Raw genomic sequence first — 288,358 nt, 5'->3', positions numbered from 1 at the left:
CAAGAATAAGTCAAGTTTTATCTGCTAAGGAATATATATTTTTCTTTCAGTGTAAAACATCTATGTCTTACTTAATTAGCTTGATGGAATTTTCTATCTTTGATGATTCTGACAGAAAATAGGAAGCCAGAGAATGATCAGTATTTAGCAGTTTCTAATTAGAGTACTTCCCATTGTTAACACAAATATCTTATTTTCAAACGTTGTTCATAACTCCGGAAAAAAGTCTAAAGACAGCATAAGATATGGCTGAGAAATCCAGATCTGAAGATAGAGAATGTGGATTTAAAATGTGGTTCTGGGGCTTCCCTGGTGGCGCAGTGGTTGAGGGTCCACCTGCCGATGCAGGGGACACGGGTTCGTGTCCCGGTCCGGGAGGATCCCACATGCCGCGGAGCACCTGGGCCCGTGGGCCATGGCCACTGGGCCTGCGCGTCCGGAGCCTGTGCTCTGCAATGGGAGAGGCCACAGCAGTGAGAGGCCGTGTACCACCAAAAAAAAAAAAAAATGTGGTTCTGAAATCTGCTTCCTTCAACTTTAATCAGATTACTAAACGGTCCAAAATTAAGAAACCACTTGTAGTTTCTTCATTGGTGCAATGTAGATAATGCCCACTTCACTGAATTGTTTTTAGGATTAAGTGAATTAACAGGCAAAAGTACCTGGCAGAATACCTGAATACGTGGTAGGCGCTCCAAAAAAATGTTCGTTGAATCCAAGGGAATATGCTCTCTTACCTTATTTTTCTTTCAAATTTATGTTAATTCAGTTGAAAATTTAGATGACACAGACAAATATATTTTACAAATTGCAAAAATTAACAATTAAAGAATAGAAACTCAATGGTCCCTATTAACTTTTAAATTATTCACTGTTTTTAAAACTTCCATAAAATAAATTCCAAACACAATAGATATAACAGTGAATTCTTTCAGGTATTTTATGAAGAAACAGCTCAACGTAAACACACATTTGCAGAGACTACACAGAAAAAGACTTTCCCACTTATTTTATGACGACAGCATGATCCTAACTCAAATCTGAAAATGGCATTAAATAAAATTTCCCTCATGCACAGAGGCAAATGTTATAGATAAAACATTAGCAAATTAAATCCAGTGGCATATACAAGGAATAATGCATCTTGTTTAAGCCTCTTGTTTTTAGGCGGCACTTTTCTTCCATTTAATAATTTTATTTATTTAATTTACATACTTATTGGTGCTCCGTGTGAGGAAAAATAATTTTAGATTTTTAGCTATAATTAGTAGCTCAGGTAATTATTATCCTCTTCATTTTATAAATGGAACATTTTATAAATGGAACAGTATTCAGACTCAGTCATTGGAGTTGTGTCTACTTGAGACAACCATGTGTATCATGCAGTATAATCTGGGTCAAAACATTTTTCCCCTTTTCCTGTTAGTATAGAATTTTACAGAGAATTTGTGTGAGAGACAGATGATTATCTTCTAACCCAAATAGCTGCTTGAGTCACACACTCTTGCTGCAGCAAATCAGACACAAAATTCTCATCCTGAGATCTGAGACGGTGTAAAAGTTTAAAACAGAGGTGAGCAGTCACATCAGGTGTCTCCTGGGGGAAGGACAGCTGACTGACCACCCAAGGGACACCAGCTCCAATTCCCCATAGTCCAGGACACAGCCCACCAGCTTACTCATTCCTGTCCCTGTGCAGCTTGGCTCGACTCGGGGCTGACTCACCCTTGCCAACAGCGCAAGAGATGAAGTTAGTAGACCAGCAGGCGAGCTGGTTCATTTGTAATGAACCCAACGTGTGGGTAAAACGACACTGGCGTTCCCCCCTTCCCCGCCCAGTCCACCCTGGTTGAGCTTTGTGGAACACCAGTTTATGAGAACTTTGTTTGGTAAGCCCAGAATCAGAACAAGAGGAATTAGCTGTACAATTCGCATGTTCAGTGGCAACGAGTGTTTGGCTTTTGTCCGATTCACTTAATTCCTTTGTTGCCTTCCAATGTCTCAGGTAAAAGGAAGTCCTTTTAGGCGTTGTTATTGATACCCATCTGGCTTGGGCACCGTGACTGAATGTTTCAGTCAGGATTTAGTGCCTGGAGTGGTCAGACCAGTTAACAGTACTTCTCAGAAGGGTTCACCTTGTTGGCCAGATTCCTTGAATTTAAAAAAAAAAAAGTGTTTAATTAAAATAGAGGGAAAAAAGTAAATTGATCCAAATAATGCAGCCTGATTACCATGGTCCTTAAACAGACACAATCTTAACCTGCCAGGAGCCAGGTAGGGTGAAGTGCTTTGAATCACCCACTTTGAGTCCCTTGCCCACAACTGTGGCTGGAGAGACAGGGCCTAATGAAGGAGGTGGGGGAGGGGAGAGAAAAGGCCAGTGGCACAGACATGGCCTTGGGTGGCCTTGTGAACACTGTGAGCTGAGGTCACCTGTCTCCCTTACTTGATAAGGACGTGAAACATTGCCAATTGTTCAGTTTCACTTAGTTCATTTTAGTTTACATCCCTCACTTGGTGCTTCTACCTTCTAACAAAATTGTCAGTGGAAACACTTTAAAGGACCATTTTAAAATAATATGTAAAAGCTCTTAAAATGTCCAAAGACTTCAAGTTAGCAAATTGTATAGGAAGAGCATCACAGATCTAATGGAAACTCTGCCCCAAGAGGAAAAGCAGGAGCCATGAATCCCAGTTTAAAACACATTGGAAATTAGCAACACCAATCAATACCATGATCAGTTTCTCCTGACAAGTTGGGCTACTTTTTAAATACCACTTTCATAAGACCAGAATTAAAATGAAGAGAGTTTTGTTTGATTTGTTGCTTAGTCTTTAAATTAAGGCTTCTTTACTGACTTGATAAAAACATACTTCAAAGTATTACATTCCAGTTATTCTGATTGCCTTTCTATGAAATTTTATTGCAGAAATGTCATCTAACCCAAGGACAAGTCAGATATGAAATCTCTATTGTTTATCACCAACGCCCACAGACTAAAAGAAGAACACAACCACTTTAACCTAGTGAAGAAGGGTTTCTTTTTCATTAGTTCCCAGCTATTTTTAGCGAACATTAGTCACAGTAGGAAGAATGTGATACAATAACTCACATGAGAGTATTAATGACTATATCAGCTTACCCTATTGACACACCCAGAGTATTAGTATTTTAACTAGGGACTACACCTCAGCATAAAAGAATACATTTCAGTTAGTAGTGGAATTTCAGGCACCAGGGACAGAATGAGAGCCGCGATGAATCAGATCACGCCACGTAGCAATGCAGCCTGATGGGGCTGAGTACAAGCGTTCAGTTCAGCTCACATCCAACTGAGTTCTCCCTCTGAATCCTTCTAGCTCTGTGACCCTGGGCAAGTAAATTACTTAACCTATTTCAGGTTCCATTTTCTTACCAGTAAAATGTGGATAATAGTTATACCTTCTTCATAGGATTGTCATGGAAATTAAATGAAATAATGCATAGAAAGTGCTTATGCAGGGCCCAGCATATAGAAAGTCACATGAAATGGAAGCTGTTGGTTACCTATCTATCCTATAATCACAAAGGTCTGGTTCTACAACAAGCTTCCAAATTCCACATTCTCTGCCACCCACTTACACTTAATATTTCACAAATGTTCTAAGTATACAAATCTAACACCCTTGTATTTATGGGAGAAGTAGACTGTTACTTAAAACTTTTGAAGAGCTAGTTAACCCTATTTACCAGCCTATATATTTATAGGCTCTAGTTTCTATTTATCTAAATGTACTTATGGAGAGAGCCAGAAACATCTGATGTTGAACCCTCAGACTCTCTGCTTCTTTGGCAAAATACAATGCTTAATGATAATAGGAACTTGTGACTCAAAGGCTAAGACAAAGGAGAAAATGGAGAACTGAGGACATCAGAAAAAATGCCAGGGAAGCATCTTTAAAGACAGAAGGGATGGATGGGTTCATTAACTCGAAGGAGGGATTCTTTCACAATGTATGTGCATATAAAATCGTCAGTTGTACACTTTAAATATCTTACGGTCTTACTGATGAAAGAAATCAAAGATGACACAAACAGATGGAGAGATATACCATGTTCTTGGATTGAAGGAATCAATATTGTGAAAATGACTATACTACCCAAAGCAATCTACAGATTCAGTGCAATCCCTATCAAATTACCAGTGGCATTTTTTACAGAACTAGAACAAAAAATCTTAAAATTTGTCTGGAGAAACAAAAGACCCCAAATAGCCAAAGCGATCTTGAGGGAAAAAAACGGAGCGGGAGGAATCAGACTCCCTGACTTCAGACTACACTACAAAGCTACAGTAATCAAGACAGTATGGTACTGGCACAAAAACAGAAATATAGATCAATGGAACAGGATAGAAAGCCCAGAGATAAACCCACACACCTATGGTCAACTAATCTATGACAAAAGAGGCAAGGATATACAATGGAGAAAAAACAGTCGCTTCAATAAGTGGTGCTGGCAAAACTGGACAGCTACGTGTAAAAGAATGAAATTAGAACACTCCTTAACACCATACACAAAAATAAACTCAAAATGGATTCGAGACCTAAATGTAAGACCAGACACTATAAAACTCTTAGAGGAAAACATAGGAAGAACACTCTTTGACATAAATCACAGCAAGATCTTTTTTGATCCACCTCCTACAGTCATGGAAATAAAAACAAAAATAAACAAATGGGACCTAATGAAAATTAAAAGCTTTTGCAAAGCAAAGGAAACTACAAACAAGACGAAAAGACAACCCTCAGAATGGGAGAAAATATTTGCAAATGAATCAACGGACAAAGGATTAATCACCAAAATATATAACCAGCTCATGCAGCTCAATATTTTAAAAACAAACAACCCAATCCAAAAATGGGCAGAAGACCTAAATAGACATTTCTCCAAAGAAGACACACAGACAGCCAAGAGGCACATGAGAAGCTGCTCAACATCACTAATTATTAGAGAAATGCAAATCAAAACTACAACAAGGTATCACCTCACACCAGTTAGAGTGGGCATCATCAGAAAATCTACAAACAACAAATGCTGGAGAGGGTGTGGAGAAAAGGGAACCGTCTTGCACTGTTGGTGGGAATGTAAATTGATACAGCCACTATGGAGAACAGTATGGAGGTTCCTTAAAAAACTAAAAATAGAATTACCATCTGACCCAGCAATCCCAGTACTGGGCATACACCCAGAGAAAACCATAATTCAAGAAGACACATGCACCCCAATGTTCATTGCAGCACTATTTACAGTAGCCAGAACATGGAAGCAACCTAAATGCCCATCGACAGATGAATGGATAAAGAAGAAGTGGTACATATATACAATAGAATATTACTCAGCCGTAAAAAGGAACGAAATTGGGTCATTTGTAGAGACATGGATGGATCTAAAGACTGTCATACAGTGTGAAGTAAGTCAGGAAGAGAAAAACAAATATCGTATATTAATGCATATATGTGGAACCTAGAAAAATGGTACAGATGAACCGGTTTGCAGGGCAGAAATAGAGACACAGACGTAGAGAACAAACGTATGGACACCAAGTGGGGAAAGTGGCCAGGGGTGGTGGTGGTGTGATGAATTGGGAGATTGGGATTGACATATATACACTAAAATGTATAAAATAGATAACTAATAAGAACCTGCTGTATAAACAATAAATAAAATTCAAAAATTCAAAAAATACATAAATATCTTATAGTCTTATTTGTCAGTCATACCTCAATAAAGCTGAAAACAAATAAATAAGACTACATCTTCCATCAAAAGAAAAGAGACAAAAGGAAAATAAGTAAATAATGAAAGCATAGCTGAATTTATTTTTTGTTTAAATTAAATTTCTATTGGCATTGTCCCAATTTTATAAGTAACAGAATAACTGCAGAAAGAGGAGAGCCCTTTATAGGTTAAAAGGTGTTGGGAGGAGAAGCAAGAGAGGTGGTGCTAACTGGCCTTGAATGAATTTGCAAAATGACTTTAAATCTCCATGAGTCCTGGACTAGCCTCTGTAGTGTTGCAAATGTAGTATGTATCTGATCTGCTTTTGTGGTAAATCTGATGACCGAAATTATAAGCTTATAATCAGGAAGAAGCTGCAAGGAACTTAGGAAAAAGGAAAATTCACTTCACCAGGACTCGTGACTGTGATCGCTGTCGGGGAAGAAGTTTTCCTCTAGCCCTCTAGGTTCTTCTGACTGGTCTTAGAATTAAATTGACCTGAGACAGATTAACAGGAGAAAATCAAACAAAAATATAATGATATGTATATGTGGGAGAGACCCAGGAAACCTGAATAACTCACCAAAATGGCTGAATCCCTCACCTTAAATACCATCTTCAGCTAAACACAAAAGAGGATGTTGGGGCAGTGGTTTGGAACCTCAAAGGGGAGGAGGGCAATTCACATGGAGGTGGAAAAGCAAATGTTGGTAAACAAATGTTTGCTGGGCCTGCAGAGACACTGGGACACACAGGGGAATTTCTAACAAACAGACTTTGCTAGGTTCCTCCCTGTCTTCACACCTAGTTCATGCTATAGTTGTCTATGGTAACAGTTCCCTTCTGGGAACAGGTCCTTTATCTGCATTATTTTAAGTAGTTAGGGGGAAGGTCAGAGTTTCTTCCTGAGTCTTTTGGGCCTTTATTGTTTTCAGCTCAAAATAACCTGCATGCCAGAGAGACATTTTGGGTGGCAAATTTTGCTCCCCTACATCACCATCTGTTTAAACATCTTACACTTTGTAGCAAACAACTAACAAATTTCCTTTCCACCAAGTTTATCTAAGTACTTTCTGTATATCCAAATCAACCAGGAATTTCAACCTCTCTTTTCAAGTGTTAGACTAAAATTGTCTTCTAAACTGGAGGGAGGTTAGGCTATGGTGAAAAGCATTAAAAATGTCATCATTCAGCTAAAAAAGATGAATCAGGTGGTAACCTCTCTAAACATAAAATTCAATGACAGGATCTATTTGTCCTCAGACCTAATGAGATTTAACTCTCAGGTGGTAAAACGTGAGACGTATTATTATATAACAATTATTAGAATTAAATGAAGTGAAAGGCTTCAGGCTATTCCTCATTTTGATCTATTGATTAAAACAATATTAAGCATCTATAAAGTACTACAGTGTGGTCCCTGTTGTGTTTAAAATAAAGGTTATGACCTTTTCAGTTAGAGGCAAATGTGTGTACTTTGAAATACTCCTTCTGACCCTTATAAAACTATCAACTTCCATCTCACGAACATCAAACATTTTCTGATTTTAATTCATCATTTTAAATTTGAAATTGATGCACTAAAGCTAAATGAATCGTATTAATGGGAACCCTAGGGAACCTCACCTAGTGTCAGTGTCTGGAATTCAGAGGTTCATTGGACAAAAAGGAAGAGATTTCTGGAAAGATCCCCTGCAGCTCCCTTCCTTGTGAAGCATTTGATGACAGACACTGTCATATCTATTAATCAAATCTTCTGTACACTGTGCGGTGTCTCAGCTGTACCGTGGAAATCAAGTCCCTTGGTTTTTCCCACACTTGAACCAGAGTAAGAAAGGAGCCATACCTCTCTGAGACCAGCATGGTGGGAGCCTGGGGAGGGAAACTCAGCATCTGGAATTCTGGGTCAAATGGTCCTGCTCAGCAGATATTCCCTTGCCAGCATGAGGCTTAGGGATGATAGGGTATTGTCTTTTGAAAGACAGTGAGATTTCCCTATAATGCCTCTGCCTCTTAGCTTCTGGAGCTGCTGCTCTGCCTTGAATGTCTAACTCAGAGTAGATTCTGATGGAAGGAATTTGGAGGCAGATGAGAGAGAAAGACAGTGGTAGATCTGTCTGAGGTCTCTGGAGTATTTCCACATTTGAAGGTCTATTCATTGGCTCAGTTCTTGTTGGGCTTGTTTAGATGTTAATGGTAGGTTCCTCACAGTGTGGATTCCACAAGATAGGTTCCCCTTCTATTTGCCCACTTCCTTCAAAAATCAATGAGTTTTTAAAGCACCTATTTTTGGGAGTATAATGATTGATTTATTTCTCCCAACAGAAGAGATTTGGGGCAGAAGAAGTGTGATTATAACAAATAAATATTTGGTTTTTGTCCCTGGGTCCTGACACAGAGTTTCTAAAACCCTTGGAATTTCCTAATAGGAGCATCTTTTGTTATCCGTAATGAGCCTCTTTCAACCACACCTGAGTTTACCTTAATAAAGTAACTCTTGGTGGGACCCTAAATAGCTTCAGGATGGGGGCTGGTTGCCAGAGAAACCAACCCTGTGATTAGAGGATTGGAACTTTCAGTCACAACCCCCAGACGTCTTGGGAGGGAAGAGGGGCTGGAGATTGAGTTCAATGACCATTGACCAATGATTTAATCAACCATGCCTACTCAATGGAACCTCCATAAAAAACCCTAAATAATGGAGAGCTTCTAGGCTGGTGGACACATTGAGATGCTGGAAGGGTGATGCACCCAGAGAAAGCATGGAAGCTCCCCTCCCCTCCCCCATACCTTGCCCTAGGCATCATTTCCATTTGGCTGCTCATAAGTTGTATCCTTTATAATAAACCACTAAATGTAGGTAAAGTGCTTTCCTGACTTCTGTGAGTCACTCTAGAAAATTGTCAAACCTGAGGACGGGAAGGTTGTGGGATTTATGGCAGATTGGTCAGCATTAAGGATGACAACCTGGACTTGCAACTGGTATCTGAAGTTGGGGCAGGCTTGTGGGACTGAGCCCCGAGCCTGTGGGTCTTTCTAACTCTGGGTAGTTTGTATCAGAATTGAATTGAACTGTAGTACACCCAGTTTGTGTGCAGAAAGATGGAGAATTAACTGGTGTGGGGAAACCCCACGTATTTGGTGTCAGAGTGTTGTGAGTAAAAATGGCACAGAAGAAGGAACCATAAGCACTCCTCTTCCCTAACTGTCCCATTTCTCACAAAATACAACCATGGGGGAAATAGAGCACAACCATGAGCCAGACATGAGCAGAGAAAAAGGTAAACTCTTGAACCATCTGACAACAGAGGGTTAGGGTAACTAATTAGAAGTAGAGGCTTATGGAAAAAACTCTTTATAATAATACATACTTTAGAGCGAAGCACAAACTAATATAACACCTCCATACGTGTTTGCAGGTTTTCTCAATCTATGTCACTGTTATCTAACAATGCTTATTAACAAAACCCTTTTCTTATTTGTTTGGGGTTTTCTTCTTATTTAACTACTGGCTATGTAGTTTCTTTGTTATTCAGTTGATGGATGCCTGTTACCATTTAGATTTCAATTCAATCCTTTAAGAATGTGTTTTTAATTTCTCCCAGAAAAGGCCACATTTGGTAACATCTTGTCTCCCGGCTCCCTGGAAAGACACCCTGTGTGGCTGCCTTCCCTCTGAATGGGCAGTGCTTTGTATTGGAGGCCTGACTCAAGCTCACTGGTCCTCAAACTTGCACATTAGAATCACCTGGGAAGCTTTTAAAAATCCAGGTTTCCAGGCAGCACCCCTGACTAATTAAATCAGAATCTCTCCTGTATGAGATCCAGGCAGAGTCTTTTTAAAAGCTCTTCAGGTGATTCGGGAGTGTGGCTGAGGTTATAAACTACTGCTTTAGACAGAGGTCTTACCTGAATACTACAACCTGGCCTCTATGAAAGTCTCTGGATATACCATGATTCAAAGGAGATAACTTTTCCTCACTCATCCTCCTAAAGAAATCCTAAATAAATAAAACAAAGCAAAAGCAGCTATTAAGGTAGAGTTCATGTTCTTTCTTTCTGCTCATTCCCTCCATCTTTCTCTTAAGAGCCATCTCTCCAACCTTAGAATGAAAGGCCAAAGTAGGTAAAAATATCAATGAATGCTCCCTACTGTCTCATTTTATGACCTTTACTATTATTTCCTCTTTTTCTTTAATTTAGTTTTTTCTCTTTATTTGCTTTGTGATTCTTCTGCCTACATAGACACAATATTGAATTTATTTTGTGATTTGGGGCAGTTTAGGAACAGAGTTGGAAGTGCATGTTAACTCTTTAAGCAAAAATAAAAATTAGTCATTTTAGCCTAATATAGCTGTCCTGGGAATTTAACATTTTGTGTGTGTGTGTGTGTGTGGTTTATATCCTTTTTTCTGTCAATGTGGTATATCACATTCATTTAAAAAAATTTTATTGGAGTATAGTTGATTTATAATGTTGTGTTAGTTTCAGGTGTACGGCAAAGTGATTAAGTTATACATATACATATATTCATTCTTTTTCAGATTCTTTTCCCATATAGGTTATTACAGGTTATTGAGTAGAGCTCCCTGTGCTAGACAGTAGGTCCTTGTTGGATACCTATTTTATATATGGTAGTGTGTGTGTGTTAGTCCCAAGCTCCCAATTAATCCCTCATTATTTCCTGATGTTGGCTCTTCGTATTTAGCGCCCAAGGATGTTTTAAAGTCCTTGGCAACTTGTTCTATGAGAATTAGTTAATACTATGTCTCTGTGGTTCTTTATTCAACTTCATTCAGACTGAGTCATCAATTCTATGTATTATCCAAAATCTGAATTAACACTTTTGTTGTCTCTTCATCTGAGGCAGTGTAGAATTTAAAGTTCTCATGAACAATGATGGCCCCTTATTCACTCATGTATCCCAGTGTCAGTAGAGTACCTGACCCAGAGTCGTGGCCCATAAATGAATCAGTTAGTTAAACAATGAATAAACAAATGGACAAATGCTGGGATGCAGACAGCTAAGCACTTACTGAAGTCAAATCAGAGAGAAGTTCACAGGTAAGGCAGAAGTTGTGTACCTACAACCAGTGCACGGTTATCAGGGAAGAAATCAAAATCCGTTTAGGCAAAATGTCCATAGTCTCTAGTCAGTTGTCAATGAAGGTGAATATGAAGACATATAAATAAACATAGCTGAGTAACCATAACAGGCTGAGAGTAATAAAAAGTCAAAATGAGTGACGTGCATAAATTGACTTGTGTAACTTCATAGAATCTGGAGATAACTGTGGCTTAAAGTCACTGAGAAGAGCTCCGTGAACTCAAGATAAACCTTTAAACACGGGCAGGATTTGTGTAGCCAAGGCAGGGAAATGGCAGAGGCAAAAGGTTGGAGTTGCGAATGAATGGGGGGCATGAAGAAGCACCCAGGAGATGAGCCAAGTTGGATCAGAAGTTTCCTGGTGGGGAAAACAGAGAGTGTGTGTGTGTCTGTGTGTGTGTGTGTGTGCGCGCGCATGTGTGTGCGCATGTGTGTGTGCCTGTGATTAATGTATGCTGATATTTGAGTTTCATAATAATTTATCTGGTAGAAAGTATGAAGGTGAAGAACCAGAAACAGGAGTCAGTTTATTACTGTGATAACCTAGGTGCTGAGCATCTGGAAACAAGTGTAGGTAATAAGAACTAGAAAGAGTAGGTATTAAGATGAAGAGTCCATGAGACTTCAACACTGGTGTTCCATGAAACAAAGGAGAGGGAAGAGACAAAGATGATTCTAAAGTTTAGAAAATCTAAGTGGTACTCACCAAATTAATAAGAAGATGAAGGGAAAATACAGATCTCTCAACATTTTAAGATAGTATATAAAATCTCCTTGTTAGGATTACAAAGGCAATCTTAGGTAAACAAACCGGAAGTAAAGGCCTGTTCATTTCAGTGATCCGCTCTCCAGAGGGTGTATAAATTACAACGGTAAATTTAAGCGGACATTTGATATAATTTATTTTCTGAAGCACAGATGTACATTATTTTCAATACAATTAACTTCTAACTGAAAATATCTATCCCGATGTCTGACAAGCTTTCTAATTTTATCAGAGAAAAAAGGTTTTCAGTAGGGCAGTCATGTATATAACACATTCTGAAGATTTATATCATCCTTGAATTTATAGGCCAGAGTACATCTTTAAGTGATCCAAATAAAACACAAGCAGAAGGTGAACGAATAGTAATACACTTCTGTATCAAGCGCACATTCTGAATACATTTCATTTGTTTTAACTCTCAGTGAAATTGATGGAAACATCAGTATTCTTCAGCGGGACAGTCTAAAAGAAGATAGCCTTTTAAACACTCCTAGCAATAATGTTTCCAATTACATATCACAGCAATCAAGAATAGCAGCTATGGGCTTCCCTGGTGGCGCAGTGGTTGAGAGTCTGCCTGCCGATGCAGGGGACGCGGGTTCGTGCCCCGGTCTGGGAAGATCCCACATGCCGCGGAGCGGCTGGGCCCGTGAGCCATGGCCGCTGAGCCTGTGCGTCCGGAGCCTGTGCTCCGTAACGGGAGAAGCCACAACAGTGAGAGGCCCATGTACCGAAAAAAAAAAAAAACAATAGCAGCTACTTGTATCGTTCAGTAATTTTGATAAGCAGTGCCAACATCCTCTGAATAAAAAAGATTGAACTGAAGTCGTTAGATCAGATTCTTATATTTTCCCGTATCTGGGCCTTTACTCTTGTGCCATCTCACTGGAATCCTTCTCTACGTGGTTAACGATCCATATTCTACCCACACTCAAGGGTCTGCTCAAATATCATTTCCCCTTTTCTGAAATTCTACGGCATTTGCTGTCTTTACATCTTGTCTTAGTCTGTTCAGGCTGCTGAAACAACCACCACAGACTGGGCGGGCTTATAAACAACAGTAATTTATTTCTCACAGTTCTGGAGGCTAGAAGTTGGAGATCAGGGTGCCAGCATGATGAGGGTCTTCTTTCGGCTTGCAGAATTATTGTATCCTCTCGTGGCAGAAGGAGGAAAGGGAACTCTCTTGGGCCTCTTTCATAAGGGCACTAATGCCATTGTAGGGACCTAATTACATCCCAAAGCCTCTGCTTCCTCATAGCATCACCTTGGGGGTTAGGTTTCAATATATGAATGTTGGGGGGCCATAGTCATCCCTTAGCACACCTCATTTAGACTTGTCGTGTTCCATGCTTATTATTTATCTTTTCACTAGTGACTGTGGAAGAATCTCCCTGCAGGATGGAGGAACAAATTAAATTACACCTCCTCCAGGAAGTACCCCATAGATCCAGAAGGTGGAACATTCTGCAGTTCATCTGACCTTGTCTCTTTAACGAGACAGTACCATGAAAAAAGAGACTGTGACACATGAAATAATATCTATGATATGTAGCAATCAGATGTCTTTCATGGTTTCGGGTTCAAACCTGGTTTGGACAAACTAGATATAAAGGACGTTTTTTTAGCACAATTGGAGAAACTATAATACAAACACGATGGTAGATAAGAAGAAAAGTTAGGGACATGAAAAGTTGTAGATCGTTAACTGAAAAAAAGCAACTAACAAGTCAACACAAACAGTAGGACCCCCTAGAAAAAAGATGTGGAAGGCTATACACTGAGCATTTAATAGTGATAATCAGTGGGCAATGGAATGGGATCTTTTATGATCTTATTTCTGGCTTCTCTGCATTTTCTAACTTTCTACAATGTACATAATCTACAGTTTTTTGCAGTAAAAGTTTATCTTTTTAAGACTGAACTCTCCCTGTATCCCAGCTAACCTGTCCCTGCCTCCTATCTGCTTCCGCTCCCATGTTACATGTCAGTTGTACCCAGATCCACCCAGGAGCCCCACCAGAGACCTGGCTTTCCCTCACCTGCCACAGATGTTACCTCCTCAACATTCTCCAGTCTGTCTACTTCCCTCCTTCTCTTCTCCCACTGATCTGGATCCAGGCCTGATTATCTCTTACTGGGGGTTAAGCAGTAGTTTCCCAGCCAACCTCCTTGTCTCTGGTCAGCTTCTCTTTTCCAGCAGCCACCACAGTGAGCTCTCCAAAATGCCAGACGGGCAGTATTATTCTCTTGCTTAAAATCTCTCAGTCATTCTGTATCCTCCACAGGATATGATCCAGGCTCTTAGTATGGGATGGAGGTCTCTTCAGGACTGGCCCTTGGGGATGCGTGTCCCTCTTCATCCCTTGCCTCACGCTGTCCTAAGCTCCAGCACTACCACCTTGCACACATTGTGCCCTTACACACCTCACTCCTTTTCCTCGAGCTTTTCCTCTCTCTTGAATGTCCCTCCCCTCTCCCCCTTACCTACACAAGCCGAATTCCTATAATCCTCCAGCAAACCTTCCTTGGTAGTCCCTACACTCAGGCTGGGTGTCCCTCTCTCTGCATTCAGGGACTGTGCGTGCTCTACTGCTGTATTGACCACTTAGCTCAATGTACAGAAACCATCGGTCTTTGCATCCGCATCTCCCACTAAACTAGAGGCTTTTCCCAAGGAGGCATTGTGAAGTTTCTTGTTCACAGTCGGGTAGGTCAAGATGCCCCCGTCGTCAAAAGCTGATCTGAATGGTGCGCCCCTTCAGCAGTGGGATTCCCAAAGCTTGTCCAAGAAGCAGCACCAGGACTGCAGACAGGAAGTCTGTCCCCAGAAAGAGTAACGCCCACCCAGGGATGACGATGGTGGATTATCTCTGTGCTTGGCTGGATTGTGAAGCTACTGGAAAGCCACCAGCCTCCTGGGTTCCAGATGCCAGCCTGAGCCAACCCTGGGATGCTCTTTCCACCTGGCTTCCTGCTTTCTAGACCCTGGTTTCATTCTGGCACAGATACACACACATGCTCTATGGCCTTCCAAAAGTATTTTCTGTAGAAGTTGACCCACTTTATTCAAACTTCCTATGCTCTAGTTTAGTACCTGAGACGGCTCCTGGGCAGTAGACCCTGATGACCAGTTGCTCCCTTGTAATTCCCAAGCCTAAGACTCTAAGCCTTGTTTTTCCAACTATGTCATAAGCTCCCCAAGAACAGGGCCAGTGCCTGTGTACGTCCTGGTGTTTAATGCTTAGCTCAGTGTTTTACATGTAGCAAATTCAGCCCATCTTTGGGAGTTCACTTATTTCCTGATTATTATCTTTCAAACCACTCATAATTCCGTGCTCTATTTGCTAACACTATTTTGACATTTCAAGAACAGCCTGTATCCTAATCATGGGTTAGTATCTTTAACCATATCCTCATCTTCAGGTGATTTTAAAGTCTGCTTCCAGTCCTTTTCATCTACACACTCCCCATTAATTCATTTCTCCTCTGACTTGCCTCTTAAAAATTAATTTTAGTGCATTTTTATTTTATTTTTAAAAATTTTATTGAAGTATAGTTGATTTACAGTGTTGTGTTAATTTCTGCAGTATATCAAATTGACTCAGTTATACATATATATATTATTTTTCATATTCTTTTCCATTATGGTTTATCACAGGATATTGAATATAGTTCCCTGGGCTATTCAGTAGGACCTTGCTGTTTATCCATTTTCTATATACTAGTTTGCATCTGCTAACCCCAAACTCCCACTCCTTCCCTCCGCCACCCCCTCCCCCATGGCAACCACAAGTCTGTTCTCTATGTTTGTGAGTCTGTTTCTGTTCTGTAGATATGTTCATGTGTGTTGCATTTTAGATTTCACATGTAAGTGATATCATATGCTATTTCTCTGTCTGGCTTACTTCACTTAGTATGATAATCTCTAGGTCCATCTGTGTGGCTGCAAATGGCATTATTTCATTCTTTTTAATGGCTAATATTCCATTGTGTATGTATGTATGTGTCACATCTTCTTTATCCATTCATCTGTTGATGGACATTTAGGTTGTTTCCATGTCTTGGCTATTGTAAATAGTGCTGCTATGAACACAGGGATACATGTATCTTTTTGAATTACAGTTTTGTCCATATATATGCCCAGGAGTGGGATTGCTGGATCACATGGCAACTCTATTTTTAGTTTTTTTGAGGAACCTCCATACTGTTTTCCACAGTGGCTACACCAATTTACATTCCTACCAACAGTGTAGGAGGGTTCCCTTTTCTCCACACCCTCTCCAGAATTTATTTTTTGTAGACTTTTTAATGATGGCCATTCTGATCAGTATGTGGTATATTTTTAGCACATTTTAAAGCACTTTTTGCCAAAACCACACTGGGATCAGCTATATTCTGGAAATATGTGTGTTTCTTTTTCAATTGCCTTCAACTGGATTATTAAATTCTCTTTTTTCTTCCAAGTTCTGTAGATGTTGTTCTATTACCTCCTGTGTTCACTGCTGGAGAGGAGAAGTCTTAGGCTAAGCTGGCTTTAGTTCTTTGGGAAATAATATCCTCCTAAGCCTTCCTTCTCCCACTCCATGGAATGATGCACAGTCAGCTGTCAGCCACACGGCCAATGTGGGGCCTGGATTCCCCTGGCTAGAGTCCTCTGAGGCCCATTAGACCGTTAACTGCTGAGAAGAGACACTGTGAGGGCCTGGAGGACAAGGTAGGGACTAAGCCTGGGTTCTGGGACCCAGTGTCCTCAGGGTTCAGAATAGGAGGGCAAGAGAAAGCAGACAGAATCAGAGCAGGATCAGGGAAGCCTTCTGGTCCATTTCAGGAGCCTGAGATGTGATGTGAGTGGATTACTCAGCCTAGATTCAAGGACTGGGGATAGAAAGATAGGACCCTTTCTAGATTTAAACATTTAACTACAATATGTACTTCGTTTTTGCACTGTCTTTGCAACATGCATGTATATCTTCTTTCTGTTACCTTTCTCTACCTGCCCATGATCACCCATCTCGAGCCTTTGTTCTTAGATTTATATGTTAAATGTTATTAGGTTTATAAAAAGATTTTTTTCTCTGTTCACTTTTCATTATTATTTCTCATCTATTTTCTCTACTTACTTTTTTCATAACAATTGGCAGCTCTCCATACCTGCCTCTTTATTCAGACTTTTTCTTCAGGGCTTCCCTGGTGGCGCAGTGGTTGAGAGTCCGCCTGCCGATGCAGGGGACACAGGTTTGTGCCCTGGTCCGGGAAGATCCCACATGCCGCAGAGTGGCTGGGCCCGTGAGCCATGGCCGCTGAGCCTGCTTGTCCAGAGCCTGTGCTCCGCAACGGGAGAGGCCACAACAGTGAGAGGCCCGCGTACCGCAAAAAAAAAAAAAAAATTTTTTTTCTTCAGAAGAAAACATAGGAGAATATCTTTGTGACTTTGAGTTAGGCAAAGGTTTCTTAGATGGGGTATAAAAAGCACAGACTATGAAAGAAAAATATGATAAATTGAACTCCATCAAAATAATGTTTGTTTCTTGGAAAATACCATTAAAAAATGGAAAGACAAGCCACAGATTAAAAAATATATATTTATAAATGATATATCTGAGGGACTTCCCTGGTGGTCCAGTGGTTAAGACTTTGCCTTCCAATGCAGAGGATGCAGTTTGGATCCCTGGTCAGGGAGCTAAGATCCCACATGCCTCACAGCCAAAAAACCAAAACATAAAACAGAAGCAATATTGTAACAAATTCAATAAAGACTTTAAAAATGGTCCACATCAAAAAATATCTTTAAAAAAATTAAAATAAAAGATATATTTGACAAAGGACTTGTATCTGGAATATAAAAAGAACTCTTAAAACTCAACAATAAGAAGATACACAATCTGATTGAAAAATGGGCACAGAAGTTTGACTAGACATTGACAAAAGAAGAATATTTTAATGGCCAACAGGCAGATGGAATGATGTTTAGCATCATTAGGCAGTAGGGGAATACAAATTAAATCCTTAATGTGATGCCACTATGTATGCATTAGAATGGCTAAATTTAAATGACTGCTAATACCAAGTGTCAGTGAGAATGTTGTAGAGCTGGAACCCTTATGCTTTATTGGTGAGGATTTAAAATGGTACAGCCCCTTTGAAAACAGTTTGACAGTTTCTTTAAAAGTTAAGCAGGGACTTCCCTGGTGGTACAGTGATTAAGAATCCACCTGCCAATGCAGGGGACACAGGTTCGAGCCCTGGTCTGGGAAGATCCCACATGCCACGGAGCAATTAAGCCCATGTGCCACAACTACTGAGCCTGCGCTCTAGAGCCCGTGAGCCACAACTACTGAGCCCGTGTGCCACAACTACTGAAGCTCACGCGCCTAGAGCCCGTGCTCCGCAACAGGAGAAGTCACCACAATGAGAAGCCTGCGCACCACAACCGAGTAGCCCCCACTCGCAGCAACTAGAGAAAAGCCCACGTGCAGCAACGAAGACCCAACACAGCCAAAAATAAATAAATTTTAAAAAAAATTTAAAAAGAAAAGTTAAGCATACATTTGCCATATGCATGCACCAACTTACCAATGTATTTACCAACATTTTCATTCCTAGGTGCATAGCTAAGAAAAATGAAAACGTATGTTCCTACAAAACTTTTATGCAAAAGCTCATAGTAACGTTATTCATAATAACCCCCAAAATGGAAACCACCCAAATGTTTATCTATGGATAAACACAATGTGGTATATCCATACAAGGGATCCAGCTATTAAAAGAAATGAACTACTGAAATACACAACACAAATGAATCTTAAAAACATCATACTAAGTGAAAGGAGTCAGACACAAAAGAGTATATACTATATGATGCCATTCATAAACATTTCTGTAAAAGGCAAAACTAGAATGACAGAAGTCTGATCAGTGGTTCCCTGGGACTAGGGGCTGAGGTGGGAATGGGAATTGAGTGCAAAGGGGTACAAGGAAGGTCTAAAACCTGACTGTGGTTGCACAACTGTGTACATTTAACAAAAGCCATCAAACTGCATGCCTATAACGCGCAATTTTATTGTGTATAAATTATACCTCGATGCTGTAAAAAGAAATATTTCCTTTGCATTCTAAATCATTTCCTTGAGCTAGTCATCAACACATGAGTCAATTTTCTACAGTGTTAGGTAGAATAATACTTTTTATTCCTTTCAATTACAGTTTTATTTTAGTTTGTGTGTATGTGTGTGTTTATTCCAAATATACTTTTTTATTGAGAACTAAGGAAATATTAACTACATTTTTCTTCTGTTCCATGAGCAAATCTATTTCATGGGGACAGGGTAGGTTTTTCTCAAAGCAATAATACATTATAAATTTGCTGGTAAATTTGTTCACAATTCTATTTGCCTTCTATGTTCTTGTTTTAGAGGGTAAATTTGTTGGTCTTTGATGAGTATGTTGGGAAGCTGTTTCCCAAGCCTGGAAGTCTGGATGGGAAGGCTCAGGGTGGATGGAGAAGGGGGTCTGTGGGACTTGGGATCTCAGAGCAGAAAGCAGGAGAGGGCTGGGGCTTTGCACTCCACCCCTGCCTGTGGAGAGCAGGACTCAGATTGCGGCCAAAGCACAGGCAAGCAGGGCAGTTAGTTATGTCCAAGCCCGGATCATCAGGCATACAGCGCAGACTGGAGGCCGGCTGAAGAGACCTGGGGCCACAGGGAAAGGCCAGTCAGGGGGCCAGGTGGGCGGAGCTGCCTCTCTTCTTCCCCTGAGGGCAGAGAATTGGAGAAATACCTACAGAATCTGGAATGGTTCCAGTTCTTCTGATTCTCACAGTAGCTCCTGGAAATTCTCTCCTTTATGGATGGATGGATGGGAGGCTGGGAAAAGAGGCTCGGAACTTTCGTGCCTCTCCACCCTCCTCCAAGGTTTCCAAGTACCCCTGTCGTGGCTCTTGAAATCCCTAAGTAGCACTGGTTCCTATAAGAGCTCTCAAGATGCGAATGGGCCCAAGGAGCTTTGTTTTTCAAAGGAAATGTAAACGCTTCCTTAGGTCTCTAAAGAAAACATGCCTTTGGTTCTCTTAAGGTGGGCTATGTATTCTTAACAGACAATGAAACAGTTTCTTTTCCGAGTTGCACCTTAGGAGTAACTGCTATTAGAAAAGTCTTGTAAACATCTAATTCTTCTCTTCTAAATCCCATCCTCATCCTCCTCCTGCCCCTCCCTCCTTTCCCATTTCTTACACAAAACAGTTGCACATTTGTGCCCCACTACAGGCCTGTCCAATGAGATGTTCCCTCTGCAGAACGGGGACTGTGTTAAAGAGCAGCTTTGTGTTTCCCGTGGTCTCTAGGACTGCCTTGCCCTCAGTGACTGTTCAGGACTATTGTTCAATTACATTTAATTGGGCTGGAATAACCATTTGGGAAGAGGCAGTGGGGTGCTGGGGATGCAGAAGCCTCTCAATAGACCTTCAAATGTAGGTGGAAAGGGAGAGAGATGAATGTGTTAGAGGATAATTCCAGAAAGTAGGAGGGAACAAAGGACTTGAAGAACAAATAGGCTCTGAGAGAGTCTTATGAAAGCAGCAGCATTGGCGGGCGACTACAGAAAGGAAGAGACGCTTATTATCCGAACACTCAAAAAGGCTGGCATATTGTCCTGGCCCAGTGCCAGGCGCACATGATGATCTGGCGAGGATTATCAGAGCTTTTCTGTTAAAGCAGGGATCACATGTGTGCTGAGAATGTGTTCTTTCTCTGGGCTTGAGGTGACAGACGGCCACATCACACACCATCCTTTTTCCATTCCGGTTCCAGCCAAGCAGTAAACCCAGTCATCACCCAGTCTGTCTCAGCCATGTGGTTCAGCCAGCTGAACCAAATATTTTCAGAATGTGGAATGTAAACAAGGTTCCCACTGTTAGCAATTCTGTGTCATTTACTTGTGGTTATTTTATTTTACTTTAAGTCACATTTAAATTCAAAAGATTGCCAGCCTGCATGATGCATGTAAACAAATCAGAAATATAGATTAGAATTGCAGCTGATTAGTTAGCTGTGAAAGTGTCTGTGGAAATGGAAGAAGAGGGGAGAAAATCTATTATGCTCCTGGGATATTGCTTCTCCACAGGAAATTCAGTTGTGAAAAGGGCTTTAAAAGCAATGACTTTAGTCATTTGGGTTTTCTACACACTGATTACAGTAAATGCTAATAGAATACCTAGGCCACCAGTGCTCACGTGACACAGCTTCACAAAGGAAAACAGGGAGCGATTCCGAGATGGAAAACAAAGTCCTGGGAACCTGCCTTAGCAGACGGTGATCACCAAGTGTGTGTCTTTCATGCTATTGAAGTTGTTTTTCAAGAAAACACAATTTCCCAGGTCTGTTATTTCCCGTTTGAAAATATGTGTCTACGGTGTATGCTGCTAAGTGATAAAGGTGGGGTGAACCTTCTGCTACTCACGGAGAATCGAAATCGAGACTTGCCTTCATTTATAAATTTCCTCTGAAACATACTCTGTCTTCCAAATCAATAGGGAGCTAAAGGAGGCATAACAATTTCATTATTTACCCATAGGCCTATAGGATTGATGGTTTCCTGGCACAATGCCATGAATTATACATTTTCTAAAATGTTGTTGACCCTTTATAGTTACATTGCCCACGTTTTTGATATTATTTGGGAGTTGGTAAGCTAACGTGAAATTTTGCTTAAAAAGACATTTCTCTGAATTTTTCATGGTACCTTCTGAACTGTGGTTAAGTAGCAATCCTGGGGTCACAGATAAGTCAGGCAGCAGCAGATGTACCCCTGCGAGCTCACCGTATTCCATCTTCCCTGGCTTCTTCCTCCTTTACCCCAAAGTAATTGGTTTCCAGCTCACCCAATTAGTCTCATCACACTTTCTCAAGTGACACCAGCTGTATCAAGACTCAGAAGAATATTCCTCGGGATAAAGCCCCATGGAATAACGTTGTATGCCTTGCAAGATTAGGCACCTGGAGGACTGGAGGAACAATCACCTTGAACCACAGATTATTTGGGTCATTTGGCAAAAGGAAAAGCAGCTTCGTCTAGCGGGTGAGATTTGAAAAAGTTTTCATCTGAGAAGGAGAAATAGCTCAAGAACGGGAGCTTGGCGTGCTGGGAGATGTGGGCAGGGGGTAATCGTACTTTGAGTTAATGGCTCTGCAGGTAGATTTTGTTCTCACACCTGAGCATCTGACAAAGACATGTGAAAGTTCATTGTTGTCAGGTAGAGCCCAGAAACCAAACGGAACCTTCCTCCCATGGGAAAGATGGAAGGTTAATCTTCCCGTACACTTCTGGTTCCTTTAAGAAACATAAATTTCAACTCAATCTGTCGTTCGTTTGTTCTGAAAACAAATCATTTATGGTCGATTATGGAATAATGATTGTCAGTCTCTTGGGAATACGTTGCTACACTTTTCTGTGTTCTCTGTGTCTGGAATCTCCTACTTTTCCATTGCATGCGCCCCTTCTCATTCCTTTTAGTACGCACATGGACAATGTGGAAGCCAGACTTTAATTAGGCATCTGATTAAAAGCCACATCTTGAGCATTTTTGTGAGAACTGTTTTCAGGGTGAATAATTCTTATTGAGAGAAGAGTCTTTCTTGATCTAACTTGAATTTCCTTGATCTAAATTTAAACCATGCTTGCCCATTTTATTATGAGGAGAAACATTTATTCCTCCCACTCAAAATTCCAATTTGGCTCATGAAGGAAGGGGCATCTACCTACACCCCTAAAGGGGCATTGGCGGGGGGCATTGAAGAGCTTGACATCCATCAGGCCACATTGCACTCATATGAAGGGTCGCTATGTTCTGTCTGGCCCAAATTCTCCCTTTCTGGATAGACAAGGGGGACCATTGCTGTCCTCTGCTTCCTATCCCCCAAGGGTCCCAAAGTGCACTAAAACCCACCCCATGCCCCTCTCCCCAAGGTACTCTAGGGCCTGGAAATCTTCAAGGAAAGGAGTTAGGATCCTTACTTTAGCCCTAGATTGTAATCACATTCTCTAACACACTTTTCCTGCATTGGTGGGTCGGGAAGTACAGGGGAGGAGAGTCTTTGATCTGATCTTTCTTTTTCTTTCCTGTTGTTGTTTTTTTTTTTTTTGGCTGTACCGCGTGGCTTGTGGGATCTTAGTTCCCCAACCAGGGATCGAACCTGGGCCCTCAGCAGTGAAAGTATGGAGTCCTAACCATTGGACCACCAAGGAATTCCTTGATCTGATCATTTTTTAAAAGTATGCCTATTGGTCCCCATAAGATAGGTCTTAATTGAGTGCATCTGCCAGAGGCTGGAGGCGATAGCGGTCTTAGGCCCTGCTGTGGTCTGAATGTTTGTGTCCCTGCCAAAAATTCATGTGTTGAATTCCTAATGCCCAATGTGATGATATTAGGAGGTGGGGTCCTTGGAAGGTCAGGAGGGTGGAGTCCTCATCAACAACATTAGTGCTCTTATAAAAAAAGAGACACCAGAGAGCTCCCTAACCCTTTCCACCATGTGAGGACACAACAAGAAATTTGCAACCTGGAAAAGGGCCCTCACTCAGCCTTACTGGCACCCTGATCTAGGACCTCCAGCCTCCAGAACTGTGAGAAATAAATTTCGGTTGTTTATGAGTCACCTACTATGCGGCATTTTTGTTTCGGCATCCTGGATGGACTAAGACAGGCCCCAACACCTAATACCCAAATATCTCCATAGAGATTATTGTGCTTATAATTATGCTACATGCAAAATAAGACACTTGGAGTGATCCAAAAAGGAACATGCCCTGATCTCCATCCTCAAGAAGTTTTCTGATTTATCTCTGTGGGTTGATTGATTCCAGGGACCTTTCTATTTCCTGTAGGCCTTGTTTTATAAGATGGTAATAATTTTATAGCTTCCTTTCTGGACATTTCTAGTTTCTAAACTGTGATTCTGAGAGTACACAGAGTATGCTACTAAGGTCCCATCAAAATGAAATACTACTTTCTGATCTTGCAGAGTCAAAGCTTTGCATATGTGTTAAGCTGTAAAACTAAGCATCCTTGTCTAAACAATGGGCACCACTTTGGCTGTTGATGGAGCATCTGCGAGTGTATCGTGCCCTCTGCCAGGCTCACACTTCTAGTGTCATCCAGCTGGGAGCAGCTCTCCCTGATTCAAACACACATGCAGCACGCATTTTAGCACTTAGCCATCCTCTCTTGCTGTTTAGTTCAAAAACAGCACACAGGTGAGGGAGCCAGGTTACCCAAGAATTTAGACTAAATGTCATTGACCAGTTCAAACCTTAGTGCTGTACATATGTTTGGTTATTACAGTATCTTCAGATTTTGTCTTTCAAGTTTTGGTAACAATGGCTCATGTTGATAGCACATTGCTGTTCCAGCTTCCTGAAGCCTGTTTTTTAAATTTGATTTGTTACTTCTATTGGTTTATCACTGGGTAGGGTTCTCTCAGGCTGAACTAAGAGTGTTTAAGATGGTTGTAGGAGAATTACTTTTCTTTCTCAAAGGCAATTGGCAGTTGCAAAAAAATCCATCAAAGGACTCATAAGTAAAATATATGTTATTTTTTATTTGAAAGGGAACACATACTATTCACATACTGTTTAAATTAAGAAGAGAATAAAACATTCTATTCAATAAAAACAGCAAATGATAGAAATGAATACACTGGTTCTATATTGTGGACTAATTAAAAGACCCAGAGAGAAAAGAAGAATAGAAATAGAAAAAGAAAAATAGTCTATGGCCATTAAAAAAAAAAAAAGAAGAGAAAAGGAGGGAAGACCAAATAGAAACAGAGATACAGAAAAAAATACAAACGTATGGAAAAGCAAGAGAGAGAGAATCTTGTAAAAAGTAACAGCAAACAGTGGCTTTTTAATATGTTGCCATTAAACAATGAAACGTTTTTATAACTAGAGCATAAATGAAGAAGTGATCCTGGAGACCATAGTCAGAGCAGATACCTGAGGTAGAACCTGAGGGCCAGTGTTTTCCCAACTCTGCTTTTTTTTTTTTTTTTTTTTGCGGTACGCGGGCCTCTCACCGTTGTGGCCTCTCCCATTGCGGAGCACAGGCTCCCGACGCGCAGGCTCAGCGGCCATGGCTCACGTGCCCAGCCGCTCCGCGGCATGTGGGATCCTCCCAGACCGGGGCACGAACCCGCGTCCCCTGCATCGGCAGGCGGACTCCCAACCACTGCGCCACCAAGGAAGCCCCCAACTCTGCTTTTAAGAAAGAAATATTAGATGACCCAGCAATTCCACTCCTGGGTATATATCTGAAAAAAACACTAATTCGAAAAGAAATGTGCACCCCAACATTCATAGCAGCGTTATTTACAATTGCCAGGATATGGAAGCAACCTAAGTGTCCATCAGCAGGTGAATGGATAAAGAAGATATACAGATGTGGTATACATCTGTATATATGTATACATATACAATGAAATACCACTCAGCCATAAAAAAGAATGAAATTTTGCTATTTGCAGCAAAATGGATGGACTTGGAGGGCGTTGTGATAAGTGAATAAGTCAGAGAAAGACAAATACTGTATGGTATCATTTATATGTGGAATCTAAAAAACACAGCAAACTGGTGAATATAACAAAAAAGAAGCAGACTTACAGATATAGAGAACAAACTGGTGGTTACCAGTGGGGAAAGTGAAATTTTGAGGGGTAATATAGGGGTAGGGGATTAAGAGGTACAAACTATTAGGTATAAAATAAGCTACAAGGATATATTGTATATCATGGGGAATATAGCAAATATTTTATAGTAACTATAAATGGAGTATAACCTTTCAAAATTGTGAATTACTGTATTGTACAGCTGTAATGTATATAACATCACTTCAGGCGGGGCACCAAGTAGGAGTTTGAAAGGGAAAAGAGTAAGTCACAAGACATAAGAGCACTGCTGTCAGCTAGTTTCCACACACCGTATAATCAGTCTTTCCCATAAACCTGAGGAGAGACCATTGGAAAATGGTGGGAAACCTGTAGTGAAAGCACAGCAGTGATTCTATCTGAGCTGGAGTCCTCCCCCATATTTGGGCAGTAAAGGGGGTTTACAGTAAAGTAAACCCCCTTTACTGCCCAAATATTCCCTCACTTCCCTGAAACACAGGATACACGTGTAATCATTTTAAGTGAACATTTTGTAAGAGTGGGGCTACATTCAAGCCCAACAAAACAACATATGCCTCGGCACTTGGTGTGGGACAAAAAAGATGAGGAGTATCAAAAGCAGAGGGGAAATCTTTGGAAAGGGATGGGAAGAGATTTTTTTTTTTTTTCCGGTACGCGGAAAAAAAATGTTGTGGCCTCTCCCGTTGTGGAGCACAGGCTCCGGACGCGCAGGCTCAGCGGCTATGGCTCAGGGGCCCAGCCGCTCCGCGGCATGTGGGATCTTCCCGGACCGGGGCACGAACCCACGTCCCCTGCATCGGCAGGCGGACTCTCAACCACTGCGCCACCAGGGAAGCCCAGGGAAGAGATTTTTTTTTAAGGCAACCTTCGATTTTTTTTAAATCTAGCTAATTTTAACTTTAAAATTAACTAACTAGTCTGTTAACTGACATGCTTTTTCCTGGGCTGTAACTTGAAGCCTGTAGCATTCCCAATGTGCCATGTGCATGACACCCTACACGGGGGCTGCCACAAAGTGCGTTTTGGTTTTCAAGAGGCTGCAGTTTTAACTAGCCATGTTCTAAGGCATCACAAGGGTGTGTGTTCTGGTCCAGTTGTGTTTTAGGGTGTTGCAAGAAGATCTGGCATTTATCCAACTCAACGGAAATGCTGAATGAAGCAGTTGTGGTTTTCATTTCTAGGATCACCTCTTTGCAACGACCATGCCCTCTTCTCAAAATAAAAATAACAACTTGGGAACTATATTAAAATCTTTAGATCTCCTTTTTAAAATCTTTAGATTCTTGAAGTCTCTTCTGATTTCTCAAAATTTGAAGTTAATGACCCTATCCTAACTTTAGTCAATATCCCAAGTATCCTATCATTTAAAAGAGGTACTTTCATCCATAAGCTAACCTCACTTTCTGCCCTATTATCAGAAAGAATGTAAATTCAGGTTTCTGGTGCAATCGACCTTTATTTTTAAAGACTGAGGCTAGAAAGTCCTTCCCCTAATAATGGTAATGTATCAGTGGTCCCCAACCTTTTAGGCACCAGGGACCGTTTTCATGGAAGACGATTTTTCCCTGGACCAGCGGGCGGGGGCAAGGGGGATGGTTTGGGGATGATTCAAGCACATTATGTTTATTGTGCACTTTATTTCTATTATTATTACATTGTAATATATAATGAAATAATTATACAACTCACCATAATGCAGAATCAGTGGGAACCCTGAGGTTGTTTTCACTTGCCACTCACGGATAGGGTTTTGATACGAGTCTGCATGCAATTGATTTATTATGGTCTCTGTGCAGTCAAACCTCTCTGCTAATGATAATCTGTATTTGCAGCCGCTCCCCAGCACTAGCATCACGGCCTCAGCTCCACCTCAGATCATCAGGCATTAGATTCTCATAAGGAGCGGGCAACCTAGATCCGTCACATGCACAGTTCACAGTGGGGTTCTTCCCCCTTGAGAATCTAATGCTACCGCTGACCTGACAGGAGGCGGAGCTCAGGCGTAATGCGAGTGATGGGGAGCGGCTATAAATACAGATGAAGCTTTGCTTGCTCACCGACTGCTCACTTCCTGCTGTGTGGCCCATTTCCTAACAGGCAATGGACTGCTACCAGTCCATGGTCCGGGGTTGGGGACCCCCGATCTATATCTTTCCATTCCCTATTAAGAGAAAGGAAACAATTTTCCTTTTTCTTTCTTTTTTTTTTGTTGTTGTTGCATCCATCCCAAATTCATTATAATTCAAGAAGGAATCATCTGACTTACCCTTTTTTAAAAAATTGAACTATTGTTGATTTATGATGCTGTGTTTATCTGACTTACTTTTTGAACTACCTGTGAAGAAAAGGGCTGTGTAAGTAAAAAATGAGCATGATTACAAGGCCAATAACTGGCCCCCCTAAGATAAGAGCTTTCAGCAACTTTATGAGAATACATTTGCTTACAATTAATATAACAAATATAAACACATTGCTGATGGGAATTTAAAATGATACAGGCACTTTGGAAAACAGTTTGTCAGTTTCTTAAGTTAAACATACACTTACCATATGATCCAGCAATTTCACTCCTAGGTATCTGCCCAAGAGAAATGGAAACATATGTCTGTCCAAGACTTCCACACAATGTTCATAGCAGCATTATGCATGATAAGCAAAAAGCTGGAAACACTTCAAAAGCCCATCAGCTGATGAATGGATAAGCACACTGTGGTACAGCCATACAGTGCACCAATAAAAAGGATAGAACTGTGGATACAGTCAACAACATAAATGGACCTCAAAAACGTGATGCTAGTGAAAGAAACCAGACACATAAGACTACGTATTGTATAATTCCATTGATGTGAAATTTATAGAAGGGGTAAAACTATAGAGACAGAACACAGATCGGTGGTTACCTTGGGGCTGAGATGGGAGTGGGGATCGTCTGCAAACAGACATGAGAAGCCAATGGGATGATGGCACTGTTCTAACACTGGATTGTGGTGATGCTTGCACAACTGTATAAATTTACTATAACCTGTCTAGTTGCCACTTAAAATGGGTGAGTTTTATACCATGTAAATTATGCCTCAGTATAGTTGTTTTATAAAAGAGCATATATAGTAGCAGAAAAAGTAAAATCTGTGACTATCTATTTACCTTTACAAAAAGAAACCCAGGAAGGATAAACCAGAAAACCACCAAGTTGGTTACATATAAGGGGATATGGAAATAGGGGTTGAGGAGGGAGTGGCATTTATATGAATATACCTCTCTGTACAGTTTTTCTTTTGGAAATATAACCTTCTACATATTCAGAAATTAAATTAATAAGGATGGGATGGGGAAAATAAAATAGAGAGCAAACTGAAACAAATCAGACCAGTTAGATTTCAAATGAGTTGTATAGCTACACAGAAGGAAAACAGAAAAAGAAAGAACTAATCTGAGCAAGGTCTGAACACAGTATTGGACTGTATGCCCTCAGTTTGTGGCAGAGTAATGGGGCACGGAGGAAATTACAAATAAATCCTGAACTCTTTTCAGTAGGTTTGGTTTGTGTAGAGGCAATAATGAAGCAATTCTGAAATCATTTTAGATGTTTTATGCAAGTGAACAAATAAGTAAATGTATTGTATTGGGGATTCAAGGTTCTCACTGAAAAAAAAACCAAAAACCTCATGCCAGTATGGAATAGAAAAAAGCAAGGATAAACCCTGTGGGGCTGGATGGATTGAAATTATTGCTATGAATGCATGATTTCTAAATTATGTACATGTATTTATGCATACACGTATATGTCTATGTATATTTGCATATGTGTCTATATATGTATGTGTACACATGTGTATACATATGTACATGTATTTGTGCATATGCTATCCATTGATTTTCTAGCTCGCTCAATTGAGGGAACAGTTAAATTTTATGTGCATATTTATACACATATGTGTGTATACATATATACATGTGTGTGCATGTGTATGTATGTATATGTATAAATATCCATTGAGTTTCTAGTTCACTCAACTGAAAGGTGCAAGAAGGAAAGACTTCCAGGAGAAATGAGCGTATGTCACCCCAAGATCTTGGTTTCTAACATCTTTCCTTAGGAACCAAGACTCTTCATAGAAATGGCTGAATTCAAGGCTGGGGTAGGCAGGTACAAGAAAAGCCTGGAAAATCTTTTTACGCCAGATATTAAGGAAGTGCTCACCATGATGCGGAGAGGGGTATCACATATCACAGGAGCCAGCTTGTAGGGGCTCCACTGGCCATAACAGGTGCAATTTGAGCATGCAAATAATTATATACAGAAGTGAATTATAAATCATTGAAAAAATAGGTATAATGAGTGCATACCTATAATAAATATAGAAATAACTGAGACAAATAGGGAGGGTTCCTGCTTAAAATGGAATACCAAGTGCCACATGGTAAATGGAGAGGGAGTGCTAGAATTGGAAAATAACCATTTTGCAACCATGATAGTAAGGATCAGTTCAGCAGAAATCATCAGTGGATGCTGAATCCAGAAGGAAATTTTGATGAGGAGCAAAATATTTGCATGGACATAAAGTGTATCCCTCAGTATCCCTTGGTATCCATGAGGGTTTTGTTCCAGGACCCCCGTGGATACCAAAATCTACAAATGTTCAAGTCTCTTATATAAAAGGGTGTAGTATTTGCATATAACTTAGACACATCCTCCCACATACTTTAAATCATCTCTAGGTTATTTATAATACCCAATGCAATATAATGCTCTGTAAATAATTGGCAGTACACTGCACATTCAAGTTTTGACTTTTGGAAATCTCTGGAAATTTTTTCCGAATACAGTAAGTCCCCTACATACCCCTACATATGAACCTTCAAGCTGCGAACTTTCAAAGATACAAATGTGCTTTCACACGTCCAGTCACGTGAAGTTAGTTCACGTGTCTGGCGTACATTGTCATGTGCATGCATCCTCTACAAGTTGTTGTGCAGCTTGCCCTCCATCTCCTGTTGCTGACGATCCTTCAGCTCTACCACGTCCCACCTCCTCTCCCTCCTCCAGTCAGTAACTCTTCTTGCCTGTTCACTCGATGCCAGCCCCTGTGTGCCAGCTGTTGTGCTGTACTACTGTCCTTTTCAAGGTACTGTACTGTAAGATTAAACATGTTTTCTTTATTTTGTGTGTTTGTTTGTTTTTTATGTATTATTTGTGTGGAACATATTATAAACCTATTACAGTACAGTACTATATAGCCAATGGTGTTAGTTGGGTACCTAGGCTAACTTTGTTGGACTTAATGAACAAATTGGACTTACGAACGCGCTCTCCCAATGGCAATCACTGGTATGTAGGGGACTTACTGTATTTTCGGTCTGAGGTTGATTAAGGATGTGGAACTCATGAATATGGAAGGCCAACTGTATATGAGAGACAGAATGATGAAGCAAACGGATGAAATGTTAATAGCAGGTGAATCTGGGTAAACAGTATTCTTGCTAATACCCTTGCTCATACAACCTTTCCATGCTTGAAATAGTTTCCAAATAAAAAGTTTAAAAATTGAAGGAAAAAAACCCTGAAAGTAGCCTTCCAGCTCAAACTCCTCTTCCCAGGAGTAGGTCAATGTTAACAATTTTGCATGTATATTTCTAGATCCATTTCTATGTATTTTTTATTGTGGTAAAATATACATAGCATAAAATTTACTGTATTAACCATTTTTAAGTGTATATAGTTCAGTGCATTAAGTGCAAAAAAGTGGAATGCTTCTGGATTTATGTGTCATCCTTGTGCAGGGACCATGCCAATCTTCTCTGTGTGGTTCCAATTTTAGTCCACGTGCTGCCGAAGCAAGCGCTCTAGGCATTTTATTTTTTTTATTTTTTTATTTTTTTGCGGTACGCGGGCCCCTCACTGTTGTGGCCTCTCCCGTTGCGGAGCACAGGCTCCGGACGCTCAGGCCCAGCGGCCATGGCTCACGGGCCCAGCCGCTCCGCGGCATGTGGGATCTTCCCGGACCGGGGCACGAACTTGTGTCCCCTGCATCGGCAGGCGGACTCTCAACCACTGCGCCACCAGCGAAGCCTCTAGGCATTTTTAAACGCGCATGTTCCAACATTATAAATGTAATCATACTGTACAAAGGAAGAAAAAGAAAAAAATGAAGGTGAAAGGTAAACATTCCTGGTAAAACAAAAAATTTGTGACTAGCAGAACTGCAGGAATGTTAAAGGAACTCTTCAGGCAGAAGGAAAATGATAACAGTTGGAAATTTTAATCCACATAAAGGAATAAATAACGCCAGAAATGGTAAATATGTGGGTAAATACAAAAACGTTCTTTCACCTACTTAATCTCTTTAAAAGATATTTGACTATTTAAAGCAAACATAATAAAGTGTGTGGGGTTTATAATATATGTAGAAGCAAAATGTGTGACAACAAATACAGAGGACAAGAGGAGGAAAATAGAAGTATCCTTTTGTAAGGTTCTTACATGTCACATGAAATGATAAAATATTATTTAAAGGTAGACTATGATTACTTATGATCAGTCGAATAACCCTAGAGCAACCACTAAAAAAATGTTTAAAGGAGGTATAGCTAGTCAGCCAATAGTGGTGATAAAATGGAATCATGAAAAGATTAGATTACTACAAATGAATAGAAATGAAGGGAAAAGAGAACAAAGAATAGATCGGGACCCATTGAAAACAAGTGCCCAAATGGTAAATTTAAACCCAGTCACATCAATAATTACATTGAATGTAAACTGTCTAAACACTCCATTATTACATAGATCAAATCATTATGTTGTACACCTAAAACTAATACAATATTATATATCAAGTGTAATGCAATTCTTTTAAAAAAGCGCTCCATTAAAAGACAGAGATTGTCAGATTGGATAAGGAAAAGCAGTACTCAACTATATGCTGTCTGTAAGAGACTGACTTTAAATATAAAGACGTGAGCAGGTTAAAAACAAAAGGGTAATTTTTAAGTTATCTAAAAAGTTTATTAAAAAAGAGTAAAAAGATAAATATATGCCACACAAGCTCTATGCAAAAGAAAGGGAATTGACTATATTAGTATTAGACAAAACAGATTTTAGATCAAGGGATCATAATAATAAGGGGATTAATTCATCAAGAAGACAACAATGCTGACAGGGCTTCAAAATACATGAAGCAAATAGAAGTAGATAGAAGTAGAAGAAGAAATAGACAAAATTACTGATAGAAGTAGAAGAAGAAATAGACAAAATTATTATTGTAGATTTCAATGCTCCTCTCTCGATAATTATTAAAATATGTGGGCCAAAATATCAGTAAAGATACAAACAACTTGAATAACATATCAACCAAATTAAATTAATGGGCATTTATAAAACATTCCATCTAACAACAGCAGAATAAACATTATTTTCCAGTGTACATGGAACATTTACTAAGATAGACCATATTAGGGGCCATGAAACAAGGCTCCAATAAATTTTAAAGGATTGAAATCATTTGTGCCATATTCTTTGACCACAATGAAATTAATTAGAAATCAGTAATACAGCCGCATAGCACAGGGAGATCAGCTCAGTGCTTTGTGACCACCTAGAGGAGTGGAATAGGGAGGGTGGGAGGAAGATGCAAAAGGGAGGAGATATGGCGATATATGTATATGTATAGCTGATTCACTTTGTTATACAGCAGAAACTAATACACCATTGTAAAGCAATTATACTCCAATAAAGATGTTAAAAAAAAAAGAAATCAATAATAGAAAGATATCTGGAAACACTCCTGTTTGGAAATTAAACAACATATTTCTAAATAACACATAGGTCAAAAAAAATCACACATGAAATTAGAAAATATGTTGAACTGAATGAAAACAAAAGCAGCATGTATTAAAACTGTGGTATGCATCTAAAGCAGTGCTATAAGGGAAATTTGTTACTTTCAGTGCTTACATTGGACAGAAGAAAACTTCAAAATCAAAAATCTAAGCTTCCACCTTAAGAAACTAGAAAAAGAAGAGCAACTTAACCCAAAGTGAAAGGAAAGGAAAGAAATAACCAGAAATCAATAAAATAATAAATGGACAAACAATAGGGAAAACCAATGAAAGCGAAAGCTGATCTTTTGAAAATAAAATTGGTAAATCTCTAGCCAAGCTGAATAATAAAAGTATATAGAGGACAATTACCAATATCAGGAATGAATAATTCTACATACACTAAAATGATAATAAGGGAATATTATGAATAACTTTAAGCCAATAAACTCATCAAGTTAGATAAAACAGAAAAAATTCCTAGAAAATCAGAACTAAAGCTCACTCAAGAAGAAATAATTTAAATACCCCAATTTATATTAAAAAAATTGAAGTAGAATTGAAGAAAACCCTTAAGTCCAGATGGCTTTACTGGTAAATTCTACCAAATATTTAATGGAGGAATAAAACCAATCCTACACAAAAAATTAGAGTGGAGAAGACTTTGCTATTTATTCTATGGAGCTAGCATTACACTAATACCAACACTAAAAAAGGAAATTAAAAGGATAGAAAACTACAGGCCAATACTCCTTATGAACACAGACACAAAATCATTAACAACATTTTAGTCAATCAAATCCAGCTGCATACAGAAAAGGAACGCATCATGACCAAGTGGGGTTTATCTCAGGAATGTGAGATTCATTCAACATGCAAAGTTTAATAAATGTAATCCACCACATTAACAGACTAAAGAAGCTGTATGATCAGCTCAATTGATGCAGAATAATATTTCACATTTTTAACACCCAATCATGATTAAAAAGTCAAACAAACTCTCAGCAAGCTAGAAATAGAAGGAAATTTTCTCAATCTGATAGAGGAAGTCCACCAAAAACCTATAGCTAACACCATACTTAAAAATGTTAAACTGAATTATTTTCCCCTAAGTTTGAGAAGAAGGCAAGAATTCCTCTTTTGCCATTTCTATTCAACAGGAGTTCCTAGTCAATGTTATAAAGCAAGAAACCAAAATAAAATCCACACTATTTTGAAAAGAAGAAATGAAGATGTCATTATCCACTGGCTATGTGGTTGCACATGTAGAAAATTCTAAGGAATCTACCAAAAAGCAACTATAACTTGGAACTAAGTCGATCAGAATTTGTAAAGAATTCACAAAACAATAATAGGACAACCTGATTTTTGAAATGGGCAAAAGATGTGAACAGACACTTCACCGAAAAAGATATACTAGTGGCAAATAAGCACATGGGGGAAAAAATGCTCAACATCATCAATCATAAGGGAAATGCAAATAAAACCACAATGGGCTACCACTCTATACCCTCCATAATGACTAGAATTTTTTTGGTTTTATTTGGGCAATACCAAATGTGGACAAAGATGTGAAGCAACTAAGACCCTCATACACAGCTGATAGGAATGCAAAATGGTACAGCCACTTTGGAGAACACTTTGTCAATTTCTCATGAAGTTAAATATACATTTACCATATGACCTGCAATACACTTCTGCATATTCACCAAGCAAAATGAAAATCGACATCCGTGTGAAGACACAAATATTCATAACAGCTTTCTCCATAATAGTCCAAAACTGGAAACACACCACACGTCATCAACAGATGAATAGAAGAACAAATTATAGATCACTCCCTGGCAATGTGAAGGGACAGACTTCTGAGATGTGCAACAACATGCCACACTGAAATTCGGTTTTGTTTGTTCTTTCACTCCCTTAGCTGCCTCTCCACCACACACACACACACACACACACACACACACACCCTCTGTCACTATGTACCCCTTGAGATCAGGAACTGTCCTCTTTTCCTTTGTATTCCCAGTGCCTAGCAGAGAGCCTGACCTATAGTAAATGCCCGGGAGTTATGTATTGAATGAAAGAATATTATTGCTTTTCAGTGTTCATGATGTTCTTATTGATGCCAAGTCAGCTTGCAGCTTCCATATTCTGGGGCGTTGGGCTCTTTTCTCGTGTACTCTGGTGAAGCACGCCATCCACTTTGACTTCCAGATGACTGGTCGGCCGAGTTGACACTGGCAGTAATGGAAGCTTCTGCACTCCTGCTCCAGTCTTTCCTCTTGATCCTCAAGGGGTTTGAGCTAAGGTTTCTTCCATCCCTCCTTTGGGCTCAGGCACAGTGCCAGCCTCAGCCCCAGTGTTTGAATCATATGCTCCTTTGGCCAAGTTTTAAGAGCCAACTTGCAATTTGGCCGTTGCAATATGTTCTGACTCCTTCGCATGTGGTTTGAGCTCATTGATATTCATGAGCTTGCAAACAGGAGACCCATCTCACTGAGAGGCTGGGCAGTGGACAAAGGGCCCTTTCCTGGTCTCCCTGTGATGTTGACCAGGCTGCTGTGCCCACTGAGAATAGCCCAGATGCTTCTAGAGGGATTCCTTAAGTCCCTGTCCAGATGGAACAGGTCTTTCATCCCTGAGCTTTGGGTATCTTGGCCTCCAGAGATGAGTACCCAGAAGCCCACGTCGCTCTGGAAGACACTGACTGTGTTTTCACTTCTTGGGGACCCTGATGTGTATTTGATTCAGTTAAAAATGTGTAACCAGGTCCAGCATCCCACAGCAGCTAAGAAGGAACGCCAGAGCAGAGAGTAATGTCCACAGTGGCAGAGGTTGCTGCAGTTTCATGGGCCAGCAGCCGAAGAGATTGCTTTTTCTTGAAATAGGTTACTATTTCTTTTTTTTCTGGTTAGGTCATAGATTCATAATACAAGCATGCTTTTGCTTCCCTTAATTCAATTAAGCCATTTTCCAGAATAAGCTCTCTAGCTCCTCAACTGAGTTCATTAACTGGTGTGTGCACATGCATGTATACGTGTGTACATGTGTATGTAAACAAATTAGGGGCCTAACCTAGACGGGCCACACTTTCAGGGAGTTCCAGCACATGAGGGCCTCCTGCCAGCTGTAGTAAAATAACAGTACTGGAATGTTTGTATTCAGATACATAGGACATACTATGTGTCAGGCACTGTGTTAAATACTTTTCAAGGTTTATCTCCTTGAATCCTTATGAGGACTATGGGAGGTAGGCCAGTCTTAGCCCCAATTCACAGATGAGGGAACTGAGGCTTATCAAGGTGAAGTAATTTGTGCAGAGCCACACCTCCAGAAGTGATGGACCTGATTTTCAACCTCAGCAGTCTGGCTTCAGAACCATGCTTTTTACCAGCACATGTTGAGTGATGGGTCAGCCCTTGGAATAACACCATCAGATAAAGAGGGTGGACAGCAGCCAACTCTAATTTTATATTGTTGGCTGTGGACGAGCCACCTTCTGCTCAAAGGGAAGAGCCCAAGTGTCTGGACTCTGACTTACAGCGCTGGTTAATTTTTGGCAGAAGGGACTGTTTGGTGTCTCTCCAACATCCTCTAACCTAGATGCACAGGAACTTGACCGTGGTTCCTTGAGGTGGGAAGGCGGGTAGTGATTTTCTAGGAGCCGGTGAAGAACTGTAACTCTGTTGGGAAGAGAGCCCTCCTGACTTCTGAGAAAGCAATGGGAGGATCCATTCCTTTGCTCATTCATCAGATATTTTTAAGCACCTCTTTTAGGGGGGAGAGGAAGGCAGCAACAGACCCTGCCTTCATAGAGCTTACAGTCTGGCAGAGAAGATGGCAGTTAAATGAGCAATTACAATGAGGTGCCTGAGAGCAATGCTACAGGAAGTGCTGGGAGCAATGGGTGCATGGGCCCTGGAGGACACTGTCTCCCATTGAGAAGTAACATCAAGGTCAAGGTCGGGAGACTGGAGAGGCTCAAAGGCAAACACCAGGATCAGCCCAATGATGAGGAGAGGTAGATGAAGAACACAGGGGGCTGAGGAGAGCCCCGTCTGTCCTCGTCCCAGGACATTTTAAGTGACCATCAAAAAATGTCATGAGCAAAAAAAAAAAAATGTCATGAGCTCTCAGGGGCACCAGAACCAAAGGCCAAGGGAGTTTCAGGGTTCTGGCATTTCTGCTAGTAGGCATGCAGAGCCACAACGTTTCTTATTCTCATTGCTAACATCAACCACGCCGCTAACCGACTTTGATCTATAGAAGCTTGATTACATTAAGCACTTGCTAAAAGAAGTTTCCTTTCTTTCCCTAAATACCATATTTTTTTTCACATATTGGATCTGCCACCCTCCCAGGGAGAGTGATTCATTTTCCAAAGTTGATTTTTCTAAGAAGTAAATTCTCATCCACTTTGAAAGCCTACCACAAAGTGACGTGGCAAAACCCGGGGAACAATTGCAATAATTAAAGACAGTGTTTCAAGTTTTCCCCAACTTTTCATCAAGTGCTCCCACAACAGAGAGGAGTCAAACCCTGCCCCCTGGAAGTTTGGAACATCCTTACAGCTCTCAGGAAGGTCTTCGAAGTTTTTCTTTTTTTTTTTTGCCGTACGCGGGCCTCTCACTGTTGTGGCCTCTCCCGTTGCGGAGCACAGGCTCCGGACGCTCAGGCCCAGCGGCCATGGCTCACGGGCCCAGCCGCTCCGCGGCATGTGGGATCTTCCCGGACCGGGGCACGAACCCGTGTCCCCTGCATCGGCAGGCGGACTCTCAACCACTGCGCCACCAGGGAAGCCCTTTTGTTTTATTTTAAAATGTTATACCAACATTAGTGAATTTTGTGTTAACTCTGTAACATCAGAGATTATTTTAATATGAAAACAGTATATTGCAGATGAAATCCTGCCATTTGTGACAACATGGATGGACCTTAAAGGTATTATGCTAAGTGAAATAAGTCAGATAAAGAAGGACAAATACCATGTGATTTTGCTCATATGCGGAATATAAAAATAAATAAATGAACAAATCCAAACTAACATAGATACAGAGGGCAGAGTAGTAGTGGTTACCACAGGGGGAGGGGCAGAGGTGGAGTAGGAAATGGGTAAAAGGGGTCAACTGTATAGTGATGAATAGAAACTAAACTTTGGGTGGTGAGCACGCTGTAGTGTATACAGAAGTAGAAATGTAATGTTGGACACATGAAACTTATATAATGTAATAAATCAATGTTACCTCAATAAAAGAAAAGAAAAGAAAAACTGTATTTGTCACTGAATCTTTGAATAGTTGATGCTCCAGGAAAATGAGCCAGCTGCATGCTCCAGAGCAAGAAAATCCTTTTCACTCTTTTTCATTACACAGTGCTTTTTGTTAAAACCATAAAAACCACCAGTAAGTACAAAAAATTTAGAGTGAAATTTGAAAATATTCTACAACACTTAACAATGGTTTCCCCCCCACTTTGGGCTGGTGATCCTAAATCTAACCCAGAAGGCTGCAATTCATCCTAGATCTCTTTGAATCTCTTTGAATACAAAGATGTTGTTTTTAATCTATAAAATGGGGACAAAAACATTTGCCGCATAGGGATGTTATAAGGACTAAATTGAATTAGCGCATGTAAAGTATTAGGCAATAATGGATACCCCATAGAAATCTGTTTCTTTCTCATAGATGCATCTCAGTGCAATCTAGACAAACTGCACAGAAAAAAAATCAGTCTTGGGCTTGCATGGTGGCTCAGTGGTTGAGAGTCTGCCTGCTGATGCAGGGGACACGGGTTCATGCCCTGGTCCGGGAAGATCCCACATGCCTCAGAACGGCTGGGCCCGTGAGCCATGGCCACTGAGCCTGCGCGTCCGGAGCCTGTGCTCCGCAAAGGGAGAGGCCACAACAGTGAGAGGCCCGCGTACCGCAAAAAAAAAAAAAAAAAAATCAGTCTTGCTAAATCAAGATAGAATTCTTCACCGAATTATCTGAAAGTCAAAATACTTAACATTTAAAACAGATGATTAAGATTTTGGAAATTTCATTTCTGCTTTCAACTCCCCCGCTACTTTAGAAATTCATTAATTCCTTCTGTGCTGTGGTCTTACCATCCAAAAGTTGCAGTAGTAATACTGACTCCTTATGGAGATAAATGGATGAAAGAAAGACACTTAGACATACATCAGTGACTACTCTGTGTACCATCCTTGACCATAGTCTTCTAAGTGCATTTCAGAAGTTTGATGAGCACCATTCTGATAGAATGAGAATTTCTCTTCTCCCAGGAACAGACAAGAAATATGAGGGAAAAGGGACAGGCCGACCTGCCGCAGGTGATGTAGTAACCACTGAGCTGGCCATTATAAGAACATTAATGGCCCTGACTTCCACACGTCACAGAAACCAGCACATCTATAAAGGCTGGTGTTAGACTGACAATTTGGAACAGATGATCAAAGACTCCCTGAGTGTCTTTTTCTAAAATTACTGCACAAGAAGACTGAAAAAAGGGGAGGAAAAAAACGTCATTGGACCTCCAATCTCTAACTTATGTTTTCTAAGTCACAATATGAAATTCTGTATCATCAAATGACATTTAAAAGAAGAATCAATGATTATGTATGATTAAAATAAATATATATATATATTCTATTTTTTAAAAGCACTATGAGACCTAAAATGAGCTATGTAATGCAATAAATGAATTCAGTAGGAATCTGAATGAGATAAACCTTCCTATTACATTTTTTGCACAGTAAATTGCAATGTATTATTATTTTCTTATAAGCAACAAAAAAATGTTTTAATATTTAGGTATAAGTCACTGAGAATTATTTTTATAGCACATTTACTATATAAATAAAGCACATTTATTATATAAGTAAATTATATATAATAAATATTATAAATTATACATTATTATTATTTATAATAAATATAAATTATGTATGATAAATATTATATATAATAAATATAATTTATTTATATAGTAAATGTGCTAACTTTAACTATCTTAATTAAATAAAGGACTGTTGCAAAAGATTTGATAGACAGTATTCAAAAAAAACCTGAGGCAAATTCTCCTTCTTACCTTGGTAAAGAGAGGGAAATATTGCATAAATGACTATGATACCCTGAAGAATTATTACATTTCTTTGATAAATATGATAGATGGAAGTGGTCTTGGAAACAATAAGCTAGATATATAGGGTGACATTTTATTGTGCACATAGAATCCTCATTAGTTATGTGTTAGATGTATTTAGATCATACAACTATTGTTGGCATTTTCCTTAATCTATTTGTTCATTTACTGCCTTCATAATAACCACAGTGCCCTGCAAGCAGAGTCTCACAAATTTAATCTTTTCCTGTTTGGTTGCATTTTCATATTTACAAGGCTCTTTGGAAAAAAGGAAGACCAGAGGAAAAAGATGCCAAATTGTCACATGAAATTAAATCTATGTCGTAAAAATGAAATGGTGCACTCAGTGCATGGCTGTGCTCTTTGCAGAATTAGATCTACCATTGTTTCTGGTCTTTCATGCTGCTAAGAACTACTTCTCGCTGTCTGGAAAATTCCTTTCTGAAATGATCTGTGCCATACTTCATTTAAATTGCAAGATAGGATAATCTTCTGCATTTCACTAGCATTTCTAGAACTACTATGTATATAGATACATCAGCCTAAAGACAGAACACTTGCTCATAGGAGTAGTTAAGAGACACAAATAGAAAAAGCACTGTTTCTGTATAGCCATCTGAGACTGACGCTAATTATCGAGGATAATCTTTTGTCTTGATCTGAGCTGTTAACACTTGAAAATCTATTTCCTGAAATTGGCTTCTTGTTATGAATATCAAGGCATGTGAATCTCAAATAAACATGGAGGAGGCAGACTCATTTTAATTTCCTAAGAGTTACAATCAGATGTTTTCATATATGTGTATGTTTATATCATGTTTACTATTGACATAAGATAATGGAATGGCAATAACAATGTGAATTTGTTGAATGCCCCCTATGTGCCAGGCATTGTGCTCAGTATTTTTCATGATTTATTTCCTTTAATCCACCAAATTCTATGAGGTAAAGACTCTTATCCCCATTTCACAGATGAGAAAACGGAGGTTTCGTGCCATTAAACAACTTGCCCAAGGTTGTACAGTCAGTAATGGTGAAACAAGGATTTGAAATGAGACATTTTGACTCCAGCTCTCATGGTCTTAAACTATTATTCTACCTCAAAAAAATTTTAAGGTAACTTGAAAGATACACACCACATATTAAAAGAACATGAATTTGGAGCACATGGGAAAGAGGTTAGAGAAGAGGAATGTCAGTGGAGCCAGGAATTAGGCCAGGACGTGAAATGTACAGGATTTGCTTAGCTTGAACCACAGATGTATTCTACGCTTTCTAGCAGTCTTTGCAGAGACCAAACACAATGATGGGACCTATATCATCAAACCAAACCATATGATTAAGAAGCACAACTATTCTTTATAGTCTGACGATAAAGACAGCCTCTTAAGGATCCTCGTAAACAGAACACCACGTAATGTAATGAAGTCCATTTTCAACAGAGTCCTTACAGTAAATGTGATGGTGCATTTCACAGGGCTCTTTCTTACTGCTCTGCCAACACAGGCAAATAGCACAATTCATTTAAAGCGATTCTCCAGAAAGCCAGCACCACACGGCCTGGATATGCAAGGGCCATCGGCAAGACCGGGGACACTCATGAAGCCAAACAATTTGCTTTTCAAATCGAAATCGAAACCAAAACACAAATAATAAATTTACTGCCAAGTTTTCCCTCACTAACGGTAACAGCTTTTTGTCTGTAGTTGTGATATATGTACAATATTTTTCAAGAAGTACAAGTAGGGCTTCCCTGGTGGCGTAGTGGTTGAGAGTCTGCCTGCCGATGCAGGGGACGCGTGTTCGTGCCCTGGTCCGGGAAGATCCCACGTGCCGCGAAGCAGCTGGGCCCGTGAGCCATGGCCGCTGAGCCTGCGCGTCCGGAGCCTGTGCTCCACAACAGGAGAGGCTGCAACAGTGAGAGGCCCGCGTACCGCAAAAAAAAAAAAAAAGAAGTACAAGTAACGAAGCATAGAATTGATATCTTAAGCAAGAGGGAGTTAAAATAGCATGTGGTTACCTTTACAGGTATCCATGACTTAGAAACACGTAATTTTTACATCTGCTGCTACACATTCCCCTCTTCTCTTGTCTGTCTCTTCCATGCTACCATGACAGGAAACACTGTGGAAAACCGTATGGAGCTTCTAGAAAACCTGAAGGTACAGAAGTAGACAAAAAAGAAGTTATAAAATTCAGTTGAAAAAAACCTGCTTATGAGGTTGTATCAAAAGGTCAGATTTCAAGACAAAGCTGGTCTTTTTAATAATCTTTGTTGGACTTCCTTGGTGGCGCAGTGGTTAAGAATCCACCTGCCATATGTATATGTATAGCTGATTCACTTTGTTATAAAGCAGAAACTAGCACACCATTGTAAAGCAATTATACTCCAATAAAGACATTTAAAAAAAAAAAAAAAGAATCCTCCTGCCAATGCAGGGGACATGGGTTCAAGCCCTGGTCCAGGAAGATCCCACAGGCCCAGAGCAACTAAGCCCGTGTACTACAACTACTGAGCCTGCACTCTAGAGCCCACGAGCCACAACTACTGAGCCTGTGTGCCACAACTACTGAAGCCTGCGAGCCACAACTACTGAAACCCGCACACTCTAGGGCCCGCGTGCTGCAACTACTGAGCCCGTGTGCCGCAACTACTGAAGCCCGCGCCTCCATAACAAGAGAAGCCACTGCCATGAGAAGCCCGCACACCGCAACAAAGAGTAGCCCCTGCTCGCCACAACTAGAGAAAGCCCGTGCGCAGCAACGAAGACCCAATGCGGCCAAAAATAAATAAATTTATTTAAAAATGATAATAATCTTTGTCCCCAAATTATCTTGCCCCACACTATCTGAATTGCTTCATTTCACCTTGTTAGACTGCAAATAAATACCCAGGAGAAATAGTTTGGGGCTAGCAAGCATCCTCTTTTTAAAACTACAGTTTCTTCTGGCTGAGTTAATGATCTTTAAGTCATTCCTATCTAAGTATGAATTAGTTTAATCAATGACTATTCTTCTATCACTTAGCAAAGGAGATTTTCCTGGGGAAATACAAATACACAAGGTATTTCGAAGCCTCCAAAAGGGAAGAAGGCAGGTGCCCAATTATTTCAGAATTTTCCCAAGGTAGACCTTTCTTTCACCCAAGGAAAAGAGAAAAAGATATTTTCCTCTACCGTCCTCCTCTTTCTCTTCTAAGCAGCAAACATAAAAATAATCTGAGAAAGGGTAGCATAAAGGACACATTTATAGTGATAGAACAGTTCTGTATCTTGACTGTGATGATGGTTACATGAATATGTACATGTGATAAAATAGCATAAAATTAATGCACATACACAAGTGCATGCAAAACTAGTGAAATCTGAATAAGGTTGGTGGGTTGTACCAATGTCAATTCTCTGGTTGTGACACTGTAGTTTTGCGAGATGGTACCCTTGGGGAAAGAAGCTGGGTGACGAATATACGAGATCTCTCTGTATTATTTCTTACAATTGGGTGTGAATCTGCAATTATCTCAAAATAAAAGTTTTTTTTTTTTTTTTTTTTTTTTGCGTTAAACGGGCCTCTCACTGTTGTGGCCTCTCCCATTGCGGAGCACAGGCTCCGGACGCGCAGGCTCAGCGGCCATGGCTCACGGGCCCAGCCGCTCTGCGGCATGTGGGATCCTCCCAGACCGGGGCACGAACCCGCGTCCCCCGCATCGGCAAGCGGACTCCCAACTACTGCGCCACCAGGGAAGCCCCAAATAAAAGATTTTAAGAGAAAAAAGTTTAAATCTTAGAAATAGACTTTTTTTTCTTTTACTTTGTATCTATATGAGTTGATGGCTGCTCACTAAACTTACTGTGGTAATGATTTCACGATGTATGTAGGTCAAATCATTATGCTGTCCACCCTAAGCTTACTTATACAGCTGCATGTCAGTTATATCTCAATAGAACTGGAAGAAAAAAAAAATCTTACAAATGGATCTTTCTAAATTCCTGGTGTGACTGTTGACCAAACTCACCCTGTGATTTCACATTTACTTGCCTTCGTTTATCTAATTTGTGCTGAACTCTCATGTATGCTTTTTGATTTTCTTTTCCTTTACCTGAAAAAAAAAATCTTACCCTTTATGATCCAGCTTCGAAGACTCCTCTACAAATTTTTCTCTGACTCTGCTCACCTAACAGAATTGAACAAGTCTTATCCTGTGTTTCTATAGCATCTCAAATAGAGTAATAAAGGCTAGTACATGTTTAGCCCTTACTATACCCCAGGCACTTTAATCTTTACAACAACTCAGAGAGCAAGGCGCTAGTACTCTCCCCATTTTACAGATGAAGGAATTGAGGTACTGAAGGTAAAATAACCTGCCCAGCGTCACACAGAGAGCAAGTGGCAGAGTCAGCTTACACAGCTGAGCAGTCAGCTTCCAGACGCCCCAGGGTAACTGGTGTATGTCCTGCCTCTTCTATGAATCACTGGTTATCACACGGCACATGGTGTTGAGTCGTTTGTATTCTCACCTCTCTCCCTTCCTCCAAAGGAAGAGTCGCCCATACTCGCTTCCTCCCCTTCTTCATCTCCCACTCGCTGTTCTACCCATTAGGATCTGGCTTCTGCCCCCACCACTCCCTTGAAACTAGAGTTGGCCCTCTGTGTCCACAGATTCCATCGTATCCACAGGATGTGACCAACCGAGGATGAAAAATATTTGAACAAAAAACGCAGAAAGTTCCAAAAAGCAAAACTTAAATTTGCCACTCACTCGGCAACTATCCGCACAGCATTTACATTGTACTCGGTATTCTAAATAATCTAGAGATGATTTAAAGTATATGGGAGGATTGCGTAGGTTATATACAAACAGCGCCATTTTCTGTAAGAGACTTGAGCATCTGCAGACTTTGGTATCCTGGGGTGGGGGAGCGGGGAGGAGGTGGTGGTCCTGCAGCCAACCCTCCTGGGGGTACAGAGGGACAACTGTACACTCACAGTGGTCACCAATGACCTGAAGGTTCTCAACACTTTTCTGTTTTTCCCTGACTACTCAGTTGTGTCAGAAACTTCCGACCCCTCTCCCCCTCTGGAAACAATCTCTTCCCTTGGTTTCCCCGGCCCCTCCCCGTTTTCTGTTTCTCTTTCCCTATTGGCTGCTTCCCCATCTCCTTAGTTTCCTTAGCTGCTTGCTCCTAAACTTCTGTGCTGCCCTCCCCCACCCCAGGTCAACTCCTATCCTACAGCCTTTTCCTAGGGAGCCTCCTCCACTCCCAATTCGTTCTTTGCAGCCCAGATATTTCTTTTGACCTCAACATCCACATAACCAGGTGTTCCTACCCCACCCTGGTTTCCTAGGTAAACCTTTATCACAGCACCTCTCTTTTATTAATTTTTTCTTAGCATCTTGCATAGAGCAGATGTCCAATAAATATGTTTTTTAATAAGAGAACTTAGGTAAAACAGGTTGGAGGGTGTTTTGGTAAATCAGGCCAAAATGATGTTGCTATAAAGTATAAAACTCCACTGGAGAAGAAACTGGATTTAAAGACAGAACAGGCTGGGCTTGGGGGCTGATAAAATGCAGAGCTGGGAGCGAGAGTCAAACGTAACTTCCAGGTATCTGAGTGTAATGTGTGCAAAGAGAGAAGGTTGGCCCTCTTCTTTGATCAGCTTTCCAGATAATTACCAATATTTCATTTTATTTTGTTTTGTGCTGTGTAAGATAGACACAAGGAAGGAAGATCTTCTTCCCAAGCGTTGGTTAACTGCACCAGTTCCACTAGCCTATAAGCACCATAAGAACAGAGACCCTGTCTATTTTGTCCTCAGTGCCTTGCCCAGGGACTAGTATATCCTAGGCATGCAACAAATATGTATTATTTTTCTATTGAGCATCTTCTGTGTACCAGGAACTATATTACATGCTTTGCATATATTTTCTTCTTTAATACTCACTACAATTCTGACACCAAGTTCTGATGTGTGGGGTTCTCACCGCACACCAAGCAATTCTTAGACACCAACTGAGTGCCCCACAATTCAACTCAGTTCCAACACTATCTGCTTGGAGATAGTGTCAGATCCAGTGGCTTAAGGGGTCCTACAAGACTGCCCCTCACTTCAGAGGCCAATCTCAAGCGCAAGTTATCACCTGTGCTTCTGACAGCTATAGATCCAAGGTTCCCACAGCCTACTCTTTGGTCTGATTAATTTGTTAGAGTGGCTTACAGAACTCAGAGAAACATTTTACTCACTAGATTACCAGTTTGTTATAAAAGGATATGACTCAGGAAGAGCCCGGTGGTAGAGATGCTTAGGTCAAGGTATGGGGAAAGGGCACAGAGCTTCCAAGGCCTCTGGGTGCACGACTCTCCCTGAAGCCCCGTGTTCACCAATCTGGAAGCTCTCCAAACCCCATCAATTTGGGTTTTTATAGAGGCTTCATTACATCAGCATGATTGATTAAATGATTGGCCACCAGCAATTGATTTGACTTCCAGCCCCTCTTCCCTCCTCAGAGGTCATGGGGGGGAGGGGGAGACACAACTGAACGGTCAGACTTTCCAGTCACCAGTCACTTCTGGCAACCAACCCCCATCCTCAGGTGCAGTCCCAAAGTCACCTCATTAACATTACAAAAGACACCTTTGTTGCTCCCATCCCAGGAAATTCCAAGGGTTTTAGGAGCTCTGTGCCAGGAACCGGACAAAAACCAAACGTATATTTTTCATTATATATCACAGTATCACACTCACACACACACACAAAAAACACATTTTAGGAGTGAGGATGGTTTGGAAAGGTTAAGTGGCTTGTTCAAGTTTATACTGCAAGTAAAGTAGCTAAGGCAGGAGTTAAACCTAAATGGGTCTGTAAATCAACTATACCTCAATATTTTAAAAATAATAAATTTTTTAAATATGGGGGAAAAAACCTAAATGGGTTTGGTACCAAAGGCTAACCTTAAATATGATACTATACATCCTTCCTATATGTAGTTTAATTTTCCAGGGAGATAAATTTATGTAATAGCGAAGAAACTTTGTATTCTATTACAAGTTAATCACTAAAATTATGTTGCCTATAAGTTTAAATTATATATAATGGCCCATCTCTGGGAACCCTGCCTCCCAGGTAATGAGCTTTAATCTAAAATACCTTTGTTTACCTCACAGGAAACATCCTGACCAGGCCCACCTGTGAATAACTGCAGGATGGAAGAAAGTAACACATCCCCTCCAGAGTCTGCCCGGAGCCAGGACCTTACCCTCTCCCTTTTGGTATAAAAGAAGCTTGAATTCTAACTCGGGAAGATGGTTCTATAGGACATTCGTTTGCCATCTTCTCGGTCTGCTGGCTTTCCAGATAAAATGGCTATTCCTCGCCCCAACACCTCATTTCCTGATTGATTAACCTGTCGTGTGGCAAGCAGTATGAACTTAGACTTGGTAACAAATTTTGGTGAAGCCAGCCAGGAGCCTTGCTGCTGTGGCCAGTCTGCCCTGATTGGGTTCCAGTAAGGCCCTAGCAGCTACTGGGACCTCTTGTCCTGAGGATCTTCCCTTCAAAATTACCCGAAGCGGCACCGGCTGCCCCAGCACTTGGCAATTGGAGCAAGGAATGGACATCTGGGAGCTGACAGGTTCCATACAGTAGGGTAAGTCGCTTCCAGGGTGTACAGCCAGAAACTTTATTTCTTCTCCGTTTGGGGCTTTCATTCTCCAGAATAGACCGGTTTGTTTTGTATTTGAGTGCGGTACCCTGTTGGAGAGAGAAAGTGATGGCCGGACTTTCACCCAATTTGTGAAGCAGTTTGTTTATTCGGATGCCAGCATTTCTGTGTGCCCTTTGTGCTTTGTTTGTCCTGTATTTAACAATGCTTGGCCACAGTAGCTGTTAGGATCTCCACAAGGGGTTTAGGCAGGGTTATCTTGAGACCCAGTGGACCATGTACTGTCCCCCTTGCTGTGTTAATTACATCGTTTGTGGTCTCCTGTGTTGTTGGCCTGGATCCAATAGCTCTCCAAAGAGTCACGTTGCATGGGGGTTGAGTTGGTGGTTCTTGTGCTGTGTAAAACCCTCAGACCAAACTTGAGGGTTTATTTAGGATTTTCTGTTTTGTTTTAGTACCATTTCTCCATTTACAGACTGATGTCAAGTGGAGGAAAGGAACAGTAACAAAAAAACCTGTCCGTTCCTGTCTGAAAGTGGGACATTCTCAGGGACAGGAGAAAGGTTCCACTTTGTTCCTAGAATCACCAAAAGCCCCATCCCAGAATTCAGCCCAGTTGGTTGATGCCAAGGCAAGAGGCATCCTTTTAATGGTTGGAGATTATCAGTTGCTATTTATGGTTTTATGGTGGCCTTTGGGTGGCTCAGTAGCTATTCTGTGAAGGATGGTGAACTCCTCTATGTGCAGTCATCTGTGCTATTACATCAGGGTGGGGAAAAGTCAGACAGTTGTCACCTTATGGTAAAAGGAACCCAAGGGAAAATCTGTCATACAGGAAGGAAAAAGAAGGGAGTGAGGATGAGGCTATGTTGCTCCAACCTCCGGCCAAGCCGGCTGTCCCTGCTGCCCCAGCTGTTACGGCAATATATCCACCCCTTCCCCACCTCCCATTCCCAGCCAGCCCCAGTTCCCAACACTGGGGCTCAGGGAATGGTTGAACTGGCTCCCCTTCCTTATAAGGATCAACTAGAAAATCCTATGTTAGTTCCTGGGGCACAGGGGCCTGGTCTGGTATCCCTGTCTAAGACCTGACAGGGCACCCAGTTTGGGCCAGGAACCATTCCCGAGGCAGGGCAATTTCCCTTATGCTGTATCCCAGAGGGAGCCTACATGCAAACAGCCAGCTGGCTGGGTTTCTATGGGTGGATAGTCCTCTCCCCACCTCAGTCTTGTTTAATTGGAAAGATTGAAACCCCCCTTATAGGGAGGATCCTCTCTGAACGATAGAATTGCTCACGTCTTTTTTTTCTTTTTTAATTAAAAAAAATTTTTTTTAATTAATTTTTATTGGAATAGTTGCTTTACAATGTTGTGTTAGTTCCTCCTGTACAGCAAAGTGAATCAGCTATACATATGTATCCTCTCTTTTTTGGATTTCCTTCCCATTTAGGTCACCACAGAGCATTGAATAGAGTTCCCTGTGCTATACAGTAGGTTCTCATTAGTTATCTATTTTATACATAGTGTCAATAGCATATATATGTCAATCCCAATCTCCCAAGTCATCCCCCCACCAACTCACTTCTATTTTTGCTACCCACCAGCCTTCATGGACAGACATACACATTCTTCTCAATGTGATGCTTTCAGGAGATGAAAGGAGAATGGTCGTTGATAAAGCCAGGGAATAAGCATACCAGCTCCACCTAACTGACCCAAATGGTGCACCTGAAGCCCCCTTGGCAGTACCCATAGCTGAACTAAGTTGGGACCCAGTGAGGGAAGAATGTCCTTATTAGAGCACTACCAGAAGTGCATCTTGGTAGGGCTTTGAAAAGGGGAACCAAAGCAAAAGAGTTTGAACGAAATTCAGGAAATTCAGCAAAAACCAAATGAAGACATCTCTGAATTTTTGGAAAGAATTTATCAGGCCTACAGATATTATACTGATGCAGATCCCAAGGCCCCTGAAAATACTAGAATGGTAAATTCAGAGCGCCTCAAACATCCGGAGAAAGTTGCAAAATTGAGATGGTGCATTTGGAATGAACCCTTCTCAGTTGGTAGATGTTGCCGTTAAAGCGCTCAACAACAGGGAACAAGGGCAGAAGAAAGAAGATGCAAAGGGGAGCACCATTTTTCTGACATTGGATTCCCAGAAGGCAAGTAACCCAAAGAGAGGTGAGGCCCCCACTGGGGAAGGAGCAAAGCACCCACTGTAAAGAGGAGGAACGTTGGAAAAGAGATTGCCCTAGGCTAAGTAGGAAGGCAAACAATAAAAGACAGGAGCATCTCGTATGGTAGAAGGAGAGGGGCACATTCATCTTCTGATGAATGGAGAGGTCCAGGGGCTTTGGATGAGCTGATTGACTTTCTGATAGACTTCAGGCGCAGTATACTCTGTGGTAAACACCAAGGTGGCGCAGAAAGCATCTCAATCCATCCCAATCACAGGAGTCTCTGGAGTAGAAGATCGTTCATTCTTACAACGTCTAGAATGCCAACTAGGAGACCTCACCCTGAAACATAGTTTCTTATATATGCCAGAGTGTCCAGTCCCTCTTTTGAGCCAGGATCTTCTTTGTAGAAAAGGACAAAGAGAGGCCCAAAGAGTAGGGTTTCACTCCTGATCATACCTCACCTGCCTGGAAACGTAGAGCGCAAGGAATTGTTTTGATCCCTGAGGCTATGCGCAGTCATAACAGTACCCATCACCGGAGAGATGCCACCATACCATGGATTCAAAAGTACGCAATGGGGCCTAACCTACCAAAAGACCATCCAGCGAGGCACTCAGAATTGCATGATTTGTGCTAAAAATAACCCAAAGACTGCTGTCAGACCTCCCAGATGGGAGCTCAACACAGAGGAACCAGCCCCACTGAGGACTGACAAATAGACTTTACTCAAAGGCCTCGAGCTGCAGGAAATCTCAGATACCTGCTAGTGTTTGTGGACACTTTTTCAGGATAGATAGTAGCATATCACACCCAGGTAGAAAAGCCTCCGAAGTGGCTAAAGCCCTCCTTAAGGAAATTAGCCCTTGGTTTGAGTTAAAGCATTGCAGATTACCCAGTTTTGATGTGTTTTATTGAAAGAGTCATGTCTAAAACTGAGCCCACGAGAAAAAAATTTTTTTTCTCCTAAAAGAGTGAAATTGTAGAGACTACTAGGTCGTTTTCTTTTTAAATGATCTCCCCTCCTTTAAAAAAGAAGGGGAAAAAAAAAACCAAAACTGTTGTTTAATGTCCCAGAAAGTTTTTTGAAACAAGCAGTTTGTCCCTTTTTTCTAAGCACAAGGCCAAAAAATAGGAATTATTTGGCTTTCTCTTCTGAGGCAGATCTGTGTAAGCCTAGCCTGAGAAAATCCTCCTTGCCCATTAACTAAGGGAGCTGTCACAAAGGAATTCTGGGAATCATGATATGCATTTATACACAAACCGTCTGAAAGGGAAACAAAGCTTGACCTGGTTTTCTTCAGAACGAGACCACACTTCTTTTTTTCTGCTCCCTTTAAAGATGGGGGGGCGGGGAAACAGCTTCAAGCCAACATTGCTATCTTCTCCTAAATGCTGTTAACTTGAGTCACCAAAAGGAAGATGGTTAGCTATCTGGTATAATCTGATTTTATAGGTATTTTGACTCTTGATTGAGTAAAAACATGTTGCTTATCAAAAGAACACATTTACTAATAATAGATCATCTTTGCTGAGGATGTCTAAGGCTCCTGGCCCTCTACCAAGCACTGTATGTGCCAGTTTATTTAATCTTCAGAACCCTGAAAGGAAGTGCTATGGTGAGCCCCATTTTACAGATGCCTAAACTGAGGCTTAGGGAAGTTGAATAAGGTGGTTGGGACTAGAGCCATTACTCTTGACCACTGGGCTCTAAACTTACAACTCAGTTATGGAGCCAGAACAAGAACCTGCAAATATATATTTTTTAATTTTTATTGAAGTATAGTTGATGTACAATATTATGTAAGTTACAAGTGTACAATATAGTGATTCACAATTTTTAACGGTTATACTCCATTTATAGTTATTGTAAAATATTGGCTATATTCCCCACGTTGTACAATATATCCTTGTAGCTTATTTTATACCTAATAGTTTGTTCCTCTACTCCCCAACCCCTATATTGCCCCTCCCCCTCCCCACTGGTAACCACTAGTTTGTTCTCTATATCCATGAGGCTACTTCTTTTTTGTTATATTCACTAGTTTGTTGTATTTTTTTAGATTCCACATATAAGTGATACCATACAGTATTTGTCTTTCTCTGTCTGACTTATTTCAATAAGCATAATGCCCTCCAAGTCCATCCATGTTGTTGTAAATGGCAAAGAAGAACCTACAAATATTTAATAACACCAGTCAGCATACGCTGTCTGCCAAATAAATGGGATGAACCACTATCTACATGGAGCCCAGAAAGGGGATGCTTTCACTGCAGCAGAGACCTGAGACTAGGAGGCAGAACTAAAAGGAGGACTGGCTTCTGGTTGAGTGGATATACTGATGCTTCCACCAATAGCCTCCACTGAGGAACAGTAGTAAAAACCTCTTCAGCAGGCTAAGAAGGAAGTTATTTTTTACAAACACTTTATGTTGTTCTCTATGTGTGAAACCAGCTTTATGAACAGGCATTCGATCCTAGGAGATGTGCATAGAGAAGCCATCAGTTTGCCGTTGGAAATCTCTTTAATTCTCCCCCTTCTCACCCACTAGAGGAGTAGGTTCTTGGATTTCAAGGCCCTTCTACTGCGGCCATGAGTTTTCTGGGCTGTCAGTTTCTAGTGAAGGAAATCCTAGAATAAATGTGGCCGATTATATGCCCTTATCTTGAACAGAAAGAGGAAAAGGTCTTTTTTCTTCTCCCATTTAAAATTGTCATATCTTCTCTGCAGTTTTTGGCAGACCTTTCAGGAAATAAGTTAGACTGACAATTTGGAGATCTCAGTAACTTTCTGGGCTACTTTATTTATTTTTAAAATTTATTTATTTATTTATTTATGGCTGCCGTGGGTCTTTGTTGCTGCGTGCTGGCCTTTTCTAGTTGCGGCGAGCGGGGGCTACTCTTTGTTGTGGTGTGCGGGCCTCTCATTGCAGTGGCTTCTCTTGTTGAGGAGCACGGGCTCTAGGTGCATGGGCTTCAGTAGTTGTGGCACGTGGGCTCAGTAGTTGTGGTGCACGGGCTTAGTTGCTCCGCGGCATGTGGGATCTTCCCGGACAAGGGCTCGAACCCATGTCCCCTGCATTGGCAGGTGGATTCTTAATGACTGCGCCACAAGGGAAGTCCTCTGGGCTACTTTAAAATATCCACTGTATTATGAATACAGTCTAAAATCATTGAAACATTGATTCTTTGTATTTCAGTAAATACAACAGCTGCCTTGAATCAGAATGAGGAACGATAATCAACTGAGGGGAAAAAAGGAGGAATTTTTATGGGAGCTAAAATGTCTTATGTGACAGAAATATTTTAATAACTGCCAAGCACCTTACCCCATGCAAATATTGACTTCAAAGAAGTCACAACATTAAAGTTTGTTATTACGTCCTCCTTGCATCCTACACAGAATATAGGACTTCAGTACAGTTGGATAAAAAAAGTGTTGACCACTTAACACAGCAACTGCAGTAGCCTAGGCTGCAAATATGCCCTTCCTTCAGGGGTGCACATGTAGCCTATCTTCGGAGGACAGATTTGAAACAAAGGAAAAGGAAGTGGTGAAGACAACTTCATCTTCAGATGTAGCAACAAACAGTGTGCAACCAAATGGGGATTTAAGGGGGTCTTGTATTTTACACAATATGTCGCCCTTTGCTTTTTTTGGGTTCATTTCATGCAAATACAGTAAGATGTCAGAGCTACAGACAATTTACATGTGAGAACTCTCTGCTACCTAAATCGAAGCCTATGCAAATTGTACACTTCTCCTTAATCTCACCATTGATCAGACTCTTTGCCAGCCACTAAACTGTGACAAAGCATCTCCTTTATTGAAATAACACGTTAGCATTTCATAAATGAGTCCCAAATATTTGTGAGCTATTTTCAGACATAGTATTTATGAAACTATTAAAAACTCATTACTCTTGCCATCTTTTTTATGAGCTGAGTATTAAGCACAGGTTATTTATATCATGGTCCTAGAGACACTAGTAATTTTGGTCTGGGAGATATTTGCATTTAAGATATATCATGCAACTGGCATAAGTTTATTTATTTAGCATTATGTTTATACACTTATCTGTTGGTAACAAGTCTAGCTTGTTCTTTTAAAGGGCTGTGTAAAGGGAATATATCATGTCTTTATTTGATGAATGTAGTTGAAGTGTCTTATGCTTTGAAGTGAGAACAGAGCAGTGTCTGGAGAAATCTGAGTTGGACGTTTACTCTCTCCATTAAACCGAACCAGGAAGGAAATAGGACCAGCCCCAGGACAAAAATTATCCTGAGGTCTTTCCCTTCTGTAAAAAGAGTCTCAGACTTCCCGTTCTGTGTGGAATAGATGGAAAACATGTTAGAACTGACATACACATGTCAGAGAGAGAAGAAGAAACATCTTGGGGCATCAAAAGACCCCCGGGTGTGAGAGCATCAGCATCTGGTCCAAAGTGTTACACACACTTTGTTTTCTCCCAGTTAACTTCAAACGACACACGTGTGTGTGTGTGTGTATGTGTGTGTGTGTGTGTGTGTGTGTGTGTGTGAGGCCAGCCTGAATGATGCTAGCTTCCTTGTCCATGTGTCTACTGTCTCATTTTTCAGAAGCTCTTGCCTAAGACCAGTTTTGGGCAGTGGCCTGAGTATGTGAAGCGGTTATACTGATGGGTGTACAACCATCTTAAAAACAGTCCAGGGCGAGTTAGACGGTGTCCAGCAGAATTGGTAGGAACCCCTGGTCTTGGAAGCCAGAGTCCCTGTTCCTGGTGCTCTAGTTGTTTTCCTTGATTCCTGATCCTGAGAACCAGACCCCTCTGTCCTGGATCATTGCCTGCAGCCATTGCCTTGGACTTCTGTAGGCTTGTTTCTCCACGCTATAATTTTGATTTGCTAAGTAGGTCCAAACTGGCAATAACAGAGTGAATCCTACATACCAAAACTTAATCACACAAATGACCCTAGACCTCTTCCTTCCCCGACCTGTCACATCCAATTTATCACCCTGTCCTCTCAATTCTACCTCCTAAGCCCACGTGGAATCTGCCCTGGGGGCTCCAGGCTCACCGTCCTCTCACCTTAGGGTCTAATGACCTCTTACCTGGATAACTGCACAGGGTCTTCTCTAGCCTTCTCTGCATGCTCCCCCTCCAGCCCCTCCTCTCCAGAATGCTGAGGCGGGGATGCCCCAAAACAAAACAGCGATCATACCTACGCCCCTGGATAGGATAGAAAGCCCTTTCTTGGTTCTCCATGGCAGCTCCCCATGGCATCGAGAAGGATGTTAATGCAGCTGGGTGTGCCCTTCAGCATCTTTCCCGTATCCCCGGCCCCTCCCTGCCCTGTCATGCCTCGACCACACCCACGTGAAACCCTTTATGCCCCAGGCCCCTGCGCATACAGACTCTGAGCTCGCTCTTTTCCTTCGGGCACTTGCTCTTTTGTACGTAGCATTCGCTGGGCCCTGGGACCCTGCTTCTCCCCTGCTTCTCCCCTGCTTCTCGTCCTGCAACTACCAGAGCATGCGTCACACTGTAGACTCATGGAGACAAGGCAGAACAAGGGGGATGTGCGTAGCTGGTATAACTGTCAGAAATTCTGAAGAGAACACATGGCACCATCCAAACCTAATCTGAAAGAGATGCTGTTATTGTTTAAAGCAAGTAAAAGAATAAAAATAAGGTTTTCAAAGAACTGGAACTTGTGAGTTCTAGCCTCTCAAGAATAGTTTTTCTGTTCAAACAAATGACTACTGGACTATCTCTCCGGCTCTTTCTCTCTCCTGAAGGTGCCTCTCTCCGCCCTAATGACTGCAGGATAACCGTGTGGAAGAATATTTTTTCACCCTGTCCTCTGTCAACCTGGGTTTTGTGTGTACGGCAAGGCCACAGCTTTTATATGGCCAACATGAATTCAGAATGGACAGACCTTTCCCCCCAGACATACAAGCAGTTGATAGCCACACAATCAATCAGGTTAAAGGACACAAGAAGAAAATAAAAGTGTGACATTAGACGGCATTTTGAGGAAATATCTAGTTGACAAGTCAGATAGATACCCTGGCATTTTCACCTCTCACCCTCTGAAGGGTTTAGTTTCAGTTCCTCCTCTGCCCTCATCCCTGTCTCTCAGTTTAGACTGAAACAATGAAGAGATGGAAAGATCAAACAAATAGATCTTTGTGAAACACCAAAAAGAAACAAAGAGGAACAGTGGGGTCTTGAGGTGGGAGGAGGGGGCAGAGACTGTGTCTGCTTGCCTTCCTGGCTCAGGGGGTAGAAGGAGAAGAGATGTAGCCATTGACAGGAGTTAGAGGAGGGCTGCCCACCTCCCCCCATCAAACCCTAATCCCAGCCCATGATGATGGGCTGCTCTTTAAATACAAGAGTATTCAATTTAGAAAATCGTCTGCTGATATTGCAGAGTGACTCTGGGGCCAGACTGCCTAGTATGGATCTTGGCATCTCCACCTACCGGTTAAGAGGTCCTGGACAAGTTTCTTAACCTTTCTGAGCCTCAGTCTCCTCATCTTTAAAATGGACATGAAATTGCACCAACCTCTCAGGATTGCTCTGAGGATAAAGATGAGTTAAGATAAAACAGAAAGCATTCAGAAGATTTTCTCAAGAAATGGTAGCTATTATTATGGTAAGCAAGACACGTAATTATTTTGGGCCTTGGTTTTTCAATCTGTAAACTTGAATTTGTTTTTACCAACTGGTCACTTTAAAAATTGCGGTATGAAAAAGCTGGGAAAATATGAACTAACACGTCAACTTGGGAGACGTATTGAGAAAGACTTCATAGTCACGAAAGCGTTTAACAAACAAGAAAAAAATAACCCTGTCCACACTTAATCTCACTTCTTTCAAACACTTCTCCCTACAGATAGCGTTCATTCTAGCTGCTCAACACATCAGCAGGCAGAGAAGACAACCATCTGCCTTGAGGAGATAAAAATGGAGTTTCTTCATCAACCCTCCAAGTTCCTGTGAAATCCAGATGAGAGGCTGAGTTTGTGGTCTTGTTGGCCAATCGTCTGAAAATTTAGAAGCTAACAGCTGGCTAGAATTTTAGTACAGACAGTCCCCAACTTGATGATGGTTTGACTTCGCGATTTTTTTGGCTTTACAATGGTGCAAAAGCAATCCAAATTCAGTAGAAACATACTTCAAATTTTGAATTATGACTTTTCCCTGGGCTAGTGATATGCGGTCCAATCCTCTCTCATGATGCTGGGCAGGGGCCATGCCTCCCAGTCAGCCACAGGATCACGAGGGTGGACAACCGATACACTTACAACCCTTCTGGACCCAGACAACCATTCTGTTTTTCACTTTCAGTACAGTATTCAATAAATCACATGAGATAGTTAACACTTTATTATAAAATAGGCTTTATGTTAGATGATTTTGCCCAACTGTTGGGTAACATAAGTGTTCTGAGCATGTTTAAGGCAGGCTAGTTTAAGCCATGATGCCCTGGACATTAGGTGTATTAAGTGCATTTTCAACTTTCATGAGGGGCTTATTGGGACGTTTCTCCGTGGTAAGTTGAGGAAGATCTGTACACTTTATGTGCCAGATAATGCATTAGCTACATTACATGTCCACCCACAGGAACCTTATGAGTAGAACTATGGTTATCCCATTTGACAGAGGAAATACTAAGGTGTAGAAAGGTTGAGTAAATGGTCAGGTCTGTCTGACTTCAGACGCTGTTGGCTCAACCACCGTATTATGCTCCCGCTTTTGCTCCTAAGTATACTGGATAATGTTATCTTTTTACTGTGTAAGTGTGTTGGGTGGGGGAGATTTCCCCCTCTACCCTTCTTGAGTTTTTGTGGCTGGACTAATAATAAAATTGACACAAGACAGATTAACAGGAGAAAAAGAAACAAATTTTCATTTATACACACAGAGGTCTCAGGGAAATAGGACCTAGGAAGTGGTCAGAGCAGACAGCTTTTATACTTTTTAGACAACAAAACAATAAATTTGTGAGAAATTGACAAGACAAAGAAATTCAGTTTTTGAGTGCCCAGTAAGTGAAGAATTTAAACAGAGTTTGGGCTTGGGGTCGTAAATTAAAGAAGTAACCGGATTTGTTTATATAGGTTTCTTGGCCTGTATTCCCTATCTCTAACGTTAAGGGTGTCCTTCCACCTCCAGATGCAGGGAAGTCACCTTTTTTATGGGAGATTTATTTCCTGCTTTCAGGGAGACAGAAAGGAGGATCACAATGTCCGTCTTGCATTGGTCATTTTTTAAGTAACTTTAATTCAAAATAATCTGCCATTGTGGCATATTTTTGGGTAGCCTGCCCTGAGCTCCTGAGCAACATTTGATATTACTAATTTTGAAGTATTTTTCAGTTGCCAAATCCATATTCTAGAAATCATTTACGGATTTACTAAATGTGCTTTCCTGGGAAGGCCTGTCCTTCTGAGATGACATCTTTTCTACATTTGTGGATTAAATGCCCTTTTGAAAAATGGTCTCAGGCTGTGCTATAGTCTTGAATGTTTCTGTCCCTCCAAAATTCATATTTTAAAATCCTAACCCCTAACATAATGCTATTAGGAAGTGGGGCCTTTGGGAGGTGATTAGTTCATGAGGGTGGATCCCTCATGAATGGGATTAGTGCCCTTATAAAAGAGGCCCCACCTCCTAATACCCTCTCATTAGGGGTTAAGTTTCAACATAGGAATTTTGAGAGAAAACATTCAGTTCATAACATGGTATTAGTAGAACGTAAATTTTCCTTCTTTTTAAAGAGAAAAAAACAAAAAACCTCTTATGGATCTTGCCAATTATTTCTTTTAATGGATAGACTAGAAAACTAAGAATATTACAGCATCCTTTGCAGAACCTTCACTAGTTATTTAGACTGAAGACCTCATGTCTTTATCATCGCTCTCTTTTCTGGAATCACAAGAACTTGCTCATACATCTTGTTAAAATGAATGGTCATAACTTGACTTGAACAAATCAAGTGAAAAAAGATCTTTTTAAGGCAATTAGGGAAATTAATTATGGACTGACTCATATGATACCAAGGAATCATTGTTACTTTATAAGGTATGATAATGACATTGCTGTTATTTTTTAAAGTCCATATTTTTTAGAGACAGATACTGACATATATAGGGGTAAAATGACACATCTGGTGGGTTCCTTCAAAATACTTCAGCAAACTGAAAAAGTGAAAGAAAAAAGGGAGAGATGAAGCAAACACGTCGGTCTTAATAATTGTTTAATCTGGGTGATAAAGAGACATTTGTAATTATTTTAAATTTTTCATAGTAAAGATAAATATAATCATACGTAATTATTCAAATCATGTTGTCAAGTACCAATATGTTTTTTCCATCATTAACTATGTGGACTTGAATGATTTCCTCTTCTATGAAAATGAGGTGAGAATATCCAATTTGTAGGTTGTTTTGGGGATTAAATGAGATGCCTGGCCCAAAAGAAGTATTCAATCAATGTTAGTGCCCTACCCTCCACTTTTCTCCCCCCTCTCCCATGCTGTATACAAATTCAGAATCATAAAATGATATTTAGGTAGTAGCTATTCACTTTTACCAAAGGAGGTACTATGGACTCTTAAAAACAACAAACTTCTCTAGTGTAGCTATATGATTCAATTTATAACTATAAAACATAAAGACAACTTTGCAGAAACATAATTTGTGTAAAATTAAGATATGTTGGAATAAGAAATAATTGTCATTTGACATGGTGGTTATAAAAGTGTTGCTCCAAAATTAAATTTTTTAGAAATTCTGAATATTTTCAAAGTTCTAGTTTATTAAAATTTTTGTAATAACTATATTTTATTAGTTTATGCAGCTAAAGTGTAGCTTATTATGTGGCTGGAAAAATCCTTCAGCCTGTATCACAGTTAAGTTGCTTAAATTTCTTCTTAATACAATTTTATGAAGCTCCTTTGAAGTTGTAAGTGATACTGAAAACTTAGCAACTTTTCTGTAGCAAAAACAAAAAAATAGGTTTCTCTATTGCTATAAATAATTATTAGTAATTTCCATAGGTATATTCACTCTTTTTATTGGTGTAATATGTTAAGGTTCTTAATGAAATAATAAAGAATAATGTCTAAATTAGAGAAAAAAGATCTTTGAAAGGTTTGACGAATCAAAGCTGCAAGGGACGCATTAAGAAGAAAACTGGGGCTTCCCTGGTGGCACAGTGGTTGAGAGTCTGCCTGCTGATGCAGGGGACATGGGTTCGTGCCCCAGTCCTGGAACATCCCACATGCCATGGAGCGGCTGGGCCCATGAGCCATGGCCTCTGAGCCTGCTTGTCTGGAGCCTGTGCTCCGCAATGGGAGAGGCCACGACAGTGAGAGGCCCGCATACCGCAAAAAAAAAAAAAAAGAAGAAGAAGAAGAAAACTGATCCAGAAGATATATTTTTCCCTAGCTTATTTCTCAGATCATCCTATTATTGATTATTGAGTGTAAACACAGTGCTATAAAAGGTACTCAATTTTTTTTTTTTTAATTCACAAAAGACCAAATGCGTTTACTATGCTTTTGCCACATGGATATTTTAAAATTTTCAATTAAGACCTAACATTCATCATCTTCACTAGCACACTCGTGTGTCCAGACCCTTTTAAAGGGCATTGGAACAATTTCATAAGTTAAATCCTGTCAAAAATAACCTATCAGGCAGATGACAAAAGGAACCCTTGCTTTGAAGCTTGAAAAAAAAAAAATTGCCTTTCACTTTGAAAAATCATCTGTCTTTAGGATCTGTTTCATGTTTCTTCAAACGTTTCATGTCAACCTTTCCCCAGAGCAAAATCTGAGATGAAGTTGAGTAATTTATTGTCATGCTTTAAACATGTTATATTTATTCTTCCCTTTGATACCTTTTTTTCTCTGAGGTCCTTGGAAACACTGAACAATGAATTGACTCTTCCTGTGGATGCTGGGAAAGGGGACGCAATTAGCCAAAAGTAAGGAATAAGAGGTAGGAGACCAAGAATGGGGAAAGTGGAAGGTAAAGTTTCTGGGCCTCAAAATAAAAGGTCAACCCAGAAGTAAATATTACGGATATCAACAGGGGTAGGACCCTTGCATCTGGTGTAACTTAAAGAAATCAAACCAAGTCCAGTAGTCTGTTTCAAACTGGAGAAGAGAGGGAAAGGCCTATTTATTGGCTGTCACAAACTGTGGTCAGTAGGTTCTTTCCATGTTTGTCTTTTGTCATCCTCATGACAACGCTGTGAAATACTGCCCCTTTCTCAATATGCAGATCAGAGACTGAGACTCGAATTATAAAATAGCTCTTACATGCCTTTTGTACCACAGCAGAGCTCCGTCTGCTCATTCTAAAGCCTGTGATGCTCCCCTGTCAGAAATCATCTTGCTGGAACATCAAAGTCCTGTTCTGTCTGTGGCCTGTTATTTTACTCAACTGTGGTCCCAAATCAATCAACAGCATATGAAAGAACAGATGTAAGGAAATCCTGGAAATTGAAGTCTTTTAAGACATAAGTTAAAGAAAATCAATGAGGAAATGCATCCAAACGGGACAGAGAAAAAAAATCAGTATATTTGGTGAGTTGGTTTAAGTGACCCATTTATTATCCATATTCATGGTTCTTTATCTTTGCTTGGATCATAGGACCCTTTGAGATTCTGATGACAGCTATGAAGCTGCACATTCACACAAATGTTCATAGGGCTTAAGGACCACCACCCAAGTTTATTTGGGTTAATAACCCACACTCTATATTATTCAGAGTGTAAAATACATTTAAATGTGATAATGTTTATGCATGTAAATTAAGGACTTTTCAGATAATTTTATGTACTCTGCAAAACAGATTGCCTGAAACTTGACTATTGGAGATCGTACAACTTTTGAGTGGACCATTGGTGATTTGCATAATTTTGGACCCATCAATGTCAAGTGTTAACTTGGGCCTTGGACCGTAAATCCATCCATCTTAAAGAAACCACATTAGTAGGGAGCCATATAGGAAAGCTGTTGTTGGCATGTAAAAACAGTATCGCGGTTACTGCAAACAGTATCATGGCCCCCAAAGCTCTGGCGAAATATACCCCAGGGTGAATGCGAATTCCGTTGTTAATTTCACTTTCACCTGTTAGATGAAGTGACATCTTTTTTTTATAAATTTATTTATTTTATTACTTATTTTATTTTATTTTATTTATTTATTATTTTTGGTACGCAGGCCTCTCACTGTTGTGGCCTCTCCCGTTGTGGAGCACAGGCTCCAGACGCACAGGCTCAGCGGCCATGGCTCACGGGCCCAGCCGTTCTGAGGCATGTGGGATCTTCCCGGACCGGGGCACGAACCCGTGTCCCCTGCATCAGCAGGCAGACTCTCAACCACTGAGCCACCAGGGAAGCCCACTTACTTTATTTTTTTTTGACTGCATTGGGTCTTCATTGCTGTGCGCAGGCTTTCTCTAGTTGTGGCGAGCGGGGGCTACTCCTCGTTGCGGTGCATTCTCATTGCGGTGGCTTCTCTCGTTGCGGAGAATGGGCTCTAGGCACACGGGCTCAGTAGTTGTGGCTCATGGGCTCAGTAGTTGTGGCTTGCAAGCTCTAGAGCACAGGCTCAGTAGTTGTAGCACAAGGGCTTAGTTACTCCACGGCATGTGGGATCTTCCTGGACCAGGGATCAAACCCGTGTCCCCTGCCTTGGCAGGCGGATTCTTAACCACTGTGCCTCCAGGGGAGCCCCATGAAGTGACATCTTAATTATTTCATGTAAGTTAGTACATGACAGGGCAGGCCTGGGCCAAGGGTCCAAAACCCGACAACCCCCAAGCATTGAATGCACTGGTTGGCCCTCTCCCAAGGGAGAAGGAAGTTGTGAATGGAATAAGGACTTCACCACCCACCACTGCCTCTCTTCCCTAAAAAGTGAGAAGCAGCTAAAAGAGCACAGGAGAAAAGTGAGCCAGCAGATTGAGACAATAAGACAGACTCCACAAAAAAAGATGGTGGTGAATAAGGTGGGGCAGAGTAATCAGCTCTGCAGACATTGTACATATTCCTAGGTTGCAAAAAATTGGTTTGCAAAAGACAGCACTTTAGGAAAGTGAAACTGGCAAGTTAAATTAGTCTACTTCCGTTCACTGTTCTTACTTAGCTTTCCACATTTTTATGCAAAGCATCTATTACTTAATAGTACCACCAGCAAGGCGTTTTCTAGCGTTGGCTCTGCCACCAATTTGCTTTGAACACTCAAGAACTTCTCTTACACATGAAGGGAACTAACAGGGCTCTCCAGTTTTTCTAGTGTTCTGAGAGTCTGTAATGCACTGCAGATACATATGGAAAATTTTCCAGTGGTACAACAAAAACAGGAAATAGGAAACTGCTGGACCAATTCAGATGAGGGTTATTCTCCACCCCTCCCTGCCTGAAGTAAGGGGACAACTAGAAGTTGGTCTGCGGGGCTGCTGGGGTCGGGTGCGGGGGGATTTGGATGTTTGAGTGGATAATTTTTTTTCTTTTCTAAACTAAAAATGAAAGCCTTGAGACAAATTCTCAAAGTAGGCAGTTTATTCCTGGCACCATGCTACTCTCTGCCTTTCTGTCCCAACTTTGGGGCCTCCTGGCTATATATTTTCTCCAGTCCTTCCCACTCACCCCCCATGAAAGCATGGCTGGGACTTTGCAGGCTCAGCAAGCCCAGCCCTCTGAACTGCTTCATGTCTCAAAATTCTTCCATAACCCCAGCAAACTTGGTACCCTTTATTTTTTAGATACTTTAAGAAAAGCAACCTTCTTGAGCCAATTTGCACTGATATGAATGACTAAGAGTCTTTTAACATTCAAAGGCATTTGCATTTTTTAACAATATCCTGGAGAGAGAGAGAGAAAGAGAAAGAGAGAGGAGAGGAAGCCAGCTTTTCAACAGGTAGGATGTTGGGGAAAGTAAAATGAGATTTTAAAAGAGAAAAAAAAAGGCTTTTAGTTTGAGAGCGATCTGAGCATGTGAATGCACCAGATCTACTGAAGGAGATTCTTATACCTGCTTTACATGGTCCCTTTTCCTCCTCCTTTTCTGAAACTGGAGAGGCTCTAAATGCTCCTTCCTGACCCCCTCCCTGCTGCTTGACAGCTTTTATGGGAGTAGCTGAGGCTCCAGCATGGAGATAAAGAATAAACATTTGCAATTGTCTGTTATTTATAAGTCAGGAACTGTTTGTATTTATAAGCGTTCTAAAATTCCACTTCTAAAATTGTGACTAATAACTCCTTTCTCAAATATCATGTTAATGTTTAAAAAGCAACTCAAGAAATGGAAATCATCCCTCTTTGAACCGTACCGTTTTGCTCCTAACTCTGTTTCTGATCTTCTGAAAAACTCAAATGTGGAAGAAGAAAAAAAACACAGAAATTAAAAGATATTCCTGGTGTCTGATTAGTTAAGAATTAACAAGTGCACAATTTGGGAAACCACCCATATTGCAATCTTTCTGTGTCCCTTTGAGATTTATAAAAGTGATTTGGAGGTAATGAAAACAGGATCTGCAATTTTCTAGAAATTGCCCAGTATTGAAAAAAATATATGTATACACACACACACAGAAAGTATATGTGTGTGAATATGTATATGCATGTATATATGTATACATATGTATATATTTGTGTGTCTATACATATATAGACACATACAAATATATTTGGATTTTACTCTAAATCTGTATATTTTATCCTCCAGCTCACCCCACTCATTTTAATTGATAACATCATTTTGTAACCCTTTGCATTAGAATAATAACATTTTAAAGCTATTGGTTTTAAAATAGATCGAAAACAGCAAATATGCTTAACACTGGGCTGAAACTGAAAGTTGCAGCTTTCATCCTTATCACACAGTTTTATTAACACCAAAACTTTTAAGCTGTTATGTAAATAACTGTCAACAGAAATAAAATATGTGATTGCCTTTGCTCATGACGTGGACATGATTTGAGATCTGATTCAATCTGTGCTCTAGCAAAGGTTATTTCTATCATAGACCATAGGAGCAATAACCAGAATACCAAACATATATATTGTATTTCCAGATATTTGGAATTGTACTAATCTGAACTGTTAAAGGGTCCTTTTGCACTGGATCAGCAAAAGGTCAACCTGCTAAAGTTGCTAGACGGGAAAGCTGTTTAGGTGGCAGAGCCTTCATCAAAAACTTAAGAAAAGACAGTATAGTTTTTTCTTGATTTTTTTTTTTTTTTTTTGGTAGGCTCTCATCCTCAATGATAGAAGCTACATTAAGGAGATTTAGGAAATTGTAACTAGTGAGACAAAAATGTACGAAAGGGCAAAGGAAAATAGAAAAGGTCCCAAGGCTTTCTTTTGTCTATGATAAGCTGTTTTTTTCTAGTGATGTAACCTTCCCTTGGCTTTGGGCTAGATCACCGTTTAACAAACATACAGTCTCCTCTTCAGCAGAGCCATGTGCTCTGAAATCCACACTGTTAGCACTAGGAAGGCACATGTTTTCTCTGCACAGTCCAGACACAGGTTGGATCCAGGGCATCAGAATTGGGTAGGAAAAAGAGTCTGGAGTCAGAGATGACTGAATTCAGATCCCACATTTGCCATTCATGAGCTGTGTGACCAAGGGCACTTTCCTGAGCCTCTGTTTTCTCATCTGTATGATGGGGATAAGAGAACCTATCTCATAGGTTGTTGGTGTGTTAATGTGCGTGTTGCACCTAGCATATAGCGGTATGGTGGCTGTGGTTCTTCTTAGAATGGCCGTGATACAATGACACAAGAGCTCTAATGTACCCTAATCTACCTTTTATAATCTGTGAGGATTTCATGGCTTTTGTGCATAGGACTGTTTTTCTGGATGAAATGTCACATGATGGAATAACTGCAGTGCCCTTTATAGGCTCTTCAAACAAGCAGCGCTGGGAATAGGAATGGGGCAACGTAATACTAGGTTTGAACTCTCACCTGATAAGTTACTTTTAAATGTTACCAAAATGGTGTGTCGAAGGGTATGGAATTTGTTCCCTCTTGATTGTCTCCCATTAGAAGTCCTGGGTTTAAGCCCAATTCCACCAGCTATTAGCAGGGTGATGCAGAACAAGTACCTTTACATTTTGAAATTTCAGTTTCCTCATATGGAAAAATACCATACTCATATTTCAGGGCTGTTATGAGCATTAAAATAAAATAGTGTAGATAAAAGAGCTGTGTAAGCTGTACAGTTCTAAACAAATATGATTACATTTGTAACAAAAATTAGTCATTCAGCAATGATATTCAAACCTTGTTTTAAAATTACTCCCTAATTACAGAGTTTAATATAAGCCAGATCTTTCTCAAAGCTCATCAAAGATAATTGATGTAAAGAAATATCTCACCTCATTTTAAGGGGCTATGGAATAAGGATTAGGATCATTGTATCAGGAAGGCTCTTCTTATTTACCATGCTGTGTGAAAGAAGTCTTTTTCATATTTGAATTTTCAAAATAATTAGTACAAACCCAATAATGAACTCATTGAGTATGACTGCTAGTCAAAATGATTGCCTTTTTAAAAATTCTTTTTTCTTTATTTCAAAAAGCATACATACACACACATACACACACGTATTTTTGGAAGAAACTTTAGAAGATACAAATAAGCAAAAAATTTTTTAAATCACTTGGAATCTCACTACTCAGAGGTCACCATTATTAATATTTTAGGTTACAGGATTTCATGTCTTTTTTATATATAAATATATATGTAGAGAGAGAAATATAGATACGGCTATAGACTTTATTAAAATGTTGTCTGAAATCATTTATCTCATAATATGACTTTTTGGTTCAATAATTCAACCCAAATATTTCCATGCCATTGCAATACCTTTTTAATGGCTTTCTGATATTTCATTGAGGACACAGCCCACACTTATTCAGCCTAGCCTGTGCTGTGAAATGTTTTGTTTATTTTCATTTCTTTCTGTGTTGAACAGCAATGTCATGAACATTCTTGCAGCTACATTTGCAGCTACATTCTTCTCGGATAGTCCTGGTTATTTCTTTAGAATAAATTGCTAGAAAAAGAATCACTGATTCAAAGAGTGTGTAAAATATTGCAGCTTCTGGTACCTGTTGCTACATTCCCCTTCTGAGGTGATATGCCAGATTGATGCTTTCATTAGTATTTTATTAGAGTGCCTATTTCCTTCTACTCTCTTTTCTGTTTTACTATTATTGTACATTTTTATAACATATTCATTGAAGAATGCTTAGAAAGCATAAGCAAACAGAAAAAATTAAAATTTTCATAATCTCAGTACATGATTTAATATTGTTAGCATTTTGCTGTATATATTTTCAGTCTTTATAAGTATTTACATTTCAATGTGTATATTGTGGCTTTTTGACTTCTTTGATGTATTTATTTTTCTTGTGAATTTGTAAAAGCCCTTTTACAAAACACAAGTTACAATTTTTTTCCTGTTTTTTTTATCCTTTAAGTTTTGTTTGTGGTATATTTTGATGTACATTAAGTTTTTTAAGAGTATATGTGTATGACTTGCATAATTCTTTTAAAAATTTTTTGTATTTTTTAAAAGATTTATTTATTATTTATTTATTTTATTTGTTTTTGGCTGCATTGGGTCTTAGTGGCAGCATGCGGGATCTTCTTTGAGGCATGTGGGATCTTTTGTTGTGGTGTGCAGACTCCAGGGTGCGTGGGCTCTGTAGTTGTGGCACACAGGCTCCAGAGCGTGTGGGCTCGGTCGTTTTGGCACACAGGCTCTCTAGTTCAGGCACATTAGCTCAGTAGCTGTGGTGTGTGGGCTTAGTTGCCCCGCGGCACGTGGGATCCTAGTTCCCCAACCAGGGATTGAACCCACATCCCTTGCATTGTAAGGCGGATTCTTTACCACTGGACCACCAGGGAAGTCCCTGATGTATACTAAGTTTTTATTCTCATTACCCAAATCTATCCTTTAACCTTTTGTGTTATGCTTGAATAGGCCTTCTACATAAATTTTCTTTTTTTTTTTAAGTTAGCTTCTTAATCCATCTGGAATCAATTTGGCATCTAGTGTGAGGCTGAGAATCATTTTTTTCTTAAATAGCTAGCCAATTGCTGTAACACTTTTTTTGTTTTGTTTTGTTTTTTGTTCTTGTGCTGTAACACTTTGATTTTTCTTTTAAATCATCTTTTTTGTGATCAATGGGAAAGTCTTCATTTTCTTTGGACTTTTATGCCATCTTACTCTGTTTAATTGAGCTTTCTGGCTAGTACTGTGCCAGTACCACTGGTTAAATTATTATTATTTTTTAATTGCTCTGAACATGAACAATTTCCTCATTTATTTATTTATTTACGGCTGCGTTGGGTCTTAGTTGCTGCACGTGGGCTTTCTCTAGTTGTGGCGAGCGGGGGCTGCTCTTCGCTGCGGTGTCGGGGCTTCTCATTGCGGTGGCTTCTCTTGTTGCAGTGCACGGGCTCTAGGCGCGCGGGCTTCAATAGTTGCAGCATGTGGGCTCAGTAGTTGTGGCTCGTGGACTCTAGAGCGCAGGCTCAGTAGTTGTGGCGCACGGGCTTAGTTGCTCCGCGGCATGTGGGATCTTCCCGGACCAGGGAGCGAACCCGTGTCCCCTGCGTTGGCAGGCAGATTCCCAACCACTGCACCACCAGGGAAGCCCCAGGTTAAATTATTTCAGCTTCATCATAAAAGCGCATATAGGAGCACAGCAAATTCTGCCTTGTTATTTCTCCTTGGGAATTTTTCTTGGCTTTGCTAGAATGCTTGCATTACCAAAATAATGATTGCCTTTAAAAAATATTTTGACAGCATGTTTAGAGCCTTATGATGTCATGCTAAAAGAGAAAGTATTTTTTCTAATTAGAAATAAGTGTGTAATTGCTCTGTCCTCTCGTTGTGTCCTGTGCACCACGCTGAGGGGCACCTAAGTCTTTATTTTAGCAGTTTCTTCATGCCTGTGTCTCCCCCAGGATGACCCTCATGTGGGAAAGAGATTTTTGTTTTGTTTCTTGTCATGAGTTCCCCATCACCTGGCACTTCTCACACTGTAAGCAATCAAAAAATTTTTAAGCTTGCTGAATAAATAAATATCTAATTATAATACATCACTTTAAAATATTTCATTATTCTCTAAGAGAGCTAACTTTGTATCATAAGCTCTGCTCCTGTTTCCTTCCTTCTAAAGAATAGATGTAAACACACACACACACACACACACACACACACACATACATGCACGCACACACTCCAAGGATTATACACAAACAGAATTGAGAGCATCAGTGAGCGAGGCATGAGTCACTCCAACGTCCCAAATGGAAAAATAAAATGGCAGAGGGAAAGAGAATTTCCAAAGTACATGGGAAACAAATTATATGTGGAAAACAGCAAATTTTTCTCTTTTCTCTGATAATTTACTTTGCTTATTTTCATGAAGATAGAAAACAAAGCAAGGAAAACCTGATCCCTTTGTTGTAACTCAACTGCTGAGGACACTTCAATTGCATCAGCTCCCTCCAGCCAGCGTTCTGCCAACCCGAGACACACACGTGTTGATTCATGTTGGTACACACAGGGCTGGCACTTATCGGCGCACAGATTTCTTACTGTTCTTCAGTGGTTCTTATGGTTTCTTTATTGGTAACCCAAATTTTTGAAAATTATTTTTAAAGAAATGATTTGACCCATTTTCCACCAAAATTTCTAAGCATTTCTTCTCTATGCTACCCCTCTGTTCATCAGGTGGAATTCCAAATAATAGGACCATAGAATAATCTAGCATTTCATTTTCTTCAATAACTAATCATTGTACATCTGTGATTAATATGTATTAGAGAATTATGCAATTTAAAGGCAGGAGCCTGTCCACGGTTTGAAATGCATTAAAATAAGTGATGGGCAATATCAAACAAAAGTTACCTACAAAGTACAAAAGGGTTTTTGCAGCTCAGTAAGTTTTTAAAAGCTTTGGTATTTAGATTTTTATGTTTGAATTACAATATTATACGTAAACCCAGCACTTACATAGTGTTTACCATATGCCAAGAATTGTTCTAAGTGCTTTTCTCATCCTCAAGACAAATGCTAAAAATGAATCCTGAGATGCATGCACTGTTATTATCCCCATGTTACAGATGAGAAAATTGAAGTACAGAGAGGTTAAATAAATGACCTTCCCAAGAGCACACAACCAGTAAGCATAGAGCTGGGGTTCAAACCTAGGTAGCCAGGTCTGGCTTAACCATTACACTATTTACCAATTCTGGCTTTAAAATACGAAAACATTCAGAGACCATGAAAGCAGTGAATTTTATTTGAAATTACTGCACTGTTGGCCAGAAGGTGATGACGAAACATGACTGATAAATTTGGAGATGAGAGTATCTGAAAATCAGAGCTAAACCTTTTTCTATTTTAAACCAGTGTTTTACTGAGAATGAAAGTGATAGGTTGGGGACTTGGAAATAATCAAGAAAGTAAAAATAGTTACATATTGAAACATATGAATTCTTGAGATAAAATATTTGGAATAATAAAGACAGAAATGTTGCAGGGCATCATCAATGAACTCTGTTCCTCAGCTTATTCAAAGAAATGTGATGAGAGATGAATGGCAGCATGCAAGAACAGCTGTCGATGTGTGTAACACACACCCAGAAAATATCCCAGGCCACATGCAATAAAGCTCAGATTTTAAATGCATCTTGATGTGGCTGCCCTACAAGCCTTGACCTCATCGACAGCAAATCAGACTTGATTTGAATTACAACAGATGGCCAGCCTAATGAAGGCAATGCCAACAAGAGGGAACATTTTAAGAATTAAGTGTGGAGAAGAGACAAGAATGTTAAATGAACATTGTCAATCAATGGGTCTAATGATCACGAGGATTTGTGAAAATATTTTAAGACTTAAAAATACTTTCAACATACAACAGCATTCACCCATCTGCAAAGAAATGATCAAGTTTTTAAGGGAATTATACGTGGAATATAGATATAAAAATGCTGTATACTTTAGAAAAAGCATATTGGACACTATTATGTTTTATTAGCTTGACTGAGAAGTTTCTGGAGATTATTAAAAAACCGGGAATTGTGTCATAGACTTTTTCACACAGGTGTGCATTGAATCCAGTGGTTGGCTGATAATTCCTTCCAGATTTGGATTTATCTGTTGCTTCCAAATTTTTATTATGTGCTAACATTACAGAAATTCTTTCTAAAGAACTTGAAAATGAAGCCAAAGATATTTTTCTTTGTCTTCTAAACCTAAAGCAATATTTTGTTATCATCTGAGAGAAATGATGGATATTTTAAAATCATTTGGAACAGAACCAGTGAATAACACCGAAATCATCCTGAAGAGTTTCAAACTTAAACCCTTCCTTTCAAAGGAAAAGAAAAATTCTAAGAAAAATAGATAATGGCTATTTGTATCAAACATTTTCTTTACTTCATAGGAAGAGTGGAATAAAATTATTGGTCATAACTATAACTGGGTACTATCATATGGAATTTAAATATTTTTAGAGAGCAATTATAGCGACATGAAATAAATTCTAGGTTCACTATTTAAATGGAGTGAGCCATGAAATACAGCAATAACCAAACATGTATAACAGTTTTACAAGGATGAGGCAAATGTGATCCTAGAACTTCAGTTTGAATGCAGCTACCAAAAGCTCAATTTCACCTACCATGATATCAACCTCAGTGACCCTGGCTGTTTATTTAACATAATTTTTCTTGTACCGGTTTTGTGCCTGCTCAGAGCTATTATTTATCGCTTTGATTTGGCCAATCACTAAAACAGGTGCAGGCCATTTTATATGCTTTTCTTCCTAAAAACCTATTTTAAAGAGTCACAATACAGTCGAGGAAATGAGAGCAGTTCTGTAAGGCTAGAAGTAGATTTGGGCAGGAGCAAGGAAGTCAGTGGCGAGACCTAAGATTGGGAAAGTCCATGGCTGTAGGCAGAAAGCTTTTGAGAGCTGTCTGCAGGAGTTGGCACTTCCTCCCGAGAGTACTTTAGGATAGTGATATGGTTGGATAGGCATTTTAGAAAAAGGTCTCTGACAGCTGTCTAAAAAATGTATTGGGGGAAAATAAAAAGAGGCAAATGAGGAGACCAGAAATAGACGAAGAAAGATATGAGGGAATGGGATATATTCAAGAGAAGGGCAACTCCTAACATTTGGAGATACAAGCTGGAGAGGAAATAACTCCTGAGTTTTTAAGTGTATCATTGTAGGGAAAAGTACAAAAGTGATCGTTTTGGTGTATCCCCAAACTCTAGTTAGATGAATGGCATCCAGTCCAGTGGTTTCAAAAAGCAGCACCATTTTTATAGTTTATTTGGGATTAAATAACGCAAAAAGGAGACAGTAGCCAACCATTGGTCAGAAAGATGACGTATGAACTTTTAGACCCCATATACACAAATGGCTCAAAAGTATGTTTCCAGCCAGACCTCTCATCTGAGCTCCAGCCCATCTACCCCACTGCCTACTTGGATATCTTCTCAGGAATCTCAAAAGCATTTCAAAATTGACGTGTCTAAATCCAAACTTAGGATCATTCTCTCCAAATCTGATCTTCTTTCATTGTTCTCTCTCTCTTAATGATTCTTTTCATTCACCAAGAAAGAAGCCTAGCAGTCTAAACTGAAAAAGCTACATACTATTTGATTCCTTCTATATCACATTCTGGAAATGGCAAAACTATGAAAACAGTAAAAAGATCACTGGTTGGCAGGGGTTGGGATGGGAGAGAGGATGAACAGGTAGAGAACAGAGGATGTGTAGGGCAGTGAAAATACTCTATGATACTATAATGATGGATACATGTCAATACATATTTGTCCAAACCCACAGAATGTACAACACCAAGAATGAACCCTCATGTAAACTATGGACTCTGGGTGGTTATGTTGTGTCAATGTAGGCTCATCAATTGTGAAAAATGTGCTACACTGGTTAGGGGAGTGTTGATAATGGAGAAGGCTATGCATGTGAGGGTAGAGGGCATAAAGAATTTTGCTGTAAACCTAAAAGGGCTCTTTAAAATTGACCCTAAAACAAATTTTAAAAAATAACAATTAACTGTAATGCTCTTTAGACTTTACAGGTATGCAAATAAATAATTTTCAAATTAAAAAATAAAAAAGAAACCTAACAGTCACCTTTGATAGGTCCCTAGAAACCTGCCGTTTGCAATAGCTCATCAGTCAGCAACACCTGTTATCTTACTTCCTAACTCTCCCTTGCATCCATCCATTCTCCCTGCTCTCAAGGGAGGCACTGCACAAATCTAGGGACAGCCACTCTTGTAAACAACAGAGTGAATAGCAGAGCTGCCTGGGGTTGGGCAAGGGTATGGCCCTGTCACCATCACCAGCCTAGCATACACTGTTATGGTCTCTTGCCTGATTGCTGCAACACCTGCCCTGTTCTGTTCTGGCCCCACTGAATCTGTTCTTCGTACTTCAGACAAATTCCCAAACCCACATCTAGTTATGCATCTTTCCTGCTTAAAACCCTCATGTGGTCTCCCATTGCTCTTAGAATCAAGACTCGAGTCCTTAACAGGGTCTCCCAGGCTCTGCGCAGCCCTGCCCCTCCCCACTCAGCCCCAGCTCACATGGTTTCCCCGAGCTGTTTCTGATCCATCCCCACTGTCTTCTTTCAGTCCCGGGAACTGCCATGCTCCCTCCTCTCACTGGGATCTGCACGTGTGGCCCTCTGTCTATAAAATAAAGCTCTCTGCCTGGTTTATCCCTACCCATCTGTATCAGTTAGATGTTACAGCTAATAAATATTTCAAAACTCAGTCTCTTAAAACCACGATTACTTGATCGTGGCTGGAGATCGGTGGGTCAGCTGGATGGTTCAGCTGCTCTGGGCCAGGCTGGGCTGATCTCAGCTGACTCGCTCGTAGGTCTGTGCTTGCTTAACAGGTCAGCTGGGGCCTAGCTGTTCTTGGATGGCCTTGCTCACATGTCTGGCAGTTAGCTTGTTGTTAGTGAAGGGGTCAGGGGCGACTGGGCCATGTGTCTCTTAACATCCAGCAGCCTAGCTCAGCTTATGCATATAGCGGTGTCGGAATTTTCAGAGGGAGAACCATGAACCCTCTTAAGGACTAAGTTCAGAGCTGACTCACCATCACTTCTTCTGCTAAGGGATGTCACAGAGTCAGCCCAGATAAAGACGGTCATTGAATAGATTCCCCTGATGGCAGGAGTTGCAAGTCACCTTGCAAAAGGAGGGAAATAATTGGGACACTTCTGTAATTATCTACCACATTATCTTTTAGATTTTGCCTCTGGATAAGCTTCCTTGGGGGAAGCCCAGATTAAATCACACTATTAAGGACTTGCTCCAGGAACCACTCCTTCACTGCACTTGTCACAGTTGGAATTCCACATGTATTTGTGTGATTTTTTTTTGCTTAAAGTCTGTTTCTTCCCCTCCCCACCCACCCTGCTTCTTCCCAGACTTAGAGGCCAACAAAAAGCTCATGTCCATTCGTGCTCGCCTTGGTATCCCCAGCATCTGGCACACAGTAGGTACTCAATAAATATTTGCTCAATGAATTATTTTACTTTACATTGTGTTAGTTTTAGAACAGATTCCCTGTCTCTTAATAAAATGCTTTAAAAAAAAAAGTGACCTTTTGCTTATATGGGGGAGGTAGCCAGAGGATATTGAGTCCTGTCCACAGCAGACCCCCCAAGTGATAAAGTGAGAATTATTGCCTCTTTGGGACATGTGGTCAAGAAAGAACTGCATGGAGAGCCACTGGGTGCTGGACAGTAGCTTCAGAACTTAATATATAGAGACTCTTAGGGTCTTCTCGTTAATTGAGGCAACACATATGCACGTACACACACACACATACACACACCTGCGTGCCCAGGAAAAGCAGCAGGTTATTGGGAAAAGAAAATGAGTTCCATTGTAAATTTATTGAGTTTAAGGTGTCCAGAGAACATCCGTGAATCTAACACTTGGGAGAGAGCTCAAGATTGAGACGGCTGGGGAGCTTACAGTGTAGACACTGGTGGGTAGCTGCAGCCATCGAAGCAGATGAGCTTGGGCAGGGAAAGAAGAGAAGCCTCAGCGTGGAACCCAAAGGACAATAATATTTAAGAGGCAAGAGGAGCAAGCAAGGAGCAGTGAGGGACGCTCAGAGAAATGAAAGCGGAATTGAGAAACAGCCAGTCTCAGAAGTTAAAGGAGGAAAGGGCCTCAAGAAGAAGGAAGCAGCCACTAGCTCTGAATGCAGCTGAGAGGTCAAGAAGATAAGATGCAAGAAAGACTGGTTTCCAAACGACAAACGCTTTAAGGTTATGAATTCTTTTCCCTCAAGGAATTATTTCCACTGATGTGTATATTCTAAAAGTCTTAAATACTGTGTAAGTTGCAAGAAGACAATTTACAAGCACAGCAATTCACATATTGTCCATTTTGTGGATGGACTTCTACTTTGGTTGATTAGGTAAGCCCTGTTCAAATTCCTGTTCCCTTCCCCCTGTGCTGTTTGGCCTCTCATTTATATGCATAGGTGAAGTTATTTTGATAATGTTCACTGCCACTTGCATCAGCAAAAAATGCCAGTATAGCTTAAGTATAATTTATTCCTATATTCCACTTAACTTCAGTTAAATATCATTGTGGCAAAGTACCTCTAAGAATAGATTTTTTTTAAAAAAAAGAAAGACTGTCTAATAAAGCAAATAGGACATGTTCGATCTCTACCAGCAAGTGAGAAGGCTATTGCTGGAATAAATTCATTCAGTTGTTAAATAAATGTTGGCTGTTGAGCTATCAACTGAAAAATGTATAGAATTCTCCTCTAAGTTCTGTCTTTTCAGAGAATTACAGTACAATTAAATTATAAAATCAATGCAAAGAGAGGAAATATTAAGCAAGAAATACTGAATGTTCCAAGTATTGAGGAAGCCCATGTCTTCCTTTGTAGATAGTTTTCTAATGTTGAACTAATCAGAAGCACGATCGTTCAGCAATTTTTTTTTTTAAAAAAGGCTTTTTAGAAGTTATCTTATCAAAAGTCTTTCAGATCCATTATTTTATTATATTTTTAAATAGAATTGAGCTGTAACAAAATGGGATACGTAGTGCGAGAGAAATAGTCTGACTTCTACCTACAACCAGGTAGCTACACAAAAATTTTTCCAATAATTTTCAATAATCGAGGCTCTAACTAAACACTTTGATATTTCTACCCTTATAGATACCTGGGTTTTGGTTTCGCCATAGATTTATTCCTCAAAAAAGAAGCTGTCATTTTACTCCGGAAATAAAACAGTGATCTTGTTCCCCAGAGCATCTATTCTATAAATAAAGAAACTGAGCCTTCAATAGATCAAATGATTTGCCTAAGAGGGCAAAGGATAGAGGCAAAACTAAGGCTAGCCCCCAAGACTCCTCCCTCCTGGTTTCCCCACCCTAGTATATAAGTATTTATAGTAATATGTAAATAAATTTTTAAAATCAAATGTTATTTTAATCTAGTAGGATAACATTATCTAAGAACAATAACCTTTTTAAACAAAGAAACCTTTTAAAATGTTGCTATCTTGTTCTTGAGGTTGTTGTGTTATTTAACAAGGTATGTCAGTGAAAGATTACATAGTATTTGCATTTCAAGGAGTTCATTAGAAAACATTTCAATACTTACACTCAACCAGAGGCTCTGATAACGTCATTTAACAATGAAAATGTTAATGAGAACTTGGTGCTACACTGTGGTAAATAATACTTCATATCAATGTAATGTTAATCTAAAGAGAATGGATAGATTGTGAAAATAGCCACAAATTCTTCCCTCCCTGCATGCATTCCCTTGTGAAGTGACTTTACAGATTCTCCTACTGGGGAGATGGAGTCTATTTCTCCACTCCTTGACTCTGGGCTTGGCCATGTGACTTGCTTTGGCCAATGTAACATCAGCAAATGAGACTCAAGTGGAGATTGAAGCACTTGCACATTAGAGCCTGCTCTCTTTTATCTCCTGGGGATTCCACTACCATGTGGAAAAGCCTGGGATTTCTACTGGTTAATAAGAGACTAAGTGATGTGGTCCCAGCTAAGAGGTGAGCCATCCCAGCTGAGCCTCCAAGACTAACGAGCTCCCAGTGTACGTGGATGCTGACCATAGATCCATGAGTGAGTCCAGCCAAGACCAGTAGAACTGAGCTCATTCCAAATTGCTGATCCACAGACTTGTGAGCTAACTGAAGCCACTGAGTTGTGGGGTGGTTTTTTACCCAGCAAGACCTAACTCATCCAGGGAGAGAGAACAAAAACCATCAGAGATATATTAATGTTTGGTAAACAAAGCTAAGTTAGAAAGAAAAGAATATTATCCTTTTTATCTAAGAAAAGAAACTAAAGCACAATGAAGTCCCACAACTTTCTCAAAGGTCACATTTTTAATATAATAAAGATTATGGACAAAAACAATCAAAATAGGTAACGTACCAGCTGTGTTCTAATTACTATTCTGTAATTGTTCCAAATACTGTTGTTCTATCAGATTAAAAGTGATTTGGATTTTGGTATGCTGATCACTATTATAACTAAAAATTCTAGATCATCTAGGCTGTAGCCAGTTGGGTTGCAAAGTAATCAAAGAGAATGTTCCCCTAGTTGTGGGAGGCTATATTACGAGATTTAGAGTGACTAAACTTTAGTTTTCATTGTTCCAGAATTAGAATGGGAATATGGAGGGTTTTCCTTACTGATACTTTGAGTGTTCTAGAATCTCTATATATTCCATGTATCTTTTTATGGGGCTGTGTTCAGGAAAGACTGTCTTCCTCCCACGGTTCTCCCTGACTCTTCCCACACACTACTACTACACTCACAGGGCTTCTGACACCAAGTGTAGGGATTTTCCCAAATACAAAAAGGTTTAAACAAATATTTTTTAAAGTTTAGACTTTAAAAAAATCTCATTGGCAGGTACAAGGCTGTACCCTATACTTTTTTTTAAAATTAATTAATTAATTTATTTTTATTTTTTTGGCTACATTGGGTCTTCGTTGCTGCACACGGGCTTTCTCTAGTTGCGGTGAGCGGGAGCCGTTCTTTGTTGTGGTGCGCGGGCTTCTCATTGTGGTGGCTTCTCTTGCTGCAGAGCACCGGCTCTAGGCAAGTGGGCTTCAGCAGCTGTGGCACGCGAGCTCAGTAGTTGTGGCTCATGGGCTTAGTTGCTCCGCGGCATGTGGGATCTTCCCGGACCAGGGCTCGAAACTGTGTCCCCTGCATTGGCAGGCAGATTCTTAACCACTGCACCACCAGGGAAACCCACCCTGTACTTTTTATGTTGGAAATAATACGTACAAATGAGAATAACTAAAGACTATTTAAATGCATTTTTCCATACGTCTGGTACAGATTTTCTTAAAATATAACTCTTTGATTAAGTTTATTGATTATGTAGATTTAATCTACATTTTAACTTATTTTCTAATCTATTTACTTCTAAGGTATTTTGTCAAATTTCCTTTTATATTAAAGCAGTTCTTACTTTTTTGTTTTTGAGAAATGAAATGCTGCAGGTACAGCAACCCTTTCTTATCCCATTTATCTCTGTTCCTCTCTGGGGGTAACAACTATCTGTACTACAATGGTGAACTTCCCACCCTGTTTTTATATTTTCATTACATATATATGTCTCCATGAGTAATATATAGGATTGTTTTATGTATTTTTAATACATACACTGTAGGGAAGGAAAAAAAAAAAAAACACCTTTATCTCTATCCTCCTAGGTTCTGTGGCTGGGTCCCTGGAAATTAAACTAACAAAGACAGATCAACAAGAGAAAAACATAGTTTATTAACACACATGGTAGAAACTCAGTGATGAGTAATTCAAAGTGGCATTAGAACTTGGGGCTTATATAGCATCTTGACAAAGAATAATACATTTGTAGAGAAGTGACAAGACAAAGGAAAATGTGGTTAGGCTTTTAGGGGTGGCAAACTGTGGGAAGGTAAATGTATGGGGAAACTAAGGGAAGACAAGGGCGGCTGAGTGAGATTTGTCAGGCAAAATCCTCTCCAGGCTGATAGATCGAGTCTCTAGTCATCCCTGGACATGAAGAGTGATCAGGTGATGATGAGTTGTTCTCCTCTTATGTACAGCACGGTGACTACAGTTAACAGTTCTGTAGTGTATATCCGAAATTTGCTAAGAGAGTAAATCTTAAAATTTCTCATCCAAGAAAAAAAATTATATCTATGTGGAATGATGGATATTAATTAAAGTTGTGGTGGTCATTTCACTATATATACATATATCAAATCATTATGTTGTACACACCTTACACTAATACAATGTTATATGTCAATTGTATCTCAACAAAATGGAAATTTTTAAAGATAATAAACCAACAACAAAAAGTTCTCCTCTTCCTGGTACTGGAGAGAGTACATTTCCTTTACAAATGGAAATGTATGTCCTGCTTTTCGCCAGACAGGGGGAGGGCAGAGAGCTTTTTTTTTTCCTGTCTGCTGTCTCTTAATTTATTTAAATATGTATCTTTCTGCGATATTTTTAAAATTCAAAATAAAGTAGCCAAGCTGTAACCCATTTATTTTTTCCCCAGCTTTATTGAGATGTATTTGATGTGTAATGTATCCATTTAAACACGTAACATCAAGTTCATTCATTTTAGCTGCTGTGAAGTCTTCAATTCAGTCATCCATTCTCCCACTGATAAAATTTAGGTTGCTTCTAAGTTTTTGCCATGACAGTAATTCTTTAGTGTACACCTTTGTATGCACTTTTGTAGGAATATGTAAAGGCATTTCCCAGAGAAGTGGGATTGCTGAAGAACAGGCAATTCACATCATCAGCTTCCCTAGATATTGTCAGATTGTGCTGAGAAGTTGCACGAATTTACATTCCACCAATTTACATTTACTGGAATGCAGTGGCTAAGATTTCTGATTTCCTCACATCTTGACTAATTCTTTGCGTAATTAGATTTTTTAAAATCGGTGCCAATCTGATGGAAGAGATATGGAACAGTTTAGTTCAGGTTAGATTTCTAGATTACTCAGTAATCTGTTGTCACATGGCATCTAACGTTGCAGCTGAGAGATAGATACCAGTTTAACTGTCATCCTTTTTAGGTGACTTATTTCTCTATCTTTAATATTTTTCTTTGTCTTTGACATTAGACAGTTTACTGTAACATGATTAGGTGTTCATGTTTTAGTTCATTCGGGTCTAGACTAGGTGTCCTTACATTAGAGCCTTTATAACTTACCATGATTGAAAAATTCTCAATCATTATCTTTTAAAACACTGTCTCCTGACTTCTGTTTTCAGCAATTTGGTAAAATTTGGTGTAACCATCCAGGTACAGAACCCTTTTTAAGTTATGGATAAAAATAGGAAAGCATATGTTTCAAAAAGATGCTTCTCTGCTGTCGAGAACGTAAGGGAAAACAATCAGGCTGTAAAGCACTTGAAAGCATGATTTCAAATCACTCAACCCAGCGTTTAACCTGAGGGCATCTGGAGATCCCTGATGGCCCAGAATCTGCAGGCCAAGCAGAGTAAAGGGCAGACTAGAGGAGGCCCACAAAAGCCAGAACATTCCGCTAAAGATGATTTTGTAAATGGATGAACTAGGAAAGATATACCTTGAAAAAAAGTATTTGCCTGTGTCGGCCTTGACTCTGGGTAGAGCAATAAGAGGACTGACAGGTCTGTAGCACTTCAGCCACAGTGTGTACTCACGCAGCTTGGGGAGCCAGAGCCATACTATTTGTAAGGCAAAACAAGGTCCAAGCTGGCATTGTCTCTAAAGGAACATACGTTAAGCATAGGTCCCAAGGAATGCCAAAGTATTAAGTTCCAAACACACAGTCCTATTAACACCTTGAGTTTAGCCCAGTGAAATCCATTTCCGACTTCCGGCCTCCAGAACCAGAAGATAATAAATTTTGTTGTTTTAAGCCATGCATTTGTTACACTCCCCCGCCCACATTCCCCATCCAAGCTCTCTTGGAGAGACCCCTGTCTTGAGGGAGAAGCAGCCCCCTGACATGTCAGAGTGTTCTGTCAGATTTACTGTGATTTGTTACAGCCTCAGGAGGAAACTAAAAGTCTGGCAAAAAGCCTTAAGTTTTCCCGTGGATTTAGTCGGTTTGCAGAAAGTAGCCTGCCCAGCACTTACCAAGATGAATGGCAAACTTTTCTGGCCCTTCACCAGGAAAGTGGCCGAGTTCTTTCTATTGTTCTCTTCATGGGTGGGGCTGACTTTTGAGCTCAGGTTTATGCACACGACCCAGTTCTAGCTTTCAAACCTGTGCAGAACCTAGGTCATGACTCCTAGGATTTGAAAACTTTAGCAGATGGCCCCTCAGGCCTTTTTCCCATCAGCCTTAGGAAACAGGGCAAACACGGCATCATTTTCACCTAGTTATATCATTTCATTCTTTATTTCTGGCTTCTTTTTTTTTTTTTTTTTTTGCGGTACGCGGGCCTCTCACAGTTGTGGCCTCTCCCGTTGCTCCGGACGCGCAGGCTCAGTGGCCATGGCTCACGGGCCCAGCCGCTCCGTGGCATGTGGGATCTTCCCGGACTGGGGCACGAACCCGTATCCCTTGCATGGGCAGGCGGACTCTCAACCACTGCGCCACCAGGGAAGCCCTCTGGCTTCTTAAGGTATCTTTTTTATTTCTGCTGAGCTACTTACTAAAAACATTTTTGTTATATTTTGTTATTTCATTTCCAAATAATATTAGGTTCAAAAGGACATTCAAAATAAAATTACAGACTATTTGGAAAAGAACAAAAATGAGGAAACATTAAACCTGTGAGATGCAGGCAGAGTGGTAATTAGAAAATATTTACGTACTTTTTTTTTTTTTTTGGCCGCACTGTGAGACGTGTGGGATTTTAATTCCCCAACCAGAGATTGAAACAGGCCCTTGGCAGTGAGAGCATGGAGTCCTAACCACTGGACCACCAGGGAATTTCCGAAAAAAATTTATGGATGTAAAGGCATATATTAGAAAAGATGAAAGATTAGAAATTAATAAACAAAACATCTAATCATTCAAGAATCTAGAAAAAGAATAAAGTAATCCACAGAAAGTAACTAAGAAATTTAAAAACTAAAATTAAAGCTATAAAATTATTTTAATCAATAAAACTTTTTTTTTGAAAGGAAGAATAAAATACTTGGAATTCTGTCAAATAAGCTCAAGAAAAAAACAAAAAAAAAAATACAACTTGAAATTGTACATAACTCCAGGTATAAAAGATATTAATAATTTACAGGAGATTACTATGTAGAAATTTATATCAATAAAATATAAAACCTAAGTGGATAATTTTCTAGAAACATGTATCTTATCAAAATTGAGTCCAGAAAACTGAACAGGTAAATAACTACCCTCCAAACCCAGACATAGACACTCTGACAAGAGGGTTTTATGAGTGTTTTCTGCTGTACCAGATGAACAGATGGATCCTATTTTATTTAAATGTGATAGGAAAAACATGTAAAGTTTCAAACTTATCTGTTACCAAAACTATGTAAGATTTGTTAATAAGAATATCATTATAAACCAATCTCACTTATGAACATAGGTATACTAAAATGTTAGTAACCAAACGAGCAGATTGTTACATGTGTAATGTAATACATCACTGGAAGAAAAAAAAAAAGATTCCATTGACAAACGGGAGGGAAATAAGCAAAATTCTTAGAAGTAAACCTAACAAGAAATGCAAAGTCCTATACGAAGGAAATATAAAATTTTACTAAAGGTAATTTTTAAAAATCTTAAAAAGAGAGAGAGAGAGGTGTGCTTTGGTGAGAGTCTCCATGTTGTGAACTTGTAATGTTTCCGTTTAGTCTACACATTTAATGCAATCAATAAGACAAGTTTATTCTCAAGTTCATAAGAAAGAGAAAATGCTTAAGTACGGATAACGGATTACTGGAATTGCAGAGTCAAAAAATATTCCTGTTTAAGTGAAAATTTTAATCCTAGTATGTATACCCATTTACATCTATCTATAGAGAATAGTCTACTAAATACATGGTGTTGGACATCGCCTCTTACCATGAACACAAACTCCAGAGGAATTAAAGAGCTGTAGCTGTTTCTTTAAAAAGATGGAACCATGCAAAGAAAATATAAATATTTTTATAATCTTGGAGAAGAGAAATGGACAAATTTGATTATCTAAAAATGTAATAGATCTTCAAAATAAATGACCCCTTAAAGTTGAAAACTAGCAGTAGACTGAGATAAAATATTTGGAACACATGCAATATATAAAGGATTAATATCCAGAATAAAGCACCACTACAAATCAATAAAAAATCAGAAAGACTCTGAACAGACAATGCACAAATTAATAAATACAGTCAGTGTAATGCGTGCTGTGCTGTGCCCTAGTCCTGAAGGATTTATTCCCCCAGCTGCTGAGAGGGTTGCTGGCTGACTGCCCTCAGCTGTCAGCCTCTCTGGAAATGACCCTCAGTGGAAAATAGTTGCCTCATCCAAGGGTATGTGCCTTCCCAGGGCAGCCTTCATCCAAGGACTGGGCAGCACAGGGGTGTAAGGGCCTGGCACCACGTGCTACTCAGGACAACTCCGAAGGGCCATCCTGACTTCAGAGTTCACCAAGAGGTCAGCTGAGGCCTTACTTGTGCAGCCCAACTTTTCCCTCTGCCTGTTCCTGTCTCCCTCCCTTCCCCCATGGATGGTAATCAAAAGAGCACTCCCCAATAACTTCCTGCACCCTAATCTGCGTCTCGGCATTGTCCTCCTAGAACTTGACCTGCAACAGTCAGTGAACATGGAAAGATGTCTTACCCCAGTTCTAATTCGAGAAATGAAAAAAAAATTTTTTTAAATCAAAGATCCCATTTTGCTCATTAGGTTGGAAACATTTTCAAAAACTGATAGTATCAGGGTCCGTGAGGGTGTGGGAGAAGAACATTTCATACACTATCAGAAAGTAAACGGGTACATTATCTTTGTAAAGCAATTTGCCATAACCTGTCGATTCCACCTATAGGTACCTATCTTAGAGAAATTCTGGTACCTTTGTATAAAAAGACATATATAAAGATGTTTCATCGAAACATTTTTAATAGTGAACAACTGCAAACAACGGTACGTGTGCTGGTTTATAATCTCAGCTTTCCTTCCTTTGGGGAATCACCTCTTCGCATCTCACTTAGTGCAGGTGCAGCTGTCATTTACAATAGGCCTGTGATGGTTAATTTTATGTGTCAGCTTGACTGGGCTAAGGGATGCCCAGATAGCTGGTAAAACATTATTTCTGGGAGTGTCTGTGAGGGTGTTTCTGGAAGAGATTTGCACTTGAATCAGTAGACTGAGCAAAGAAGTTCCCCCTCGCCAGTGTGGGTGGGCATCATCCAGTCCATTGAGGGCCTGAATAGAACAAAAAGGTAGAGGGAGGACAGATTTGCTCTGTGCTTGAGCTAGGACAGTCACCTTCTCCTGCCCTCAGACATGAGTGCTTCTGGTTCTTGGGCCTTTGGATTCACACTGGGACTTACCCCACTGGCCCCCTTGTTCTTAGGCCTTTGGGTGTAGACTGGAGCTACACCACCAGCTTTCCTAGACCAATCATGAGACTTCTCAGCCTCCATAATTACATAGCCACTCTCATAATAAACCTCTTTCTGTAGATCTATATCTATATCTATGTCTATATCTATCTCTATGTTTGTATCTATCCTCTTGGTTCTGTTTCTCTGGAGAACTCTGATTAATACGAGCCCCTTCCTCTATCTAGGCACAATGGCAAGCACAGAACTGAGTCCTGATCAACCACAGCATCTCATTCACCTGTACCAGTGACAGATCCAGAGGGGTACCCTGATTCCACCATGGCCAATCTGAGACCTGGTCTGGAACTGATGGATAGACACTGGTACAGAGGAGTTAAGCCAGGGGCTGTCAGGGACCATCTTCCCTGGCCCATGAAGAAGCCTGTTGGTGAAATGAAACCAACACACACACACACACACACACACGGGCTGATCAAGAGATGGAAGCACTGATCTTTGAAGCAATCATTCAGTCTCCACATCCAGCTATGCCTAAATCTTCTACTTCAGAAAATCAGCAGTTCCCCTAATTTTGCTAAAACTGGTTTAAAGTGTTTGTAAATCTTGCAGCCAAAAGAGTATTAACATAATTTGTTGAGCATTCATGACCATAATTAGGGGACACGTTAAATAAGTGACAGTACCTATGTACCAGGAGTCAGCAAACACTTTTTCAGTAAAGAGCCAGGGAGTAATCGTTTTATTTTAGGCTTTGCAGCTCATACAGTCTGTGTTCACCTCTGCTGCTATGGCGAGAAGCAGCCACAGACAAGATGTAAATGTTGACTGTGGCAGTGTTCCCATAAAACTTTATTCATAAAACCAGGCGGCAGGACTTCCCTGCTGGTCCAGTGGTTAAGACTCCATGCTTCCAGTGCAGAGGGCCCAGGTTTGATCCCTGGTCAGGGAACTAGATCCCGCATGCCACAACTAAGAGCCTGCATGCTGCAACTAAAAGATCTTGTATGCCGAAACTAAAAAATCCCACACGCCGCAACTAAGACCCGGCGAAGACAAAAAAAACCAAAAAAAACCCAACCAGGTGGCAGCTGGATCTGGTCCTCAGGAAACAGTGTGCCAAGTCTTACTGTACCATGGAACCATGAAGTATTTTAAAAGTCATGTTCTTCTATAGATACTCATGTAGTAGGATAATATTTTGTGTCATAAACCCATAGCTTTTCATTCTCAGTAATTCCTTTTAACCTTTCTGCATTGGAGCCTTTGTACTTGTAGATGTTCTGCCTGAAATACTCTTTCTGCAGGTACCTGCCTGGCCGGCTCCCTTCCTCTTTCAAGGTCATGATTCAATGTCTCCTCAGGGAGGTTTTCCCTGGCAGTGCTATCTAAAATTGCAAGCACTCTCTTTCTTCCTCCCTTGCTTTGTTTCTCCTTAGTTATTTTTCCTATATACATAGTCTATATTTTTCTACCCTGAATGTTCTATGAGGACAGGTCTTTTACTCTGTGTTATTCTCTATTCCAATGCTTAAAACAGGATCTGGCACATAGTAGATGCTCAATAAATATTTGTTAAATGAATGAATAAAAATGACACCATTTGGCTTCCCTGGTGGCGCAGTGGTTGAGAGTCTGCCTGCCGATTCAGGGGACACAGGTTCATGCCTGCCCCGCTCCGGGAAGATCCCACATGCCGCGGAGCGGCTGGGCCCGTGAGCCATGACCACTGAGCCTGCGCGTCCGGAGCCTGTGCTCCTCAACAGGAGAGGCCACAACAGTGAAAGGCCCGCGTACCACCAAGAAAAAAAAGATACCATTTATTGACCACTTACTCTGTGCCAGGCTCTGTGGAAAGTGCTTTATTCATCACATTAATCCTCACAACAACCGTCTGCAGTAGGTGCCACTAAATCTCTGATCTGTATCTGGGCAGGGAAAATGCTGGCACCTATTTCCACAGAGAAAGGCCAAAGAGCAGAAAATACAAAGCGAAAATCCTTGGCTTTTCCTTCCAGAATAGGTCCTTGAAACTCAGAGAAGGTAATCATCTTGAAAGCCAGGGCATTTTCTTCAAGGGCATTTTAAAAAATAAGAAATGTGAGGTTTTCGTGTAACCAAAAGCCAAGTATCCAAAGGACTTGAGCATAAAGGTTATCCTTAAATGATAGTTGGGGATGAACATATGCCTTTGAGAGAGAGATGGGGAAAAACACTTCTGGTGTAGCCTGGAGATTTTCTCAGAGTAGAAGAGCAGCAGAATCCGTCCCTGGTAAGGGGTAGGAGTCCCAGATCAGAGAAGGTCCAGGCCTTGATGACTGGGTGTGTCCCAGGAGGCTGAGAGCCTCACAGAGAACAGCCAGGGAAGGACCAGGGCATGGAGCAGTGCTGACTGATTGAGGCTCCAGGGGGAAGGGCCAGTAGCCCAGAGCCCAGGGGATTCTCTTAGGGAACCTGGATGGCTGAGGGGGGAAGGGTAGGTGTGAAGGGAACTGGAGTTGGGCTGGGAAGTTTCCTGACCGCAGGGGCCTAAGTAGAAGAGACTGTGCTGTGAGAGGGGTCATCTCGGTGGACACCAGGAGAAGGGGATGCCCACAGTGCATCAGTGGTCCCCAGGCCACAGCGCATAAGCCCCCTGTCCCCATCCCAAGTCACTCCTAGAAAGAGGGGAATTGACTTTCACTGACGATTTACATACTGGAGACGGAGAATAACTCAGAGTTGACCGAGTTTATCCAGAAGGGACTCGACCAAGTTCTCTGCGGCTCAGCTAAGAACTGAGCTAAAAGCTAAATAAGTACACAATGGATTAAGAAAAAAGACAATTTTGTATACATGAGATTTGTGATAATGAGATCAGTCCCTGTTACTAAACTATGGAAAGATCTCCAAGGCATAGTGTTAAGAAGAAAGGAAGCAAGTCGTAAAACAATATGTAAGGTATATTCCCCTTTGCAGTAGTCTTCCCCACTTTTATCCTCAGTTTTGCTTTTTGCCATTTTAGTTACTCATGGTCAACCTGGGTCCAAAAATATTAAATGGAAAATTCCAGAAATAAACAATTCATATGTTTTAGATTGTGTGCCATTCTGAGTATCGTGATGAAATCTTGTGCCATCCCACTCTGTCCAGCCCAGGCCTTGAATCATCTCTTTGTTCAGCATATCCGGCCAGCTAATCACTTGGTAGCCATCCTGGTTATCAGATTGACTGTTGCATATGGCAGTTCTTGTGTTCAAGTGACCCCTGTTTCACTTACTCATGGCCCAAAGAGCAAAAGAGGATGCTGGCAATTCAGATTATGCCAAAGAGAAGCTGCAAAGTGCTTCCTGTGAGAAGGTGAAAGTTCTCAACTTAATAAGGAAAGAAAAAAATCATATGCTGAGGTTGCTACAGTCTACAGTAAGCACAAATCTATCTGTGAAATTGTGAAGAAGAAAAAAACTCACGCTAGTTTTGCTGTTAACACCTCAAACTGCAAAGTTAAGGACACAGTGGGTGATAAGGGCTTAGTTAAGGTGGAAAAGGCGTTAAATTTGTACAATAATATTTCTCAAGAGAGAGAGAGACCACCGTCACATAACTTTTATTACAGTAGATGGTTGTAATTGTTCTATTTTTTTTAATGTATTTATTTACCTATTTATTTATTTTGACCTCCTGTTACTTCACATCCTCACCAGCATTTGGGTCTGTCAGTGTTCCTAATTTTGGCCATTCTAATAGTGCAGTGGTATTTTATTGTTGTTTTAATTTGTATTTTCCTGATGACATATGCTATGAAGCATCTTTTTATATGCTTAATTGCCTGTCTGTATATATTCTTTGGTGAGCTGTCTGTTAAGGTCTTTGGCCCATTTTTTTTTTTTTTTTTTTTTTGCGTTACGCGGGCGTCTCACTGCTGTGGCCTCTCCCATTGCGGAGCACGGGCTCCGGACGCGCAGGCCCAGCGGCCATGGCTCACGGGCCCAGCCGCTCCGCGGCATGTGGGATCTTCCCGGACCGGGGCACGAACCCGCGTCCCCTGCATCGGCAGGTGGACTCTCAACCACTGCACCACCAGGGAAGCCCATTTGGCCCATTTTTAAACTAGGTGTCTACTTTCTTATTGTTGAGTTTTAAGTGTTCTTTACGTATTTTGGATAACAGTCTTTAATCACATGTGCCACTTGCAAATATTTTCTCTCTTCAAATGCTTTTCCCCCCAGTTTTGTTGAGATATAATTGTCATACAGCATTGTATAAATCTAAGATGTACAGCATAATATCAGTAATGTGACTTATGTTCGTCATGAAATGATGATCACAGTAAGTTTAGTGAACATCCATCATCTCATAGAGACACAACATTAAAGAAATAGAAAATAATTTTTTTCCTTGAGATGAGAACTCTTAGGATTTACTCTCTTAATGTTCGTATATAACATGCAGCAGTGTTAATTATATTTATCATGTTACATTACATCTCCAGTACATATTTATCTTACAACTGGAAGTTTGTACGTTTTGATCACTTTTATCCAATTCTCCCTCCCCCGACACCCTACCCCCCCACACACCCCCAACCCTGGTAACCAAAAATCTGATCTGTTTTTTCTATGAGTTTGTTTGGGTTTTTAAAAATTTATTTATTTTATTTATGTACTTTGGGCTGTGTTGGGTCTTCGTTGCTGCTCGCGGGCTTTCTCTATTTGTGGTGAGCGGGGGCTACTCTTCGTCGTGGTGTGCAGGCTTCTCATTGCGGTGGCTTCTCTTGTTGTGGAGCACGGGCTCTAGGCACGTGGGCTTCAGTAGTTGTGGCACGCGGGTTCAGTAGTTGTGGCACGCGGGTTCAGTAGTTGTGGCGTGCAGCCTCAGTAATTGTGGCTCGCGGGCTCTAGAGCGCAGACTCAGTAGTTGTGACGCCTGGGCTTAGCCGCTCTGCGGCATGTGGGATCTTCCTGGACCAGGGCTCAAACCCGTGTCCCCTGCATTGACAGGTGGATTCTTAACCACTGTGCCACCAGGGAAGTCCCTGTCTGTTTGTTTTTGAAGTATAATTGACTTACAAAATTATGTTAGTTCCTGGTACACAACATAGTGGTTCGATATTTCTATACATTTCAAAATAATCACCACAATAAGTCTAGATTTGATCTGTCACTGTACAAAGATATTACATAGTTACTGACTATATTCCCTACACTGTACATTTCATATCTGTGACTCATTTATTTTGCAACTGAAATTTCTATTTTATTATTAGTTATTGTTGTTATTCCCTTACTGTGCCTAATGTATAAATTAAACTTTATCATAGGTATGTATGTGCAGGAAAAATCATAGTATGTACAGGGCTCAGTACTCTCCACGGTTTCGGGCATCCACTGAGGATCTTGGAACACATCCTCCAGCATAAGGGCACATTACTATATACAAATGGGAGCAGAGGGAAGTGGGAGGGGGAAGGGAGTAGGAGAGGGAGGGAGAAGGAGAAAGGAGAGGGGGATGTGGTGGACGAGTGGGAGGGAGACTTTCTCTTTTTAGTTCATGACCTTCTATACAGCTTGAACTCTTTACAGGAATGCACTTAACTACTTTTTATGTAAATACAACAATGAAATAAAGTGATGCAATGATTATGCTGCATTTTTTTTCTCTTTTACTCAAGAACCATCATTTCAGGACCACCCTCTCTGGCTCTGACCACCCAGTTTCCCTCCTTCCTCTACCTGATCCAGTGATCTTCCTCCATGTATCCCTACGGTCTCACTATAGCATGTATATAGCATTGGAAACAATTGACTCATGGATTTATCTTCTCCACTAAACTATGTGCTCCTCAAAGCAAGGATGCGTCTTAGTCGTGTTTGTGCCCAGAATCTTCTAGGACCTCAACACATATGTGATGAATAAGGAAAAAATTATCATAAACCTATTTCTGACTTCAGATTTGTCCCTGAGTTCTATTTTATCAGGTTTTAAAATATTACTATTATGATCTACTTAAAATTTGAATATGAAAGCTAAAACATAAAAAGCCTGAATTAATAAAGGGAAAGCAGCATTCTTTGTTGAAAGTTAGTTTTCTGCCAGCTCTCTAAGGAAGAGCCATGTCATATTTAAGATGAAAGCACAAATAAAGGCCATGAATATAATGAATGATCAACAATCTCCGATCTTTAAAATTCAGGCCTAGAATTTTATGTAATAATGATTTCATCTGTAGCCTCCTTTTAGTACATTTAAATATTAGCTGGCACAAAAATATTTAGGGGAATTAAAAGGTACTCTTCTGAGTCTAAGCAACCCAGGAAGTCCATCCCCCCCTCTTTAAAATGTAGGAGACATGACTAAGGCATGGCTGGGGTGACAGAATGGACACCAGATTATGATGACTGAAATTGACCAGCACTTTACAGGCTAGGCACCCAAACCTAAAACAGTGAGAAAACTCAGGCATAGAATTCTGAAATCTTTGTACAGGTAACAGGGAAGGTTCAATGGTTTTGCATATTTCTGTATAACTTTCAGGGGTACAACTGGGGTGCGAAAATGTAGGCTTCCCAGGTTTGGGAGATTCAATAGTTTTGCATACTTCTGTATAACTTTCAGGGGTGCAATTGGGGTGCGAAAATGGAGGCTCCCCAGGTTTGGGAGAAGTGGTGTGAGGACACTGATGTGCCTAAGGGATGCCTTTATAGCACACCTCCTGACTGAGAGCTGCTTCTGCTTACGCAGGAAGCAGGAACAGCTAAGTTCAGGAACTGAGATCAGCGAGGAGGAAGTGGAAACAGCCTGGGTAGGTCTGGGAATCTCTCAGGAACCTCTCGTTCCTCTTTCCCACTTCAGTTCTTCCCCTCCCTGGCTTGCAGGACTAGACCTGCCCGGGGTTAACCAGCTCAGACCCTGGCTGCTACCAGGATAGGAAGGCTTTTGTCCTTTGTTAACTCTCAAGGCTATTGTTTTCTATCTTCCATTTGGTTCTCAAGCGCAGTGGGAACCATCCCATCTCAGACTATTGGACACAGCAGCATGAAGATGGCTGTGACCATTTTCTTTATGCTGATTTCAGGTTACATTTCTTTGGATGTGTTTCAAATATACACATCAACTCTCTCTCTTAGGTTTTCTTTAGTGTAGCATCAGTATAGCAGATACTAGATGTGAGAATTAAAAATACTTCCGTGAAAGCAGACTTTAGGGGAGATTTCCTTTTTTGTGAAGAGCAGCAGGCACTTAAACCAGGGTGCCCTTTGGTTGCAGGAATGTTAAAAAGGGCAAATGAGGCAGTGGCTGAGATCTCCCACTATGTGCCCCGTTAAGCTGAGGCCAAGTCGGCACTTCCTCCACACCCATCCACGTTAAAACACGACTGCCCCTCCTAGATGAATTTGCCCACTTTTCCCTTATCTTTATTGTCAAGATGTTAGTCCAATTCCCCGTCATCTCTTACCTGGATTCCTGTAATATTTACCTTGTTTGCCTCTCCATTTTTTTGTTTTGTTTTGTTTTGTTTTGTTTTTTTGCGGTACGTGGGCCTCTCACTGTTGGGGCCTCTCACTGTTGTGGCCTCTCCTGTTGCGGAGCACAGGCTCCACACGCGCAGGCTCAGCAGCCATGGCTCACGGTCCCAGCCGCTCCGCGGCATGTGGGATCTTCCTGGACCGGGGCATGAACCCGTGTCCCCTGCATCGGCAGGCGGACTCTCAACCACTGTGCCACCAGGGAAGCCCTGCCTCTCCATTTTGACATTTACGTTCCTTCAATCTATTGGGTCCACAGGGATTTTTTTTTTTTTTTTTTTTTTTTTTGCGGTACACGGACCTCTCACTGTTGCGGAGCACAGGCTCCCGTTGCGGAGCACAGGCTCCGGACGCACAGGCTCAGCGGCCATGGCTCACGGGCCTAGCCGCTCCGCGGCATGTGGGATCTTCCCGGACTGGGGCACGAACCCGTGTCCCTTGCATCGGCAGGCGGACTCTCAACCACTGCGCCACCAGGGAAGCCCCACAGGGATCTTTTTATAAACAAATCCTCAGCTTCCCAAGGGCTCCCGTTGCACTGAGAATAAAATTCAAATCCTTGCCAGGGTCTCAGTGCTGAGCCCTGCCTGCCTTGCACCTAGGTTCCTGGGGTTCTAGAACGGGAGTTCTCATGCCTGATGACCCCCTCTGTCCAGGCTGCTCTCCACCCCACTGTTTACGTGGCTGACTGTTTCTCATCTTTCAGGCTTATGTATCTTTTCCTTGGAGAGGATCTCCTTGACACTCTGCCTATTTCCTATCAAGGTGCCGGGTTTATTACCTTCAGAACCCTCATCACAATCCGTAATTATAGGATTGTCTGTTTACTTGCTTCTACTCTATCCTCTCGATCTGTAAACTCTATGAGGGAAGAGGTCATACGCAGTACCTACTATGGTACCTGGCACATAGTAGGTGCAATCGATAAATAGTAGCTGCATGAACACGTTTTTTCTTAAGCGTCAATGAAAAAATAAATGTGGAAAATACCAACCGCCTTAACAACAGTCAGACTTAACTCATGCCACAGCCATAAGGGATTGGGGCAAATTCACAGGCACCCTGCAGGGTTTCCTATCTTCCTAGTAGGGTCAGGGTTCCCGTGTTTTCTGCATCTGGACACCGTGGACTTTTCCCTTAGCCGGGACCAAAATCTCAGGCGAAAATCTTCTGATTCTTCTGGTCTTTTCATTCAACCTTGACTTCTGAAGGTCACACCAATTTGTATGGACATTGTTGATCAACAAAGAATGGAACCTCCCTTCTTCCCAGAACTAAGTGCCCGGTATTCTTATTTTTGGAGGCTCCACCCACTCATTGTATCAAGCATACTGAGATGAGTTCATATCCCACATTTAATACAATTCTTTTGCTGTAAAATATATTAGAAAAGGTGGTTAGAATTTTGCTCTTAGAATTTTTGGCTATGACTGACATTTAATTTTTGATTGGCTATTATATTTTTAGGCAATCATTATGCATACTTGTAACACGAAACCTAACTCACAAACAGCTTCTGTCATGATTTTTTTTTCAAATGTTTATTTTTTTAATTTATTTTTATTTATTTTAGTTTTTGGCTGTGTTGGGTCTTCGTTTCTGTGCGAGGGCTTTCTCTAGTTGAAGCGAGCGGGGGCCCCTCTTCATCACGGTGCGCGGGCCTCTCACTGTCGCAGCCTCTCTTGTTGCGGAGCACAGGCTCCAGACACGCAGGCTCAGTAGTTGTGGCTCACGGGCCCAGTTGCCCCGCGGCATGTGGGATCTTCCCAGGCCAGGGCTCGAACCCCTGTCCCCTGTATTGGCAGGCAGATTCTCAACCACTGCGCCACCAGGGAAGCCCTGTCATGATATTTTTTATATAAAATCTAAAAAACTTGTTAGTATTATGTTACGTGTTGTGCACAGTTAATAAAGTGTTTATTAGAATATTAATTTTGCAGTTTTCTTTTGGAGTATGTATTTTTTTTCCTGATTTCGAACTTTTTATAAAAAATAAAAATTCATAGGCCCTATGCATTGGGGATATGATGTCTAATAGATAAAAACAACACTATTCTATTTTCCTCGTATTTGTAGCCTTCCTTTCTCTTAAGGACTTTTTGTGAACTCAGGGAAGCTTCCCTCCCCTCTACATGTAGAAAAATGGCCTGTTCCACTAAGACTTGTTTTAACAATAACTATGATAAATAGCAAGAAGTAACTTAAAAAGCTGTTCTCTTATAGAAATTGAACTACTATGTTAAATGCCATTACTGTGTTATTTATTTAATGAGGGAAGATGGTTGCATCTTTTTATAAAAGATGGATTTAGACAATAATTTAAAAATTATTATAAAAGACATGAATTTTTACAACAGTACAATGTATTTTCTTTTAGTGTTTTACATGTATACATACACAAATACATCTTCTAATCTTAATATACAATATACAATTTTGTATCCTATTTTTTCACTTATTTTAATATCATGATTAATGTCATTACATTTTATGTGAAATTACCATTTTTATTGGTTGCATTATAGTCTGCCATAGGGATCTACTGTAATACATTTCATTGCTCTGTCAATGTTGGAAATTTCTATTTCTGTTATGAAGGTATACATAATAAAGATATGATGATATTGGAGATTGACTCCTGTCCTCCACTCAGCTTCCTGTCTCCCAAGGGAGCGACTAAAGTCCTCTTCGTCTGCTTGGGGAGTGGAGGGGAAGGCAAAGCAGGCTGGGAAGTGGTCACCCTAGTGTTGGCTTTTTTATATACTGTCTTCCCTGTCCGATCTGCCCAAGTCAGGCCAACAAAATAACTGCCAACCAAGAGGAAGATTCCTGGAATTGCTGCCACTGTCCTGGAAGTGCCAGCCAGCTGCAGAAGCCAGAAGAATCACCATCATTTTCAAATGGGTGGACAACCCCTGCCAGCGGGTGCCAAACCACAGCCAGCTCAGGAGGCATTTGGACGGCACGGCCAGACCCTCAGAACTTCCGGATGGCAAGCTGTGTTGCATCATGTCAACACCTTCCCCCCGCAAAAGTAACTCATATGTCACAATTGAATTCTTGGATCCCATTTATTTGGCTGGCATTCTGGCTGAGTTTGACTGTATATGCACTTTAATAATGGTCTTCTAAAATAATACCATTTTTAATGGCAAGGCTCTGGATGACACTACAGAAGATCGAACGGCCTTGTCCCACATTTTGCTCTGATCTCTTCATAGAGCAATGGAAAGCATAACAGCTTCCGAACAGCACTAAGGAAGTTACTGAATTTATTTTCTCAAGGAAGAATTCTAATTGAATTATTAAATTGAGGAAGTATTTTTTTTTGATGAAAAGGGTAATAAAATAAAAATTCAGAGCATCCACCCTATTTCAACCTCCATTTCTGGTATTGCGTACCTTAGTTAACATAACACTTTCACCGTACTCTTCTAGGACAGTAAATAAACTTGATTACAGTAAAAGAAAGTATTTTTTTAAAAAAGTAACAACAAGCAGAAGCAAGTCAGTATTGGGAGGCTTTCAATCTTCCCAACATTTCTTTCCTGCTTCTTGGTGAACTTGGCTGCTGGAGCATTTCTGGCAGCTGTAATGGCCTTGGAAGCTGGATGAACAGCCCAACAGGCCAAATGCAAAGAGGTGGGAATGGCCTTCTCCTTGACTGACATGACCACATCCCCATCCTGAGATGGAACTTCCTTCCTCTTCTTTCTCTAGCCACGCCCCTCATCAAGACCATTGTCGATTGTTGATGGTTGGGGTGCTTCCACCCTTGATATATAAGCAGCCTGAATGAGATGCTGAACCAAAGACATGTGTATTGTTTTGTTATCACACAAACTCCAAAGGAAAACAGTGATCAAATTGCTAAGTTGTTAAATCCAAATGTGGCTAACCCTCAAGTTTAAATATTATGCCTAACCTAACCTAATTTCCCAATAAAGTATTTCTAAATGGACCCCTCCACACACAGTTCCTGGGTGTTGAATCTTGTAACTTTGATGTGAGAGATGAAAATTTCCTTTTCATTTATTCATCAAAAGTTTGCCATAGGTGCTATGGGAAAGGGAGTATGTTAGGTTCATTGGAAGCATACAGAGTGAGTATAACACAGACCCTGCCTTCAAAGAGTTTGTCTCCCAACAAGTCAGGAAATCACTTAAACTTCTCTAGATCTCCATTGTCTAATGTAGATAATCTGAGAACTGGGTTAGGTACTTTCTGAGGTCATTTCTGCAACTCTAGAACTCCTACACCACATACATCCTCTGCAGAGTACAAAGGTAGTGTGAAAGGTCATTGGCAAAAATCATCTCATGACCTATTCCTGAATGGCATTATCGTAAATGCCATTCAAAGTAAGTTAAATCACCCAAAATTCTGTCCCTTAACATGATTCTATTACAAACTCTGGTTTCTAAGAGAGTAAATCTTAAATGTTCTCACTGCACACTCACACACCCACCCACACACGGTAATTATGTGTGATGTACGTGTTAACTAAACTTAAGGTGGAAATCATATATATATATATATATACATCATCAAGTTGTTCACCTTAAACTTACCCCATGCTATATGTCACTTATATCTTAATAAGGTTGGAAAAATATTTCTGTCCTTTCAAAGCTACAGGTCTCCTCATTACTATCTGAAAATACCACGTGGATTTTCATCTCCATGCCGGCACCTCAGTCTGCCCCTAACAGGGATGACACTGTGCGCCCATCCAGACCTTGCGCCCTCCTAAGTGAAACCTCACCTGACAGTGCCCACACATATCCATCTTCCCTTCCTGTAGGTTCATTCAACACTTTGTCATCACTAAATTCAGCTTTTAAGCCTTCACAGCTAGCGTGTCGTCTTCCATTATTAATATACAGTTAAACCCAATAGAGCCGTCATAGAATAAAGTGCTATGGAAGCACTGAGGTGGACGGATTAATTTCAAGTAGGGGGACCAGTGAGAGCACCAGGGAAGAGATAATATTGGAGCACAATTTTTTTCATGGACAGGACCTGGTAACAGGGTTTATGTGGAGTGGTGGTGAGAGGCAATAATCAGTGATGATCCTAAGCTTTGAAGCCTGGGTCAATGAAAATTTGTTAAACGAATGAACTTGTGGTTGGAGTAACGCAGTGACATGAATGCCATTTTCAATATAATAGAAAAATGAACCAACACGTGAGATGAAGGACAATGTTGAACTTGGTTTTAGACAATTTTTAAGCTGTCTGTGGGCAATTGATGTAGAGATGTTCAACGAGGCACTTCTCTGAGGTCAGGGGAGAGTTTATGGGTCATCCACAAGTACTCTGCATTTCATCTTGTATGTATACAGTGCTGTATGATTTATAGAGTGCTTTTCAGAGCCATTGTCTACTGTTGATTTTGATTCTAACGAACATCCTATGAAGTAGGTAGGGCAGGATTATAATTACCAGGCCCAGAGTAGTCCCTAAAGTGACCTTTGTGTCTGATTACTCTATTATTTTATACATTTATTTATTTTTGGCTGCATTGGCTCTTCGTTGCTGCGTGTGGGCTTTCTCTAGTTGCTGGCGAGCGGGGGCTGCTCTTCGTTGAGGTTCTGCGGGCTTCTTATTGCAGTGGCTTCTCTTTGTTGCTGATCACAGGCTCTAGGCACGCGAGCTTCAGTAGTTGTGGTGCGCGGACCCTAGAGCACAGGCTCAGTAGTCGTGGCGCAAGGGCTTAGTTTCTCCAAAGCATGTGGGATCCTCCCAGACCAGGGCTTGAACACGTGTCCCCTGCATTGGCAGGCGGATTCTTAACCACTGCGCCACCAGAAGTACCCTGATTATTCTATTATTAACACAAAGAACCTGAGGCTCAGAGAGGTTCTCTGCTCAAATATGTGGGAGAACTGGGCAACCCCACCTCTTCTCACTGCAAATTCAGGTTGTTCTTTTTTTAAACCACTAAGAGTGGTGATGGTTGAGGCTGGGGGAGCAGATAACATTTGGGACAATAGTATGAAGCAAGAGAGAAAGAATAAGAGGATGTTGGGGCAACCCTTGTGTTTAAAAAACAGTCAAAGCAAAAAGGAGCAAATGAAGGTGACCACGTGACCTGTCACTTCCCACCCTTCGAGACTCATCAAGCTCCTTAAGGGATCAGGATCTGTCATGCTTTCTTTCCCTGAGAGAACCAAGCAGGTTAACTGGTACACAGTAGGACACCACTATACTTGAGGGGGAGTATTAATGACAATAGATATATAATGACTTGCCCAGTGGGCTGAACAGGGTTATGATTACTGGGGAAGATATAGGGACAACAGGTTTTTAGACATACTTGGAATGGCAGCTTCCTGAGGTGGTTCAGGTATTCCCAGCATTAAGAAGGGCTAAATTTAGGTGTACGTGTATGAAGACAGTGAAAAGGTTTCCGCGGAAGGTGAGTGAGATGAATTAAACGGATATAGGAAACATCGCGGAGGATTTGACATAGAAGGTGCAATTTGGGGCATGATTCTCCTGGCCAAACCAAGGGCTCTAAATGAGGAATCAGGGTCCCATCTAGGGAGGGCGTTAGTGGTGGTGGGAATGACAGCCCAGCGGCTTAGGTGGGAGTCTCCCTTCTGCATGCATGTGGGAAGGCCCAAGTTTAGGGTCCAAAAGGCCCCATGGTTAAAGGCACAAAAGGATTAATAAGTTCATTGCAGGGCTACTTTGGGAGGCGGCCAGCCATGTGCCCAGGTCCTTTCCCTCGGTGCTAGGGAAGCCCTGGTCTTCACGCAGCGTTTCACGTCTCACTAGCTCTCCTGATTCTTGGCACCGGTAAGCGGCGATGCCCCGAGCCTCCTTCCTTCGCCTGACCACCGTCTCTGGGGGCTCCTCTCCTCCGATCTCCCTACTCTCCCCATCCTTCCCTCTTTTCTCCTGAGCTGCAGAAGGGATACCTTGCGGGAGTCCTCACGCTCCCCGCGCCGCACGCCCACCCCGCGGCCTCCTGGGCCGGCGGGGAGCTGCCGCCCCGAGCTCGCCTGCGACCCGGGGGCGGCCAGGCCGCCGCAGAGCCGGAGCGCGAGGGCGCAGCTTAACGGTCCCGCGGCCGCGCCTCGCGCTCCGCGCCCCGCCCGGCGGCGCCGCAGCTGCTGCCCGCCCGCCCCCTGCGTCATGACGCCGGCGCCCAACGCGGAAGCCGCTCGCGGCGCGCCCGGTCCAGCCGCGGGCTGAGCTCGGAGCCGCGGCGGGCGCGGGAAGCGGGCCGGAGCGCGAGCCGAGCGCAGCCTCCCTCGCCAGCCGGGCAGAGCGGGCACCGCGGGCAGAGCGGGACAAGCGTGCCGGCGGCCGGAGCGGGGCACGGCGCGCCGGGGCCGCCGCCGGGGGTGATGCAGCTGCCTCCCCGGGCCGGCGTGTAGAGAGGGCGGGTCCCCGGCCTCGGGAGCGCGGCGGTGGAGGGGACAGAGGCGGCGGCCATGGCGACCCCCGGCAACCTGGGGTCCTCCGTCCTGGCGAGCAAGACCAAGACCAAGAAGAAGCACTTCGTAGCGCAGAAAGTGAAGCTCTTTCGGGCCAGCGATCCGCTGCTCAGCGTCCTGATGTGGGGGGTAAACCACTCGGTAAGGGCTCGGGCTGCGGTGCGCGGTCCCTTTCCTCGTCCTCGTCCTCCTTGTCGTCCTCCTCGTCGTCGTCCTCGTGCGCCGCCTCCTCCTCCCCCTCCGCCCCCTGCAGCTGCTGAGGGGCGGGGAGCCCGAGCGGGGCCCGGGCCCTACGGCTGTTTGCCCTCCGGGGCTGCCCGTTCGCCGCGGCGCCTCGGTGCCCCCAGCCCCGCGCCGCGCGCCCGCCCCTCGGGGCCGCCCAGGCGCCACTTGGACCCCCTAGGGACCTAGGGCCGGATGCAGGACGAGGGGGTCCCATTTGCAGTGGAGCCCTGCGGCGGGTACCAGTGTCGCCCCCGGTCCGTGCGTCCGCTTGCTGGCCGATCTGTCCCCTGCAGCCCGGGAACTGGGAAGTTTGTGCGGGGCACGACTCCTCCTGGGCTGTCACCCCAGCGGGGGCTGTTGGGGCGAGAGTCCCGGCGCTTTCTTCCTCTGCGGGGGCGGCGGGGGAGGCCGGGTCCTCCGCCGTCCGGCAGGTGTATCTGCCCGAGGCTGGGAGCCTATGAAGCCTCCCCGCACCAGGCACAGGGGTGAGAATACTGGAGATCGCGGAGCTTTGGGCAGCGGCTTAGTGCTTAGGTCCTTTTTTCCCTTTAAAGGCGATATTCTTGGACGCCAGGAATCTTTTTGGCAAAGATAAAGCCAATGTAAATATGGCTCTGGTGTTTAGCATCTTCCTCTGCTCCTCTCCCGCATAGCCCTGCCGCTGTGCCCGCTGAAGAGCTGCCTGGCGGGGAGTCTTGCTCCCCAGACCTCCTCCCCCACCTTGGGGAGCCAGGCCGAAGTCGCCGACTGCGGAAGGGCGGCCTGGGGATGACAGCGGGAGGGGGTCTCGGCGGGCGCGGTGGACGGCTGTATTGAGTTGACTGCACCCGTTTGGGGGGGTTTGTTTCAGAGGTTGGAGGAGACGGCTTGGAAAGGTTAGCGTAGCCCGCTAGCCCGAGGTCCTGGAGATGCGCCGCTGCGGGCTATGCGGACTGCGGTCTGAGGGTCCGAAATAGTTTCCTGCTGATCTTCCAGCGAGAAACTCTTGCAGTTTTAATCTTCTTGGGATCAGGAAATCTGATAGGAGCTGTTGGCTGAGCCATGAAAGTTTAAATGAGCCTGTGAATTTTGACCATGACCTTACCCACTGCAGTCGGTTAGCTTCTGAGGAGAAGTGTACGCTTGCCTTCCGTACTTTTGATTTCGATGGATGTCTGTGGGCCCTTTTCAGCATAATAGAAATGACAGAAAACCATGTTGGATTTCGAAAGAACATTCTCGGTGTAGTGAAGAAGTTGGTTGAAATGGCTCAGAAGCATCGTATTTGTATTTTTCTTTCCCAGGCTGAGCTGGGGAAAAGGTGAAACTGTATCAGGATTGATCGATTGTGCTTGCAAGCAGTGACTGTTTTTAAGAAGGTTGAGACTTGATTATTCCTATCAGCCTAATGCCTGATCGCCTGGAGTTCATTTTAACTTCCTGATAACTTCTTGAGCAATTAGGAATGCAAGCTTTTGCAACAGTGGACACTACTGCATCAAAAACCCCCTACGTTTTATTAAAGTAAACAAAGTGTTATTTTTCCTGTGTAATAAGTGTACAGTTTAGAGTTATGTTCTAAATTTAAGTTTTTTTATTATGTTGCTGTTAGTTGCTTTTTAAAAAAATAATATTGTTCTGTATGTGTGGGTGCTTTTATCTCCTTTGAAGTTCTGGTGTTTTGGTCAGGAGAGTGTTTGTGTCTGAGCGTTTAATCTAGTAAAGTAGTGATGATAATATGCCTCTGAAAGGGTGTGCTGTCTGGGAATTAGTCCCAACTCCAGTTTACTTTAGAAAACCTTGTAATTGTGTGGTGTTTTACTGTACCCACTTCTGTTGCTACTTTATACTTTTGAATTGCTACATTTGTTTTAGAGTTTCTTGCTAATTGGAAATATTTTGAAACTACTTAAAGCTTATTAAAATAATGTGATTTGTAGATAGTGCATTTTCTTTTGCTTTCAAGAGAAGTTAGCAAGTCTAAGTGTAGTCATCCAGAGGAGTCATTTCCATAGTATGCAGTATAACCATGTTATTCATTCAACAAATATATATCAGGCACATTGTGCTAGCCTCTGTGCAAAAGATTGCTAAAAATGCCCCTCACATTTTTGTCCAAATATTTTTATTTTTAGGGCTCGAGTTGACATAAGAAAGGTCTGTTTCACAGGCTTCTTTTTAAAAATGTTTATTTTCTTTCTTTCTTTTTTTTTTTTAAAGAAAGGACGGGTATATAAAGATGAGATCTACACTCAGATGCCATGTGTTTCTGGTTGATTTCATTTTAGGTAGCAAAGTCTTAGATAAATGTTTTCATATGACCTTGTATGCACCAAAGTCTACAGTATAATATGAAAATAAATTTGTCGGTTGTATTGTGTATGAATGGAGACATTTGAGAAAGCCTAGTAGAGCAGGAAGAGATCATTCAAATCAGTCCTTCCCTACATTTCTAATGTGATCAGGATAAATGGGAAAAGATGTCATGAACATAGCAATTTCTTGCTTTTAAAATTCATGTGCATTTGTCTTAAGGACATTTAGAAATAACCATATATTTGGAGCACTAAAGGGGAACCATAGTCATCTACTACATGGAGGATCCTTTAAGCATTTTATCTACACACCATAGTAAAATGCTCATTGGATCCATGTTCTAATTCTTTCTCTAATGCTGTTGACCTTGGGCCTGTTAACTATTTTTGTATCGATATTTGTATCTGTGAGTTAAGGTGACTGGAATGGATGATTTCCAACTTTTTTTCTAACTTCAAGATTCGACTCCTTTTACAGTCGAGTAGGTTCCTACCATTAAGTTAGGAGCCCCAGACTAGGAAGAATAATAGTGTATAACAAAAGTTGCATCGCTATTATAACCTTGCAAATGCAGCCACACTCAGGGAATTTTCAAGGCCATGGTTGGGGCAAGGAAATCTGTGGTGATTGCAAGAGATGTGTGAACTAAGAGTTTGTGGGATAGATTGTAGTCGGACTGCGTTGCAGTCTATTAAGTCCAAGTCTATTTGATTGAAATATAGAAACTTGCAGTTAAGGTGGAAAATTTCAAGTCCATTGTGGTGGTAATTCTCAATGACAAGAATAAGCTTGACTTTGTGTGGTTAATTCGATATGTTACTGCTTTCTGACTTAGACTACCCATCAGTGAATGGATCACTGCCAATTTTTATTTTAAGTATTTTAAGCGGAGAATATAATTGAATACATAAAGGAAAAGATGACTTGAGGCAATTTTGTCTTGTTACATTTGGAATTAAACTAAAAACGATCAGGGAGTTAGCTTCTTACAATTATATTTTAATAGTGTGTGGAGCATGCATGTAGAATGTTAGGAGTCAAGCCTTGTTTTAAATAGATATTCTAAAAGATTTTTATGCGGAGTGAAATGAGGGCCTTTTAGAAATGAGTATTTAAAAGCCTATTTCAATATCTAAAGGAAGACCTTTGCATAGAAAAAATTGAAAGGGCATAAAACTTGTTTAAAACAAACGTAGTGTTTCGAAGTAACCAACATTAGTGTTCCTTTTTTTGGTTGCAAGCTGTGGAAATGTGGATGAGCAGAGGCAAAATCTGTAAATATTAGGAGGGTTTTGGAGGTCACGGTGGAAGGACAAATTGGTAAGCAGACCAGGAGAGCGGGGCTGGGGCTGGGCTTTGGCAATAATTGGAACCAGGTGCTTGGGTGTCGTTGGGTGCGTTTGGCTATATTCTTGCTCATTGCTGTCCGGTTTCCTCCACAGGGCAGGGAACTAATACTTCCTGAATTTCACATTTTGTAATTTCCACCCCCCAAAAGGGTCTTTCTGTCTCCGATTCAGTTATAAAAGTCCAATGGAAGGATTCTGACTGGTTTGGCTTCCATCATTTGTGGCATTTCCCTAGACCAAGCCGCTGAGAAAAGGTGGCAGCTCTTGCCCATTGGAGTTGGGGAAGAACAGTTCCCAGAGAAGGGACAGGTGACATCAGGCAGGTATCCATCCTAGTGTTAGAGCTAGTACTTACCTAGTACTCGTCTAAGATTGTCTTGGTGCCCATGCGCCATGTTTTGTGTGTTTTGGCAGATAACGCAGTTTTCTGAGCTGAGCATCGTAGCCTTTGTTATATTCTCAACAAGGTCCTGGAATTGAAATAATATTGAAGAAATAGTGATGTCTTTTAGGTTCATGGGTTTATATTTGGGCACTGAAAAAGGTAAAAGAAGGAAACTAGGGTTTAAAAGTGAAATAATTATGAAATAGTGTCTGAATGGAACGTAATGAAGCAATTAAATGAGAACAGTAATGAGCTAGACATTAGATGAACCCAGTGAATGGAACCCAAATAACCATTCATTCAAGAACTAGTCTCACACAATTTTTCTTTCTTCCCTTTACTTTAGAGAAAAGAAGAATGCCAAGCACACAACACACACAACACACACACAAAGTTTATTATTAGGGAAATATTTTCATACCCCCTAAAACTTGGGATTACATCCTGAGAACAGAATATATTTTGTTCTCCATTTATTGACTACCTTAGAATGAACTTGAATATTCAGAATGATGCCCTTGGCAAGACCATGATTTCTCTTTCTATGATAGGATGTCTGCTATGTCTTTAGAAAGATTTTCAGCAAGAATTGTAAATAAACAAACAAAATCTACCTTATGTTGATTAGAAAATGCAGTCACCCAAAGTAATTAAATCTGCCAACATACCCTTGGAGATACAAATTTTGGAATTTAAGGGAATTGGTGCAATTTGGCCAAATGGTTTGTGTTCAGACAGATTAGGTTCAAATTCTGCCTCCATCTTGATGGGCTGTTTGAGCAGATAGATGATTTATTCTCTTGAGCCTCAGTTTACTCATTCTTACAAATGGAGATGATGATGATTACCTCACAGTATTATTTTGAGGGTAAGATAATGTATTTAAAGCCTAGCACTGTAATTGGCACATAATAAGGATTCAGTAATTGATACCTAAAAATGAACAAATTCCGATGCTGTTAGGCTGGTAGCATATTAATAAGCGCTAGACAGGTGTTTCTTAAAATTTAATGTGTGTTAGAATCACCTGGGGACATTTTAAAAATGCAGATTCTGACTCAGCAGGTCTGGGGCGAGTCCTGAGATTCTGCTTTTGTCCCACTCTTAGGTGATGAGGCGCCGCTGGTCCACAGCCTGTACTTTGAGTAGCCATACAGTAGAAGGAATATCGTTAAAAATAAGGAAAAATGTTCAGGATTTGTCCTCTGACAGCATGTGATGAATCCTTGGAAGAATGGTGACCATGTGATCGAGCTTGAAAAGTTAAGAGAAGGAATTGTGTGTTGAGAAAGGATACACAGATTTTTGATTTGAGACGTGTTGAGTTGCAGGTGATGGTGGTGGACAGTCTAATGACTGTGCCCACCTGCGGGGTGTTGGAAGGTAGCATTGGGGCTCAGGAGAAGGTTAGGGCTGGGATGGAGAATTGATAGTTATCCATGCAGGATTGGTGGTTGAAGCCATGGGGGTAAATTCAATCTCTGAGGGAGAAATAGGAACACCTGGGACGCTTGGCTTTGAGGGAGGGATGGAGAAGGAAGAAATGTGAGACAAGAGAAAAGTCAGCCGGAAAGTTAGCGGAATTAGATGTGCCGGAGACCACGGTGTTCATGGATATACTTTTGAGACAGTGGTTGATTCGGATGTGTGTGTGCAGGTGTGAGAGCTTAAAGATTTATGGAGCCAATGAGTAGAAGTGGGGCAGCTTCTTCTAGAAGGTTAGAAGGGAGGTAAAAGATGCCGTTTTATTTAGGAATACCTAGGTATTTCCCTTGACTCCATATCTTAACATTCTCACCTCTACCAACCAAACCAGGTTTATTTCCTTTCTTGAACAGTTAAAAATACCTCCTAGCTTATTTCTCGGTATATACTTTTAACCACATTTCCGCTTTTAGTGCCAGGGACCCCACGGGAGTCCAGTGAAGGCTGTGGATCCCTTCTTAGAACAATGCTTTTGAACAAATTAATGAAAACACATAGGATACATCCTACCCAGTTCACAGATCCCCTGAATTCTATCCACGGACCACTTGAGGGTTCATGGAACCCAGTTAAGAACCGTCGCAAGAATAAGTTGGGGATGGTGTGGGGTGGGAAGCCCAGCGGCTCGGAAGAATAGTAGGAACAGGCAGAGGTTGAATTAATTACCTGCCGAGATCACAGTGCTAGTAGGTGGTGGGATTCAATCTCGTACCCTTAACCGTGGAACTGTGCTACCTGGGACAGGCCCGGGAGTTATTCATTTCTTGGAGATCTTTTCTTTCCTTCCTTAGTCTTAAAGGCTTTGACAAAGTATTAGCTATTAGCATGGAGAAAAAGAGAAAACAGTTTTTCCTTTACAGAAAGAAGAGCATTGCTTATATTCAAAGCACGTAGGAAGAGGGCATATATAAAACTTCTTTATGAAAAGTCTTGTAGGGAGTTTTAAAACAGTAACCTACCTAAAGATAAGCCTTGACATTCAAAGTAAGCATAGTTTTTCACCGGTCCTCAGTGGTTAGGAGTTCAGGCTCTGAAGCCACACTGTCTGGTTGGCTGTGTGACCTTAGTCACAATTCTTTTAGGAAAGGAGATATTAATAGTGCTTATTATGGAGGTTATGTGGGTTAAATACGTTGGTACTTGTAAGATGCCTAAAGAGTTGCTGGCACATGGCAAGTTCTCAATAAATGTTAGCTTTCATTTTATCATTTTTAAAGTATTTTAAATGGCAAAACATGGAAAATTACTAGAGCGCATGTTAAATTAATTGTTCTCTTATCCTGGTTCACAGACAAAACATCACCATTGCACTTGGCATCCTTGTGCATCTTTGAGTTACAAGTTAATCATTTTAGAGTTATCTTTGTGCCCTTGCTTTGATGTCTTTTTCTGCTTTGTTATAATGTTCTTTTTTGTATCTTTAACGCCTTGATCAGGCAGTTCAAGGAGTCAAAAATGTAATTCAGATTCATTAGTTACAGGTTGTGTCAGCTATTAATTTGATATTTCACCTTTTTTTTTTTTTAACATAAGGACACTATGCAGGACGCTTGGGATGCAAAATAAATATATTGTGGACCGTACCTTCAAATTGCTCATAACTGCAGGGGAAACAGACATATGCATAAACATGTGTATAAACGACTATAGTATCAGGAATGCTGGGGTGGAGGGTGTTATATAGGGTGGTCAGAGTATAAACCTTAAGAAGAAGACATTTGAGTAAAGAGATGAAGATGAAGGGGTTGGGCATGAGGATATCTGGGGGGAGGGCATTTTAGGCAGAAGCAATAGCTCATGCAAAGGCCCTGGGGCTGGTGCTGACTTGGCATGATTAGAAAACTGCAAGGAAGCCTGTGTGGCTGGAGCAGAGTGAGAAAGGGGGAAAGTGCGGGGGGGTTGGAGGTGGGGGCTACTGGGTCATGATTACTTCTGCCCAGGACTCTTGGAGAAGGTTCAAGAGGATGTGACATTGAGAGGCCCTTGAAGATGGAATAGAATCTCCCAGCTGGAGGAGGCAAGGAGGGGTGTGTGTGGCCAAGGGGAAATACTGGCAAAGGTAAGCCGACCGAGTGAATGATGCTGAGGGCTCTGCTGTGGCCGTGGCCTCGGGCCTCGCCGCTCACTCCAGGTGTAATCCACAGACGCATGACAACAGCCGTCACCCAGGAGCCTGCTGGAAAGGCAGAACTGTGGGCCTCTCTGCAGACCTTCTGGGGCAGAATGTGCATTTTAATAAGACAGGTGATTTGTAAGCACCTTCCAGTTTGAGAAGCACTGTCTGGGGTAACTCTTTGGTTTCAAACCCTGGGGTTCCCTGGAGGTGCCTCTGAGGCTGGGGGGAGGGGGCTGAGTTGGTGGGGGAATTTATCCCTCGCCTCAGCCTCATCCACAGCAGCTTGGTTTTGTTCTCATCGTTGTCAACTTTTTTTTTTTTTTTTTAATTGCGGGCAAGGAATACATACTGTACAGGTACAAGGGAAAAAAGGTTCTGCCACCAAGAAGATCGAAAACCACAGAGGTGAATGAGGGGGAGTGCTAGGAGATGGTTGAAAAGGAAGTTTGAGGGCAGATTTTCAAAGGCCGAGGAGGCTTTGTTTGCCAGAGAAAAACTTAACAGTTCTGACAAGGGCCACTTTAAAATTTACCATCAAAAGCAAGTGGTACTCAACCCTGGGACTGTACTATTCTCTCTCAGTGTGTTCTCTGCTCTTTGAATCTATTTCTTACTTTTCCACTCTCCTTAAACTTCCCTCTGGTGTTTTGTCCCTCTGTCTCCCCCACCCCCTAGCTGATTACCTTTAAGGCTTTAGAAGGCGTTGAACACGTAGAAGGTATCGCCTTCCACTCTCCCTGCTACCCAATCCACCAGCTTTTGGACACCGAATCCATCAGCCTGCAGATGCGCTGGAGCACCGTGCTGTCTAGTTTGCTGGCTGCTAGTCGCAGATGGCTATTTAAATCTCATTTAATTAAAATTAAATCTTATGATTCAGATTTCCCTAAAGTGCTCGATAGCCACCTGTGGGTGGTGGCCACCGAATTGGAGAAAAAGACTTTTTCTTTCCATTGTTGCCTCACTTGGTGTTGGACGGCGTTCCCAGCTCTGGGACCTCCCATCTCGGAAACAAAATAAACAGCCCTGACAGCGGAAACCCTCCTTTGGTGTCACATCTCTCATGTTAGCGTCCACTCTCCTTCTCTGCTCCTTGTTAGAGCAGAAGTTGAAAACCCTCGCCTGAAGCCGCTCTGTCCTGTGGTCTGTAGTGGCTGTCCGGCCCCCCTGCGTCCCACCTGCCATTTCCACCTTCACCGCTCCCGGGAAGCTGCCCCTGTCAGCCTCACCTTCATGTTTTCAGATCCAGAGGCCACCTTCTTGGTTTTATTCTTGTTTTCCTTCACTCCTTAGGTGCCTTATCGAACTCTTCATCCTTCTTTCAGCCCCTAAATGTTAGAGCGCCCCAGGACTCTGTCCAGGGTTTTCTTCTGGAACTACAGAGTGTATTTCATCTGCATGACCTTATTTGTTTAGTCCCGTGGCTTTTCACGCTCATAGTTAAGAAATGGACATCTTCCCTTCTGACCTCCCTGCCGGGCTCCATATTTCAATTCCTTATTTGGTATTTCACTTGACTACCTAACGGGGCACCTCAGATGTGTCCCCACCAGGACTCCTGGTTCCCTCTCCCTGCCCTGCCCCACCTCCCGTCATGCCCTGAACTAATTTCTCCCTCATCTCAGTCAATGGACCACCATCTACCCAGGTGCTCAAGGCCCAAACTCAGGAACCAACCTTGATCCTTCTCTTTTCCTCACCTCTCCCTCCTGATCCGCATTTCTGATTTCTGACTCTGCATACTTCTCTCTTTCCGTATGAATTCTCTTCCTCTAGAACATGGCAGGGGCCCTCAGGTCCCTCGGGTGGTCCCTTTGCCCTGTCTCAGTCCCAGTTCTCAACAGCGGTGGCAACGTAAATGATGTCCTGTCACTTCTTCAGAGAAAACCTTCCAGAGGCCTCCCTATATACGTATAACTGAATCACTTTGCTGTACACCTGAAACTTACAAACATTGTAAAAAGAAAAAAATAAGTAAAAAAATAAAAACAAACTTGAGGGACTTCCCTGGAGGTCCAGTGGTTAAGACTTCACCTTCCAGTGCAGGAGGTGAGGGTTCGATCCCTGGTCAGGGAACTAAGATCCCGCATGCCTCGTGGCCAAAAAACCCAAAACATAAAACAGAAGCAATATTGTAACAAATTCAATAAAGACTTTAAAAGTGGTCCACATCAAAAAAAAATTTTTTTAAAAACCAAATAAACAAAAAGTACAAACTTGAAGAGGAAAAAAAAAAAAAGCCCGAGCTCTTTCCAGTGGCTTAGACTTCTTACTGGCCTGGCCCCGACGACGCCCTTACACAAGCCAAGTTCAGAGCAGCCACAGAGCTTCTGCGTTTACTTTTCTCTTTGTCTGGAATGTTCTTCCCTCGGGCCCCTTGTCATTTTACTTTGCCAGCTGAAGGGTTGCCCTCTCCGAGAGCCTCCCTGACCACATCTAAGGAAGCCCCTCCACTCGCACACAGCTCTTATCCTCTCTGTGACACTTGACACTGTCGGAAGAGGAGGTGTTTACATGTTTATTACTTCTCTCCCCCAGCTGGGCTGTGAACCTGTTAATAACTTCAGCTCACCAGCAGCTGAGACCAGGTCATATTTGCTGCCACCTCCCTGCACCCGGAACGGTGCTTGCATGTAGCGGGTACCCAATAAATACTGTTGAATGACTTAGTGGAGCCGCTGAAGTGCTCCACGGGTGTGCTGTGAGCCCTTCCACGTTGAATTTTCATCAGCACGTAAGCTCTGTTTCTGCTAGGATTGAGCAGAGTGTTGAGAGCGGTTTGCTGAGCGGGTTGAGCAACGCCTGGGAGAGTAGGGGAGGACTCGCTGCAAGCTGGTGATAAGAGATGTGGGGTAACCACAAGCTGATGACAAACCAAGAGCCGATGGCCACAGCCGCCTGCGAGAACTTTGCCTTGTGAACATGGCAGAGAAGTTTCAGGGAGAGTCAACAGCTTCTGTCCTAGAACCTCACCAAGTCAATTGTGTGGAGGCCTTGAAAGCATTTCTGAACAATCCGAGACCTTATTTCATAGAAGAGTGCACTGCAATGTCATTTTTGCTTTATTCCCCGTAGTTGGGACCTGTTAACAGCCTCAGGTATGCCTCTCAAAGTTCTAGCGTTCAGAAACGTGCCGTAAGTTAAATTTAAGATTCTTCAAGCATTGTGAGAATAGCGATGATACTAGTACCTTGAGTCTTCCGGGGTATCTTTCTACCATGTTACGTTTCTGCTGGTTCTTAGTCATGGTGCCTTGTTCCCATGTTTGCTTGGTAATTTTGGCCATGAGCTGCTCATTTGCCTTGAGCCATTACTCGAGGAGGATTTTCAAGTCTTGGAGTGAAAGTGTGTCCCTCTAGAGAGGATTGTCTCCTGGCCCAGGTGGCTTAGGGGCACTACAGACCCAGGCCATTTTAGACTAAGCTCACAGCTTGGGAGTTTTTGGACTTGCTGGTGATATACATTTGGGCTGCAGTCCCCTGGGGGTGGAATGGGTTTATTCTGGGATCACCTTTACGCTGAGGCTGTGACCCTTTTGGATCCTACCCTTACGGAGAAAGGGTTTCCTATTAGATCCCCACCTTGGGGATCCGACTTCTGTTCCTCTCAGCCCATGGGACCATCAAAGCCGTCAGAGTGAGTGGCTTCCATGGGAGCTCACAGCTCTCGCACTCTGCTTTCACTCAGATTTTGGCAAGGTAACTCCTGCTTCTTCAGCGCTTTGATGCCTTTAAGGAGATGTTTGAAAAAATATTTTGTTCAGGATGTTTAGCTGTTTTCAGTGGCAGAGTTGATCTGAATAACCTAGTTCCACCCTATTAGCGGAAATGGAAATCAGCATCAAAGTTTCTAAACAGAGGGAGTGACAGGCAACAAGGGAGAAGTCAGAGCCCCGGGGTGCTCGGGTGTTTCTGTGGCCACCCCAGGGATGGGTCAGTGACGGGACTCAGTGCCACCAGAGGAGACTCTGCTAAAGCCATTGCTGTCCTCTGGGTAAGAGGCAACCAGAGTCTGAACTAGGGCAGTTCCGTGGTGGCAGAGAGAGGGTGTCCCCAGAGATGTTTGGGAAGTTGACTGAGCTGGATTTGGTAACTACCCGGGGGAAATGGATGGGAAGGAGTTGAGGGCGACCCCAGGTTTTCTAGTTTGGGTACCTAAATAGTTTTCTTCCGTTCACACTCTCCATTACATTAACGGTTATCTTTTGGGCTATTAGCCAAAAGGAGTTCTTATTATCTGCACTTAGGTTACTCATATGTGGAAATGATGTTATTTCCTATTTTGGTGTTTTCACAAATCTTCCAATTTATAGGTAAATCCAGCATTTGATGTACTTCATTTTGTAAAATGTCATTTTCATATCTAAAGTTCTACTACCAATAACCTGTAATCGGTTTAGGGTGGTTTTTTTTTTTTTTTTTTTTTTTTTTTTGAGGTGTTTTCTTTAAGGCCTTAGAGGAAGCATTATGAAAAAGACAGTTTTTGCTTGTAGGGAGTTCCTAGTCCTAGTGGGAAGATAGGCATGTAATTATGTAAACAAGGTGCTAAATTGGTGAATTAACAGAACTGCCTTCAAGGTTTATTTGGTTGTAAATGACAGTCAGATCAGCTAAAAGAAAACACAGGGAGGGGTGATGGGGCAGCTCCTGGAACAGACGGGGGTTGAGAGTCCAACAGAGACCAGGATCCAAAGCTCCTCCTTCCTCGCTTTCTCGCTAATCTTTGCATCACTTTTCGTGAACCTTTTCTCTAATAATATTGTCTTTTCTCAGCTGCTTTGTACAAGTAGACCCCACACAGCAACAATGTTTATTTGCCCCCAGATCCAGGTCCATTCGGATGGCATTTAGTCACCCTACATCCTAATTTTAGATTCCATAAGAGGGAGAGAAGGGTAGAGACAAAAAAGAGAGCGGCCATCAGATCAGACAGCTGCGGCCATTGGGTCTCCTGCCGTGCAGGCTTGGCTGCTGGGTGGCACCTGGGTGGAGGGACAGTGATAGTTCTCAAGCCTTGGAATCCTTCTGGACGAGGGACCCCTCTCCCCAGGTTGTGTGCACAGATCTCCAGACAACAGAGGCTTCATAAACTGCCCAGGGAGAGTTAGTGCTATTTGAGTTGTATCTTGATGAATGAGTTGGCATTCAAAGAGGCTGGAGAAGACGGTCATAGGCAGAGTAAGCAGCATGTACAAAAGCATAAAGGAGGCTTCCCTGGTGGTACAGTGGTTGAGAATCCGCCTGCCAGTGCAGGGGACACGGGTTCAAGCCCTGGTCCGGGAAGATCCCACATGCCACAGAGCGACTAAGCCCGTGCGCCGCAACTACTGAGCCTGTGCTCTAGAGCCCGCGAGCCACAACTACTGAGCCTGCACTCTAGAGCCTGCGAGACCCAGCTACTGAAGCGCGCGCACCTAGAGCCTGTGCTCCGCAACAAGAGAAGCCGCTGCAGTGAGAAGCCCGCGCACCGCAACAGAGAGTAGCCCCTGCTCGCTACAACTAGAGAAAGCCCGCGTGCAGCAATGAAGACTCAATGCAGCCAAAAATAAATAAATAAATTTATTAAAAAGAAAGAAAAAAAAGCATAAAGAGCCTGTGTCATTTGCAGGGACCTGCTGAACCTTTCCTCAGGTGCCATTATGCTTCCCATCTTCTATTTTTACAGTTCTGTTTTTTTCCATTCTCTTGCATGTATTCCTTTTTTTGGGGGGGGGGGGCGTGCCTCTTGGCATGCAGGATCTTAGTTCCCTGACTGGGGATAGAACCCGTGCCCCCTGCAGTGGAAGCATGGAGTCTTAACTACTGGACAGCCAGGGAAGTCCCACGTATTCCTATTTAAATTGCTTCTGTTTACATTGATTCCTTTGGGCTTGGTCATTTAGGATTCAAATCCTATCTGCAAGTTGCTGGACCCCCTAACATTCAGAGCTTAGTGCTATTTGTAACTGTAATAAACATGCTCTGTTTTTGTTTCCACCTGCATGTTGAGGAAGGTATTCTGTATTAACCGACCCCAGAATGAGGGACCTGGATGGCACTGCAATCACATAACCTGCACAGAGGCACCTGGGTGGAAGGGGCAGTACTGCCAACCACCCGCGGCAGAGGGCCACAGCTCCCTTTTTGTAATTTGCCTGCACAGAGGAAGTTCATCTTCTGATGTGCACAGAGGTGCCCTGTGTGCTAGCAGCTGCCCTGCTTTTCTCAGGTCATGCATCCCAGACTTCTCATCTGGAATTCCTAAGTGTTGGTATCCTGGAGGAAGCTTTCACGCGGTGGTCAGGCTGGATGGAAGAAAAGAAAGTGGGGTTTCCTTTACAGATTTGAATCTACTTTAGAAAATGCGTAATCATGCAGGCTTTTTTGCTATGTGCGTGTTTACATTACACAAATTAGTTTACACAAGTTTGGTCAGTGGGGAGTGCTGACATACGAGGCAGAAATTGGTCCCTACACAGTTTTCCTTGGGCACAGCACTGTTTAATGCCTCCAGATAACAGCAACTGGATGCAAAAATACCCGATGTGGCCAAAGGAGCAGACCAGGTAGGACAGCGGGACACCTGTCCCCCTTGTCCTTGCTCTTTGCTTGACTCAGGTGGCCAGGTCCAATGTCTTGGAAGAACTAATTTCATGGTTCTGTCCAGTCTATGTGCATTTGGTTCTAGTCTGTATAAACTCAATCGTTCCTTATATTATTTGTGTTGAATGATCTTCACAATTGTATTTTTAAAGGTAAAATTTCTTGTTTTTCTTAGGAATTAAACAGTTTTGAAGACGGACATGTATATTTTTAACATTTTTTTTTCTTTTTTTCTTCTTTTTTTTGCGTTACGCGGGCCTCTCACTGTTGTGGCCTCTCCCATTGCAGAGCACAGGCTCCGGACGTGCAGGCTCAGCGGCCATGGCTCACGGGCCCAGCCACTCCGTGGCATGTGGGATCCTCCCGGACCGGGGCACCAAACCGTGTCCCCTGCATCGGCAGGCAGACTCTCAACCACTGTGCCACCAGGGAAGCCCAACGTTTTTTTTTTTTTAAGCCTTCCACAGGTTTTGAGTGTTCTCCCTAAAATCTATTTTAGTGTTAGGCAGAACCTAAAGTTTTTCAAGAACACCTATCGCATTATAAACAGAAACATTTGTATTTACAGTTTATTTTGCATACCCGTACACCCAGGTTGGAATCCCGCTACACACAAACATACACACAATCGCTGTCATTGTTTTTGTTTGTTTGTTTGTTTGTTTTGTTTTTCTAAATAAATTTATTTTTGGCTGCGTTTGGTCTTTGTTGCTGCACGCAGGCTTTCTCTAGTTGCGCTGAGCGGGGCCTACTCTTCGTTGTGGTGCACGGGCTTCTCATAGCAGGCTTTCTCTTGTTGCAGAGGCTCTAGATGTGCTGGCTTCAGTAGTTGTGGCTCACGGCTCAGTAGTTGTGGCGCACGGGCTTAGCTGCTCCGCAGCATGTGGGACCTTCCCGGACCAGGGCTCGAACCTGTGTCCCCTGCATTGGCAGGCAGATTCTTAACCACTGCACCACCAGGGAAGCCCAGTTGTCATTGTTTTGTTTCCAGGGATAACCAGGTATGAATGGTGCTGGAAGCCTTGCTGACTGAGTCATCCATAGTCTTAAAAAATTTGAAGACACTCATCTAAATAAGCAGAACCTTAATTTCTTTACTCTTGAATTTCCTGAGTCATCCTCCTCCAGCCCGACCACGTTGCCCTCTCCGTCTTTCACACACCCAAGGCCTGCGGTGTTCATGCATCTTTCACACGTCTTCCCTGACTCCTGAAGTTTCCATGTTCCAAAATGACCCGTTTCACTGTGCTGCTAATTAGCTTTACCTTTTTGAAACTGTGCTCTAGCTTTCTTCTGTGCCCAGAAGCCTGAGAAGAAACTTTCTCTTCAACTAACCGCTCCCTCATAGGACCAAGACCCCAGGCTCTTACTCCATTAGGAATTGGAATACGTTTCCGCATTGAAACAAACAGCCACCTTCCAAATGAACACTTGGAATACAACCCATTCATAAACTAGGCTCTGCCTGCACTCAGGTGAAAAGTTCAAATGCTTTGGCATAGCAAGAACTGTTCAGAAACAACTGTGATAAACCCAGAAGACACTTCTTTTTTTTTGGCACATTGAGCCAAAGTAGGAGGACAGGAGCAAATTTAAGAGGCATTTTAAATGAAAAATATAGGTTAGGAGAAGCTAGTTGACTTACTTTTCTTTTGCAGTTTCAGCATCAGATATTCACAGATTTAAAACATGTCAATGAAAATTTGGTCCAGTAAATAGGCCACAGTGAATATTTTTGTTTTGTGTTATATGGAACTTCTTTTTTCTTACGTCTGTTTAGGTGAACTAGAGCTTTTCATGGTTTTCAGTGGCATTTAAGAGGAGAGACGTGTGTGTGTGTGTGGGGGGGTATATTTTCTATATGAAAAACTTGAAAAATATTGACAAATATAGTGAAGAATTACCGTGATCATTTTATCCAGAAGCAATCAATGTCAATGTTTTGGTGGGTATCTTTCCAATATCTTTTTAAAAAATCTCTTTGAGATTATACTGTCTCTATATTTCCTCATATCATTAAGTATTCTTCACAGTGACAATTTTTAATGACTGCCTAGAAGTCTAATGAAGTTTCAATAGCCTGTATATTGGTTCCAGTTCTTTGCTACCATAAATAATGGTGCCATCAACATCTCTTTGTATAAAACTTTTTCTTATATTGGATGATTTCCTTAGAACAGATTCCCCTTTGGGGGAGTTACTTGTTCAGAGGGTATGAATATGTTAAGGCTCTCAGTACATGTTGCCAGGTTGTTTCATGGAGGGGCTGCACCAGTTTGTAGTCCCAGCAATGTGGGTGAGAGCCCTTTACCACATCTCCTACTCTTTTTTTTTTTTTTTTTTTTTGCGGTACGCGGGCCTCTCACTGTTGCGGCCTCTCCCACTGCAGAGCACAGGCTCCGGACGCGCAGGCCCAGCGGCCATGGCTCACGGGCCCAGCCACTCCGCGGCACGTGGGATCTTCCCGGACCGGGGCACGAACCTGCGTCCCCTGCCTCGGCAGGCGGACTCTCAACCACTGCGCCACCGGGGAAGCCCATATCTGCTAGTCTTGATTGAGTATTTCTAAGTTGAACAGGAAAGATTGGAATAAAAAGATACATTTTTCTTCACATATATATTTTTAAGAGGATGCTAACTTTTTCAAGCTCTGTTTAGAGAAGCTTTAGGCAGAATAATAAAAGGGGTGCCCACATGGGCAGTATGGGGGCGTCAAGTCTGGGGGATGGAGGACCGGCTGCCAGGTAGGCTGGCGGACAGAGGAGTCTGCCCTCTAAGGAGAGCCGCTTTCAGCTGACCCACTTCTCACAATTTCGTTCTTCCTTCTGCTTTAGAATCCTCAGTGTCTCTGAAAATAAAGCTTGATAATTTTCTAACTTCCTTTCTTCCTTCCTTCCTTCCTTCCTTCTTTCCTTTCCTTTCCCTTCCTGCCTTCCTTCCTTCCTTTTTCTTCCCTTCCTTCCTTCCTTCCCTCTCCCTCCCTCCCTCCCTTCCTTCCTTCCTCCCTCTTCCTTCCTCTTCCTTCCTTCCTCCCTCTTCCTTCCTCTTCCTTCCTTCCTTCCTCCCTCTTCCTTCCTCTTCCTTCCTTCCTTCCTCCCTCTTCCTTCTTCCCTCTTCCTTCCTCCCTTTCCTTTCCTTTCCTCCTTTCCTCCCTCCTCTCTCATTCTTCCTTTCCTTTCCTTCTTTCCTTCCTCCCTCCCTCCCTTCCTCTTTGCTCTGACATAGAGTGGGACGGTGGTGTGGGTCACTGGAAGTTGGTGATTTGTCAGGCAGAGTCCTTGGATCTCAGAAGCAGTGTGGTATCCACTGTTTGTGGTTGACTCACTTTAACTGGTCCTACCCTACGTAACTTATGGTACACCGAACCCGATGGCGTTTATCGGCAGGCAAAATTCTCCAGCTAGAAGTATCCTAGTCAGGAATTTGTCATTAGTTATTTAGTCTTGCTGCTTCACATCAGACTTGACTTATGAATGATTCAGATGAACCTGTTCAGAAGATGTCATGGGCGTCCACCGGAGTCCACAGTCAGAGTGTATGTGTTTGCTTTTTATCACCCGTGTGTAGTCCTGTTGTTGGCTTGGAGCTTGATTGTGTGTGCTGTGCGCTCCGCTCGGCCTTATCTGATGTAAACATGTCAGTCACCTGTGCTGACTTTACAGCCATCCTGCAGCCTGGCAAGGCTGGGGAGGGGAGGTTGAAGCTTTAGCCGATTTTAACTGTGAGTGCCCGGCTCCTTACTGTTTAGATAACTGGTATACAGAAAGGAGAAAGCAAGGTAATTTTTCCTTGCGGCAGAAATGAATGAGTATACCGTGTATTTTCATAATATAATAAAATTACCTATTTTAATTCTTTTACACAATATAAAAAGTAACATTTCTCTTTTGCGGAAGAAAAAGAACTGAGAACATTGAAGAAAGTTGAAGGAACAAAGGTAGAACTCTTAGAAAGAAAGGAATTCTTATAAACCAGAGCCGTCCAGATTAGCTGTTATTTCCACTTCCTGTGAATGTGTTTTGTTGTGACAGTAGTAGATACAGTCACCAATTTTCGGGAGGCCTAATTACTGACTATGTCAGATGGATGCAGGCTTTAAAATTAGCCCCTGGGGAATACATTTGTTTAAAAATTGAACCTTAATTGATTTTTTTTAAGCTTGAATTAGAAAATTAAGGGCCTTTTATAAAAGATGGTAATATATATTTAACTTGAGTGATTGATTACCTAAGAGAGAAATATTCCTATCCTGTAATTATTTTAAACTATTAAATGCTTGATACAAAAAGCAGAAAATATTCTATCTTATTAAAGAAATCTCTTTATTCACATGTTATGAGTCACAGACCATTCTGAATAGGCTTTGGGAAGTGTGTTGAATGAGAACATAGTGTGACTTCAGTTAAATAAACAATATCAATTTTTCATTAATTTCAAAATAAGGACTTTTAGAATTATGAATATAAATCTTTCATATTCTTTTTGTTTTAAAGAAATTACCTTGTTTCCTCATGTGAAAAATTTTTGCAAGAGTTCGAAAAAGCTTCAGTGCACAGTAACGTTTTGAAAGGAATTGTTGTTTTCCACTTAACCAGAGTGGCCAAATACTATTTCAGAACAAATTCATCCCCATTTCTGCAAATCTGAAACAAAAGACCATTTAAGAATTCATTTCAACTTGGTATTTATGAGAAGAAAAGACTGTTCTGATGATATGCAGAATAGTGCTAAATAATGAGTTATAAGCTAGAAATATTTACCTAAAATTATTGGATACACCAACTGAGGAGAGACCTTCTATCCTGTGTTTCGTTAAAAAACAAAAACCAAAACACAGATCTTTCATAGTAGTACATGAATTGGAAATAATATGAATGTCCATTAGTGTGATATTTGGGCTAAGTGAAATAAGATGTATCTGTATATTGAAATACATTGAAACTATTAAACATGTTTATGGAGGTGAATGTTCTACTATGGAGAAGTGACTTTGAATATTGAGTGAGAAAGTAGCCAGTGCATTTAAAAAATATTACATGCTTTTCTGAGGAGGGAAGGGAGTGTAGATAATTTTTCACTTTCTACTTATATCTTTTTCTGTGTGTGATTACTTCTGTCTTTTTATAGTTTGATTTATTTTCCCCACTACTACTCATTGCAGTACTTTTACAGTTAGAAAAACAAGACATGTACTAAGGTGTGATGGGTGGAAAGAAATCTTTTACATATTGAATTTGATGAGGCAGAAATAACTTGTAAATTTCTGTTTGTGAACTAGATATACTTGCTTGGTACAAGGGATTCTTTTCTTTGGGGAGCCATCCCAGGAAATCCTTTGACTTAAGGCGTTATTTATTGTATTGGGAGAAATGATTAAGTAAATAATGATTCTAAAGTTTGTTACTTTTTTGCGAGCTTGGGAAAAACAAAGATAAATTGGTGTGATTACCACAGATTTACCAGGTGTCCAAGTTTTTATTGTGCATCACATCAGGGAAAAAAATCTGAGCACATGCTCTCAACATTTGCATTTTAATTTATACGTGTCATGTGTGTACTACTGTATTATTTTATGTTTTATAATCTACAGGAATTTTAAAAGGATGCACTAAAGATAAAATAAATATTAAAGCTAAGAACTTGCTCTTGTTAAAAATTATCATTGATATGTTGTGGGGTGTTTTTTTTACCTTAATGAAGGTACTGTGGATGAATTTATACCATTGTCTTTAAAAATCTCGGTAAACACTTAGCGGGGAAGCAATTTGAAAGTCTAGTCCTACATTCAGTTTATTTTGCTATTTGGTTTTAAAACTTAGAATAGCTGAAAAAAAGGTTACCTCACAAAGGTTTATTGATCCAAATGGACGAAGAGCATTATTGGCTAAATTTATTAACTAAAATTAATTCTCATTTTTAAACAATCTACCAGTTATGCAACAGTTTTGGTTAAAATCTGTCTGGTAAATTTCTATTTTCATTATGTTCTCACAAAAGGTATTAGAGTTTATATTAATAAGGATGAGGGAGTTCAAAATAAAAAAACCTTTTTATATTTATTGAAAATGTTAAAATAGGGCTTCCCTGGTGGCACAGTGGTTGGGAGTCTGCCTGCCGATGCAGGGGACACGGGTTCGTGCCCCGGTCCAGGAAGATCCCACATGCCGCGGAGTGGCTGGGCCCGTGAGCCATGGCCGCTGAGCCTGGGTGTCTGGAGCCTGTGCTCCGCAACGGGAGAGGCCACAACAGTGAGAGGCCCGAGTACCGCCAAAAAAAAAAAAAAAAAAAAAAAAGTTAAAATAGATTAGAAAAGTATTTCTAAGTTCTCTATAGATACAAAAGCACATCTCTTTTCAAAATGCTTTCTCCATAGTATGTTTCTTTCCAAAAGGCACCTATTTTCTTGCACTTGTTAAAACCTCATCTTTACCTTGAAGGGATTAAGTAAGCTCACTGGAAAAAAAAAATCTGCCAGTCCAGTTGTGATCATAGAATACGTCAGTAAATTTAGAACAAATTCTTCTATGTATTTTGCCATAAAGTAACTATATCACTTCTGTATAGTACAAAATATTTTTGTGGTCACTCTTCACCTCATTGCTTAAAGGTTTTTTTTTTTTTTTTTTTTTTTTTTTATAAAACCACAAAGATGACGTCCTACCGTAAATAAACCAGACGCTTGACATAGGGCCATCTAACGAGTGAACCCAAATGAGGGTGCTGATGTTGATCTAAGATGCATTTCTTTCCTTTTAAGGTAAAAAGAACGATGAACGGATGTTCTGGTCATTTTTTTCTTGCACCAGTAGATCGACTGTCTTGCTTACTCCTCTCCCCATACACACCCCTAAGGAGATTCTTCTAGTACAGTATGTAAATGAAGGAGTGACTCCAGCTTTACATCTCTTTCATCAGATTCTTTTCATTTCTTAGATTCCATCTCAAAAATCATAAAATGTTAGAACCGGATAGTGCTTGCGACTTTTTTTTTTCCCTAATGGCTTCATTTTGCAGATGAGAAAGCAGACACAGAAATAAAGAGACAACACTCAGTGATAGAGCCGACGTTTCCTGACTTCGCACCAGGCTAGTTTTTGTTAAATTCATCTCTGGAGAGTGTGTAGATGACCAACAGCTGCCCAGATGTGGACTAGTGAAGATTTGTTGATAACTAGCTTCCTAAAGACTAATTTCCTTCCCACATCTCTCTGCTGTGTTCTTTTGCTTCCCAAGCATATGGCCTTGAAATCATCTTCATCTTTCTCTTTCTCCTTCCTTTTATCTTAGACACATATGCTTCGTCTAGATATTACTGAGTCTTCTTTCCTGAGAAGTAGCCTTCTAAGTGAATCAAGATGCAGTGTATCATCACTCTGACTCTTTTTCTTGATGAAGATGAAATCCTTATAGGTGTCAGCTCTCCAAAAACCTTTGAGGCTTTTAACAATGAAAATATAGGTAAAATAAAACAGAAAGCAAGCGGGGTGAAAATATCAAGTTGGAAAGAAGGAGAGGGCCATATATATTTACTATAAATTTTTGCAGTCTTGGTTAAGGACATTTGAACTTGAGACTTAGGTTTGAATTTCATAGCAGCCCTGAGAAAGCTGTTATATAACTATTCTTGTCTAATGGGAAGACAAATACTAGTTTATTTCCATTCCCTGGTTCTGAGGGGAATTTGCTATGAAGGGAGTTAAATGACAAAATGAATGACCCCGATTGAGTAAAAGAGGATTAAAATTATTGGATATGCATAACTATTTATTACTGACTTCAGTGGAAGCCAAGGGCAGAATGTGACACGGGGACTTAGTAATGTAGGCCAAGTGTATGGCCTTCCCCTCGTCTGGCTTTATACAGAGATAAAGCTTGAATAAATGATTGCTTTAAGGAATCAGCTTTCCAGTCTGGCTTGGTGACAATATGAAGTCATTCTTGAGTGGCTAAGGACGTGTTTTCTACATCGCTGACTGAGAGAAGTTTCATATACTGTAGGTATGTTGGTAGGTAGGTAGTGAAGACCATGTAAGGTGAGAACCTGACTCGTGGACCCGTCATAATGAAGGGCCATCTCTGTCTAAGTCAAGGTCACAGGCAGGACCTGGCTCTTTCTCAGAAGCATTCAGTAGCAGTACTAAGCTGAAGCCCCCAAATCCTGAGCTCTAGAGCAGGGAAGACAGCGTTTAGGGTAGAGCTAGCACGTACCTACCTGACAGGAGAAGAATCCAAACGCAGCTTCCGTAATATGCTTATCTAGGAGCATATCCTAGCCTACGCTCTTCCTCAAATGATCTGGTGTAGGTTTTAGACTATTTTCTGTTGTCTAAGAAACTGACAGTTTTCTGATACATGGTCCAGATGGACAATGCCAATAATTCGTTTTCAGTAATTATTAGAAATGTGATGAAGAAAAGCTTATTTCTGAGACGTTAGCCGTGTGCTGCTTTGAAGTGTGTTCTTGAAAGTCACTTACGAAAGCCCTGTGGGTCCAGCCTTTGCCGAGAGCTGCGTTTCCTTTCTATCAGGGGCTCACAACTGAAAATGCAGGAAATGACATCCAGCTGTCACAGTCATGGATAAACCACCTCATCCTTTGTGGCATCAGGTGGGGCACACATAAATAAAGAACAATTCTAAGTGTTAGAGAACTTGTATTTTGTACAAATGACGGTGTAAGGACTTATATTTGATGATGAAAAGTAAGGAGTAAAAAATTTTAAAAACTCAGTAACCAAAAAGTTCTCTAAGTCCTTCTGGAGGAAATAAAAGCCCAGCCCCCTCTTTCTCATGCGACGACGCATATACACAGAAATCTACTGGGATAGAAGTCAGTCATCCCGAGAAGGCGGAGAAGGTGTGAGAGAATGAGGAGAAACCTGGGGCTCCGTCATATACAGATGTGAAGAAAAAAGTGATGGATCTCGAAAAGCACTCCCGGTTTTTGACCTCCAAGGTCCTGTGAGACAGAGCAGGAGGGAAGATGACAAGGACTCAGGAGGGCACAAGCCTGATGTCGTCGGGCTGAGGGCGGGTTGCCAGGGAAAGACCTCGGGGTTCAGCTGAATCCCAGCCGCCATCCTGAACGCTGCTAGTGAGCACGGAGTGTCGTGGGCAGTGTGGACGGCGGCTGTCGTTTGGCAACAGACACTAAGCATCAGCGTCGTCTGAGCCTCCAGTCTTCTTCAGGCCTCCCCAGAACTCTTCGGTTTTCATATTTGTCAAGTGTGAGTACCATCCCCTCCTCTGCCTCTCCCAGTTTGTTCTGTGGGGACACATAAGATGACGTGAGCTCGGCGATTAAGGACACTTCCAATCCTTTAGCGGGAGCAAGCGCTGACCAAGGGGCAGGGGTGGTAGAAGTGTTTGCTTGAGCACCCCACAGCCAATTTATACCCACTGCTCTTGTGTTTTACATTGACTCCCGCTGTTAATTTTTCTTCTCGTTCGGAGGAAATACATATATATTGATTTTACAATCCAGGCAGCGTTGCATAATAAACAAAGGGTTGGCCTTATTTAAAATCTTCTAGTTCGTGGACCACACGTTACGATGGTAAATAATCTCAGGAAATCTTCGAAGTTGAATGATTTCCAAGGAGGGGGTACCCTAATCATTTAAGTGGGACCTGATCCTGTATTGGAGACTTATGAAAGACAGTCACACGGTGCCCAAGAGTTCAGATTTAGGAGCCAGACTGACTGGGTTCCAATCCTGACCCCATCACTTGTTAGCTTTGTGATCTTGGGCAAGTTGATTAACCTCTCTGTGCCTCAGTTTCCTCATTTGTACAATGGCGGGGGATAGTACTAGCACCTAGCTCATAGGGTCCTTCTCCCCTGCCCCCAAAATAGGGTAGTTTTGAGAATTAAATGTGTTCATATACATAAAACTCCTAGGACAGTGCCTAGCACTACCTGCTTTTTATATTATTGTTATGATTCTACTGCTGCCACTGATGTAATGCTAATAAGGTTAAGATTAATACACATTTAAAGAAATAATTAGAATACAGTATTTTCTAGGGATAAGCAATTACTACAAGACTCTTTTTTTTTCCACACTCCTCAGGGCTCAATTGTCCAAAAAGAGTAGTAAGCAAATTTGGGCCTTGTTCAGGGCTGTCCTTAGAGTGATCCATCCTTTTTTGACATGAAAGCTTTTGCCAAAGAAAAGCTTGAGCTGTCAGTGAAGACCCTACCGGGCGTTGTACCAACACCCTCCGTTTGCCGTGGTCACGCTTCGTTAGTTGCTTTCCTCGGGTTCCACTTTCCCAAGGTAGATACACCAAAGCCATATATTCCTTTCGTGGTATTCATGGAGGAATACCTGTGTCTGTTTCATCTGAGGGATCAGTGACATTGCAGACCAGTCGGCTTGTTAACATTTCTAGGTATGTGAAAGGGGAAGAAGGGCTCTGGGTGGAGCGGCCTGGAGAAAGGGCGGGGGTGGGGAGTGGGGGGGGGGGGTTGGAAGGAAGGAAGTACCTGGAGCTCAGGGGGCCCCGCCCCAGCAGCCCCGTGAAGGGTTCCCGCAAGCCCCGCTTTGTGAACTCACCTAGAAGGAAAACCTTGCCCAGAAAGGAGAAAAGGGTAGGTCGGTGTCTTTCCAGTTGTAGACAGACATGTAGCCGAATCCTGACGTGATTCCTTTCTCACATCTAAGTCTTGATGTAATTGGTTATTTGGAGATGTGCGGATAAATTATCATAAGCCCAGATCTTTGGGCTCTGGGTTCCAGGCATGCACATACGTAAAGAACTGAACGGAAATAGGAGTGCCTCGGCTTTTGTGAGTAAAACACTTCATGCTTTTAGAAACCGTGCAGTTTTCCTATCATATGCCAGCACTACAACTGAAGAAATATAAAAGTAAATCCTATAAGGTGGTTTTTAACCTTGTGCTTGATATCTGAGACTGTGTACAGGTTTATTAGGTGCAGTCCTTTGTTTTAAGTCTGTGCAGAATCCTGTTTTCTATTGACACCCTATTTTAACTCTTGCATGTTACATGATCATTTTCAAATTTTTCTATTCATATTGCTTCCTTAACGTAGTCAGAAAATGTTTCGTAGTGTTTTCATTTTGGTGGGCCCTTTTACTCCTCTCTAATAAGATGTGAACTGTATTCCTTTTCAAAGTTAAAATATTAAAGTGGTGCTAACCCACTCGTTACCACACTGGCCTTTGTCCGTAGATTAAAACGGAAAGAAGAGCTTGCTTGCTTGCTTGCTTCAATTACTGATTGTCTCTTTAATGTAGAATCACTGCCAGGAAGAAAGTAGTCTTTGACACCTATTAATATCACTTTTCAAGTCTCTGAAAGGAGCCCAGGGGTTCCGTGTCCTCTCCCTCCATTCCTTTGTGGTGTTTGATGAAGATGTAATACACAGAGCTGATTGGAGATTAGATTTCCTTCGGTAGATAAGAACAACTGTCTAGGAGGTCAAGTTGTCCAAGGATGAAGTCAGCTGCCTGGGAATAATGAGTTTCCTGTTCCTGAAATTCTCCGACACTGCTGGGTCAGCACATTTCACAGTTTTTTCCACGGTGGTAGACAAGACTCGTAAACATTCACACCCGGAGCAACTCCCATGGGCACATTGGGTTTGGGTGGCCTTCCTGACCCCCAGCCTTAAGCCCACCCCTAACCCCTCGGTCAGGAATGGATATCAAAGCGAGAGGCAAAGAGATACAGTGGTCTTGAATCTACTCACATTCCTATGTAAAAAGTGAATTATTACAAAACTGTAATTATTACTGGTGTCAAATGACCAAGAACACAGTTGCTAACTGAGCAGTGCCCAGTTTCCAGCATTGGAATTGACAGCGGCTGCCCCCAAGGCCTGTCCTTATCCAGGGGTGGCAGCACCACGTAGGTGATGGGATTAGGTAGCTTTTAACTTTCTTTTTTTATTATTAAAGTATAGTTGCTTTACAATATTATATTAGTTTCAAGTGTACAACATAGTGATTCAGTATTTTTATAGATTATACTCCATTTAAAGTTATTATAAACTATTAGCTCTACTCCCTGGGCTCTACAATATATACATGTATCTCATTTTATATATCGTTGTTTGTACAGGGTCAAGTTTTAACTTTCTTGACCCTGGGGCCTTGATTCTGTATCATGACCAAAAATTCACAAGGAAAAATTTTATTTTAATGACTCACTTTTCTTGTGAAATGTATTGCAGTTGACATTATGATTCAGAGAAGTAGGGACTTATGTCCTAGCCCATTCTGCCTATGTCCCTATGTAGCAGTAAGTACTTGACCCAATACTAAATATAAAAATCACTGGGTAAATAAAAGAAAATCAACTGAAGAATATGCACAGGTACTCTGTTAAACTCCTCTTAAAAATTATAGGCATAAAATCTCTTATGCTGTCATTATACATTATAATTTTCATTCCATGTCTTTAAACACTCTCAAATGAAAGCAGAACCATTTTAAGAATCAAAACCCTATTGAAAATGTAAACCTGAGAATTCCAGAAAAAAAGTACACATGGCCTATCTGCCATAGTTGACATTAAACGACAAGATTGTCACCAGTAACGAGGAGTTTTTTCCTTTGCATCTGTTGCACGAGCATGAAAGTAATCCTTCTTAACCCGCTGTTTTTCGAGGCTGGACACTTGCCGAAACAGCCGACAGTATGAGCAGTCAAGCAGCTGTACATGTTGGGCTAAAGAGAAACAGCTGCGAGCAAGATGGGCATAAGAAATGCTCTAAGGACCCACCAGAGCACAACTTGAAATGATTTGGCCGAGCAGTGAAATGCTAGGAAACAGCAGTAATAGACCGGGCTCTTTCCCAGAAGTTTTCAAAGAACTCGAGGGTATTTTTACAAGTCCCTCTGCCATCCACCAGAGACATCGTAACAGTTTTCAGCAGGTGACTCTGCTTCCAAGGATGATGCCCCAGGTGACTCTGGTGTCCTGTAGACCAGGAATCCCTTTGATAACAGGGAGCTTGAGCTGATAGTGTATATTGGGAGGGAGCTTCCAGTTTTCTGATAGACATAAATGATGTTTCACTAATATAGTTTCCTTTTGAGGTAGGAAATATCTTTAAGGGCATAAGTAGAGCTGGTATGTGTGTATATATATATATATATATTATTATAAACATGTACACAAAAGGGTATAATGACACGAACAAGTGCAGTTCAAAGAATAATGGTAAACACATTGGCTGTAAGCTGGGGTTTGGGTGGGGGGCACAGAGAGAGAGGCTTAAAAGTTTTTCGACAGCTTCCTCTGGCAAAAGAAGTGGAGGGACTGGCTGTGAGAGAAGAAACAAGGGACAGGACAAAGGATACTTAGTGTTGACTGTTAATATCACAGACGTTGATGCTGGTTTTTAATAAAAGGGGACCCAGTCTGTAATATCTTTGAGATTGCCTGAATTTATGTTTTGATATTAAGCATTTTCAGATAGGAAAATAACAAACCAATGGGGAAGATAAGGCTGAAGGTGATCTGCCCCAGCTCTGAAGCTGTAGGAGTGGGCAAGCCAGGCTACTACATCGTGTACAGAAAGAAAACGGTAAGGCAGTGCATTTAGAACCACTACAAAAAAAGAGCCTACATTATATGTAGCCAGTCATCGGGCTCCAAAGTTGTATTTCAGGATCATTCAGACTGTTTCTAACAGGTATTTGGCTCATGTGCTGCCTGTTATAGCCGATGACGTCCAGGAAATGCTGGGCGGTTCCAGGACAGTTATAAATATTTCAAGATCTTACGCTTTGAATCATGTGCACGCTTGTGTGCGCGCCGTGTGTGTGTGTGTGTGTGTGTGTGTGTGTGTGTGTGTGTGTGTTGCTATTTGGTAGAAGGGCTACAAGAGCGCTGGAAAGAGTTAAGAGGAACAACTAAAAGACCTACCAAACCAGGAGAAGAAATTAAAATCAAAAAGGACTCTTCAGTCTGGAAAGATGAAACTGTGATTACAAACCAAAGCAAAAACATAGGCTCATCTGACTTCTTTCCCAGCCCCTGCAGACCTGAACAAAAGTTAGTTGTTGATGCTTGAGGAAGAAGGTTTATAATAAAAGAAAATAGCTTTTGTTTTAACGTTTACAAAGCAGCTGTACCTTTGTCACGGGCTTGACCTTTACACAGCCCTGAGAGGTCAGAGGGCATGGGTCATCATTCACGTTTGACGGATGAGAAAACAGCCCAGGGAGCCAGTTGGCTGAGCAGACACTGTTGGGGGGGTGGGGAGGAGCAGGGGCGGGAGCAAACCCAGCTCTGACTCAGGCCCCGGGCAGTGGTCCCACCTCCGTGTTTGAAAAACTCAGGATCAATACGCCCCACATGTGGAGCCTGTCTCTTTGGTGACTTAAAATGTGATGGCAGACTCTAGGTAATGAAGTACAAATGTAAAATGTGAATAGTATTAAGATCCTCAAGGAAAGCCTTGACTCTGTGGTGGTATTAGCATCACTTTGGAGAGTCAAGGTCATAGACAGTAACCTGTCATCTCTTAGCTCCCTTGGTGAAAGGTTGGGGACTGAATAGGATAAGGTTACTGACTTGATCCAATATAAAGTCTCGTCATTTTTGTTTGTACTGTACTATCATGTAAAATAAGTTTTTTTTTTATCTTGGTATCAGAGATGGCCTCTGCTAGGCAAAAAAAAAAAAAAAAAAAAAGCTGAAGGATCCAAACGATCAGTCTTGTTTGAAAAAAGGACTGCAGGTAACACGGGAGATGATGGAACGCTGCTCCTTTCCTGGGGCAGGGGCCCTGACAGCATTTTCAGAGGCAGATCATGCATATTTAAAGATTACCGGACCATCTGTGCCTCTTCAGATGCCTGGTGAGAATGCCAAGTGTTCCAAACAAGGGTTAATGTGGTATGTTGACCTCTTAGCTGACGTCAGGTTCGAGTTGTCCCTCACTGAATAAAGACTAAGAGCCAGATTCAAATGCGAGGAGTTCACAGACGAGGCAGGTTCAATGTCAGAGCAGATACTCTTAGTATTTTAGAGGCCGTCATTCCCTCTGTACCTGGCAGCTTGGTCCTGCCACCATACCATCACCAAGAGCGTTGTTTGTTCCTTTCGTATGTTTTGAGCTAAACTGACAAGTGTCTAGTTGCCTGCACATTTTTTTTTTTTTTTATGTTCCTGGATACTGTTAATGTGATCATCAGTATTTTTTTTAATCATTTGAATAAAACACTACACTAGGAATAAAATAACCAGAATAGGGTAGTTTTGTCATTTTTAGGTTGCTGGCATTTTCTAGTAAATAAAGGCAAAGTGGGCTCGCTTGAGGTTGGAAGGCTGACACAGGAAGAGCACAGGCCTTACTGTTGTCAGTAGCAAAACAAAAAGAAAAGAAACCAAGAATTAAAGTAGTGAGAAAAGTTGAACGGAAGGTAAAACGGCTCTTCGGTAGAGCAGTTTGAGGGCAGTGAGAACTTTGGTAGCTGCAGGTTGAAGGTTCTACACAGGAAATGCATGTGGCTGTGTGTGTATAAGGTACTCAGCGGAGTATTTCCTCTCTTGGCATTTTAATATATCTTTTGAATCAACTATAGCACAGGGGTTGGCAAACTATAGCCTGTGGGCCAAATCTGGCCCCCTGCCTGTTTCTGTATGGCCCTTGAGCCAAGCATGGTTTCTGCATACAACCTAAGAATGGTTTAAAAAAATTACAAGAATATTTCATGACGGGTGAAAATGATATGACATTCAAATTCCAGTGTCCATAAAAGAGTTTTATTGGAACACAGCTACACTTGTTTCGTTTGTATACTGCCTGTAGCTGCTGTTGTGTTACAGTCAAGCAGAGTCAACTAGTTGAGACAGAGACTGTATGGCCCACAAAGCCTAGAATATTTACTATCTTCTCTGCTATAGCCAAATATGACTAAAATCGAGTTTTCCCTCTTTTTTTTCTGTGATTTTTTTTTTTTTAAATAGTGAAGTTTTAGCAAATGGAATGGGGCTGTTTATCAAATGAAGGGGCCAGCATTTTTTCAGTAGACTGCATCTCTTACAAGAACAGTAGAAAATAGGGGCCAGGGGCTTCCCTGGTGGCGCAGTGGTTGAGAGTCCGCCTGCCAATGCAGGGGACACAGGTTGGTGCCCCGGATCCCACATGCCGCAGAGCGGCTGGGCCCGTGAGCTATGGCCGCTGAGCCTGCGCGCCCGGAGCCTGTGCTCTGCAACGGGAGAGGCCACAACAGAGGCCCGTATACCGCAAAAAAAAAAAAAAAAAAAGGAAAGAAAATAGGGGCCAGATAGCAGCCTTTCACCAAATACAAAGTTTATCTGTTGTGTTAGGGCTGACTCTACTGGTAATGGGTTTCTCTGGGTGTGTCTCCAAACTGCCTGCAGACAGGTTCCCCAACAATCCCTCCCATTCTTGCATCACGTACTGCTTCTCTCCTCGACAAGGCAGAGTCTGTGCTCTTCCCTCTGAATCTGGCCCATCTGACTTGCTCTGACCAGTGAAATATGGGGATTGTGATGCTCGGTGGCTGCAGGTACAGGCTTCCTGCAGTCCGCTTTCGCCCTCTTGACCACCAGCCTCCAGGAAAAGAGGCCTGAGCTGGGCTCTCACATGGTGAAGGAGGGAGAAGGAAGGCCGTCCAGCTGACAGCCATCACCAAGACCCAGAAGTCAGAGTGGGGTCACCTTGGAGAGCGGAGTGGAGCCCTTCTCGAATTGTGAGCCCACAAAATGGTGGTGGTTTTAAGCCACTATACTTTGGAGTGCTTTGTTATGCAGAATTAGCCAATGGGAAAAGTTGGGGGATATATGCGACTTTTTACTATGAAAAATGAAAGGGAAAAATATTCTCTAATATACGATATTAATAAAGGATCTGCAGTTAAATAATAATTACAGTCACATGCTTGCGTTCCTGGTGCATGTGGTTCATCTGAAAAATTAAATAGCTGCTTTTATGATTGTAAAAATAATGTATGCTTGTTGGATAAAATTTAGAAAAAGGATAGAAAATTCTAAAGCACAGTATTTAAATTGCTCACCATTCTGCCATCCTAGAGAGAATCCTTTTTTCATTTTTTTACAAATATATTCTTGTTTTATAAAATTATAATTATATGTAGTTTTGTACTCTGCTGTATTTGTTTACTATTATACCATCATTAAATATACTTCAAAAACATGGTTTTTAATGACCACAGCAGCCTATTTCAGTGGATTATAAAAAATTCACATAATTCAAAGGTATTTATTACAAGGTCTTCATCTTCTATTTCTAGGTTTGCTAGTTAGAGAATATTTTTACAGCAAACTTTTTTTTTTTAACAGCTTTATTGAGCTGTAATTCACCTACCATACAAATGTACAACTTAAGTACCATTTAAAGTGTACAATTCAGTGTCTTTTAGTATATTCACAGGATTCTACAACAATCATCACAATCTAATTTCATCCCCTCTGAAAGAAACCAAACCATATCACCCTCCCAACCCCCATCCCGAGCAGTAGGCAACCATGAATCTCCTTCTTGTCTGTAGTTTCATATAGCCTTTTGTGATTGGCTTCTTTCACTTAGCATAATGTTTTCAAGGTTCATCTATGTTGTAGCATATAGCAGTACTTCATTCCTTCTTCTGGTCAGATAATATACCATTATATGGATACATCCCATTTTATTTATCCATTCATCAGTTGATGGATATTTGGGTTGTTTCCACTTTTTGGCTATTATGAATAATACCACTTGAACATTCACATACAGGTTTATGGGTGAACATATGTTTCTGTTTTCCTCAGGTATATACCTAGGAGTGAAATTGCTGGGTCATGATGGTAACTCTAACTTTCTGAGGAATTACCAAACTGTTTTCCAAGGCAATTGTATCATTTTGCATTCTTACTACCAATGTATGAGGTTTCTAATTTCACTGCATCCTTGCCAACACTTAATACTGTCTTTTTGATTATAGCCATCCTCGTGGGTATGCAGTGTGTTTTTGATTCACACTCCCCTAATGGCTAATGATGTTGAGCGTGTCTTGATATGCTTATTGGCCATTTTTATATCTTTTTTTTTTTTGAGAAATCTCTATTCACATATTTTGCCCATCTTTCAATTAGGTTGTTTTTATTACGGAGTTAGAATTCTTTCTGGATACAAGTCCCTTATCAGAGATGTACTCTGCAAATCTTGTCTCACATTTTGTGGGTTTTCTTTCCCTTTCTTTCTTTTTTTTTTTTTTTGGCGGGCCTCTCACTGTTGTGGCCTCTCCTGTTGCGGAGCACAGGCTCCGGACGCGCAGGCTCAGTGGCCATGGCTCACGGGCCCAGCCGCTTCGCGGCACGTGGGATCTTCCCGGACCGGGGCACGAACCCGTGTCCCCTGCATCGGCAGGCGGACTCTCAACCACTGCGCCACCAGGGAAGCCCTCTTTCCCTTTCTTGATAGCATTGTTTGCAGCATTAATGTTTTCAATTTTGGTGTTAGTCTGTTTTATCTGTTTTTTGTTGTTGTTGCTTCTGCCTTTGGTGTCATATCTAAGAAATGATTGCCTAAGCCAAGGTTACAAAGATTTTAGAGAATTTTAAAATATGTTATTTTATTCATTTATTTTCAACTCTACAGCTAGTACTGACAGGGGTTGGGTTTTTTTTTTTTTTAAATGCAGACCCCCTCCAGGACAATACATACGAAGCACATTTTTAAAAATAGCTTCATAATATTCTATGGTGGAAGAATAGACTATTTTCCACAGACCAACAGAGTGAAAGAAATGCAGAAAGTCTTGGAAATAGCCACTAAGAACAGTATCTCAGTGTGCCCCATCTTCTATGTGGATTTATTTTGGTGGTCCACATAAGGACACACACATACCCAGCCTATGTTGATGTATAAACTAATGGGATTGCTCTGGGAAAGTGGAGCCTGTGCTGGTTCTTTGCTGAGGTCCCGTAACTGATATTTAATTTCTTATGTATTGTTGAAGGGGGGATCGGCAGGGCTAAGAAGGATGTACCTGATGTTTTTCAGGCGTTTGTGACAAAATAAAGACATTTTAGAAATGAAAGTCAAGCAATTAAAATCAAATATTATTTTTTGTATCGTTTATTCCTACTGGTTTAAAAGGAGTGAAAAACCTAGAGGAGTTTTAACTGATGTCCTGGCCCTGTAAAATCTATTTTAACATAATTACTGGTCAGCTTTTCACCTAAAAGTACCAGAGTGGCAGGGTATGTTTTAGTAGTTTTAGATTGTTTTAAGAGCCCTTAGTGGCCTGTCATATTTGACTCTACCGTGGGACACACTCAGCCTCCTTTTAATAAATCTTCGTATCATTGCTGTTATTTAGACTCTGGTGAGAGGGCCACTTTGATGCCTCAGTGACTGACTGAGAGTTATCGTTTAGCTTCATTAACAAATTTTTTTCTGATGGTTTTAGAATCTGTTGTTGCCTGTTATGCGTTAAACTAAGTAAATCATTTATAGGAAACTAACAACTAGAGGTGCTTTTGAGGGCATTAAAAAAAAATCTTTCTATTAATGGAAACTTTAAGACTTTTCAAAAGTAGAGAGAATAGGGCTTCCCTGGTGGCGCAGTGGTTGAGAGTCCGCCTGCCGATGCAGGGCACACGGGTTCGTGCCCTGGTCTGGGAAGATCCCACATGCCGCGGAGCGGCTGGGCCCGTAAGCCATGGCCGCTGAGCCTGCGCGTCCGGAGCCTGTGCCGCGCAACAGGAGAGGCCGCAACAGTGAGAGGCCCGCGTACCGCAAAAAAAAAAAAAAGAAAAAATTAGAGAGACTAGTGTACTGAACCCCCATGAACCTGTTCCTCATCTTCAGCATCTAGCATCTTAGAGCCGATTCTGTCTCATCGTTCTGTGCAGTCATCCTGCATGGCAGCCACAGGGCTGTGGCTCTTGAACACGTGGGCTGTGGCAGGTCTGAATTTAGATGAGCCTCGAGTGTAAGATACCACTTCACAGCCGGTTTGGACATTCTGCCCTCCCTCCTCAGGGAATCCTTCCCCGACTCCCATATCTAAACAAACCTTCCCTCACCCCTTTTCCCTGCAAACCCCTTGTTTGTTTGTTTCCTTTATAACCACAACTTTACAGCTGGTGGTTATTTAACTGTTTGACTTGCTTGGTAAGTTTCAGTCTGACTTCCCACAGTAATGTAACTTGCAGGAGGGGGGGTGGGCAGCACGGACATGCACGTGATTCGTGGTGACTACCCGGTGAGCGAGGGCTCCATGGTCGGAATATTCAACCCGGGTAGATCCCACACCTCCTTTTTTGCAAAACATAATTGTAATCTCCTTTACTGTCTTGATGTGAAACTCACAGATTACAGAAACAATCTACACACATAATTAAAAAAAAAAAATGAACAGAGTGCCCTAACTAGAATGTCCAAGAGAAATGTAACTTGTAAAAAGCAGCTAGCTTCCCCTTCTTTGCTTCCAAGTCTGTCAGTCTATCTGTCTGTCTGTCTCTCTTTGCTGTAGCATGATTCTTAGGAGTAGAGGTGTCTAAGAAGCATGGAAACTGCTTTTGAAGGGACGATTCACCCAAAGAAAGTGAAGTGAAATGAAAGGGATTACTAGGGAGACAAGTGTCGATACAGATGTCAAGGCTAGTTAACAGTTTTGTAAGTACCCACGATGAGCAAGGTACTATCTGCAGTTGCTTTAACGCTAAAATGTTAGGGAAAGTGAGAGTCGGCTTCCCGGTGGTTAAATGTTTCATTGTCAGCATGCATGAAATAGACATGACACCACATTAGAAAGAGGAAGAAGCAGAAGCAAAGCAAAGGTTCTGTGTAGAACCAAGAGGGTGGAGTAGAGAAGGTTTGCTTGCACAGCACATTTCTGCAGAAAATAAGTTGGTCTTTAGTTGGCGAGATGACTTCATTTGGCTGTAATCCTCTGGGATGGCTCTGTGAATTCAATAAAACAAAGCTAAAGAAAAACCTATTCTGTTTGAGGGAATATATAATTAACCCACAGAAATTAGTGCCATCCAGTATATTACTGAGGAAAAAGGATTAAATACTGGTATGAATAAAAATAGTATCTATTATTGTTCTCCCTGGGATAACAATTAAAAGGACTGTCAATCATTCTGTGCAAGGGTCTAGTTTATTATTGGTTGGGTTGGGAACAGTGTCTTCTATCTCCCTGTTACATAATAGTCCACAATTAGGTGAATAGTGGGATTTTTTTCCCCCTTTTTTCTTAAGGGTCTGGTGTGAGATGCTACAGGACCAGAAAAGGCAGTTATGGTTGTTTTGGGATTGTGTTTGGTATATGTTTGAGTGCTGTTAGAGGGATTTGTATACCTTTCAAAATTTCTTTGTTGGTATTGCATGCTACTTTTTAGTTTAATATATCCTCAACTTGAAACCAGACCCCCAGACCAGAACGGGGACACCTGGTTCTAGTTCTAGGTCTGCCTTTGACTTTTGTGGTCATTTAAATTAATTAATTCATAAACATTGATTGCATTTTCCTGCATTAATTTCTTGGAAAACAAAGCACTAGACCCCAGTTCCTGCCCTTAAAAAATCAGTTTAGTCATGATGATAAGCATGATGATAATGTGTATGGACTATTTTGTGATGTAGGGAAGGAGCCCAAACCATTCTTGGTGGGGAACAGTGGGGAAGACTTTCTGGAGGAGTTGATACCTGAACTCAGTGGAAGTTGCCACCCTGGGGGATCAGGCGATTTGTAGGATATTTGGGCCAGAGGCAATCGCACAGCAAGGCAAATAGTATCTGGGTATTTTCAGAGGACTTAGTGGTCAGAGGAGTTATTGGTCCAAATAGTATCTGGGTATTTTCAGAGGAGTTATTGGTCCACCTCCTGGACCAGGAGGCAGGACATGAGATCCCTGGATCTGTTTCTGCACCTGAAAAAGAGGCTGAGTTAATATTAGAACACTTCCAAAGAACTCATTAATTTTCTTGAAAAATTTTACATTGCTACTATAGGAGAAGAAAAATGTCTTTTTTTCCCCTTTGCCCATCATAGATTCATTGGCTGGGGCCCTGTAAATTAGGCTGACAAAAGACAGATTAGCAAGAGAAAAACAAATACAAGTTTTTTAACATGTGCATGATACACACACCTGTGAGTACCCAGTGATGAGTAATTCAGAGGACTGGCGAGAATTGGGGGTCTATACCCCTAGTTTAGAAGGGAAAAGGGAGGGACAGAAGGTGCTTTTGGAAAAGCGAATGACCTTTTGGAAGTCACTGGAAGTCATTGGAAACGGGTCCTTAGAAGAATAGATGGGAGATGTAAGAGTTCGTGACAACAAGATCTGTCTGGGTGTGGTGCTGGCTTCTTTTTCCCAGAAGGGAAGATCAGAGTTGCTGCCAGAGATGGGGTCTATGACTGTGAGTTCTTCTGAGAGCTTCTGCTTTTAAGCAGAAGCTACAGGATTTCCGGAACTCAGATGCCTTTCAGCTTAAAATAATTCTTATGTCAATGTGGCATATTTTGGGGTGTCATGTCTTGATCCCCTTTGCTTTTCCTTGGTTGATAACATATTACCCCTCAGCCCACCTTTTTAGGACGTTGAGGGCTGGGTATTTACTCTCTGGCATTTGGCATCGTTTTGAACAAGCACATCCTGAATCAAGGTTGGCATGACTCAGGTTTGAGATGTCAGACTCTTCCTTACGTTTCCCGGTCTGTATCTGTTGGTCTTTATCTCCGTGTCTGTCTTGTTCTGTAGGTCTCCATGTGTCTCTTTTTGCCCCTTCCTAATCTCTTCTGGAATTTATCCCTGCATCCATCTCTTCTGGACCTAAATGCTTGTTTCTGTTTTCTCTAATCCTTCCCCAGTTCCCATCCCCCATACGTGTAGCTGTCCCACACATTTGGCTGGATTTGCCCCTATGCATATCCTCAGGTATTCTTTTGTATTTTCAGATATTTGCACTAGTGAGAAATATGCATAAAAAGAGACTGAAGTGAGCATGTTTGTAAGGTTAAATCACTGTGGACAAGGAATCTCTTTATCCATTTTTGAAATTCTCTGGAAGCAGAATGTGAAGGTGTAAATAGATTCACTGTTTGAGGACACTGCCCCTGCTGATATGTTATTCATGGTGTAATGGAATTAAGGGTGTTAGATGGCTAGGCTCCTTTTTTCTTTTTTAACAATAACTGCATATTGTTGATTGGTCTTTATCCTTAAAAGAATTAGAATTACGAGGAGTCTTTTTGAGGGAGAACCTTTGCTTTAGGTTGAGATATACCTTATATGGTTTTCGTTGTTAGAATATATGTAAGACATAGCTGCATATTTTTGTAATAATTTTGATCTACGTTGGAGCTTTGGTTGCCGAAAGAAATTATTTCATATCAACACGTTATTAGTTACTTTGATAATTTATTCTTCCCAGGGGGTGCTAGTCCAAACATTTTTATGTTTCTTAATGGTAATGGGCCTGCATCCTCCGTGAAAGAACAGCTTTGCTTTTACATTTAGCTAGAAGAAGATTCTTGGAGGAAAGTCCTGGACTGCTAATTCGTGTGTGTGTGTGTGTGTGTGTGTGTGTGTGTCTGTGTGTGTGCATATATGTGTAGATTCTAACTAAATCTGGAAATTAAGGCAAGTAAGAGTGAGAAGTGTCTTTTCTCAGTAACCTTTTTTCAAGTCTCAAATGACATTTCCTCAAGAAGTCCTGCCCTGGCTTGTTAGATCTGGTTGCACCCCTTTGCCCCCCGGCACCCCGTGTGTAATTGCTTACATCACGCCCATGATTACTCACACAGTGTGGAAGCTCCATGCAGCGGGGCCTTGCAGTCTTGTTTATTGCTGTATCCCCAGCAGTGCCAGGACTCAGGCTGCCCCCCTCCAGCTGCGTGCCCCAGTCACGTGGTCCTGAGGATGAAATGAGATGGTTTAGGTCAACACCCGAGAACAATGGCTGACCATAGTACGTAATCAGTGAATATCAACTCTTGTTAAAAATTAATCAGTGCTTTGTCTCCGTCCAGAAGAGACCAGCAGTTAAGGTTCACTAGGTTTTTCTTCCCCCTTCGTTCTTTGCATTTTTATTCATATTTCTACAATTGTTTATTACTAAGGACATTAAATAAATAGTATTTAATTAGCTATTTTGATAATATTTTAGACCAATATATTCTTACTTCATATATATGTGTGTATATTTATAAATATATATGATTATATATACATGCATATGTGTATATATGTGTATTATATATATACATGTATTATATATACACACATAAGTATATATAAAAGGTTTTCCCCAACTCTTCACTAAGAGATTACCGTAAGCACCAGTATTCACCGCAGTGCCTGGTGAGTATTCAGTAAAGGGAAGGGCATTCACACAACAGTCATTAGTCACTGGATGCCCAGTGTGAGGATGCCAGTGCGAGGATGCCAGTGTGATGTTTTCCTTCCTGCTCTCTCACTTGGAGTCCATTCATTTCAGGACCTTTGTGCTCATTGCAGCTATGACCGTACTTGCAATCAAATCATAGTTTCCAGTGTCACACTTATATTAGAAGTGAAACTAATCAACTGTCTTGCCTTTTTTTTTTTTTTAATTAAAGGTTAGAATTACATTACTGTCCCTGGCAAGAATTTTTAGTGGAAAAAGATAACCAAGCATTTTTATGATTAATGATAAGTACCAGTTCATTATAATATGTCAAGTAGTCATATTATAATGTATTTTTTAAGATTTCCGTGGTGTGAAGTAAACTGTTTTTAGGTACCATGGAGAAGTACAAAAGTGAGTTCTTACTGATATAGCTTTGAAAGTTATATAAGCAATATAATCTTATGGTAAAAGCAGAAAATATGGATGAGCAAGAAATATAAAAATTACAGTCATTATTAATTGCACTGCTTAGCCCCTGGAATAGATCCTGGAACACAATACATATGTAATAAGTGGTTGTTGAATGAGAGGATGAATAAATGAACCCCTGGACTTTATAGAAGGGAGGCTTCCGAGCAAATAAGGGCACAGCTGTTTACATCTGGGAGAAATTAATCAGGTAGAACTTGCAGAATGGGTGTGCAGTCTTTTTAATTGTCAGAATGAGTTACATTATGTGTGTTGTTATGGTTACTCAGTTAAGACTGCACTTGATGAAAGCACTAAGAGACAGTATAGGTCATTGTAATGTTGCATAATCATTTATACCTGGATAAATGCTGAGACCCCTCCAACACTGTGATGAAGCCTCAGCTAGCACAACCTCCCTTTCTGTAACCATGGTCAGTATGTCAGCAAACAGATCATATTCATTTACACTGCGCTTCTGCAAATAAACAAATGTGCAGATCATAAATCAGAAAACCAGTCCTGTTTTTTGCTAGCAATGATTATTTGGTAAAAATTTAAAAAGTGAATGTGCCGAATCTTCCAGTCCTGCACTGCCCTGGTACCTACGCCTGGAACTTCGTGAGTTGAAAACCATCAGTATGGTTGCTGTTCTCTGAGCTGTGACCTCCTTTCCAGCCAGAGCTTTGCCTCGTTCCACCACAAGCCTTGCTCTTCTAACTCAGTGGAGATGAATTATGGGCCAGGGTTGTCCTTTCTCCTTCTCTCATAGCTTAGTTTCCACTTCAGAGAGGTTTTTTTTTTTTATCGTTTATATAAACATACCTTCCCTCCCCTCTTTTCTTGATCTTCAACCTCTCCTCTTTCTCTTTGTGTACCAAAAAAGTCTCCCCTAATTATAGTTGAAAAACATATGGTTAGCACTTGTGACGCCTATTAGAGAATTTCAGAACCATACATTCTGAATTAAAGTGAGGCTTAAGTAGTGTCCTCTGTCTCCCGAACTCTTGAAAGCTCCGTAGAAATGTTTAAATCGTCTTTCTCTCCAGTTAAGCATGTTTTTCCTAAATAAATTTAAACTGATAATTTTCTATATAATAGTAGTGTATTATTAGCTAGCAAGAAAAGAATGGGTATTGAAACCAGGGTTTCACTAAAAATGAAACATGTAGAACAGAAGCTAACAGAAGCCAGCCTTCAGAATTACAAATGGTTTTTTCTCTATACTTTTTTAACTCCCTAAATTACCCACCATAATTTTGTGTTACCTTCTTAAAAATTTTATTTTATTGAAGTATAGTTTATTTACAATGTATTAATTTCTGCTGTATTACTTTTAAATATATATATGCATTACAAATTCATAAATACTTATAATTTTAAAAAAAAACACAACAGAATATTGTTGTGACTTATTGTGACTTGATACATCCCCAAAGTTTGCTATTAAATTTTTGCTATTAAATTGTCTCATTTGTTTGTTTTACAAAAACAGCCCAAATTATGTTTTGCTTCAAGCACCAGGCTTCAAGATGAGTAAAAATTTCTAATATAATTTCCATTAGTGTTTGGTTTTTGTTTAATGTCTAATGTTGATGATAGAATGGATATTGCAAAGGAAATTATTTTCTGGTATTTTCTGCACTGAAACCCATGTAATAGTATTCATTTACATATGGGTCATAGAATTTTGTGGACTCATTTGGAAAACCAACTTCTATTTATAACATTAAATTTTAGGGAAAATGCATTTTGAATTGGGAGCTACTTAACTTGTAAGCCAACAAAGGGCTTTTACTTTGTACCATGTTGAAACACGATCCAGAAGCATCTAGTTCATCTAGCAGAAGGAAAGCTTTTTTTGGTAATTAGCCAGGAAAGGCCTTAGTTTTCATTGACAACCCATTGTCTTTTAATTCGCTGACGAAAAACACCTACAGAGAAACTTCTGGAGAATTTTGAAAATTTTAATGCAGAGATTTTAAAAGAACAGTTTAAAAATATTACTTATGTAAGTCCACTGAAAACTTCAGGATTTTCCATGGCTAAGAGTCATATCAATCATGAAAGCATGACCTATCTTCTAAAATATTTCAGAGGGGTTTTAAAACTGGTGTTCAAAGTTTTTTTCCAATGTTCTTTCTACAAGTGGGGAAAAGTGTCTGAAAGACACATATATTTTCTAATTAAGAAATACAAGTAAAGGATTCACTTTAGAAGAGAGTTTTAATCTTATAACCCTCCCATATTAATGTTTTGGTGTGAAAATGTGTGTCCAGGGAAACATGTAACATGAGAATTCATTCCTTTGTTAGGTGTTAATTGTTTTTATGACCATTAGTTTTATAAATGACCCTTTGTTTGTTGAAGAATGATTAAAAACCACATAGATGTGACTTTCCCACTTAAAACTTTTGGATGAAAGCCAACACATTCAAAGCCAAGGAGTTTATAATGAGATTTTAAGGTATTTGCTACCATAATTGTGATTTGATATTCTATGAAATAATCACGCAGTATTTCAAGAGTAGTATGCTGGAAAAAAAAAAAAAGAGTAGTATGCTGTATTTGAATACACACATCAAAATTTGCTGGTTACTTTCTTTTTCCTAGATGGGAAATTTAAGACTATTTAATGAAATGTAATTGAACTGTATAGTTATTTTAATTTCCTTGCTACTTGATTGAGATCTTGTTCTTTTAAGCATCATATGAAACCATTAGTACCCGCATTCGTACCTGGTAAAATAAGGTGTTTTACATGATGTGGAAAATATTATTCTGAATCTGATGAATTTTTGTGCCAGTCACACATTATTATTATGATTATTTTTTTATTTTACAAAGTTACAGTCTGTGTATTAGAAGCATGAGTATTTTTTTCTTCTCATTTTATTTGGTATAATTATTAATATTGTCAAAGTCTTTTCCTTTTTTAAAAGTAAGTTTTCCTAAAGTAAGTAGTGAATTGGATTCACCTGCCCTTTTTACACATGGCCCATAGAATGGCATCAGCCAGTGATGAACTTTCCTGTAGAGATTCGAATGCTGGTTATTCTGATGCTGTACTGGCATATCACTCATCAGCCTAGAACTATTAAAACCTCTTTGCAAAGGTAATGGGAAAATGTGTATTTGGGGAGCAAAGGGGTAGCGTTTATCAAATGCAAGTGACTGCTGGAGCAGCTCTGTTTCAAATGGGGCTTCAACTCCGTGTCTGACAGGGCCTGTGGAAAAGTGCGTGCCCGGAAACAGTGCAGTGAGCGCTTAGGTCCTTGAGCAGACCTGCAGCTGGGGGTTGTGGCCACTGAAGCAAAGCGTCTGATGATAAGCCAGCTGCAAGATGTTTTCGGGTTTGGAGTTGCCTTCCGCGTAGAATGTTAGAGCTGCCCCTTGGTTCTCCCTAAGTATTTGAGTATATCGTTTTGGATTGATAAAATTTCAAAACAGACTTCCTAAATTAAGGCCTTCCTGCTGCATAAAAAGGTATTCTTTGATAAACTGGGGAGAGAGGACTTGAAAGGTCCTGGTTTCCTTTGTGACTTTTGTATATACTCAGTGTTTCCCCCCCTGGAGTTTAGATGGCTAGCATAAAAAACTGTGGTTGATAATCAGTAAGTTTGTCAATATATTTTAAAGTCATTATAACGCTCAACATTTTTCAGATGTTGATTTTGAAGTTCATGGTGGAAAATTTTATTTTCTGTGTTCCTTAAGTAGTATCAATAATTAGAGTGTTAAAGATGTTAAAAAAAATAGTGTTAGTGGCAAACAAAGATAGTATTAAAAGTAGCACAAACCGTATCATTAGAATTTGGGGAGAATAATTAAAATGTGGTCAGTGGGTATTTAATTTTTTCCTCAGGATATAAGTGATAAGTCAATCTCTACATGGTCAAGTTTATTAGAAACCTATCTCAAACATTGTAAGATAAGGCTATATGTTTATAGTCTTTCTGGAAAATGATCTGGAGATAACTATCAACATTAAAAGTATATATAGACCATAGCCACAGTCCCACTCATGTTAGTCTTTCCCTAGAAATAAAAGCACTGGGCAGGAAGGTCTTATATATACAAGTACATTTATGGCATCATTGTATATAGTGTCAAAATATTGGAAACAAAGTGAATAACCTTCAGGAGTGGAATGGCCAAATAACCTGTAATACACTCATACTCTGGGATATTGGGCAGCTATTAAAAGTGAGTTAGACCAATTGGGTAAGAGTTAGACCAGTCGGGTGAACTCTATGATGTAGTTAAGGGAAAGAAAATTTCAGACAAGTGTATGTAATAAGATTCCGTATTTTAAAAATACAGAATGTTTCTCTGCATTGAGTTCTTTTTTTTAATGTGTGTGTGTTTTTTTCCTCTCTGCAGTGCTTTTACTGTCATATCTTGGGAGGGGCAGGAAGGTTAGGGGAAAAAAGTGAAGTGATGAGACAGCTATAGAGCCAGTTGTTTATGTAGAAGTATCTGTGTGTGTATATGTATGTATATGTGTCTCTATATGAATGTATTGAGTATATGCATAAAGATATGTATATAAAATGTTTAAAATATTAATGTGGTCACCTTAGGTATTAGTATTATAGTAATGTTTTTCTGTTTTTTCCTAATTTTTCTCTATTTGAATTTTTTTTTCCCCAAAAACCCCATGTCAATATAATGTGAACAAGAATAAAACTTCTTACAGCGGGGAACAAGTGAACAATGTCGTCTAATGTTCAATTGTGTGTTCCTGTCATTATGATATAAACCCCAAACCTTTAATGAAATGTGCTGCCTATGCAGAAATACATTTCTTTACAAAATGAAAATAATCTTTGGCTCTGGGATAGTAATTTGTATACATCATAAAGCTATTTTCTTTTGTGTTAAATCTGTGTAATAAATACCATTTATTAGTATTAAAACTTAAAAAGTAAGTTTCAAAATTGTAGAATTTTTGTTTAAAAACACATGGATACCAGACTGAAAACATAAAGGGAAAAATACAGATATAACCACATAAAAATGAAAACGTCTTATCATCAACGCTTACTATAGTAAAATCAAAAGAAAACAATGGAGAAAACTTGGCAACCATAAAAGCATACTGTTTTGTGTGTGTGATCAAGAAAAAACAATTCAGTAGAAAATAACATGATAAACATGAACAAAAAAAAACCAGAGATAAAGAAATATAAACAACCAGTAAATACAAAAATGTTCAATTATAGTAGTAAGCAAGGTAAATTAAAACAACAGTTATACATTGCTGATAAGAATATAATAAGGTCGGGCTTCCCTGGTGGTGCAGTGGTTGAGAATCTGCCTGCTAATGCAGGGGACACAGGTTCAAGCCCTGGTCTGGGAAGATCCCACATGCCGCGGAGCAACTAGGTCCATGAGCCACAACTACTGAGCCTGCGCGTCTGGAGCCTGTGCTCCGCAACAAGAGAGGCCACGATAGTGAGAGGCCCGCACACCGCGATGAAGAGTGGCCCCCGCTTGCCACAACTAGAGAAAGCCCTCGCACAGAAATGAAGACCCAACACAGCCAAAAATAAATAAATAAATAAATAAATAAATAAGCCAAGCATTTGAAGCCCTTTAAAAAAAAAAAAAAAGAATATAATAAGGTCTTTCCGGGCAAGAGTTTGGTGTATATATATAGATATAAAATTATATATACGTATATAATTTTATATATATTTTAATGCCTCAAATTATGCATATCTCTGACCCAGTAATTCCACTCCTTGGAATTTATCATGATTTAGCTAATTAGAAACATCTTCCAAAAAAAAGTATGTACAGTGATCTTTATTATGCAGCTCTAAGGGCCAAATATGAAAATTATAAATGCACAACAGTAAGGATGGTTAAATTATGGTATGGCTATACATAGTTGAGTCTTATTAATACTAATCATGATGTAACTGTATTTATATGGAAAATCAGTACAAAAAATTGCAAAATAATATATATAGTATGATTTCCATTTTTGTAAAAAAAAAAATATTTATAGAGTATTGCATGGAAAAAAGTCTGGAGGAATATATGTTGAGACACAGTGATATCCCTGGATGATAGAGTGAGTGATTTTTATCTTCTTCTCTTTGTATTTGTTTAAGCATTCTGAGATAACCTCAAACTTTTAATGAAATGTGGTGCCTACGCACAAGTGCATTTCTCGACTTATAAATGTAGCGTGTAATATTTTCACTTTCTACAATGAACATGTATTACTTTTATAATTAGAATAAAATGACTTTTCTCATTTGATAAAATGAAAAAAAGAAAAAAAAGCCAAAAAAAGAAAAAGCCAAGTGGAAAACCACATGGAAAAAACACACAAAGTTCAAAGTTAGAGGGGAAGAGGAGGGTCAAAGCAGTGAACATTTATTAAGCCCCAACTGTGTGCGAGTTCTTTGCATACGTTATTTCAGTTAAGTATTCCTTTATTTACTAAGTTAGCAAATATATATTAAACACCTACTATTGTGTTACAGTCACAACAAACAGACCTCTTTACAGAAAAAGAAATAGACCCAGAAATATGTCTTTGGAGATCATATGGTGCGTTAACTGGAAAGCCAAGGACTGACATCCAGTTAGAATCGCCAGGATCCTCTCAATTTACCACTGACACGAAGCTCGAATGGTTAATCTGCCAGTGGTCACCAGACTGTTGGTAGGATTAGCAGAATTTGCATCCTAATTCCAGGGTGATCCCAGAATATTAGAGTTTACCAGCTGCCTCCCCTCTCTTCTCATCCTGGGCTACATATTCTGGATGTTGGAGAACCGCATGTGGGCTGCACTGCTTGTCCCAGACCTTCCTTCATGTGTGCATTCCACCCTGTGTCCAGGCATGGTCAGATGGTCAGAATTGCATCACCATGTTTAGATGTCCCTGCCATTGGCTTTTAGCCATTTCCCCACCTCTCTGAGTCCAGATACACCGTTAGTATAATTTGTTTGTTTCCTGGCGGGGGTGCTGTTCGTTTCTAAGCCATTCAGGCGGTCCTCAGATCAGGCCAAAGGTTCCTTGTATGTTGCTTGACTTCACATCTTGTCAAATAAGCTTTTAATCTGGCTCAGGAGTGTATTTTCCCCCCAGATGAACAATGATGTGCCTTGCATATTAAAGGGCAAAAGCTGAACACTGAAGGCAAGAATCCTTAATTATGTGTAAAATGTTTTCAACTGCATCTGCTGGCATGCTCGCAAGTATCAAGTTGAGGTTGCCTCTTAGAAACCTCACAGCGTTACATTTCAGAAATCCTCTTCAGCATTCAGCAGAATCCCACTGAAATGTTGGACCCAAACCAGAGAGAACGCTTCTGATCTCACAAAAGCCTCTTGGATCTTTGAGTTATATTTAGGAAAGTGGAAAAGGAAAGGATTTGGAATGTGGGAAGAGAGGAGATAGAACTGATGGAACAATGAAATCTGATAGAAAAATGAGATTAAACGATTTCAGTCTATCTATAAAAATGAAAATGTGGTGGAATAGGAAGGTGGAGAATGTAAGTAGATAAGAAATGGTGCAGATCCAGTATTGACTAGATATCTGATGTTGACCTGATACTGATTTGGTGTGGAGACTAGATAGCTTTTCATTTCTGCTTCCTCCAGAGTCATCGGTGGTTACTTACTTGGGTTTTCCTCTTGTCATGGCTTGTGCCCAGCTTTTCAGAGTCAGATGTTTCCGAGTCAGATGCTGTCGTCTCTGCTGGTTAAGGAATTTTTATTCTAACTAACTGTGAGCTCCATTTTGGCCTCTGACTGAATTTCATAGGATTCTTTCCACATCCCGTCCCCTTTCCTCATTTTTCCCAGTGTTCATCTGTGCTTTTCCTCCTGTGACTTGTTCTCTCATTTTCAGCCTCTTCTCTCTGGTCCTCAACCCTAGATTCTGCGTCAAGTATCTGTAACGCCCTGCTCAGAAATACCAAAAAGAATATACTCATTTATTGACTGATTCATTCAAACAGCGTTTGGTTGGTACCTACTGCCTATACCAGGTGTCAGGGGAAGGGGAAGAATATCAGTAAAAAGCAAGTTCCTTGCCCTCAAGGAGTTTATGGTTTAATTTAAAAGAACCTTTCGATTTAGACCATTGATTTCGACAATTAGAATGAGGTGCAAAGAAAAGTGTTCCAGAATGTGAAGGGCAATGGGCTGGCTGCTTGCACACCAGCAAAGGAGCAGCTGGGAGGGAAAGGGCTGAGTGGCTGAGGGTGTACTGTGAGCCTTGAGCTTCTCTCCAGCGGTGATCTCATCACCCTGTGGGTGGGATTTTCCATTTCTGGCAAGGAATCCCTTTGCTGTCCAGGCACACTGCTTTTCTGTTTCCTCATTAATATTGTCAGCCCTGCTCTTCCATTATTAGGAAACATCGCTCTCAAAGTCTGCTCCGTCTTGCCTTCTGATTCACACTTGGATTAAAATGGCCTCCTCTGAAGGCTTATTGATTGGTTCCACCTTGGGGACGGGGTCTGGAGGGAGGAAGGTGTCCTTGATGATGGGGGTTCCATGGCCCGCTTCAGAGCAAGTGACATTGCACGTCTTTGTTCTCATGTATTAAAAGCATTCATACAGATAGTATACCCTCATATACACAAGTCCGAATTAAAAACAAGATGAATTTGGAGGATAAGCATGCATCTTTCCTGGGAAAACTCCATCTGATTCATTTTAGGCGCCTACAGATAACAAATGATTTTGTCATGCTGTGGTTTTGCAACTGTGGGTGTAAACAAAGGGTCTCGGTTAAAACACTCAAGTCTTTAACAGTGTAAATTAACTGGGGTCGTGTCCAGGTTCCATGGCACAGTTTTTGCTTTAAAAAAAATGCTGCAAATTTTCTTGAGTGATAGAGGCTGTCAAGTATATTGAAGTATTTATTGTCGTCAGGAGATGGAGGATGTACAGATTATTAAAGAAAAATGTAAGGAAATGCTCCATCTGAAATTAAGGTTAAGATTCTTGGAAATTATTAGCAATATGAGTTCAATGCATAAATCTCCTTGTCTTTCAGGAATAGGTCTTTTGAGCAAAATGAGACAGGCCTGTACTCGGGTGTGTGCTGAATGGGATCTGTGAGTCATAGAGCATATAGATCACCTAGGTTCTTTTCTCTCATCTGCCTTCCTGCCTGCCTTTAAAAAAAAGAAGGAAGGGAGGGAGGAAGGAAGGAAGGAAGGAAAGAAAAGAAAGGAAAGTCAGTTTTCAGGTGAACGTTTATTGAACGCTGATATGTGCGCAGCATCGTAGCAAGGAGGCGGTGCCGAGGATGTAGGGATAAGTGAGATGGTGTTCATGCCGTCAGGGAGCCCACATCTTGCAGGGCAGACAGGCATGGAAACAACCATCAAAGCTTGCCGCAGGGTGTGATAAGGGTACACTGTCTGCAGTTTGCAGCTGGGAGAGACTGAGTTCTTCTGTGGGTGGGAGGTATGTGGGAGGGAAAGCTGCTTAAGACCAGGACGTTTCAGCTGCATGAGATCACCAACCCTACCACAGCGCTGTCACCCTGAAAACAGCCTCTAGAAAGATCCCCAATAGATTCTCAATAGGTCTGTCCCGTATGACCTCTGTCCAGTTTGTCCTTAGGGTGAGTCATTCTGTGGCTAAAAGGTGTAGAGTGGCGTGTATTGTGCGTATACAAGGTGATACGTGCTTAAGAAAAGGAAAGTCGTTGACACCTGCTTAAAGCTAGATTTCTCCAACTGAACTCAACTCTTAGAAAGAGAAGGAACCAGGACCCACCCAGTCCAACCTCCTCCTGAGCTGAGGCCCAAGGGCTGGGGCTGTGTCTGGCCCGAGGGGAGCCAGGGACAGCTCCAGATCTCCGAGATTCTGGTTGGTGCACATTCCACAGCCCTGAGCTGCCCCAGGCAGCCTCCGGGAGCCTGGAGATCTGCTCTGGGGCCTTCTGGAGCCCTTATCAAAAGGACCTGAAAAGCTGTGGGTTTTGTGTGGGATTAAATATGACTTTGTGATCTTGGGTGAGTTATTTAACTTTTCTGAACTGAGTTTCCTCTTCTTTCAAGTGGAGATAAAAATTCATATCTAATGGAATTGTTCTGCAGACATTAGGGAATAATATATGTAAAATGCCTAGGATATTACTGGGTTTAGGATAGCGGCTTAGAGTTAATTAAAAAGGACATTCTCATCTGCATTCCTTTGGGATCTTTCGCTACATAGCAACTATATAATCCCTGTGGGTTGATGAGATAGAGATCTGGTAAAAATCTAGTGAAAGAAGCTTCTCATTTTTTTTTTTTTGAGGTTTTTCTTTCTTTTTTTTTTTTTAACAGATAGGTATGGAATTTCTTCTAATTGCGATTCTTGAATTTGAGTAATTTTCACTGCCTCACTGTATTTCGACCTTTTTGTGGTTTAAACCGATTATCCTTCTTGTTTTTCTTCGCAATGTATTTGCATCATCACTTCAACATAAATTTTTTTTAAAGTTCTCAGATTCCTATATGTATGCAAAACATGAACGTACTATGGCTGATTTCTCCACCAGAGCATGGACTTCAAGTGTTAAAGATGGTATTACGTTGCAAAGTGTTGCAATTCTTTCCAACAATGAAAAAAATCTCTTTCATTGTACTTTATGTCACATTCAACACTTGGAGTCATTTTTCATAACTGTTGCATTTTCTAATTGGCAGTATTTTTCTAAAATGATTTATATTGTGGCATGACATTTTGTTGCCACATGTTCAACTTAGAGCAAAGCCTTGAAAGTCTAATTCTGAAAAGATCAACAAAAGTTTATCGAAAACAGTTTCCCTCTGGGTTGAGTCAAGTATTTTTGCATTTTACTCATCGCCGATTGCTTAGAAAAAAGTTACACGTTTCTTTTTCTGTCTGTACATTTGGTGTCACATAGTTCTGTAGCAGTGACGTCAGTATGGTTTGTAACATCCAAACTGGTTGGTCCTATTTGTAAGTCCAGTTGAAAATGATTTCACAATAGTGCCAGCTTATATCCATCAAAGAAAAAAAAAAAGAAAAGATACTGGTTCTGAAATTTAGTATGATTGTAGCCATTTAAAAAGTCATAGTAATAATAATATTCCCATCTACTATCTCCTGTCTCATGCCTGGACTTTAAGCTTTGCAGGTAGACAGGCCAGCTATGCTATATGCCTTTCAAAGAGTCACACGTGGTAGAGAACACATTTCCAAAATTCAAGCTTGTCATCAAGTCTTGTCTTCCTTGGTGGGTATATTCTTTGAGAACACATTTATATTAAGAGCAAAGAGGGGCTTCCCTGGTGGCGCAGTGGTTGAGAGTCCGCCTGCCGATGCAGGGCACATGGGTTCGTGCCCCTGTCCGGGAAGATCCCACATGCCGCAGAGCGGCTGGGCCCGTGAGCCATGGCCGCTGAGCCTGCGCGTCCGGAGCCTGTGCTCCACAACGGGAGAGGCCACAAGACTGAGAGGCCTGCGTACCGCAAAAAAAAAAAAAAGAAAAAAAAGAGCAAGACGATTAACGTCAGGACTTACCTGGCGGCGCAGTGGTTGAAAATCCGCTTGCCAGTGTCGGGGACACAGGTTCAATCCCTGGTCCGGGAAGATCCCACATGCCGCGGAGCAACTAAGCCCGTGCACCACAACTGCTGAGCCTGCGCTCTAGCACCCGCGAGCCACAACTACTGAGCCCGCGAGCCACAACTACTGAGCCCGCGAGCGACAACTATTGAAGCCCATGCGCCTAGAGCCCATGCTCTGCAACAAGAGAAGCCACTGCAATGAGAAACCCGTGCACTGCAACGAAGAGTAGGCCCTGCTCGCCACAACTAGAGAAAGCCCGTGCGCAGCAACGAAGACCCAATGCAGCCAAAACTAACCAACTAAATAAATAATGATTAAGTTCTAGCCATCTGCTGTACAACATTGTGCCTATAAGTTAACAATACTGTATCGTACACTTAAAAATTTAAGAGGGTAGATCTCATGTTAAGTGTTCCTTTCACAATAAAAAAAAAAAGGAAGAAGGACAGAATGTTTAGTGCTATAGACTCTAAATTAGTTCTAGTTTTTAGTCTTTTTTGGTTTTGTTTTTGTAAAAATAGTCTTTCTTTCAGTGACATGGGTCTTTTTCTTTGCTTTGGAGTGTGGAGATTAAAGACACCCTTTTGGAATCCTTCAGGTGAAGAGACAAATCTGAAATTGCTCTTGGAGGAATTGTTATAACCCCAACAGAAGTAAAAAATAAAATTTAAGAAGTTCCTTGAAAAGGCAAATGTTAGTCCCTTGAAATTTGGAGGTGTTGACAGAAGACTGGTGCTTTGTTCCTAAAAAATCACTCATTGCCCTAAGTGATCTGGGGTTATTCTCACCTGTTCTTCCTGGACACCCAGAGGGATAGGCAGAGGGCAAGAAGCATGGCATTACCAACAGCACTGTCTCCACCAGCAGGCTGTGATGGGATTGATACTTAGGAGACTGTCTTATTCCATTTGGAAATATGAGTTCTGAAAAGTAACAAACAGATGTTCGGTGTGTCCTTCGCAGTATTAGGTGCTAGGACAGAAACAAAACAAAATAAAACATATTCCTAGACCCAAGGTCTACATTAAACATCGAACACTGTTCTCGATATTGTTGGGAGCCAGAGGACACTTACTTAGGCTCAGGGAATTTAAAATCCAATTGGCAAATAATTTAGGACTCTAAGATCAGTTTTAATACCTCAAGCTGGCTTGATCAAGAAGGGCACTTCCTGTCCCACATGTACAGAATCCAGGTGTCGTTCAGCCTAGAGGCTCCCAGAGCTCACCACTCCCTGCGTCTTCCTTTTTATCGCAACGCCACTTGCTTGGTGTTTGCTTTATCGTCATCCTTGTGGTGGCAAGATGGCTTGGACTGCCCCAGCTCTACATTTTTCATCATTGAGTCCAGCAGGAAAGTGTCTCTTGCCCTAATAAAAGTTTGAATAAAAGTCTTGGGCCTGTCACTGGTTCAGACTGGGTCCTCTATCCCTGATGGTGTTCACGTGTTCCACTTCTGGGGCTGGGCTGGAAAGCAGAGAGGGGCTGGTTGCCCCAGGTAAGGACACGGGATGCCGTCACCAGAAGGAGCTGAATAGATGCTGAGTGGCAAGAACAGCAGGTGTCCATCACAGGGAGACAGGACTAATCCAAGAGGAAAAAAAAATCACATGACATTAAACAGTTGGGGGCGATTATATAATTATTTCATCAGATGTGCTATACGAGTTGAGAGTAGGGCTCTCAGCTGAGGGCTGGAGTGATGAGGGCATTAAAGCTTCTTAGAGCAGACGCACGTGAACTTGGTCCTTAAAGATGGGTAGAATTCTTGGTTTAACTCTCCCAAGATGCTGACGAGGCTGGTGGCTCATGCTGTCAGAATTAATGGTGTCCCTTCCAATCCTTTGTGAGTCTCCAGTGGAACAAAGCAACACTGCGTAATAGACCCAGCCGTTAGCCTGATAAAGGAACTGAGAAACTAAACCCTCCACCTGAGCAAATCATGGGTGTGACAAAATATGGGGGTCAACAGTATTTTTTTTAAATGATGAATTATGGTTCAGATGCATGTTAGAATATTTTCTAGCCATTTAGTCATGTTTACCTTTCAATAAATAGTTACTGAGTACCTATGCACCAAAATATTTTGAAGACTTTTTAAAGGAGAAAAGTAGGCTGCAGGATGGTTTCAGTAAACCCCTACAGTTAGGGGCTCAGCCATCTGCAAACGATTTTGAACCCAAAAAGGCTAGAAGGAAATCCATCAAAATGATATGCGGTTGCCCCTGTTCTGGAGACTCACCTGTATTTTCAAAACAAATAAAATGTGAACCAGCTAAATCAAGAGGTGGCGGTGTCTGAAACGTGGAGCATCAGGCTTTGCAGAGGTAGAGCAGGGATCTCTGCAGTTGTGAACGTCAGGGCAGAGGTCACAGACAGGCCTTCCACTCCTGCAAAGAGCTCCAGCCTGGAAGATGCCATCCAGGTGTGCAGAGACAGGTGCAGTGTTAGCGAAACTTTCCACAGTGCCTATCCCATTGGTTTAAGAACTCCTCCTTCCCTGGAAATCTAGGGAGTTCTGCCTCCTTGGCGTTGGGTCCATTCATTCTTCCACCTGGTGGTACCCCAGGACCTCCGTCAACTTATCTTGCATGCGCCCCATCTCCTGCCTCTCAAGAGGCACTGTTTCATCCCCTGATTTCTTTCCCCTGCCTTTTCCTCGGCGAAGCTCCAGACCTGCTCTTGCCAGGGCCTTCCTCTTTGGCTTTAACTTGAAGAGTCGCAGGCGTCACCCTTCGTAGTTTTCAAAACAGTCTCACACATCTCGTTGGATACCTTGTGATATAGCCAGACAATGTTCTAACCCCTATTTCAAAGTGTGAGGAGAGGGCTAAGGGGTTTTCACTCGCCTGGAATCACATACCCAGGTCCTGTGGCTCCCGATCAGTTTACTTTCCGTGGCACTGCGTTGATTCACACTTTCGGGAGTGCTTTCGTCTCACCAGCAGAAGGACCAGGTCCTTTGCTGGGAATTACATGGTGACCCCCCCGCCCTTGCATCTCTTTATAAGCTACCACCATTTGAAGGCCTTGCTTCTCAGAGGCAACTAAATTAGTTCTCTTCAGTCTAGCTAACCACCATCCCTCCTAACACCTTTTAAATCCTGAAATCTTAGCCCGTGTTGAGAACACCTTTCACAGATGTCGTTGTTAATAGAATTCTCTAGTTTGTAATTTTTTATACTTTGTGATTGGAATCATTTGTCCACTAAGGATCTGTGTTTCTCCGTTTTTCCCCCTCCTCCTTACACTGTAGGTTCTTGGAAAGCAAGAGCTATGTTTTCCATTTCCTTAACGGTTGATGTTTCTCCTAGGGGAAAGTTCAAGAAGTGCTGAGTAACTGACCAGCCGACCTTGGGGAAATAGAATCATTTTCATCCTTCAGGAACCTTTTCATGGCATTTCTGGAAATGATTATGAGATTAAATTTTCCTGAAAAATTTCCTGAAACATCTGTTTTCCAAAATTAAATTGGAAATAGGAATGGCCTTGGGCATCTCTGCCCAGCAGAAAGTCATTTACCATTCCAGATCCCCTAGCCAGGAGATTTCCTTTATTCCGAGTTATTAAAATCTATGCCCCTTGGCAAGCAGGGACACGATGCACTTGCCCCAAAATCCAACTTTACGAAACGTACGGTCACTTCAGAGGCTACAGCTGTTTGGTCTCGGCAGTAATACTGACCTACAGTTATTCAGATTGCAGACCTTCACCAAAGTCTCCACCAACTTTGGGAGTGTCAGATTGACATCTGTCAGAGCTATGGTGGGAATTTCAGAGCACCGCCTCCCAGCAGGATTCTTTAAGCCGACAGAAGAGGTGTCTGTGCAAGTTTACCCCCAGTCGTTTTCTCACCACCCCGTTAGAAGCTGCTGATGGGCAGGAAGCACCTTCCCCTCTTCTCTCTGTCTCAGGGCAGCGTGTGTAGTGTCTCTGCTGACTGAAGTCTCTGAGAAAAGATGAAGATTGCGGGGTGGAACCTGTAGCCTGCTGATGCTGGAGTTCACCTCCCCGGCGACACTGGGCAGTGCAGAGAAGACAGAAAGATTGAGAAGTTTGAGAGTTAGCTTTCTGCATCAGCCTGGCTCAGGGTCTCGGGAGACCTTCTCAGAGTTGTCTTTGGCGAGGCCCCGAACTTCACTTACATCCAGTTTGATTCACACCCCCAGGGGTGGCCTTTCTCATAAACATTTTAAAGCAGCTTTGAAGTAGAGCACGGAGCAGCATTTTCCATTGAGAATTATTTGTTTTCTGTTCATCAAACCAGCTATCATTTTCCATTTCCCTGCATCGCACATAATAAATATAACCTGAGTTCTAAGACTGAACTTAGCACACAGTAATAGACTTTTTAAAAAATTTTTTTTATTGAAGTATAGTTGATTTACAATGTTGTGTTTATTTCTGCTGTACAGCAAAGTGATTCAGTTATACATATACATTCTTTTTCATATTCTTTTCCTTTTCTGGTTTATCACAGGACACTGAGTATAGTTCCCTGTGCTATACTGTAGGACCTTGTTGTTTATCCATTCCATATATACCAGTTTGCATCTGCTAACCCCAAACTCCCAATCCTTCCCTCCTCCACCCCCTCCCCCTTGGCAACTGCGAGTCTGTTCTCTATGTTTGTGAGTCTGTTTCTGTTTCATAGGTTCATTTGTGCCATATTTTAGATTCCACATGTAAGTGATACCAAATGATATTTGTCTTTCTGACTTACTTCACTTAGTATGATAATCTCTAGCTCCAACCATGTTGCGGCAAATGGCGTTATTTCATTCTTTTTTTATGGCTGAACAGTATTCCATTGTAGATATGTACCACATATTCTTTATCCAAGTGACAGACTTTTTTGATTCTGAGTTTTAAGACACATTTGACTATCTTAAAAGCAATCGTTCACCTTCGACCCATAAAATAATAGGCTTGATGACTTTTTATCACAGATATTTAAACTTTCTGATTTTAATTATTTCTTAATGAAAGGTAACCACAGTGTTACATCACTCTGAAGACATTGCTTTGCCAGAGGAATCACCCCACAAAATGTCACAGTTCAGCTGTAAGTCTATAAGACAGTCGCTAAAGTGGATAGTTAAAAATTGCCACGTGTGTAGCTTATAAATTTGTTCATGAATATCAAGTGGTCACTCAGCCCACGTCAAGCACTGTCCGAGTCAGAGTTCAGTTACAGAAATCAGAAGCTACTGCAGCTGATATAACTAGATAATAAAGGGGCTTCCCTGCTGGCGCAGTGGTTGAGAATCCACCTGCTAATGCAGGGGACACGGGTTTGAGCCCTGGTCCGGGAAGATCCCACATGCTGTGGAGCAGCTAAGCCCGTGTGCCACAACTACTGAGCCTGAGCTCTAGAGCTGGTGCTCCGCAACAAGAGAAGCCACCGCAATGAGAGGCCCGCACACTGCAGCGAAGAGTAGTCCCCACCCGCCGCAACTAGAGAAAGCCCCGCGCAGCAACCAAGAGCCAACGCAGCTAAAACTAAATAAATAGATGATAAGTAATCAGATGGATTAGTGGGTATTAACAGTGGCTCAAAGAATCTTGGCAAATGCAGAAGAAGCGGCTCTAGGTTGAGCTGGAGGTAGGGATTCTGGTTTTATATCCAGAGGGCTACTGTCAAGGAAGTTTGAGAAATGTTGTTTTTAGCCCCCAGCCTTGGCAGTACAGGAAGGCACACAAGAAGGAGTGGAAATGGGGAATGAGTGCTGGCCAGGCTGTCCGATCCGTTGAGCTTGAACCTGAGCGGACTCTTGGGTGGCACTAAACTTAAGGGTCCTGGTCTGCTCTCCTGGGGAGACAAACACTAAACACATGACACCAGTAGCGATAAAGACAATCACGATGAGGCTGAAAAGGGCATGTACAAGATGTAACTTAATAGTAAGTGGACTTGGGCTTCCCTGGTGGCGCAGTGGTTGGGAGTCCGCCTGCCGATTCAGGGGACGCGGGTTCGTGCCCCGGTCCGGGAAGATCCCACGTGCTGCGGAGCGGCTGGGCCCGTGGGCCATGGCCGCTGAGCCTGCGCGTCCGGAGCCTGTGCTCCGCAACGGGAGAGGCCACAACAGTGAGAGGCCTGCGTACCGCAAAAAAAAAAAAAAAAATAATAATAATAATAAGTGGACTTAATCTGAACTGGAGGTGGTGGTGGGGTGCTAGGCTCTTAAGGAAGATGCCTTTAAGCCTTGAAGATGGAGGTGAGCTTGCCAGGTGAAGCAGGAAGTGGGGTGGGTAAGAGAGTTCCAGGCGGAGAAGCACACATGAGACCTGAGGCCCACTGGAAGGAGGCGAGAAGGCCCGTTGGGGGAGTGACGGGTGACAGGGCTGCAGAGCTGGGCAGGGTCCTATCAGGCAGGGCTTTGAGATCCCAAGAAGGATTGTTTCCTAAAAGCAGTCGGAAGTCATCTTTTGAGTATAGAGTGATAGGAGATGAGTGTTTTGTTTTTAAACAACCCCCGATTTTTAAAAAATATTTATTTATTTATTCATTTATTTGGCTGCGCCGGGTCTTAGTTGTGGCACGCGAGCTCTTTTAGTTGCGTCATGTGGACTCTTAGTTGTGGCATGCGGGATCTAGTTCCCTGACCAGGGATTGAACCCGGGACCCCTGCATTGGGAGCGCGGAGTCTTAACCACTGGACCACCAGGGAAGTCCCGCAGATGAGTGTTTTTAAATGATGCCAGCAGAGACCAGTTTTGAGACTAGTGTGGTAGACAGACCAGGTGGTGGAGCTGGCTTGGATTACGGTGGTGGAGATGGAGAGACGCAGATACGGATGCATATTTAGGAAGTGGACTCTCCAGGACTCAGGGAGTGATTGAGTGTCACGGGTCAGTGTGAAAGAAGTGTCAAGAATAAAGTTTCCTGGGGCTTCCCTGGTGGCGCAGTGGTTGAGAATCTGCCTGCCAATGCAGGGGACACGGGTTCGAGCCCTGGTCTGGAAGGATCCCACATGCCGCGGAGCAACTAGGCCCATGAGCTGCAACTACTGAGCCTGTGCATCTGGAGCCTGTGCTCTGCAACAAAAGAGGCCGCGATAGTGAGAGGCCCGCGCACTGCGATGAAGAGTGGCCCCCGCTTGCCACAACTAGAGAAAGCCCTCGCACAGAAACGAAGACCCAACACAGCCAAAAATAAAAATTAATTAATTAATTAATTAAAAAAAATACAGATTCCCAGCCCCACTGTAGACTTTAAAAAAAAAAAAAAAAGAGTAAAGTTTCCTGGGTTCTGGCATAATTAACTGGGTAATGAGTGCTTTTGACCCATCTCCATGGAGCTGTCAGGAAAGCCACTGGATCAGAGGAAAGTGTGAGCTGGGGTTATAAATCGGAAGTTGTCACACCCAGCAGCAGAAGAGGGAGCCTTGGGAGAGGGTGTAGCACGAGAGGGCCTGAGCCCAGCCAACCCTGACACGTAGAAATGGGCCAGAGCGGGGACAGCCAGTAAAAGATGGAAAAAAAAAAAATTCAAGCAAAATCAGTATATTTCCAAAAAAGAGGAAATACTTCATCAAGTTTGGTGGGGAATCTTTATTTTTTGGAATAGACCACTTCTAAAAACTGGAGAGATGAATTCAGTATGTCCTGTTCTGCTAGCAGCTAGACCATGCCTAGAAAAGTTCATTTAAAATAATGAATTTGGGACTTCCCTGGTGGTCCAGTGGTAAAGAATCTGCCTTCCAATGCAGGGGACGTGGGCTTGATCTCTGGTCAGGGAACTAAGATCCCACATGCTGCGGAGCAACTAAGCCCGCGAGCCACAACTGTTGAGCTTGCGCGCCTCAAGAGAGCCCGCGTGCCGCAAACTTCAGAGAGAAAACCCTCATGCCACAACTAGAGAGAAGCCCGTGCGCTGCAACGAAGAGCCCACATGCTGCAACAAAGATCCCGCGTGCCACAACTGAGATTCGACACAGCCAAATAACAATAATAGTAAATAAATATTAAAAACAATAAAATAATGAATTTATTTCTATCATGTTAACTGTCAGCGGCATACCGTGAGTGATACCTAAATGTGAGACTATACTTTTGAGACCAGAAATCCCGATTATTAACAAAATCCAGCTCAAATGTGGCCTCACATCGATAGAGCACTGTTACAGTGTGCCCTGATATCTCATGGTGCCTGTTTCCATTTTACAGTTGAGAAAACTGAGGCTAAAAAAAAAGAGTGACCTGACAGCCAAACATTGACACCCCCTAATAAATTCCTCAGATGGATCATCAGATCAGCTGTCTGTCACCTGAGAAGTCCCCAAGAGATGAACAAGTACCGATAACAGAGAGACTGGGGGTGCTCTTGTTGGTTTCCTGTAGCCAGATGGGAGGGGAGGGTGGTGTGAATGACCTTAAGGGAAACACAGCAAAGAAGGGGCTGGTGGTCGTTTGGTGAAGAAAAAATCTGCTTAAGCATTTTGGTCCAGGATCAGACCTCCCTCCTACACTGCACAAGGAGTCATGTTTTGTTCCTCCTATCGAGTTAATCCCCTGTTCCGTTGTGTAGCCATGGGCCCCATGGCTAGACAAGGTACCAGACGCAACATGGCACTTGCGTAGAAAAGAAATGGCAATTTGGCATGTATTGGGGCTCGGAATATTTTCTCACATTCCAGAGTGATTCCCATCACTCTGCCCTTTATGTGTGGAACATGAATCATTTGATAGCCAAGTTAATATTTTCAAATGTGAACCTAACAAAGAAACTTTTCTTGAATCGAAAAATTATAGTCGAAGGAGAAAGAAACTTCGAGACATCATAGATTCATCTGATAGTCAGTGGAATACTGGAAAATGTTAAATTATTCATAAGTTGCTTGCTAACTGGTGAATAAATGCATGACGGAACATTTAGAATTTGGCAAAGCCTTCTAGAGAATCCATTAAACAAATGCATGCATGCTCAGTCTCACATTTGCAAGAATTTCTGGAGAAATTTTCTCAAAACTTGAATGACATATAAGCTAAACTCCAGTTAGCACTATGAATGAAAATATCCCAGTGCCTATGTTAGTGATTTTTTTAAATCAGCGCTTTCCGACTTGTAAAAATGAGATTTTGAGATTACTTCTTGATGGTAAGGTATTGGTGTCAAGAATGTGCTTATTGCCCCTAAGCAAATACCTTTGGGCTACATTCTCATAATCAGAAACATCTCTCTGCTTTCTCATTTCAGGAATGTGTTTCTCCAGCTTTTATTGGCCAAATTGATCTCTCATAGACATTGTGGTCTGGCAAAGACACTTCTTGCTAGTTAGGCTTGGAGTAGGTTTTAAATAGTTACATTTAATTATATTTGTTGCCTTGAAGCAAGTGGAAAAAACACGCCTGTTTCAGACCACAAAGAGCAAGACATTTTTGTGATGTTTGATTGTGGTTAATCAATTTTCTGTTCTTCCTGGAGTTAAACTGCATTAAAAAAAAAAAAAAAGTGTTCCAGGATCCCCTCCCATAAAATCAGAGAGATTTATGGAATGACCGAAAAGAGTCAAACTCACATTAATGATTGTTTTTCAGTCTGAGGAAAAATACTTAAAAGACGCATAGAGTTCATTGTCTGGGACAAGTGGTTAAAGATCTTCAAAGATATTCATAAAAATTTGAATAGGAGGAATAATGAAAAGAAGCTGTTCCGTGGAAGAAAATTCCTTGATATTACTTTTCCTCTTCTTTGATACGGTAATAACCTAAGGGCCATTTAATGTTGGCAAACAGAAGATTCACAGAATGACTGCATTATGCAGCTTTGCCCCTTCATTTAAATGAGTGCTAGTTGTTTTTGTTGTCTGAATATTTTCTATTCATAATATCACTGATTATTTGGTGCCTAATATTCTTTTTTCCTTTTTACTTTACTCAGTCTATTTTAAGATACAACCTTTGCAGAAAAAGAGGGAGAAAACTATATGTATAAACACTGAATGGTCTGTTAATATCCTGCAGAGGCTCACTGACTGGCAAGAAGATCAGTCAGGCTGGAACTTCCCGGGATGGCTTTGAGGGGGAGAGAGATCAAATTTGAACAGCCTTCAAGGATGGGTAGATGTAGGAAAGGATTCGGGAGGGTTTTTAGAATGATTTCCCAGGGGTAAAAGATACGGTTGAGATGTTCTCCTTGATATTTTATTTTTATCTTCTAAATGTTTTTCTTGGAACATAATTCTTAATTCTTTTCTCACATTGTATTTTTTTTGTGGTTCTCAGCCCTCTGCTTCCAAGGGCTACGGCTGACTTCTGTTACTCACTGGAGATTTTATTGCATGAAATCCAAAAGGGTCACTTTGCATATACTTGTTGTCAGTAGCATATTCTCATTGGGTCACTGTGGCTTAATTTGCCAGCTTCCTCAATGGACCCGATGCACAGCAAGTCTCCACAGCCCCATCCTCTGTGACCTTTCAGGGGCAATTCCCTTGTTACTTGGAACACAGATGCGGTGGCTAGTTGTGGGAAGAAGCATTCCCTGTCAACCATCGCACCAGTCACTTTTCATTTTTTCCATATAGTTGAAGGCACACTGAATACTTGTCATTTTTTTCTGTTATTGTCTTGCACGTTGTGATGGGTCTCAGGTGGGGTTTGAGAGGGGATGCCTTAACCATCGAATCGTGCGAGTGTGTGTTTATCTCTAACTAAAACCTCCTGATGCTCCTTTCATTTTCTTGTCTGTGTCCCTACCTCTACCTACATCCCAAACCCTTTCACAAAATAATGGCACATCTACTTTATGACAAAGCAGGAAAACACACGCACAACACACACACACCACACACACACATACCACACACACACCACACACACACACCACACACACCACACACACACACCACACACACACACCACACACACATACCACACACACACCACACGCACACACCACACACACCACACACACACACCACACACACACACCACACACACACCACACGCACACCACACCACACACACACCACACACACACCACACACACACACACCACACACACATACCACACACACACCACACGCACACACCACACACACCACACACACACACCACACACACACACCACACACACACCACACGCACACCACACCACACACACACCACACACACACATACCACACACACACCACACACACACACCACACACACCACACACACACACCACACGCACACCACACACACACCATACCACACACACACACCACACACACACACACCACACCACACACACACCACACCACACACACCACACACACACCACACACACCACACCACACACACACCACACACACTACACACACACCACACACACACCACACACAACCACACCACACACACACCACACCACACACACACACCACACACACATACCACACACACACCACACACACACACCACACACACCACACACACACCACACACACAACACACACACACCACACACACCACACACACCACACACACACACCACACACACACACACCACACACACACACAACACACACACACACACAGTATTTAGACACCGAATTATCTGGGAAGACTTAGAATGTGATCCTCCCTCCTTGCTGGTGCTACTGAATGACAGGCATGTGGCCACTCTTAATAGGCTTCTTGGAGCTCAGGAAACAATGAGAAGAATAATGACAATGGGAGTTATGAAACCTTGTATTATTTGTGGGATTTTTTTTTTCTGCCACGCCTCGAGGCTTGCAGAATCTTAGTTCCAGGGATTGAGCCCGTGCCCTCGGCAGTGAAAGCTCAGAGTCCTAACCACTGAACCGCCAGGGAAGTCCCAAAGCCTTGTCTTTATTCTGCCTTTGCCAGAGAGCCATAAAGTCTCTTTTAGAAAGTGGGTATCCGTCCTCTTTAGAAAAAAACTTTGTAGTGTAAGCAAACAATATTGTTTATTTATTTTAAGGAGAGAAAACATCCATGGCGGTCAGCCGAGTTGACAGACTAGTCAACTTTCATCCTGTTTGTTTTTTTCCTGCTGATTCTTTTCTGTAAGAAGACTCAGTCTTCTTACAGAAAAGAAGGCAGTAATTAAAGAAAAGACTATGTCAGCCAATTTATCTTGAGAATGATCTTGGTCTTTCTTTGATGTGTGCGTCTAACACTTGGGGGTCGTCCCAACTCTGCAGGTAGGGGTTATAAAGAGAGCAGCTTCCTGGAGATTCTTCCAGGGAGATCACGCTGGCTCCCACCCCTGCTCGGGTTCAAAAGGGGAGGAAAACATGTCCCTCGTAAGTTAGAAACTCAGTGTAGAGACTGTAGCTTTTACTCTGATAAACAGATGGCATTCCCAACAATTATTCCCAGCAGAAGTAAGGGTGGTCTTGACTTCCTGCCATCCAAACTCCTCTGCTTCCTGTCTCTCCGAGCCCAAGGCTGTGGGTAAGAAAAATGTGTGTACTTAAACCCACCTAGAAGCAAAATGCAAGCAAAATACAAGCTCTCAGTTAACTTCCTTGGTGTGAGGTGAAAGAATAAAAATGCAGTATCAGACGGTTTGAATTATTTTTTAATAAAAAAATTATATTGAAGTGTAGTTGATTTACAATGTTGTGTTAGTTTCTTCTGTACAGCAAAGTGACTCAGTTTTATATATGTGTTCTTTTTCATGTTCTTTTCCCTTATGGTTTGTCACAGGATACTGAATATAGTTCTCTGTGGTTCACAGTAGGACCTTGCCTTGTTGTTTATCAAATTATTTTTTAAAGTAAAAATAGAGTTGGAACTCCAAGGAAATCTTAACCTTCCCTTCTCTTCTCTTGGCCCTTTCTCCAGCTACATTTGGGGACAGGCCCTGTCTTCATTGAGAGACACATCATCACCCCAGAGGTGGGTCCCTCATGACCAGAGAGCCAGCCTGCAGAAAACAGAGAAGATGTTTCTTTGAAGTGCATGTGGAAAGTTAGCTTTCAGATGTGGTCCTATTTGTTGATCTGCTGTGCACTACCAGGGCTATCAGTTTCCTAGGGGAGTTGATCATGAAATGAAAAGTGTTTTACCTGGGTTAATTATGTTATTAAATATTATATCCGATTGTAGCTGAGCAGAAAGAGGGCTTTGTCTCTAGGATACTAGGGTGCTTTCTGGAGGTTAAAGCTTGCAGCATGGCAGGGACCAGGGCTACCGACACTGCTAGGACCTGTCTGTTTCATCTTCTGCTTCAGCCCTCTCCAGGCCAAATTGTGGAGGATGCTGACAGCCTCCATTCTTTGTATCTCATCATTCAGCGGCAGGGAGAGGCCAGCGTGAAGCTCCCCAGTCCAACCTGGGGAAGAAGATTCGTTGCACCTGCGTGGGGCTGGGGCCAGCCCTGAACAGGGCAGCTTTGGCAGGGAGTGGGGAAGTCTGACGACCAGGGAATAGGGTCCTAGTATATGTCAGTAGAGTCCTGTGTTAAACAGGTGGGTGTGGGGAGGGATGTGAGTGGTGAGCAGGGCATTCAAAAGAGGTGGCTGAGTGTGCGTTAGATGAGTAAATATGAGGTCTCTTGAAGACAATAACAGTTCACTTTTTATGCCAGTGTCATCAGCTTAATGTGATCTCTGAGGATCTGTTTTCTGAGACAGACTGTGTTTGTCGTGACACAGTGGCCTTGGTAAGCTCAGGACCATTTCAAAATGCCCTCAAGCCTGTTTCTTCATTTATAAAATGAGGGAGTTATATTAGGGGGTCTGCAGGGTACTGGGTACCCTCTGAATCTAAAACTGCTTTTCTGTCTGCAGCGTCATTTGTTGTAGAATATCATAAATTTACCATGAGATTTGATGATAAATTTTAAAAGTGCTGTTGCCCTACAAGCATACGTTGCACTTGTCTACTTGATAAGGTTTGATATGGTAGAGGCATTACAATATTTTTTTCAAAATGGAATGTGAAACATATTACGTATTTTTTTCCCCAAAATCTTTCTCTTGCTTCTTGGAACTGTGCATTGCCTTTTTGTTTGATAATTTTCCCCTAGATCTCATTGGGCTCCACCTCTTTGCTACATGCTTATATAGAGTCTTAAATGTCGTTCTCTTTCATCTAACTACAACTGCTTCTCCTTTATCTAAGCTGCACTTTACTTCTGCTTTGCAATAGGGAATACAAAACGGAGCCATGTTTAAGCAACTTAGTGTCGATCACTGGAGTCTAGATTCCATTCTCCCACAGGCTGAGAAGAAGGTAAGTAAATTGGACCGAGCAAGAAGCCTGAATATTAGGATGTGCCCATAATTGTCTTTTTCAGCAGAACTCCATGAAGAGGGCTGGCAAGTAAGTCCCCAGGGCGGTACCCAGGTCACCGGGAGTGCTGCCTTATCACACAGCATCAGCATAATCCACTCCCGGGGTCCTTTGTGGGGCAGGGGGTCTCGGCCAGCCTGTCTGCCTGCCACAGCTGCCGTCCTACCAGCCTATTCTGCTGCTCCTTAAATGCTTTCCCCTAATTTTTTATTCCCATGAAAAAGACGTGTTGGCCAACAAGCTGACACATCTACGGGATGAATCTCGTTTCTCATTTCGCCCTGCCCCAGGACTGGCATGCTCTTGTGTCTGTAGAAAGAGCACTTGAGTGTTGCCAAGGTTTCTTTTGGTTCTAAAATACCTGGTGCTGCTACCAAGGGAGATATTGAAGGCGTGAATTTCCCAGATGTAATACCGTCATCATTCTTCCATGATTTATGAGTCCCTATTATGTGAAGCTAAACAAACATTTTCCTTCAGTATTCTAGAACTAATGAAAAATCCAGTGGGCTTCATGTAAAGGATTGTGTTTTAATAAAAGTGGTAATTCAAAACACCTGTTTAACTCGTGGCTCTCAATTCTAATCAAAGCTCTGTTAATCCTTTGCTTGGGACATCTTGATTTTTCTTTTGCTTTTTCTTAAAAAAAAAAAGACAACATACCCATTTGATTGAAATTTGATTCTTCTCAGTAAAACTGCCAGTTTTAATTAAGTTTGAAAATTGGAATACAGCTGTGAGTTGGATGAAATTCAGCATAGTAATTTCCTTCTTGTGTTCTGTGTGTTCTGCTTGGAGAGATTGTGGATTTGTGTAGATGAGGACATAGCACGACTAATTGTTCCTGCTTCGATGAATTAAATACAACTTTTTAGTTTTGTCGGTGTTCATAAAAGTCCTTTTATGCGTATTGAAGTAAGAGATCACTAAAAAAGATGCTCAGTTTTAAGCTATAGGTACTTCTTTTTATAGCTATAGCGAATAAGTGTTTTGATTGGGAAAATTAGAGGCATTTTGGGCTTGGAAAAATTGTGCTCTGATTTTAAAGAAATTTTAGGTACGGTATCCGTCTGCGATGGTGCACGCTCTGTGTTTTTACCGATTTGCATTCTTGGGTGTGTTATCCACTTTTTTCCTTACTCATTTCCAAATCTGTTTGGACCTGATAAAAGTTGAGGATATACATACTTTTTTAAAAAAGCTCTTGATCATGACCCTTGAATGGTGAAAGTAAGAGAAATGCATTTATTTTGTCTCAATTAATTAAAATATTAATTCCTTTTAAACCTTCTTTGATTTCTCTTAAGTATAAACAGGGGAGCCCGGGAGGGCGTTTTTGGCAAGCTGAGCTGTGGTTTCTGTGAGCAGTTTCTGGTTTGCTTACTTTCATGGTAAAAGTTGACAGTGATCTAAATGTGCTTCAGGTATTTTTTCCTGGTCTCATTGGATTATCTATTTGCCTTTTACTTTATTTTTTTCTCTGATATCTTCCTTTTGATGGGTGTCCTTTTTTTTTTTTTTTTGCGGTACGTGGGCCTCTCGCTGTTGTGGCCTCTCCCATTGTGGAGCACAGGCTCCAGACACGCAGGCTCAACCGCCATGGCTCACGGGTCCAGCTGCTCCGCGGCATGTGGGATCTTCCCGGACCGGGGCACGAACGCGTGTCCCCTGCATTGGCAGGCGGACTCTCAACCACTGCGCCACCAGGGAAGCCCTGATGGGTGTCCTTTTACTGAGGATTCCCCCCGCCCCGCCCTGCCAACTCTGATCACATGTTTGGGTAATTGTTTTTCCTATCAGTATAACCAGACTATTGATTGATTGATTAAAGTATAGTTGATTTACAATGTTGTGTTAGTTTCTGGTATACAGCAAAGTGATTCAGATATCTATATATAGATGTATATATAGAGCTATATATATGGGTTATTACAAGACACTGAGTATAGTTCCCTGTGCTAGTGGGTCACTGTTGTTTATCTATCTTATGTACAGTCATGTGTATCTTTTAATCCCATGCTCCCAGTTTATCCCCTCCACACTCACACCTTTCCCCTTTGGTAACTGTAAGTTTGTCTTCTCTGTCTGTTAATCAAACTAATTTGATTTTGCTGCCTCTGGTTGAAGGTACAGGCTAGTGCATCTGGTTCTGGCCTCGAGAATATACCTGCCAGCTTAACTGCCCTGTTAGTCACAGCACACCCTCAGGGTGCTGTTAACAAAAATACTTTTATTTATTTTCGAACAGATGCCGGAGATCAGTGAAGATTAAAAAATGTGGATAGTTACAAGAAAGATTTTTACTTGGGTATACCACTGCTAATATTTTAGAGAAAAACTGTAATAAATATTCCAAGACACTGTAATTTTTAGACCATCTCCTTCTTTGAACTTCAAGGCCCCACAGAATTCTTCTAAAACAAAAACCAAAAAAAGTGTGTCAGAATTTCTTGTGATTGAACATAGAATAATAGTAGAAAAGTGTTTTTCTTTTTCCTTCCCTTTAAAAAAATTCCTGTTCATTTAGGGAAATGGTAGTAGACAGTTTCTGTTTTAAATGTTTATTTTGAAAAATGTTTAGATGAGATCAAGAAAAAGTGGGAAAAAAAGAAGAGGGAAGGAGGGACAGGAGTTGTGGACTCTTCCTGCCCTTCCTTTTGGTTTCACACTTAAATATGGGATACTTTCAAGACATCCTTTAAGGATAATTGGAGGCAGGAAGTCAGGAAAATTGATTCTCTGGAGAGGGGAGGAGAGAAGTTACTGAGACAGGTTATAAGTTTAGGTCAAATCAACCATAGAACATGGCCACACATATATAGAAAGTTAACAGGGAGCTATAAAGAGATTATTCAAAGAAAAGGGACAGTGTGGTAGAGACAATGGAGTTCGTTTAATATGATGTGCTTTTAATATCTCTACACCTCATTTTATATCATATAGTGTTTTTATAAACATTGCTTAATCTACCTCATCAGAAAGGTGGATTATTTATTTATTTATTATTTTTGCTGTGTTGGGTCTTCGTTTCTGTGCGAGGACTTTCTCTAGTTCTGGCAAGCGGGGGCCGCTCTTCGTCGCAGTGCACGGGCCTCTCACTGTCACGGCCTCTCTTGTTGCGGAGCACAGGCTCCAAACGCGCAGGCTCAGTAGTTGTGTCTCACGGGCCTAGTTGCTCCACGGCATGTGGGATCTTCCCAGACCAGGGCTCGAACCCGTGTCCCCTGCATTGGTAGGCAGACTGTCAATCACTGTGCGCCACCAGGGAAGCCCCCATATAGTGTTTTTAAAGTCAAATCCTAATGCTTTTTATTTTTATTTCATTTATTTATTTATTTATTTATCTATTGATTTTTGGCTGTGTTGGGTCTTCGTTGCTGCTTTCTCTAGTTGCAGTGAGCGGGGGCTACTCTTCGTTGCGGTTTGCGGGCTTCTCATTGCGGTGGCTTCTCTTGTTGCGGAGCACGGGCTCTAGGCACACGGGCTTCAGAAGTTGCAGCACGTGGGCTCAGTAGTTGTGGCTCACAGGCTCTAGAGCACAGGCTCAGTAATTGTGGTGCAGAGGCTTAGTTGCTCCGCAGCATGTGGGATCTTCCCGGACCAGGGCTTGAACCCGTATCCTCTGCATTGGGAGGCGGATTCTCAGCCACTGCGCCACGAAGGAAGTCCCAATCCTTTTTACTTTAATTATATTAACTTATTCTTAGCAAGTACAGTCAACCAGGAAGATGACACCTGCTTCAAAATGCAGGTTATTACCCCAAATGCAACCCTCCTGGAGCCCCGATGGAGATCATTAGTGCAAATTCCACTGTAGGTTTACAATGAACCCGGGGGACCGTTCAGAAAGAGGGATGAGGAGAGAATAAGGCAGCCAAGTTGCGAGCGCTGGGTCACCAAAGGGCAGATTTTCCAGAGACAATGTTTGTTTGCAGAGCCATCACAGAATTGCCTTGGCGCTTATTTTCAAATTATCCATTTAAATCATCCTGTGAATCCTGTGAGTCAGAAATGCCTGTTTCAAAGCGTACTGTGAAACCCTTTCAGTAAACAAGTACTGTACATCCTGGGACTCTGTGTGCATCAAGGCTAATTGTTGCAGCAGCGTGGTTTTCAGTTGCTCTGGTGCTGGTGGCAGCCGGAGTTCTGGGCTTGTCTCGGCCCCGTGGTTACTGCCACCCTTTAGCCTGTGCACTTCATGCTCCTTGCCTTGCTGCATGTTACTTCATCGAGCACCACCTGGATGATTCCATCCAACCATTGAGCCTGACTTGATGAAGAGGAAAAGACCGTGCACCCCGTGTGCACTAGGGCATGTAAAAGGCTGGCTGTCTTGCGGACAGTGAGTCTATGAATAGAGTCCTTACACACTAAATTATGCCTAGAGTCTGGTTATGACCGGGCAGGTTTGTACAGCCCAGAGCACATCGGGCTGAGGGGTAGCACCTCTGGATTCTGGTTTTGACGCTAGAAGTAATTAATTTGTGGCGCTTTAGAAATGAGTCACTGCTTTGGCTTTAATTTCCTTGTCTTTTGGTCATCTCTAGAACCTCTCTGTTCTTAAATTCTGAAATCCATATTTGTAGATTATTATGGATGGAAACAACAGGTGAGAATGTAACAGTTTAAAAAGAGCCATCTGGGAATTCCCTGGCCGTCCAGTGGTTAGGACTTGGTGCTTTCACTGCGGGGCGTGGGTTCGATCCCTGGTCAGGGAACTAAGATCCTATCCTGCAAGCCACAAGGTACGGCCAGAAAATAAATAAAAATTTAAAAAATAAAAAGAGCCGTCTGGTAAAGGTGTTCAGTGCCAGAGGGACGAACCCCAGTCTCAAATCTTGGGGCCATTTTCAATCTTCTGTGGAGACAGAGTGAGTTAACCTTTCATTCTGAACGTCAGACTTCTTCCACATTTGCTCTTTCTTGTCTCCCCACATACAGGTGCTTTGCCCCCATCTTTAAAATGTTCCGCAGCAGTTAGTTATTGCTGTACAATAAATCACCCCAAAACTCAGTGGCTTAGAAACAACAGCTCTTTATCCGGTAATGATCCTGCAGGTTGGGCCAGCCTTTGCCGGGCCGTGCTTCTGGTCTCACGCGGCTGCCGTTACCTGGGGAACCCACCAAGGCTGGCTGGCCCCTGATGGCCCCTCTCAAGTGTCTAGTGGTCAGCTGAGGCTGTCACAGCAGCGGCAGCCCAGAAGGACAAGCCCAGGGCACAGAAACTTGTCAGGTTTGTGCTTATGGTCTTGTCTCCTCCGCTGATGTCCCACTGGCCAAAACGAGCCACGTGCAAGGCCAAGACCAGAGTCAGTGAGGCAGATGTGCTACCTGAGGGTGTGAATGTGGGAGAAGGGATCCACTGGGGACCGCTAATGTGCAGTCTACCACATATTTATCCCCTGAACTTATAGTTTAGAAGTCTGTACTTCAGATTTGAAGTACACATTTGTATTCCTTGTCCTAGATAGTAAACTTTCAGAAAGTAACAGTGTAGGTTTTGCTTAACAATATCTATGCCCTGTAGTGAAATGGGGAGGGGGCGTGTGAATGATTTGTGATGATAGGGGTAGATGTCTGTATCCCCGAGTGTGGCCAGGAGGGAGCATTCCCTGCTGCTTTCTGGTTCCTCCATCTCTGAGTACTCCTTTTCAGACTCCTTTGCTGAGTCCTCTTCCTGAAGATTCTGGCCACTTTCTTCTTTCATTCTGAATGAGTCCCTTTGCAGTGTTATCAATTTCTATAACGGCGGTTCTTCTGAAAGCTTTAATTACTATCTCTTTGCAGGTTACTTCTAAATATTTTTGGCCTCAGAACCACATTTGTAACTGCGTGTTAGACTTCTCCACATGAATAATCTGTGCACACCCAAAATAATACATCTTCTATGCACCCGAAATCTACTTCTCTTTCTGTATTTCCTATTTTCGGTAATGGTTTCACTGTTCTAGTCTCAAAGGCTCAAAAACCTCTTAAGCGTTCTTAGCCCCTCCCTTCCCCCCTCCCCTCCTGGGTCCCTGCCGCCACATCCTGTGCCCCAGCTCATTGCCTCAGGCCTCACTGTGGCCTCCAGGCTTCATCTTTGCTCCAAATTCCAGCCCACATAGTAAGGGGCTAAATCCTTAGATGGTCCTTGTCCTGTTACCCTCTGGCTCAGGACCTTCTGTACCTCCTCACTGCCCACGGAACAGAAACCAGCCCTCTGGACCCGGCACGCAGACTCCTGTCAGTTGGTCCCTTGAAGTCCTCCACGTCCCTGGCCATCCAGTGGTTAAGACTCCGCGCTTCCACTGCCGGCGGCGGGGGTGGGGGGGGGGGACGACGCAGGTTAGATCCTTGATCGGGGAACCAAGATCCCGCCTGCCGCGTGACACAGACAAAACAAAACAAAAAAACTCCACGTCTTGGGCTTCCCTGGTGGCGCACTGGTTGAGAGTCCGCCTGCTGATGCAGGGGACACGGGTTCGTGCCCCGGACCAGGAAGATCCCACATGCCGCGGAGCGGCTGGGCCCCTGAGCCATGGCCGCTGAGCCTGCGCGTCCGGAGCCTGTGCTCCGCAACGGGAGAGGCCACGGCAGTGAGAGGCCCGCATACCACAAAAACAAAAACAAAACTCTACGTCATTTTCCAAGTTAGTGCCACGTTCTCTTCTTATCCAAACCCAAGTCCTTTCCCTCCTCCAAGCTCCAGCTCCAGCATCTCCTCAGACAAACTCCGTGGATAACAGTCTCTTCCTACCTGATGCTGGTAGCGCTTTTTTTTTTTTAATTAATAGACTGTATTTTACAGATATTTCAGATTCAGAACAAAATTGAGGGAAAAGTTCCAGAGTTCTCCCTCACCCCCGCCCCCAGGCGCACCACTACCATCACCATCCTGCACATCCAGGCAGTACCTCCGTTCCAGTCCATGAACCAGCACTGACACCTCATTACCAACCCGAGTCCATAGTCTACATTGGGGTTCACTCTGTGTTGTACATTTTATGGGCTTTGACAAATGTACCATGACATGTATCCAGCATTATAGTATTATCCAGAGTATTTTCACTGCCCCCCCAAACCCCCTGTGCTCCACTTATTTTTCCCTCTCTCCCCCCAAAGCTGCTGGTACTTTTCACTCAACTTACATATGTCTGTTTCTGTCACTTGGTTTTGAGCCCTGTCGTCTTAGTCTCCCTTCACTACATAGATCTCTAAAAAATATGGATACGTATATTACATCTTTAAAACCTCACCTGAAGAGCAGTAAGTGTCTCCTATGGAAGGTCTGGATTTTACACAAATTGGTATTTTTGCGGGGGGAACACAGCACCAAGTTTACGAGGTTGCCTTTGGAAGAGAACAATGAACCTTGACAGTTAGGGAGACATTCTTCAGCTTAGCTCAGGTCAACAAGTATTTGGTGAAATTAGAGATAATCTTTGCTTCATGTAACAGTTGTGCTCCTTCCTCAATGGTTTCTCCATCGATTAAAAAATCTGTGCTTCCTAAAAGCTTTGTACTCTGCTGAATTGAGAGACAGAGACAGAGAGTTGGGCCGTGGAAAAGAACACTTCAGTGGATTCTTCCTTAGAGCCACCTCCTTTTCTAATGTAGAATAACCACCTCTTAATTAGCTTTCTAAATTCAGACTTTTTCAAGATGGTGTTTCATTATAATTAAAAAGTGAGTAAACGCCAAACAGGTTAGCAGTAATGTATGCAGAGCATGATAACTGCTGCAGAGAGCTCAACAAAAGCATATACAGGGTTCTAACGTTGTGTGAACAGCATTGTCAGCAAGTGTCTAAATGTTCCGCAGATCTGCAACCACTAAGGAAATGAAGGTTCACAGTAAACAACAGATATTATAGGAAAGGAAGGGGAGACACCAGAGAAAGACATCATCACAGTTTCTCAGAACAAAAGGTGTGATGTACCGTTGTCTCAGGTTTGCTAATGGTCATGAAGGAAACGGGCAACGTAACTTCTGGAACACAGTCCTGTTTTGGTCAAGCCTCCTTCCCCCATCCTCTTTCAACTGAGTTCTTTGGTCCTTGCTGTAATCTGTGGCCAGAAATTTTCCAGGCGCTCGGGGTTGCCTTGGACTCTCAGCTGCAGTGCGTCTGCTCTGTGGAATGTCAGCTGTAGTTTCTCACTTTAGTTGCAGACTCATCAGGTCTCTAAGCCAAATAAGCATTTCTCCTTTTTCCAGTTTTATTGAGATATGATTGACGTACAGCACTGTATAAGTTCAAAGTGTACCGTGTAATGATTTGACTTCCATACGTCATGAAGTGATTGTCACAGTAAGTTTAGTGAACATCCGTCATCTCATAGAGACACATTAAAGAAATAGAAAAAAAAATATTTTTCCTTGTGATGAGAACTCTTAGGATTTCCTCCCTTAACAGCTTTCATATATAACACACAGCAGCATTAATTATATTTATCATGTTGTACATGGCATCCCGAGTAATTATTTATCTAAATAATCACATTTTGATGTAACCACAATTTGTTTTAAATGAAAGTCAGCAGAGATTTACTAAGGATCTTCTCTGGAGCAGCACCCCGGGGATATTGATGACAATGACAGCCAGGCTCGATGACCAAGTGCCAGGCAGTGTTGTAGACTCAGTGGGGTCCTCCCAGCAACCCCAAGCACATGGGCTTGTGCTCCGAACACTGCGTCTGAGATGCCTCGAAAAGATACACTATCTTTGTCTACGTGTAGAAGTTTCACTTCCTATGGCCAGTTGTCCCCAGGCTGGGGCGAGAATTTGAGAAAACAAAACTACCCTAAAATGCTTAGTATTTGTTGTCTCACCTCTTTGGTTGTCACTTGTATGAAGTGTTTTTAGAGCATAAAATTATGAACAGCTTTTGGGTGTGGCATCACAGAATGACAGCCCAGTTGCGAAGGAATCAGCGCCGTCCGGGAGGGGGAAATCTCCCCCTCTCCCCCTCTCCCTACCCTCTCCCCGTGCTGAGTTCACGTGGCTGGACTAAGAATCAGATCCACACAAGAAGAATTCACCAGAGAAACAGAAACACATTTTAATTCATGCGCAGGGAGGTCTCACAGAAACGGGACCTACAGAGTGGCCGAAGTAGGCAGCTTTTACATGTTTTAGACAAAGAAATCAATTTGCAAGGAATTGATGGGACAAAGAAACTTAGGTTTGGAGTACCCAATTAGTGAAGAATTTGAACAGAGTTTGGGCTTGGGGTCATCAATGAAAGAAGTAACCAGGTTTGTTTATATAGGCTTCTGGCCGCAACTCCCTATCTTTGGTGATAAGGGTGTCCTTCCACCTCCACAGGCAGGGAGGGCATCTTTCATGGGAATTTATGTCTTGCTTTCAGGGAGACAGAAAGGAGGGTCAGAGTGTCCCTCTTGGGTTGGCAGTTTCTTAAGTCACTTTAATTGAAAATAGTCACTATGCCATTGAGGCACATCTGGGGGTGGCCTGCCCTGGGCCCCCACAGCACCCCTTCCCTCTTGGGCTTCTTGCCCCATGTCCCTCTCCCCCGCCCCCCCCTTTCTCCCTGCACCCTCTCCTCCTGGGAGGAGCACCCAGAAGGTGCAGCCTACACTGAATGATGAGGGTAACATTGTTTTTTCCCTCTCTTTACCAACTGACCGGGCAGAGCTAGGATTTTTTTCCTGAGGAATTTCTACTGTGGGTGACTGGGTAACCTAAAAAGAGCAGAAAACTGTGTAAACTTAAAGTGGACAAGTGTACTTTACATAGAGCCTTTGGTTTGTTTTAATTAGTTGCCATCTGCCCCCTAAGCAGTTTTCCTCTGGTTACTTTAAGTAATTGAACAGGCAGTTTTTTGGTTTGTTTGTTTCTTTTTTAAATTTGTGTCCTTTTTATTTATTTATGTGTATACAAGACAAGGGGCAGTTGAGTGCCATGGCTGAGAGCCCAGGTTCTGGAGTTGCTCTGACGGCTGAACAGAATCAGGCCACACTGTGTAGAGGTCACTGTGACCTTGATCCAGTCACTGAACTGCTCTCAGCCTCCTATCTGTTTAGGGCTGGAGAGTCTAACAGTCCTGTTCATTTCACAGGGTTGTTAAAATGATTACCTAAGAAAGACTATAAAGCAATTTGCAGATACCTGACACATAGTAAGCCCTAAATAAATGTTAGCCTTGAGAATGTGGTGTTGTTAATTTTTAGAAATAATGAATGTTGAGGATGAAAAGGTGCTGCATAGATAGAAAACCAAAAAAAATAAATAAATAAAAATAAAACAAAAAATAAAACCCAACTGCTTTCCAAAAGTAAGGCTTTTTTTTTCCCCCTCTTGACTGGGAATTATTCATAAAACTTGATAATGAACAGAGTCAAGAATATATCATTTCTATTCCCCTTGACTTTTTTCCCATAATTTTAATTCTTAAAAAAATAAGCATTAAGGATCGATTCATTGATTCATTCATTCAACACTGAGCCAGGCACTGAGCCTGGTGCCTGGGCTGTAGATACCTGTCTTACCCCTGAGGGACATGCTTCTTGTTCATGGAATAGAACAGATGGCACTCTTATCCCAATGGGGCATGAGAGAAATATTCCAGTTAATACTATATAAAATGCATATGTGGCATAAGAGCTGCAAATTGACATAAGACCAAGTTAACTTCAGTGAACAGGGTGCAGATGATTGAGGAGAGAAACGATGGATGTTCTATACTAAAAACACAATTTTAATTTTTTTTAACTTTTTATTTTAAAATAATTTCAGACATAAAAACGTTGCAAAAAATAGTACAATGAATTCCCATATACCCTTCATCTAGATGTTACCATCGTACGTAGCCAAGAATACATTAATGAAATCAGAACATTAACACTGATACGATGTTATTATGAAATTAATAGATCTTATTCACATTTCCCCAGTTGTCCCATTTTAGTTTCCTTTCTGGTCCAGGATCACATGTTGCATTTGCTTGTCTTATCTCCTTAGCCTCCTTCCGTCTGGACCAGTTTCTCCATCTTTTTGTGTCTCTCTGGATCTTTACGCTTTTGATGAAGAACACTAACCAGTTTCTTTTAATAGAATGGCTCTCAGTTAGGGTTAGCTTCCTAGTGATTGGATTCAGATTAGGTGCTTTTCATCAGAATACCAGGTTATCGATACTGTGTCCATCTCAGTGCATCATATCAGAAGACATGCGATGTTGATTTATCTCAGTACTGGTGATGTTAACTTTGATCTCTTGATAATAGTGGTATCAGCTTCCTCCACTGTACAGTTAATTATTTTTCCCTTTGTTCTTAATAAGCATTTGGTGGGGAGATACTTGGAGACTATGTAAACATCCCGTTTCTCACCATACTTTTGCTCATTAATTTTAGCATCCATTGATGATTCTTGCCTGAAACAGTTATTACTGTAGTATTTGCCAATTGATGATTTTTTTTTAAATTGCCATCATTCCTTCTACATTTATTAGTTGGAATTGTATTGTAAGGACTCACTTCCTCTTCTCCTCTGTCTGTTTGTTACCTTAGCATGAACTCATAGATTCTTATTCTTTGGGTTACAATCTATTATTACTGTTATTTACAAAAAGGTTATTTAAAAAATTATATTTGGGAGAGGGAGTATCAACACCAAGTTCAAGTGCACATCGTTTGGTGTGGGGAGTGTACCATGGTCTTATCTGGGCAGCGTACATGACTTGGCTCCTGACCTGTGAGAAGTTGGCATCTTAGTTCCTGCCAACCTTCTTTCCATTCACTAGTGTTTGCTCTTGTAAAAAGAGTGAGAGAGTTGATGTGTTAAACTTGGCCTGAGTCTTTGGCTTAATTGGGATGGAGGACAGAGGGAGCGGAGAGGACTCAGAACTCAGGTGCATCGCAGTAACTGGCAGGTGATGAGTCAGACCTCAAATTTGCACACGTGTCTGAGCTTTAGTGGGTGTTGTGGTTCCTGAAAGTAAGACTTGTAGAACATGAGTTTTCTGTTAGTCGTTTCGAGTCTTTTGCTCTCTTCTCTGGCTCTTTCTAAAATTTTGCTGATAATCACACAGTTGCCCATGTCTAAAAACAGAACACCATGGCCACTGGTGTAAAGTGAATAAATGCAGCAGTTCTAGAAGCTGCTGACTTGGTGGACTCACATTTACAAGGTAAAGCAGAACTCCATTCCATGTGTTATAAAGATCATCTCTATCTAGTTAGATGTTTAACAGTCATTTAGTAATTCTGTATTTTAATATCTAATTAGAAACGTGTAACATATTCTGAATGGCTGCAACATCTACCATCTGAATGGTAGAACATTTGAAACAATCTTTGTAACATCACAGTATATAATACACGCTGTCAGGACTCTCAGTTTTAGTGTTCTATGTCATAGGGTTAGAGGAAAGAGTATAAGCTGCGTAATGAAACTGTTATTGCAATCATCAATGTACTATAAGTCATTGTTAAAATTGGCAGTTGGGTGGAGGAAATGGTATTGTATCATTAACAGCTTCCTATCAAACAAGAAGGCAGTCTGTCCTATATACTCTATTCATGCTGTGGCCTCTGGTTGGAAACCTAGCCTAGTGGGCAAGCAGTTAGTCAGGAGGAACCTGCTTATCAAGTACAGACCATCATGTACACGATCCAATCAACTAAAAGGTCAGACTTTTGGGGAGAACATCTGTCCTAGGCCATTTGGGCTTCTGTATCAAAATGCCACAGACTGGATGGCTTATAAACAGCAAAAATTTATTTCTCACGTTCTGGAGGCTGGAAGTCCAAGATCAAGGCACAGGCATGGTCACGTTTGGGTGAGAGCCCTCTTCCTAGCTCATAGCTGGCATCTTTTCTCTGTGTCCTCGCTTAACAGAAGGGTGTAGCCATCTCTATGGGGTCTCTTATAAGGGCACTAATCCCACTCCTGAGGGCTTCACCCCTATGACTTATGCACCTCCCAAAGACCTCACCTCTACTACCAGCATATTTAGGGGTTAAGATGTCAACATATGAATTTTGAGGGAGCACAAATACTCAGACTATAGCAATACCTAATACCTCTTTCTGTTTTCCATCATTTAGCGAAGGTAACATATCTTTTTTTTCTTAATCCCGTTTTGAAAGAAATCTTTTAGAAAGGAAGGTTTTCCCCCCTCTTTAGAATTGAGCATAATTATTGCCATCAATAATTACAGGCTCTGTCATCTTTGTTGTGAAGTAATACTTTACATAGGAAGTATATATCCCTCTAGAGTGTTAAAAAAAATAGAAAAGATAGGAGAAAATGGTGAGATTGGGTTAACAAATCAACAAATTAGGAAAATGACATTTTCTAAAGCTTTGGTGAGGTTAGGCCTATCTTCTCAGTAAAAGTGGTAAACCACCTCAAATATTACATTTGGCTATGTTATTATTTGTATTTTAAATTTATCTACAATGTTGTTTACTTATTATCCAAAAGTCACTCTTGCTTTTTGAAATATAACATAGAATTTTTTTTTTTAACGGACAGCCTTTTTTTATAGTTAACTCGGTTGATATTTTGCTTTCCTTGAAATAAAAATAGTCATCCCCCTCTAGGTTACTGTGTCATTTGGGATATTACTGTCCTTGTCTTAGAGTAATCCAGGGTCTCTCGAGCTCTTGATGAATCCACATTTTTAAAGAACTCAAGTAGATGACATTTAACCAGATGTTAAGTAAAGTATTAAGCAAAGCATGCTTATAATAGCTGGTTTCTTTCTCTTTTTTCTTTTTCAGGCTTTCAATAGTGTTTATTTAGAGATGGTGAGATTAAAGATGCTTGTGTATTAAAACAATACATTCTTAAGCTTTATTGAACTAAGTTTGATTAATGCTCTATTCTGTTTGATTTGCTGTCAACAAATTATATGGGAGTGGGAGAGGAACTTGTGTTTTGTTTTGTTTTGTTAATGTGAGGAATTACTGTTTCCTTAGTGTAAAGTAACACTTTAAAGTACTTAGGGCAGTGGTCCCCAACCTTTTTTGCACCAGGAACCGGTTTTGTGGAAGATGATTTTTCCACAGACCGGTGGGTGGGGGGATGGTTTCGGGATGATTCAAGCGTATTACATTTATTGTGTACTTTATTTCTATTATTATTACATTGTAATACATAATGAAATAATTATACAAGTCACCATAATGCTGACAGGAGGCGGAGCTCAGGCTGTAATGCGAGCGATGGGGAGCGGCTGTAAATACAGATGAAGCTTCTCTCGCCCACCTGCCGCTCACTTCCTGCCGCTCACCTCCTGCTGTGTGGCCTGGTTCCTCACAGGCCGTGGACCAGTACCTGGGAGTTGGGGACCCCTGACTTAGGGTACCGTTTTTTCTGTGATTTCTGGGCCTTTGGATGATGTCAGAGGTTCACGTAGTATAACGATGATTTAAGTAAGAGATATGAACATCCTTTGTAAGTTTGAAATGCTATGCCGATGTACAAAAACAAACGTTATCTTCCTCAAGAATTGCTCAGCTGGTAGAATTAGATAGGGTTGGAGAATATTTAATTTATTTGATTTTATGCCAGTAAAATGATCTTTCCATAAGTCATCTTGCATTCTATCAGCCCAAACTTCGATAACTTGGTAAATAGGAATTAGTCATTGGCATTGCAGGTTTTGGTTTTCTGAGGGATTGATACAAAGAGCAGGACTTGTCTTTGCTAGATAAAATAGTAGAGTCCCTTTTAAGTTTATAAGTGATAGATTTAGCTTAAAATCTGTTCAGCAACTATTTCTTGTAGTTGGTCCCTGGGCTGGGCAGGAATGTACAAAGATGAATAAAATCTAGTTTCCACCCTTAACGTGCTTATAATCTATTGGGGTAAAAAAGCTGACTATGGGCCAACTTTTCTTGATATGAGAAATTTTGCTTTATTCTGCCGTTACGGCAAATGCCTATAGTCGCATAGTCTCCATAGTTTGTCCTTAGATGAGGGGTCATTGGGGCCCTTGAATAATTGCTGTCACTGAATATCACGGGGATTCTTAAATTCAACAGTAAAGGCCTTGATCATAGTTAGAGGGCGGTGATGAAAAGCATAATTTGTCATGTATTGTAGCAGGGTTTTAAGTGGCTTTCCTTCTCTTTGTTCACATATTAGATTTTGGTTTAACAAATGCAGGTTTATTTCAAATATTTCTTAGAGCTCACATCCTCAGTGAGCAGAAAAAAGCAATACAGTAGTTTTTGGCTGCCTTCCTGTTCATGGTCTACCACAGAGAGTCTGAGTTTTGTTTTCGTTTTTATCTTGAATTGGTACCAGTGAGCATTGGTTAAAACTCTCGTTCTTCACTTTCAAAGGTGTAAGTGGTTCCTGTGTGTCATCACTGAACATTTCCATCAGGCCACAATGACTTGCTTGTGGCCAAAAGTGTCCTTTCCTGCTACTGAGAGACATAGGAAAATTCAAGTCCTTTGGCCTCTCCTGAGATACTGTGTTGACCTGTGACAAAAGGGGAAAAAAAGAGAACATGAGAAAAATTAGTAATTAACAGTGAAACAATAAAATTTTGGTCTTTCTCTACTAGAATTAAAAAATATTCATGATTCTCATGGAACTTCACACAGCATTTCCTTGATTTTACCTTAAGTAGGTTCAGAGGTATCGATAGAAAAAAACCAAATTACCAGGAATGAACTTATTCAGAGCGGACAACACATGAATTTGGAGTTATGTCACGTTTCTCTCTAGTAAATATGCCTTCTACCTGAGATGTGACTGATAAACTTTGTTTAGCTCTTTAAGTCATGTTTTCCAAAGGCAAGCATGCTTCAGACACTGAACCTTTAGCCTTTAAGATCAAAGAGGAAAATATATGTGAATGCAAAAGTTGACTCCTGAAGTTAAGGTAAAGGAGACGTTCCTGAGAAAATATTAAAAAAACTAATGCACTATTTTAAGATCTGCCTCTTAAACCTCATACCTTACCTTGGAGAGACCACTTAGGGCAGCCCTGTGTCCTGTGTTGTTCCTGAGAATATATTTGTGATGCTGGCACAGGGAGTGGATTAAATGCCCTCCTGCAGTCTTTTCCTTATCTTAATGAACACTATTAGCCTCAAATGATTGAGAAAAAAGATGATCGAAATATAATGAGGGGGAATTCCCTGCCTCTCCAGTGGGTAAGACTCCGTACTTTCACTGCTGTGGGCCTAGGTTTGATCCCTGGTCAGGGAACTAAGATCCCACAAGCACAGACAAATTGAAAAAGAAAAAGAAAGAAATATAATGAGGAAAGAGAAACATTTGGATCTTCTGTAACAGCTAAGAGTACAGTTCCCTGTCCAGACTTTAGAAGTTTCCAGGTTTAAAATAGAGACACAGATGTAGAGAACAAATGTATGGACACCAAGGGGGGAAAGTGGCTGGTGGTGGTGGGATGAATTGGGAGATGGGGATTGACATGTATACACTAATATGCATAAAATAGATAACTAATAAGAACCTGCTGTATAAAAATAGATAAAGTAAAATTCAAACAAGAAAAAGAAAGAAGACAAAAAAAAATCAAATGAGCAGTGCCTGGATTAAATCTGGTGTGTTGCAGCCTTAATTCATGTTCGTAGCATGTGGAGAATGAGAAATTAATGTCGGTTGAGCTAATTAGGAATTAAGATTCTCTGTCATCTAATTCTCTGGGGATTTTTGCTTACCTATTTTTATAGCTGATAGAGTACATAGAATGTAGTGGGAAGAGGTGGGGAAAGGAGAGATTAATTTATGCAAAACTCATGTGATGACAAGTACTCTTTTTCCTAAAATAATGAAAACAAACAGCATTTTTTGTTCTTTTGATAGTTTGTGAATTAGGAGTATTTGTGGATAGGAGATCTATATTCGTTGGTGTGACATCTTTTTGAAAATTAATGAATCATGAAATGGTGACAGTTTTTTTTTAAACCAGGTTAATATAAAGTGCTTGTTACTTGCATTATTTGTAAAACACTTCAGGACATTTATTTGTGAGTATATATGCACCTAAGTAAAGGGTTAAAAAGATCCTATTTTCAGCCATGAAGAAGAAATTAGCCGAGCTAATGATTATTTTTTTAAACCACACCCCTGTGCTTTACAGCAAATGGAAAATAAATTTGTATCTGTACAAAAAAGTGATTTTCTGTAGTTCAACGTGATGGAAGTGTAGGTATTTTAACTGAAATCTAAGTTGAGCTTATCCTCAAATTTCAGAAGCATTTTCAGTGACAAAAGAAAATTATGTAAGAAATGTAGTTTGGTATGTCTTAGAAACAGTATCCTATTGTTCTGAATAAAATAGCTTTGGTCTGTTGTTTGTTAAACAATTATTTCTTTTCTGGACAAAACTTGAGTTGCCTATTGGCTTTCATTTTTTAGAAAATGCATTTACACATGCTTGGAATAGTCTTTTAGGCTAAAGAATGTAACTCACCAGGAAAACATGATTAATTCAGCACATCAGATAAAAAGGCTCAGAAGCAGGTTACTCTAAAGTTTTTGAACAAAATGTATTTTAGAAATGGGGGAGGGGGGAGGAGAAATTAACCTAGAAGATTGTGATTAGAAGATTGGATACTAAAAGTGCGGTTAATCCCTTGCAATCATTTGATATACATTTATATTCCCAACTTTCAAAAGTTTGTGCAAACTCCTCCCACCTGTGCTAACCGGACGCATCCTCCCACAGACCCACAGAAGGGGCTCAGCTGGACCCCTGCTCCTTTGTAAAATATGGGGCCACAGGGGTGGCTGCAATACCATTTCTTTCCATGGGGCACCCCCTTCGGGACTGTAGGGTCCGGTGTCAGAACCGTGTGTGCGAGGTTGGCACGAGCATAGGGCTTAGCGGAGAGGTGTCTAGTTCTACCTTTTCTCATGATCTGAGGGAGGCCGTTTACCCTCTCTGCTGAGTTATTTAACTTTATTTCTCATCTGCTCAGTGAGAATAATCCTACGTCATTGTTACGAGGGAAAAAGCAGGTATATAAGAAGGTTTTGGTGGGGACAGTTTTTAAAATGAGCTGTTGCCATGGCCAAGCGAATGCTGAACCGTATGCCTGCCTCTGGCCAGCACAAATGTATCAGGATCAAGCTTCTTCCTCACTCGTGATCACTAAATGCTCCGAGCAGCAGAGGGCCCGCTGGCTTCCTGGGGGGAGGGTGCGGGGGGGAAAAAGAGGGGGGAGAGGATTCTGTCAAAAATACCTGGGGACTTTTTATTCTGCAGAACACACAGCCAAATTCCTGTTCCCCACCACAGGGCTAGTGGATGGGTAACGATAGGTGCATTTTGAAAAATCCCCCATAGAACGATGTACTACAGCTTTTTTTTTTTTTTTTTTTTTTGCGGTACGCGGGCCTCTCACTGTTGTGGCCTCTCCCGTTGCGGAGCACAGGCCCCGGACGCGCAGGCTCAGCGGCCATGGCCCACGGGCCCAGCCGCTCCGCGGCACGTGGGATCCTCCCGGACCGGGGCACGAACCCGTGTCTCCTGCATCGGCAGGCGGACTCTCAACCACTGCGCCACCAGGGAAGCCCTACTCCAGCTATTTTTGATCACACATCATGTGGATGAAATTTAAGCATGCTAACATGTATACTTATTTATACATAATGTTTGTATGCAAATCTTAATGTTGTGTACATGTTACAGCATCTCCAAAAGTGAAAAATGATAAGATTAAATATGTTAAAATAATTTTAACACTATAAAAAAGTCTTTTGCCCTCATTAAAAATGATTAATTTTTTAGTGAGAGAAGTATACTTTGTGTATTTGAAGAAAAATTTGTCTTAATATTGATTTTTTTTTAAAGCTACCTCTAAGGTTCCATGTATTTTGTTTTTATTGGAGTATAGTTGATTAACAGTGTTGTGTTAGTTTCAGGTGTACAGCAAAATGACTCAGTTATACATATACATGTATCTATTCTTTTTCAAATTCTTTTCCCATTTAGGTTGTTACAGAATACTGAACAGAGTTCCCTCTGTTTTATAGTAGGTCCTTGCTGGTTATCTGTCTTAAATATAGCAGTGTGAACATGTCAATCCCAAACTCCCAGTCTTTCCCGCCCCCCACCCCGCTTCTTGGTTTTAATGGCTTTTGTTTAATGGCTGAAAAATATACTCACAAAGATTTGTAAATGGAAACAGAAGAGGTGTATCACTAGCCATTGTCACTAAATCATCATATGCCTTGTCTCGGCCCATCCTGCCAGTTTCAGTTGACTTGACAAAGCTTTTAGTTGACTTTCAGTTGTTAAATTTTAATTTTCCTGAAAACTTTAAAATTTACTGGAAGGTATTGTTGTTTTTACAGTTTTAACAAATGGGTTCAGCACCCAGTAGTAACAAATAAGCTTTGAAACTCTTTGGCAAGATTTCTAATAGGCTGGAATATTCTACTTCCAAGGCTTTGAGTGTGCTGATACAGGAGTTTTCAGATGGCATAGTTACACTGTTTTTGGCTACAAGATCACAAAACAGTGGAAACATCTCCCAACATCTGTTTTCTTAGAACCTTCTCTTTTCAAAGCTTTGGTTTCTCTTAAAAAGCAGTTATTTTCTTACCCCATGTTGAGTCTTTACTTTGAAAGGAAGCTTAACACATGTTTATTTTTTTGCTTCTCAGTAGCATGCTACTGACAGGCACCTCCCACCCCTGCAAAGGTCCACGAATTTGGAACACTTGTGTTTTCGCGAAGGAAAAGTGCATGGCTCATGCCTTAAATTCCACAGCTTTTTAAAGTACAAGGGCTCTGCTTCCCTCTCAGCCACACACAGTGGTTCTTTGAATATATGGGATCATTTAGCAAATACCAAAAGCAGAAACATGTTAGAATCCTCTTCACTTTGATGCAGCTATAAAGGAAATCATGCAGGCTACATAATTTGTTCTCATCCTCAAGTCTTAAGATACTGACCAGTATTTTCTGTGTATCTGCCAGTAGTATTTGCCGACAAAGGAACTCATTTGAATTTGGTGCCATATCGGTTTTTCATGTACTTTTGGCCATTTTTACCTTAGTGGGAATAATGAGTGGTATGTGGTTTTTAATCCTTGGCTGTTAAAGGAACCCAGAAAGTAGCTTCAGTATGTTAATCATTAAATTCGTAACATTTTGTGGAGTGCTAAACTTGGTAGTTTAGTATTACATGATGTTAAACATCATTGAAAAAACTACAGCTGTTTGTCTTTGGTTGAGTGCTTAGTTTTTAAACGACTTGCCCATTTTGATAGCTGTCCTCCATCTGTCATCAGCTAATGTCTCAAGGTACAACGTACTAAGACTTAGAGAAGTGTACGTATATCAGTTAACCAAAATGTATGGGAGTCCACATTTTAAACAGTCTTCTCAATAATTTCAGTTGTTCTCGAACCATTCTTGTCCTATCTGATTAAATCATCAGTTCTTTGACCTCATAAATAGTCAGTGGAGAGAATGTGGCAGAAGCTCTGCTCTCTTAGCGCTGCCATGGTCTTGTTAACTGGTGCTTGTGTTTTTAGTATTAGTTTCACTTGGTGGTTTCTTTTCGGGTATCCTCTTAAGCACAGGTCTGTTTTTCGAGGGTTGATTTAGCTTAGTTAAATCCAGATGGTATGTTCTGTAAATCCACCCCGGTGGGCACACGTAAGATGCAAGCCATTGCAACACACCAGGCATGGACAAAGCTGGGCTGTTTCCCGCTGCCAACCCCTCCACTGCCAAGACGTGGGTTCCTACTATTTCTTCAGGTGATCTCCCCTACAATATACAGCACATGACAGTTTGATATATGGATTGCAGAGGCCATATGTCAAACTGTAAAATAAATTTCGCGAAGGTTAATTTTCTTAGATAAAAGATAAATAGAAATGCTCCAATCTCCTTGCAGGGGAACATGCACTGCTTGTGGGGAACCACTGACTTGGAGTTACATGATATGCCCCTGAGGTAGAAACTTCACGAGCACTTTGGTTTTCCCCTCCATCATTATTATGAGAATAAGCATGTGAGGAACTTCACCTCCACCCCAGACCCCCAAACCTGCTCCTCTAGCTTTTAGGTACTTCCTATAAGTTTCATATACAAATATATGAATGTATAACATTTCTCAAAAACAGAAATGAGGGTGTATTAAAGGCATCTTGCTCTTTTCACTTCATACTGTTTCTTAGAGAACTTTCCATATTAGCACACACAGATACTCATAATAATAATTTCCCCTGGTATTTACCCCTATGCTTATAGGTAATAAGCTTATACTGTTGTTTATGAATTTGTCAATTATAGATATCACCTGTTGACCTTCTGCCATGATAGATGATGCTATATTTCCTGTTCCTTTTCATTTCTCCTTCCATCCCTCCTTTTGGCTAAAATAATACACAGCTTTTGGTTAAAGGAATAGTGTTCACCTTACTAGGCCTCAGATTTTTTTGTTTGTTTTTGTTTTTTTTTGCCGGTGGGGTGGGTTTTGCCTGCACTGCACAGCTTGTGGGAATCTTAGTTCCCTGACCAGGAATCGAACCTGTGCCCCCTGCAGTGGAAGCATGGAGTCTAACCACTGGACTACCAGGGAATTCCCTGCCTCAGTTATTTTGAGTACTTTGTGAAGTACTGAATTTGGTGATTTAATATTATGTGATGTTATATATCACTAAAAATTGTAGATTTCTTTCAGTCCTTTTCTTCCATATTAGAAGCTTTCCTTCTATATCTGGTGGTTCATTGCTATCCATTCAGATTTAAGAATGAGATGTTGGAAAGCAGATCCCACCCTCTGGGCACGTGGCAACGCCTGACCTGCTGGGCTTTTACATGAAGGTGGGTGGGGAGTGGGACAGCCTTTCTCAGCGGTTGTTCCTTCTGAGAGGCGTGGCCACTGGATTTGGGTGTGTCTGGAGCAGAGCAGAGAGCAAGGGCTGAGGTCCCAGGGGTGACAGCGGAGATTTCCACTCCTCCCGTGCCCCAGCCCAGCCCTGCTCTGGGCCTGGTGTTCCCAACTCTGAAGCCTCCTGGGTTCAGTTCTCTAAAGAATCCATCCCCTGTCTCCCGCGGGGAGCCGTGGTTGGCAACGGGCAGCGCACCTTCTGTTACCTGAACCCTGGGCGCCTGGCCTCTGCATCTCTGAAGCAAAGTGGCCATGGGCACTGAAGTAGCATCTTTCTCTCCTCTTCTATCAGTTAACAATCCTCCCTTTATTTTTTTGTCTTTGAAAGATTCTTTGACATTTCTCCTCTTATGTTGTCCATGTTACAGTTTTCTTTGTTAGGGTTGTTTTTTCCATTGCAAGCTTCCTTTATTGTCATTTTAGCAGGGTTTCTGGAAGGGAAGGAGATAAAAACGCATGGTCAATTCATCACTTGACACGGGAATCCGGGAAAGCTATATAAACTGCATAATGGTAACCTTCCTCATATTGTTCTTTCTTGTGCAATAAAACAAGCCGCCCCTCTGTTCTGCTGATGGAAAGGAAAACAAAATTCAGCCCTAACCAAGTCAGGAGTTCAGTGCTTCCCTTCTGGAATCTTAATATAGGTCCCAACTGCTGAAAAAATCCTTTTTTAAAAAAAAAGAAATGCTGAACTATACATGTTCACCCCCTTCTCCATCATCTGGTAGGTTTTATTGATCGTGTGTGAGTGATAGGTTTACTAAATGCATGCGATCTCTCACTGACTTTTCAGCAGATGTGGTCCCCTGGGTGTACCGGGGAGATAGCTGTCTTCCACACCGGACCCCACCCTGTCTTCTCCGTAGCCAGCCAGGCCCCACTCCTGGAGGGCTGTGGGACTTAGGGCCCCCTGCCAGAATTGCTGCCAGCATCGGGTCTTCCAGTGCCTTATGGAAGCCTCTCTTTCACAATCCACTTGGGGGACTCTCCTTTTAGGGTGACCTCATTGCAGGATGAATATCCAGAAAGCCATCAGGAAGTATTCAGTGATTTTGGCATATGTTAGATCTCTGACTATGAGAAGTAAAATATGTTCATTGGAAACTTTCAGGATCAGTTTCCAGAAGTGTTGCGTCCTTGCTGCTAGCATTCATCTCCCCCAGATGAAAGAGGTTTATATTCATTCTATTTTCACTAAGTGTTTTGAGTGTTGTATTTGGATGTCTTCAATGGCAGGTGTCAGAAACCTAACTTCCGCTGGCTTAGAGGGTTGGTTGGTTTGCGTATCTGGGAGGTACTGCGTGGGTAGGCTGGCCTCAGATACTCCAGGTCATCTCATCTCCACCTGGCTCTCGTCTTTCTCATTCCACCTTTCCTGTGAGTCCACCTTGATGCTCCTCTGGAGACACAGTCACAGGCAGCTGCAGGCGTACATCTCCGTTTAGCATCCCTTCCACGTCTTTATGTCGATTTCAGGGAAGGCCCAAGATCATGCCTGTTCTTGATTATAATACTGGAGCTGTGGCTTATCTTTCTACCTTGTCCCTGCCTCCTCCACCCATATTAACGCCATACTTCATGAGGTCTTCTGTTTCTTCTAGGATTAAGAGAATCTCTGGGGACAGTTGTTTCACGATTCATTTACGTTTGGGAGACTGTCTCCTGCATGCCAGGCACTGGAGCCCAGGGGTGGCCAAAACCCTGGGATGAGCAAAGACATTAGGCCGAAGACTATAGGGAATGGTGGGTCCTGTGCCCGACTAGGGGCGCATCTCTGCCACTACTCAGCGCCGGGTGAGTGATGCTGGGCAGGATGCCAGATCTTCCCTTTTTTCAAAGAAGCCAGAGATCTAAATCCGTATGTAAATTTTCTCCAGTCTGAAAAAAATTGGTGATTAATTCAGACATTTTCTAAATCACAGTCTAGGCCAAACAGTACATCATTTGCAATCTCTATCTTCTCCAACTCACTTTTTAAAATTATAAAGCGAGATCATGAGAGTTGGGGGCTTCCCTGGTGGCGCAGTGGTTGAGAGTCCGCCTGCCGACGCAGGGGACACGGGTTCGTGCCCCGGTCCGGGAAGATCCCACATGCCGCGGAGCGGCTGGGCCCGTGAGCCATGGCCGCTGAGCCTGCGTGTCCAGAGCCTGTGCTCCGCAACGGGAGAGGCCACAACAGTGAGAGGCCTGCGTACTGCAAAAAAAAAAGAAAAAAAAAAAAAGAGAACAATTTGCCCAAGGGTAGGCAGTGATGAAGTGGTAGGAGGACCAGGGCTCTGTCACAGGTCTCCTGACTCCAAGTCCAGGCTCCTTTTGAATGGACCACATTCACATTGTTTTCATCAGCAAATTTTTCTTGAATTCTTTTCAAGCCTGTATTACCTCTGTAATAGCCTCTAAATCTTTGGTCTATTTCAATAATTTCATGTCAGAGTCTTTGGGAGGTAAAATTTTAATGTGACTTCATTCTTTTCGTTGAAGTTGGCCACAGGTCAACCAGTGAGAAACACCCATCAGAAGTGTCTGATCGAGCTTGAAGATACCACGTTGACAGATGGTCTATGGTAGAGTGTACGTCTCTGATACAAATTAAAGTAAGATTCTAAGCAAGAGTTTAAGTATTCCTGATGATGTTTTAATTTTAGTCAAGTAGTCATTAATCAAAAGATTGATCTAATGATCCTTGTTCAACACAAAAATCCCCTTAAGGTTACTAACTTGGGCTTTTGAGTTTATAGATGCTGGAATGGCAGACCTTTGTACTCTGATTCACATCTCTATCCAGCTTTGCTATGGGAACACTTTTATTTGGCTCGTAAAAATAAAACATTTATTTTCTAGACATCTAAAGGTAGCTCACATTTCAAAAGAAGGCTTTAATTGAAACCTACGTGTGTCTTTGCTTTTGTCTTATCTGCACACAGAAAGATATTAACTTTTAAAATATGGTAATCTTAGTAAATGAGTGTTGATGGAGCAGTTGTTGAAAATTGACCTCTTGCCTCAGGACAGATAAAAACACAATTCACAAACATTTTCAACTGCTTGTTTTTTCCTGCCTCTGTAATTGACTCTAATTTGCTGTGTCTGCTCCTGTGAAACCTCAGAACTTTCAAATTGCTGTTCAATTTGCAGTCTAAGTTGTAATGAGAGCCACACCTTTCCAAGAGTGGGCTTCATGCTAGAATCGTATTGAGACATCAGTTTTTTAAATTCTAAATTATTTCAACCTATATTCTTTACAAGATTATAAAACTATTTCCAAATGAGAGCTGATGTTCAAGTTAATATATATAATTTAAAACATAGAATAAGAAATTAGGTATCAAAAAGTAAAAATAAGATTAAAAATTTTAGGTGATCTTCTCCCACTGCCACAAACTTGTTAAGAAAATTAGTAGAAAAAAGTCCTTTTATGATATTCTTTGTTCTGAGATTGTTATGGTTGCTACCACCACCATAAAATAGAAACTTCAGTATGTAAATTGGTGGCGGTATCCCCATTTTACAAAGAAACAGATATAATTCAAGAATTTTTTAGAAGTCTTCTTCAGAAGGTATTTGGAAGGGGTGGTCATAGGTATTGCACCTAACTTGGACAATTCTGTACACGCCAGGCAGGCTACCTAATTGCTTAAAGTTTGTTATTACAACCCTTAATGTTATTACACCTCTCTGCTTCGTGTCTGCTCCCCAAGCTACCGCTCCCCACCCTCTCCAGAAACAGGGAGGCAGATGGTCTGGACAAGAGTGTGGAGAGACTGGCACAATCTTGGTGACCTTTTCTAGGTCACGCTATGGAAACTATTTTCTTAAAAATGCGCCGGAGGTCATTTTGTACACCTTTGGGGGAGAACCAGGGAAAGTTCCCATTCTCATTTAAACGACCCCTGCTGTTTGTGGAACAGGGACCAAAGCATTAGACCATCCAGCTGTGATTTGTTCCAATCGCTCTTGGAACACCCTCAACTATTATCTCTTGGTAGTAGTAATTTTAGTTTTCCACTCATTCACTTCCTAAAGCCAATGAACCCTGGGGCATAAATGTTCAGAGTAAATTATCGGGTGGGAGGAATCCTATGCTTATCAACCATAGAGTCATAAAGGAATTTTGTGGGGTTTTTTTTAGGATGAGTCCAGTAAGTGGAAAGTATCTATTTTCAGACACTGATATGAAGGAATACGGAGGGGGGAAAAGAGATTTTTTTGTTTTAACATTAATGGTGAATTTGTATCGCTTTTTTTTTAATTGTGAAGTCAGGATTCTTTTGTAGAAGCTAGACGCAATTGCAAAACTTGTAAAGTCTAGGGGATCTGGTATGACATATTTATTGATTTCCCTAAGAAATTAATTAAAGTTAAAATAGTATCCAAAATTACAGTCATGTCAAGTTACACATTATAGTTCTTTTTCCCAGTGGGTCCTTACTGATCTTGAATCCTTTGTGGTTATGTTGTTCCGTTTTCTCATTGTTCAGTCTACCCTCTTTATTATTATTATCATCAAGTTGTGTTTTAAAATATGCATTCATATTTAAGTGGTAGGAAATGTTCAGGAGATAAAATAAGCCTGGTTCAATCTGTGTCTTGAGATTTTGAGGAGGAATAAATAGCCCTTTTAAGATAATTCCCACTCCTGCCGTGTCCGACTTGCTCCAATCTGGGACGTGCTCCCCCCACCAGTGCCCATGTACCAGCTTCCATACCCAGCACCATACCCCGCGGCCTGACGTGCTGGATGCCTCCTGTTTCACCTGAATGTGGCATAATTTGTAGTGAATTGTCTATTATAATCAGATTAAATATCTCAGTGTCTACTGCGTGTGAGAGATTTCTGGGTTTTTTTCAGTCCTTTTTGTGTAAACTTGGCTGAATGAAAACCAATACAATTCTGCATTCGTCTGGGAACATAGTATCTAGGGTGCATATATCTGAATTAATGAAGTGTCATTAATAATGCCTCACGATTTATAAACATGGTTTTGACTGAAAAAAATCATGTAAATTAGTGAAGTTGATTTTTTATATGTCTCAGTGTGAAATGGCTATGCGAGGACACGTCTGTATGCCTTCACTTCAGAACCATTACCAGCTGGGTCTCACTTATTTATTCCTTGTCCAGTAGTTGTTTATCATTCCCAGGTTTGCAGCTTAACCGCAAACTCGGTTTTCTTGCCAGTGTGAATTCAGTGTTACCTCTGCAGGAATGACACCCCTTGCAATCAGCAGATTTAATACACAAAACAAATAAACAAAGACCATGTTTTGCAGCATTGGAGGTGACTTGAGTGGGATAGAAGTTTGAATGTTTTGCTGAAGAGAGTGATCAAGATACCTTTTGTGAGTTGAGTCATTTAGTAATATAAAAGGAAAAGTAAGTCACATGAGTTTTACTGTACCATGTGTTAATCATACTTTTCATAAGGGAAAACTCAGCAATTTGCTTTAATAAATAATGGCTTTCGGGCTTCCCTCGTGGCGCAGTGGTTGAGAGTCCGCTTGCCGATGCAGGGGACGCGGGTTCGTGCCCCGGTCCGGGAAGATCCCACATGCCGCGGAGCGGCTGGGCCCCTGAGCCATGGCCGCTGAGCCTGCGCGTCTGGAGCCTGTGCTCCGCAACGGGAGAGGCCGCAACAGTGAATGGCCCGCGTACTTTAAATAAATAAATAAATAAATACTTTGGAAATCAATTTCGTATCCTTTAAGGATACTATTTATGATTCATTAGGATTTAATGAAACTTTGAGGAATATTTATTTTCTCCTTTTTTTGTGTATTTTTTTGTTTTTTATTGAAATATAGTTAATTTACAGTATTTTCCTTTTTTGAAATGACAAAGGATGTCAGAGAAATGAAAACTTCTCAGTGATACAGGTCTTTGCAAAGTTAGATTGTGCTTATTAAAATCACAGCTGATGTCATTGTAGGTTATGGCGCGTATCCAATTAAACATGCATTTAATCATTTATTCTAAACATCTGTTTAATTACTCCTTAAAGAAAAAAAAGGAAAGGACTCCTTTAGAAGTTTTTAACATGATGAAGACTTGAATTTCAGGTGGATGGTTTCTGACGTTGCTGTGACTCTTGCCTCAGAGGCTGTCAGGATCTCCAAAGGATCTTAGGGTCAGCCAGCCGTGCTCTCTGACTTGCATATTTGAGGTAACTCATGTGAGTTGCCTGACTGAGGAAGGTTTAGGCTGGACTAGTTTACCTAATCTTACTAAGCCTCAATTTTCTTATCTGGAAAATGGAGATAATAATACTAGTACCTACTCCATTTGGTTAAAGATCAGATGAGATACGGTGTCTAGAGTGTTGAATGTGATGCTTGGCAGGTGTCCACTAAGTATGAGCAGCAAGGTTAATGCCAAGTATTAATGTGAGTCAAGGCCAAGGGTAGCCTAGACCTCACCAGCTCCCCCCACCCTCCTCCCTCTACCATCCTCCATGTCAACAATATCTTCCCCTCTACACACTCTCCCCTGACTCTAGAATTGTAATACAATCAGGAACACTTGGGCACTTTGTACTAAACCTTTTCCTCACCCTCCCACCCTCCACTTTGCCCTTGTGTCTGTTGACGTTCACAACAAAGCTTCTTTATTTAATGTCTTATGTTGGGCTCCGGCACTGTCCACTCTGATGCCCAGTGGCTCAGCGGAAAGACTGGGCTGGTCCACATCAGTCTGTTGGACTGACACGGTATAAACAGGAACAAGAGGCCCTTCCCAGGGCACCGGGGAGAAGCCTACAGCTTCTCTGTGTGGGAGTATCTACAATATACAATCATGAGCGTTATAGGACTCTGAATGTGACTGTCAACACAAATAGAAAATGAAAAACTATTTGCCCAAGTGGTTTGACAACTATTAAGTATAAAGTGGTATTGCACCTTTGTTGTGAGAGTTTATTAAATATTTGCAACCTGAAGGAACTTTAAATGTTGCCTTCATAATACAACTAGTGCTTCCAGTTTATTATTTAACTAACCAAATAAAAGTTTAGTAAGTAAACTCCAAAAGCACTTTTATCTCCATAAATTAAAAACTATTTGGATTTCATGATGCATGCTTATTCCTGCGGGGTGTGTTATTTTTTCCTTCAAAATAGTAATGGTTAACACAAATCTTTTTGTTTTCTTTCATGAATATTATGTAGCATATATAAATGAAACTATATATGTGTGTGTGTTTCCTATATGTATAGAATATCTATAAAGACAGGAAGAAAAGTATAAATGCTTTGTTAAAATACTGATGTAAAGGGCTTCCCTGGTGGCGCAGTGGTTAAGAGTCCGCCTGCCGATGCAGGGGACACGGGTTCGTGCCCTGGTCTGGGAAGATCCCACATGCCGTGGAGCGGCTGGGCCCGTGAGCCATGGCCGCTGAGCCTGCACGTCCAGGGCCTGTGCTCCGCAACGGGAGAGGCCGCAACGGTGAGAGGCCCGCGTACTGCAAAAAAAAAAAAGTAAAACTGATGTAAGCTAATGATAATAAACCATTATTAGTTGTGCCACCAGTTTCGAGGTAGGCCATATAGCAATAGAATGGTTGAGCTAGGTAGAATGCCAAACTAATAAATTAAAATTTTCTCAGACTGAAGACTTTGAAACCCAAGAATTTTGTCCTAAAGTCTGAAAGTTCACAGTCCATTGCCCTATGTGGAAGATAGAAGTTGACAAATAAAATCAACTCAGACTTATTCAAGATGATAGCTCATTAAGGTGAATTAGAGACAAGGATATATTTTAGTTTGTGTGATGTCAAAGTAATAGGCTACAGGAGAGAATTATCCAGGCCTTTCAATGATCAGGCAGCGCTGTAGTTAATATTTTGGTAAAACTTATGAATAACTGGTGAGCCCTATATATAAAAAAATTAAATGTGCTTATAGAAAAAAGGGGGGGGGCTCACGGATACACTATTGAAAAATATTGTTCACTACTTAAGAGGTTCTTTTAAGTGGTAGAGCCTGTGGTTTGTGAAGTGTTTGTGTGCAAATCATTAAATCTAGCTATTCACCTGACCAAGGGGTGTGGGGAGAGGATGGGGGGGGTGGCTGGCGCATGGAGAGAAACCCACAGGAAACGTGAAGGCATTGTGAAGGAAAGGCATTGTGGAAGAAATGCTGATGCAGTAGCTGTCTAGTACAACTCAGTGGCAAGCTCCTCCTCGATTATAAAGGCTCGGCCGTACCAGGGGGTGCTGTAATCTGCACAGTGAGACATTAGCATTAGACTGGGGGATCGCTATGGGTCTCCGTTATTTTATTTATTTATTTGGAAAAATGAAGAATATTTAATACACAAAAAAGCACAACAGAATCAACAGGTCTTAAAAGCATTACATAGTGCAAACACCAGAAAGATACAGAGCTATTAACTTGGCGGTGCTCGTAAAAGGTTAGGCAGGAACTCATGAAAATCTCTCCTTTGCTACGGGTCTCTTTTAATTTCATCATGATTGGCTTTGACTTCTCATCTCTTTTCTTCTCAAATAACGAGGGCCAAACATTCCCTTCTTCCTGGGGAACTCTTGGTTTGTGAAGACGGAACTTGTCGAAATGTATTTAAATGAAACACTAGTCACGTCTCTCCATCTTTCAAGAGCCACATCGGGCTTCACTCCCTCCCAGAAGCCCTCCCGCACACCTGTCACAGGTCCCTGCCCTGAGTTCCTGGGACACTTACTGTCTGGACTCTAGCTTTCCTGCTCTGCTGCTTTGTCCTTCACACTGTGTATGTGCTGCCCCATCAACTACAGTGGGAAACTCTTTGTGGTCGGGGATGAGTGTTTTGTACTGACTTTCCATTTCTGAGTGATTATCCTAGAATTAATTCCATTGCTCTCTCCGTGACACTTTGTGTCATCTTTCTGGCACACCCAACTAGCAAAAACCTCAGACCCAAAGAAGCCCAATCATCCTCTATCAGCAGCTTCTTCCTGCGGCCCGGCTCTGGGGAATGCCACTGCACGGGTTCGCCTGGTGCCCTGCACACTAACCATCACCGCGAACGGACTCCCAGCTCTGCCCCAAAGCCCAGCCACATTTCCCTCTTCAGACTTGTTCTCCCACATCCTGCAATCACTTTTTCAGCTTCTCTGTGTTCTCTCTAAGCCCCCGCACCGCTCGGCCTGCCTCTCACCCTCAGCAGGTCGTCATGGCTCTCCTTCCCAGAGAAAAGAGGAGCCCGTGGAGGGAACCCCGTCTCCCCTGGGGCAGGTTCTGCCACGCTGCACAGCCCCTGTCCCCTTTCCCTCTTCTTGATGGAGGGGCTGACTGCCTCCCCAAAGCCATTCCCTTCAGGCAGGCTGGGAGTCCGGAGCCCACACCTCCCCAAGAAGGAATATCCCGTCTTTAGACTCAGCCCCTTCCTCCATCCCTCACCCCTCCGCATCTCTCTCCTTCCAGACTTCTGAAAACCTAGCCAGATCCGGGTCTGCCTTCTCCCACCTCCCCCTGCTCTCCTCAGCGTTCCCCAGCCTGGTTTCCTTGGCTGTCCTCCATCAGAGCCCCCAGCCCAAGGGCCCCAAATGCTTCCAACTGCCATGTTACAATCACCGTCCCACTCCGCTTCTCAGAAGCATTCGCCACTGTGCGTCCCCTTCTGTTCTCGACTCGCTCGCTCCTTGCTGCCCACGAGCTGACCCTGCTTTCACTCCCTCCCTTGCAGGCAGTTCTTCCTGTTCGCCTTCGCCGCCCCCGTGGATAACCTGTGTCTTACACACAACGTGCCTGTTTTCCTCTCTCCCACCCCACTCCTCGTCTCCCCTGGGAATGTCAGAGCCACAAGTCCACCTGCCTGCCTGACACACATAAGGTGTCTCAAGAGCACATCAAATTTCACAAGTTCAAAACTGGACTCTTCCCTTGAAGTGCGCTCTCTCGACAGATGCACTACGCTGTCCTGTCCCACAAGCCCGTGTTTAGACCCGTGCTGTATCGCCAGAACCTTCTCCCTTCCCCTCCGCCCCGTGCGTCCTCTCTTGGAGCGCTCCTGTGGCCTCTTACAGCCCTTTTAGGCGGTTCAGCGCCATCCCGTCTCGTGCGCCTGGATTCCTGCACTCCTAACACATTAAGCTGCCGTCTCTCCAGTTAACTGAACCCCCCACACACAACCCCACCACAGGGCCTTTGCATCTGCGACCCTGCTTCCTGGAACCCCTGTCCCCTCCCCCTCGTGCTCCAGGCTGGCCCCTCCTTCACCTCCATCCCCGCCCTGGGCCACGCCTCCGTCCCGCTTGCTCATAGCCCGATGACCTCCTTCCTCCTGACACTAGTCATTGTTGGAACTTTACATTTGTGCACTTCTTCAGCTAACATGTGGGCCCCTCTGGACTGTGGACTGGGTGAACACTGGTCTCTGCACGGCGCCCAGCAGAGCGGATGCTCACATAACAAGGCTGGGTATGGAACACATCGATGAGGGAAATTCACAGATCACACATTCCATTTGGGCTGGAAGGTTTTCATGTTTTTAGAACAAAACATTTTTCAGAGCAGGATCTCCAAAGTTCCTCTTTCCCTGCTGGCTTTCTAAGGAAGATACTGTTGTTACCAACACAGATCGCAGCAGCACAAGAGTGGAATGGATGGATTTCCATGTTCCTGCTGCCAGGTGGGGTTTTGCTTTCTCAGAAATCACTGGAAGCACAGATGCGACAGGAATCACTTATTATGTTCTCTCCAACTTTCTTCTGTATAATTTGGTGAAAGCAACATGAAGTTGTCTGCTCCTTCACTTTTCCTTGTCACCCTGTAAATTTCCTTTGCTTTTATTTATTCTCTTCTATTTCCCATACGATATTGAGAAATGGATTTAATTGCCATCCAGCTTCATTCTAACTGTGCTTGTCACAAGTCTTGGTTTCCAGGTCTTATTCTCTCTCTCTCTCTCTTTTTTTTCCCAAACTTTGATATTCCAGTGCTAGCATAAAGAGATATAGATTTTAATTTTTTACAAATATACTCTGAGAATTAGTTAATATTATAAGATACATGAGTAAACTGAATGGGAGAGATTATATGATTTTAAATCAGTCTAGTGGAAGTTTCATACATTTTTATGGGCCATAACACAGAGGAGATTTTAATAATATAGTATAGAATGGGCTAAAAGTGATGTCTGATTAAGTTATTGCCATAATTTGATAGGAACAGAATTGTAATTTGGCTTTGCACAAATGCAGTTGATATAGCGTTATCCCAAGAAAGCTATTTGCTTGGGAAGGTTATAGAGATCATCAGTTTATACGGGCTGAGGATTAACTGGTGATTGTAATGAAGGTCGTTTGAGGTGAATATAAAGTGGTTATATGTTATAATCCAGTACAATGCATTTAGGGGATTATTCTGATTATCTTATTCTATAATTAGATTATGTCATTTGCTCTTTTAAACATCTGCTGCTGTTTATAGCTGTGGTCCCCAAACAGTGCCCTGGGGCACTGCAGCAAATTCACAAGGAGTACGGAGGGAGATTTTAAAATTTCAAGGGAAACAGGGCGCTCTCTACATCTGTGAGACACCATGCAAACTGCTGGTTTGAGGGAGTTCACAATTTCAACTTTGTACTACTTCCTGTAGCACAGTGATAATCTTTAGGAAGCTGGAATCTCAACGGTTATATGAAAAAAAAGCAAATACCACATGAAAGTCAACGTGGATCCAGAAATGAGGGTGGTGGTATCCAATCTGAAAATCTGTGCAGTGCTCAACATAATATAATTCTATACTAATTATTATAAGTAGTAAATATTGTATGAATATATATTTTATAACTGTAGCTGATAGTTTGCATATTTTTTTTGTCATAGGGTTTTTAAAGAAGTATTAAATTTTTAGACCAGTCAATTCTTTAACATGATTCAAAAATCAAAAAGCGTAAAGAGAAACACGGTGAGAAGTCTCCCCCATCTCGGTCGATGGCAGCTCCATCTTCTAATTGTTCAGACCAAAGCCTGTGAGTGGGCCTGAGCTTCTGTCGTTCTGACACCCCTGCTCAGAGCTCCAGGAAATCATGTCTCTACTTTCCGAAAATATCCACAATCTGACTCCCCGTCTCTAACTACACTGCTGTCGTCCTGGTCAAAACAGGGTATTACGGGACTTCCCCGGCGGTCCAGCGGTTAAGACTCCGTGCTTCCACTGCAGGGGGTGTGGGTTCAATCCCTGGTCGGGGAAGTAAGATCCCACAGGCCACAAGCCGCGGCCAAAAGAAACCCAAAAACCAAAACAAACAGGCTATTACTACACTTGCGTGTAACTAGTCTCCCTATTTCTATGCCTGTGCCCACCACCCCGTCATCTTTCTAAGCCCTAAGTTCACTGATATCATCTCTTTATCACCCAGAAGCTGCAAGAGCTCCCTTATCTTTCAGAGTAAAAGCGAGTCTTTCTAGTGACCCGGAAGGCCCTATAGGAACCCCTTGCCTTTACCGCTGATCTCAGCTCTTACTGTTTCTGCCCTCACATAATCTGCTCCGGCCACACTGGTCTCCTTGTCCCAAGCATACCAGGCATGTCCCTACCCGAGGGCCTTTGCACTGCAATGTTAAATCTCATCTCCTCCAAACTCTGGCCTACTTGAATCCACCCTGTTTTAAATACTTCAGTGACTCTCACCTGTGCCCTGATGCGTGCTCCCTAGCTCTTTTGTCCTGCTCTTTTTCCTTTTTCCATAGCCTTTTAACATAGTAGATAATTTACTTCTAACACAGTAATTTACTAAGTTTATTGTTTTATCTTCTGGCTCTTCCCACTAAAACAGAAGCTCCAGAGGGCAGGCATCTTAATCTGTTTTGTTCCACAGTGTATCCCAATCATCTGGAAGAATACTTGGCCATAATATAATAGGTATGCAACATATTGGCTTCAATATGTTGTTTAAAAATCTCTATCTTTCTTAATTTTGTGTCTGTTTAAACTGTCAATAAAAGCACATTCAAATGTTCCTCTATAATGATGGATCGCCCGTTTTCCCTGAGGTCCTAACAATTTTTGCTCTATACTTTTCAGGCTAATTAGGTGCTTATAAAATATGAATCCTATCTTCCTGGCTAATTGAACCTTTTATCATTGTGCACAGACCTTCTTTATCCTTAGTGATGCTTTTGTCTTCAAGTTATTAGTTTATTTGATACTAATAAAAGTAGGCTAGCTTTTCAGTAATTTTTAGTACTATTTAATATATTTTTTCTGTCCCTTAGCTTTTGATGTATTTGAGTTCTTATGTTTTAGGTGTGTCTCATGCACATACCTTATAGTTTTTAATTCATTATGACAGTCTTTATGTTTAACTGCTAGCCTATTTATGCCTATTGTGATTAGGTATATATCCAGATTTATTTATATCACTAACTTTCTATTTGTCCCACTTTTGTTGTGCAAATTTTTATCTCTTGCTTGCATTTCTTTTTTTATTTTTAAAATTTATTTACTTATTATTTATTTTTGGCTGTGTTGGGTCTTCGTTGCTGTGCACAGGCTTTCTCTAGTTGCAGCGAGCGGGGGCTACTCTCTGTTGCGGTGTGCGGGCCTCTCACTGCAGTGGCTTCTCTTGTTGTGGAGCATGGGCTCTAGGTGCGCAGGCTTTAGTAGTTGTGGCACATGGGCTCAGTAGTTGTGGCTCACGGGCTCTAGAGTGCAAGCTCAGTAATTGTGGTGAACGGGCTGAGTTGCTCCACGGCATGTGGGATCTTCCCGGACCAGGGCTTGAACCTGTGTCCCCTGCACTGGCAGGTGGATTCTTAACCACTGCGCCACTAGGGAAGCCCCACGTTTCTTTTTTTTTTAATTGAGTTTTGTTTTCTTATTCTGTTTTTCCCCTTCTACTAGTTTGGAAGTTATCTACTGTGTTTCTTATTCTTTTAATGTTTGCCCTTGAATTTGTAGCATAATACTTAAAGTCTGCAGTTAATATCTTACCTCTCCTCCTGAACAATACCATGAGCATTATAACCGTGGCCATCTACTTTCCAACTCATACTCTGTTGCTATTCAGTGTGTATTTCTGTCCTTTTTAATCTCATAAATTTGGCATTATTACTTTATATAGATGATGTTTACTTACATTTGTCCTCATATTTACCAGTTTATTTACTTACTAATTCTTTTTGTTATCTCAGACCTTCCACCCACAATGTTTACCTTCTTTCTGAAGTATATCTTTAATAGAGTCTAAATAATGTGCTTCTAAAGCTTGTAAGTTCCTCTAGGGAGGTGTGTTGTAGATAAGTTCTCAGTTAAAAGCCTTTATTTTGCTCTCATTTTTTTGAAACATAGTTTTTTTAAAAATTTTTATTGGAATATAGTTGATTTACAATGTTATGTTTCAGGTGTACAGCAAAGTGAATCTGTTATACATATACATACACCTACTCTTTTTAAGATTCTTTCCCCATATAGGCCATTACAGAGTACTGAGTAGAGTTCCCTGTGCTATACAGTAGGTCCTTATTAGTTATCTAATTTTTGTTTGTTTGTTTGTTTGTTTTTGCGGTATGCGGGCTTCTCACTGTTGTGGCCTCTCCCGTTGCGGAGCACAGGCTCCGGACGCGCAGGCTCAGCGGCCATGGCTCACGGGCCCAGCCACTCCGCGGCAGGTGGGATCTTCCCAGACCGGGGCACGAACCCGCGTCCCCTGCATCGGCAGGCGGACTCTCAACCACTGCGCCACCAGGGAAGCCCCTAGTTATCTATTTTATATATAGTAGTGTGTATATGTCAATCCCAATCTTCCAGTATACTGAAAGATAGTTTTAATGGGTTTGTCCCACATGTGTTTTTTTCCAATATCCTGAAGCAGTAAGTCAGTTCTGACACTGTCTTCCTGGAGATCGAATCAGACCCCACAGGTTATTAGCCCAGTCCCACAAGACTGCCCCTTCCGCGACTTCAGTTACCACTCACAAGTCCAAGTTGTTACGTGTGCTTCTGAGCAACTGGCTGCAAATCAGAGGTTCCCACAGTCCCCTCCTCCAGTTCCATTATTTTGCTAAGCGGCTCACAGAACTCTGAAAAACATTTATATATGTTTACCAGTTTATTATTATTATATGTTTAAACATTTGTTTAAACATTTTATATGTTTAAACATTTATATATGTTTACCAGTTTATTATTTATATATGTTTACCAGTTTATTATTATTAGTATCAAATAAACTAATAACTTTAAGACAAAAGCATTACTAAGGATAAAGAAGGTCTGTGCACAATGATAAAAGGTTCAATTAGCCAGGAAGATAGGATTCATATTTTATAAGCACCTAATTAGCCTGAAAGTACAGAGCAAAAATTGTTAGGACCTCAGGGAAAACGGGCGATCCATCATTATAGAGGAACATTTGAATGTGCTTTTATTGACAGTTTAAACAGACACAAAATTAAGAAAGATACAGATTTTTAAACAACATAAACATAAAGGATACCGATGCAGAGGTACATAGGTCCCGAGTACAGGAGCTTCTGTCCCCATGGAACTGGGGTGCACCACCCTCCTGGCGTATGGATGTGTTCACCAACCCAGAAGCTCTCCAACTCTTATTGTTCAAAAGTTTACACAGAACTTCATCTCCAGCATCTCCCCTTCCCCTTCCCTGAGGTCAGTGGGTAGGGCTGAAAGTTCCAACCATCCAGTCACTTGGTCTTTCTGGTGACCAGCCCCCTCCTGAGGCCATCTAGGGGTCTGAACCTAAGTCACCTCATTAGCATGAATTCAGGTATGCCCCGAAAGGGCTTCTGGTGAACGACAGAAGATACTCCCGTCACTTAGGAAGTTGCAAGGGTTTTAGGAGATTTGTGCCAGAAACCCAGACAGTGATCAAAATATATTTCTTCTTATACCACAGTATACAATTTTATGTTGACAGTAATCTTCCACTCTGAGGATATCCTTCTACTGTCTGTGGGCGTCCAGTTTTGCTGTTGGGAAGTGAGCTGTCAGTCTGATAGTCATCTCTTTGTTGCGTTGTGTCTTTTCTCCCTGGCCACTTTTCTTCTCTCGGCTTTTGGTGTCCTTTAGTCTAGCTGCAGTGTCTCTAGGTGTGGGTTTCTTCTGTGTACATTGGGTATTATGCGTGTACAGATTTATAAAGTCATGAAAAATTCTCAACCATCACATCTTCAGGTATTATCTCTTCCCCATATTCTGTATTGCTCTCTTCCTCTAAGATTCCATTTAAACCCACTCCACTCCCCGTCTTAACCATCCTCTCATATATTACGTTTCCATTCTTTCTGTCTGTGGTCTTCTAGGTAGTTTTCTCAGATCTACCCTCTGGTATACCAGTTATCCAATCTGCTGCGTAAATACTAGGTCAGAGGCTTTTGGTTTTGTTTTCAAGTCAACAGTTACAGTTTCCATTTTGTAAAATTTTTATTTGATTCTTTTTCAAGTCTGACTGGTCATTTTGAAAGTCTCATAGTTTACTCATTTTTGCTAGTCCATCTCTTACTCTCTTCATACGTTTTATTCATAGTTTTTATCTTCTGTTCTGTATCTGATTGTCCTACCAGCTGAAGCCTTGAAAATAACATCAGTCTTTGTTGCTGTTGACTCCACTCTTGTTGTCTTTGTGAACTCCTATTTGGTTGAACTTAATCTGTGGGAATCCTGGAGGTCTGTGTTAAGGGTGTTTTCTTCCAGGCACCCTTTACATTTACTTCCACTGGGTTTTGGGACCACTTTCACTTCCTTCAGGGGTCCTAGTTTAATGTTGAAGTCTTGGGTTGAGCTCCGCAGTTACGCTTTGACCCAAAGTGTGAAATTGGCATCTATCTTCAGAGAAACCCCTCCTTTCACGCTTACCTGATGGTCACCACATGCCCTATGGACGATTAAACTCACTTTAGGGGAAGGAAGGTCTTGAAAATTTCCTTCTGCTTTCTGTGAACCCAGCAGTGGGTTAACAACTCTGCTCCATCAAGAAACTCATTCTGTTTGTTTTTGTAACTGAGAACCCTTCCAAGTATCTCACATTTACTGGAAGTATAAACCTTTAAAGTGGTTTTTATTACTAGCAACCAGGGAGTTATCACTTGGGAACTAAATGCAAAAATAATTAACCAAGAGAAGGTTCAACTTTTTCAAAGTCAGGTGTCAAAAGCTGTCCCTGTCCCTGCCATTCACTGGAATGTAAACCGAAATGGATTTAACCTTTTGTTCTCTGTAACCACATAAAGATGTGTCTTTGTCTTGACCCCTGGCCAACCCATCTCCCTCTCATCCAGTTGAAGGGCCACATGCTTCCTTCTTTTCCTTCATGAAGGTTCCTGTTCTGGTAAATTCATGCCCTATCCCAATACTTATTTTTAAATTAGTTCCCACAAGAAAGGTAAAGACCACATGAATGGCAGTGTTCCTTTTTAGTACCCCGAAGTGTGAAGAAATAGTCTTATTGATTAATTCAACAAATATTTATATCAGAAATTAAAAAGCCCTCTTTCTCAGAGAATTTTTGTTTGTTTGTTTTTGTGTTTTTGGATTTTTTGTTTGAGAGAATATTTTCTTTACAGAGGGAAATTGACCTGGACATGGGATCAAAGGAGCTCTGGGTCAAGGCTCTGGAGGGGCAGTGGGAGGGTGGACGGGGAGAAGCAGGGACGGCTGGTCCTGAGGGTTCACCCTCCAGAACCCCTCCCTTGCCCCTGCCATCCAGGGGGCCAGCGGCAGACAGGGCTGAGCCGGGGAGTTGCAGCCGACGTGGGCTTGGGGGCAGTGGTGACGGCTGATGAAAAGAGTGGGGAAGGCGTCAGAAGAGACGATTTGGGGCAGGAACAGGGAGGAATGTGGGCCAGGAAGTACAAGCATCCAGGAGGTTTTCTTGGTAAATTACGTGTTTAAGTCAAGCACTTCCCACCTAGATACTTACAACCTGTGCCATTTATTTTATATTTTTCTAGATCAATGAACTGAGCCATGTTCAAATCCCTGTTATGTTGATGCCAGATGACTTCAAGGCCTATTCAAAGATAAAGGTGGACAATCACCTTTTTAACAAGTAAGTACAAGCACAGCCTTTTGTACAACTTACGTGGCTGCCAGGAGTGTGAATTCGAATTTGACTTTTTGTGAATTTCTATAATCACATTATTTTTCAATGGGTGAGAGTGAAGTTTTGCTGATAAAGTTTATCCTGTGATCAACATAACCATCTGTCATTTTCAGAGAAGCAACAGCAGGCCCTCTTGGGTAATATCTTTTTGCATACGGCATATTGTTCTCTGTGAATATCTTATATGTTAAAAGTGATGTTCTCATTACTATTTAAATGTTTGAAGCTGTACATTGCTTGGATTCTTTTTTTTTTTTTGGGGGGGGGCAGCTATGGACCTCAGCTCTCTTACACAAAACTCTCCTGATGATTCCTTTATGAACAGAAATGACTACTTCCTAAAACAATAAAGAATGAAGGTGTATTTTTATAAAACATAATTGGATGCCATGTTGGGCATTGAGACTATTTCTCCCTCTTTTGAATGTCATTTTAGACATCATTATGGACCACCTTCTGTGGCAGGCAGTCCATTGAGAGCCAGACATACACCGATGTATAAGAAACAGTCCTGCCCTCGGGGGTTCACAGTCAGGCGGGTGGTTGAAAATGGACACATATACAAATCACCATCACTTAGTGTGTGGAGTACCCCAGTGGGGGCACGGGGTGTGTGTGTGTGTGCCTGTGAACACAAAGGGGGAAGCAATTCTGAATGAGTGGGATGAGCCCCAGAGAAATCCCTCCCATGTGAAGATCAATTGTGAAATTCCTTAATGGGGCCATTGTTCTAATGTGAAGCTGATGTATTAATTATTCTCATAATGCCCTTTAAAGGTTGACCTTTTGAAGGGATCTTTTCTATGTGAATATAGAATGTGGTATGTATATAAAAGATAAAACAGGTCAATCTAGGAGTGAGAGTCAGTCTTGTTTTGTAAGATTTCATCAGCAGGCAACCCAGGACCAGTGTGGGAGCCCTGTTTGTGGCTCTCTGTGCTGCCCCTCCCGGCCTCGCCAAGCTCTTTGCTTTTCCTTCACCGTTTCCCCTGCGTGTCTGTCCCTTCTGTCCCCCAGATCCTACTGTGGGTTCTGGTTGGCCCCTTGAAACCCACCTGTGCCTTCTGTGGGTCGGGAACCCCAAGTGCTTCTTTGGCTGCAGGAGAGCATGATGGTGGCAGATTCAAGTCTGGTTCACTGTTTGTACGTCTGAACTTTATTCCACAACCTGTTTCAGAGAAAACATGCCGAGCCACTTCAAGTTTAAGGAATACTGCCCGATGGTTTTCCGTAACCTGCGGGAGAGGTTTGGAATCGATGATCAGGATTTCCAGGTGAGTTGCTTTCGTAACATTCGTTTCACATGGGTTTCATCGTGCCTTTTGCGCTGTAAAATGGGATTCACATTTTTGTCATGACAAGTAATTAGATAAGAGTAATTTTCATTTTGTATGAGAATTTTTCAGTGTTCTTTCTGAAATAAAGGGTTCTTTCAGTTAGGGACCACTATACAATATGATTTCAGTAGTCCGCAGAAGAAATTATTCTTTGGGAAGGGAGCAAGCCTGTGAGTTTTATATAATATTCTCACTTACAGATGAAAGTATTCTGCCCGCAGAGCTTCCTTTTGATTTTCTGCCCTCAAACGGGTTGGCAGCCCCTAGGGCTGTGTATGTGTGTTGAATTCACATTTCCTTTATTTGCAGAGGCCACTTAGGAATCTTAGAAATTTGTTTTCGTTCTTGCTGATTTGCCGAATTGGCCCACCCTGGCCCTCCCCGCGGTATTTTGTCAGAGACCCCCTTAGAACCCTGCAGTGCCCAGCGGTCTAGTGACTGCAGCACCGCTGTCACCACCAGGAGCCCGCCAGTCCCAGGGACACTTCTGTGCAGTACCGTCTCCTGCTCTTGGGACCCACCATATAAAGATGTGCCCTGTTGCTTTTCTCCCCATGTTTGCCCAGTTCTCAATTTCAGCTTTTAAAATCGCTGTCAGATCTGGTCATTTCTGGTCATTTCTCCTGAGAACGGACCAGGCATCAGTTACCTGATTTTCACAGAGCTGGCCAGATTCGTAGAAGCCAAGGATTTTTTTAAGAGCAGAAATCTAAGGCAGGAGATACAAGGGCTGCTTTCTGGTCTGTTATGGCAGGCCGTTTATTTTACTGTAAGAGTACTGACTTATTTTAAATGTGGTAAACACTTTCTCTCGTTTGCCCCAAACCAGAAATCCTTTTATCTTGCATTACGTGTCCTGTTGCTGCCCCGGGTGACCTTACAAGGTGAATACTGGCACAGCTCACCCTGTACTTTCCCTTAAAGAACAGGGCCCTAAGGCAAATCAAGCTTAGCCAGCATGCTTTCTTATAGATCTGTGGGCCTCCCTGCCCTGCCCCATTGTTGAAAGTTTCCAAGAATCTCTCACAGGCTCACTCAGGCATGAGAAGCCTTGAAGCTGCCATGTTTTGAAAAAGCAACGCTGGCCAGGCTGCCAGTGACGTTCCCTCCTCTGTGGACCTGGCCAAGGTTTCCACGGAGGTCCGGGCTCTGAGCAGAGGCTCGGGTGCGCCCCGGAGAGGGCTGAGGGGAAGTGGGCGGGGAGGGTGTGAGCGCTCGGTTTGCTTTTAAAAATTGCGATGGAGCCAGTGTTCAGGTGTGGGCTTCATGTGTAAGAGAGAAAGAACTTCGATCACACTTGGACTTGAATTTACTGCTGCAAAAGCCAAGTCACCTTTAAAGAATAAATTTTGGAATTGTAAAAAAGCCTCGTATAAAATAAAAAGGAATCATTCTACATTATGTAAGAACTGTTATTACATTTCAAGAGGCCTATGAAAATAGTATGCTTTGAAAAGAATGAACAGCTGATAACTTTGACATCCTAAGAAAATCTCCTCTGACTCTGCTGCTACATTCAAGTGTGTATCTTCCTTTGTGCCCCTCCTTTTTTTTTTTAATTTTAATTTTTAAAAATAAAATAGCGATACTGGCGTTTCACAGAAACTGACTTTCAGGGCCTGTGCTACAGGATCTTGTTAAATTCCTCAATTCATTACCACAGTGAAGTCCTTATATTTCTTCTGAGAACCAGCCCTGTTAAATGAGATCCAAATGGATCTATTAGATCCTTAGTTGCTGAAATACTAAGACAGGAACGGGGTTTCCCTCTCTTTTTCCCCCCTAAAAACAAAACCATGTAAGTTGATATTTAAGTAAGTGCAAATTGCTGATACAAACTTTGAAGGCAAATTAGGCGAGTGGAGGATGATTCACACGGAACTAATTGGCAAGTCTGTTAAGCTCTTAGCGTGAGAGATCAGTACAAGGGAGAACCGGTGTGAGTGTAATTAATCATTTGAACACCACTCCTTCCCTCAGCCATGCCTGGTGCTTTTGGCATTTAGATTGCTGCTTTCTCTTTGGCAACTGTATTTCTATTAAAAAATAAAAAAGTGGGTGTTTACAGTAACTTTAGTAAACCAGACATACACAGTCCCTCTGCACCCACAGATTCCACCAACTGTAGATCAAATTGCAGTTGGAATCTGCGGATGCGGAATCTGCGGATGCGGAATCTGCGGATACGGAATCTGCGGATGCGGAATCTGCGGATGCGGAATCTGCGGGTACGGAATCTGCGGATACGGAGGGCCGATTGTACTGGCCCCATTTCTATGTACCTTTCCCAATGTTTGTACCTCTTAAAATTTTTTCAGCTGGGGCAGGGCCCCTGACTTTAAACGGAAGATAAGATCGTACACATGGGGCTTAGCCCACCTTGTTGGCTACTTGGTTTGGAAAACGGAGGAAGTTGTGCCAACAGTGGCTCTGGCTTGGTGCGTCTGGGTGCCTGCGCGCCGCAAGCCAGGGAGGCGGAGTGCAGTGCGCTTGCGGGGGCTGGCGGGGCTGTGGTCTCGGCTCTTCGGCTCACCACTGCCCGGACACTTCATTCACTGTGGCCAGAACAGGTAACAGGTATCAGTTGACACCTAGTGCCAAACTGAACTCTCTTTCTCAATCTGATTTAAAAAGTGGGATCAATGACCCGGCGTCTCATCCTCTTTGGAGGCACTGGATGGCTCAAGGGGCCCAGGCCCCTCACTGTTCCCCTTGCCTTGCTCTGTTTAATTTTCAGAAGCGTTTGCTTATTGGACAAATGACTTTTAAATCTCTGTGGCGAAAAGGAGTTCCACCGTGCGGTTCATTTAGTATTCAAACCTTCATGTTATATCAAATGGATAAATGTTCGCCACCTGCCTTGCGTGTGTGAATGCAGTTTTGCTGCATCTGAAAAAAGTCAGTATCGATCCATCTGATCAAAGTAGAACATAGTAATTAGCCAACTTAATTGACCTCCGTCAGCCAACTTAAACTTCGTGAAAGGAACTGAGAAACATCCCTGCTGTCTCCGTAAACACTTGTGTCTTTCCTCTGGTTTTGATTTCTTGACAATGTCTTTTAAAAACAACTTCTTTTTCTTCCTGTTAAAGATAAATTCAAGCAACAGTTCTAGAATATTCATTATTAACAACAGTGTCACTGAACATACATATGTAAACCTGTGTGCGTATGTGTATGCATGTATGCTCAGTGCTTTCAGATTCAAAATGTTCTCCAACTTATTAGGGCTTTTTAAAATCACTTCACTGGTTTGTAATATGCACAGAGGTGAACTGTGTTCTGATCATTGTTGGGACAATGTGACTCCCCATGACGGTTCTTTTAAGATGTCTTTCAAGTTGAATGCTCCCCCAGAGGCCTCGCTGTTATGGTTGCTACAGTTCTGTTCTTCCATCTCCTCTGCCACTTTAAGCTCCGCTCCCCATAGGTGGATGATTTCACGCACGATTATCAACTCAATGTGTGTTTATTTGCACCTACTGTGTGTAAGGCTCTGTGATAGACATCATAGGGAATGCAGAAGAGAAGAAAGGATGAAGGAATTTTTTTTAACTATTACATGACAGATTCTGTATTAGATGCTAATGAGATTTACAGAAACCCAGGCATCTTGATTTTTAATGTTCTTCAAGAAAACCTGCATCCCTCTTTCCAGTCTCTCATAGTATCAGAACCTCTTATGACAGGCCTGGGAAGTCAACTAGAGGCTTCGGTTGAAGTTTCTGAGCTGCAGGAAGGATTGCCCACCAGAAACCAAAAAGTTATACAGGATGGCGATGATGCAGTTAAAGCTAAATACACCATATAATAGAAACTGAGCCCTCTGGTTCTTTGTGGAGGATAATACTAGGTTTGCTTTTCCCCTGCCGCATCTTCCGAATTAGAATCGCTCGTTATTCACATTGGATGCATTTTCTTCTTTGTATTGGTAACAGAGGATTCTAATTTTAAAATAATTAATTTTAAAAGCTAACGTTTTAGGGCTCCCTGGTGGCGCAGTGGTTGAGAGTCCGCCTGCCGATGCAGGGGACGCGGGTTTGTGCCCCGGTCTGGGAAGATCCCACATGCCGCGGAGCGGCTGGGCCCGTGAGCCATGGCCGCTGAGCCTGCCCGTCCGGAGCCTGTGCTCCGCAGCGGGAGAGGCCACAACGGTGAGAGGCCCACGTACCGCAAAAAAAAAAAAAAAGCTAACGTTTTAAACTTTTGATGTTCTTGTTTCAAGTTTAAAAATAAAATTCTCACGATGAATAGCGGACAGAAACTCCACCTGGGCTGGAAGCCAAAGGGCACCCCTCAGATCGGACGTCTCTCCTGACAGACTTTAGGGAAAACTCGCTCCCAGCCCATCAGCATCCTCAGATTTTTTTCACGTGCTTTTTCTGCTGTTTCTCAAGTGTTGAACCAATTACTGCCCCACCACAAACTGACCCCACCTGACAGCTCAGCCTTGCTGTTGGCCTGCGTTTTCCGTTCCTGAGCCCATGTTGGGTTAAGTCTCCTCGTTTTCAGCCGAGCGCTGACAATCATCCCTGCCAGGGAGCTCCTGTCCAGGGCAGATGCTGCCTGTTTGCTTATCAGGAGCCTCGGACACAGGCCTCTGGTATTTTAATCTGAGTCAAGTACCAACCTGATCTTTGTAAAGGCGATCTCACGGCGCTCAGTGACGTTCCTGCAACTTTTCCTCTTTCTCTGCTGGTCATTACCGTTCATATCTGTTTCCTTCTTTTCTGGTAAGTTGTTTCATGATTAATAAGTGTTCAATTGCACAGTGTTCTGCCCCCCTCTGCAGTGAAAGCCATTCCACGCCTGGGATCACAGCTCAGACTTTCTTTGAAATTCCCCAAGAGCATAACACAGGGCTTTAAACACAGTGGGCTTTTAATAAATCCTTGATGATGATGTTAGCACGTTGGTCTTTCCCTCCCTGATGAGGTCAGAGGACCATCTGCTCACTCAGATCCGTCAAACGCAAACCCAGGTCCAGGCTGTGGCTCCCGGCTCCTGGGCCGTGTGATTTGAGGCGTGTAATCGTAATCCTGAGTTGTCAGCAGGGCAGGTGTCAGGTCCAAGAAACAGGTAGCCCGAGTTGGGAGAAAGAACATTTTCCTGCGAGTTGAGAAGCTGGTTTGCGTCTTGGATCTTCAGTGACGGATACTGTGACTTAATCTGGTCGCTTAGCCCTGGTAGGTCTCAGTTTTCTCATCTGTGAAATGAGGGAGAAGGACTCCATGCTCTCTGAGGCCCTCCCAGCTGTCACATTTCTGAATCTGTTATTAAGTCACGGCCAGTAGGTCACTGACTGTCACTCAGGTTCCTGTACATGATACTGCCGTGTCTCCTTTGTAAGGAGCTGGCTTTTACACATTTGAGCATGGCAGAATTGATTGTACATGGCCTTCCTGTTGACTAAATGGAAAAACTTTCATACATTATTTTTAGCAGAAATACAAACTCATATCAAAATGGAAAAAAAAAAAAACCCAAATGTCTGTAAGACTATATGAGTAGTTCAAGGGTATTAAATGTTCAAAATGCTTGGGTATTGAAAAAATGGATAGGGGACCGTAATGGTTGATGTTGATAGATCGTGACATTTTATGAGAAGTATAGAAAAATTGGTGGCAAAGATGAGCTAATTAAATTGACATTTCCTCCACCCCCCTGGAGGCCCCAGTAATCCTGGACCTCCCACTGTGGAAATAAACATCTTCAATGCAGACTTTTAGAGGCTTGGAGGCGAGCACCATTAATCCCTTTCTTTGGGGAAAGGAGAATAAATTTCCAATTATAAATGTAGGAAGGCCATTCAAGAGTGAGTTTCATCTCTCATTATCTTCCTTTATTTCTCATTGAAGGCTGACATGGCACTAGAGATTCAAACACAGCTCTTGAGGTTTGAGATGTGGTGTTGTAATGCTACCCACCGGGGTTCTTGGACTCCTTAATCAACAGAAATTGATAAGAGGCCAGACGAGAAATTCAGGCAAGGCCTTACTGGGACTCATACTGCAGCACTAGGGAGCGAAAGCACGTAACAGGTGCCCATCCTCGCTCACTGAGTGGGCAAGCTGGTCCTTTAAACGGGGTAAGGGTGGGGGTGGGATGGAGGGGGGCTTAGGGTGGTCAGCCCCTCCCCCAGGTGGTGCTGGGCGCAGGGATCGTGTGCAGGACCCTGCTTTTTCTCCCGACACCTCAGAAGTGGCAGTTGTGTTTTTGGTCTTTTTGTATCTTGTTCACAATCTGCCCCGACTGCATGTAGTTGTTTTTAGTCCCTTACAGTTTCCTTGTATCTCTTGCTGGAGGAGATGCTTGTCCAGGTGCAAGCAGTGCAGCGGAGGGTCCCAGGTCCCAGCCTGTCTCTGTAGATCTGTGATGTACTTGGCTGTGGAAAACAGGAGTGGTGGACAGTGAGCTTACTTATCCAGAGGCAAGATCGTCCAGCAAAATGGACTAAATCATCCTGTTCTTACGTGCCCTGCATCTACTAGCTTTGCCCTAGCACTTTAATTTTTTTTTTTTCTTGCGGTACGCGGACCTCTCACCGGTGCGGCCTCTCCTGTTGCGGAGCACAGGCTCCGGACGCGCAGGCTCAGCGGCCGTGGCTCACGGGCCCAGCCGCTCCGCGGCATGTGGGATCCTCCCGGACCGGGGCACGAACCCGTGTCCCCTGCATCGGCAGGCGGACTCTCAACCACTGCGCCACCAGGGAAGCCCTAGAACTTTAATTTTTGTCCAGCGGTTTATGGTATCCCCAGCTCCCCAGCAAGCCCGGCAGCATCCTCAGAAGCAGCGTGGGCTGGCTGTCACGGGTCCACCACACTGGACTGAACAGGGAGCACCCATGATGTCGCCTCGCTCGCCCAGACACGGCCCAGGGTCTACAGCCGGACCCCTCGGGGTGCGTGTGCTCCGGGGACTCGGGGGAAGAATGTTTGGACCAATCACAGCCGCCTGTGTGCTGGATGATTGTGCAATAGGAAATGTCCGGACAGGCAGATCTCTAGGACAGAAAGTGGATGAGAGGTTTCCTAGGTGGGGGGTGGAGGGAGAATGGGAGGGACTGCTCATGGGTATAGGGTTTCTTTTTGAGGTTGATGAAAATGTTCTAAAATCCGTTGTGGTAATGGTTGTTTAATTTTGTAACCGTACTAAAAACCATTGATTTGTATGCTTTAAATAGGTAAATGGTCTGGTGTGTGAATTATAGCTCAGTAAAGCCATTAGGGAAGAAGAATGTTTGGAGTTTCAGATTAGTCTATATTCAATAGGAGACCTTTTTTCCCCTCCACCATTGATTTCGGCTGCCTTTTTCTTGATGTAGGGGCTTATGTTAATAGTATTTCCACTTAGAACAAGTGAATTTAAGGAATTACATAGTTTATAATATACAACTATCAAACGTATAGGAGAAGAGGGTAGCCAGTGAATAAAAGCCAGTTTGTTGCGGTTTGCGTACATTTATCATTAGATTTCCCCCAAACTAAAAGCAAATCATCGTCCATTTGCTAAGTCTCCACAAACTGAAAGCAGTAACACATTAATGAACCCTAATTCGTAGAGCAAGAAGGAAACCTAGAGACCATTAAGTCCTACTGTCTTTCCTTGCAGATAACCAGATAACAGAGTAAGGAGTGGGGGGTCTGACTGCCCTCAACTTCTCACTGCTTCTCTTTCTGCCATACATGCTGAGACCTGAAAACCTGAAAAGGACAGAAAGGTAGTAAAGGAGTGACGGTTGTGGGCAGACGCTATGTCAGATTTCTATTACGTCTGTATTTTCAGTGCTGAATTAAATAAGCCTTTTAAGGCTCTGCATTGAACGGGATTGTGGATTTTGTGGTAGCCCAGTACGTTACACAAATGACTTTCCAGACCGGCATCCCAAGGTTGCTTTTCCAAACCTTCTCTCCCCTCAAGCCCTCCCACAGCCCGCCGTGGCTCACCCTCCTTGCCCTTGCCGCCACCTCAAGGTCACTAGAGGCCCGGCCGTCAGGCTCCCTGACGTTCCCTCCCCTGTACCTTCAAGTCCGTCGGCATCTTCAGCCAGCCTGCTTTCCTCCCCTCCTCGGGAAGGGGTCACCCCAGCTCTGCTGGCTACCTCCCCCGTGCTTTCTCCATCTTTTAAAGAACTGGCCTACTCTCTGCCATCCCTCCTGCCCTTTGGCTGGAGAGGATGCTGGGAGCTGAGCAGGGGCCACGGATAGAAGGGAGACCTAGTGGGGCTGGAATTTTTGACTTGAAACTTAACTTGTGTAAAATGTTTTAAATTCTTTTTCAAACTGCAAGTGGTTCTTATTGAGGGCTGTGGAAAGTAAGCCGTGAAATGGAGAGTATGAGAGTGACAAGAATGTGGTTCTTGATCTTCACTGGGTACGAACCAGAGGCTTGGCCAGGGTGGACTCAAGAGCCAACTGAAGGGACTTCCCTGGCGGTACAGTGGTTAGGACTCCTTGCTTCCACTGCAGGGGGCACGGGTTCGTTCCCTCGTCGGGGAACTAAGATCCCGCCTGCCACACTGTGCAGCCAAAGAAAGGAGCCAACAGGAAGAACCCATTCCGTAAGTCCTTCATTTTTGACTCACCAGCTCACAGAGTAGTTTGCTAATGTTGATCTGCACCTCTAAATGTCTTCTAGGTTGAAATTTGCTATTTATAATAATAGCTACCATTAAGGAGTGCTACTGTTCCAGGCACTATTATCAAAACTCTGTCTTATCTAATTTAACCCCCAGGCAAACTTTTAGTGATGGTGATTCTCGTCATTATTACCTTTCTACTAGTATGGAAACTGAGGCACAAAGAGCTTAAATAACTTGCCCAAAGTCACAGAGTCTTAACGTAGAGCACCCGTGTGTGATGCTTATCCTGTCTTCTAGCTTCAATATCAGAGCTGTTTGGAACCTGAAAGGTCATCAGACCTCTGCTTATGACAATATGAACCTGAGAGAATATGAATAAACTAAATGTAACACAAGAGATAGTTTTGATGTTCAGAACCCTCTGATGAGTGTGTACATCGTGGGCTTAGAATGTCTGCTCTTCTGATGGCTTCTAGACTAGGGTAGGTCTATTAGGATATTTCAGAAGACCAGTCAGGGGGTGGAGGCCTCTGCAAGGCCTTCCACGGATGCCGTCCCACTCAGGTCTCAAAGCAAGTGGTTTCTGCCCTCTGGGCCTCTGTCTTCTCATCTGTAAATTGAGTGGTTTGGAATAATCTCCAGGGTTGCCTCCACCTGTCATGCTCTTTGATTATGACGTTTATTTACACATAAGGGGACCCTCTGGGGCTTCTGGAGGTCACTCCCCAGCTCTGTTTCTCTCAGGCCTTTCTCCTCCTGGCCTCCCAGACTTGCCCAGGCATCCTGTATGAGGCTATGGTTCACTCTTCCTTTGTGACACAACAAGGGACACTGAGGAATTTCAATATTCAATTTCTAGATAGCAGACTGTTTTGACTACATTCCATGTGTGTCCGCAACCTCCTTCCCTTAGCTCGTCCTCTCGTTCTTGCTGAAATTGTCCAAGTACATCTGGAACCTCTGATGTGTTATTTCCATGCTGCTCTAAGAACTATTGCCATCTCTCTTTAGTCCTGGCCCAGATGTCCTAAGCCATCATCATGCCCCTGCTCAGATGGTGGTTGGACTCTCTTGTGACTGGACTTCTGCTGGAAAACATCAAATCACCTTCTGAGGTCTGTGCTGCCCTGCACTTCCTAGAGCCATATCTTCGAGGAAATACATTTTTTAGAGTCATAGGAGGTCTGAGGGAGAGACCTAGTTCAGCCTGCCCCCTCCCCTGGGCTTATCCTCTGTCACTTTATAGTCCCGGGAACTGAGGCTCAAAGATGCTGAATGCCATATCCAAGGGTTGGTGAGTGGAGAGAATGTTCTAGGTCCCAGACCAGCACCCTGCCTTACTCGGTACTGCCCTTACCAACACACACTCACTTCTATCTCATGTCAAAGGTTACAAAAAGTCAGTGATTGGTATTAATTAATGGCAAAAGTTTAGCCTTGTCTTTGTAAATTGCCCCTTTTTGTTACCTCAGAGGAAGCTTTTAGGCGGGAGCCTTAGGCATGTCACTCGGTTCCACTGTACCCCAGTTTTATTATCTTCAAGTGGAAAAATGCACCTGGCTCTTTCTGTCACATAGGGATGTTGTGGAAATAAATGAGTATGGATTTTTCGAGGCCTTAGAGCCATTCCAAGGATCACACATTGTGTGTAAAATCGCATTCACTCTTCTGATCGTCTGTTTGTCTAAGGCTTTCTTTAAATCTGATTCGTATATTTTTATATTCATAGTGATTATAAAAGGTACATTCTGAATTTTGACACAGTGTGATTGTTCCTAATTTCACTGGTTATTGGAAAACAATGAGCCTTAAAAAAATTCCTCCACACATTGGAAGTAGATATTGTGGGTTGGGACTACTTACGTGATTATTGAAAAATTGAGTTAAGGCAGAATCAAGATGAGAATTTGTAAAGTTTTATATGCCAGGCCATTATGGGAGGGCCTATGGCCTTATACAAAATCTGTAATAAATAATTATCAATGTCTGAAACTGAAGGGAAAGGCAAAGAATTTGGAAGGAGATAGCATCTGTGCTAAGGAGTTTGTACATTTTTGACTCTGCCTTTCTAGCCCTTTAGTTTGTCAATCCATACGTTGCTTTGAATGTAGTATTATTAAACATTTCATTAATGAATTAATGCAGTGAATGCAATGAACTATCATTCTTCACTGTAAAGTTTCACATTTTAATGAAACCAGAGTTGGACAGACTATAATGGGACAGGCATTCAGGCAGGTACGTTTGTAATTATAACACACTTAATACACTAGACTCTCCACACTCTGCACCAGACAAATCCCCTCGTAGCCACGATTCAGTAGACTCTTGGTTCTCACGTGTGGTCTGCAGACCCGCTGCAGCTGTATCGGCGTCTTCTGCTGCTTCAGACGCCCCATCCCAAACCTGCCAGGTCAGACGCTGCATTGTCACGTGATCCCCAGGTGACTCCGTTGCTCATTAGAGTCTGAGAATCACTGACTCTGCAGCTTTCAATTCTGTTCTTTCCCACTGGTCCGTAATAGAATGTTACATTTTCATATCCAGTACGCCTAAGAAAACAGGCTATGAAACTGATGCTGCTGTAATTCTGTCCTTTGCTAAATATAATTATCCTTTACTATTCCCCCCTCCCCCCAAAAAGTTATTTTACATGTGTTGTCAGTTTTACAGAGTTTATAACCTGGTCCGCCTGTCTTTCATTAAGTTGATTGTTCCTGCTTTGAGTTTTATCCCTGAAAGTAATTTGTAATCTTACAGTTCCTAGTGTTCTTGTTTTATTTGGAATAACCTTTTACAAATTAATGTTTGGGAGGAAAAAGACCCTTAAGCCAAGAGCAATGATTGCTTTTTTTGGCCAGTGTTTAAAACCCCCGAAGAGGGCATTCACTTTGATTTTCTTCCCCTTTGTTCTTAGTAGGAAGTGGTATAAAGGAGGAGTTTTATGTTTGAGGGAAAAAATCAATATAAGTAAGAATCAGACTCTTGTTGTTATAGCCATTTTCATCCTGAAAATCCTTTTCCTCCTTCGCAGCCTATCTGATGAGTTTCAGCTGTCTTCATCATTTGACATGGCCAGTTCCTGCTTTTTAAAATCATTGGGAGTTACACTGATTTCCCGCCCCCTTCCCGCCCCCTTCTCAGGTTTTCTGATAAGCTAAGGAAAGCAAATTCAGTTAATTGGCAGGAGCGGCTCTGCACTTGGCAGTTGTGCCCGGCTACATTCAGATCAGGATGTGCTGTCTCAGGATGTAAAGACAGCAGCCGAGGTGCCAGGGCTGGTCCTGGAGATGAGAATGCGCTCACTTCCCTCAGCCCGAGGAGGCCCTCCACAAGTTGCTGCACCACCGCAGTGTCATTAAGACCTCATACGGCTCAGTCCTGGTGGATTTCACCTGGGAAAGAAGGAAAGGTTAAGGAGGCTTGAACATTCTAGACTGATGGGGAACTCTCACTGACAGTCATGATGCAGTGATACCACCTGCCTCTCTAAAGATATCTGTGTCCCCCTAACTAGACAGACTTTGGTTCATTGGGGCTTTCAAATGCCCACTTTGGGAGAGGAAGGTGAAGTGGGACTGTCTTTCCCTGAGAATCCCTCATACGCCGTCCAGTGGGGCTGGGCAGGGAATGGAGGTCGGTTCTCAAGGGCACAGTTAGCAGAGGCGAAGACCAGGCTTCCTCAGATGCTGGGGGTTTGCTGATCCACTAGCCTGGTGACCAGTGTAAGACGGTTGGGGGAAAGCGGGACAGACTTCCTGGAGGCTCTGGGAAAACAGATTCAAACAGGGGAGTCACAGGTGAGAGCAGGGGAGACAGCAGGAGTGACAGTGAGTATGGAATGGAATGCTAGATCCTGGAGTGAAGTGATTGCAGAAGAGCGCCCACTCAGAGCCCTGCCCCATCCTCTCCAGGAGATGAATCATCCTCAAAAATGGCTGAAGTGGGGTGGAGGATGGGCCAGGTCAGAAACTTCTGGAGCTGGGTTAGAGCACACCTGCCCAGGCCAGGCCCTCCCAGGGCAGCCATGGGCCACAGAGTTTAGTAATTAAGTTGTTTACTACTTGAGTAGTTGACTAGTTGAGAACTTGGATTCCGAGCCAGCCACACTGCAGATGGCATTCTGGCTCTTCCCCTTACTAGCTGTGTGACTTTCTCCCAACGATTATACCTCTCTGATCCCCATCTCCTCGTCTGTACAACGACGGTGATATCACTAGTAACCATTTCATGGGAATGTTATCAGAGTTGGGAGAAGTCCTCTGTGTATAACGCTTGGCAGAATACCTGTCATACAAGGAAACACTCAGGGAAAGTAAGATGTCCTTTCATGGCTGGAACCTAATTTTATTGAGAGGGAAATCTCAGCTCTTGTCCAGCTCAAAAGAACAAGGTAAGCAAAGTAACTTTGATTATAATTCTAGACATTAGAATCGCTGTTTTCATTTCTGCCATTTGAGGTACAATGAATAGAAAATGTCCTCCTACTTAGCAACTTCTTCCAAACACAGATGTTTTTGAAAACTTGCGGTGACAACAAATGACCTGGAAATTAGTCTTTAACCGGTTCTCTTCCCTCCTCCCCTGTCATCCCACGGGAAGAATTCCCTGACCAGGAGTGCACCCCTTCCCAACGACTCCCAAGCCCGCAGCGGAGCCCGGTTCCACACGTCCTACGACAAGAGGTACATCATCAAGACCATCACGAGTGAAGATGTGGCTGAAATGCACAACATCCTAAAGAAATACCACCAGGTAATGTTTATCTTTATGTGAAACTCTGAGAAGGTTGACATTTGTGACAAATTATCATCAAGGCCAAAGATTTAAATATATAGTTAGGACATGACTAGAACACATTTGACAGAAAAATTCCCTCTAGCTGTGTTTTTAAAAATTACTGTGGCCGGATTACCGACAGTTAACATTTAGGAATGAATAGATCGGTGGTTAATAGACGTAACACGTTTAATCTAAATACCCTTCTGTACAATAGTTGTGATGATTACCACTCTGATTTTAAAATCACTCTGCTTAAGGTTTGGCAACATTTCGGAAGTGCTTTTGCACGTGCTGGAAGTGAGGTGCTGACCTCTGAGTATTTATCCATTTACACCTGTAGATCCTCTCCTGCTTGCACTGGTCTCTTCCTGTCCTGGCCCCAGAAAGGCCCACCCCCACCCCCACCACTCACAATCTCCTGCCCAGAGAAGTTTCTGATTTTAGAAAGTGTTTGTCTACTCACCACCTCCATTTCACGTCAGCGTTATCCCCTCATCATCACCTGGGCATAAAGTGAAACTACCCTTGGGAACAGCCATCTCTTTCTGTTTCTTTCCCACCCCCCAATCCCCCCTCCCCGACTCCCTTCCTCAGTACGTTCCAGCACAAGGGCCTGGAAGAGCACACGATCCCAGCCCCCAGCTAGAGCTGTATGAGGCCGTACTGTGAAGTAGTAACAGCGTGAAGTCCCACGTCAGACAGTCCTGGGTGCAGATCTCAGCCCTGTCACTCACTCATAGCCACGTGACTTCCAGACTTTAAAGCCTCAGCTTCTTGATTTATACGGTGGAGATGGAAACATCAGCTGACTCCGGAGCCCTGACGATTGTAGGGCAGGTACTCAGCACAGCGTCTGCCACACGCCAGGCTCTCCACACGTGGTGGTGGTCATAGCAGTCGTCAAGTCCTACCCCAGTGGCCAGTAACAGCAGTGTCACCTTGAGAAAGTGTAGTCTCATGGCATGAATATGACCATTGATGGAAATATCGCAGCAGCCACCTTGAGAACTGGCGTTTAAACCACACACTGAAACACACACACACATACACACACGCTGTTGCTGTTAACCAGGGGCTTCTCAGGTGTTTAAACCATCACATCAAGTACCAGCCTCTCAAAGTGACTCCTTCAAAGGTACTGCTTGGTTGGATTTGTAGGCTCTGAGGTGCCTGTAAAAGTCAGCTTCCTTCCTTTACTGTCAACGCTTTCTGCTGTAACATCAGGAATTATTTCTTTTTTTTTAATAAATTTACTTATTTATTTCTTTCCTTATTTTTTGGCTGCGTTGGGTCTTCGTTACTGCATGCAGGCTTTCTCTAGTTGCGGCGAGCGGGGGCTACTCTTCGTTGCGGTGCGCAGGCTTCTCATTGCGGTGGCTCCTCTTGTTGCGGAGCACGGGCTCTAGGCACGCGGGCTTCAGTAGTTGTGGCACGCGGGCTCAGTAGTTGTGGCTCGCAGGCTCGCAGGCTCTAGAGCACAGGCTCAGTAGTTGTTGCTCTGTTGACATGGGAGATCTTCCCGGACCAGGGCTCGAACCCGTGTCCCCGGAGTTGGCAGGTGGATTCTTAACCACTGCGCCACCAGGGAAGCCCCAGGAATTATTTCTTGGCAGTTGCTTATTCTTCTCAAATATGAACAACTGCATTTTTAAAAAATTTTTATTTTTTTTAACATCTTTATTGAGTATAATTGTTTTACAATGGTGTGTTCGTTTCTGCTATATAACAAAGTGAATCAGCTCTACATACACACGTATCCCCATATCTCCTCCCTCTTGTGTCTCCCGCCCTCCCTATCCCACCCCTCTAGGTGGACACAAAGCACCGAGCTTGATCAACTGCATTTTGCTTGCAGTGAGGTCTGTGAACATCTTGAAGCTACCTTCTGTTTCTGGAAACTTGGGACTGCCCCTCATTTGTTTTTCTCAAAAACACTGTTCAGCCTCTAAATCCATTAAACATCTAATCACTCTTTTATAACATCTATTCCTTTTGAAATCTGTCCTACAGCACTTATGCTGTTGCCGATTGTGAAGGAAATTTTGAAGCGCTGGGTTAGTACCTATGAGGGTAAAAATGCTCAGGCGTTGGCTTCTGAATAAATGGAATTCTAGGACGCAGCTTCAGCCATTCACTCCTCTCTGGAACTTAAGGTCGCGCTGATGCATTCTTTTTCTGCTTTCTTTAAATTGTCTCAGAACTCTTAAAGCAATGTGATACTTCAGTGACCGATGAAAACATATTATTCTGATAAGTGACTATGATACTATTCTAATACAGTGTGACATGCAATTCAAATATCAACTTCTTGATGACATCTTTGAGTTCAGAATTTTTTGACTCTACAGAAATTACAGTTTGAAACGTCTCCTCTGGGGTAGTTACTGTAACAAACATGCAGATTTGACATATCATCATTATTACATAAAATACATTGGGGAGCAAAATATTAACATGCTCCAGGGGCTGTCACAGTACTAAATATTTCATTTCACTGCTACAGAATGATTATTTTCTTGGTATATTCTTTATCCAGAAAAAGTTCATTTCTTCAGCATCTGTGTTTTGCTTCTTATAAAAAGTATTTTAAATATAAAGGGTCTTAGTGTTAACCTTAAAACAGAGTGTTGTAGGTCAATTATTCTTGAAAAACAAATAAAGCCATAGAAAAAGGGATCGGATTTGTGGTTACCAGAGGTGGGGGAATTGGATGAAGGTAGTCAAAAGGTAAAAGCTTCTAGTTATAAGTACTTAGAATGCCATGTACAACATGATAAATATTAACGCTGCTGTGTGTTACATATGCAGGCTGTTAAGAGAGGAAATCCTAACAGTTCTCGTCACAAGGAAAATACGTTTTTCCTATTTCTTTGCTATTGTGTCTCTGTGAGATGCTGGATGTTCACTAAACTTACTGTGATCATCATCTCATGACGTATGTGGGAAATCAAATCATTATGTGGTACACCTTAAACTTTGTACAGTGCTGTGTGTCAATCATATTCAATAAAGCTGGAAGAAAACAAGTTTTAAATAAACAGAGGTAAAGGGTCTTAGTGATTGAGAGTCACCATTGTTAATATGATTTATTTAAAGGACGCTACATTGAAGGTCAGGAGACCTAAGTCATAGTTTGTCACAAACTGGTTACTTAAGCGATCTCTGAACCTCAGTTTCCCCATCTGCATTTCGTTCACCCTTTCATTCGTTTGTGCATGTATTTACCCTCTTTCTTCTTGAAGTATAATTGACTTACAATATTATACTGGTTTCAGGTGTGCAGCATAGTGCTGCGATATTTTTATAGATTATGCACCACACAAAGCTATTATAATACTATTGACTGTTTTCCCTGTGCCGTGTATTTACTCTTGACCTAATTCCAGAGAGGATGTAAGGTGGCCTAGACTACTTTTAGGATTTATGTCTAGTCAAAATTTTTCTGTCTCCTGCTTCGGTGTGGGGACTGTCAGTTCATTTATTTCTTCTTGCTTTTTGTTGCTTTTACCTTCGAATGTGCCTTTGCTTCTGAAACCCCCCCCACCATCTGGACAGGTCAGTAGGCGTGTTCAGATCCCAGATCAGTAGATGGACAGGCTCTGAGAGAGGGCGGCTCCTGTGGAATAAATTGGATGGGCTTTCTGACAGCTTTGGTTACTCCATGGCGCTTGACGTCTCTTTTTTCTTTTCTTTCATTGTTTTATTGTTTTAGTAAGATATATCCGGAGGTGCAGCTGTATTCTGGAAGGTTAAAATTACCCCGAGGCCAGCCTCTGGAGAAGTAGAACATTGCTAGATATTTAAATAAATTCCTCTTAGGGTTAATTTTCTGATGAGCCAACCTCACCAGCAGTGCTGTGTGACAGGTGGTTTTCAGGGCACACACTCTGCAGCTGACTGCTTTGCTCCCGACCTGCTGTGTGACCTTGGCCAAGTTTCCCATCCTCTCTGCATCCGCTTCTCTGTCTATACAATTTGGATAATAGTACCTCCTTCATCCAGTGTTGTACTAATCAGGTGAATTGATATTTATTATATAACCTGCTCAGAATAGTGCCTGGTATATGATAAGTGCTATGTAAATGATCGAATAAGATCATTAAATACCTTTCTTGCACATACTTAGTTGCCGTAGTCCCAGTGTCGAAATCATTTGCTCTTTGAATCCACTAGGGGGCCTGGTTTCTGGTAGAGTGTGGCACAGATGCAGAAAAATCTGAAGATTCAAACCATGAGGAGTTAGATTTTTTTTTTTCCAAGCTCCAGCATCTTGCCTTAGTCCTTATTTGCTGCCCAAATCCTACCCTAATTTCCACTGTTCGCTAAGAAAGCATAGCATCATCTTTCAGACGAATGGAAAATTTATATTAAGCAGAGCAAACTTTTATGTCTCTTTTCCTTTTTCTCTTTTTTTATGGTTGGGAAAATAACTTAGTGCTTTTGTGTAAATATCCTTTTCTTCAAATTTCTGTTAGGTTAGGACAAACTCAGGTCTTACAAATTACGATTAGCCAAAGAAGAGGGGATATATGTATATGTACAGCTGATTTACTTTGCTGTGCAGCAGAAACTAACACAACATTGTAAAGCAGCTGTACTCCAATAAAAATTTTAAAATATAATAAATGACGATTATCACCTGATTAGCTGAGCAATGCTGAAGAGCATTCAGAAAGGAAAAAATGGTCAAGAACCTTCTTGAATGTCTTATTTCTTCGAAATTGACTGATTTTTCTTTTTTGACCTGAATTCATTGGGAGTTTTGGTATCGTGTGGCTTCGGCTTTAATTAAGAGTCAACGTCAATAAAATTTTAGAAATTTTAGCGGAGGGAACAAGTTCCAATGCAGATGATCAAGAAATGCCTTATGAAAATAGTGTTAGGAATATCTTTTATGTTTTTGAAATGTAGTGTTTAAATTTATTTGTTTTTTATTTCAAAGTGACTGAGTTGACAGAATTGATAAAGTAACCTAAAAATCCTTCCTTATCCTTTGTTATTTGGGAGACAGTAACTGGAACCAAATCTAGAAGTTACACCTAAAAATCTGAAATCCTTGTTGAAAAAGCTGGCTAGTACCTCAAGTTTCAGTAAAGGATTGGGGGGTGAATGCCTGACTTTTTTGGAACCTCCTTGGAGTACATCTTTTTATCCTCCCACGAAGGACAGTCACATTGGCCACGAACAGAGAGAAACCGAGAAAATAGGTCCCTTAAAAGCCAAAAATTAAAATTTAAAAATTGAGGGCGTGCTGCCCAAAGAGAAGAAGTTACACACTCCTTCAGCGCTTCCCAAACTGCCGATCATAGACGGAACCCCCGCGCATCTTGTAAAAAATTTACATTCCAACTCAGTAGATCGTGGGTGGACCTGAGGTGCTGTGTTCTTCACGTGCTCCCGGGTGATGCTGACGAAGCCCCTGTAAGTGGCAGCACAGGACCAGCTTTCCAGAGCAGGAGAAACGTTCCAAGTCTGCTCTTTGGCTTTTCTGTTCTCTTTGGAGGAGAGGCCAGTGGAAATGTGAAAAGCACATTAAAGTGTGAAGCCCTATAAGCACCTGGAGCTATGAGATTCAAGGCAACTCCCAGCAGAGCCTCTGTGCCTTCAGAAGTTGCACATACTTTTCTTGCTTCTCTCTTAGTAAAGTCTGGAAGGCGCTGCCACCGCCAGGGTCCCTGAGCACCCCTTCCAGTTCCACTCTGCAGACACTTTGCAGGTGGGGGCGTCACCGTCTGTTCCCAGCGTCCCAGCCGTCGTTCCCCAGGTTTCCAGCTGCGCAGCCCACTCAGCAGCACGTGTTTCCTGCAGCACGTTATCTCCAGTTTCTGGAATTCCTGTTGTTCTTTTTTCTTCACACACCGCCTGTCTCCCCGCCTCTCTCCAGCATCTACGGATTTGACATTTTCATTCCAGCCTCCACGGCGCTTCACTTTCCTTTCCCGTTTTCCGTCTCCAAACATCTCTGCTCCGTTTGGGATAAATTTCTCAGCTGTGTCACCCACTCCTAATTCTCTATTCAGCTGTTCTAATCTGTTGCCTCCTCGTCCAATGGTTTTTTTTTTCAACGATCATATTTTTCCTTCTAGAAGTTCCATTTAAAAAAATCCACCAGTGCACTCCTGATCGTTTTTTATTATATATGCTCATTTCTGAACTTGCATCCTTTTATTTCTTCAAATGCTCTATGCATAACTCTTCAAGTTCTATTTCCGGTAGTCCTAAGCTCTGCCATTCCTGGAGGTCCTGAATCTGTTGCCTCTTGCGTCTGCTGCTCAGGAGTGACTGGCCTGAGCAGAAGGCCTACAGCATGTGGAGTCAGGATACTGATTAGGGATGGAAGCCAGTGAGGGAGGAGGAAAGGAGGAAGACTGGACAGAGGGGGAGGGGCAGGCTGCCAGCCAACCTGGTGGGGCCCTTTGGGGTCCTCCACCCAGATGCTGCCATGTTGGGCCAAAGGGACAGGAAGGCAGGCCCAGAAGGAGCTGCCAACCAAAGGCTGCTGACTGCAGTCCAGAGCTGGGCAGCCAGGCCTCCCAGAGCGCGTAACACCGGGATGCTTGGGGCAGTCCATCTGCATTTCAGTTGTAACCACTGAGTAAACTCCATCTATACTTATGGTAAGGTGAGTTTTTTTGTTCTGGTTTTTTTTGGCCACACTGCACGGCTTGTGGGACCTTAGTTCCCCAACCGGGGGTTGAATCTGGGCCCTTGGCAGTGAAAGCTCAGAGTCCTAACCACTGGACCACCAGGGAAGTCCCTGATAAGGTGTTTTTTACAAAGCCATTTCATCTTTAATGATGATGTTATGTATGGGTCTCTAGAACAGCATAACAAACAGAGTTAGGGCCACCAATGTTTGCATTCAGGTATATTCTGCAGTATCTCAGTACTAAGAATGTTTGTAAATACTGCAGAGGAATGTTTATTCCTTTTAAGCCTGCTTTTTATTAAGTTTAAGAAAAGTAGTAAAATTTTATACTTACATTAGCTTAAATGGAGTCATCCGTACATTCTTTTATGACTTAAAACTATTTGAAACCAAAAGATATCATATTAACTGACATGGACCATTATCCCAAAATTCAAGGAATTTTGAAGGATAATTCAAAATATTCAAGGAATGTTTGGATTATTTATTTATTTGGTCCTTTTAAAGCAAACCAATCCTTAATTTCAGGCTGGCTTCTTTCTTTTCTTTGTCTTTTCTTCCTTCCTTCCTTCCTTCCTTTTTTTCCTCTTTCCTTTTTCTCTCCTTCCCTCCTTCCTTCTTTCCCTTTTTCTTTCTTTCTCTCCCCCGCCCACCGTTATGGAAAGAATGTTGTTGGAGCGATCTGTAAACATAGGCAGAGGCACAATAAGGATTACAGATAATTTAACCTTTCAAAAACATTAACTGAAGCAAGACTTTACATTGAAGTATTAATTTGATGCTATATTAAATTGTCACTTCAAGCCTCTAAAAAAAATGAGTGAAACATGATAATAACAGCAATTTCCAAGAGCTGGAGCCCAGGTTCACACTATCATGCGGAGATATAAATATTTATCCGTTCCAGTACATCACTTAGAATCCTCTCTGCTGAAACCTTCAGTCAGCTGTGAGTCTTTTAATGGCATTTCATTTTGCATGAGAAGAAGCAACAAATCGGGGATTCATAATACTTGTTATTCTTGCTGAGCACCCAAGAGCAAAGGAAACCGAGATCTTGTGGCTGTTGCATTTTATGTTTTTAAAATTCCTATTTCACCACGTCAATTTGTCATTACATTACAGTTCTGACAAGCTGTTATATAGGAAAAAGCTCTAAGGGAGACTAATGAAGAGATAAAATTTGCCTTTACTGGTGACACCATGGAGTTTTCGTACAAGAAGATATTTTTTAAAAGAAGACAGAAAAAAGTAAAAACTGTTATTGGTTACAGATGAACATTGCCAGCAAATACAAGTGTCTGAGAAGCGCTCTTGGAAAAAACAGAAGCCACCGCAGGATAAATAACAACGCAAAGTGACACGAGGCATCCAGCTATGAAAATGCAAAAGTGAAAAATACTTAATAAAAAACAATATTTTAAAAATGCAAATGTAGGTAATGCCGTGAGTTTAACACTGAGAATATGGACGCTGATCCCAAGAATACTTGTGATGGTTTTAGCTCCATATAGTAAGTGTAAGAAGAATTGATGACCATCAAGGTCACTTTTAAAAATTTGGGACTAACTGTTCCATGCCTTATTCAGATGGAAGCTCAGTGTCATCACTGAATCGCAAGCATCTGAAAGCTGCCAGTTCATGTGCCAGACAAGACTTTCCCTGTTTGACGTGAGAGAAGGTGACCTAGAGAGCCTGGAGGGGTGGAAATAACAGGCCAGCTTTGGGCCACAGATGGGAAGGCCTCTGGGAAAGGAGCGGATCTAAGGAGCCACTGAGAGGAAGGCTCTGCAGGCTTGTACGTACACAGCTGGGGCCCTCAGAACAGTCAGCCCTCTGGCAGATGTGCGCTCCTAATTCCTGAGCCACACGTGGATGACCAGCTTTGCCAAGTGTTTGGTCCACTTGTGACCTCTTATCTCCCTTGGGACCTCAGAGTGGCACAGGGCAGAAGTCCACAGACTCATCTGACCTCTAGGGAAGAGTCTACTGGGTGGCACTAGGGCACTGCACCTGTTGAGTCTGTAAATTGAGATTTTAACATGGCAGACAAGGAACATCTGCGTTATGTCCTTTGCCAGTTAGGCAGGATTGCCTTGTAGCCACATCAGAACAGTGGTTGAAAGTGAAAGAAATACCTACACTTATTTTTATTTTATTTTTTATTTTATTTCATTTATTTTATTTGTTTATTTTTTGGCCACGCTGAGCTGCTTGGGGGATCTTGGTTCCCCGACCAGGGACTGAACCTGCGCCCTGGCAGTGGGAGCACCGAGTCCCGACCACTGGACCGCCAGGGAACTCCGCTACACCGTTTTTAAAGAGTGACCCTCGGGATTAAGTCGCTATTTCTCCATTCTTGTAATTACAAGAATTCGAAATTAAGCGTTTAAAAAGGATGAAGCAAAGATTCATCCTTAGATTGTCTTGCAATCAAATCAACAATGTTAAAAAGAAATTAATAGATGCTGAGGCTGTAACTATTAAAAAAAGGTTGCTCGTGCCAAAAACCTGATCATGATACTGTAGTGCTACCAATACACCCTTTTAAAATAATTTTTGAAGCATTTATTTACAGGTTGTTTTGTTAATTTGTCAGTGGTTAAGTTTTTGAAGGGGAAGTGCTTAGAGTTCTGATCCTAAAAGCAATATGAGTGAGAAATATAATTTTTTAGTGTTTTACATTTACAAAAATATCGCCTCACTTTATAAATAAATACACACACATGCAACATTATTCATTTTTGGTAAGTCTGTTCTGTGGAGATGCCCTGAAATTGGGAGTTCCCATCCTGCATTTAAACAGAATCCATTTCTCAGGGAGCATTTGAGGAGCACATCAGGTGCGAGCTTGCCTCCCTCACCCTTTCCTTCCCTACTTCCTTTCCCACTCCTCGCCCCAGGGTCCTGGTTTCATCCGGCTCCCGCTTGAATCACCGCCATCCTTGCAGTGCTGTTTCCCTGATCTTCACACCCTTCACAAAACCCCTATGCTCTAACTACTAATCTTATGCCTCATCTCCAAATGCAGAGACACAGAGAGGTTGAATAATTCCCCAAGGTCACACAGCTAGTGAATGTGGAGCTGGATCAGGAAGGCTTGAGCAGCGTGATGTGGCCATGAGTTTACAGTCTCCCTAGATGTGGGATAACGTCCAGTAGTTTGTGGGGTGGGGGAACCCTCATAGATGTGCCCACTGATGTAGGGGGTGTGTGCACAGCATACATCATGTGCATGTGCATACATGTGCACAGCTGTGGGTCAGCTGGTGAAGAATCTGAGGGGAATCGTATCTGGGCCTGTTTGTGTCAACTCCCACACGCAGTGACTCCGTGTGCAGTGGTGCCCCAGCCCAGGTGCTCACAGACCCAGTGAGACCTTCCTCCACTGACGTGAAGCAGCGTCTTCCCGGTGCGCCCACCCAGAAATTCAATTCACAGGGAGAATTTTCTCTTCTGCAAAGTTTTGACGCATAAATGCTTTCTAAACCTTTGCTACCAACTGCTGCTTGTCAATACTGAACTCTAACGTGAGAGGCTTTCTGTGGTTGTGGTTTTGTACATATTTATAAACTCAGGAGTTTTAAGTTTATTAACTCTCTATTTTTCAAGGTGTTCATCAGAGAGCCTCATAGGTGAGCCTTGCCTTTGAGAACAAGTGCACATAGGAACTTGCTGGATGAAGTGGATCAAATTTGATCTGTTTTTTTTTAACATGGAGTAACTTATGTAATCTTAAAGATAGAGGAGTTGTAGAATGTAATCTGTGTGTGTGTGTTTTCCCCTGGGGGAAAAAAACAGCTTGTCGGTGATTTCCTGTAGTCAGGTTTCTTTAATATATTCATCAATATGGTTAGTGGTCAGTATCTGCTGTGTTCCGGGTGCTCTGTGACTGTACCAAGATTTTGATCTAAGAGTTATCTTCTACCAGCAGGACTTTTAAAAGATAGACCATGATGAGAATAACTGAGCAGAATGGCACAAAGGCAGGGGACTTGAACAGCCAAACAAACCTGTGTGCCTCCATGTGTACAACAGAAAACTTCGAGCAGAATAGTTTTTGTTTTTTTTTTAAAAAGGAAGAAAGCACAAAAAAAAAAAAAGGAAGAAAGCAGTTACCCTAAATTTCACCATTACCATAGTGACCATTCTTCCAGACACATCTCTGTAAATAGGCACAACAGGTACCATTTTTACAATTTTGGAATCATGTTATTCATGCTGTTCAGTTATCCGAGAGAGTTCACACACATGTCATGGGAATAAAAGAGCTTTTTTGAAATCTTCTTTCCCCTTCATTTTAAAGAAAGGAAAACCTAACTTTCCTTTGGAAAGTGCAATGGGACCCAGTTTGTAAGGATGGTCTTTTGAGGAGAAGTGTCTCCATCTTGTGGCCTTTTAGAGTATCGTCATTCAAGACTGATAAACGCATGTTGTGTTTTTGCAACTCTCCTTGGAAATGGTGTCAGTTCTGGGACTTGTTCAGTGGATTTGATGAATCCAACATGGGGTCAGAGTGTGTCCGTCTGTCTGTAGAGCGGGGGCAAGCCGTTTTTCACACCGCTGCTCTGGTGGGCAGTTTATTTATTTCTTCACTGACATGAATTTTTTATTCAATGTCACTTGTAAATATACAAAGTATTCATTTTAATGTATCCAAAAAAAGAATATTTTTTCATAAATTATTTTTTTAATTTTATTGAAGTATAGTTAATTTATAATGTATTAATTTCTGCTGTACAGCAAAGTGACTCAGTTATACATATATATATTCTTTTCATATTCTTTTCCACTATGGTTTGTCACAGAATATTGAATATAGTTCCCTGTGCTATACAGTATAATGTTGTTTATCCATCCTATATATAATAGTTTTCCTCTGCTAAAATCAAATTCCCATTCCTATCCTCCCTCCCCCTTGGCAACCACAAGTCTGTTCTCTATAGTTGTGAGTCTGTTTTTGTTTCATAGCTATGCTGATCTGTATCGTATTTTAGATTCCATACATAAGTGATATATGGCATTTGTCTTTCTCGTTTACTTCGCTTAGTATGATAATCTCTAGGTCCATCCATGTTGCTGCAAATGGCATTATTTAATTCTTTTTGATGGCTGAGTAATATTCCATTGTATATATATATACCACATCTTCTTTATCCATTCCTCTGAGGATGGACATTTCGTTTGTTTACATGTCTTGGCTATTGTGACTAGTGCTGCTATGAACAGAGGGGTGCATGTATCTTTTCAAATTATCATTTTCTCTCAGGATATGCCCAGGAGTGGGATTGCTGGATCATATGGCAACTCTGTTTTTAGTTTTTTGAGGAACCTTCATACTATTTTCCATAGTGGCTGCACCAATTTACATTCCCACCAACAGTGTAGGAGGGTTCCCTTTTCTCCGCACCCCCTCCAGCATTTGTTATTTGTAGACTTGTGAATGATGGCCATTCTGACTGGTGTGAGGCGGTACCTCATTGTAGTTCTAATTTGCATTTCTCTAATAATCAGTGATGCTGAGCGTCTTTTCGTGTGCCTGTTGGCCATTTGTATTTCTTCTTTGGAGAAGTGTTTTTCGAAAAACCAATTTTTGATTGGGTTGTTGGTTTTTTGTTGTTGTTGAGTTGTATGAGTTGTTTGTATATTTTGGAAATTAAGCCCTTGTCGGTTGCTTCATTTGCAAATACATTCTCCCATTCTGTAGGATGTCTTTTCATTTTGTTTATGGTTTCGTTTGCTGTGCAGAAGCTTGTATATTTGATTAGGTCCCATTTGTTTATTTTTGCTTTTATTCCTTTTGCCTTGGGAGACCAGTGGGCAATTTAAACATTAGAGTCTCAATAAGAAACAGGAAAACCAGGACTGGAGCCCAACTCTCCCAGCTTCTAACACTGAGCTTTCTCCACAATTTCCTTTTTAATCTCGACTTCAACACTGTTAAAGGAGTTGATCTTAGTGGCCAAGTCACGCTGCCTGAACCTCATGAAATCATCATAAAGGCTTCTAGGGAGGAAGATGGCAGCCCCAGGTAGAGTGTGATTTCACTTTAAAGGAATTACAGAAAGGACCAATCACTTGTCCTCTCACCCTACACCATTATATCCAAGTTTTGACTTTACAAATTAGTTTGGAATGTTAGGGAGAAAATATCTCTGGAGATAGAGTTGAATTTTATCTGTGCACGGTGGATGCAGACCTGTACTGCTGAAGGCAGTACAAACATGGTCTTTTCTGTAAACAGGACATTAATAGTTGGATAATAAACCATTATCACTTTGTATAAACACCAGAGCAGAAGACTTACATTTTACATCTGAATGAACACCTTTTGACTGGATCATTTCCCCCCCGTTTTTCTTTCTCTCCTATCCAGTATATAGTGGAATGTCATGGGATCACCCTTCTTCCCCAGTTCCTGGGCATGTACCGGCTTAATGTTGATGGAGTTGAAATATATGTGATTGTTACAAGAAATGTGTTCAGCCACCGTTTATCTGTATATAGGAAATATGACTTAAAGGTAAGACTGATTTTTATTAACTTGTATTCATTAAGTTTGGTCATCCACGTTGTATGTAATTGATCACGCTGAGCACTTAGGAGGCGCCCAGAGCACAAAGCTGCCAGGAGCGCTCCTTTGTGTTAAGCGAGGACCACTTGCACCTACGAGAGATACCATGTCTATTTTATTCAACAAGTATGTATTGAACACCAGCTATGGGCCAGGCACTGCTTTAGGTGCTGGGAATAGCTCGATGAACAAAATAGACCAAACCTGCTCTCAACGAGCTGACATTCTGGTGGGTAAAGACGGATGGTAATAAGTAAAAGGGGTAAGTAAATCATGGAGTATACTAGGAAGTGATCAGTGCCATGGACAGAAGTAAAGACAGGAAGCATGGGGAAGGGATGCGGTTTGGAATAGGGTTTCGCTTCACTGCAGACCTGAAGGAGGTGAGGGATAGGCTGAGGAGTAGACCTGGAGACAGGCTGTTTCAGAGACCCCAGGTGAGAGGCGGACCACTGGAAATTCTGATTGTGGAGTGAGGGGATCTGACTTCTGGGATCACCGACATAGGCAACGTCCAGGTCAGGAGCTGGCAGGCTGTGACCTGCCTCCGTGGCACAGCCAACATGGCCATTTTTGTAAATAGTTTTATTGGAATCCCACAATGCCTGTGGTTTGTGTATCGTTATGTGGTTGCACTGTAACAGCAGAGTTGAGTGGTTACCATAGAGACTGTTTTGGACCACAAAGCCTGAAACACTACCCCTCTGACCCTTTTCAGAAAAAGTTTTCCAACCTTTGGTCTTCATCAGTGGATCTCAAATTTTTTTTTTATCTCAGACTCCTTCACACCCTTAAAAGAGGACCCCAGAAAGCTTCTGCTTATGTGGGTTATGTCTACTAATACTTACAATATTAGAAATGAGACATTGAAAAAAACTTATTTAAAATAGTAAAACCATTACATGTTAGCATATCTTTATGAAAAATACCTTCCAAATCAAAAAGTTTAGTGGAACAGGTAGCATTGTTTTTTATATCTTTGCAAATCTCTCTAATGTCAGGTTTGGTGAGACAGTTAGAACATCCTGTCTGGTTTGGCTGTCCACCTGTTGCCAAGTTATTTGATTGAAGTGTATGAAGAAAATCAGACCTTACACAAATATGTAGTTGGAAAAGGAGAGGAGGAGTTTTTAATAACTTTTTCAGAAATTTGTGGATGTTTTCCTTTGATATCACACCTTAACCTGACAAGTGGTAATGTCTCAAAGCTGAGTTACAGTGTGGAATCTGAAATCACATCGGTGAACTTGTTAAAATCCGTCAGTCTGTTTGCACGCGTTGGTCTGGCTACGTCATGCTTTGGTCATTTGGAATGATGGATTGACTGAGTTAGGTGAACTGCTTCCTCGAGGCTATGCATATGTTTTATGACGAACTCCACTAATACCATTTGGTGCCACTGCTGGGTTTGTGCTGAGCTGCCAGCAGCTTTACCCACCATTGTATTTGCAGTATCCGTGCAAATATCAAGGTGGTGAAATAGGCAAATAGTGTCTCAGTATTATTATAAAAATAGTTTTGCCTTTGCAGACCCCTGGGTGCTGAACTATGCTTTGAGAAATGCTAGTCTAAGGGAGGGGGAATGTTCTAGGCTTATCTCCTACCCTCTGGAGTTCAGATGAACAATATAAGCTTCTCAAATACAGCTTTGCTCTGTCCTGCCTCCAAGTCGTAGCTATTTTACAGGTGGAAATCCCAGCCTCCAGGGCTCTTTGGAACCATCTCCCTCATGAGGCCCTTGGCAGTGTTACTTAGCTCACTCTGCTGAGTATTATAGGTCTTTTCATTGGCCTGACTCTCCCATGTAAGAAGCCAGTTGACCTCTGAAGCCACATGTCCTGGTTTTTTACTGCTTGTTAGCCGTGTGCAAGACGCTGAACCTCTATGAGCCACAGTTTCTTCATCTGTAGAACAGAGGTGATCTTACCTCCGCTGCTGTGAGGATTAATGAGATATGTGTCACGTCCAGCATAAGGCACGTGGGGAGGAGTGGATGGATTTTCATTGTCTCATCCATTCTACTGACAAGTCCCTTAAAGGCAGTTGTTTTGGTTCTACTTTTTTATCCCCCGGAAATGCTTAAGGTAGTGCCTCTATCTTGAGCATATCCTGTTCGAGCATATCCTCATGTACATTATGCTTATAGACTGGATGTTATAGTTTTAACCTTGGATGTCATGATTTCAGCTCCCTTTTTATAAACTTTTCTTGCCAGTACTTGCCGTTGTGAGGGAACCTGGGCATCTGGCATCATTTCATGGCTCAGACTCTCAGCCTTGACTGACTTAACGTTTCTAATTTTGTTTTAATTTTTAAATTCTGAATGAATTTAAATTTGGACGCGTTTTTCCAGGCTAATGCTCTGCATTTTTACATAGAGATGAAGCTTCAGTGAGAATTAGGAGCAGAGTAAATTGTATCGTAGAGGGGAAAACACACACAGAGACTAAAAAACTTGGTTAAAGATACAGAGACTCAGGTATTACAAGTATTTAATACCTGAGGATTTAGCCCCCCCCCCCTTTAAATTTGGGAACATTCTTTGTTAGCAGTCAGTGTACAGAGGAAGAGACTATGGCCCAAATTCAAGAATCTGTAAAGGAAGAAACAAACCTTTGCAGGTGACGGCTGCTGGGCTCAGCCAGGCAGAGGGCTCTCCTTCACGACCAGGTTACACGGTTCATCTTCACGTGCTGGGTCAGCTTTGTGCTCCTCCGACACATCCCCCAGAAGCTTCGAGCATCTTCCCTGGGTTGGCAGCAGGGTCTTTCGGATCCACCAGACCTGGGAATGCTGAGCATGGGGCAGATGGAGAAGTGGCCCCAGGGACCCCCTGGCCTGGGCTTGGCCCCCTTCCCCAGTACAAGGAGTCTCCCCAGCTGTGAACACGTTACACACATCCTGACTAATGCCTGAGCTGCTTGAAGGCAAGATGGTCATAGAGCAAAAATGTTAAGAGTGGCCAACCTAGAAGCTACTTTAAATTTTCCCAAGTCACATACACATTCTCTTAATGATTGGCTAATGCAAGTATTCCAGGCCAATAAATATCTATTTAAAACATGGTCAGGTAAATGGATCGCTCCAGTGACCTAGTCATAGTCTGGGCAGCCAGTGCTGGCAGGGGAGGGAGAGCAGTCAGTCGGGCCGTGATCCTCAGCAAACACTGGGCGTTGCTGGGTGAGACACTGCGATGGTCACCACGGAGCACAAAGGATAAATGCTCACTGTTGTATTAACAAAGTTAGGAATTCACTGGCCATTTGTTTCCTAATCTCTCTTTTGCATTAAGATCTTCCACAAACAAAGGACAGTTTCTGTTCTTGAACTCTACCCCAAAGCACCCCTGTCGGCATCAGGAACACTCTGTCATTTCAGACAACACAGAACCGAGGGCATCATTTGGAAAACCAGCGCAGTAGAGTAGAAATTGCTGCGACCAAGAACTGTGTTTTCTTCTACTTTATACCTCTGTGCTCAGCCTAGGTTCTGACACAGAAGCGGTGCAAGGAGACGTGTGTTTGAAGGGACCTCCAAAGTGAAAGGGGCCGGGAAGTACCCACTGGGTCTTAGTCATGGTAAGTGAGGAAGCACATGCATCAGTAACCCTAAGCCAGGGGGGAGACGGGCATTCGGGGGCCAGGGCACGCCCCCACCTAGAGGACGCAGTGTGGGAAAGAGGCCTCTGCCCCAGTGGTCACTGAGGCCAGCTGACGGCCCACTTCACTTTGAAGACCCTCAAACCAACCACTTCTGACGATTGATGTTTGACTCCACGTTTAGTAAGTCATTGTTCACGTGATTGTCGCGTTTTCTGATTTCCAGCAGGAGGACAGGAACCAGGGAGAAGACAGCACAGGTGACACGGCAGGGAAGGGGTTGGAGACAGGTGGACAGAAATCCCTGCAGAGGGTGCAGCACACTCGGGGAGGGGCCAGAGCAAAGTCGGTGCTCATTTATTTCCGTGCTCTGCCCTGGAGTGTTTGCATATTTCACGTGAAGCTGATACCTCGCGTGCGCATGGTTTCATTATCTCTTTCTCTTTCAGGGCTCTACAGTGGCTAGGGAAGCAAGTGACAAAGAAAAGGTAAGTGCCCGGCATCTCTCTCACCTCACTCCCGCGGACATGCGGTTCTAGCCATTTCCCCTCCGCTACAGTGAGAAGCTCTTCATGGGCCTGAGGGACGTTCTCCTCCAGTTCTCTCCCTCAGGTTGGCTGCCCTGTTGGACAGTGAAGCAGTTATTAGTTTGAGGTGTGTGTGAAACATTTCCTATCAACGTGATCTTGAGAAAACAGCTGCCTCTGCTGTCAGCACGCTCCAAACTGGCAGGTACAGCCCAGCACCCGAGTCCTAGCCCCGCTTTATGACTAATAGGGCAGGTGTGACCTTGAGTCAGTCTCTCTGCCTCCCTGAGTCCCAGTTTTCTCACCTGTAAAACGACAGTGTTGAGCTTCAAATTCACCAATAAAATATTGGCTTAATGAGCTTCAAACTCCTTTCCAACTATAAAATGTTAAGATCTCATTAGCGTATTTTTTGTGTGTAAAGACTTAGGGATGGACGAGGAGACTCTTTACTTTCTTCTGAGTCACTGGACATTAGGTAATACTTGAACCACATTTTGTTGATTATGCAGGATTATAAACAGATTCAACTGGAATCAGTTTAAGAATTTGGGAGGCAGCTTTCCGTGTGCAAACCTCAACTGCCCAAAATGGGGATTTGCTTACATGAAAGGCGCCCCTGTGCTCTCAGCTTACTCCTCATGATGTTGAGGTGCCTTTTCTTGACCAAACCATTTGAAAGCTGGGCTCAAGGTTTTTGTTTCTAAATTAAGTTATTTAGGATGATATCACTCAGTGTGGGTTTGAATTTTACAGACTTGGAAATCTCCTTTTACTTATTCATCCAGAAGTTTGTGAATGTCTTTATGGTTACTGTCCTAGCTTCAGGGGCTAAAATAATGAACCACACACACATGGCCTGCAAAGCGATACAGACATTAAATAGGAAATGACAGTATCATGTGGTAAGTGCTTTGATAGGAAACACATAGCAAGGGCACCTAAATCTGGCTTGGTGGTCTTCCTGGAAGAGGTGATTGGAAACCTGAAGGATGAGCAGCAGTTGGCTAGAGAAAGAGGGAGCACTCGGTGCTTTCATTGGAGGCTGGGATGAGGCCACACAGGTAAGCAGGACCATCTAGAGTGGCTGTGGAAATAATCCAGAATAGATGGTGGCCCGACCTGGGGTGGTGGAAGAGGATAGAGAGATTTAGGAAGAAGAATCCACAGAACTCAGAGATTGAATATGGGAGGTGAACAGTGCCAGGGAGTGTGTGTGGAGGGAGGGTGACTCCAAACTTTCTGGTTTGGACAGTGGGGTAGGTGCTGATTCCACTCATGGAAAAAGGAAGCAGGCAGAGTAGTTAGAATTGTCAGCACAGCATCAGAACAGAGATGTCCAGTAGGCATGAGAGGGCTTCAGCGGGAAAAGGGGGCTTGGGAAACCTGCCGGGAAGGATGATCAAAGACAGGGAAGTGTCAACGAGGTCACCTAGGATGAGCCTAACATGAACACTCACTCAAGTCCAGGAAGCACGGAGAGTCCCGTACAAGATAAACCCAAGGAGGACTACACCAAGACATATTAATCAAACTGCCAAAAATTAAAGACAAAAAATATTAAAAGTATCAAGGGAAAAGCAACAGTTGTTAACATACAAGGGAACTCCCAGAAGGTTATCAGCTGATTTTTCGGCAGAAACTCTGCAGGCCAGAAGGGAGTGGCATGATATATTTAAAGTGATGAAAGGGAAAAACCTACAACCAAGAATACTGTATCCAGCAAGGCTCTCGTTCAAATATGACAGAGAAATCAAAAGCTTCACAGACGAGCAAAAGCCAAGAGGATTCAGCACCAGCAAACCAGCTTTACAACAAATCCTAAAGGAACTTCTCTAGGCAGAAAATAAAAGGCCACAACTACAAACAAGAAAATTATGAATGGGAAAGCTCGCTGGTAAAGGCAAACATGAAATAAAGGTAGGGGATCATCCACACACAAATATGTCGTCAAAACTAGCAATCATGAGAACAGGAGAGTACAAATGCAGGATATTGGAAATGCATTGGAAATTAAGAGACCAGCAACTTAAAACAATCTTGTATATATATTGACTGCTATATCAAAACCTCATGGGAACCACAAACCAAAAATCTATAGTAGATACACACACAAAAAAGAAAAAACAATCCAAACACAACACTAAAGATAGTCATCAAGTCACAAGAGAAGTGAACAAAAGGGGAAGGGAAGAAAAAAGACCTGCAAAAACAAATGCAAAACAATTAACAAAATGGCAATAAGAACATACATACCTGGGCTTCCCTGGTGGCACAGTGGTTGAGAGTCCGCCTGCCGATGCAGGGGACACGGGTTCGTGCCCCAGTCCGGAAGGATCCCACATGCCGCGGAGCAGCTAGGCCCGTGAGCCATGGCCGCTGAGCCTGTGCGTCCGGAGCCTGTGCTCCGCAACAGGAGAGGCCACAACAGTGAGAGGCCCACGTACCGCAAAAAAACAAAACAAAACATACATACCAATAATTACCTTAAATGTAAATGGATTAAATGCTCCAGCCAAGACATACACTGGCTGAATAGATACAAAAACAAGACACATATATATGTTGTCTACAAGAGATGCACTTCAGATCTAGGGACACATACAGACTGAAAGTGAGGGGATGGAAAAAGGTATTTCATGTAAATGGAAATCAAAAGAAAGCTGGAGTAGCAATACTCATATCAGACAAAATAGACTTTAAAGACTGTTATAAGAGACAAAGAAGGACTCTACATAATGATCAAGGGATCAATCCAAGAAGATATAACAATTGTAAATATATATACACCCAACATAGGAGCACCTCAATATAAAAGGCAAATGCTAACAGCCATAAAAGGAGAAATCAACAGTAACACAGTAATAGTGGGGCACACCCACTCTCATCAATGGACAGATCATCCAGACAGAAAATCAATAAGGAAACACAGGCCTTAAACGACACATTAGACCAGGTGCACTTAATTGATATCTATAGAACGTTCCATCCAAAAGAACAGAATACACTGTCTTCTCAAGGGCACATGGAACATTCTCCAGGATAGGTCACATCTTGGGCCACAAATCAAGCCTTGGTAAACTTAAGAAAACTGAAATCATATCAGGCATCTTTTTCAACCACAACTCTATGAGCTTAGAAATCAGTTACAGGAAAATAAGTGTAAAAAGTACAGACACGTGGAGGCTAAACAATGTTACTAAACAACCAATGGATCACTGAAGAAACCAAAGAGGAAATCAGAAAACACCCAGAGACAAATGACAACGAAAACACGACAATCTAAAACCTATGGGATGCAGCAAAAGCAGTTCTAAGAGTGAAGTTTATACCAATACAATCTTAACCTCAGGAAACAAGAAAAATCTCAAATGAACAACCTAACCTTATACCTAAAGCAACTAGAGAAAGAAGAACAAACAAAACCCAAAGTTAGCAGAAGGAAAGAAATAAAGATCAGAGCAGAAATAAATGAAAGAAACAAGAAAACAATAGAAAAGAACGATGAAACTAAAAGTTGGTTCTTTGAAAAGATAAAATTGATAAACCTTTAGAAGAAAAGGGAAAGGACTCAAATCAATAAAATTAGAAATGAAAAAATGTTACAAGTGACACCACAGAAATACAAAGGATCATAAGAAATTACTACAAACAACTATATGCCAATAAAAAGAACAACCTAGAAGAAACAGACAAATTCTTAGAAAGGTACAACCTCCAAGACTGAAGGAAGAAGAAATACAAAATATGAACAGACCACTCACAAGTACTGAAATTGAAACAGTGATTTAAAGACTTCCAACAAAGAGAAGTCCAGGGCCAGATGGCTTGAGAGGCAAATTCTATCAAACATTTAGAGAAGAGTTAACACCTACCCTTCTGAAACTCTTGCAAAAAATTGCAGAGGAAGGAACACTCAGCTCATCCTATGAGACCACCATCACCCTGATACCAAAACCAGAAAAAAATTGCCACAAGAAAATTACAGGCCAATATCATTGATGAACATAGATGCAAAAGTACTCAACAAAACACTAGCAAACCAAATCCAGCAATACATTAAAAGGATCATACATCATGATCAAGTGGGATTTATCCTAGGGATACAAGGACTCTTCAGTATCCACAAATCAATCAGTGTGGTATACCACATTAAAAACTGAAGAATAAAAACCATATGATCATCTCAATAGATGCAGAAAAAGCTTCTGACAAAATTCAACAGCCGTTTATAATAAAAACTCCCCAGAAAGTGGGCATAGAGGGAACTTAACCTCAACATAATAAAGGCCATATATGACAAACCCACAGCTAACATCATTCTCAATGGTGAAAAGCTGAAAGCATTCCCTCTAAGATCAGGAAGAAGACAAGGATGTCCACTCTCACCACTATTATTCAACATAGTTTTGGAAGTCCTAGCCATGGCAATCAGAGAAGAAAAAGAAATAAAAGGAATCCAAACTGGAAAAGAAGAAGTAAATCTGTCACTGTTTGAAGATGACATGAAACTATACATAGAAAATCCTAAAGATGCTACCAGAAGACTACTAGAGCTAATCAATGAATTCGGTAAAGTTGCAGGATACAAAAGTAATACACAAATCTCTTGCATTCCTATACACTAACAACAAAATATCAGAAAGAGAAATTAAGGAAACAATCCCATTTACCGTCACATCAAAAAGAATAAAATACCTAGGAATAAACCTACCTAAGGAGGCAAAAGACCTGTGCTCTGAAAAGTATAAGACACTGATGAGAGAAACCAAAGATGACACAGATGGAAAGATATACCATGTTCTTGGATTGGAAGAATCAGTATTGTCAAAATGACTATACTACCCAAGGCAATCGATAGATTCAATGCAACCCCTATCAAATTACCAGTGGCATTTTTCACAGAATTGGAACAAAAAATTTTTTTAGTTTTTATGGAAACACAGAAGACCCCAAACAGCCAAAGCAATTTTGAAAGAACGGAGCTGAAGGAATCGGGTTCCTTGACTTCAGACTACACTACAAAGCTACAGTAATCAAAACACTATGGTGCTGGCACAAACACAGAAATGCAGATAATGGAACAGGATAGAAAGCCTAGAAATAAACACACACACCTGTGGCCAATTAATCGATGACAAAGGAGGCAAGAATATACAATGGAGAAAAGACAGTGTTTTGAATAAGTGGTGCTGGGAAAACTGGACAGCTACATGGAAAAGAATGAAATTAGAACATTCTCTAACACCATACACAAAAATAAACTCAAAATGGATCAAAGACCTAAATGTAAGGCCAGACACTATAAAACTCTTAGAGGAAAACATAGGCAGAACACTCTGACATAAATTGCAGCAGTATCTTTTTTTGATCTACCTCCTAGAGTAGTGAAAATAAAAACAAAAATAAACAAATGGGACCCAATTAAAAGCTTTTGCACAGCAAAGGAAACCATAAACAAAACAAAAAGACAACCCCCGGAATAGGAAAAAATATTTGCAAACAAAGCAGCCGACAAGGGATTAATCTCCAAAATATACAAACAGCTCATGCAGCATTATGTCAAAAAAACAAACAACCCAATAAGAAAATGGGCAGAAGATTTAAATAGACATTTTTCCAGTGAAGATATACAGGTGGGCAGAAAGCACATGAAAAGATGCTCAACATCACTAATTATCAGAGAAATGCAAATCAAAACTACAATGAGGTATCACTTCACGCTGGTCAGAATAGCCATCATCAAAAAGTCTACAAACAATAAATGCTGGAGAGGGTGTGGAGAAAAGGGAACCCTCCTACACTGTTGGTGGGAATGTAAATTGATACAACCACGATGGAGAACAGTATGCAGGTTCCTTTAAAAACTAAAAACAGAACTACCATATGATCCAGCAGTCCCACTCCTGGGCATATATTCAGAGAAAACCATAATTTGAAAAGATACATGCACCCCAATTTTCACTGTAGCACTAGTTACAATAGCCAAGACATGGAAGCAACCTAAATGTCCATCAACAGAGGAATGGATAGAGAAGATGTGGTACATATATACAATGAAACATTACTCAGCCATGAAAAAGAATGAAACAATGCCATTTGCAGCAACGTGGATAGACCTAGAGGTTATCATACTAAGTGAAGTAAGTCAGAAAGAGAAAAACAAATATATGGTATCACTCACGTGGAATCTAATTTTTTTTTAATGATATAAATGAACTTATTTACAAAACAGAAACAGACTCACAGATTTCGAAAACAAACTTATGGTTACCAAAGGGGAAAGGTGAGGGGTGGGGGGATAAATTAGGAGCTTGGGATTAGCATACATACACACTACTATATGTAAAATAGATAACTAACAAGGACCTACCGTAGAGCAAAGAGAACTCAATATTCTATAATAACCTATATGGGAAAAGAATATGAAAAAGAATGAATATATCTATATGTATAACTGAATCGCTATGCCGTACACTTGAAACTAACACAACATTGTAAATCAGCCATACTCCAATACAATTTTTTTAAATGAATAAAAATTTTTAAAAAAGAAGTGAGGCAGGACTTCCCTGGTGGTGCAGTGGTTGAGAGTCCGCCTGCTGATGCAGGGGACACGGGTTCGTGCCCGGTCCGGGAGGATCCCACATGCCGCAAAGCAGCTGGGCCCGTGAGACATGGCCGCTGAGCCTGTGCGTCCGGAGCCTGTGCTCCGCAACGGGAGAGGCCACAACAGTGAGAGGCCTACGTACTGCAAAAAAAAAAAAAAAAAGTGAGGCAGAGAAAAAGGAAACGGTGGCTCCTTTGACAGTTTATATTTTTACTGTGCACCAGTGACTACATTTTCACACTTCCAACCTCTGTGTAAATCACCGTGACGCCACCGGCTTTGGCCAAAAGCAGCAGAAACAACAGATTGTCAACTTCTGTTTACATGTTGCTATGTAAACATTTTTTCCAGGTGCCAAAGACTCAAGCCGGTGTTTGAGTTTTAGTCCATGAGAAACTCAGAGGCTTAGTATTATTGGGATTTTCTGCTAGGAGAAAATATCTGGGCTGTTTAAAGAACCACACACTGGCATTGAAAGAAGGCTTTTTCAGTGTCATCAAAAGAAGGCAGCCCCGGAGTAAGAGCTGTGGCCCTGATGCTGTGCGCTACTCCACAGGGGTTGCTGTTTTTATTTCGTTCCCAGGTCTCTTGAGACTACTGCTAGTGGCCTTTTTTTTCTGTTCATTTTGATTTCTCCAGCTTCTATGCCCAGGGGCTTGGTCTGCTATGACAATAACAATGCCAAGAAAGACAGTTACAGCCAGTGGGGTGATTGCTGCAGAATCCGAAGTCCTAAAACAAGGACACATAGGAAGGAAAGCCACAGTATTTGACGTGGCTATGACGGCTCATCCTCAAGAGCAGAACATTCAGTTACCTGTCTGTCCCTCCGCAGCTCTGCCTCTAGACACTTGCCAGGAACCCAGGGCATTTACCACAGTTCCACCCCCCGCCTCACCAAAAATATTTAGCCCTTCATTGGTGTAGGTTTCTGTGAAAAAGACATGAAATTACAGAATGTGTTTAACAGAAACCCACTTTTCTGAGGATGCTGCTAGGATGCTTTTATCTTCTATTGAATGTGCACAAATTGTTCCTCAAACCATCTCCCCTGGAGGTGGACTCAGAGACGTCAGAGACAGGAGGTACCTTAAGAGGTCAGAGTCCCATTTCCCCACCTCACACATGATCGATTTGAGACCCAGAAGCTTACGTTGGCCACACAGTCGGTGACAGAGGCAAAACCTTACCTTAACTGTGGGTTATTTTTTTTATTGTTAATGTACTGGGATTTAAAAGGTAATAGTAACCACCGTTTGTTGAACGGAACGTGTACTATATGCCAAGCCTGCTGTAAATTTTACACCAATTTGCTCATGTCATCCTGACCACCACCTTTAAGGTGGAGGCTATTATTACTTCCTTTGCGTCAATGAAGTTACTTGACAGACAGGCTGTAACTTGCACCACAGTTTTGACATGACACAGCCGGGGTTCCAGCCCAGAGCACACATTTCTAACCTTCTAAAATGTTTGAGACTTATTTCGTTTTTTTAAAAGAAGAGGATTTATTATCAAAAATTCATATTACCCCATGAATCATGAAGATGAACAAGGAAACATTTCACTACAATGTTTCATTGACAAAAACATGTAACTCCAAAACAATATGGTACTAAGGCAGTTCGTTGAGTCTTGATTTAAAAGTAAAAAAAAGTAATGAAATAAATCGTTTGGCCTCATACCATGTTGGCAAAAATAACCAATTCATATTTCCTCCATTTAAGAAGTGCAGGTATTTCTGTAAGTACAGCCTGTGTCACTGTATCTTACACTATGTAAACATGAGGATTGTCTACGCAGCAGCCCCTAGGAAGAATTCAATGCTTTCTGCTTCTTTCTGGGCTTGGGGTTCCTGATAGCTCTTCTTCCAGGAGGAGCAGCTCCAAAGCATCATCCGCCTGCCCTTTTAGCTTACTGGCGCTCACTGGGCACAGGCACTCACAGAGGAAGTAGCTTGAAGACGTGGGATGTGAAAGTAATTAAAACTGGCAATTTCTGGAGACTGTGCCTGCCTTGACAATAGGACATGATGTCTCTCTGATATGGCAGTTTGTTTATAATCTGGCGACAATCAAGGTAACATTTACTAACTGTAACACATAACAGTAAATGAAATGTATTAATGGAGCTGAACTCTTAAAACCCTTGGGTTTTTAAGTTCAAAAAATTTTCTTTGCTTTCCTTTTTCTGTCAATTTTCAGGTTTTCTTTCCATGATCAGTCAATATTTTTGACTCTTCCAAAAAGCATGCTGTTCTTTGTCTTCACGAATAAAACCATAAATTATCAAAGCAGTCATTGTTATCTCTAGTTAGAAATAATTGGAGAAGGCTGAAAATATTTTCTACATTTTAGCCTTTTATAAATGAAACGAAATGGTCTGCAAGAATATTTTCATTGCAATCATTGTATAATCATTTTCTACGAAATTGCAAAGAACAATTTTCACAGAGTCTCCATTGATGTGGCTTAATTAGTAATCTGAATTCTTAGTTTTTCTTTCATTTGCATCATTGTAGCTGTTTTAATTTCACATACTTTTCGCTTGTTGATGGTAAGTTTTAAAACTGTCATTTCAGATATTTCGTGATATAGGTGCAGAAAGGTCCCCTCCCTACGATTTGAGCTTGACACGTAATTAGTGTGATTTGCATTAGCATAATAATGAAGATGGAACTGAAGGAAATAAAGAAGTTATATTCCAACAATAATGGAATCACTTTCATGGCAACAAGTATCAGAACATGCGTGTACAGATGTCTTGAATTTTTTTTTGTAAAAAGAGCAGAACGGTGTCTTTTTTTTTTTTTAAACCGTTGTCAGATTCTGACAGCTGCTATGACTTGTTTTATTCTTTAATTCTTTCCTTTATTAATGGAAGGGCATCCTCCATTCATGGCTCCAGCAGTATCGCCCCCTCTAAATGAGACAGAAATGCGAATCTCCCTGGTGGTCCATCTTTTCACAGCTGCACTGCAATTCCAGTGTGACATCAAATTAGTAATTATAGCTGAGCGGACCGCTTTTTACAAATGACAGTCTTAGCATGCTGCCAGCAAACAAGCTACCCAGCAGGGAATCCGGGCAAGTAAAAGGAAACATAACTGGACTCACTTGATTTCTGGGGGATTTGACCTGACTCTTTAAAGAGTCCATGTTCTTGAGAGGGAGAGAGAGCGAGTCCTGGGGATTTACACAGATATGCATTTTGTTCATCGTTCTATGCAGTTCTTCTCAAAACTCATGTCTGGTTTTATTAAGTAAAGTAAAGCCTGTATAATGGGGTCATTGGGTCACAATAAGAAGATTCCTTTTAACATCTAACCTTCTCCCTGGAACCCGTTTGAAAGAAAACAGCTGCCCTGCAGTTGGCATTTGTATAACTATATTGGCAATAATCACTGTTGACACTTTGATAATGGGCTACAAAAAGCTGCCTGGTCGATTCTTCGGAATTGTGAATTGCCCTGGCAATTAACTGACTGTCACCATCTCTGACATTTTACCTACTACTGACTGAAGGTTCAGGAAAATTAATCATTAATACCCTCACATCAAAAAAAACAAAACAAAAAACAATGCTTTCCTAAACCAGTTTTCAGCATTTCTTTTGTGATCTTTAAATTGTAACGAATTATAATTAATTACCACCTCCATCTGGTTCTTTAGGATGAGTTAAAGGCAAGGTAACAAAAGATGGTAAGCTTGGAGCATAAGGTACAAAACAGCAGTGTGTCCTTCTGGGAACCTTCCTTTGCTATCAGTTAAAAAGCGCTTCCTTTTCCGTTGTCAGTGGATGATCAGTTAATGGGAGATTGTCAAGGTTTTTTAGGCCCTCAACTCCGCTAATGCTTTAACCTTCTGTGAAATTCATTTCTTCTGTGAATGAAGAAAGATTGATTTCATTTCTTCTGTGAATCATTTCCCTTTGCCAGCCAGTGTTAGACACAGCTATCCTGGCGCCCAGAGTGCAGGGGGAAATACGCCATCCGGGCAGAAGCAGGGCCATCTGCCTCCTGGCCCGGAGATGTTTTATAAAAGGGGGTCTGGAGGGGAAAGGCACCAAGCAGAGCCCTAGCAAATCTGAGTCCCAGCCCCTGCTCTGGCACTAATGGAAGTTTGGGGTTTGGGGATAAATCATCTTAGTCTTCATTTATTAAAGGATTTCATTGGTCCTCATGCTTTAGTGTTTGCAAGAATCCCTTTTTTCAAATGAGGCTTTCCCTCCCGCAGAGGTGCACTTCAGCAGACTTGACAATCACTTAAATCCTGTCTGCTCGAGGCATGGGTTAAGGTGATTGCTATTACTAATGGAAAAAATGGTCTGAACTCTTACATAAGTTTGCAGATGTCTGAGCAAAGCCTTAAGAACCCTATAATGTAAACCATGGGGGTCATTCTGGGAAGCGGAGTTTTAAAGTGAGTCCTTTGGACTTTGGTAAGAGTGGCATGTGAAGAAGAAAGATAACATGAAGTAACTCCTGTGAGCATCTCCCAGATGACAGCATTAGTCCTCAGGCCAGACTGGTTTATGGCAGTGTATAAACTCAGTTTCACTGGAATGAACTGAACTCAGATTATCCCAGTCACACAGAAGCAGTGTTAGATGTGGGAATTTTTTTTTTTTAAGCTGACAACTTATGCAGTTGGTTTCAAAAAGAGTTGGGGCGGAGACACAACTCCCAAAATATAGTATGTGGCTTGAGTTTAAGCCAACCTGCTGCAGATGTGTAATAAAACAATAAACTTATGATGTTCACTAGATTAGTATTAAGCCAGAAACTATACGACTTAGCAAACTTCTTGCATTTTCAGATTTTGACATTTCTTAGATTATCACCATCGACATCCGTGCAACAGAATCTTCCAATCAGATGGAAACCAATCTATTTTGTAGGGCTTGCACATGGTTTACCTGTCACATCACAGCTCATGGAGGAAAACCAAACTGTCACCACGTCACTTAGAGTTAAAGGGTCATTCTGAAAAGTCTGACAGTATTAGAAAAGGAGTAAGTTTCACTTCCTAAATATCAGCTTTTAGGGAAAATAAATAACCAACAGCTGGGTTCCACCAGGCATAACAGTTCTAAATTGTAGAACTATGATAGGGCTCATCCGGTTTTGTGCTGCTTAGTTGCAGCGCTATTTCTACAAGTATGTTGAGGTATATTCTCTTTCTACATTTACACAAAGAGATTCAGAATAAAAATTATGAGACTTTCGTATCCAGATGCTGGTCAAAATGTGTACATTCTCATTGGGGTAATAACTAGTTATTAAGACATGTTGGATCACTTCCCAAGCTGTGAACTTGTGTAGACACTATGCTTACGTTGTTAAAGGTTATATTGTACCTTTTGTGAGAAAACACCTGCCATCTTTGCCACTTCTGTCCGAACTTCACCCATATTCACTAATTTGCCTTTCCATGTAACAAATTTGTGGCTTGGATATTTTGAGAAGCAGAACTGATTTTATTATAAAATCTTTAACATCTCTTATTACCCCAAAATTGATACCACATATGTGATGTTATTCAAGCAAATTATCTTTAACCTAGCTCCAATGTAAGGATTACCTAAAAAGTCTCCCGCTTGCAGAAATATTTCTGGAGTATATCTTCAGCCCCAGAGACTCTGATTTTTTTTTTTAATTTTATTTATTTTTTTATACACCAGGTTCTTATTAGTTATCCATTTTATACATATTAGTGTATACATGTCAATCCCAATCTCCCAATTCATCCCACCACCACGACCACCACCCTGCCACTTTCCCCCCTTGGTGTCCATACGTTTGTTCTCTATATCTGTATCTCTGATTCTGCCCTGCAAACCGGTTCATTTGTACCATTTTTCTAGGTTCCACATATATGCGTTAATATACGATATTTGTTTTTCTCTTTCCCACTTACTTCACTCTGTATTGACAGTCTCTAGATCCACCCACGTCTCTACAAATGACCCAATTTCATTCCTTTTTATGACTGGGTAGTATTCCACTGTATATATGTACAACACCTTCTTTATCCATTCGTCTGTCAAAGGGCATTTAGGTTGCTTCCATGACCTACCTGTTGTAAATAGTGCTGCAATGGACATTGGGGTGCATGTGTATGTGTGTGTGTCTTTTTGAATTATGGTTTTCTCTGGGTATATGCTCAATAGTGGGATTGCTGGATCATATGGTAATTCTATCTTTAGTTTTTTAAGAAACCTCCATACTGTTCTCCATAGTAGCTGTATCAATTTACATTCCCACCAACAGTGCAAGAGGGTTCCCTTTTCTCCACACCCTCTCCAGCATTTGTTGTTTGTAGATTTTCTGATGATGCCCATTCTAACTGGTGTGAGGTGATACCTTGTTGTAGTTTTGATTTGCATTTCTCTAATAATTAGTGGCGCTGAGCAGCTTTTCATGTGCCTCTTGGCCGTCTGTGTGTCTTCTTTGGAGAAATGTCTATTTAGGTCTTCTGCCCATTTTTTGATTGGGTTGTTTGTTTCTTTAATATTGAGCTGCATGAGCTGTTCATATATTCTGGAGATTAATCCTTTGTCCATTGATTCATCTGCAAATATTTTTTCCCATTCTGAGGGCTGTCTTTTTGTCTTGTTTGTAGTTTCCTTTGCTATGCAAAATCCTTTAAGTTTCATTAGGTCCCATTTGTTTATTTTTGTTTTTATTTCCATGACTCTAGGAGGTGGATCAAAAAAGATCTTGCTGTGATTTATGTCAAAGAGTGTTCTTCCTGTGTTTTCCTCTAAGAGTTTTATAGTATCTGGTCTTACATTTAGGTCTCGAATCCATTTTGACTTTATTTTTCTGTATGGTGTTAGGGAGTGTTCTAATTTCATTCTTTTACATGTAGCTGTCCAGTTTTCCCAGCACCATTCATTGAAGAGACTGTCTTTTCTCCAGTGTATATCCTTGCCTCCTTTGTCATAGATTAGTTGACCATAGGTGCATGGGTTTATCTCTGGGCTTTCTATTCTGTTCCATTGATCTCCGTTTCTGTTTTTGTGCCAGTACCATATTGTCTTGACTACTGTAGCTCTATACTATAGTCTGAAGTCAGGGAGTCGGATTCCTCCAGCTCCATTTTTTTCCCTCAAAACTGCTTTGGCTATTCAGGGTCTTTTGTGTCTCCATATAAATTTTAAGATTTTTTTGTTCGAGTTCTGTAAAAAATGCCACTGGTAATTTGACAGGAATTGCATTGAATCTGTAGACTGCTTTGGGTAGTAGAGTCATTTTCATAATACTGATTAATCCAATCCAAGAACATGGTATCTCTCTCCATCTGTTGGTATCATCTTTGATTTCTTTCATCAGTGTCTTATAGTTTTCTGCATACAGCTCTTTTGTCTCCCTAGGTAGGTTTATTCCTAGGTATTTTATTCTTTTTAGTGCAATGGTAAATGGGAGTGTTTTCTTAATTTCTCTTTCAGATTTTTCATCATTAGTGTATAGGAATGCAAGAGATTTCTGTATATTAATTTTGCATCCTGCAACTTCACCAAATTCATTGATCAGCTCTAGTAGTTTTCTGGTGGTATCTTTAGTATTTTCTATGTATAGTATCATATCATCTGCAAACAGTGACAGTTTTACTTCTTCTTTTCCAATTTGTTTTCGTTTTATTTCCTTTTCTTTCTGATAGCCATGTCTGGGACTTCCAAAATTATGTTGAATAATAGTGGTGAGAGTGGACATCCTTGTCTTGTTCCTGATCTTAGAGGAAATGCTTTCAGTTTTTTACCATTGAGAATGATGTTTGCTGTGGGTTTGTCATATATGGCCTTTATTATGTTGAGGTAGGTTCCCTCTATGCCCACTTTCTGGAGAGTTTTTATCATAAATGGGTGTTGAATTTTGTCAAAAGCTTTTTCTGCATCTATTGAGATGATCATATGGTTTTTATTCTTCAATATGGTGTATCACATTGATTGATTTACGTATATTGAAGAATCCTTGCATCCCTGGGATAAATCCTCCTTGATCATGGTGTATGATCCTTTTAATGTGTTGTTGGATTCTGTTTGCTAGTATTTTGTTGAGGATTTTTGCATCTATATTCATCAGTGATATTGGTCTGTAATTTTCTTTTTTTTGTAGTATCTTTGTCTGGTTTTGGTATCAGAGTGATGGTGGCCTCGTAGAATGAGTTTCGGAGTGTTCTTTCCCCTGCAATTTTTTGGAAGAGTTTGAGAGGGATGGGTGTTAGCTCTCCCTAAATGTTTGATAGAATTCACCTGTGAAGCCATCTGGTCCTGGACTTTTGTTTGTTGGGAGATTTTTAATCACAGTTTCAATTTCATTACTTGTGATTGGTCTGTTCATATTTTCTATTTCTTCCTGGTTCAGTCTCGGAAGTTTATACTTTTCTAAGAATTTGTCCATTTCTTCCAGGTTGTCCATTTTATTGGCATAGAGTTGCTTGTAGTAGTCTCTTCAGATGCTTTGTATTTCAGTGGTGTCCGTTGTAACTTCTCCTTTTTCACTACTAATTTTACTGATTTGAGTCCTCTCCCTGTTTTTCTTGATGAGTCTGGCTAAAGGTTTATCAATTTTGTTTATCTTCTCAAAGAACCAGCTTTTAGTTTTATTGATCTTTGCTGTCGTTTTCTTTGTTGCTATTTCATTTGTTTCTGGTCTGACCTTGATGATTTCTTTCCTTCTACTAACTTTGGGTTTTGTTTGTTCGTCTATCTCAGTTCCTTTAGGGTTATGGTTAGATTGTTTATTTGAGACTTTTCTTGTTTCTTGAGGTAGGCTTGTATTGCCATAAACTTCCCTCTTAGAACTGCTTTTGCTGCACCCATAGGTTTTGGATTGTCATTTGTCTCTAGGTATCTTTCTATTCCCTCTTTGATTTCTTCAGTGATCTCTTGGTTATTTAGTAACGTATTGTTTAGCCTCCATGTGTTTGTGTTTTTTACATTTTTTCCTGTGTAATTGATTTCTAATCTCATAGAGTTGTGGTCAGAAAAGATGCTTGATATGATTTCAATTTTCTTAAGTTTACCAAGGCTTGATTTGTGACCCAAGATGCGATCAGTCCTGGAGAATGTTCCATGTGCACTTGAGAAGAAAGTGTAATCTGCTGTTTTTGGATAGAATGCCCTATAAATATCAATTAAATCTATCTGGTCTATTGTGTCATTTAAAGCTTGTGTTTCCTTATTAATTTTCTGTCTGGATGATCTGTCCATTGGTGTAAGTGAGGTGTTAAAGTCCCTCACTATTATTGTGTTACTGTCGATTTCCTCTTTTATAGCTGTTAGCAGTTGCCATATATATTGAGGTGCTCCTATGTTGGGTGCATGTATAATTGTTATGTCTCCTCTCGGATTGATCCCTTGATCATTATGTAGTGTCCTTCCTTGTCTCTTGTAACATTAAAATCTATTTTATCTGATATGAGTATTGCTACTCCAGCTTTCTTTTCATTTCCATTTGCATGGAATATCTTTTTCCCTCCCCTCACTTTCAGTCTGTATGTGTCCCTAGGTCTTAAGTGGGTCTCTTGTGGACAGCATATATATGGGTCTTGATTTTGTGTCCAGTCAGCAAGCCTGTGTTTTTTGGTTGGAGCATTTAATCCATTCACGTTTAAGGTAATTATTGATATGTATGTTCCTATGCCCATTTTCTTAATTGTTTTGGGTTTGTTTTTGTAGGTCCTTTTCTTCTCTTGTGTTTCCCACTTAGAGAAGTTCCTTTAGCATTTCTTGTAGAGCTGGTTTGGTGGTGCTGAATTCTCTTAGCTTTTGCTTGTCTGTACAGCTTTTGATTTCTCCATCGAATCTGAATGAGATCCTTGCCAGGTAGAGTAATCTTGGTTGTAGGTTCTTCCCATTCATCACTTTAAACAGATCATGCCACTCCCTTCTGGCCTGTAGAGTTTCTGCTAGAAATCAGCTATTTACCTTATGGGAGTTCCCTAACCTTATGGGAGTTCCCTTGTATGTTATTTGTCATTTTTCCCTTGCTGCTTTCAATAATTTTCTTTGTCTTTAGTTTTTGTCAATTTCATTACTATGTGTCTTGGTGTGTTTCTCCTGGGTTTATCCTGCCTGGGACTCTCTGTGCTTCCTGGACTTTGGTGGCTATTTCCTTTCCCATGTTAGGGAAGTTTTCAACTATAATCTCTTCAGATATTTTCTTGGGTCCTTTCTCTCGCTCTTCTCCTTCTGGGACCCCTATAATTTGAATGTTTGTGCATGTGATGTTGCCCAGAGGTCTCTTAGGCTGTCATTTCTTTTCATTTTTTTTTTTTATTCTGTTCACAGTAATGAATTCCACCCTCTGTCTTCCAGGTCACTTATCCATTCTTCTGCCTCAGTTATTCTGCTATTGATTCCTTCTAGTGTATTTTTCATTTCAGTTATTGTATTGTTCATCTCTGTTTGTTCTTTAATTCTTCTAGGTGTTTGTTCTTTAATTCTTCTAGGTGTTTGTTCTTTAATTCTTCTAGGTCTTTGTTAAACGTTTCTTGCATCTCCTCAATCTTTGCCTCCATTCTTTTTCTGAGGTCCTGGATCATCTTCACTGTCAGTCTGAATTCTTTTTCTGGAAGGTTGCCTATCTCCACTTAATTTAGTTGTTTTTCTGGGGTTTTATCTTGTTCCTTCATTTGGTACAAAGTCCTCTGCCTTTTCGTTTGTCTTACCTTTCTGTGAATGTGGTTTTCCTTCCACAGCCTGCAAAACTGTAGTTCTTCTTGCTTCTGCTGTCTGCCCTCTGGTGGATGAGGCTGTCTAAGAGGCTTGTGCAAGCTTCCTGTTGGGAGGGACTGGTGGTGGGTAGAGCTGGATGTTGCTCTGGTGGGCAGAGCTCAGTAAAACTTTAATCCACTTGTCTGCTGATGGGTGGGGCTGGGTTCCCTCCCTGTTGGTTGTTTGGCCTGAGGCCACCCAGCACTGGAGACTGCCCGGCTCTTTGGTGGGGCTAATGGTGGTCTCTGGGAAGGCTCACACCAAGAAGTACTTCCCAGAACTTCTACTGCCAGTGTCCTTGTCCCCATGGTGAGCCACAGCCACCCCCCACCTCTGCAGGAGACCCTCCAACAGTAGCAGGTAGGTCTGGTTTGGCCTCTTTTGGGGTCACTGCTCCTTCCCCTTGGGTCCTGATGCGCACCCTACTTTGTGTGTGCCCTCCAAGAGTGGAGTCTCTGTTTCTCCCAGTCCTTTTGAAGTCCTGCAATCAAATCCCGCTAGCCTTCAAAGTCTGATTCTCTAGGAATTCCTCCTCCTGTTGCCGGACCCCCAGGTTGGGAAGCCTGATGTGGGGCTCAGAACCTTCACTCCAGTGGGTGGACTTCTGTGGTAAAAGTGTTCTCCAGTTTGTGAGTCACCCATCCAGCAGTTACGGGATTTGATTTTATTGTGATTGCGCCCCTCCTCCAGTCTCATTGTGGCTTCTCCATTGTCTTTGGATGTGGGGTATCTTTTTTGGTGAGTTCCAGTGTCTTCCTGTCGATGATTGTTCATCAGTTCCAGACTCTGATTTTTATGAAGTTACTTTGGCAAGCCTGATGAAAAGGGGCTTATACTTTCTTTGCAAGTTTATTTTTATTCAGGTGAGCTTGGACTAACAAGTAAATCAGGAACATAATAAGCAGTCCCTAACTTGAGACAATAGTTAGTACATGTTTTTTATGTTGTGCATTCAGCTCTGAGTGTCATAATATGGCCCATCAAAGGGACACCAGGCAGCAATCTTAGATGTCGAAGGTTACAATTAGACTTTTTAAAAACAGGTTGTCCAATGAGCACATTGAGGAAAAGTTCGTTTCTTTCTGAAATACAAGTCCTGTAATCACGGAGCGCTATGCTATGCGTTATCCTTTGCATTGAAACCTTCTGGGGCCAGAATCCTGTTTGCATTAAACACTCGAGTGTGACAGAAGTACATTCCATCTTTCTGTTAAGGTTTCCATGCTCAAACGTGACTCTGTATTATGTAAATTTTGGCTCTGTGCATTTTTAAGTACATGTATTTTTTTCTTTTTCCTGTTAGTGGCAATTTAATAGACTCTTTGTAAAAGTTAATTGTATAATGATGTTAAATCCAGTACATTGTAGTTTGAATTCTGTATTTAAAGTTTATGGCTGTAAATACAGATTTTAAATATTTGATTTAAAAATTTTTGAGTCATCCAAAAGACATTTTAGTGACATTAAAGATCTAATTAAGATTTCCATGTAATTTCTGGCTTTACTAACTCTTAACACGTTCAGTATTACTAAACTCCATGCAAATGACAGCAATCACGCACCAGGTCACAGAACCCAATGAAATAGTTAGATATTACAAACAGGTTAACTTCTTTTCGAAACAGAAGATTTAAATCCTTTTGATAAGCATTATCTTTTGTTTTCAGAGAATGTGCAAAATTTAGTAATTTAAAATTTTAAAGTTTATAAAAAGTGCTAAATATTTTTATATTAGAAGGGAAGTTCTAATGCCTTGTCTTTTAAAAAAAACCTCCTGTCTACCGTTCTAACGGGAGGAAGCAGAGCCCCGTGCTTCCTTTGCCCTCCTGGAATCTAATTTTCTCTCTGGCCACTGCATTTACGCCTGGGTCTTTGCCGAGCTGGCCACAGAGGCACAGTTCTAAAAACGAAAGCTCTGGACTTTGTAGCTCTTCGTTCTGAACATTTTTCCTTTTTTAATCTCAAACCCCTAGCCAAATCTCTCCTTAGAGATCATTTATATCTTTATTGAACCCGAGGGAATCCTTATATTCAGAAGCATTTATACATTTAGAATACTATCCACACATTGGTTATCTTCAAGCCCTGATGCAGTTGTGTGTATACCTCAACTCTCATGTCCACTTGTGTTTTAGTTGCACATAAAGCATCTTTGACCATGACTGACACTGTTAATAGTGTGTTTCTTACTATTGAAGAATATGGACTTGCCAAGCGACAGCCTATATAATACTGTGCCTTAAAAGAAACTAAAAACTGGAAATTCCCTGGGGGTCCAGTGGTTAGGACTCAGCGCTTTCACTGCATGGGCCCAGGTTCGATTCCTGGTTAAGGAACTAAGATCCCACAAGCCACGTAGCGCAGCCAAAAAAACCCCCAAGAAACAAAAGACTTTTCACCCAATAATGTAGTTACAAAAAGCAGGGGAGGGAATGTTTATAATGAAACAATTTTCTTTTTACAGCTCATACTAAGTGAAGTGTTCCCAAGGAGCTTGTTACTTTCTAGTTTTGGGGTTGTTTTCTGGCTACTGGGATTCCAACTAGTGAATTTTTGCTTTAGGTCAGCAAAATCACATTCACTAAATTACCCACTATTATCACCTACTTGCTGAGAAAAACTAAACACGTGAAAAATTAAGGTAAAACAAAAGTCAGCAAACTTCTCTCTTTGGCCATAGATATCGAAGTATTTTATTCCATAGTAATAAAATACACTTTATTACTCTAAAAATTTAACTTACCCAATTATTATAAAGCAACATTTTATTCTCACTTGGATTTCAGTGAGGTTTTCTGGCTAGGGAGAGCTTTTGCGGTGACGAGAGGTCTTTCTGACCAAGAGAATTCACAGTCAAGGTTTGGACAGCAGGCAGGGTAGGGGCTTATGCCAATGTAGCCTCTAGTGCACCTTGTCTGATACAGTGAAGTGAAATAACCTTGCACTTGTGTGTGCTAGGTGTGTGTGCAACAAGGAAAGTATCTTTAGAACTTAAAGGCCGTGTGTAGAAAAGTCGTGAGGTTTGTGCCTAATAATAAAACCTGAAAACAGGCAATTTTAAACATGGCTTGGGTTACTGATACCCCAAATTTAAAGAGCCTACTTCTTTTAGAAAATCAGGAAGGCTAGAAGACGATGGGCAAGTCTGTATTCTTTAGTAGTTCGAAACACTATGTAACAGTATTGGTCACGGTCAAAGCTAATGTGTAACTAAGACGCAAACTAATATCTAGTGAGTTCTCATTGCCAAGCACTGTCATTTCATTCACACGCTAACCCTATTGGATAGGTATTATTAATATTCCACTATATAAGATGAGGAAACTGAGGTTTGGACAGATTGAGCAGCTGGGTCTAAACACCTCAACTATTATAAAAGTGTTAAATGTGCTTTAAAAATATGCAACTTTAAAAAAAACCTTGCTCTGAATTTATCAGAGATGAACTTTTCTCTAGGTACACACGCCATACTTGAGAATATGACCAGCAAATAACAAGAATATTTATATATAACTCTCTACATGGCAAGCAGGGCCCTAAGCTTTTTAGGTGTATGAATGGGTATAGTCCTCACAGCAGTGTGGTTTGCTAACCCCCATTTAAAGATGAGGAAGCCAAGTCACAGAGAGGTTAAGTAACTTACTCTAAGTCACACAGCTAATAACTGGAGCAGCTGAGATACAACCCTGGCGGCCTGGGTCCAGTCTGTGCTCAGAAGCTCATGCTTCAGTGTCCCAAGTAGAAATCTGGGCCATACTGAATCTACGTGGGGTCTGGCATCCCCCAGCATTGAAAGTGCCAGGGATATTCACTCTGCCAATTTTATCCACACAACAAAATAAGGATAGCTCGGTTGCTTATGCCTTTAGCTGTGTTTGTACATTGACACATCACATTAGTAGAGATGAATGCCATTTTGAGTCCAACCCACCCTAGTCCAATCACTTCCTGCAAAAGGAACTAGCCTTAGACTTGGGCTGTGCTGGCCTTGGTCCTGGGTTTGGTTGTACGCAGCCTCACTCCCCTGGCCAGGCTGGACAGACTGGGGAGGGCCGTGTAGGAAGAGCAGGCCCATCGCATGCCTCAGCCTCCTCGGTGCTGCCCCCCAGTAAGTACCACGTGAGGTACTGCAATTCCCCATCACATTTGGAGGCTGCCAGTCTACGTGAAACTGGCCAGGAAAACTTAATTCAGAGCTAATAAGTGAAGACTCCACCTACGACCACTTCAGAAAGGTGGCTGACCGCTGGCTGGAGGCCGGCGTCCGAGTCCACAGTTCAGAAGTGTTTCTGAGCTGATGTCTTCAGCCCTGGTGTCTTCCTCTGCCCTCTGGCTGGTATCTGCATTGAGCTAGAAAGGGTATGAAAGATGCCCATTAAAGGAACCAGACCCAGTGACTTCGACGCTTTCAAAACTCCCCGCTAAGTGCAAGTAATTCAGTGTCACAAAACAAAGGGTGGGACCGGTTGCTGCCCACGATTATTTCTGTGCTGCTCTGCAGACATCACCTTTGTGGGCAGTGCCACACCGAGAGTTTATGATGTTCATTAATTCATAGCAAAACGGTTGCCCTCAAAACAAACAAACAAAAAAAAGGTGTGTCTTTAGTATAAATACTGCTCATTATCAGAGGGATATATTGACATTTTTAAGAAGCCAGGCAACAAGGTTTTCTTGAGGGTGCATTACTGTCAGGTGACTTCATCCTCGTCATTCAGTTTTTAGTAGAAAAAGTTCATCTCTGTTTTTAAACATCTTCTATGCAGCATTACTGAATGCTCACGGCAGTGACGACACTAACCACTTGCCTCACTATTTAAATGTCACAGGGGTTTTGGTCGAATCCTCAGTCACTCAGCTAAAGGTCGAGTTGCACTAAGAGTCAGGCAGCCCGGGTCCGCATCTCAGCGCAGGAACCGGCTTACCAGCTCCACTTACCAGGCTGTGAGACCTTAGCTGTGTTGTCTCACTTAACCCAGTTTCCCTGTTGGTAAAGTGTGGATAGTAAGAGTTAAGGTTGTTTCGAAGAGTAAATGAGATAATGCACTTAAATAAATAGATGCCTGTCAAGGGCTTAGCAGGGTCTCCCCCTTCTACACATATGCAAACGGCCTGGAGGGGCTCCAGAAACTGGCCCCTGGCAAGTAAGGGGTGGATGGAGGGTGGGAACCTCAGGATTCATGTCTCCAAAACCCTGTGCTCCTAAAGCCTCTGCCATCCTGCTGACACCGGGGGGTGGGCGTTGGTGGACCAGTGCTGGGTTCCTCTGGCAGCTGCCCTAAGGACCGGCCTGCACCTCTTGAGCCTTTCAATACGCTCTTAAGTCTTTTAACCAATCTGGTTGCCCTTTTTTGAATTTGATCCAATCTAACTTCAACCCTAGTGCCTGCGAAATCCACAAGTAAGCCTAGTAATAAAGTACAGGGTGTCCAGAGTGTTATGAGGTAGGATTATACTCTCCCTGTCACATGAGGTAATGCTGCTGGGGTGACCCTGAAATGGCATTCATCTGCATTAATGAGACTGCTATCACCAGCACGGGTCGCTTACCGCTGTCTGCAGCCTGTCATCCCTGCCTTCAGGTTTCTCGCGCCCACGCACCCACGCACAAAAACCCCTCTCCCCTGCTCTGCTTGCACATATAAAATAAGTTGCAGAGTTCAGGCAGCTCTTAATCCTCAATGCCCCCAACCACACACCACCGTCCCCTAAACAGACAAATGCCCGAGCTGTCCAATGCTTGGAGAATCATGACCCTCTCCATCTCCTGTGTTTGCATAAATCTGGCTTCAGCGCTTTCTAAAGCACCCCAGTTTTGTACCTTTGACAAAGCTGCTCCGCTGGCCTCTGAGTTCGTTAAACTTCAGATCCTTGCATTTCATTCACTGTGAAACTATGTTTCAGTTCTAGGAAAAGAACGTCAGGTCTGTGTGCTTGACTCAAACATTTAACATTAACACGCCATCTTCACATTCAGGGTTTTCTTTCACATTTTACATTTTTAAATTGATTAATGATGAATTTACAGAGTTAGTCTACCAGGCCCCTCCCTAGTTGTTGTGTAGAATGGCACTGCATCTCATTTCCCCAGACTCTGACTCGGCAATGAAATATTTGAAAGTAGACCTGTCTCTCCCTAAGAACCGTATTCTTTATCTATAGGCCTTACAAACTCATGCTGCCTTGTTTTCTTACCTACTTGCTTTGGTGTGTCTCATACAAGATTACAAACTCCTTTAGAATAGAAATGTTGACATATTCATTTTTATATTCCTATATGTGACATTCAGTAACCGCTTATTGAATGGGATCTTTGGATTTCTGAGCTTTGCTATACCTGCTTTGTAAGGATAATTATTTTGGCAATAGTTATATCGAATTCGAAACTCACAAAACTGCATTTTCTCAAAGTTAAAATGAGTAGCAAAGCTAATTTAGAATTTCATAATATACATGCGTGTGTGTGTGTGTGTGTGTGTGTGTGTGTGTACAGATAGATGTGAGTAGTCTACATACATGTGTGTGTACCTTACAGAAAGAAAGGAAAAAGTGAGCAGTTTAGGGATTTGGATGGTGGTTCAGTAGACAGATGTACCCAGTGAGCTTTTAATCACTCTGAATGAGGGGGAGGTAGTGTGGAGACCAGGAAGGACAGTATGTTCTTTCCTTTTTTTTTCCCTCCCCATTTAGTTCACACTATGGAAAGGAGGCATTCATTAGTATACTAAGAAAGGCAATGTATTATGTTGGATTCCTTTCAACTGGAAGACATAAGCAGGAGTGGTTATTTCTTATAAGGTCAGGCCAAAGGTGTGGGGAGGGGTTTTGAACTCTCCCAGAATGCAGGTTGCACGAAGTTGAATAACCCACACTATTTTAAAGCTATAGGCCTCTATTATCTTATATGCTGCAGTACAAGCTGGTTTTTTGGTTTGTTCTCTTTGCCTGTGACCCATGTTTTGATAATCACGCATTACTTTGTGTTGCTCAGCCTAAGCATAGCTTAGTTGCCAGCTCACTACCCTCTCGTTTATTTTTAAAGGGTAGAACTTCTCATCTTAATATGCTTTGCTCTAGAAAACATTTTCCTTCGATATTGCCCAGATGCAAACAGAGTTTCCTTCTTGGAGCGGTGTGCAGGAAGGCTTAGAAGGGCAGATCGCTAACCTCTGGCTGCATATCCTCCCTGACTCAGAAATTAGATAGGATTATGGGTGGTGCTTTTCTGAGCAAGACAACATGTTATTTGTAACATGAACCCAGCAAAGGCTATCCCAAAAGTGTGTGTGTTGTCAGGGACGGGTGGAGTTGGGTTATACCAGTAAGAAAATTGAGGGTTCCTGACAAAGAATTCCAAGGGTATGAATTCTATACCTAGGAGACTTCTTGTGAATCTTCTTTAAGAAAGTGAATCTAAGAAAGCAGTCAGGTTCGTTCATATGAAAACCATGAAATCTGTTACAAAAGCCTCATAATATTGGAGTACACCTGACCCTCCATTCCTAGTGGAAATGCTTCCAGTGGTCATAGCTCACTGGTGCCCCCTTGCGGCACTCAAGCTACCTCACATGTCGTTGCCTTGGGTAAGACCTCTGCGGTGAACAGGGCAGATTCAGCTTCCAAGAGTGGAAACTTAACCTCCAGGATTGGAGGGCATACATGTCTTTTAGATTTTAGTCAAGCTTCTTTCTTATTCTTCTTCTTTTTTTTTTTTTTTAGGCCAAAGAACTGCCAACTTTAAAGGATAATGATTTCATTAACGAGGGTCAAAAGATTTATATTGATGACAATAACAAAAAGGTATTCCTGGAAAAACTGAAGAAGGATGTTGAGGTAAGAAAAAGAAACTCAGCATAAGGGACGGCCCATTGTATGAATGTCAGCAGTCCCGGGTTTTCAGGAGCTCTTAAAACCGTCTATTTAAATCGGCAACCGAGGCAAAAACATATGTTGTACATTATCCAAAGCAGATATAAACAGGTATATCTCATATGTGATCTGGTTTAAAAGAGAAGTGTGCCAATTCAGCAGCTCCCCCCTTTAGAGGACAAACAAAAGCAAGCACGCGGCGTCTTCTGGTCTCCCCTCCATACGGTACCCCTCTTCTCTGTTGGGTAGGGGGGTAGACTGACTGCCCACGGCAGCCAGGGCTGGGGCCGAGGGGACTGAGGGCATTCTGTCAAAGAGCACAGCGTGTCGACAAGTGGATAGTAACCACCTGAATTTGGGGATTTCTCCATCTGAACCACATCTTGGTGTTGCAAAACCCAGCCTCAGTTGCTCAGTGCTTCATATTTGCGCCAGCCTCTGTGGAGTTAGTGACGTTGGGCCCATCAAGACAGCCTTGCCACAGCATGGGAATGGCACAAAGGCAGTTTAGGACACCAGGGTCATGCGGGATGTTGTGAGAAATAAAATACTATGTGGAAATGGGCTTTGAGTCTGTAATGGAGCTCTCTTTGTAAATGCTGTTTTACGAATTAAAAATACACCTTTCCCTGTCTTCCATTTATTGTAATGGCATTGCAGTTCTCCCACCGAACTTCCTTATATATAATTCTTCTAGAAATAAATTCAGGAAAAACGTTCTTTTCTTGAAGTTTGTTAGGTTACAAAACAGTGCAAGGAGAGTTCTAATTTAAACAGTTACTAAGCTATGTTTTTCTTAGCTGTTACTTTTTTTTTTTTTTGCGATACGCAGGCCTCTTACTGTTGTGGCCTCTCCCGTTGCGGAGCACAGGCTCCGGACGCGCAGGCTCAGTGGCCATGGCTCACGGGCCCAGCCGCTCCGCGACATGTGGGATCTTCCCGGACCGGGGCACGTACTCGTGTCCCCTGCATCGGCAGGCGGACTCCCAACCACTGCGCCACCAGGGAAGCCCTCTTAGCTGTTACTTTTGTTCATGTGTGTGCAGTTTTTGTTTTGGTTTTTTTTAACTTTGAAGTACAGTTCTCCACATACCAGTACAGATCTGCTCCTCAGAGAGGCTTTATTTTCCTGTGTCATTAAAAACAAAATGACTTGGGAGTTCCCTGGCGGTCCAGTGGTTAGGACTCGGTTCTTTCACTGCTGGGGCCCAGGTTCCATCCCTGGTCAGGGAAGTAAGACGCCACCCCCCGGCAAGCCCAGCCACATGGCCAAAAAAAAAAAGAACCCAAACAAAATGACAAAATGACTTGGGCCGAAGAACACATGTCATGGTTTAGATTATATCCCCCATGAGGGTAGAAGCAGTTTTATAATTTTCTTTTTAATCTTCTAACATCTTTCATTGCAAGACATGCAGACTGACCAAATTAGTTCATGATTATTTTTAGGTTATAAATTATTTTAAGAAATTTTTTTGCACTTTAACCTACATCATGTATATGCTTTGATTAGAACCTAGATATTGGTTATTTATGAAGGATACAAGTGTCTTTTTTTTTTAAAGTTTTTCTCCAGTTTCTCATTATTAAGCATTTATTTTTCCTCAGTTGTCAGTGGTTTTTATTAAAATGCATATTAGCTAAGTATTTCCCTTTTACTTTGGGGTCAACTTGCTCTGATAACAAAGTGACATAGGTAGACATGCTCTTTGAGAATTTTATTCATTATTCTGCAAGTCTTTGATCCCAAGAATCATATTGTTTTAGCAATTATGGTAAATAGGCCTTGGGGTTATCTGATCTGCTAGAAAGATGGTTTTCATCTTTTCTGTCGGCTGTATATTACTATGCTATTTAGACCCCACAAATAATGTAACTGAAGCCGTTCAAATTTACAGTTGAATTACACAAGGATTCTCTTCGCCCTTTCGTTGTCTCTAACAGTGTCTTGATTAGAGGATTTGGATAATTTTAACCCCATCCATGGCTCTCGCACTTAGCTGTTTTGTTGAACTGGAGGCAGGGCATAAGGCGTTCTTTCATTTTAATAAATTCTCAATGGTCGGTAAGTGTCTAGTTTTGAAATTCATGCAGAAGCATTATTAAATTTTTAAGCAGGTAATTATGGTGAAGTAGCTTGACATCTGATCTTGATAATGAGACTAGAATGTAATCTCGTTTCATTTTTCCATCAGGTCCATGCTTTCTAATTTAGCTGGCCGGCCTGTTTAAGTACAGGATTTGGGGGTTGGGGGTTGACTCAATGCTTTTAGTAAAAGATGAGTTTACTACAGCTCAGTAAATATTTTTGTAGGAAAATTAGAACCTAGGGGCTTTTTTCTGCGTTTGAAATTCTGTTCTATTCATATGCCGCTCAAAGTACTTTAGTTCTGATAGCTTTACACATGAGTATATGTGAACCCTTTTCTCCAGAAGAAAGCACTCTAAGGAGAGTGAGAAGTCACTTTTGCCCTCTGACCCGCTTCTTGTCCGCTCTGACCAGGGCCCACGCTTATCTCTCATCGGCTCACACTGGGATCCAAATTTCACACAATGCAAAACTGTGCTTTGTGTCCTGTGGCATCCGCCCCATCATAGGCCATCTCATCCCTCACGTCTTGGGTCGGTGGTAGGGAGGGGGCACTGCGGGTAGCAGGATGGTTGGCGGCCAACACTTACAGAGCGTGTAGAGCGTAAGTCCTTCCTGTGCAGTCATTCTCTCCCTTCATTCTTCTAACTCCTTGAGGCTGAGTGCTGTTATCCCAATTTATGGATGAGAAAACTGAGCCCAGAGACACTATGTAATTTGCTCAAAGACACACAGCTACTAAATTCAGACTGGGATTTGAGGCCACTGGCAGCCACACTCCTAAACTGCTGATATAACATGCAGATGTTATAGATGAGACTGTTTTCAGATAAAGTACTCCAAGAGAGGATTATTACGGCTTTCAACAAGCGATTAAATATAACCGAAATAGGGATGGTTGGAATTTTAATCCTGCATCACAGATGTGTTGGGAGGTGGTGATTCAGCAGAACAAGTGTGTTAATAAACTTAGTAAAAAGTAAATTCAAATCTGTTGTAAAGAAGTTTTTTTTAAATTTTATTGTAGTTGATTTAGTGTTGTTTGTGAATTTCTGTACAGCAAAGTGACTCAGTTATATATTCTTTTTCATATTCTTTTCCATTATGGTTTATCACAGAATACTGAATATATCAGTAGTTCTCTGTGCTATATAGTAGGACCTTGTTGTTTATCCACTCTATATATAATAGTCTGCCTCTGCTCATCCCAAACTCCCACTCCTTCCCTCCCCCACCACCCCTCTTGGCAACCACAAATCTATTGTCTGTATCTGTGAGTCTGTTTTTGTTTTGTAGATATATTGATTTGTATCGTATTTTAGATTCCACAGGTAAGTGATATCTTACGGTATTTGTCTTTCTCTTTCTGACTTCACTTAGTGTGATAATCTCTAGGTCCATCCACGTTGCTACAAATGGCATTATTTAATTCTTTTTGATGGCTGAGTAGTATTCCACTGTATATAAATATATACCATACCTTTATGCGGTCATCTGTTGATGGACATTTAGGTTGTTTCCATGGCTTGGCTATTGTAAATAGTGCTATGAACACGGGGTGCATGTATCTTTTTGAATTATAGTTTTGTCTGGGTATATGCCTAGGAGTAGGACTGCTGGATCATATGGCAACTCTACTTTTAGTTTTTTGAGGAACCTCCATACTGTTTTCCATAGTGGCTGCACCAATTTACATTCCCCCCAACAGTGTAGGAGATTTCCCTTTTCTCCACACCCTCTCCAGCATTTGCTATCTGTAGACCTGTGAATGATGGCCATTCTGACTGGTGTGAGGTGATACCTTATTGTAGTTTTGATTTGTATTTCTCTAATAATTAGAGATGTTGAGCATCTTTTCATGTGATCCCTATCAAATTACCCATGACAGTTCCCACAGAACTAGAACAAAGAATCCTAAAATTTATATCGAACCATAAAAGACCCAGAATTGCCAAAGCAATCCTGAGAAAAAAGAACAAAGCAGGAGGCATAACCCTCCCAGACTTCAGACAATACTACAAAGCTACAGTAATCAAAAGTGTGGTACTGGCACAAAAACAGACATTAATGGAACAGAATAGAGAGCCCAGGAAAGAAAACACACACCTACAATCAATTAATCTTCAACATAGGAGGCAAGAATATAAAATGGGAAAAAGACAGTCTCTTCAGCAAGCTGTGCTGGGAACGTTGGACAGCCCCATGTAAATCAATGAAGTTAAAACACACCCTCACACCATACACAAAAATAAACTCATAATGGCTTGAAGACTTAAAAGATATGACACCATAAAACTCCTAGACAAGATCACAGGCAAAACATTCTCTGACATAAATCGTACCAATGTTTTCTTAGGTCAGTCTCTCAAGCCAATAGAAATAAAAACAAAAATAAACAAATGGGACCTAATCAAACTTACAAGCTTTTGCACAGCAAAGGAAACCCATAAACAAAATGAAGATAACCTATGGGAGAAAATATTTGCAAACGAAGCAACGGACAAGGGCTTAATTTCCAAAGTATACAAACGGCTCATACAACTCATCAACAAAAAAACAAACAACCCAATCAAAAACTGGGAAGACCACCTAAACAGACATTTCTCCAAAGACAACACACAGGAGAGTTTATTAACAGCTCCTTAGCCACAGTTTTCTAGAAGGGTTTGTGTGTGACAGGGCTCATAAAAACCTTGAGGGAGGTACTAGCTCAGATTTGGTATAATGAGGAATTAATTATGAAGGAAGCAGATTAGGTGGGATATTCCGAGGGAAAAAGAGGCTGATCAAGGTCTGGTGGATAATTATTAATTAGGAAAGCATGGGACCTAGAGATTATAAAGATTTTTAAATCTTCATGCTTTGAAACCTTATGTATTTAGAAATCACTGATTTGAGTTAGAAGCTTAAAGGGATGACAGAAAATAGCAAATGTGTATTAAGTTCCTAATGTTAGCTGGAGGTAGACCCTCCAGGGGGCCCTGAACCCCTCTTCTCTTTGGGGTCTGTCATCTTCAGCCCACAGTAGTTTTGTGATGCCCAGCAGGGACTTTCTCTAGCAAGAATCTCAGGTCTGCTGCTGCCTTGTGTTTCCCTCTACTTTAGAAGAGATTTTAAACGGCGTTTTATGACAGTAAGAGCTGAGGAGTCAATGGGCTCTTTAGCACATCTCCCCTCTTGGCCCACCTCACTCGAGCCCATCCCCATGTTTAAGTTACCTACTTGATGAAAAAAAGGTTTTTACCACACGGACAATGATAAAACCGTGCCCACTGTTACACGCAAGGCACTTTTCATGGCCTCCACTACATTCCCTCTAATCCTTTCCACACCACTGTGAGTTTAGTGGTGGTGTCCCATTTCATAGTTAGAATAACTGAGGCTCAGAGAGGTGAATTTATCATCAAGGCACAGAGCTAGTAACATAAAATTTAATTGCCCACCTGACTCCAAAACTTTTTTTAACATTTTTATTTAGGATTATCTGATACTTTAATGGGTCACCTTTATCAGCAAAAGCTACACTCTTAACCACTGTGCTGTCCTTGGTCTTTTCCATTTCTGTCTCGGCCACACAGATTTGAAGATTTATATAATCCCCATTTCTTATATAATCCCCATTTGGGGCTGCAACTGGTTTCCTTGATCTTGAGTATGTCAGAACAACTTCTTGTCAAGAGATGCATTTTTCATTTCACTGATAGTTTAGTGGGTGATGCTGGGAGCTAACTTCACTTCTATTTATTGAATACAAATGTTTCCTTACTGGGAGAGGAGCCTAAGCAGTGGTCTGACCACAGATCAGAGACCCAGGAAAGGAGCTCTGGGCCTGGCTGACGTTGTGAGAGCAGCACAAGTGCCAGGGGAAGACGTGGGCCTGGAGACCCATCCTACTTCATGTGGCAGTTCAGCCCTGGTCATCACCTCTTCCCTGCCTGACCTTTAGCAGGTTAATTACAGGCAGTCCCTTTTGTACTCTCATACATAAAGCACACCTGATAGTGTATTTGTACGGTCAACCATCTGAAGGTCAAACAAACCTACGTGTTAAAGAGAGATTCTGCTCTGCAGAGCAAAGATATATCGTAAGTGGGGCTTCCCTGGTGGCGCAGTGGTTGAGAGTCCATCTGCCGATGCAGGGGACGCGGGTTCATGCCCCGGTCTGGGGGGATCCCTTGTGCCGCGGAGCGGCTGGGCCCGTGGGCCATGGCCGCTGAGCCTGCGCGTCCGGAGCCTGTGCTCCGCAACGGGAGAGGCCACGGCGGTGAGAGGCCCGCGTACCGAAAAAAAAAAAAATATATATATATATATCGTAAATCGTCTCGTTTTGCTTCCAGTAGGTGCTGCCTCTTGCAGTCTCAAAGGAAGGTCTTTTTGTTGTTCTTTGTTTTTATTTGGTTTGGGTGGTTATTCGTCTTAGAGGAAAGGGTCAGGGGAAGTTAGGGAGAGGTAAGGAGGACTGGGGAAGAAGCAGCAGGCATCCTGTTCTCTTGCTCAATAAATACCAAGTAGCAACATCACTTACCTGGGAGTCAGGAGTGCAGCGAGGGTGTCACCGAACCAGGCTCGTTTGTGCCCGACGTGCAAACCGAACGCAGAGACGCTGAAGTTTGCAGCAGAGAGGGTTTGTTCGCAAGGCAGCCAAGCGGGAAGAGCAAATCTCAAATTCGCCTCCCCAAGGCAAGGGGCTCGAGGTGTTTATGGGACAAGCAGCAGCAGTGCTGCCTGAGGCCCGGGGAGCGTGAGGAAAGGCGATTGGGAAAAGGTAGGGGAGTCGGCTTTCTGCACGGGCTTAACTAGGCTACTGGCCTCTGCGCGATCCAAGGGTGGAGCTTTCCATCCTCTGCACGTGTGAAAAGACCCTCACGCATGCCCAGTTGGAGGGTCAGTGTTCCTATCCAGTCTCAACCAACTAAGCTCAAACTAGACACAGCTGACTCCAAGTTTCTAGAAAGCAGCTGGGCAGATATCATTGTTTAGGCTACATGCCCCTTGGAGGACATGCAAGTCTTAAAAGACCTTGATTAGTGAAGGCAGGTGAGATGGATTTGACTAATAATGGCAGTTTCAAGGGCAAAATCGGCCAGAGCCCCGGTCCTCACGGGGCTGCGCTGTTTGGGGAAGATAGAAGTTACTCAAGTCATCTAATGAGTGTGCAGCTAAACCAGGTGTCCTTAAGGGAAAGTGTGCAGTGCACACATGCCCGGCAGGAATCGGGACAGGCTTCCGTGAGCAAGTGCCCTGCAGTTGAGACCCGAAGGTCAAGTGGGAGGTGAAGGGGCGCAGTGAGGGGGCCAGAGGCCAGCACAGGGTTCAAGATGGCCCGAGAGGCGATGAGGCCAAACTACCCAGGTCCCGAGGACAGTGTTAGAGTTTGTTTCCACCCTGTGAGAAACGATACTCCACTGAAAGGTCTTAGGCAGGGGCGTGACCAGATCAAATTCTTCCCTTGCCAAATGACCAGAAGGGGAAGTTCGGGCAGCATGCAACCTTTGCCACTTCCCAGGGACCTTCCAAGGGCCCAGAGGGAGAAGCAGGGATGGGGCAAGGGGGCTTTTGCCTTGTTACCCTGCAAGCGGAGCAGGACCTGGCCCGACCAAGCCCCACCCACGCTGCACCCACTACACACATGTGGGTGGGAGATGTTGCCACCCGGCAATCCAGCTTCTCCAGCTGTGCCCAGACCTCTGGAGGGCATCCAGGGTACGCAGTGGAGGCGAGGGGAATGGGCCAGAGAGAGCCCCCAGATAAAGGGGGTCGGTCGGGGCAGGCACTGTGCTAGGCACGGGAGGGGGTGATGGAGGAACGTCTCCGGCTCCCGCTTCCGTCAGAAGGAAGCCCCCCAGCAGGCCTGAAGGGCAGCGCTGAGCAGAGACACAGGCATTTGCTGGTTGGCTGGGACACTGATGCTTGTGCTTATTTGTGATGGACGGCATAATACTCTCCTCCACAGAGTGTGCTGCGTTTCAAAGTGCTTTTCACAAGCCGTTCAGGGGCTCCCCTGGAAGCTACGTGGGAGGTCCCTGGTTTCCCCATTAGCCAGTCTTAATTGTTCGGAGAAACGTTTTCTTCCCTGCGTCTCCTTGCTCTCTTGCTCTCTGGTGTAGTACGACCTCCACGTGATAAATGCATCCCTCCCAGCATCCCGCTTTGCATCTCAGGGAGGTAATCCTGGCTCTGAGCCAGCCTGAAGTGCGAGGCTACAGCTTTGGCTGGAGAAACTTCCAGGGACCGTGACAGCACCGTTAAAGAGGCTCCCGGCTGCTCCTGGGGAAACCTTCTCGCCTCTGCCGCCCTTTTGTGAGCTTGCTGTCTTTAACTCTGGGGTTGTGTTTAAGGCATGACTGACCATGTCGCTTCCCACCTTCCAGTTTCTTGCCCAGCTGAAGCTCATGGACTACAGCCTCCTGGTGGGAATCCACGATGTGGAGAGAGCCGAACAGGAAGAAGTGGAGTGTGAAGAGAACGACGGAGAGGAGGAGGGGGAGAGCGACGGCACCCACCCTATTGGAACCCCTCCCGACAGTCCTGGAAATACGCTCAACAGCTCACCGCCCTTGGCTCCCGGCGAGTTTGATCCAAACATTGATGTTTATGGAATTAAATGCCATGAAAGTAAGTTGAGTTACTATCAACTCTTTTTACCATTGGTTGGATTTTTCTTTTTGCATGATCTGCTGGTAATCATCACCCCGGTTAAAAGCATGCTGCCCTGGGGCTTCCCTGGTGGCGCAGTGGTTGAGAGTCCGCCTGCCGATGCAGGGGACGCAGGTTCGTGCCCTGGTCCGGGAAGATCCCACATGCTGCGGAGCGGCTGGGCCCGTGAGCCATGGCCGCTGAGCCTGCGCGTCCGGAGCCTGTGCTCCGCAACGGGAGAGGCCACGACAGTGAGAGGCCCGCGTACCGCAAAAAAACAAAAAAACAAAAAACAAAAAAAACCCCGCATGCTGCCCCGTAAGACTCCTTCTCAAGAGTCCCAATCAATTGATTTCGGGACAAAGTATGTTAAAGGTAACTGTAACCTCTGGTTTTGAACTGTAATGTGATGAGGTCCTTGAATTGTGTGATGTTGAGGGAACAGAGTGAAACCACACAAGTGTGTGTTGTACATACACAACACACATATGCACATGCTTGTGTAAATGTCCATACCATATAAGGAATGGTTTAAAATATTCTTTTTCTTAGCTATCTCTCTTTTATGTGGATCTCAAGTGTCACAAGTCTATCCTGAGCTAGGTACATACGTGATCCACTCCAAACCCCCTGTGGACATCGTGTAGGGCAGGCACCTCATTGCTACCAGCCCTTTCCTTCTCAGGAGTGCTGAAGCTGGCCCAGGGTGTGGGATGAGAATCTCCAATTTGCTGCTGTGTCTGTCCTCTGCTCTTTCCCCCATTAAGGTGTCTGTGGCCCTCTTCTCTAAAGTGAGATCCATCTTTTTTTTTTTTTTTGCGGTACGTGGGCCTCTCACTGTCGTGGCCTCTCCCGTTGTGGAGCACAGGCTCCGGACGCGCAGGCCCAGTGGCCATGGCTCACGGGCCCAGCCGCTCTGAAGCATGTGGGATCTTCCCGGACCGGGGCACGAACCCGTGTCCCCTGCATCGGCAGGCAGACTCTCAACCACTGCGCCACCAGGGAAGCCCAAGATCCATCTTAATCCTCAAAATCTGGGTGATCAGATATTTGTAGGAATATTACATGCTACCTTAGCTACTTATACATGGGAAAAAAAATTTAGAGATAAAAGCAGGCCTCCGATTTTTGGAGTAATAAAAATTGTGGTCCATCATTGTTTAAAAAAATGTCTCATGGCATAGCAGCCAGGTGAGTTTGAGTTATGTTTATTTACTTATTTATTTATTTATTGCGGTACGCGGGCCTCTCACTGTTGTGGCCTCTCCCGTTGCGGAGCACAGGCTCCGGACACGCAGGCCTAGCGGCCACGGCTCACGGGCGCAGCCGCTCTGCGGCATCTAGGATCTTCCCGGACCGGGGCACGAACCCGTGTCCCCTGCATCGGCAGGTGGACTCTCAACCACTGTGCCACCAGGGAAGCCTGTTACGTTTTTTATTTTGCTCAGCAAAATTGTTTCTTCAACACAGAAAATCAGATATAGTCAAATGTACTTTTTCGTATTATTCATAATTGCAACAGCATCATATTTGTGGAAATATGTAGAAGATGGGTACTGTAGGTGATATATGCCTTTATCCAGTTCTGATACTAGATCCAATGAGAATTAGTGAACAGCTCATTAGGAACAGTATGTAATGGTAGAAAGTATTAGGGAGCATAATTACTTCTACTTGTTTTAGAGTATTTTTTAAATAGCATTTTTCTTTATACCAAAGCAATACACAATCACTAAAGAAAATGAAGATTAACAAAAACAGTCTCAGCCTTGCACCTCTACTGGTGATATCCTGAGGTTATATTCTCTTTTTTACTTTTCAAATTGAGAGAGAACTGGGGACAGAAAGTTAAGCTGTTTCACAGGGATATGCAAGACTTTTGAAAAGCCTCTATTGCCTGTGTTTTCAGACCCCTTCGACCCCCGCCCCACTGAATCCCTCGCCTCTTCCTCCATCAGCAGCTCGCACTCTTCCAGGTGCTGTCATCACCTGTCCCACAATCATCGCTCTCATCCCTTACAGATTCGCCTAGGAAGGAGGTGTACTTTATGGCAATTATTGACATTCTGACTCATTATGATGCAAAAAAGAAAGCTGCCCACGCTGCAAAAACTGTTAAACACGGCGTAAGTATCTCCGTTTGGTTTCCCTCTCTGCTCCCTGCTTCCTGTCGTGCAGGGACCAGCTCAGGTCCGCTCCTTTCCGCTGAGCTGCCCACAGGCCTTCATTGGCTCTGGTTCCCTGCAGGGGTCACGCTCTGATGCGGAGTCAGAGGCAGCACGCGCTCGGACCGCCGCTCCCAAGTCACTTAAACCCGGCGCGGCTCTTCTTTTCCCCACCGGGGTTATTAACAGACACATGCATCGTGAGAATATTACACAAAGTCTTTTCTGTTCGAAAAATGTTTCAAAAGACAAAAGGGCTGAATGATGACAACTAAGTGTTTTAATATGAAATGTTCAGAACCGAAGCACTATTCTCTGCTTCAGATGCTTCCAGGATACACAATATTATATTCCTTTCCGCACAGAAGATTGTAATTTTTTCTACTACAGAAATTTGTTGAGTGCAGGCTCAAAGTTGAGTAATACGAACCCCTCACCTTTGCTGTCCTTGCTCAGAATTCTCAGTGTCCCGGCCTATGGTAACTTGTTGAGTCCCCGGGACGAGCCTGTGAGGGAAAACCAGTGCACTCCTGCTTACAGGTGAAGAAACTGAGGGCGAGAGCTTACTTGCCAGCCAGGATCGCGTCCTAGGCAGTGGTAGAGGGAGGGCTGCTCCTCAGGACCCAGCCCCACCCCCAGATCTCCCAGTGAGGCCCGCCTGGCCGGCTGGACTTCACAAGTCGTGAGTCTGCACCGTGCCTGCATCGCAGGGATCCATTTTGGCTTTCAGGCGCGCCAGAAAGGCCACAGACCCCATCCCACAGGGATGAACTTGTGCCCTGGCTCGTTCACACTGGCAGGAGAGATGCTTCCCCACAGTGTGGAGCCGACCAACACCCCGCAGAACATCAACCGCTACTAAAGGCTCTTTTTCTCTATTTTAAAGTCAAACAGGCTGTCGTGTCAGCAACGGAACCAGCCTAACACCATACCCCACTTGCCACAGAAATATTTCAGTCACACCGTCAACTATTTCTGGTGTGCCTGCTGTGTGCAGCGCACGGACCACGACCTACCCAGCCCACCGAACGCGTTAAGAATCCTCTATCGGTCAGAGAGAAGGGTACACAGCAGTTCTCACACGGGGGTCGGCACCGCGGCCTTCTGAGCACCATTTGCAAACTGTGTGCCTGACAGATGCACCACCCCTTTCCCTGATTCTGAGTCCAGCTCAGGAGGCTGGGGGAGGGGCCTCTAAGAGGCTCGGGTAATTCTGATGCTCCTCTCTGGTTGAACCACCTGGGTGTATTGCAAGGACAGAGCTGGGCCAGAATCCTATCTCACCTTTCCAGTGTGTGACCTGGAGGAAGCGCTTTGGCGCTTCAGTTCCGCCAGCTGATGAAGGGGTCCTAATGGCTTATTGATGAGATTTTTGTGGTGAACAGACTGAACAGTGGGGGGCGCTCCGTGTTTGTTCCCACCCCTCCTCAAACCTGCTGTGATATTCCAGACCACGTGCAGCTGGAAACATGCCATTGCAAACACGGCTTCATTTGCATCTCCCCTGTAAGTCACCAGCTCAGCTCCGAGACACGGCACACGGCCTAAAGCTGGGTGCAGTTTGTGTCGAGCTGCTGTCGAGAACCATTCTCTGCCTTCAAAACTGGGGCTCCTCCGTGGAGATCCCAGGGGCCCAGGCCAGGCTTGGAAATGACAGGTTCTCCTGTGAGCTGCGTGTGTAAAAACAGCCTCTGGTGACTTAGTAAAACTCTGGTCCTGACCTTTGCAGATCAGGAGGCTGGCTGGTAACTGGGGGGGGGGGGGGTCTGCTGGCCCTACTGTGCTCTTGTCATAGGAAACCCCCCACTGAGCCTCTGTGAGGGGCCAGCTTCCCAGCTCCAAGCAGGTCTCTGTGAACGGGGACGATAGTACCCCCGTGCCCGTGCCCCTCCGGGGGAGACGCAGTCACAGCGCTGTGTCTCGCCTGCTCCCGGGGCCAGGAAAGAGCCCCGGCAGCTGACACCGCCCCTGCTGCTGTGGCTGTCGCCCCTCATTTCTGAGCACCCAGCCGCTTACCTCGGTCCTGAAAAATGAACACGGTCCTTGTGTCCTTGCCATTGGAGTTTCCCTTTGGCCAAACGTTGCTGTTTGTGTCATTCTCAAGGAATCTCCAATCTGCTCTCTTGAGAAACAGAAGCATCCTCCCGTGGCTTCTGAATGTAGGCCACGCAGATTCCACATTTGACGGGAGCATCTCTAACGTGGTTGGTTGGATTTTTTTTTTTTTTTTAGTGGCAGCAGTCACAGTGTGTGTGACAGTGGCATCTGTTGGTCCTACGACTCTGCCTCGTTTTCACACACAGATTCCTTAGAGCCTTGGCTATTCAGACCAATATCCAAGCTATTCTGAGTTACGAGTAGAGGCTGCACAGGTTTGAAAATGACTGGCTTCATATTCAGCTGCAGTGGAAGTTCCTGCAGCTACTGATAGTAATTCTGTCATTGTTCCTCTCCTCTCACGCTGCCCAGGCTGGTGCGGAGATCTCCACCGTGAACCCAGAACAGTATTCCAAGCGCTTTTTGGACTTTATTGGCCACATCTTGACGTAACGTCCTGCATGGCCGAAGACGGACGTGAGCGTGGGAAGGACAGAGGTGGCTTCGGCACAGGAAAAATGAAAACCAAACTCAGTGAAGCACACCTCCTCGTTTACATCTTCAGGCCAAGATGACTGATTTGGGGACTACTTGCTTTAACAGCTACCTGATATTTCCCAGCATCACTCTAGCTATTTCTGACTTGGGTGTGTATGTGGGGGGGCGGGGGGGCGTGCGTGCACACGCGCACGTGAGCATCTTAAAAACTGATGGATTGGTTGATGGAAACCGACTTCGGTCAGAGTGTGTTTGGAGTAGTAACCCTCTGATTCCAGCTGTGGATGAATGGATGAATGAGTGAGTGAGTGAGTGAGCACATGCAGGGGGGAGGGGAGAAGGCGATGCGATGTCAGACCACCCAGGTTGGCACCACACGAGAAACTGTGGATCAGTTTATCTTTTGGAGTTGAAAGATGTGAGACGGTAATCGTAATAATAATGGAGATAATAATGATGATGATAATAATAATGATGGTGATTAAAAGGAAAAAAAACTTACTGCAGATGTTACACTTCTACCACGCACGCTGACACTCCTTAATAGTTGCACCCCGGGCGCTGGACGGAGGAGGCTGGCATCTCCCGCGCATCCTGGTTCAGGTGTCGGGACTCACGGTGTCTGGGAACAAAGGTCCCTCCTCCAGCAGGAAGCTGATGCCCCTAGTGTCTCTCTCTGTACATTTTCACCTCAGTAAATACGCCCAGGAACACTGCTTACTTCTCTTTTCTTGCCTGGAGCTTCTTCACTGACACACTCTTACGTTGCAACATAGTAATTAATGCTACAAAATAAAAATAAAGCTTACCTGAAAAGTGCAGTTTTGGGCAATGGCACCTACATCTCCCATGGTGGGAAGGTGAGCAAAGCATTTAGAACCCTCAATTTTCCAGTTAAACAGTGGTATTTTGTTATGAATTTGCCTTTAACTGAAACCCTCAATATTACTGTTTACATTATTAGGAAAACAGGGATATTTTTGAATCTAAAAATTTAATGTACAGCGTGTGATTTTTGAAGTTTACATGTAAAGTCACTTTACAGTGTAGGTGAAATGTCTGTCATATTTTGAAGTGTATCCTGCAGTCACATTTTAATGGTAGGCGGTCTTTTACAGTAAAAGGAAAAGGGTTGTTTTCCTCCGATGCACATTTATCAACCTAATGATTTTTTTTAAGAAAATGTTTAACCCAGATCTGGTTACACAAGTTCATTGCCCTAAACTGTGCTGACTGTGTCTAATCAAGTTATAAATTTCCAACATCGATCATGTATTTACCAACTTCCTGGCATTTTCTGAAAGGTGTCAAGCTAAAATATTAGACTTGCTTAGAATAGGTTATCAACTCATACACTGTGCTAAAGCTGTGCCTTTGAAATTCTTTGTTTAAAACGTGAGATGATTTTTGTAGGCAGGTTCAGAAAAGAAAAAAAAAAATCCACCCCTCAGTAATTACTTACAGCTCAACAAATACCCCGCACCATACTGCCTCTGCCAGTGACTTTCCTTCAGGGCTTATCAAGTCTGCAACTGTGCCCAACGTATGTGGGTTTACTTCAGAAAACACCAGGTGACAGCAGCCGGCATCCTGGGAAGCCAGCAGCAACTGACTTCACAGAGATATGTTATCCTCAACGGACGATGTCAACAGCACTGTGACCTTGTTGTACAAATCTGTATTTTTTGTGTTTAAATTAATTGAGATGGTGATTTAGTATTTCCCCCCCCCCCCCACCATTCATTCTGGCGTTGAGTCCCTTTCAGTGCTCTGAAGTTATGCTGTAGTTTCTTTGATCCAGGATTACAAAAGCGAGACCCTGAAGTAAAGAGAAGGTACCCGTACATTATTTGAGTAACTGTTTCCTTTGTGGCCAATCCGTGTATGCTTCTAGAAGTTTACAAAATGCTTTATTTTTGTCTGTAACAGTCTCTGTCATCCGTTCTGTTGATCAACTCTTCGGACAGAGTGAGGAAGTTTGCCTTGTATCTCCTAGTGCTAACAGTACACTCCAGTCATGAGCCAGGCTTTACAAAATAAAGCACTTTGATGACTCACAAGGTGGAGCCTTCGTGCCTCTCTCTCAATTGTGTGTCTCTCTCCCAATTGTGTGTCTCTCTATTGCAAACAAAGTTTAAATACTCGGGACTAAGAGTGTCTTTAGCTGATCCCTGAAGAAGTAAAAGTAAAATTGAGTCTTTTCACGAACTAGAGCTTTGCCTTCAACCTGTGAACTAGTTTATTAGTATAAATGATAGAGACTTCCATGACAAAATCAACTTACTGGAAGACGGACAGAGAAAAGAAATCTCTTCACTGAATACCCTTTAAAGTTACACAGTCTTATTTTTTAAATTTACCAACCATAGTTCTGTGTGTCAGCGTTTTTTTGGAACTTTACTGGGACACCATTGGTGGCTAGAAGGCTTTTTAGAGCGTTCCATTGTCACTGGTGCCAGGTGAGCAAACACAGTTCAGCTGTAGCACTTGTTTTGAAAATGCGTAACTGTTGTAATGTGATTGAGATGCGAGGGAATCATTTGAGCGCCATGCACTTTTCACATTTGCTGCATGCATGTTGGTCCTCACAGAACATTAGATGAACACGGAAGACGGCACCCAGCTGAACTGTGCCAGTAGGAACATGCCAGACACACCCTCAAACATCTACCTCAGCTCCACACACTGGGGGGCACAGTGGCCAGGACCTGGAGCTGTGACTGTGCCTCTGACCTCACATCACTCTCCCTTCCTCACTTCCAACAACCCAAGAGCTGCAGCCCTTCTGACGCCCACTACCCACGACCACAGGCATCCTCCAGGTCTTTTTCAAGATAATGTGCCACATTTATTGTGGTATTTATATATTTCCTGACCATTTAGTATGTTTAAAACTGTGCTACTGTTTGTATTAATAGGCTCCTTTTTTTTCAGTGTATCACTAATGACATTTTCGGGTGTTATGCCCCGATCCCATCATTCCCATGAGCTCTGTGGTTTTTACTGGGCAATTTTGCACAGAGCAGGGATTTTTAGGAACATATGTTACACTACAGCAGAGCTGACTGTGGTCAGCAGGGAGCTTAAATTCCATTTTCTTTGTGGAACACAGACATTCATTTTCATTTTGGTTATTTCATTTCGTGGGTTGAATTCACATTAGTCCCAGAAAATTGGTTATCGCTAATTCATAGAACGACCAGCGTTGGTCTGAAGCATTAATCCTTCATGCGGGACTTATGGAAACACTGGTTAAGGGTTAACTACAAGAGATTAGGAACTGTATATAATACTAGTGAAGTGGTAATGCATATAATATATAAATGTGTAAAATGAAGTGGGAGAGCGGAAAGAAGGCAAGGCCGAGAGGTTTAAGCCCTGGAGTTCCTAGCATCCATGGACTCTGGAGGCCCCAGCACCACTGCACACGGCCTCTCCAGGAATTCTGTAATCAACACAAAAACAGTGGTCATAGTGTGTGTCCTGCACGTGTACAGCCTTCTTCCAGCTCTTAAAATCACACCCCATCTCTTCCTCTCTCCCTATCTTAAACAGCACTTTACTCGGCTCCAGTCACGTGACTGCTTTGTTAAAAATGAAAGTTACCTCTGAAGGGCAGAAACCTGCCCGCCGTTTGGATTCCCGTGCACGGAGCTACCTGACTCGCCTGCTCGGTCCCGGCCCTGCTGCAGCCCCTCTTCACACGCGGCTGGCCTGGCTCTGCAACCGTCGGCACACCGTAAAGTGGCCCAGAAGACCGGCGAAGTGTCTGGAAAAGTAGAACCGACAAGTTCCCGAGTGATTATTGAAAGTCCCTTCCTAAACGGAAACCCCGTCATCTAAACCAAATGTCCTTCAGAAGTTTAGTCCTGTTTTTGTGATTCTGTGAAAATCCTGCCAAAGGGCCATTAACATGCCGTAGTCTATAATTTTCTCACTCTTAAATACTTGTTTAGTTTAACTTCATAAGAGAAGGACAAAGGTTAGGATTTCTCCGAATCCACCGTGATATGTCTGTGTTTTATGGAATCCTACACGTGCTGCTGGGAGAGGTTTCCCCAGATGAGGAAACCTTGGCCCAGAGAAGCTAAGGGACTTGTCTGAGGTCACATGAGAGTTGACGGCAAAGCCAGGGCTGGGACTGGGCTCTGCGGCAACTCAGGATTGAAAGTTGAATGTGTGAGCAACGGACCTGGTACCCCTGGGGCTCCAGAGCTCACGGCCACCCCTCGTCCGTCAAAGCTCTTCTTTCACCTGCCCCTTCAGCTGCCTCTGGAGAGCCCTGCCTGGCATGCCCCCTCTGGAATTTTATAGCAAATGGTCCACACATTTCATTTTATGAGAGTCAATCTGTATCATTCCATTTTCCTATCATTTTCTCCTAGTCCAACATCATTTTATTACTGTCACTTGACTTTTTAAATCAAAGGGTCTCACTGGGGAATATAAAAATATCCCTAGACCTACCGAATGGCAGTCTCTGGAGGTGGACCTTGAAAATCTATGAACGTTTCCCAGGTGCTTCTGATGCATGACCTGGTCTGGAAAACACTGTCTTGTGTTTTCCCTCCCAATGAACTGATCACTAATTTTAAATATTTTTTGTAATATGCTTCCCTCCCCCGCCTTCCTACCTCTCCCCCTCCCCCTTTTTCTGTACTTGTAATATATGAACAAAGTAGTTTCTTATTGATTAGAGAAGGGGTCAGCCAACCACAACCTGAAGGCCAAATCCAGGCCACCACATGATTTTTGTAAATAAAGTTTTATTGAAACACAGCCATGCCCATGCATTCACATATTTTCTATGGCTGCTTTCAAACCATAGTGGCAGTTTGTAGAGTTGTGCCTAAGACTGATGGCCCACAAAGCCTAAAACATTTTATTATGTAGCCCTTTTCAGAGAAAGTTCGCTGACCCCTGAAAGAGAGCCTCGTTTTAGTATCACAGTGTAGTTTCTACAAAACCATGGACTTCAGCTACAATTATCTACATAGATCTTTCACCTCCCATCTGGAGACACTGAGATTTCTTTCATTCTTTTACTAAAGTTGTTGCGATTTCATGATTGCCCTTGGTTTTTACTGAAGTTATACTGTCCTTTGAGTTTGTTTTTCAGTAAACTGCTGTGGTTATTTAAATTAACATCACAGTTACCAGTGGAGCTGACTGTCTGAGACACCCATTTATAAAAGGGTCATAACTTCAAGTCATTCGGTCAGTTGGTTAAAGTCCTGTGAAAAAGGAGGCCTAAGTTCTTCAACATATGTGACATTTTCTTAAGAAACAACTTTAATATCTTCATACACACTTTAAAAATATTTTTGGCCTCAGGTACTATTAGTTAAGGTCTCTGTGGCAACTAATACATGCTATTGCTATTTTTACTTAATTTTACCAAACCTCATAGTACTAAAATGTAAGAATTTGGTTACACTGTGTTTACCTAGTATTTTTTCCTCTTAAGCTTCTTGGTGGTCATGGGGAGGGGGGGGTCAGTGCCTTAAATGACCTCGGATAGTTTCCCCAAAATTCCAGAAAGGACCTTCTTCTGGCTTTGGTTTTACTTATACATCCCCAAACCAGGGTTTGACCAGGCAAAATAAGGGAGTTTTCCATTTAAATTCTGAGAACTGAAATCATCCTTCTCCCATCTGCCCTCTTTTTTTTTTTCCACCAGACTGTGGAGTTGATTTCCTAAAAATTAGCAGGTCTTTCTAAGTCTCTAAAGATAAATGAATAAAGAGTGAATAAAACATGTTACTGCAGTGAATGCAGATGCACTGCTGGGCATGAAAGCAGAATATCCTCACATTGTCAAACACAAGGCCCCCAAAATCAAACACTGAGCGTTTAACTGTGAAGTCATTCATTTTTTCCTTTAATATTTTCCTACATGGGCTTACTTAGTTTTTAACTAAACAAAATGCCATAAACTGAGCATCGCCTCTTCTGATCAAAAATAAGAAGCAGCAAAAATGCTAAAAATACACAGATGAATTGTGTGTACTGATCACAGCTCTAGAGACCAGACTCAGGGGCATCTGGGATTTGCTGACTGGGCTCACATCCACTGTTCCCATGTGGGTGGAGGATACATATGCCATTGATGTATAGATGTTCTTGGCTTCTTCCAGTCTTCTTGGCTATTCTGAATTATGTTATGTAAAATGGGGTTTACATCATCAGTGTGATAAAACTTAATTTTGCAGTCTTTACAGTAACTCAGGTGTTTACGTTATGCTTTACAGTTTATAAAGCACTTTCCTTCACTTTCTCTCATTTAAATCTCATACCCATGGTTTTATTTTTATTACTATTCTCCTTTCACAATTGAGAACACTGAGGCTCAGACAGGTTGGTTAGCTCTGAGGTGGTGAGTCACAGAGCCAGGTGGTCTTGGCGTTCTCTGCACTGTGTCCAGTGTTCTTGGCACTACATCCCATCACCTCTGCTTTCATGTTTCCCAAACTATTAGATGTCCTATCCGATCTCCTTCCATTCAGTGCACGTGGAGTCAAACGGCTTCCTACACCGTTGTATTGTACTTCATCTGATTTGGGCAGTCATAGCTGGCTTGCCTTGTTTACAGCTCTTTAAACCTGGTGCCTTCTGAGACTTACCCCCATGGCTTCCCTAGAGAGAAAATGAAAAGAATCAAACACTAATCCGGGTGTCGCTGTGAAGGTATTTTGTAGATAGGATGGAAGTCTATCATCCCTATACTTTAACTACAGGAGATTATTAGAGACAACCTGGGTGGGCCTGAGTCAATTAAGCTGAAAGGCCTTAAGGGCAGAACTTAAGTTTCCCAGAAGAAGAAATTCTACCTGTGGACAGGAGCTCCAGCTCATGCCTAAGAGTTCCAGCCCACCCTTCCTGGGCGTCTGCTCTATGGATTTTGGACCTACGTAAACAGTCCCCACAGTCACATAAACCAATGCCTTGCAATAAATGTCTTAATATATACCTCCTACTAGATGGGTTTTTCTGATGGAACGCTGACATACAGATCTTCCAGAGCTTTTTCAAAAACAAGGGGAAGAGGCACTTCTGGAATGATGGGATGAAAACCTCTGAAAAATCCACTCCTCCATGAAAGCAATCAGAACTAGCAGACACTGTCACACTCAACTTTCCCAGAACTCTGGACATGAGCCAAAAGAGACTTTACTCAAGAAAACAAGTGACTCTTGGAAAGAACAGTGAGCTCTCTGTGTTATATCTTACCTCATGTAAATATTAAACGAGGTCCTTTGAGCTGAAATGAGAGTGAAGTCAGCAAGATGGTGGCGTAGGAGGCCCTAGACCCTCCTTCCCCTACTAACACACCAACTCAGCAGCAATTCACAAAGTCTCTTTTTGAGAAATCCAGAAAGCAAGTGAAAGGCTCCTGCGCCTGGGAGAACACAAAACTAGACCCACTGAAGTCAGCAGGAAGATTCAGGTTTCCCTTTCGCTGTTGTCCCTGTACCTGGCACAGCACCCTACCATCAGAAAGAGACCCCCTCGCTCTCTGCTTAACCCAGCGGAAAGAAGGGATTGCTTTACACATCCAGCACCCCCTCAGCTCCTCCAAGGGGCCTCCTCAGAGGACTAGCTTCTGCCTTATTTTTCTTTTTTTTTTTTTTTGGCCGAGTGGCTTACAGGATCTTAGTTCCCCGACCAGGAATTGAACTAGGCCCACGGCAGTGAAAGTGCCAAGTCCTAACCACTGGACCGCCAGGGAATTCCTGACTAGCTTCTGTCTTGCCAGTCCTGGAGCTCTGACAGGTCTGGAACAGTTTAGCTGCCTGGGGTAAAACAGAATTGGGGCTTGGGCTGGCAGATGCCACAGACCTTCCCCCTGCCTAGCAGACAGTGAGTGGATGAGAAACCCCAGCTGTCGGCACCCTCTAGGGAGGGAAAGAGCTGATCTGTACGTCTACCACCCAAACCTCTCCAGGACTGTCCGAAGCACTAGCATTGGTCTTTCCAGTCTTGAATCTCTAACAGGCGTGCACAGTCTAGCTGCCTGGAAGAGAACAGAGACAACAGTTTGGACTGAGACGCCAGAGCTCCCCCCAGCCCCCTCACAGCACAGAGTAGCTGACAAAAACAATAGCTGTCTGCTTCTCCCTGAGGAGGGAAAGAGTTGACAAAGACCCCCGGAATCTCTAACTGGGCTGATTGATGGGGGTTTTCTCCTGTACGAGACCAGTCCATGAAGACTGGAAAATGCACCTGTTTTGTCCAATGCACAGATACCAACACAGAAAGTCAAGGAAAATGAAAATCAGGCAAAGATGTTCAAAACAAAGGAACAAGACTTGTTTCTAGAATTTATCAAGAACTCTTACGACTCAACAATAAGAGAAACAAATTTTTAAACGAGGAAAGAATCTGAATAGACGTTTCTCCAAAGGAGATACACAAATGGTCAATAAGCACTTTGAAAGATGCTCAACATCATTAGTTATTAGGGAAATGCAAATCAAAGCCACAGATCACTTCACTCCCACTAGGATGGATAAAATTTAAAAGACAGACAACGGCAAGCATTGGTGAAGATGTGGAGGAACTGGGACACTCAAACACTGCTGGTGGAATGTGAAATGGTGCGGCCACTTTGGAAAACAGCCTGGCAGGTTCTCAAATGGTTACGCATAGGTTACCATAGAACTCAGGAATTCTATTCCTAGGTATATACCCCAGAGAAGGGCTGCATGGCTTCTAGAAGAATCTATTCCTTGCCTTTTCCAGCATCTAGAGGCTGCCTGCATTGTGGGCTTGTGGCCCCTTCTTTCATCTTCAAAGCCAGCAGTGTAGCATCTTCATTTCAATCTCTCTCTCTCTCTTTCCCTCCCACTCTCTCCCCACCTCTCTCTCTGACTCTGCTTCTGTCGTCACATCTCCTTCTTGATTAAATTAGCTAGTGGTCCATTTTGTACTTTCTTCCCAAAGGACCAGAATTCTGATTAATGGATTTGATCTACTATTTTTGTTTTCACTCTCAGTAATCTCTGCATTTATCTTTATTATCTTTTTCTGCTTTCTTTTAGTTCATTTTATTGTTCCTGTTTTTCCTAGATTTTTGAACTGGGAATCTAATTCATTTATTTTCATTTAAAATTTGTACTTGATATATGTGTTTAGGGCTATGAATTTTTTTCTGAACATTGCTTCTTATAATAGAAGTAATATGCTCTTGCTTTATAGACTTTTCATTATCATAACTTTTCAGAAATTCTGTAATTTTTGTTTCTAATTCCCTTTTAACCCAAGAGTTGTCAAATAGAAATTTTTTTTTAGTTTCCAGGTGTAAGTGCCTTTTTATTGTTTTTAGTTTCATTTTTAATTTCTAGCTTTCTTACATTGTGTTCAGAAACTGTTAGTAACATCTGACTTTAATGAAGGCCTGTCAATGATTTCCTTCTGCCCTAATATACGATAATTTTTCAAGACTGTTCCTATGTACTTAAAAAGAAGGTATATTCCATATTAGCAGGGAGTAGTGTTTGATATACATCCAAAGGATTCAAAGACCCAGCGTGCGCAATTCACTCTGTCGGTGATATTGTCTGAACTGTAACCCACAATAACCGTACGTCCCAGCTTTTGTTGCTTTGTTCAAGTTTACACACACTTTCATGTGACCAAGAGCCCCCCACCGCCGTCACACACTATCACTCTCAACTTCACTCAGATTGGCTCTGCTATCAAATCAATGGCAATGTTTTCACTCACCTCTTTCTGATGACCACAATTCTAATTTTCCTATAGTCTTTAACGTCACAATCCTGGCGAGTGTGCATGACCCCCAAACACCGGGTGCCCTGGGGCAGGCTCAGAGCCGCCACAGAGCTCCGGGCCAGCAGCTGCCGGGTTCCCGCCGCCGCCATCTTGCTAGGCTGACCCTTGACCTGGCGTGACGTTGCGTCTGTACCCGCGTATGTGCACTCTCACTGTCCTTTAATAGGCATCCTTTGACTCCTAATTTATGTGCACAGCAACATACAAGCTTTCTCCACTTTCCTCTCTCTCTCTCTCTCTCTCTCTCTCTCTCTCTCCCTTCTCTTCCCATTTTGAGCTGCATTCTTTCTACTTTCTCAGAACGTACATGTTTCTATGTTATTATTATACCCATAATCTCACCTTTATTTTAGCCATGGATCTGCAATTAAATATGGGACATGCTCACCATCCGTCCTTTTACCCAAGTTTCCCCAATCATCTCTTATTAGGTCAGTCTCATCCCACTGAGCCTCACGTGAGACTCAGTGCTGACAACTTAATTGCAGCTTCATGAGAGACCTTTAGGCGGAGGCACCCAGCTACTCTGCGGGTAGATTCCTGACTCACGGAATCTGTGAGATAATAGTTGTTTGCTATTTTAAGCTGCTAAATTTGGAGGTAATTTGTTATACAAAAATAGATAACAAATACCCCAGGATATCTCAAAGTTGATCGTCTCAGGTTCATTTTGAGTGTGCCCAGTTGCCCCCCCGCCAGCTTTTTTTAATGTGGTAAAATACACATAACATAAAATTTTCCATTTTAATCATTTTTTAAGTGTAGAGTCCAGTACCGTTAGGTACTTTCACACTGTTGTACAAACTATCTTCAGAACTCTTTTCATCTCACAAAACTGAAACTCTATACCTATGAAGCAACAGCTCTCATATCCCACCTCTCCCCCTGGCAACCACCGTTTCACTTTCTGTATCTATGAACTTGACTCCTCTGGATTCTTCATATTAGTGGAACCATAAAGTATGTGTCTTTCTGTGACTGGCCTCTCTCACTTAGCATAACGTCCTCCAGTTCAGCCATGTTGTAGCCTATGTCAGAATTTCCTTCCCTTTTAAGTACAGTATTCCATTGCATGTATACACCACATTTTATTTATCCATTCATCTACCGACAGACTTGGGTTGCTTCCACCGTTTGGCTACTGTGAATAATGCTGCTATGAACATGGATGCATAGATAGGTTCAGGGTTTGTTTGTTCGTTTCCAGGAAGTTTTCTTGGATTATAATTTTAAACATTAGTTTAGTTCCATTGCTTTGATCTTCTGCAGGGTCTCCAACTATAACAATATTGGACCTACTTCGCCCTCCATTTCAACCACTTTTTCTATGATCCATTTCACATCTTAATTTACCTAGTTTTTTGTCTCTTGGTTTTTTTCCCTATGTTTTTCTTCAAAATTCTTTATTAAAATTTCATTAGAATCTATTCTCCTTTGGATACCTTGTAATTGAACCTTCGTTTCTGAGAAGATTTTGTATTTTCCTATTGTTTTCCTGAGTTCAGTATTCCCCTGTTTCATACCTTATCTTTTTCTTCTCATTTTTGTTCTTCATTTTTGTATTTCTGGTTCAAGATGTTTCATCAAATCTCCAAATGCTGTTCGAACATATTTAATCCAGTTTGAAGTATCACATTATAGTTTTCTTCAGCTTCACAGCTGTTTTTCTGGAGAGAATTTTCACTGTCGGAATACTGTGCTTTCTATTTTTACAATAGTTTTGTATGGATGGGGTCTGGTCTCTCCTCCTTGCTCACGTTTCCTCAGTAGGGTGGGAGGAGGCATTGGCATGCTTTTTGTTTCTGCAGGATCTGTCATTTTCTCCTCGTTTCCTTCCCTCACTGCCACATCTCCAATAGGTACCTTCTTTCCCTGTAGAGCTGAGTCTCCCCCAGAAGAGAGGAGGAGACCTGGCGGCTTCTCCAAGAGGCCACTTCCTTTCCTACACGCGTGCCAGCTGCTTCCCTGTAGCCAGTGCTATGAATTACCAAGTCCTGACTTGCATCCTGTATTTTCTATTTGGACTGTTTCTTTCTGGGAGTAACTCTTCTGTCTTCTGTACCCCTCTGCTCCTTTTTCTTGAGTCTCTTAAGCTTCCTTTCCCTTGCTGTCCTCATCCATAGGTTTGCAGTGGTGAGTGGATGCGGTGAGGACAGGAGCTGTTGGAATTTGGTTAGTTTTCTACCTACAGGTCATTTGAGCATCATGGTATTCTCTGTCTCCTCTTACTGCTGACGAGGTGGGTCATGTGTGGTTTTATTTGCTCTCCTTATTGGATTTATAGGTATTTGGGGAGGGGAAGTGGGAAGATTCAGAATTGGGCGGCCACCATTGTCCTCCAAACCTGAAAGTTCTGAGCTTTACATCGTGTTCCCTGGGGTTGGGACCTGGGTCCTCTGCTCACGGTATAAAACCAGTTCTAGTCAATCTCAACTACTTTCATGACTCCAGTTACCAACTGTAGACCATTAACTCCCACATATATATCTCCTGCCCAGACGTCTCCTTTGAGATCCAAAACTTTAGCTAATTGCCTACTCATCCTCTTCATCTGAATGTTTCAAAGGCCCTTAATTTACAGACCCTGCAAACACCAAACTAAAGTCATGCTATTATCTTCTGCAAACCCAGGCTTCCTCCGGTGTTTCCTATCTTACTCCCATCTGTTTAGGCGCATAAGGCAATATCTTAGGAGTCATTCCTCCCCAACCTCAATTCCATCACCCCTCTGACATCCAGTAATATCACATCCTCCACATTCTCCCTCCTGAATGTCCCTCAGATTCACCCACTTCCTCCAAATCCACCCACCCTGTTTAAAGCGCAGGCTTCACTCAGTTGCTCAAGCCACAAACCTGGGAACTTCCATTACTCATTCCTTTCCCTCATTACCCCAGACCATCCATTAGAAGATCCTGCTGGCTTTTCTTTCACAGTATCTCGTTCCATCAACTTCTCTGTTTCCACGGCTACCATTCTGGTCCAGGCTGCCATCATCCCTCACCGAGCACCCTTTTGCTAAAAGGTATATTCTCTTCTTCCTGAAAGGTAAATCAAAGCATATCGCTCACATAAATAACATCTTTCAGTGGCTCTCATTGTGCTTAGAATAAGATCCCCTCCTCACATGGCCTGCCATACCTTAGATCATATCGCCC

At 42.0% G+C, this 288,358-nt stretch overlaps 1 protein-coding gene and 1 non-coding gene across 2 annotated transcripts; one reads left to right on the top strand and one right to left on the bottom strand.

Moving 5' to 3' along the window:
• Window positions 1-31,047: 31,047 nt before the first annotated feature.
• LOC132421244 (U6 spliceosomal RNA) lies at window positions 31,048-31,153 on the bottom strand. The gene has a single exon (XR_009518535.1). It is a non-coding gene; the product is annotated as a U6 spliceosomal RNA (small nuclear RNA).
• A 68,289-nt stretch (window positions 31,154-99,442) lies between these two features.
• On the top strand, window positions 99,443-277,461 carry PIP4K2A (phosphatidylinositol-5-phosphate 4-kinase type 2 alpha). Its single transcript, XM_060006209.1, has 10 exons — window positions 99,443-99,832; window positions 204,522-204,619; window positions 205,851-205,947; window positions 219,194-219,346; window positions 232,399-232,545; window positions 236,645-236,683; window positions 261,774-261,887; window positions 270,384-270,627; window positions 272,671-272,774; window positions 275,283-277,461. The coding sequence occupies exons 1-10, from the start codon at window positions 99,689-99,691 to the stop codon at window positions 275,361-275,363; spliced, it is 1,221 nt and encodes a 406-aa protein (XP_059862192.1). The 5' UTR covers window positions 99,443-99,688; the 3' UTR covers window positions 275,364-277,461.
• The last annotated feature ends 10,897 nt before the right edge of the window (window positions 277,462-288,358 follow it).

This window comes from Delphinus delphis, chromosome 2, assembly GCF_949987515.2.
Source record: "Delphinus delphis chromosome 2, mDelDel1.2, whole genome shotgun sequence".
Lineage (NCBI taxonomy): Eukaryota > Metazoa > Chordata > Mammalia > Artiodactyla > Delphinidae > Delphinus > Delphinus delphis.
Note: the sequence above shows the minus strand (reverse complement) of the source record. Positions and strands in the feature narration are given on the sequence as shown.

Excerpts from the sequence above, each read along its gene's own strand:
- PIP4K2A (XM_060006209.1), top strand. The coding sequence starts at position 99,689 with ATGGCGACCCCCGGCAACCTGGGGTCCTCCGTCCTGGCGAGCAAGACC. Across the intron at positions 99,833-204,521 it reads TGTGGGGGGTAAACCACTCG|ATCAATGAACTGAGCCATGT; the intron begins GTAAGGGCTCGG and ends ATATTTTTCTAG. Across the intron at positions 204,620-205,850 it reads GACAATCACCTTTTTAACAA|AGAAAACATGCCGAGCCACT; the intron begins GTAAGTACAAGC and ends AACCTGTTTCAG.